This window comes from Netta rufina (assembly GCF_964035555.1).
Source record: "Netta rufina genome assembly, chromosome: 8".
NCBI classification, from domain to species: domain Eukaryota; kingdom Metazoa; phylum Chordata; class Aves; order Anseriformes; family Anatidae; genus Netta; species Netta rufina.
In genome coordinates this window covers 15,101,668-15,376,920 of record NC_140131.1, presented here as the reverse complement: position 1 = coordinate 15,376,920, position 275,253 = coordinate 15,101,668, and the positions used below count along the sequence as shown (strand labels likewise).

Below are 275,253 nucleotides of genomic sequence, written 5' to 3'. Positions count from 1 at the left end.
GTGCAATAATTATGTAATATTGAATTGAAACAAAATCAGATGACTGAGAGATTAAAAGTGCTGGTAAACTTTGTAGATACTACTTATCATGTAATATCTTCCCTTTTAAATGACTGGCATTCTTTTTCTTTAGGTGAATAATCATGACATTTGGATTAAAATGTGTTTTTCTGGAGAAGGAAAAGTTTGTCAAGCAAGCCAGATTACTCCATGGGGCTGTTCTAACACTTCTTGACATTTCCCACTTCATATTCTAAGAAACTTCTGTAGAAGTGACCTTACATTTTACTCCAATTCCTTGGTAAAATATTTAATACTGTCATGTATAACTAATTTGCAATGATTTGGGAAATGTCTGTGAGGTGATTATTTTCTACCAGCTACTTTTTGAGTCATCTGCTAAGTAGTTCCTAATTGTTAATGAGCTGCTTTGCTAATCCAGCATATTGCTATATTTTAAATTGCATTGTCAGGCAGTGTCAGACATTTCACAATACTGCTATATCTTTAATCTATCCTACAGTCTTAACTCTATAAAAATAACAAAAAAGGAATAAATGTGGTCATGTTTGATAATATTTTCGTATTTTAATTCATTACTGAATGATTTCTGTATCAGTCTTTCAATTATTTTTGTGGAACAGATAGTAAGTTTTCCAATATTTTTTCAGGTCATCCCTTCTGTCTTTTATAAGAATGTTATTTCTTCTTGGTGATATTGTAAGAGTCCTTAATAGTCAGGAGAGTAAACTGCTGTTGAAATTCTTATACAATTCTTTAAAATCATTGTGCAAAAATTATCTAGGCACATGCATTTAAAAATACTTCTGCCTGAAAATTTATTTCCATCTGTTTTACTAGTGGATCAACAAATAATTTCTGATTGTCACAGTATGAAATGACATCATAACACTTTTTTTCCCAAACATTGGATAGAGTAATTAGCTAAAATTTTATTGCCTTTGTAGTTTTTAAACCAGTAATGCTTTTATTGTATATGTTAACTGTTTTACACTAGCATAAGCTTTTAGTTGCTGTATCTGATACTTTCGTTTTTGCCACCAGCCATGTTAGATACTTAATCGCTCATCAACTTTCTACTTTGCCAATTTCTAACTTATATTGATTGCTATTCACTTATCCAGTCTGTCATACTCTCTAACTGCTACCCTTCACCTCTGATCTGAGGAGGCATTAAGCAAAACCAAAATTGCATTCTCTTTGCTTTTAGTGGTCACTGAAGCCTTAGGAACAGTAACATCCAACTCTTTTTTACACACCCCCTCCACAATAATGGAGAAAAACAGAACTTACTGACTTTTACAGTATGAAGGAGTTATGACACAGGGAAGTCAGCAGTTAATATGTGTTGAGATGTCAAGGGGCTTAAGTGTGTATGTTTGGCCATGTCTTCGCAGTCAGAACTGGAAATCGTGCATGACTCAGTCTTTGACAGCTTTTTGTCTTAGATTTACTGTGATCTTTGTGTTCGGTTTGATCCATGGATTTACTGTACCGGGCTGCAATATTTTCTTGCTGTATGCTCTTAATCCAGTCATTTCCTTTAATATTACTGCAATAACAGAGGAATTGAAAATTCTTTTACAGGACACCTGCTTAGTTCGACTATGTGCAGCTCCAAAGGCCAACAGACTTGTCCGGTATGAAACACAAGACAGTACAATGGCATTACAAAGTTACTCTGATGTTGAAGGTGTTTGTATAAGAAGGAGCACCCGAGGAGTAGACTCCACAGTTTTGGTCTCCTCATCCCTTTCTCCTGCCTGGGCTGTATTTTTTCCAGTTAAAAAATAATTTGGCTGAAATGGTATAAGAAAGGTTTTCCTTTTTCCTGGTAAACTGGGAGGGAGCTGGAAAATTCCAGCAGTCTTGAAGAGATAAGGTTGAGAAGGAAATATTGTTAGTTATGTGGAAATATGTATATTGGTTTATTGAAACATCTGTAAACATGGGTACAATTCCTTTTGATAGATAAGGTGAAAGTTTAAAAGCAATAGCAAAACACAGAGAAGCTTGAAAGCAAAGTGCTGGTGAGATGAGGAAGATTTGGCAAGACCCAGGTCTCCTGGTACACCTGCCCATTTGGTCTCCAGCAGAGCTCCTTCTACTATGATCATCCATGCAGGTCTAAGCAAAATAAACTTAATCATGTAAAAGTCTCATTTCCCACTTGAGAAGTGATGCAGTTGTCTACAACTATGCCTAATCAAGCTAGAATTCTTTCTATACCTTCAAGAGAGCCACACTTTACTGAATAAATTAGTTAGCTGCCCAGCTTTCACTATTGGCCTGTGATCAGTTGCCCATTTTACTTAATCCAGCAGAAAGCAAAAAGTATTAATCTGAACTTTTCTGAAGAAAGATTTCTGTCATTTTTCCAATGGAAAATTTATATTTCTCTAGTTCAGATGAGATAAAAATTGTATATTTTTTCTTTAAAAAAGAAAACTACAAACTACTACAAACAGAAAGAGTATTGCCATGCTAGAGGACAGGAAGAAAAATGAAAAGCCACACCTTGGAACAGGATCATTACACAATGTGAAGTCAAAAAGTAAATTCTTTTTTGGCTGAAATGATATGACACTTCCCTGTAAGGCAGGATAATACAGCAGTCATTCTTTTGCAGACTTCCTTTTATACTCATTACTTTTCATGATTTTTTTTTAAGATATTTACTTAATTGCTGTCTTTTTTACATCTTTCATCAAAATCCTAAATGCACCAACAGACTCTAACCTGCCTATAATTATCTTTATCTGTAGCCTTCCCACAGCTACCCCCCCACCTTCACCCAACCCCGCCTTTAACTGCCAGACTGCAAAGATGAAGTCTGATTTGGTGCACCTATAAAATCTTGGATTAGACTCGAGAAAACAGCCAAATTATTCTACCTGCTCCCTAATATATTTTCCCATCTCTTCCTAACTTTCCATATTTTTTTTTACTGGCCCGTCTAACTGACTGTACTCAGGATATTTCTAAAGATTTGAAATTTCAGGTTGCCCCAAATTGCTTCCTAAACTTAATTGTCTAGTTGAGTTGGTTTACTTCCTGAAGAAAATTGTTCCTGTAACGTTCGGTTGTAAACACCTTCAGCTCTTTCATTGAGTCCAAGGCAAGTAAGAAAAAGAAATGGTAGAAAAAGTATAGACTGAACACGCAGTTGGAAATGGCCATGGTATGTCCAGTCATGTGCCTTTTTATAGCCTGTACAGTATTTGGCAGCACTGACATAAATGAGTGGGCAGAAAGACAGCTTCCTGAAGCCTTTACAGGGAAATCCAGTTTTGCTGTTGTTTCCTTTAATTTCTTCAGAACAGCAGTAATCATTGCACTACAGGAACAGTCCTCAAAGGAAGACAGAATCTTCAAATACTTTTTCACTTGCTTACTCCTCTACATTCTGCCAAATACCAAAAAAGATCAATGCAAGATGACATGACTGTAGTCTTGCATTGTCTTGATTATTGATCATCAAGCAATATCTTCTGAAAGATTTTGACAGGAAACCACGCACTTGCTTAGAAGCGGGACGTGGTGGAGACGTGGTCCTGCAGCTTCTTACAACTACCTTCATACCTTGGACCTGCCACTCCATTAGCAGTTCTATTCTGCTATCACCTGCAGAAAAACAGAACTGATATCTGACATAAAAAAAAAAAAAAAAGCATTTAATCTTTAGAATTTTCATTCATTATGGAGTAAGCAGTTAACATTTACTGTCATTGTTCCATTGTCAAAACAGTCCTATTGCAATATAGTAAATGGAGCCAGCCATTTTCTGGCTAAATGAAGCCAAAGAGACCTGTGCGATGCCAGGAGTTGGACTTGATGATCCTTGCGGGTCCCTTCCAACTCAGGATATTCTATGATTCTATGAATTCTTTCTTTCTGTTATTCTGGTTTCCTTATGCCTTGTTTTCTGTTCCTGCTTGGGTGTTTTTTTTGGTTTATTTTTGGTGGTGGTGGTGATATTTTCATTTGTTTATTTCTTTCTGTTTGCCCATTTGATTTTAACCATTACAAACCTTAAGCTGATTTTATCCGTCTCTTAACTTGATGAAATGGAAAAGATAATTTCTTTTCTTCCTTTTTTTTTTTTTTTTTTTTTTTTTTTTTTTTTTTTTTTTTTTTCCTGGTGATGCAACTCTCACCTTCTTCCCTGGTTCAATCAGTGAGATTTTGAAATGGTCTCAAAGGGCAGAAGACAAAATCACCTGGATCTGTAAAATTTCAACCTCTTCTGAGGGTGGGGTTTCACAAAGGAATGTAGGCCAAAGTAACACTGGACTGTGTGCCATGCCTTGTGCTGGAAACTCTTTCGTGTTTCCAGCTGACTCAGGGAAGTGATCTGGTTTACCAAGAGGTTAGTTGGTGGCAGCTGAAGGAGGGTGGTGGCTGAGCAGTTACGGGCAAGGGAGCAGGGCCTGTCCTGGCTGCAGCACCAACTTCTTCCAGACCAGGTCCCCACTGAAATGCCTGGGTCATCCCTTCTCTTCCTGCTCCTTTTTCCATCTCACCTATTCCCGATCCTAAATTCATTGAATAATGCAGAATTTTATTTCTTTCACCTCCTACATTAGTATAGGAACTCTTTAAGCCTCCAGATACATGGGGTATCTGGACTCAGCTAAAAGTAAAAATCCACCACTTCCCTAATTCGCCACTCCATAAGGATCAGGAGCAGGCAAGAGGGCTACCTAGCTCCTTTAGCTTCATGCCTATTCCCTGTAGCGAGGTCCAAGAGAGAGACCTCACTGGGAGAAGTCACTGAGAGAGAACTCAGAGTTCTCAGAAGAGCCCTCAGTTTTTTACTCTGGATAGATTGTGAAAAAGGTCCCCAAAACCCTGTCCCCAAACTCCTTTCCCTGCCCTGCCCTTTCCTTTGCTCTTTCCAATCTGCATTACTGCTGAGGAGCTAAAGCACCAAACAGCAATCTCACTACTGCAATAGGCTGCTTCTCAGCAGAGCCCATTTATTTCCACCTGCAGCTGCTACAAAATTGGCTGCTCCTGCAGTGCAGCAGCAGCTGTCACCTCACAGAGGTGCAATAAGGAGATGGTGGTGATGACATGTAAAAGTCAAATTTTAACAATGTGACAACCTCCCAAAGTTTGCACCTGCTCTGAAATGCTCTGTACACTTCTGTATTCTCTGAGGAAAAGATCCTTTTAGCAATACAGAATCTGTCTGATTTTGTTGTATTTAATTCAGTATCCAATTCATTTCAAGGAAACAATGCAAATTTGACTTTACATAGAGGAGACGTTCTACAAGTTTCCTCAATTCTTTTTCTTCCAGGTAGTGAAGAACAAATTGACCCAGACTCCAGCTATAAAATGTCACACTTCCTTATCTTTATACATGGTTTTACAGCAAGGTAATCATTATGTTTGTGATTTCACGTTATGGTAAACAAATGTAACCCCACACATTGCATGCACACACATGCACAATACACACACTCATGTATATTCATATGCACAGATGTAGTTAAAAATAAAAGAAAAAATTTAATGTGTTTATAGGATCAGAAGATATCCTTGAAGGACATACTGAACTCAAAGCAATCCCAAGTGTTGATAATCAGCACTTTTCAGCCTTCTAAAGTCCAGCAGAGCGGCAACAATAGGGCTAATCCAATTCTAATGCAACTGTTTCCTTTAGAAGCAGCTAACAACCAAGAGATTCAGCTCTGTGGTTTAAGGATGTAAGTGATGACTAGAAGAGAATAACATACTGGAAACACTTGTACACTGCCACAGTTTCCCTCCAAACACCCTTAATGTGACACTTTAGGTGTGAAAGCAGAGAGTGTGCAGGATTGGCTTTGTGTGTACCTCTTGTGCTCTTTCCTTCGTCTGCTCTGGTTTCCAGTAAACACTCTTTTGCCTTCTGTAGGGTCAGGACAAAGGTTATTTCTGCCTCAACAGAGAAGTTTCTCAATTAAGTGCCCTCAGCCTCTGATCTTCTTCCTGTGGAATTCCCCACCGAAGCTGGAAGCTGAATGGCACATGTGCTTACATAAATGTAAATGAGAACTGCAGGAACTCATACTGCTTTGTTTTGCCCCCTCCCTTTTTTATTTTTTCTTTTCTGTTTTTAAATAAGGCATACTGTCTTCAGTATCTCTGTCAATTTAATTACAACTTTTTCATCACACAATAAGAATAGACTATGACATCGCACAGCACCCATGTAAGTTCCTAGACAGATATTGCATCTCTGTGGTACAAGATGGTACAGCATATGACTTGTTTTACTGTAACCAAGCCTTCTGTTCTCACATTCATAGACAGCATGATATGGCTAACAAATCACTTCAATATCTGGAATGTGATTACTTATTTATTCTGTTTATTGTAGGATATCTACTTTTCCAAGTCAAAGCAGTTAAATATTTTTAAATATCTGGAGTTCTAACAAGCTCTGACACTTTATGTTAAAGCAACTTAGCTGCATTTTCTGAAAGTGTCTTTTTCTTCGTTTTCTTTACTAAACAAAGGGTTGTGCTTACTGTAATACACACTACTGTTAGTAATCCAAAGACTAGTAACAATATTGTTGAAAAACTAAACTCCGTATTAGAAGTGGGATACACCATTGGGGGAACAAACTTTACTGCTTGTGCAATATTAGACAGCTCAGAGTGAAGAAAAACATCATCAATGGCACGCATCGCAACGTAAATTATGGTTATGTTTCCTGTTGTAAAAGCTTCTGGTTTAAATGCAAATATTTCTTTGCAGCCAGCCCGCTGAGGTGAGAGAGTGGAAGCATTCACTAAACCGGTGTTATAGAAGCTGTCCCTTAGTTCCAGAGGACTCTCACTTATTCTGATTTCATAACTTGCAGCTGAAAATACAAATATTAAAAGATATTGTCATCTGTGTGTTAGCTATCATTCAAACTTCTGATCTCTCTCCAAATACTCTCTTTTCAAAACACTTCCAAAATAATACTTACTTAATATTTTCTTCGTAAGTCAGTTGAGCACCATAAAAAATTAATGCAGCATGACGGATAGATCTGCAAAAACTTGTTACCTAAACTAAGTGCTTGAATTATTCAATTTCTCACAGCACAGCATTGAAATGAAGAAGTGATGGTGGTCATCATGAGCCCACACTGAAGTCTGACAGTAATTCTGACTTCACTTACTGTTATGTCAAAGTCGGTGAAGTAAAATTCCTACTTGACCAAATCTGATGTTTATTTACACTTTTTCTTTACATGTACAGAGTAATATGTCTACCTTCCATGAGTAGCAGAAAACATCAACTTAGTAAAAGTAAGCCTTCCATCAAAATCACCAGCACTGATTTTGAAACTCTCAAAAAGCTTATCGTCTAATTCCATTTAAAATCTTTGCAACTAGAACCACCATAGTTTATAAGAAAATTCCCACTAGTGTCAGTGAGACTAAACTCCATTACAGATCTTCCACTTTGGGTAGGAAGCAGGCTGGCAAGCTACGAACATACCTCGGCCTTTGTCAAAATCATTTCCTGGTGCGGTCCATGATAGAATGACCTTATCATCTTCTATTCTGGCCACAAGGTCAACAATTTTACATGGTGGAAACACATCAGCATGAGGTCCCATTGGAACTGCAGATATTATGAAGGATTCTCCCACAGCTGTTCTATGGAAACCTCCTCTTCTGACTTGAATATCACTTTTAATACCTGGGGGTCTTGATGGGTTCATCTTGAGTTTACCTACAGCATTAAAAAATGCTCATCAATCTTAACTTCTTGCATATTATTGTATTCTGCAGGTGACCTGAACATCACCTCATTTATACTGTTTTAAATCTGAAAAATCTATAAACCTCAATTATGTACAGTCATATCTAGTGTAGTATCTGTTTCTTTACAGTTTCAAGAGTGCTAATTACTAAGAAAGCTAATATGAAATTACAGTAACTGTTGCTTGTTATAAAATAATTACAGGAGAGTTTAATATCCTAATACTGTAACTGTTCTTAATTTAGGATGACTGAATATAAGTAATAATAGTCATTATTACTTAATAAACTTATTGTTAGTCTTTTCACAATCAAAACACAAATCCTGTCTATCTGTACTACATAGGTACCACCCCATTATAGTTGTTTGTGGTATACTTTCAATATTCTGGGGTATAGAGACTCTTTTGGTGTTAATGCCTTCGTAACTGAACATCTCCTAGCTGGGCTGTTGTTGTTCTAATGCCTCCTCCTAGTATTTGTGAAGGGATGTGATGTATTCAGGTGCTGGAATAGATAACTATGTCATTTTCTCTTCATTGCTTTACCTTACCATTTTCTACATAACCTGGTATATACATGGCATGACTCCACAGCTTTGCAGTTTGTGGCACAATAGTCCTGTTAGCTTGGACATGAGCTTTCAGGCTGTATCTGCCATTCCCAGGGAAAGAAAACAAGTACTTGGAATATATGCCATCATTCTTAACAATGTCAGAACCTAGACAGAAAAATAACATAAATTAACATCAAACAAAAATGCATGTGCTTATTTATGCTTTCTAGATTCACATACAGAAACTAGAATGTAAGAATAATAGGTAAATTCTCCTCTGATGTGTGACCTGTGCAGATCCTCTGCATTTGGTTGTATGTTAAAACTTAAAGAAGACTATGATCTGAAGCTAAGATACCTCTTTGTATGGCATGTTAACTGAAGGAAGAGCTAACAGAAAAATCATCTATTATTTCATAAAGTTGTTACACTTTGGCCCCTGAGCTGGGATCTGTGAAACCGCCCAGGAATTCAGGGAAAATGGGGTGGGTGGACCTTCACCTCCAAAGTCCTCAGTGTACATTCCTGAAACACACTTCTCATTTATGGACTTAATCCTATGGTGGCACAAACCAGAGAGTATTCGTTACTACTTCTGATTGTTTTCAGTTGTGAACTTTAATATAGAAAAAACACTTTATTGAAGTAGCTCCAAAAGTTACCAAAGTGATTTTGTAACTACTTACTCTACCTACTCTACTACTCTACTCTTCGTAACTATTCTTTCTACCAATATGATGGACTGCATGTAAGATGTTGCCTTGCAGCATGTTGAAGTAACCAGAATAATTTCTGCAAAGCAAATGCACAAGTTAAAATATTATTAAATCCAAACTCCTTTGGATATTTACACCTTTGCTTGGCAACTGTAAGAGGGAGTAAAGCATAGGGCCTGCAATTTCTGCCTGTAAGTGGTCATACTTCACTCTGCTAACAGCTGTTTAAGTTACTGCTCTTTGAAGACCTCATCTTCCAATGTGCTGAACATCATTTATTTTGATCAGCTTGAATGACAACTGGTAGCTCCAGCACACAACACAATTCTGATTACTGGAACATGTCTGTGTATTTTATTTATGCACATAAATCCTTTTCTGAATCAAAGTGTATCTAGAAACAGCACCAACTGTTTGTTGCACTCTTGTGTGTTACCACAGAACCTTGGAAACTCGGTCTCAATGTATTGTATCATACAGTATTCAGTGAAGGTAGCATTTAGGGGAGCCCTATAATTTCATTTTCTAGGTATTTTTGAATTTATATTCCTAGAGTCTTTTTACCTGCTCCATTGTCCAGAAGTTCCAAGGAAATGGGATCTCCATTCTCTGGACTGATGACAGCAGTCACGCTTGCTCCAAGAACAGGGGAAAAGCCGTGACTCACCTGTACATAGACAACCATTGCACTGGGATAGTGATTTATATCTTTACTCATATGGGTTTTTACAGCCACAGGAGGTATTGTAGAATTTGCTGCTCGAGAAGTTACTGTCATTGTTAGAACTTGAGGAGCCAGGTGAACATTTGTCAGTGTGTATGTCCACTCCCCTGTCTGAAAAAACAACAACCAAATATTTTCAAATGAAATAACTCACTTTTGGATAATTTAATTTATGCTTTTTTAAATTCTGACAGCCTCCTTAGACTAAGTAACATCCTTCAAGTAGCTTTGTTTCTGTCACTGGGAACACTCATAAATGCAACTCAGAATGAAGAAGTGTTTTCCAGCTGTCCTCTGTCTTTTGCCAATTGTTTGGCAACTATTCCATGTGAGACCACAAGCATCAGATTTGATTTAGTTTCTTAGCTTCTGTGGACTATTTAAGAAATTAAGGATTAATTTTTATGGGGAAAAAAAAAGTTTTCAGAATTTTAATGATGGGAATATGTTTCTATGAACAATGGAGTAATTTTAAATGAATTATTAAGTTAAAAAGAAAAATCACAGACTTGTAATGCTATCTACTACTTAGAATAGTAACAAGACAGAAGATTCACCTACTGGCTCAGTTCCTGATAGTTCTCAGAAACTTGTAGTTAAGTTGTAAACCAAGTGTGAAGTAAAAAAAAAAACACACCTTCATGCGCTCTTGAACACAGCAGATGCTTCCGTTTGGCACGCAACAGCAGTCATACTAACATAGTATAGCAGACCCATTCTGTCTCATGCTATTAAATGATTTTCCTTAACATAACTTCATTAGAATCAAAACAATGTAGAGTCAGGATGTTAAAAAGCAAAATTGTTAAAAGGCAAAAAAAGACCGTAAGTTGTACCTCTGCAATTCCTGGAATCTGGAGACGTGCTACATGGAAAACCAAATCAAAGACAAAGTCCTTGCTGGTGTAGCTTTTCCCATTGGGATCAACCAGATTGATCTCAGGTGGTTCAGCGGCTTGCCAGGTGGCTACAAAGAAGGTTTCTCTTCCCACGGTGCTATCAATAGTCACTGCCCTCCTGAGTTGTTTGTACCCTCCAATACTTTCACTAGCACTTTCGATCTATCAAAAACAAAATTATTCTGTCAGTTTTGAAAATCATATCTATTCTGACAAAGAAGGACTTATTTTTATTCAGACTACTTTAAATATCAGACCTGATAGACTTGAAAAGAATTGAAAACACACACCAATATTATTCTTTTATAATAAATGGGGATTTTATTCTCCCCCTCAAATACAAAACAGTAAAATTTAGTGACAGTTCCATGGAATCACAGAAATGACAGAAAAATTAGGCCCAATGGCCTTCTTTTCATGTTACATTTCTGCTGGATGGAATTCCAGAAACATATAGCTATGTGGGATATTGCTACTTTCCCAGCTCAAAAGCAATGCTGCTGTTAAAGAGCATGACACTGAAGAAGACTGATTTATGAGTTTAAAGTTCAATCCACATGCTCTTCCATGAGGAAAAAAATAGCAATAGATAGAATTCCTGATGGAGACAGATCATTGCCCTCATAACTTCCTTGGAGGATCAAACTGTCAGATGACGTTCTATGCCTTGTGTGGGACAAACTGCAGAGAAAAAGCCTGATATACTTGAGCACACAGTAGAATCTGAGGGAACTTTCTACAGTTTTCCAGATTATACAAAAGAAGTTTAACACAATTGTATTGTCTCTCAATACTTTGCTCAACCTGCAAATAGAGCACTATACACCAGGCTGGAGAAGTGGTCACCTGAAAAGAGGAAGCAGGACTCCTAGATAAATTTGCTACATTTTGATTTTATCTAAAACAACAGGAAGCAGAAATATTAACTGCGCTCATATGACAAACCTGAACAGATTGATTGAAAGTATCTCCACTTCCGGACAAAATATCAGTGAAAACATCCAGTAAGTCACTGAAGTCCAGTCTTTCAGGAACAAAATACTTCAGCCCTCCTGAAACAGCATAGTTGATTACAAATTTGGCTATTACATATTATACATGACACAATAACTAGATCAGGTTTGCAAGATGTACCACAGGTCACAGAACTGTCAGGGAGGGAGGACAGCCACCTCCCTTATCCATGGTCTCTGACCATCTTCTTCATCAGAGTTTTCCAAGCAGCTTCAAAATGACTCTTGAATCAGAATGACAAAGGGAGTTAATTACTCTGAAATTACATTATATGAAATAATTTTACATTGCTTTAAGAAAATATCATGGTAATGTTGCAATAACAATACTACATTTTTAAATGAGTAGCGTAACTTATCAAGCTGAAGACTTGTCAAGGCTACCTGCATGAATGAAGGCCATTTCCAACACAGACACTCAGGGACAGCTTTTTATAAGTGCCTATGCGCAAGGATAAAAGCTGTATTATTCTGCCAGTGTCTCTGGCAAAAGTAAGTTATCTAGGTGCTGAATTTTCAAAGATGTTACTACACTCTAGTACCTATTAAAATCTGGAACCTAGATCTTCTCTGTTTAGTCTAGTTGCCTGTACCATTGGCTTTCAATCTCTTTTTAGATCTGTGGCTCTGCTAACACCTTTGAGTGGAAGCAGGGACTTCATAATGAGTCTCACTCCAAGTCACAGTAAGGACACTTTTCTTTGGTGTTTTCTGAGAAAGAAATTATGTCTGAGACTTACTGCTTGAGATTGTTCCAAACAGAAATATATTGTCAGGTTCTCGGTTTCACATAAATCTATGCATATGCCAGCTTTACTAGACATACCTGAGTTGAACACTTTCAGGACCGGAGTCATGGTTTGTTCCTATACTTACCTGTCTCTTTGGAGAAGTGTTCGATTTCCTTAGCAGCCAAGGACCCAACAGTAATGGTATGGATGATTGATCCACTGTTAATCATTTCAGAAAAACACCTGCTCGTACTATTGTCTTGTCCACCCGTTACCAATATAATTTCAGATCCATTCAGATTTCCTTCTTTCTTCCTAATGACCTGATAGTAGAAGAACAAGCATTAGCAGATGCTATAAATATCATATAATCTACAATGCAATTAATTTTGACACTGTCTTTAGAGAAATTGTATCAGAATGAATACCATGAAGGTTTTATATCACAATAAGGTATAGAAATGAAAGGGCCTAAAATAAGAATATGCTGCAAATGGGTATTTGACAAGGAGCCATGCAGTAAGCACCTATTTTATTTCCCTTTCTTGAAGCACCTCTTTTACTTCCTTTTTTCTCCTAGCAGAAGGCTGAGACTACAGGCTCCAGAATGCAGAAAGTCAATTAAAATCAGACAAGAAAAAACATCACTGCTCCCAAATTTCTGCTTCATTTCTCTGACAAATTCAGAGAGGCAGTGACCCATCCTAGGGGCAGGATGAATACATTTCACATGAGGCGTTTGCTGAACTGTTGCAGTACTCAGCAGGCAGAAATAAACCAAAGCAGGAAAAAAATCTTAATATACTGGGCTTAAACATGCAATAATAAGAGCATGCTAATGAGTTTATACTGCAAAACAAGACCAAACGAAATGTGATTTTAGAGAAACAGAAGTTGAAGTTAACAAACAAAATCTTCCTTAATCAAAGGATGCAGAAATGCTGAGTGTGCCAGCCTAGGTTTTAAGAATAATTTAGAAAGCAAAATACAAAATACAAAAAAAAAAAAAAAAAAAAAAAGATAAAGCTTATATAGCTCATAAAATTTCAAATGGCTAAAGTTGCAAAGTTTAAAAATATATAACATGATAGTTTAAAATGCATATATCATTAGGCCTATGGCAACAATCACATAACGTTATTTTAAAAAGAGTTTGGCTATTATATTTTTAATTATTAGTAGATGATACATAATAGGACATAATAGGTACACAGAAAAGCCACAAAGGTTCTTTTCAAAAACTACATAATAATCAGTAGAAAACACTTGACGCAGCCTAGACACAGAAATCCTCATAACTGAAAAGAACAAACCATCTACACAAGAGGTGCAAAGAGAAGTGATGCTTCACCTCATGCGCCAGCTGCAGGCCTGCACAGACATTTGCTCTGTCCCCCCCTGGAGCTGTAGGTAGGTACGAAGCAAGCTGTTTCCGTGCATCATCGCTCACTATCTGGAGCACATGAGTTTTGATCTCTCCTCTGTCACTGAACGTGACAATACCAACGTAAGAGTTTTCTTCCACAATTTGCAGTAAATACAGTTCTGCTGCTTGATGCAATCTATTGATACAGCTACCCTACATATAAAAGATGTTTAAAAACAAATAGATTTGTAAGCATGTGGAATAATAATGAACGTTGCAAATTATAAATTAATAGCTAAGAATTCTTGACAGAAAATTTCACAAAGACAAGGAACATGGAATATTCCCTTTTGCAAGTTCCAACATCAATTTAATTTAGAATACGAAATCCAAACATGATATTCACTTTATTTCAATGAAGATCAGCCTTAAACTAATCAAATGCTTAGCCCACTCACTGCTGAGCACTGGTTGTCTTCAGACTTTGAGATCCCTCTCTTCTGGAATTTTTTTTGTTCCTTTCATTTTTTTCCCTGCCCTTCCAGCTCATGTCCATCTTTCTCATGTTCCAGGCTACCCAGCCTAAATATTTAAACTATAACATGCAGTGTCCTTTATTTCTCTCAAAACCTTGCCACTGACAGTCAACTGGTGAGTATCCAGCATCACCGTCCTGGCCTCATTTATGTTGGTCTTGATTCCTCTGCCTCAAAAGAAAAGAAAATCCCAAATTATGTCACTGTCAAATTGATTCCTTGCATCTGTGGCCAGATTTTTCCATCTCTGCATGGAGACTACTTTTAGATGAATACAGTTTCTGCAAACACAAGACAAGAAAAAGTAAAATGTGCAATGTAATACATCTGATAAAGAATTTACCCCAGCTATAGTATTGGAAACATCAAGAACTAAACAGATTACTCTGTCTCTCTTCTGCAGCAATAAGAAGGAGGGAGGAGTAATGAGGCTGCTGTTGGTCAATGGAGGATTATTTTCAAAATCTGTAGAGTTTTTAATTACTTCCCATGTGCTTCTGTAGTCACACATTCGATTCTGAAGATTGGGTGCTTCTCTGTTATGGTTATGCTCATTACAGAATTCAGCCACCTAAAATGAAAAACAAGTAGACAAAAATCAGAAGTATTCAACAACATAGTAACAAATAAATATAGCAATGGAATACCATTAGTGCTGATTTTCTTGTATAGTTGAGACATCAGCTGACAGTAAACATCGTTCCACATTATTAGCAATATGCATTGCAGTTAATTTGCTTACATGAAAGTTGAAAAAAAATAGCTTTTCTAAAAGAAGGATATATAAAGTTTTATAACTGTATGTTTCATTGAAAGAAATCTGTTCTTATATGTTTGTACTTACAGATGATAAACTTTGCATATACATTATTGATGATACAGCAGTTTGATTTCTCTCAGGAATAAATGCACATCCTTCCTTAAAGAGCCCTGATAGCTTATTAATGACACAACTACCATCAGTGCAGGAGTTTTTTTCACACACATAGATGCCAGTAAGATCAGAGGAACACCTAAGGATAAAACAGAATACATTTCCACTTAAAAACCCTACCTGAATATAGTAATGACATTAATGATGTTTGCAGTATACTCTGCATACCTCCTGCAACAAGTCATCACAGTAAAAAGATATATGTGATGTGACATGAAGAAAAATCTTTTTTTTTTTTTAACTTCTCCATCACATCATTCTTTGACTAAGTAAAAATATTACAGTTACAGATGTAAAGTTTACAACTGCATAAGTAATCTTATTCATCCAGCAGCCACCTCTTCCAAATGCTTCTGTATCCGAGAAAATGCCTGTAAATGGCTTGCTGGTGTACCATAGGCACAGGCAACATCTCAGTGAGCGACCAGGTTAAATGTGCTGTAATAAAACTTTGTTTCTCAATGTCCATTTGGCCATATGGACAGCAAGGAAAAGCAGGTAGAGAGTCAGGCATTCCCGCACTGGTAGGCACGTGGGGTGAATATGTGCAGGAGTAGCAAAGATGAAAAAAGTTGTTTGAAGAAGAGAGGCTGAGAAGCTTAACAGGAAAGCCCAATATCTGCAGTGTACCCAGAGAAGGGAGAGGTGGTAAGTGGCAGAAAAGCTTGAACAGACAAATAGCGTGGGAAGAAGGATTTCTGTACAAGCACCATTTCCTCTCCAGGAGCAGAGCTTGGAAGTGGTTAAGCGTCCAGTGTCAATTCAGAAAAATGTAATGCTCACCAACACTGCCAACAACAGAAATGTGGAAAGATGAATGCAGAGAAAATCATGTGCTCTATTCACAAACAAGAAATAAGAATGCCTCAAGACTTCATAGAAAAACATCAGGCAGCTTTCTGAAGTGCACCAAAAAGGGCTTGCAGAAGGAAAAAATGCTGAATTACCTTGTAACTTTAACCTGATTCTTCTCAGTGACATAGAAAGGTCTGTCAGTGTCATACTCATCAAACACCCCCCATCGAAGGTGGGCCCACTCATGCACAAAGGCTCTGCCTGCAGGGAGGACATTGTAATGGGAGTCAGCCATTGCCTGCAGAACTAATCAGCAACGCCACAGCAGGGACCTCCTGACCAGCACCTTTCCAGCAGCAATCAGCTGTATGCAGTTTTAATATCAAGCAATTTCCGCCTGTGTCTAAGTGTGACTAACTTCAAATAACATAATTTGAAAGTCTTAGACTTTACATCACTTAAAATTGGCTTCTTTTATCATCATTTGTTTGAGCTTGAATTCAGACTCCAGGAGTGTATGACAAAACAGCAATGCTTTTTAACATACACGTACAGGAGAGTAAAACATGCATCAAAATGTAATTAAAAATTTGATGTTGGAAGTGGAACTAACCTCAACAAACCAGAACTTCATTTTCCATTAACCACACTAGTGTGGGATTAGGAACAAAAGACTATCATTATGCAGTTAGCACAGGTTTTTGCACAGCAGCACATGCTACTGAGATATGTGCACGAAACGTACAGGAAAGGGTTATGCAATGTAGTTTTTAGTATTCTTCTGTCTTTTGTTCTACACTGCTACGGCAAGCTGGAGAAGTAAATAGTTTAAGGAATTTACCCCGTGAGCCATAGATGTCCGTCAAATAATCATTTACTAGGAAGTTAGGTGTGAAGTGAATATATTTTCCCATTTTTCCACATGCTTCATGTTGTAGGGTGTATGGATCATCACCGTATTTCCAATAAGGATTGGCCACTATGACATCTGCCTGAAATTACACAAAAAGTAACTTGAGTAATGATAGAAATATTCTGCTGTAATATTCTGTACACGATCTAATGTTACCCAGCCCATAACAGAACTACTTTCTGACACAGAAAGACTAACAGCAGATTATGGACAGATTTCCCAGCAGCATAATTAAAGCTTGAAGTGGGAGACTACTGTATTTATTCCTTTATTAAAGCTTTTTACATATTAGACACATTTCTTAGAAAAAAATACTTCTGACTACAGTAATAAAATAGAGAGCCAAGCAAGCCCTTTCACCAGAAGCCCAATGATCTTGAAAGGGGTGTTTCTTTCCTTGCACATAGCCATGCTTTTCCTTTCTGTACTGCTGTTTCATGTATTAGCTTAAAATTCTTGGCAGAAAACATCACAGAGAGAAGGAACTTAAAATATTCCTCTTTGCAAGTTCCAATGTTAATTTAATTTAGTATATAAAATCCAAATATGCTATTCAGTTTATATCAATGATATCAGCCTTAAACTAATCAAATTAAGGGACTGATCATCTTTAAAGTCAAAACAGACATTTCTATGCACTTTTTTGCTGAGGTCTCCTGTATCCACCCACAGTATGCCTACAAATCTATAGCACATCTTTTACAGAACTAGGTTCTTTTTATTTAAAAACAGCAAATGAGGAAGAATCCACATCTACATGTTTTTGCAGGTGTAAACACAAGGACAGGTCCAATTTCCAAGGGTCTTTCAAGTGGAAAGTCTTCTTTCTGATGACCAATACATTTTCATAAGGATTTGTTGATATTATTACACAACCTAGTGAGAAAATATATTGTAATATCTGCTGCAAATATCTCTTACTTGTGGAGCTGGTCATAAGTACCAGTGGCCATGCATGTAGCTAAAACAAAGATTAACATGCATCCCATTTCCTGGATTCCAGCTACACAAAGTTTGGAATAAACGGAGAAAACTAACTATTGTGAACTAGTCTCTGCTTCTTTTTCTACCTCTGTAGCAACAAGCTGACTTTGCTCTTTTGGATTTCCTTGGCTTTTGAGACAGACCTTCCCTAATAAGTCTGAAACTCCACCTAGACAAGTATTGCTGCTGTCATCAGCACAACTGCCAGCCAGGAGTTATTAGAGGGATGATAGGTTAAGAAAGCAAGAGGGAAAAAAACAACAACCAAACCAAAAACACAACTAAGCAAAACACTGGAACTCACAAGCAGAGGTCCTTGACTTGTCATAAATGTGAAACAAGTAGAGAAAAAAAATGAGTAACAACAAGGATATTCAGAGCAGACATGATATTCAGACTAAGGGTATTCAGTCCAGCTGTAGGCCAGGTTTTCAAAATAATTAAACAATCTGCAAAGGACTGTGTTTATGGACTATGACAGATTTAACATGGAGCTTCTTGCAGTTCAGGACTCTCTTGTTTCTCATTTAAAACCAAAAGAATGGTACAGCTCTGTGTTGTTACTGATGCTCATTACTTGTGGTTTTACTAACAATGGTTCCTAGATCATGATTTTGCCTGTTTTAAGGGCATTCTCATGTGGATGGTTGTTCACATCACTTTTTAAAAGTTAGTGTACATGTGGGTACACAAATAAATGTTTAAAAGATTTTTTAGTGCACTCTATTCCCTGCATCAGGTATTGAGCCTTACCTTTTCATAGGTCTCGTGTTTTGGTTTCTCATAACTCTTGTCCTTCCATGTCGGAGGTACCAGAATCTTCACGCTCCTGAAATAGACCCTTCCTCTTGTAGCATTGAACAAATACAAAGAAGCCTCAGTGATCATGTCCTGGCAAATAAGCAATGGAAAAAAAAGGTTGACTGGATTAAGCAGTATGTTTGCTCTGCGATCGGTCCTGACTAAGGCATTTGCCAGCAAACATTAAAGAAAAGAGCTCAGCGATCTCATCAAGGCAGCGTAACGATCCTATCATCCCATCGTCCCATTTCTGCAAGACCTCGCATTCAGGCATCTCAGGGCCGCTTTAGAAGCACTCATTCACCGTCGAGGATGACATAAACGCTAGGGCTGCCTCTCTGGAGACCGGCAACATGATCGGTCGAGGTTGGTGGCGGCTAAAGGGACGCGTCGGGACCGTTCCCCCCCCGGGGCCGGGGGGCACCGGGCGGTGACCACCAGCACGGGACCACGCCAGCCGTGGGCCTGCTGCCCAGGGGGCCGCTGCCTTACCTGCAGGCTGGCCAGGAGCCGGCCGTCCTCCGGCAGCCGGGGGTGCACAGCGACAAGCAGTCCCTCGTAGCCGCCATCCCGCAGCACCGCCGCCGCCTCCCCTGCCGCCACCAGTGCCAGCAGCAGCAGTGCGGCCCCCACCGCGGCCCCGCCATCCATGCCGGAGCCGTGGGATCCCTGCTGCTACGCGGGGGGAATGGCTTGACAGGGGTGAAGTGTGACCTCCAGCTAGGCTCCGACCCGCCACATTGCTGGCTTTCAACAGCTTCTCGTTTCCCTGCAGGCATTGTCTGTATCCACGCCAACCACCTGCCCTACCCACGTGCAGCAGGGCCTCTGCCTCCACACGCAGCACTTGCAGGGTTTTAGGATTTCCAGGACTACTTGTTCATAGTAAGAGAGAAGTTGGCCAGGTGAAGGGCTCTACAAGCCTGTTTAAAACTGAAGTTATACCTATGTCTGAGTATACCTCTGCATGCTGGAAAGGAATTACTGTAACTGAACCGTGTTACAAAATGCTTTTTGAAAATACAATGCTGTCCCAGCTGTTTCTGCCCTTCTGCCTGGAACACCACTGTAAGGTGTTCCCTTTGCTTTCTTTCAACCTAAAGCTCTCCATCCCATTTCCCAAGTCTTGAGCAGATTCCTGTAGGACCTGCCCTGGTTCTGGGACTTCTCCCTGCTCCCCAGGCACTTTTCAGAATATGAAAGAATCTGTAGCAATTTAGGAACTGGTGCCAGCAATTTCCCAGGAAATGCATACGGGAGCAAACAGGGCTCATATACTCACCCCCTGGGTAGCACTGCACAGGGAGAAAGACTAAACTGAGGAATGTGGAGTTAAGGATTTGTTAGTAAAAGAGAAATAAAACTACTATTGCCTCTCTAGGCAATACAAAGTCTCCTGGAAGTAGCTGAGCTGTCTGTCTGAGCTAGATGTGACTCACATGGAAATGAGTGGCACCAGTACGGGTGGGTCTGTGGGGATCAAAGAGGACTGGGAACTCTGATCCGGGCAGGTCTATGCATGCAGTAAGGGAAGTTCTGCATTGCTATAGCTGCTATATAACTTGCATGTAGGGTGAGAAGTTCCCAAACACCTCTCAGTCAAAACCTAACAAGATCAACACCAAATCAGTGATCACCAAAGGAAGGACACCCAGACCTTCACATAAAATATTGTTAAGGAGAAAGCGCTCCCTGTTACTGCCCTGTACCTTGGAATTTCCTTATATTTCTTTCATCTCTTCAGGTGCAGAAATGCCTGCTGCTACTCTACGAGCAGTGAAGATGACCTACTGCTTCTGCCAAGTCTTTTATGTAAAGAGACAAGGGTCCTTGACTGGGACCCTGAAGCATCATAACCCCAATGGGTAGCTCTCCCTGATGCCGATGACCCTGTGCACTGCCAAGTGAAGGACTTCCCTGCTGACATGTTGGAGAAGCTGGCATGACACATCGGGGAGTGGGGAATATTGACAGGCATGCGAGGAAAGTAGCAAAAACCACCACACCTATTTTGCAGAAGAGAGCAGGAAGAAATGTTGTAATCTCTTCTGGACAAATATTGCTGTGTAAGACAGTGAGTGTCTAAAGATTGGACTAGAGAAAGGAAGGGCAAGTTCTTCCTTTTGGAGAGAAGGTCGGTCTTAGACCTCGTGTTGGATAAAAAGGGTGGGGAAGGAATGGTTTCATAATCAGGGCAGCAGCTTATCAAGAGAAAAAAAATCTACCCACTGATGGTGCAGTGGAGGAATTATGCAGGATAACAGCTTCGTTTTGTATTTTCTCTCCAGAAATGTTAGCAAAACCTTCCGTTTGAATCAGAGAGTGCATGGCTATGCAGGTTACTCGATGATAAGGTTATTTGATTACTGTTTATTGCCAATTTATGGTCCCATGGGTGCTAACTATGGACTTGGGAACTATTACAGTCCTGTTTATTGATATGAACATGGAAACTTGAGTAATGTTTCCATACATTTTGCAGTGTATTTTTGCAAATGACAGATTAGTCCTGGTCATGAATGCACTGATTAATCCATGAAGACTGGGGAACTGAAAGTACATTTCTTTCTTCAATAACTTCTCATTCTCCTGGATAAGCCTTGTTATTTGTATTTTTTTTTTCCCTCTTCCTGGTTCTCTCCCCACATTAAAATATTAGCAGTAGCCTAATTTATTTTTAAAGGTTGATAGCTCTTTCTCTGAAATATAAAGATGTAGCAGCACCAGCACAGCATTGCAAACACATTATATGCAGTTATAAAGCAGCCAATTCCATGACTAAGAAGTGAAAATAGAGACTTTTTGTGATAAGAAGCTATTGCCAAAATTTAACAATGAACAAAGACAGACTTTGGAGTCTTGAATTTCTGGCACAGAAATGAAAAGTTCTGTTATACCTTTAAAGCAGATAAAGTCATGAGCTGGTACACTCAGCAGAGTTTCTGTAGTATTTGAAGAAGCCTCTCTCTAGAATACCTCTTTTTACCTCTTTTATTAAGACTTTCAATTATGTGATAGCTGAATTGTGTGTTATATTTCCTTTAATTATCTTCCACTCTGTGGATTGTGCAACAGGGTCATCTAAACGCAGCTTTCAGGACTGAAACTTGTACTTCTTTGTTCATGAGGTACACAGTCTGATGTCAATTATCAGTGTAATTAGCCTTGACCATAATATTTATTACATAAGCAGTCACCTCAATTTTAGATAACTGCAACACTGTATTGCTTTAAAAATAAAATTATCTTGGAAAGTTCTGAGAAGCTAAAATTACAAATCTGTCTAAGATGAATATGAGACATCATGGCCAGAGCTAACAAACTGCTTTGCCAAAGCAAAGCTACAATGGAGGTGATTAATTCACAGTTCAAAGCTAAGGTTCCTGTAAAGAACAAAACATTAGGCTTTACACACGCAAAGCCCCAAACCCCCCGCGACACAGGTATAAACAGGCAGCCAATCCATAATGAATAATGGCGTGGTTTCATCTCTCCTAGCATTACAAAGGATGAAATATAGCCTTTGATTTTTTTTTTTTTTTTTTTTTAATTTATGTATATACGGAAGTTTTTGTAGCTGTTCAGAAGAAGTTAATGCTTAAACCCCATTTGCTCTCGCGGCCGGGGCGCCCGCCCTGGGCAGGCCGCGCCGCCCGTTGCCGTGGCAACAGCCCCAAGCGGGCCGCGGCGGCGCTGCAGGGGGCTGAGGGGGCGCTGCCCACGGGAGGGGGCCGGGGGACACGCAGCCCACCGGAGGGCAGCAGCCGCGGGCACCCCAGTGCTGGTGAGGGGATCGGGGCCGGGGACACGGGGCTGCGGGTGCCGAGCTTTCTCATGCGTTAATTGCCTTACATCTCCCATGAGACTGCTTCTTCCTTGCAGTGCAGGAGGTATTCACACGGTATTTTCTAGTGCGACTGACCAGGGATACCCAAATTCAGCTAGTGACGGATGAACACCGGCAGCAGGTGTCAGGACGCCCAGACTTGCTCCCCAGCACTCCAACATGTCATCAGCACCTCAGGCAGCCTCTGCTCTACCTGCACCTACCTGCGCTGCGCTTTTCTTGGACTCTGAGCTTCAGGAAAAGTTTTTTCTTGCTGATGTTAACGAGGCAAGTTCATTCTGTTCCTGTTAAGCTTGATTTTTATTTTTTTCTTTTATATTTGCTTTGTTACCGAGCTTCAAAACTTTAAAAAAAATTCTGTACCAAATTCCAGGTGGAAGTAGGGGATATTTCAGAAAATGGGTGAGAGTGGGGAACGCAAAAATGGCTCACTGAAACTGTGCAAAAATCTTATTGTTTTTTTCTGCAAACACAGATGAGCTAGGATAAAAAAATCTATAATTATTTTTCCAATAAGCTGTTTTCACTGGAAGCTATTAAATTCAACAACTTGTTTTTGGTTATATAACTTACAAAAAGGTAGAGACCTGGATTGTGTGACACAGATGGAGCTCTGCCAGGGAATGTAAGCACATAATAAAACAAGAAATGTAAGTATGCATTTTTTAAAATACAGTTTAACTATTGGAGTATAGTTATTTGCTTTACAGCAAGAGCTGGAAGCAGAACAGCCTACATCCTGATTTTGTGAGGAAGGGATTTTTTTAGTTAGGAGTCTCCCCCAATATTGTTACACTCAAGTATGTTCCTAAGAAGATACATATGGAAGAATATAAACTTAATTCTGATGAATCCTTTAGGAGGGGATTTATCTGGCATAGTACAGAGAAGGAAAGGCGATCCACTTGTGAAACATAATCGGTAATTCGTGCAGCACAGATGAAGGGAAGTTCCTGGTGCTTGACAAGGAAGTAGGGCAGAAGGTTTTGTTTGCCTGTAGGCCCTGATACTTTGACTTGGACTTACAATGGTGTGGGCAGCATCATTTTCCTGTACAGCTACAAGCCAGGAGCTTTTCCAAACTGGGAAAGGAGAAAAGCTATTTCTGCCTCAAAATTGGCTGATCTCTGCTGTGACATAATATCTCTGCTTTCACTGAGTTTACCTTTGCCTCACAGGTAAGGTGTGTTTTGCAAGTTGTCAGTTTGAGGGTACATCCTATGGTATCACAGGATTGTACGCTTATTGAAAACAATAAATGAAAGTGAGATTTCTTTGATCTTTAAAACTCCTTTTAAATAATTTGCCTGAAGAGCTGACTTGTTTTATGTTGATATGCCTTGAACTGGGAAGGTGAGTGTTCTAATAGGCAGTGATACTAAACAGTACATGATTATGAATATATTTCAGGGAAAAATGTGTGTGCTGCCAATTACATCTGGAGAAGCAGGAAAACTCTGTTCACTGATTCAGTTGTATAAAGACGATTATTATAGAACTAAAAATGCCATCCAAAGTGGAAAATACTTTACTGATCTCAGCAAAGAGTATGACCGTCTTGAACACCAGGTAAGAATATGTGTAAGACACAGTGCCAATGCAAATATAATTTTCTTATGCAGGTCTTTAACACTTAATCTTATCATTTTCTTTGTTAGACATACTTGAAAAAGTTTTGTTGTTGTTGTTGTTGTTGTTTTGTTATGTCCCATGCACAAAAGTAGTTCCTGCAAAGTTGGAAGGAATTCAAAGGGCTAAACGTGACCTTTCATTGCTGACTTTCTTAGTTCTCCTTCATAAGTCATAACCTTTTCTTCTTGCAGGATAACAGATGGCTATTTATTCTGAATATATATATTTTTTAATTTTAAATATATTATTTTTGATCTTTAGGTTTTCAGAGAGCTAGCTGCAAGGCTACAGCATGAGGCTTTTTATTGATCATTACAGAGGAAGTAGTTGAATAGACAAACTGTTAGAAAGACAACCATGGAAGTAATGGAAAATGGTATTATTAATTCAGGACCAGTCACTCCCAGTTCTTGGAAGTCTACTGAAAAATTCCCTTTAATTTTCTGACTAATTACTCTGGGGTCATAAAATGACCATTCATGTTTACAATTTACTTACTCTGTGGTAGCAATTCTGATGCATCATAGTCAGGAATGGATTAAACTAACTGAGTGCATTGTTTATAAGCTTGCAGAGCCTACACAGGAGGAAATTTGGAAGCAGAGTTGGGGTCCATGTCCTGATAAATACTGGATCAAGATTACAGAACTGTCACCGCTGCTTAAAAAAAGGTCACGAAAAAATCACATACAACAAAGCTTGAATGAAAATGCATCAAGAAGGTGTGCTTCAGGCAAAGATAAATGGTAAAATGTTAAGATATAAGGAACGTATTTATAAGCTACTTAAGCATTTGAAGCTTATGAGTACATTAGGTCTGTAAGTATTGGCCTGTGAAGGCCTAAATAGAGAGCTGGCATAGATTGGTGTAAGGATATTCTTTTTTTTGTGTAGGTGTGGTGGTGTTATCCTGATGGGCAGCTAAACTCCACTACAGCTGCTCTCTCACACCCCCTCCTTGAAGGAGAAGGGGGAGAAAATACAATGGAGTGGGCTCCAGGGTTGAGAAAAGGATGGGGAGATCATCACGAGCAAAACAGACTCAGCATAGGGAGATTAATATAATTCATTACCTATCACTAGCAGATTAGAACAGTTAGAAACTAAAAGCAAAGTAAAAACACCTCTCCACCAATCCACCCTCTTCTACATCCTCCCCCAAAGTGGTGCGGGGAAATGAGGGCTGCAGTCAGTCCCTAATGCTTCCTCTCTGCTGCTTCTTCACGGTCCCTCTCTGCCCCAGCTCCATGTCCCTCCCATGGGATGCCATCCTTCCTGAACTGAGCCCACATGGGCTGCCCACAGGCAGCAGGCCTTCAAGAACTGCTCCAGTATGGGTCCTTACCATGGGGTCAATCTGTCAGGAGCAAACTGTTCCAACGTGGGTTCTTCATGGGCAGCAGCTCCCCCCAGATCCCCTACTCCACCGGGGGCTCCTGCACAGGCTGCAGTGTGGAGATCTTCTCCATGGGCTGCAGGGGGACAGCCTGCTCCAGCTGGGGCCTCTCCACAGGTCACAGGGGAACTGCTGCTGCGTGCCTGGAGCACCTCCTGTCCTTCTGCACTGACCTTGGGGGCTGCAGGGCTGGTTCTTACTCCTCTCTACCAGCTGCTGCTGCATAGCAGGGTTTTTTTTGTTGTTGTTGTTTTTTTCCCCTTCCCTTTTCTTGAATTTGCTCTCAGATGCCCAACCAGTGTCACCCCTCGATTCAATTATGGCCAGCAGCGGATCCCTTTTGGAGCTGGCTCTGATCTGACATGGGGCAGCTGCTGGGCTCTGCTCACAGAAGTCACTCCTGCAACCAACCTCTGCTACCAGGCCCTACCACATAAACCCGATACATTAGGCCCTTCTGAAGAAAGACTAATTTAATTTTTTTTGGTTACAGAGGCACTGCATTTTCAGTTGAAATATTACAATACTGCAAATGAATGAAAACCATAAACCGGTCACTGTTAGGAGGGTATTTTATTAGAATTTTCTAATATATGATTTCAGTGCAAGATACTTTATTTTGAATTTTTCACCTTTAACATAAAATATCTGTCAGCAGGGGGCAAATGCTCTTTTGAGTAGTAAGTACAAAGTAAATAATTTCAAATATGTATTTGAAAACAGTGATGTAGAGAAGCCAAAGTATGAGGTGCATACCATATCAACTTTACTATGCATGTTAAAAAAAATCAGTTGTAGAATTCTGTATGAACTAGACTTATGTGTCTTGCTTATTTACTTACTTATTAAGATAAGTCAATTTGCATTTATTATTTTGCATGTGGTCAGGCAGAAGGAAAATGCCCCTTGTGAAAATGGTGCTTTACAGGAGGTTTTTAAAATAGACATGGAAATTAATTCAGCAGAGGACTTCGTGCCAACTTTTAAAGATGTTATTAGTAGAATAGAAAATGTGAGTATATTTTAGTCAAAAGTTTGTATGCATTCTAAATGCCGCATTCAAAATAAATTATTGTTTTAATCTCATCTCTATCAATGTCTGTAGAATTATTAATTTAGAAAAGCTTAAGTTTTTAATCTATGAAATGCTTGCCACATTTACAGAGGCCATATGAAAGACTTCTCAAAAGAGCACAGAGAGGTGTGAGTTTTCCAATTTTAACCTGTGTTAGGTATAACCTGAACCTGGAGGGCCATAAATGGGTGGTGAATGTTACAAGCATTGCTAGTTCTTTTACAAGAGAGATACTATTTGCTCACTAATTAAGATAAATGCATTTGTTATCTTTATGTTGTTGATTTTGCATGCAGTAAAAAACCTTCTTTACAGATATTCTTTAAAATCCTGCATTTTTTTTTCTTACATTCACAAATTAATACAGCCTGACTATAGTGGGGATTTTTTTTTCAAATTTTTTAAGTAATTTCTCTCTTTAAACTGTCATCCCAGAGTTCCATTTGAACTTTTCCCAAGAACATTAACATGAAACATTCTGTATAATTATGTGCAGATAAGGATAGGATGACTCCTTTGCATGGGTTTCCAGTAAAGCTTTTGATGACAAAGTTTCCACTTGTTTTTGTTTTGTTTTCCTTGTAGCTAGTCTGACTGGATTTACTCCTTTAAAGTGAGATCTGGAACATTTATCAGAAAGAAAAAATAAAGTTGATAAGCATACCATATTTCTGTTAGGTTGGAAGATGAATCTGTATGCCTCATACACAGTTTAAACACTACTGAGGTAGCATTTTTTCTTTTAGTTTACTGTGTAGTTGCAAACATTTATTAATTTTTAGTGACTGTATTTTAAAGCCAAATTTGAATATTAATAATATATGTTTGAGGAAATACTGTAAATCATCTATAATATCTTCTTGTTTATGATGTTTTAATAGGTTTGTAAACGTTCTGTATCAGAGATGACAATTACTGGTACACAAGAGGATTTCCTGGTAGAGGAATTAGAAACACTCAAAACCGCAAAAAGATTGTTATGGCTTTCACTTCAAACAAGAGAACATGACCATGTAAGATTATCTCAAGTAATCAAACCTGTGGGAGCCAGAGATCATGTGCAAGACAGGTTCTGAATACCTGGACTATGGAGACAAAGGGAAATGCTTTAAAATAGTGGGAATGCAGAAAGATTAAAGACACAGATTCTTACTCAGGTGACTGGGCAGGTAGGATGCAGGAGCTTGTTGGGCACAGGTAGTTCCTGCACAATACAGTTTACAGAGCTAGCACAGCAGGTACTAGAATGCCAAGCTTAACTTAATTTGATTGTCACTGTGCTGTGGCTAATAATTAAATAGCTGCTACATCCATGTTCCAGGACATTCCATGGTGCTGATTATTATTTTATTGTTGTTCAGAGTTTAGGTTTGATTGCATAAGATGCTGACTCACTGTTTTTTTCTTGGAGACAGTAGGTTCATCCCCTCACCGGTGAAATTAAAATGTTCATGATTTACAATATGAAAATCCCACCAGATTATTTATGTGGTTTTGTTTGTTTGTTTTCAGATTGAAAGTTAGCCCCCCTCCAAAACTGATACTTTAAAGTAAACATTTAATTGACAATGTTATAACTAATTCTTTCGGATTTTTAGTAATAGTTAACATAGGTTGTTTTTTGTGATTTCCCAGCCTTTGTTTTCCTTTTCAATTTTCACATTCTCATACCTAAATGAAGTTCCTAGAAGCCTTTAACATGTAATGTTAGTCTTTAAAATATTATGGTTTGCTTATCTGCTTTTACTATTCGACCACGCATTCAAATAAGATTTAAATATTTAAAGTATTTAGACTCCTTCTCACTAAAATAAAAACATATCAAATTATGTGTAGGAAATTCAAAGCCATTGAAAAATGCAGAATCATTTATAATCTGAAGTAATTTGTTAATATTTCCTGCTTTCATCTTACAGTTAAGCAGCAAAAATATTCACACTTTGATACAGAAGTTAAGTGAAAATGAAATCCGAAATGCTGTAAGTAAATTGAAATTTCTGCCTTTTTCTGTTCTACTTTGTACACCTAGAAATGGTTATGTTGTAGTATCATCCAATTTTGTGTTAAAGTGGCAAGATGGACTTAGGAACTATACTGATACAGACTATTAATTAGCAACACTGAACAACTACCACTATATTATTGCATATTTTAGGATATGCAGTGCATTTTAGTATTCCTTCTGTTACAGGGTTGAATGCGTTGCACATTGTCTTTTTTTTATTTTTTATTTTTTATTATTTTTTTTTTATGTAGAGTAGATTCAGAGTAATCATTACAGTTACTGCAAATGAAATAAATACTGCCATAAGATTACATACTGGCTCCGCTTCATGCAATAGTCTTTCAACTTGTCTTTTCTTCTGACATGAATAGGCAGGTAAAATAGTGAACTTTAACTTTTTTCTTTCTTGCTCCCACCAAAAAAACAAAACAAACAAACAAAAAAAACACTTTATAAATTGGTTCTGATACAAATTGACGGTACCTACGTAGCCGTGACGATTGAGTAACACAGCTTTGAAGCAAAAGGAAGAAGCATTTAAACCCCCCTGATTCCATTTCCTTTATTGTCATTTACCAACATTAAGAAATATACTAATAACAAGAACCCTAAAATTCAAATATTTAATTCAGACAAAATTTTTCATGAATGAAAAAAAAAAAGGTATTTATTATTACCTTTTTTGGGGGGATGGAGGTGGACTACTTATGGAAACTAATGCTTCCATAAGTAACTTCCAATTTTTTAATGAAAGGATTAAGCATATCCAAATTCTGAAGAGAGAATGCAAAGAGATATGTCACTCTAGGTGTCCTGCTTAAGAACACTAATATTTTCTTGCTAAGACTAGAATAAAGTGTTAGCCTAATGTAACAGATGAGGAAATTTAAAGCACTGAAGGCTGTGATCCTGCAATTTTACAGTCTGCCTGTGGAAATCAAACTCCACTGCTGTCAAGAGTGTTAATTTTACTTGTTATGCTCCCAGCTGCATTCCCGACCTTTCACTTGAGTTTTTCCCATGGTAAAGGTAGCCCTGTGTAGCTTGGGAAAAGAGAATAGCAGAACTGCCACTTTCAGGAGTAGTCTGCAATCTGATCACCTGAAACCCTCAAGATACCCTATGTAATTTGTCCAAAGTTAAACAGTGAATAACCAGAAATGCGGCTGAGAGTCCATGATTTCCAAGCAACCCAACCAGTAATAAAATACTAAAAAACCACAATCTTTTATATTTTAAAGCTGTTCTTTATTTGATCAGGCAATCTGATAAATACTGACCTAAGAGCTAAAATAAAAGAGGTCTCCACTCAAAAAATGTGTTAGTTGGATTTTGTTCACAAATGCTTATTAGGCCTACGGTTATGTTGTATTAGCTTTTTGTTTTCTAAGATCTTTGGACAGAAGCCTAAATTTCTGCTCTGTCTATTCATCTTTGCTTCTCTTGCCCTCCTCTTCTCCCCCCATCACTTTTCTTACTGCCTATTGTGTTGGTTTTTGTATGTTTGTTTTTAAGCAACGTTTTTTCTCTGTGTAGCAATAAAACAAGAAAATATTAAGAACAAATTGATTTGGAGGAAATTGTGGCAAATGTTTCAAAATAAATCTTAGTGAAATTAATCAACCTAGTGCCTATTATGATCTATACAGTCAGAGTAAATATTAAACTTCATCAGATGTTTTCAGGTACATAGTTGAGGTATTTGTGGTGTATCATCACAAAATGGAATCTCAGTTATTTTTACAACTGAAATACTTATCAGTGTACATTACTGCTGCATTTTTGTGTAGAAATAGAAAAGTAATTTTTGTTATTTTTTTCCCCATGAAGAATCTCAGGAAAAAAATACTTGAAAGGGAGAAACGTGTCAAAGAACTTTCATTCATGCTTCAGTTTAAAAAAGTGAGTGACCAATTATTTTGAAATAAATGTTTTCTTCCAATGTACTAAATTTTTATTTACAAATTTAAAGTTTTGATAAGAGCAATTATTTCAAAAGATTATTAAAAAGGAAATCTGAAAGGCATTTCTATATGAACATATATTCAAATCTTCAAGACCGTATCCACACCTATTTAAGAGTATAGATTATCCTTAACACTATTGCACCGCAGTTCCTGGAGGGTCATAAATCCAGACTAATGGCTTTGGACCCCTTTGTGGCTTCTCCTTTGCAGAAATTCTGGAACAAACTTTTACAGTGAAGTAATACAGAATAAACTAAACTGATACTTTCACAGTTAGTATCCATGGCCCTTTGGGACTCAACAAATAAGGAAGGGTGGTGTAGACAGCAGATCTGATACCATCAAAGGCTGGAAAGACCTCATTGCTTCTCTGAACCAGGCAAAGGAAGGTGGAGAAACAAGATTAAAAGAATTGTCTATGGACAATACAAGGATATGATAACAATTTCAAGATCAGTGTGGTTTATACACAGTTTAGCAATCTGTTTTACAGTACTCTTATACCTGAATTGCACTTAACATGTATGTAGTGCAGGGTGGCCCAGAATTATAGAGTAGTCCCAGTTAAATCTTTAAGGTGTACTTTGATTTTTGTAGCTCCTTAGGGTTTATTGAAATCCATGGCTTTTCTCCATTATTTTTTTTCTCTCAACCAAGAGAATTACCTCGCAGAACTCAGCATTTTCTCAACACAATTTTCCCCACTAGCCTTATGCAGACTTGGAGAAAGCATTCTGCAGGTTCTAGGTTCCCTAAACACAACTTGGAGTTCCAATCCACTAGGACTGCCTGCACATTATTGCTTCATTGTAATATATTGCCTCAAAAGCAACAGAACACCCTAGGAGGTTTGTTTGTTTGTTTTTGTTTAGTATCCATCCCTTGCTTCCAAAATTAGCTATATAGTATAATAAAGGTTAAATGTATTCAATTGGATACAGGCTTAAGCATTTCTTAGCAAAAAAAAAAAAAAAAAGGAAATGGAGTGATTGCAAATAAAACATACAGATCAAAGGGATGTCCCATACCACATCGTGCCAAGTGAACAATACTTCCTCACTTGGCAAAGATGCTGGCATGTCCTTTTATTTATCTGAAAGTGAAGCACCATGTTTTCATAGAAACATCCTTTTGCTTAAGAGAATAAATGCTGAATAGGGTTGTTTACTTCTAAGAAAGTCCTATAAAAATTCTGAAGATCATAATGACAGCAAACCTCAGCATAGATGGAGTCTACACAGCATACCATGCCCTGACTAGAACTCTGCCTGATACTGAACAGTTTGGGGGGCCCAGTATCTGAAAGTATAAAAGATTATCTATCTATGCTATCCCCTTGTTCCTTTTCAGTTGTGTTTATTTCTCTTTATTAGATCAATGTACTGAAAGAAGACCGCATGTCAGGATCGGCAAGCACAGTAGAAGCTCACCTGCAGTGTCAGATTCAAAGAAAAGGAGTGGAAAATGAGGAATTAAAACTGAAAATACAGGTAACATATTTTTACTTGTGTTTAAGTTTATATGTAAATTAAGAGAGCCCTACTATAGTCAGAGTTTAAATCACAACTGAGAGTTATATCTTTTTTAGGTATTGCTTTGATTTCAACTTTTTTTTTTTAATATACATTGATATATTATCAAATCAAATATATTTTTTTATTTATTTCTGGTATCATTTGAAATAAACCCTTGGTAAAAGAAAATTTTGAAACAACAACAACAAAAAAGAACATTTATATTTTGCACAGTCTGTCTGATTGTATTATTTTAATTGCGAATTTACTTTTTTTTCTTATTTTCTCAACTTGTCCACATTGAGAAAATAAAAAAACCACTCCACTAAAGAAAAGTTAAGCACACATAAAAGTATTTACACTCTCCTAATTTTATTATCTGAGAGAATGATATCTATCCTGAAGCAGTGTCCATATAATAAATAGAAAGAAAGAGACAAGTCCTCAGAATGAGTCTGTTTTTGTAAGCTGTTTAAGATGAAACACAGGTGCGAAACACACCTGTTTCTTTCTATAAACTGTGGAAGACTCAATAAAGCTCTTAATGCTGACTAAGAGAAAAATGTTTGGGTCTAATCTCATTTTGTTTAAGATAGATAAAATGTTTTCTGCTTTTTTCAAGATAAAAATTAAAACAAGCAAAAGGAAGATTTAGGTATTTACAGCAGTTAGTGGAAAAGTTAGGTAAGGGAAAGTTCACGTGCCAGGGGCTGGAGTTATAAGCAGTCTCTAATTTTAGTATTTGAAGCTTGCAAAAAATGTAGGTATAAATGAGAAAAGCTTGTAAATTAATAATATACTGTTTTGGAAACAAGTTTTTTTTTTAATAGTATGCACCCCCATACAAGTTGTATCATTTGAGCTGGTTAATGAACCTATAGCAACTCAATGGAAATTAAAAAAAAAAAAGCCACTTACATTTATGTCTATATAAGTACCTCGTATTTTCCTCTGAATAAAAATTGCTTTCTTGTTCTGCCTAGTGTAGTTATTAAAATTACAATATTTTCCTTAAATGATCCTTGAATAATGAACTTGATATATAACTGTATTTTCTTTAGATCCTTATGTAAAGGTTTCATTTGTTTGTTTTTCAAAAAGTGCTGAAGTCGGTTGCTAGCGGGTGATCATCTTGTTAGCATCTAGACAAGAGTTTGGGACTGCTTATGAAATTAATTCTCCCTTTAAATTTACCTCAGCCACTGAAAAATACTCAAAACACCTATTTTTAGTGTGATTGTGACCCCCTGCGGTTATAACGGGGGATAACAGTTGTTTGCTTTTATCAGCTTTAAGGAAGCCTGTATATAGAATGTTTATTTGCTGTTTGTTGAAGTCATTTTTCCCACAGGTCATGTGTTTGTTTATTAAATACACTCTAAGCACCTATATTTGAAAAACATTTCCTGAATATCCTTTTTTTTTTTTTTTTTTTTAATCATTTAATTTTTAGAAGTTGTACTTTTATCTTGTTAAGTCCAAGTAAGCTGAGGCCATCTTTCACGTTGCAAGTTACATAGATTTTGCGTTGATTGTGGGTAAGTTTTGGGGCTGTTAGCAGCACCTTTACTGAGAGATATTCTCTCCTGTGCATATTATGTGCACATTATAGCAATTGGTAAATAGTGTCATGAATAAGGCTGGCAAAGTAGCATAGTTCCTAGGTAAATGGTGTGTCACTGTGGTCTCATTCAAGTAGATCACAAGTTAAATATTAGATGTTAAATGCATGTTTCTAACCATTCTTACAATTGGGTTGTTTATCAATGACTTGAGGGGAAAAAATTACACTGGTAGGCTACTGACATTGCCAGAAGAATAATAAGTAATATGAATGGAACTTGCATGTGTCTTTATGAAACTAATTGTCTACTGCTAGCTTGTTTATATTTTCGGTAAATTATAGTGACTTAAAAATAATGTGTCTGAGATTCTTGAAGCAGAGTCCAATATGACTTCTGTTGTATGTCATCATACAGTGTTTTAATGTTTGGTCTCCTTTTCTATTCATATTTAAATAGAAAGCTTATATGTAGATGAAAAATATAGATGTCAGGAAGTTAGAGAGGTCAGTTTCCCAGATCAGATGGGATTAGTAAACTGTGTTCATGAGACATTTCTGGTTAGTCAGAAACATTAACAACAATAGAAAGGATTATATCATTATAGTTGTAGAACCCAGATTTAATCTCAGTTGAATCATGTGTATTTGATAATGTAATTAAATGGATGAAAAATACATGAAGGCTGTGAAATCAAACAAGGGGAAATGAGAGTCACAATTTGTCCATACAATGTGTGATGTCCTACATTAGTTTAAGCTTTGTCATAGCCAGTTTTAATTATATGTTGAAACTGTCTTTGATAGTCTTCATCACATATAAAATGCTAGATTTTTTTAAAAAAATTACTTACTATGCAATTTTGTTTCATTAATAGAGTGGTGCCATTATATGCATGGGGGAAAAGTCAGAGATCTTGCAAGAAAATAGTATATTGCCATCTAATAATAGAACATATCATAGACCTTGGCTTTTCCTAGCTTGATTTAAAACAGAAGGAACAACAAAAGAAACAAACAAAAATTAAACAAAACAAAACAAACAAACAAAAACAAACAAACAAACAAAAAACACAAATTCAAGATTCAAGATCTTAACTTTTGTTTTCAAATTTCATATGCAGTGTTACTTACCTCCAGTCCTAGTTATGAACATGCTGACTTTAGGTTCAGAGCACTGACTGCTAGCACATCAGTATGTATCACATTATTAAGGTGATAGTCTTTATAGAATTAAAAGAATGACATAACCACATTTATTTTCCATCCAATAAATGGGTTCAGTGGCTGTGCCACATCATCTACATTGAAATTTTACATTCATTGCCAAGAGCACAGCCAATGGTTAGATTGGTGTCTGTCCCACTACTCCTGTTTGTTTCTGTTTCTATTCCTCCTCAACCTTTTCTCTTGCTCATCTTCGTAATGAGATTCCCAACATGTATTTTCTCTTGCCTACTTCTGTACACACCTTGGCTAGCTCCTTGTGTCAACTACAAGATACAGAGACATTAATGGAAACAGATCAATATTTCAGTTGATGTTCCTCATTATGATATCTCACAAGCTGATTTGTAAGGTACAGAATTTGAAAAGATATGATGTTTAATTATGCTGCAGACTCTAGAAAAGAAAATAGCAGAGTACAATCTTCAAGTTGGAGAATACAAGCATCAGATATTAGCCTTAAGGGAAACAAGTGAGCAAGAGAAGACTGGTCTGAGAAAAGCAATCACATCCCAGAAACGAAAAGCTGCGCATTTTGAAGAAACTGTGAAAAACTTAACCTCCAGAATAAGAGAACATGTAAGTGACTATACTGTGAGTAATGTTGCACTGTGTTCTTTTAAACTGAAGATTTGGGAGACTTTTACCTTTGGAAAATGGGAAAGTTGGTTGTTCATGCTATGTTTGCATCTCTTATTTTTTGTTCTTCAGTTAAGGAAAAATTTGCTATAAGTGACCTGCAAACTATTAGTGTATTCACAGCCTTTCTTTGATAAAAAAATTAGTGAATGTCTTAAGCCATGAGGTTGTATGCTCCAAACTGTAGTAAATGAGAGGAGTCTGATCAGCTTCAATTACACTTTTTCTGATCTTTCTGTTAGACCTTTGTGGAGATGCACTGACTATTCTCAGAAGTATGGTACAGTAGCTGGCAGTTCAATTGGGGGTTGAAATCTTTATCAGTTTAGGGCATCCCATAGGGATAGTTAGCTTTCTATTTCTAAGCTGCTTGCTCTGGACTTTTTCAAAATCCAAACACAACTTCCTTAATCCATATTGTTCCTTGGATTCTTCCGTGTCCCTTATATCTGTACTGCATGTAATTTTTCAAAAAGGCTAAGTGGATCAAAACTGTGCTGAGATCTTTATTGACCTATTTGGATTTCCAAATAAGCATGTGTTTTCATACTCTTGTGTGCGTTGCCATCATTCTGGATACGTCAGTATTAAAGATGTATTTTTCCAGTTAGTATACCTGGAGATGGTTATAGTTTTTTTGTTTTCTTTGATCTCTGTGAGAAGACAGTAATAGTAGTAGTACTGAGGAGTGGCATTTGTCTAACTCCTAAACTTGTGATGTTTTGCAGTCATACTATTGTTTTCTTTGCCCATAGAAGACATACTTTCAAGATAACATGTGTTGGTTAATGATCCATACTTCTCTCAAGGACTTTATATAACATTGCATTTCTTATCATGCTATTGTTTTTTAAATTCTTTAAATGTTTTGGCAGAATTTTATTTTGTTACTAATGTAATTTATATATAGTAGGGATGTATTGGAGAAATATTTTTGTTTTAAGGAAATACTTTAATCTTAAATGCTGGTATATTCTGAAGTTGATATACAGCACCGGTGTTTAACTATCTCTCTGCCTTGAAAGCAACTTTAAATGGGGATAGGGTTTTTTGTTTGTTTTGAGACAAAAAGACAAAATTAATGTTGTTCTGTACTAGGGAGTTCCAGTAGTGCCAGCTTATATTAAATAGCTCTTGTGGTTTTTGTAGAATGAGGTGGCATTCTTTATGACACCCTTCTGTTACATGGTATGTGATTCATGTAGGAAGTCAAGTTGTCTGAAATACTCTCAGCTTCTGATGTCTGGAAAAATCAGCATGATAGAATAGTAGAAGAAAAGACAATGTTAGAAATTCAAACAGAAGACCTTAAGAAGTAAGTTAAACTGTTGATTGTTGATTTTATAGTTTCTGTAAACTTGATATTTAGTTGTGTATTAGTGTTGATAATGTAAGCAAGTTCATGTGTCGATATTGTAAATTTTTGAGCAGAGTTTTATACTAGGAAACTAGAACAAATGTGAAATGCAACTAGAATTATTACTTTTTTAAAATTAATTCTCCTGTGGAAGTAAGGAATATGTTATTTCTCTGGCATTCTTGCTAACAGTCTGAGTTTGCTAGTGACTACTATTCTGCTTCGTCAGAATCATTTAATAACTGATTCAACAGCTTGAATCAACCCTTGCATCTGCTGCAGCATAGAAGCTTCTTACTTAGGCTTCCAGTTTCTGCTCTGGACAAAGGAGTAGCAAAATTGTTCTGGTTGCATTAACGTCTCACGACACTAGTGGATGGTTCCTCTCAAATACACATTTGAACAGCTTACTCTGCCTTGGAAAAGCAAGGCAAAACTGTCCAATCTTATTCAAACTATCCAGTCAATGTACATACAGAATATGCCATACGTCCACTTCCTTGATGGATCGCATCTCTTTTGGAAAATAACTTATTTCAACAGATACTGCTTTCTTAAGATCTTTAAGACATTTAAACATATTTTCCATTTTCCTTTTCTCTTTTTTTTTTTTTCCTGTTTTCTTGTAATAAATAAAAACAATAAAGAAATGTATCTTAAGTTTAATTTATCTTTAAGTTTATCTTTAATTTATCTTTAAGTTTAATTTGCATAGTGAGAATTTTGGAAATATCTTATGCAGAAGTTCTTGCCTATCTAACAAGGCAGGTCACAAGCCTTTTGGAAGACCTGACAAGAAAAAAGGAATACAGAAGAAACTCTAATGAGGAAATTCTTGGAAAGCTAAATCCTGTTAACTCTGAAAATGAAAAGATTTATCTTGAAAATGAAAAATTAAAGGTGAGATGGTTGTAAATTACTGAGGAATGGCTCTGTATTTCTGATATATTAAAAAAAAAAAAAAACAAAACACAAAAAACAACACATATTAGTTCACTTTTGCCCTTCTGCCCTTCTGTCTAGAGATACCACACTTGTAGAATAATTTTGCCACCCATTCTTTTAGAGCAAGTGAAATGAGGCATTTAAAATTTATCTACTGGATAGTAGATATCAAGTTAGGAACAGGATTTTCTAATCATCCTGTTTAACCAGGATGCCATTTATTTTACTGTCAATAGCTACAAAATTGTTTACCTAGAAATTTTCTTTAAATTAAAAATAAGGTTTTGCAAACATAAGAATTAAGTTCACCTTGATTACTAATTTCAATTTAAGTTTCCAGATTCTATAGTGTATTTATGTTCCCAAGTAAATAGTCTTAAAGCTGATAAAAGAACTGTGGACTAATGTTTTTGTTTGATGGGATAAATAGTTGCCACTCCTTTTAATGTCTGCAGGTCACTTTATAGTAATATCATATTGTATATTGTGTTATTTTAACAGCACTGTAATGCTTTTTTCCATGTTTTAATCAAGGTTTCCCTTGTTACATTGGAAAACAGTACCAGTTCTTTTGAAAATGAGATGTTAGATCTGCAAGAAAAGGCAAAGTTACAGGAAAACCTTGCTGAACAGTGTAAAATTCAGGTGACTAGCATATTGAAACATTAAAATATAGGATTTAAATCTATAAGTAGTTTTGAGGAAATTATAAAGCTTTTATTTGTAACAAAACATTTGTTGTCATGGTGGTTATAATGCTGTTGTAATATAGGAATGACAGAAGCAATACAAATAATCCTATCTTTTCTGGATTTAAAAAATAATAAAATATATGGGTATAAATATATTGTGTTGTTGGTACAAAAATTATAAATGGAAGTAGAAGGATTGAAATCCAGATATGAAACAGTCCTAAATAAAAACAAAAGAATAACAGAAAACAAATGTTTAGAGAGAGATGAGGTAAGTTTTGGAGTATTACAGCATGCTCCCAAACAATTGTGCAGGACTTTGATCCTTCATATGTTAGCGATCCACTTACTGTAGTAGTATCAAGGTACTGGCTGTCTTCCTTTTTCCATCTACAAAATTGTACTTAAATGCATTGAATGTTGTACTGACTGTTACTTGCGAGTGGATGTTTTTTGCATATTATACATGTACAATTGCAAACAAGTAGGAAAAGGTTCTTAGACAAATGACTATAGGCTTGGGCTGCTATTTTAGAATTCATTTTTTCACTGTTAAAAATACAATTTTGTTGATTTAAAAACTAGATCTCATGACAGAACATCTGTGAAAGTTGTGTAGGGAATAACTTCATTTTAAATAGTAGTTAAAAGAGAACCCATACAGAGATGAGATTTAATTTTTTTCAGCAGGTGGAGCTGAATGCTGGAACACATGGTAGGAAAATCACTTTCCTGAGTTCCACTGTTTATCACAATACATTTTCTTTTCAAGCAATAAAGTTGGGGCAGGGACAAGTCTTGCATCGACATGGTTTTAGAGAATTGAATTAGTCCTCACAGAGGAGCATCTCTAATGTTCATTCTATTTCATACTAACTTTATTTTTCCATGATTCAGCTGTAGAATGGAGAAAAATATTTTCTGATCCCATAAATAATATTTGTGCAGCATTGTACGCAGCTTTAGATGGCACTAGTTGTTGCCTGCTTTTCAAACACTGCAATACTTGTATGGCCAGAATTTTTCCTATAAGCTGTTTAGTATGTTTGCGTGCCATCTTCCAACATATATTATGATAAAAATAAAATAAAAATTTAGGTGTTGCATGATCAGCTGCTAACACTTGCATAATTTTGTAAATGTTCATTATCAGTGTTACAGAGTCTTTAATGACATGTAGTCAGAGACAGAAATTTCCCCAGTCATGAACTTGTAACTTTGTTGGGTTTTTATAAAATAGATGACATTATGCAACCTGTGTAGAATTTCAGATTTACTACTTGCATGGAAAGCTATTATGTTTTATAACGCTTAATTTATGGTTTCACGCTTAAGATTTTTTACTGTGATATTATGCAGGTGAAGGACAAAACAGAGGCTGAGTTAAAGGATTTAGGACATGTTTGTGACATACTGAATACAGCTGAGGAAAAGCTGCAAGGATTTCAAGAAAAGCTTATGTACTAGGAAAGGATCAGTGCACAGATAGGCAAAAATCCTAGGGAGCTACAGGTTCAGGTGCCTAGAACACAGCGATTTTTTAAAGATAAATCAAAAAAATGTGAAAGTCTCTGGAATACTTTTTCCCCCCTCTATTAGTGCATGTGCCTGTTAAGCTGTTTCCTTTGTTTGCTTCATAAATCAAAAGCTCAGAAACTGTTGCCAGAAGTACTTATATGGGTTCAGTATGTGACAAGAAATCCTACTTACTTGTCTTTACTTTCAGATTTTCTATTTTCTAAATAAGTATATTCTTGAACCTTTTGCATAGTTATGAGAAATCTTTCAGGATTCTTCCCTGGAAATAAATGGTCAAATCTAAGTATTATCTGTATCTTGTGGAGTAATTTAATACCACATTCATTTTGTTTTTAATGACTCATTTATAAACCAGACAATATTCATACAGAGAAATAGCCATAAATTATATTTTTAAGATAATCAACTTACTACCCCTATGCTGAAGGTTTCTTCTACCCCCAATCTGCTAGTAGAGCAGCCTATATAATTAATGTCAGCAAATTCAGCCAGGTTAGCTCAAGTTAGTGAATGGAACTGCTTGAGGCAGTCCAGTGAATGATGGAGGTTGTGTTATATTGCGGTGCCAGCAGAATGATGATATGGCCATTTACTGCTGATCTGAAGCTGATGGTTGATAGCAGGAGCAAAAATCCCACTGCTACTGTTATGGGATTTAAAAGAAAACAAAAATCTGTCAATCTGGATGATGGGTAGGGGTAAAACAGTTTGGCTTCTTATTTCTTTTTTTCCATGTCCTGCTAGTGATATACCTCTTTTCATGAACTTGATTATCTTTTTTGATTATAAATATTTACCACTTTCTGAAATCCTTTGTTAGTGCTACCCTGTTCTTCACAGGTAACTGTGTGTGTGCGTGTGTGTGTGTATATATATTTATTTTTTTATGGTTTCTGTGACTATAGAGTGAGGGAATTTATTCTTGCTGGGATTTAAAGCTTAAGAGTTAAAATTCACAAGGAGATAGACCTGGCCAGCTCTCAATACACAACGCTGCATGGGCAGCATATGGGTTTTGTTAGGATTTCACTTTGTTACATAGCAGGTTATCAGTCTTAAGTGATCACATGAAGTTTTAGTCTGCTACTTTGACTGCATTTTTATTTGTTTCAAATATATGATAGTTCTTACATGAGTATAAGATAGGATGTGCTTGAAATTGAAGTTAAATAATTTGACTGGATTTTAATAGGCAGGTTTACTTTACTTTATAATATCCTGCATATAAGTCTCTTCAACTAGAAAGGAATTGTCATTTTCACAGGAGGAAGACAACATAAATTCCATAGACAGTCATTCCTTGGAAGTAGAAAACTTTAATATTCAGAAGAAATATGAAGATCTTAAGAGGTAATTCTTTAAAAAATAAAAATAAAAAAAATCTGACTGTAAATAATTTCTTTACTGATTTGCTGTAATGAATTATAATACATTAATCTCTTTTGCCTAAAGGAAATTAGACAAGATAGAATTTCAAAATGAAGAACTTGCTTATCAGCTTAAAAAAGAAGATGAGAGTCTTCAGTGCAGTAAATTGCAGCTTGAAGAGAAAATTGCAGAGTATAATGATTTAACCAGACAACTGGAATCTGCTTTGGAGGAAGGGAGAAAAATGGTATTGATTTAGTGCACCTCTTAGCTTTGTTTACTATTTTCTACTTTCATATGATGTTAAAAACAAGGGAATAAAAGATGGGAAAAGATTATTTGCATATAATTGTTAAAATTTACTTGGAATTCTGGCTGTTTAAATATGAATCATGCAATTCAACTTCTTTCTGGAATACAAATTGTATTGAAATTAATGACAAAGTTCAGTGAACCAACATTTCACCATCATTTTTGGGACAAATCAAAGTGCTTTAACTACATGTACTTAAATCTCACAGAGTGCAGGAGGTTTCTGAAAAGAATCTTAATTCTGCCCTCCACAATTAATTTTGCAGTCCACAAGAACTTTGGTGCTAAAGTCTCTCTAATTTTAGAGGAAGAATTTGCACCCTTTAAGTAGAGATTTTTTGTTTACACAAAGGATGCGAACAGTATGGCAGAGGAAATGCAGGAATTTAGATTGCAGTGTATTATATTAGTTTAATCAGAAAATAGGCATGAGGTTGTAATTTCCATCTCGGCTTATTCATATTGACTGTTGGACTTGATGATCTTAGAAGTCTTTTCCAACCTCAGTGATTCTATGTTGAAAAACACACTATCTCAATACTATTTCTCAGTACTGTCTGAGAATATAGATCTGGTTCTGAAAAAAATAACAAGTTGGGGTACACTTACAAATTAGTTACTATTAGTTACTTGTGTGTGTGTATATATATATTTATTATTATTATTATTATTATTATTATTATTATTATTATTATTATTATTATTATTATTATTATTATTATTATTATTATTATTATTATTATTATTATTTTATTTTTTTTCCAAATTGAAACTTTATTCAAATTCAGCCAGAGTACTTCCCAGGTTTTTTGTAGTTTCTGTGCATGGGAAATAGCTGAAGTGTTAGGTAATGGAATGGGAAATAGAGCTGTTAACGCAAAGGTACAAGAGAATAGTTTGGTTTGGGCTTTAACTGCAAGTAAATGTAAATATGTTCTATCTCGTACTATAATAGGTAGCTGAAGAATTTGAAAAACTGTCATACACAGAACAACCCCTTCAGACAAAAATACTACTCCTTGAATCTGAGCTGAGAGAGTGGCAAGAAGAGAAAAAACAACTTCTCTGCAGATTTCACCATGTGAGTAAACAATACTGTTTATGACTTAAGAAATTACATACGACATCATTGTTTCCATAAAGTTTTTTTTACTGAAAACCACTATTTTAATAGAATTGATAAGCATTTTAGGAAACAGCAAATTAATTCAACTTAACAATATACTTTGTATACTTACATTTCTAATAAACTCAACAGATGTTTAGCCTATCTTAATAACTGGAATAGCATTGAGTTTACGTCTCTTATGCAATCCAGTTTTCCCAGGAAGCCAATATAAAAAAAAAAAAAGACTGAAATTTTAATTTCCCTCTCAGATTAATCATCTTCAGTAAGCATAACTAGATTTGAGTAATAGAATAACAGTTTCATAACCACGTAGTGGTACCTTTTTCCACCCTGAGTTGGTAAAAGAATCTGATCTTACTGGAATTTGTGCAAAACTTTCAGTTGCATACTGATGTTGCACATAAATGTAATTAGTAACAGAAGAGATGTTTTGTTTTGTTTTTCAAAGTTTCAGCCTTCTAAATGCCTAGTGTTTGATATACAGATACTTATCTTCTTAAACTGTGGCTCTGCTGAATAGGTATTTTGGATGGGTAATACTATCTGAAAACCAAAAAAAGTGTTGGGTTGGAATATTCTAAGATTCATTAAAAATGTTTTAATGAATCTTAGAAATCTCTTTTCATTGTCTCTTAATAAAATGACAGCCACACCTGAATTCCCTACACTGGCAGTGGTATATCATTTCTTCAACCAAAGTTTTACTACAGTTAAATATTTGTCCAGCAATCAGTGATAATAAAGTACAAAGCTATTTAAAATAAATATAAATGGTGGTAAAAAGGCACTAAAAGATACTAAAAGATACACTCCTAGACTCTCAGAAACAATATTATGTATTCTGACTTAAAGCTTTCAAGACTAAAATCTTAAGCCAACCTAAATGCAAATTCTATTCAGGATTCATATACAGCATCAGAGATGTAGTTCCGTGTTTGATATGCTTAATTTTTATCTGCATCAAGGGTAACTTAATGTCTGCATTTGCCCAAAGATAAAAGTGTTGTTAAAACAAAGTCAGACATTTAAAATTATTATTTCAAATATATATTTTTTCATAGTAATCTCTTACTATGCTAAAATTAAGTAGAAGATTAGGAAAATTTTCTTGCTTTCCGTCCCAGAAGAACACTCAGGTTGAATTGGGGTATAAAATTTAATCATATTGAGCCAGCAAATTACCACAATATCTTTGCTTTAATTTTAAGAAAGAAATGAAGTTCCTCGCCCTAAGGAGGTGTATTAAGACTAGGCATTCATAGCTTTATTTTTTTTTTTTTGGGGGGGGGGGGGGGGGAAGGAGGGGGGGACACACAACAGTGAGAATGTAGTTCACCTGAAAGAGATTTTAAAAAAAAACACCTCTTTATTGAATCCTATCCCTTATCACCTATGTTCAGTGATCCCAGTTTGCTTTGGATTTTAGGAGTTTTTGGTAGTAGAGTATGTGTATGGTGGTGTAGAAACAGTGTATTTCAACTTTATATTTTCTATTCTTGTTATGAAATCAAGTGTAATTTGGGAATCCTTAACTAGTTTTAAAGCCCTGGAGCCCTAATTTTAAAGAACCTGAAAATGTACAGCATAGTGTGTACCTTTATTATCATAGAACTGTTCTGGTCATCTTTAATATAATACCAGGGTACAAGGAAAAGAAACAATATGGAAAGGGTCAATGCCAGCACTTACAAGACAGAGTTACTGTTACGTACACTGTTATTCCTTTTCTGATGTCTGAGTGTACTTGAGATTGGATCCCAATTTATTTCTCTCTGCAAAAATTGGATCCAAAATTGGATCTCTAGCACATGGCTCTACTTCAAGCTATTTGCTAATATATTTGCTAATTTGAATGAAAATACCAGCATATTTCAATTTCTAAATTCTGAATCATTATTTGCTTCTTATTCAATTTTAAGTGCTCACACCAATGACTGGAGGTAAAGAAACTCTCAGAATCACCAATCCTAGATAATAAGAAGATAGATAATAATCACCGATCCTAGATAATAAAAAGGTCACTTGCCAGAATACTCCTGCTGATCGTTCTGTGTGAAAATAAAAGATTTTCAAATGGTTTCCATTTTACAGTTAAAAACAAATGCAAAAGGTATTTGTCTGAGAAGAACTGTTGTAACTTAATTCAGAACATACATGTTTTTTTGTTTGTTTTATAACTACATTTACATACATGTATAACCAGCAATGCATTATAGAAAATAATGATTCTATTCACCTTGTTGTAATGAAACTGGAAACAAAATAGGATTATAAAGGTAACTATTTTCAGTTAATCATTCTAGATAGTTTATTTTTCTAGAGCTGAATTTAAATTGGAAGGTTTCAATATAATTACTTTTTAAAAACTTATTTTAACCAACTAGCATCTGAAACCTGTAATAGGTGTAAAAGGAAACTCCTGAATACATGTAACATATGTGTAAATATAACAATCTCAGCTGTACATCGGGTATGGGTCTAATGAGCAGGTAGTGCTGCAGTTAGTCTTTTAATTCTTGTTCATTTTTTTGCTTTATTTTTTAAAATAAAGGACCATAGGCAACAAAAATCATGTTACAACAGAGATCAGTAACTAATGTTTCCTTGAAAAATCAGCTTTATCGAGTCTTAAGTCAATAATAGAGTTAACATGCTAGGAATCACTTATGACACAAATTTAGTTTCTACACTGCCAGGCCTTTTTTTTTTTTTTTTTTTTTTGGATTATAAACCTATTTAAATATGTTCATTTTGGTTCTGATTGAACATAAATCTTCTATGTCTTGAGGCCCTTTTGAGGACCTTATGTTTTCAGAGCCCCTGAGAAGTTTGAGTAACTAAGGCTTATAAAATGTAGGTAGTAATTCTATTACATTAATATTTTGGTTTGTATTTTATTTCTAAACTGTGTTGTGTTACTTTTTTTCTTTAGAATGAAAAGCGCCATGAGATCAGCTTGAAAGAGCTGGAGAACAGCCTACAAAGGTCAGAAAACAAGAACCAGAGCATCCTGAATTATGTGCAGTTTTTGAAAACATCATACATAACAATGTTTGGCTGAATCCTTTAACTTCATTAATTTTAATAATAAAGAAACTTTACAAGATTTGGCTTTAACTCTTGTTAGAGGCAATGCTATTGAGGCCTCAGAATTTTGCTGGATTGAACTATATTAGTTTAGTTTGTTCTAGGAAAACTTCTGCTATGGATCTGGAAACGTGGGTCAATAATTGTATATCCTATTGGTTGATTACATTCAGATGATTTAGTTGGTATTACTGATATAAATAATTGTATTATTCATGGAAAAGAAAAGAAAAGAAAAGAAAAGAAAAGAAAAGAAAAGAAAAGAAAAGAAAAGAAAAGAAAAGAAAAGAAAAGAAAAGAAAAGAAAAGAAAAGAAAAGAAAAGAAAAGAAAAGAAAAGAAAAGAAAAAGCAGTCCGTGATAGTAGTGAAATGTGTGTAAGTGTAGGGTATGTAGAGTTGTAAATTGGCCTGTGAATTTACCATGTGTTAGGTCTTGTGCTATAATTTCTTGTGTGTCCTTTTAGTCCAAGGTAAATGCCAGTTTATCAAAAACTACTTTGCAGTCTCACTGGGGGAAGATAACACCCATGGACTGGCTGTATAATAATTTGCTTATCTTTGTTATTAATTATTATATATTATTTATCAGTCATTATCCATCTGTTACTGTAGAGATCTAGCTACCCAAGGTGATGACACACATTTTGTTAAGACAAGCAGGAATTTAGAAATAATTAGGTTCTCTTCCTTTCTTTTTCCTGTAATTTAGCACCATGTGTAACGTGTAGTGTATTACACAATACTGAGCTGTGTGAAATGCTTGCAGCCACCAGGCTGTTCCATCCAGCCTTGTTCCCTACATCCCACCATCCCATTATGAAAAGGAGTACATCTATCTTTTACAAATATAATTAGAAAAGTATTTTAAATATAAATATAGTTTAAGTTCTGAATGTGTTGAAATACCCTTTCATGTTGACACAGCTTCATTAAGACATTTAAGTGTTTCTCTGTTTGAGTACAAAGCTACCATTCCCTGAGGTAAGACTTACTTATGCCTCAGGTTATATGTGTAAATATTCAGTTGATACAGGACTAATACAGAAAAAAAAAAAAAAAAACACACACAATTCTTATTCAGAAAGTAGCTGTTCATAGGCTTATAGAACTGTGATATGCTTTTTTTTTTTTTTTTTTCAGAATAGTACATTCAGATAAGTTAAATATATGTAATTTATAGTGCATATTTAAATAAAATTTTTGGACTGGAAACAGGTTGGTGCACACTGTTTGTTATGTGTAGTATTTTATTGTTATTTATTTGTAGAATGTTGATGTTCTTTTTTCATTATTTTGCAAATGCTCATCCATCCTAACAAACACTGATATGTCATAATTATCTGCTCATGTATACTTTTTTGGATAGAAGTCCATGAATAGCTTTTAAAAGGTTGTCCTGAAAAATTGCATGCTTTTCATTGATTAAATGATACAAAGACATACAGTAACTTGATTTCAGCCTATCTGTTGCTACTCAGGAAATAAGATCTTTTTTTTTTTCCCTTGCGTTATTTGCCAGAAACAGATCTGAAGTTACTAAAGTTGTTGACAGCTTCAGGTACCTCTTTATCTGTGAATGTCCTGAACAAGTTTGTATATGGCAAGTTCTAGATGTATATAATCTGCATACTGCTTGTTACTAATTGTATATCTTTGGACTGTAAGTGGCTCATACTCATCTACTTCTGAATTGAGACAGAAAAATTCAGCTCTGCGTGAATTAACCTGTGTAGACATTGGATGTTTTTGAAACCTCTAAACCAATCAGATACTTGGTTTAGTTGATAATAGGCATCTGGAGCCACTCTGTGCTGCAGAATTGTTAAGATGTAAAATGTTATTAACGTATTATGGAGAAAAAGATTCATTTAATCAGAGAAGAACAGTGTATTTTACATCATAGAAGACAGAATTAGAGAAGAAACTTGTCCAAAAAGAGATGAGAATAACCAACATAACTGAGTTTAGCTATTCTGAAGGAACCATAGAGAATATATTTATCAGTGTAAAGATCAGCTGACGTATACAAGGTATGTATTGAATATCAGACATTACTAAATTCTGATCTGTACAACACTTTTCCTGTGGTGCACAAGTGGGTTATTCACGTGGTGCTGAATCCTTTAACCAAGTCTTTAGCTGCTGAGTAGCAAAAAAAAAAAAGTTAAAGTGCACCTATGTCAATTGGCTGTGGTTCACTTTGACCCTAAGGGATATCTTAAGCCTGGGTACAGGAGATAATTTTGGTGTTTATTGGAGACAAAATTAAGCCAATTCTGCCATGATGGTGATCACAATTGGCCCATACAACAAAGTAGCCTGGACAAACAAATAAGTTTTGACAAGATCAATTTAGTATGCTTGGAAAATAGCAGCTGAGTTGTAAAAATGTGGGGTTAATGACATTGCATGTTCATAATAGACATTTGTAATGTTATGTGGCCAATTTAGTTTTAGATTGCAAGTAGAGGAACCATGTATTAAGAATTAATACAAAATATAGCTTACTTGTGCCTGCAATACTATATCCAAGTGTGTGTACTTAATCTCTAGAAAGAGCAATTGGATGGAATCATGACAGCACATACAGTCTTTGCATTTCCCTATACTGCATTTCCTATAGTATTTTGGAAAATGAGACAACTCATCCCCCCTTAGTATGACTTTTTATTATTATTTTTATTATTTCTTCCAAATGACTGACTACCTTGCTAGTTCTGTCAGTTCTGTAATGCTGAGCCATACCGATGTGTGTGTTCTCTAGTAAGCTGACTGACAACACTGAAAGAAAATAGTCCCTGCCCCATATCAATGACTGCAAGAAATGTTTTTTTTTGAAGTACTGCCACTGAAAACATGCATCTGCATCTTTAGTCATTTGTACTTTTTTTTTTTTGCTTTGTTCTAATTCATATGCCACTGTTATAGATTGTTTTTTAACTTCACTTCTAAGTCAATTGATTTTTTAAAATTATTTTTTGTATGAATTTCATTGGTATTTTTCTAATCTGGTTAGTGACAAAATTTGCCATTCATTCACATCATTCAAGTCAATTTCAGTTTTATTTAACATGTTGTCCTTCGGTTGTATTTGGCACTAGAAAAACATTCCAGAATTCAGTTTATTCTGTAAGCTGTTTATTAAATGTTTTATGCTTTTCAGACAGTAAATTAAATTTGGATAATGCTTTTTTTCCTCTCCTCCTCGTTTCCAATTTATTAGTATCACTGCTGTTGTTTCTTTCTTAAGCTAAAAAGGGAGAAACCCTCCATGGATTTTCAACCAGGCAGCAATGTCTTGAGACATAGCATTATGAATTTCCTACATGAGATATGAATCACTCTTTAACTTCAAATTTTCTAGTTATGTTTTGTTTAGAGTATTCCTACATTTATCATCATGGTATCAGAACAATTCCATTTATCTATTTGTAAAGACTTATTTTGGAGATTTGACAAACATCTTGTTTTCTTGAGCGCTCATCTATTTTTCAGTTATGTCAGTTTGCCTGGAAAAGGTGTTGCCACTTTTTTACAATTCTGGTCTTGCTTATTTCATTACACCATCTCATGGCACTGCTCCTGAGCTATTCAAAATAGTCTAAAGAGGGAATGAGACATGGGGTCAAAATATTTAGTGCAGTTCTGGTTTTACTTTTTTTTAAAATGTAGTTTAGAATCAAATATTTTAAACTGTATGATATTTCTTATCAGTGCTTTGCTTACTGCTGTACATGTTTCCTAACATGACAGGATTTCAGTGTTACAAAAAGCAAAGTGCTCTGAGGTTGGTAAGTTCACTTTCTGGCTAGTGAATTTTCTTATTCAAACAGACTTTAGGAGCTTTAATTAGGATAAATTGCAAGCAGTTACAGTCCTGAGATGCATAGACTTTAAATGGTTGAGCTGAACTCCCAACTCCTGCAATTCTTTATCAGTGATAAAAATAGAGGGTAACACATCAGTGCCTCACTGCTGTTTTTGAGAAAGAAAGTATTTGAAGCAGAAGATCATTATCTTATCATATGCTTTAGATTTGTTAATGTATGGGAACATGGAATTTAAAGCAGAGGTCTTTGGGCTACTTGGGGCCCTACCCCCCTTTAATCCTATCTGCCAAATAGCTCATTACAAATGGCTTAAGGTTGATAGAAGAACTTTATCTGTTTCCTATCTATGGCACAAAAACTGCTATAAATCCTGTTGTAAGATGGACTCCTTCCAGCAGGAGAACAGAAACTCAGCTATTTCTCTCTGGATACCTGCCTCCTTGAGGACTTCCTGTGCAGAAGTTGTAGCGATCACTGGATGATTGGTAGCTCTATGTGAACAGCTCATCACTGCAGAGTGATAGGTTGCTGGCACAAAATGTCTTTTGAATAGTCTTTTTATCTGACTGATGGTGAATAAAACCAACACTTGGATTTTTGAGAACAATAAATAAATATATAGGGACTGTTAATGTGCAGCTCCAAGTGTCTGCTGTTAGAGCAATGCCCAACACTCTGCCTTGGAAAGGAGCGAGGTTAGACCTTTTGTGACAAAATTACTTTGTTGGTATCTTCCTACAGGAAAAGTGAACCAGCCTCTTCTGCTGACAAGCTGTTTGCAGCGCAACATCTGTGTACAACCCCTACTCTGCTGGGAGGCTTGGAGCTGGCCAGCACAAACAGTGATCAAAGCAGGGCCCCATAGGAAAGGGTTGTGCTGGGGCATGAAGTGGACACAGTGATCTCTTGCAGATTTCTCTTTACTTTTGTTGAAAAGCTTCCTGCAGATTGTTTTAAGGCTGACATAGGCCATGCATGTTAAGGCGAGAGGAGTGAGAGTACAATGATGTTCACTGACAGAGAATTCAAGCAGTCAAAACTGTGAATTTACTGTAGTCACACAGGTCACCCTGATGTGCGTTTGGGTTCAGTGTATTTTCTTGTGAACTCATGGTTGAACACTACTCATACTGCAGCTGTCACTCTGTGGAACAGCTTCCAAATATTTGAAGGTAGAGTATGTTCTATATTGCCATGCCCATCTATCTGCACCTTTCACTCTGAATTCCTTATGTAAAGCTATTGGCTTGCAACCTTTTGCAGCTACAAACAGTACAAGTAAGCAATAGGTAAATCATTCCCTGCCCCAGAGAAAGTTAGTGTCTTTAAAGCTCTGCATTAAGATTGATATTATTTTTTTTTTTTTTTTTTTTTTTTGAAGTAACTGATACATAAACAGGCCTTTTTGGTTTGGGTGTTTGACAGAACAGATCTGATTACTGTATCAAATTACTTTTTGACAGAACAGATCAAATATCTGATTACCATATCATGTTATTTTTATAGCTGATTAATTCACTTCACTGAGAAGTGATAGAAAAAAGGATGGTTTAATGCATAGAGACTCTGCTGCCATCTTGCCTCCCTATTATGGCAGAATAAATATGGCATTTTTTGTCTGTAAAACTGTACCTTCCAATTTAATAACACACTATTTCATATGCTATTATTCCTTTTGGTGGTACAACCAAAAATTCTAACCAAGCCTTATTGGTTAAGCTTTCTATGCTCTTCATCCAATTCAATCTTTCAAAAATCTTTGATAACATCTAATTTCTAAAGCAGCTGTTGCACATCCAGCAACCACCTCCAGATCTCCCATCACCATTTCAGGCATGCTAAGCTCTTGTTCATTATCACGGTGACCACATTCCTATTCTTAGTAAAGTTTATTTTTTGCAGCATAGCAGCATACTCTGCTGTGGCAGCAATCCACTTACTAATTTACAACTCCACCCACTAAATGCTGCTGTGAATTATAAACTACCAAAGCAAACCATGTATTTTTAACAGCCTCAATTTTACCATCACGCCTGCTTATAAAAGTCGAAGATGTTTTTGAAGTGCAAAAATGCGAAGTTGGCATTTCAGACTATTCTCAGACCATTGGCTGTTCTTCCACAGTGAGGCTTTTTCCTCCTATCCCCACTTGAGAAGGTCAGTACGCTAACGTGTTGCAAAACGCATATTGTTCCATGTCAGCATTTCATTATTTTCTAGAGGAAAAATACCTTAAGAAATCTGAAGAAAGGCCCTCAAGCTAGAAACTTTAAAATCTTTGTGCGAATCCTTTGCCGGAGCACAGGCAAACTTTCCTGATTCTATCCTGGGCTCTATTTCCATTTTGTTTCTGAACTTCTTACTATGCAGTAGGTATTAGGTGCTGTGTTTTATGAATCATATAAAATGTGGTAAGGACATGAAGAGCTGTTCACTTGCAGCTGTTTAGTTAGTTTTGAATTTGGTTGTGTACTAACAGAGAGGATGTTTGAACTTCGGTGGAATCTGCTGTAGCAAATTTTGTGCAGCCTGGTAATTGTTTATGGGGCATGAGGCACACCAGTAGCCCCTCTGACATAGAAGCTAACCTTTTTTTTCTTACAGATTAGTTTGTAATGACAAACCATATACTTCATGGTTTATCATATTTTGATATCCAAGATGATGATATAATTAAAGCATAAAATCCATCTCATGTTGGCAGTACCCTATCAAAGCTGTAAAGTATATTAAGTCCTCATTATTGCAGTCATATTTTCTTAAAAGTTTTGAGGCTGTGTAATTGCTTAAAAAACGGCAAGTACAGAAAGCATGTCACATTAGGGTTTAAATAGCCTGTTTTTCCTCTACTTTTGGTACTCATTGCCTATCCACAATGTAGACTGCTCTAACTTTGTGAAACAGTGAAATGACTGACAATATCGACTGACAAATAGAGTCGTAATAAAATTTCAGAACCAGCTCAGCTAGGCTAAAGTGTCAAATCTTTCTCTAGAATATGCTTGAAAAACAAAGCAATACTACTGGGAAAGTTTGTTTGGAGGCCTGGTTGAGGACTGTTAGAGGCAGGCAAAGTGGTCGAGGATTAATGATTTTTCTTTTCTCCAGTGGCTTTTGCCTCCACCTTTTTATGAAACCACAGAGCTTGAGTATGCAAAAGCATCGTTGCTTTGTAAAGCAAGGAGCTGGCTCTGAAACAAGTTTGGCAGAATCAGGAGATCCTGGAATTAGAACTCTGTAGGTGGCAGCCTGGCACTAGAGAGCTGACAGAAACAATCAAGAAAGAGAGGATTGTCTTTAAGTATTATAAAATTGCTTTTATCTTGATTGAAATGAAAGCTGAATGATATGGTTCATCTTGCAATAATTTTAATCCCAGCTATGTTAAACAATCAAACAGTTTCATTCCATTTAAAATAGTTTTCCTACCCTTGTTAAATCTTGTTTCACTAAGATTATGGTTTAGGAGAAATTTTACACAGTTATTTCTGAAGAGATAGAATCCTACAGTTTCTCTACAGAGAAAAAAAAAAAAAAAAAAACAAAAAAAAAAACAGAAGTTTGAATTCTAAAAATGGAGAGTTCAAATATTGCTCTGACATCTGATGACATTCCAAACTTCGGTAATTCGACGCAATTATGCTCAAGCACTGATCTATTCTGTCAGGCATGTACATGTATGACTTGGAAAATGACATTTAAATTCTTCTTTGCATACTTGTATTTCATGGGAGTTTTCCTGAGCCAGAAGCATTCAGAGATGGTAGCCCTGCTGATTTTATTTTCATTGTGCACATATAATAATGGAGGGGAAATGTGGTTGTCTTCTAATGACATGTTTCTAGTAGGCCCATCATCCCAAGATCTGAAATAAATCCCAGAGACAGAAATGAAAACTTCATGCTGTTGTTTTGCAGAAGACATCATTTGCATCATACTAGGTATTTGTTGATAGCACTCTTGGCATTGTTTCCCTACTGAATTTTGCATGCTTTAGCGATGCTTACATTCTGGATGCTGTTCAGGGAACTGGGAACAGTGGTACAAAGTGCAGTTCCTGTGTTTTGGTAAAATACTGCTTGCTGCAGTTCAGCTCTTCTGGCTTCCTTTAGCAAGCCAGCATCTGGAAATGGGATAGATTTATGATTTTTGTACAGGTCTTGTTTCTTTCTAGCACTCCAATCATTTCACTGTTCTTGGCATCATACTCAGGGCTGAATGGTAGACATCAAAAATCCCTGTTCCCTTCTGTCTTCTCACTATATTTAATAATCTAAAATTCTGTGTTAAAACAGGAACTTTTCTCTAGCCTGTTTGGCCTCCTTTTCAGCATCACATAACAGAAACATAGCGGCCCACCCTGTGAAGGTGGGTTTTGTGAAGATACTTTATTTTAAAACAAAGTGCAAAACCTTCAAGTATCCACGCACACAATTTTTCACGAGCCCTCAAAGCATCCATACTGTCTGTGTCTTTTGTCATATGCGCACTCCTTGATCTAATCACAGCAGTTTCTAGAGGACACCTTGCTTCTCTTTTCTTTGAGCTACAGTAAAGCTGTTTAAACTTTTTTTTTTCTTCTGAGAGAAACAACAACAAAAAATGTATAATTTTCTAGAACCTACAGAGGAAATTTGCTTTACATCCTGTTATTTACATTAGTTGTGCAGGTTTCAGAAACTGTGGATGATGTACTTCCCAGAGCTTATACGATTCTACAGTAAAGACTGTTTTGAAAAGCCATTTCCACCCCCCTCCCAAGACTGTTTTGAAAAGCCATTTCCACCCCCCTCCCTCCCGGCGCATTTCAGTGACAGCAGTAATTTGGCCAATTAAGTGCTGGAAACAAGAAAATCATGCCCAAAAGACCTCAGTGTGAACTCAAAAATTGTCCTCTGTGGCTAATTATTTCTGTTTGCCTCTAGCACAAGCAGCCCAAACCCTAAAGCAAGACAATAGCAGAAACTGTTTAGCAGAAACTGCTCTCCCTGATTCATTTTCTATTAATCTCCTTACTTATTCAGGATCATCCTAAATTTTTTGTTTGCTTTTTGGCTACCACTTTTGTTTTAAAGTGTTACAGTTATTAGTCTCATATAGGGAAAAAGCATATTTTTCTTGTAACTATTACTTCTTGGGTAACTATTGCTTTATAATAGTGAACCTTGTATTGCATGTCAGGCTTCACTTCCTAAGCATGAAAAGATTCATCTGAGAGCTGTGCGCTTGGATGAAGTATTAAGAGGTTTGTACAAGGTTGCCACATTTGATTCCAGATTTTGGTGATTTAACTTTGGTCAGGGATGATGCAAATGGAGTACTTCCAGCAAGAGATCATAGCGAAGGCTCATACACACTTGCAAACTTGTGTGAAAGAGCATATGGATTACAGAAACCATTCCAAGGTGAATGGGGGATGGACAGTTTTAGGGACAATGTCTCAATGTCTGACTGTGCAATCAAGTTGCTCTTAGAATGAGATTATTTCTTTGATGATAGATGAAGCCTCTGATGGGGCATATGATACGTGATCAGGCTTCCTGAATTATCTTACTGCTGTATGTATTTGATTAACCATTCAGAAGCTCACGTTCTTGAATGTAAAAATTTGGAATTAATTATGCTTGTTTAACATTTATCACACTGGAACAGATTAACCATCCTTTGAAGTATATTGTTTCCATACCAATATATTACTCAAGATTAACAGAGTTATCAAAATTTTATTAACAAAAAATCCATAGGCTATGAAAAAAGGCTTTCTGGGTGTGTGACAGTCTTGGAGATTTCCTTAAAATCGATGAACTGCTCTGTTTATTTTGATTCTAGAATGGCTTTTGATGGTATTCTGTTTGCTACTTGAATGTGCTCCTAATCATTGCTAGCACAGAGCATGTCTCCAGGTGCACAGCGATGAAGGAACATATGGAGATTCAGTCCTACGTTTGTACGAGAAACATGCAAATGTTCAACACGCAGGTTTACAATGGATTTTGTGAGCAAAGTGAGAGTGCGAATGTTTGTGGCTGCAGCAATTGTGCCCTCATTTCAAAATATATTCCCTTTTGTCTGGTGTAGCCCTTATTCCTAGTTAAAATGAAATAATACTCTCATACAGAAATATCTTAGAACTGCTTGGGTTTGTTCTTCTTCCCCTCCCTTCCTTCTTTAAAAATAAAATTTGCATACAATTTCCTGGGGAAAGAACCTCACAAATTTGTGAGCTTCGTTATCTCTACTTGGAAGCTGTACACAGCTTTTTCCATACAACTTCAGTCATGCTTTTGTTCTTAGTTGAGAAGAAACAACGGTCACTGTCCCTGGGGGTGTTTAAGGAAAGGTTGGACGTGGTGCTCAGGGACATAGTTTAGTGGGTGATACTGGTGGTAGGGGGATGTTTGAAGCAGATCATCTTGGAGGTCTTTTCCAGCCTTTATGATTCAATTAAAGGCAAAAAACAACAGCAACAACAACAAAAAAAGTTTTAATTCAGACAATGTGTTACATTACATTGAGCAACTCCTGTTCTTACACTTAGCATCTACCTAATACATTATTTGCTATTCTAGATCTAATAGTACTTGTTAGAGTCAACAGTTGTGGTTTTATTAAAAATCTATAGGAATTTCTCCAGTGACAAGAACAAGGCCGGGACCTTGTCACAGACTTTCCTACTCGGTGTACATGAAGTAAATGTCTATTCAGAATTATAGAGAACTGTGGACTGTTTCAACCTGGCCATAAACAAGTACGGTACTATTTTAGGTGGTGATCCTATTCCAGGTCCTTAGCTTGCCCACTTGAAAATATCTCTATTAAGTGCTCAGAGTCTAGCCCATAGGAGAAAAATAACTTCCACACAATTGACCACTTAAATCTGTCAAATGTGAGAAATTATTTTACACAACATATTTTAACTTTTGAATTTGGCAATTTCAGTGACATATTGCACCACGAATCATGTTTCTTAAATACGTCCGTAATGATGTAAAATTCATAGCATAACGCACCTGGTAACCACCTGACAGTGTCAAGGCATTTGATTTTACTTTTAGACCTCTTATTCCACTGTGTAAAACTTAGCATTACCATCATCTTATTTAATGTGCATATGCACTGGCAAATACAAAATTTATATTTTGAACTGCACACCTGTTTGTGGGTGACTATTGACTGACCATATTTTTGAGATTAGAAACAACAGACTTCGTGTGCATATGAACGCCTCTCAGAAGAACATATTGCTGACAGCTGCTTTATTCACTAGGTACTAAAACATTAGAAGAAGCTATATTTAGATTCCTTTAGATACATATTCAGGGGTTTTGTAATTCTTAGTGTAACCTTAATCTGCAAAATGAAATGATAACTTGGGGTTGACTTTTTGGAGCATCTCCTCAAGAAAGAATGTAGAATAGCCTTTCAATTTTACTGATCTTGTTAACTAAAACCTTCTTAATTAACACATCGATCATATAAAAGAACAGAGATAATGATTGAGCTTGGTAAAATTAGATGAAAATTTAATTTGCACATTGAACAGTAAAACTTTACATATAGCACTAAAGGAATTCCAGACTCAGTGAATGCCCTGGTAGAAATTACTTATGTGTTGTTCTACCTTATTTTTCCAGAATACTCACTGTACATTGGTCTTTGCTCATTTGCCTCAATTTGCTTTGAAAAGTTCTCTTTCTCCAGTAGCACTTACCATCTTCATCAAGAGCTATAAAGTTTATGGAACTACCTACGGAATGTAGTACCTCCTAACATTAATCTGGAGTTAAATAGTTTCCGGCTTTTGTAAACTCCAGTTCAACTCATCCTAGAATAACAAATCACTTTAAACAGACAATTTCCTTCTCTTATTTACAGCTGACCTCTGGTGTGTTGCTGCAGCTAACTATTTGGGCAGTTCGCAACCTGTATATGCATGTACATCTGTCAGATTTTTATTTAATCTTAACATTATTGTGTTTAAACAATGTTCACACTCAAATTTAGTGTTGTATTTAAGACTTGCTAAGTTCAAATTGCCTGCCTCTAGTTTGATGTTTCAGAGCCCAACAGTTTTTGAATTATTCCAACAAGTCTTAAGGTAAATATTTTGGGAAACAGATGTTATATGGGGAAATATTTTTACCATTATTAATTTTATTGTTTATAGAGAGATTTTGTTCAGAGTGACGCTGTCCCAACCCCATGGGAAAGCACAGTAAAGCTCAGATTCTACACTGGCTTACAACTGGAGCACTAAAAGAGAGAGCATGATCAGATCATTTCCATTGTGTTTAATTTCCATAGTCCGTATAACAGAAATTGTGGGGAGAAAAAAGTTAAGGGACTGCCAAATCCATTGCTGATCTGTGTAAAACTGGGAGCTATCTTTAAAATGTACCATTAGTCATTCAAAATTAGAAATACAGTTGGAAAGTACAGCTGAAAGACTGGGAAAGAAACTCTAAATCTGCCTCTTCCAGGGTCGTTGTTCTTAGGGAAATGCTAACGTGCAGAGTCATTTTAGATGTGGTAATAGCATATGTTCATAGTAGGAATAATGAAAAAAAAAAAAAACAACAAACTTTGCCATTGACATATGACAGCAAAATACCTCAGAAAGGAAATTGATTCAGTTTTAGGAAAGCATTTATTATGTCTTCAGTCTGCATACTTTTCATTTTTCTGTGCAATGTAAGGGTTTACAACATGGTAATACTGAGAATATTATATTTTGGTGGCTTATGCAGGAATATTCTTAGTAGTACGGCAGTAGTACTAGCACTGGAAATGGGAAAGGAAAATAAATGAAGCATGGCATTATTTCCTTTTTATCTGTATGAACTCTCATATCAGTTTGATTCTGTTCAAATGGCTAAATAGTTGCTCTCCTGTGGGTATCGTGATAAAATTCCCTAGGCTGCTGTATCATAGTATCCAATGAAATGAACTACAGTACCAAACTATCCGTAGTTTGTGATAATAGTGTAGACTATTAGACTTGTAGACTTCCTTTACCCATCATATGCAGTTACATGTACTTACATATGTATGTCCAGAGACCATTCACATTTCACTACACAAAATAAGGAAGTATTGATGTGAAAAAAATCCTCCCAATAAGTCCAGAAAATACAAATGCATTAAGCAGTACTTAGAGAAGTTGTAGGCTCTCCATTTATGATTATTATTGAAAACAAGTGCTCACACGAGAGCATGTCATAATCTTAAAAGCTTCTACATGTTCCCCGATCCCAGCCTCACAGGTGTTTGCAGCAGTGCTTGTTACTGACTGCTGTGCAGGGGCTGCACGGGCTTTGCCACGCCCAGCATGACTGGGAATGCACAGAAGCAGAATTTCAGGAACCTGTGAAACTTCAGTGTCAAAAGGTGAGGGACATGGACACTGCCAGCATCCGTAGGGCCAGGTGGCACCTGGACAGAGGTTGTCAGGCCTGAAATCTAGTCCAAGTTTCTGAACTTTGTCTCAACAGCTGTCTGCAGCCCCTGACATACTATATGGGCAGAGAGCTTGTGCATGACAATGTCAGCCAGCAAAGGCAAGGGCCATTCTGGGAGGGTGGTAAGTGCAAGAAGCAGCATTTGCTCAGCAGTTGAAATAGTGATGCCTGATAAAGATGTTTGTGTTCACGTATGCATTTTAATACTTTATTTTTAACATAACAGCATGTACTGTATAATTCCATGTATGGATTTTCTATTTTACAGTAATTTTAATACAACCAAGAGGGTCATGCTGCTGGCAGTGTGTGAGAAAAACATTGTATGCTCTTCCTCTGATAGGGCTTTGCTATAGGGAGTGATTTGGGGCATCTGTTACTGCAGGGCAAGGAAGTTAAAGGAAGTAGGAGAGGGTGCTCAGCAGTGTGCGACCGGCCTCCATGCTTTTCCAAACTGAGCCCTGAATTCAGTGTGCTGTCCCATGGATGTGTTTTCCTTTGAAAGCTACAGGAGTGTGTCTCAGAAACATAAGGGTCAAATTAGCTTTCTTTTTCTCTTTCTAGTGGGTAACACCACAAGAGAAAATAAATGTGATCAAACCATATCGAATGGGAACAATTAAATACATTCAGCTTATTAATCACAAAGAGAGATTCCAACATTAGGGGCCATCTCAGCATTGTGTTGTTTTTTTTTTTTTTCTCTCTCTGCAGAGACAAAGTGAAGCAGATCCTAAGTCAGAGGGAAGAAAAAAAAAACACTGAAAGAGGAGCCTGAAGTACTGGGAGAATTTTCTGCAAGTCTGAGTTGCGTTAGAGCAGGCAAATGCCTGTAATCACATTTGTTCAACTTTTCTCAACACGAGAAGTTCTTAGAACATGTGACCGGGAGTTAATTAGAGGAGAAATATGGTGACTAGAGACCTAAAACATGAAATAGACCCGGAGGCAGTCCAACTGGTGGAGCAGCAGGCCCTGGGCAGTGAGAGCTGCTCGCATCTGGCTGTTCTGGAGCCCTGCTGAGTGCATGCTGCCTTGTGTCCTGTCAGCTTCTGCAGAGGTGTTTGCCTGGAAATGTGGTCTGGCACGGGCTCCTGCTGCTCAGAGCCTTCGTTGCCTGCCCATCAGGCCGAACAGACAAGTAGGTCCCTGACTGGAAACAGGCCCTGGCGCCCATGCTTAGGCCATGTTCTGGGTGCAGGTCCTCGAGCGCCACAGGGCCGTGGGGAGGTGATGACATGTAGGCTGCGACTGGCAGGCCTGCAGCCAAACTGGGCACCTGTTCCTGGCCTACAGGGAAAATTGTTTCCCTCTAATCTCCACCATAAAATCATGTCTCAAGTTAAGTGGTCAAAATGCAGCCTTTACTGATCTAGCTCTCCAGCTGTGAACAACCTCTCTCTAAACTAGAGCCACATCCTTGGTCCTTTGGAAACCAGTGTTGGGAACAGTATGCGATGCACAATGTCACCAGTGTTGTGCTTCTTATTTTGTTTCTAGCACCTCACAGTAAATTGTTGATTCTTATTCCCACAGGCAGTAATGATGCTCCTACATTAGCCTCAACTTTTCTGTGATTATGTATGATTACCATACTTGCAGTTTTTATTCATGGATGGGCTTTTCCAGAACTTATAACCAGTAACTATATCTGAGTGAATTGTAGATACTTAATCCAGTGGTTACAACCAATTTCTGCCAGTGTTAGCTTTGAACTTCAGTCAGTCTATAAAACATAATGAAGTATTTGTGATCTCATTCTGGTGGGGAAAAATTCCAGATCAAAAGAAGTTCTTTTAAGCTTCCTTCATTTTATTATCTACAGTTTTATTTCTAAAGGCTGTTATGATCCACCAGATGAAAATGCTTAATTAACAGCTAGTAAGCTACATTGATTCCCTTAAAGAACTTACTTCAAAAATGCCAGATGAATTATGCTTACAGCTAAATTAGCATTCTTGATCTATTTTTGGTGAAGATCCTTTAAAAATATACATACAATTGCAACAGGGAGCTTAAACCAGGCAACAATTGCTCCCTGTGTGCCAAGGAGTGGGAGGTGAAGACGGACCAGTGCTACTCCAGTATAGCCACAGCCACACTTAGGTGGGACCTCTCCCATGTTTCAGCCCACAGGGATCCTCCCGCAGATCCCCACAGACTGAAATTCAGTACTAAAGTTTTTTAAAACAAACAAAATGGAAATAGAGTCACAGAAATACGCTTTCCTCAGAGCTGTGTTGTTTCAGGTTGCATGCCCTGTAACAAGGGCTAGATTCACAGAAGTGGTAAGGCTGAGGTTACAGCAAACCTGAAATATGAGCAAAATAAGCATAAACCTAACACCCAGGGACAATTGCCATTGTATATATTCTTTTACCACTAAACAATGAAAAGAGACCATACTGTCGTGGTTTAACCCGGCTGGCAGCTAAACACCACGCAGCCGTTCGCTCCCCTTCCCCCTCCCTCTCTGGGACGGGGGAGAGAAATGGAAAGTGAAGCCCGTGAGTTGAGATAAAGACAGTTTAATAAGACAGGAAAATAACAACAACAACAATAATAATAATAAATGGTGATAATAGGAAAATAATAATAATATGTACAAACAAGTGATGCACAATGCAATTGCTCACCACCCACTGACCGATGCCCAGCCTAACCCCGAGCAGTCCGGCCCCCTCCCCCAGCTAGCCACCCCTATATATTGTTTAGCATGACGTCAGATGGTATGGAATACCCCTTTGGCTAGTTTGGGTCACCTGTCCTGGGTCTGTCCCCTCCCAGCTCTTACTGCACCCCCAGCCTGCCTGTTGGCAGGACAGAGCAAAAGGCTGAGATGTCCTTGGCTTGGTATAAGCACTGCTCTGCAACAATTAAAACATTGGGGTGTTATCAGCACTCTTCTCATCCCAAGCCAAAACAAAGCATTCCACCAGTTACTAGGAAGAAAATTCTGTTCTAACTGAAACCAGGACAATACAAAGCACTTTGAGATCGACTTTTTTCTTGTTTTTATCTTTTGTTTTTCACTTTTGTTTTGACCCAAGCCTACCAATGCATTTCATTTTTTATTAGCTCACAAGCATTGCTCTCAAGAACAATAGGAAGAAAAAAAATATTTCTTTTACAACAAAGCAAAGTCCTTCACTGTCTGGAAAAGCGAAAACTCTGGACAATGTCAGTACAAACATCTATTTCTTTCCTGAATGAGAATGATACAGAGGAAGCATGCTCTGCATAACGATACTGATGTATAAATAGCAATGATAAGTTCAGCAGAAATGTAAGTGGAGAAAACAAACCAAACATTTTAAGTCTGGCAATTACAAATTCAATTTCTTTGCTTGATGGATGAAAGACCACCATCAGATGCAGTGGGAAGAGTAGGAGCTTTATTTGTCTTTTTGCCCTTGTGATTCTGCTGCAGCAATAGGCTGTGGCTGAGACATCCTCCTGAGCCTGTGAAGGTGGAAGAGGCAGTAATTTGGCTGCTCTTGGCACACCTAACAGCGGGGTTTGACCTTGAACACGAGCACCATCAGGAGGGATCGACATGAGCAAGCAGGGATGGAGGTGAAACACCTCCAGAGTGGTTAGGGGGGAAAATGCTGGAACAAAAGATGCAACAAAAAAGAAATCCTAGCTTTGTATTTGCCTGGACCAGGGTAGACAGAAGGGGGCATGGCTGCCTCCCTCTGCCACCTCCCCCTTTTCTGTATGTGATTAAAAAAATCCTACTGAATTGTTACTAAAATTTCAACTAATGTAAAACCTAGTACTCGTTCAGTTCCCTTAGTTATTTGTGCTGCATGAATGCTGCTTGGTACCACAATAACTGACAGAAAGGGCTGCAGAAATACACTCCTGCCAGTAAAGGAAAAGCCTCTCCTTTTCTGAAACAAGAAGGTTTCTGAAGTATTTGCTGTACAGGACTGGAATCTCATTCAGAAATGGAGCAAAAGCAGTTCCTTAAAAATTTGACATTTCAGCCATTTCAGATCTTCTCTTCCTTATGCCTTTGTAGCTTCTGCTTGTATTTTACATTGTTAATGCTGAAATATCAACACTTGGTCCCTTCAGAGGGGATAGAAGAAATGTACAAATACTTCTGTGGTGGCTGGCAACTTTGGCCCTTTGCTTCAGACGATTTATGCTCATTAATTTACTATTGCTGCAACCTCAGTATGATTAATAACAAGATTTGCTTCTTTCTGTTAAAAGACTCACTCCAGAGCATCCTGGGCTACTAAGAACTGGAAATGACCTCCGAATGAAGTTTCCTCCAGGGATGAATAAAGAAGGTCATCAGAAAACCAAATCAATGTTCCGTATTACATGTGTGCTCCGTTCTGTCAGAGCAGGTTTCAGTAAATCAGGCTCATCAACTGCACCTTTGTTTGCTGCCAGAGACCAGATAAAAAAATTGAAGGAACATGTTATTACCTATTGCCATAGAAAGAAAATGAATGGGTATGTTATGGGGGAGAGTTACTGTTGTATGGAAAGTTCCTCATGCTCCACATCTAATAGAAAATGGTTTGCTTGGAGAACTGTAAATAAGAGAACACATGGCACAAATTATAGCATAAGTGCTAAACAAATCTTAAACTGTAACCATCCTCTTGAGTTAGGCGTTCTTTTAGCCATCTTCTGTCTTTGGCATAAGCTGAGGGCTCCAGCAAATATTATTTTACTAAAAGAGTTTATTTTATTTGGAAGTTTGATGCAAGAAAAGCAATTCCATCGCTGCGAGAGGCTGCTGAGCAGTGGTACTACCTGCACGCCCCCACACATAGGGAGGCAAAGAGCATGGCCTCCGTCCTGGGTCCTGCAAGGCTTCGAGAAAAGGGCTGGTTGTGTGACAGGAAATGCCTCGGTTCCTGCTCTGTGAAAATAGTCAGAAGGAGCTTTTCTTCAAGAGGGAGCTGTGTTTGTGAGTCAAATACAAGTTTCTGTGGACATGCATTATAGTAGAGGAAGTTTCTCAAATCTTTTAAGCTGTTGCCAATTAACTGCAAATCTTACACGTGATATATCTTGAGTTCCCACCTGGACTCAGTCAAATGAAGGAACTCTGATAATGTTTCTGGAGTACTTTTGATTAACTAAGTGCATTTTACAGTAAGCAGGGTTGTTACCTGCTCTGTGCTTTATATCTAATCACATGAGACTTTCAGCAAAAGCATCATTAAAATTTACTAAGCTCAGGGAAAATTTTTCCAAGGAAATTTTGGTGAACATTCAGTATGAGTAACATCTGTCCAATAAATAGCAGAAAATGGCTTCTGTTGGTGCTCTTGCTGTTTTGAGTAATTTAATCTTATGTCTAAAGCACTTTTAAATTTTTTTTTATTATTTATTGTGAATAAAAATCTCATTCATGGCAAAATACCTTTATGTAATGTGAAAATAAAAGACATATGTTCCCTTTACAAAAAATCTTCACAGCAGAAGGATTGCCTTCATATTTTTCTAGTCTGTAAAGATAAAAATAAAAATCTTTTTAATTCCGAGGTGGAAAAAAGGAGCTTTTTTAATGCTAAAAATCAACCAACCAACAAAAAACATCTTTAGATACTTAAAAATTTGGTCCTCCAAGCAAGACATCAATAACTGCAAAAATGCTATGAGACTTCTGTGGAGCAGAAAGTTTTTTCATTATACAGATTGTGTCTAACTTTAGAAAGAAATGGGAGAATGGGAAAAAACAACTGAATTTCACATACTTTACACTATCCATGAATAATTACTGACAACAGAATTATGTATGAAATCACACCAATTGCCTTGAATCTGTCATGTTATCTGAAATAAGTCACCCTCAGCCAACAAAGCTGTCGGATGTCTCGAATACCTCCAGCAAGATGGGAACCCAGGAACTGGTGGAGCACGCCCTAAGCTGCTGAGAAAGCAAGAAAAATACATCTCGCAACTGCTCTTGTTAGCTATGTGCACCAGATACAGAGGAATACATGCTCCAAGGGTGAGGGCTGCCTCTGTGGGGCACGTCCCTGAGGAAAGGCAGTTGCTTCTGCCCTGACAGGCACCTGTCCTGCATCCTCAGGAGCAGCTGGAAGTGTCAAGGCAGCCTCTGACACTGTTTTTCTCAGCCTGACAGGAGTTTATCCCTCCTCGCGCACATCTGGTGTGTATTTATGTGCTGTGGAATGTGGAAAAGTAAAAGCTAAACACACGGATTTAACCCATTTCACCTAAAGAGGTGAAAAGTGGGTGTTTAGATATTATCAGGACTGTTGCTGGCAGTCATATACACACTGTGTAAATCTCATGGCACTGCAGCTCCCAGGTGTGGAAAGGCATCCAGGGCAGTGGCCTGCAGAGCCCAGCACATTTACCCTTATGGTCTCTCAGTACCCAAAAGATCCAGGAAAGTGCTCAGGTGCACTTTCTCTTGCACAGCATTTGTTCCTGGTCTCGCTGAACACTATGCAGTGGCCTGGCATAGACAGATCTCAGTAAACTATGGTTTGAGTAATGATGTCACCTGGAATGAGACAAACCTGGGTCATGCACCAATTGTGGTATTTTGGGCTCGCATGCAGTTTAGCAAAGCAAACCCGGGGCTAGAGGGCAGGCAGAAGAAGCTTCTTTGCCATCAGCCTATGCAGGGCGGTTTCCGTGCAGCCAGAGAGGGGGCAGAGGGGGAACACCTCACAACCACAGCCATAAAACATCGCCTGGTGGCACGGCCTGGAGGGGTGGCTGGGGCATGGATCTTCCTGCCCCTCTGCTGACCAAGGCCAGATGGGCTCATGCCCTGCCCTTGCTATTGCGCCTGTCCCAGTCAGGTGCTTTAAAACAGAAAACCATCAGTGCCACAACATACATCATATTGGAAGATGCCCAGCATCAGATGCAATTTTTAACCTGCTTTGAAGTGTGCCATTTACAGTGACCCCCATTCACTGGGGGCACAAGGTGTATTTATGCTGTGGAGTGAGCCAGAGCTGCACCTGCTTCCACCGCTGCATTTATCCCTTTTTCTAAATAGCTGCCTTATTAGCAATTGTTGATTCTACTTTAAAAGGTGCTAACAGACAGATGGCTTCACCACATAAATCACTTCAGCATAAAGATGGATGGGCTTTATGCAGAAGTGAAATTTGGGGCTTCTTCTCTTGCTTATTTGTATTAACAGGAATGTATGCAAATCTCCTATCTCCCAGCAGCTACAATAAATTGCTCTGGGGCACTTGAACCCCTTCCAGCTTGATTTAGAGGTTCAAAGGAAATGTAAATGTATCCTTTTAAAAAAAAAAAAAAACTGAGACAGGGGCAGTTGACAGGTTTTAACCCCATGTTAGCAGATTTTGAAGGTGCTGAGGTTTTCGTGTGATACCACCTCCTTGCATGTGGGCTACTATTCAATAAGCAGGAAAAATGTAAATAGCACATGTGTGAGTAATCCCAACACATAGTCTGATCGTTAGAGATGCTGTGGCCCTCTGTGCCAGAAACAGCCCTAGCAGCCTGCCTGGGTAAAACCCAGGTGGGATCTATTGTCTCTGCTTGCCATGATCAGTCCCAAATGATGAGCCTCTTTCCCTATAACCCCCTAGGCCTACGCTACCCCTGTTTTGCTGGGGTGAGGTGGATGGGGCCTTCCTCTGCAGAGCTAGCTCTTTGTGCCTGGGTGAAGGGAGGCTGTGCAGCTGATGTGGGCATCGCTGTGAGAAGTCCTGTGTAAGTAGGGTTGTTAGATGTGTTGTAGTTGGAGCACTGGGCTTAGTAGGTTTTGAAATAAATTGATTCACTGTAGAACGGTGGTGGTTTTTTGCCCCTTGCTTTGGGGGGAAATGAGTGTGCTTTCTGCTATAGTTTTTGATAGATGGTTGAATGTAGTCGCTAGTGCGGACTCTGTGTCTGAGTAGAGGCTTTGAACCATTCTTTAGTACTTCCTTGCTGTTTTCTTTTTCTGTTACTGTGCTTATGTATGAGTGTACGGAAACCCCTTCAGGACTAGCTGTAGAGTTAAATGAATGTTCACCTATGCTGCTACTGTATGAGGCCATAGCTGTTATATGTGTGAATATCACAAAGTGGCTGTGCATATATTTGTGACTTAGGCCTGTGCTTGGACTTCTTCACTATAATGTTTCTCTTGTGGCCTTGGTGTAAAACAAGGGAAGCAAAACCATCATTGGCTTTTTGTAATACTTTGAAAAGTGTACAAAAGAACGTTCTGCTTATTTTGCATGCACTGTATCACTGTTTGCAGGATGCACTAATTACTCTGCCTTGTTAATTTTAGGATTGCAGGTATATCTTCAGTTTTTGTAGCTAGTAAGAAAAAGAAAAGAGAGAAGATAGCCTAATAAATAAAACGTGCTGTGCTCAGCATCACTTTTAAGTCTTTCCCATTAACAACCTTGGCACATATCAAACTTCCATCAGATACCAGGGGAGAACTCTTGCTGCCTGTTCTGGTGGTGTGCAGCTGCTTCCCCTGAGTTTCCACTGTTCCAATCACGTGTGTCACACTACACATGAGGTGTTCAACGCCGAGTGATTTAGCTTTGTGCTAATAAGTAAAGCATTTGGACTTCTGCCTGCTGAAGTAAGCCTTCATTTTTCATATCCAACATGCTTTTGCCTCAACCTGCAGCACACTGAGATTTAATTTCAGTAATTTAAAGCTTTGTCAGCTACCTCTTTTGGGGTGCTGGGTAGATTGGGGGGACCTGAAAGCATTCTGCTAAACAAAGGACTTCTTTTTTGTTTTCTATTGTGCTTAAAAATTGAAATATTTTCAAGGGCCTACAGTGCCACAAAAACCTCTTCTTGTCCTTAAAGGCAGAATGTTCTTGGTTTGTTTCTGAAAGCTGATGGGCACTTGGGGTTGAACTGGCTGTGGAAATGCTTAGGAATAGCTGTTCTATCCAGCGTAGTTCTACCCTTGTGCAACTACAAACTTCATCCTGCAGATCACACTCTCTGTGTTTAGCTCAGAGTTTAAAGGCCACATTTTTCTGATAGCTTGATAAGAAATGTTAATGAGTTTTTAGAGCTCTCAGTAGAAAGTGAGTTTATTCATGACTAGAAATGTGCTCCACGTTTGAATAAGGTACTGGTGTCCCCATTACATCTGTCCTCCATCACATGCATGTGGAGATTTTGCTTGCAACTCTAAGGTAACCTAAGGTTACCTTAGAGTTGCAAGCAAAACATTTGGATTTTTAGACCAAAAGCTGGCTTGAGAGCAGCTGTGAGTGTGTGGTGTACTGCGGAGTATTCCTGTCCTGTTGTATGCCACATACAGTGTGGAGAGGAAAACAGACCAACACTGTGGCCTGCTGAGGCACATCTTTAGCTTCCCGTTACACCATTGCAACAGAACAAGCAGTGTTTGGTGGCAGGATGATCAGATTTGTCTGCCATCTGGAGCAGATGAGCTAAGCCCATGGTACCTGGGCATGCTCCCACACTCATGGCACTGCTCGCTGAACAGCATTAACTTCCACCCCTGCTTACTGCTGGCAAGAAAAATGTCTCCTGTGCTCTTGAGTACACAGGGAAATGGTCAGTGAGGAGCTGCAGCACAACTGATCTGCTGGATCTGAGGAAACAGCTCTTTTACCCTCTACAGGGAACAAAACAAGGATGTGTGCTAACTGAAACCAGGACGGTTTATCTCTTTCTCCACTGAATTCATCACTCAGCAAGAAACTCTATTGTAGGAAAGCATTCCCACTGTTTTGGTGTGGCAGCTGCATTGCTTGCTTGTCCTGGGAGTATCATTGCGGTAACATAAGAAAGGAGGTGTGTGGTTCTTTGGAGAAAGAAGAGCTCAGAGGGGAAGGGAGCAATCTTCAGTGTCGTATTTTGGTGAAAGAGGTTTTGTCCTGGGTGACAACTGGAATCATAACACATTTACTTAGGGACAGTCTGTTTGGTCAGAAATACATGCCAGTGACTTCCTTCCTGCCAAGGACTCCAAGCCTGCTGTGAGCTTCTCTCCATGGTGCAGTGTGGGACTGGCCTGGAGTTACCTGTCTGAGCAGAGGAAGAAGTGAGCCCTGTGCTGAGTTTTGGCCCTGTGCAGTCTATCCACATGCAGCTTGTGGATAGACTCCTGAAACAGGAGCAGAAGTCGGATTCACCACAAATGGTTAACTTGTACACAGCTCCTCTTTCATCCAAACCAGTTTCCTTCAAGTATTGCAGACTTGGGGACAGCTGCATAAAACAGGCTTTTAAGTAAAAAATTGCTGAAAGCTCTCAGCTTTGATGCTTTCCACTGGCACTGTCAGCCTGCATTCAGATACCTGTGTGAAGGAGTAAAATGGCAAATACCTACAATTTTTACTCTGAGATACTTGCCAGAACTGGAGGTGTCAGAAGCAGGACTGCACGTATGTTTTTTGTAGCAGCATATAGGGACTGTAATACAATGGGATTTCATTAAAAACCAGTGGTGCACTGGATGCCTTTGGGCCCTGGCAGGCAGGTGGGTGCTGAGCAGGACCACTCTGCAGACCACAGCCCCACTGCTGCACACATGGCTGCACACCAAGAATCTGCTCACTGCTTACAGCAAACCTGGGATCCTCTGCTGTGCATGCTCCTGTCCTGCAGTGGAACAAGGCAATATGAACTAGTTTGTATCACATCAAAATGTTTGTGAGAGTCATTCCCTTTCTTCCTCCTGAAACCATTGCATGAACTCAGTCTTGTAGTTGAGCCCAGACCCTTCCTGTGATCTCCCTGCTGTCCACAGGGCTGTGGAAAGCTGTGGATATGATGTTTCAGCAGCACTCCTAAGTCCCTGATAACCCTAACTCAATGCAAGAGCTATTTCTTCTGGTACTCCAACCCTTGCTAAGGGCACCTGGGTGAGGGCAGGCTCCAGGCAAGGGCTGCAGGAGGGGGGGCAATGTGCTGCTTCTCTGCTGGGGCCCCTTGCAGGTGCAAGGCCATGGCTTGATCTGTGGGCAGATGTGCTGTGTCTTTTCCTTCTATAAATGGCTCTTCTTGATTATCGGTCTGTCTGGCAGCTTCCGTTTCACTAGCCTACATGTAACTTAGAGCAGGACTATATATTTGCATCCCTACAGCCAGCTCCATGTCCTTAATTATATGTCTTCATATGCCTAAGGAAAATTTCAGGTTTGAAAAAGGGTGAAGAAAAGAAAGGACCATATATTTGTAGGACTATGTGTTTTTTACCATGTAGTGTTTCCCGTAAAGACTTTTGAGGCTGATTGTTGTTTTATAGTAAGGCTGCTTTACATGACACAGAAGGGAATTTGAAGCATGACTGCTGGTGTTTTCTGCTAAAGCAATGTGGTGGGACTGGCAGAAATGGGAACCTGTCAGAGTCCAGCTGCGTGAGTGTGATAGCCCTCTTCTGATAGCCCGCTGCCCTCCCTTCCTGTATAGGATGCTCAGATGTGCTTTTCATGGAAATTGTAACAGTCAAGGACATGTCCTGGCTATCCTGATTTCAAGTAGATAAAAGGGGGACCCCTGAGCCCCCTTAGTAGAAACCAATGTAAGCTCCTTGCTGTGAAGAGTGTTTATTCACTGTCATTACAATGTTCATTACAAGTTTCCTATCGTACCTGGCCATTAGAGCCATGTTTGACCATGTCAAATATTTTACATTAAGGTGTTGCTTACTCTTGTCTACTGTCAAACATCTTATGTTCTTCTCAAACATACCATGTTTTCTGGGTTTATAGTACCTGCACAGATTACTTTTTTCCTCCCCCACTCCCCCATATATAATTTGTGCAAAAGTCACCAACCACAAATGCTTTCATTTTCAGGGCATCTGTAGGATTTGCTTGTTCTAGTAACCTTCCTACAAGAAAGTCAGAATTTACTCTAATCTAGAGTGAAGAGGAAACATGACAAAGCTAACACAGATTTCTTTGTTTTTAATGCACGAACCACAGTCTTTTCCATTTCCTCTTCTAAAACAAGACTGGAAAGCTCATCAAAAAGATGTATTCATTCATTTAAAAAAGTTGAATCAGGAAATGAAATGGAAAAGTAATTTATGCTAGATGTTTTCTGGTGTTTTTCATTTAATGTTCTGGGAGACAGTTCCTTTGCGTTGTCACCAGTTTGCTTCTGTCCAAGTCCCAAAACAGGTATCAATGTTTAATGTGCCTTATAGATGCCAACTGGTTTTGTTGGATCTCTTATTGCCTTTCTATTATGGATATTATGGATGTAGGGCTTTGGCAAATGATAAAAATACCTGTTCACTAAACCAAAGTGCCAGATGCGAAGAATTTTCTTTCATTTACAAATGTATTGTAAAGAATGACATTATTTCCTTTTTTTTCTTGTTAATGTCATTTGTTGGCTGATGAAGGTTCCTGGTTAAGCATGGGTCTTACTACTAGATGAGCTGGAAAAACAAAGATGATAGTCACCAGGGAATCCAGCAGGCCTGATTCTACTCTTCTCATTAGTACAAATCTAGAACATGGTCATGGAAATCAGTGAGGTGAGTAGAAAACAAATTTGAAGTGAGGACAGAATTAATTGAATGTATTTGATAAATATAAACAGCTGTATTGAATAGCGAGTGTACTTTTTGATTAAACTTGCTCTTGATTATGTTTACCAATTACCCTTTGGAGCTAGCCCTTTGCTTCTGGCCCCAGCACTGGTGACTGGGGAATGTAGCTGAGGGCAGCAGGGTTTGGTCCCAGATACGTTTGCTCCTCTCTAGCTGCTGTCCCTGGTGGATCAGAGGAGAGATGCTCATTCCCAGCTCTCCACACTGTCATGAGCTAACTGCTCTGCACAGGCTGCAGAAGCCCTGCTGAAGCGTTCTTCCAAGGGCCACTACTCAGGCCCAGAGCAGGCACTTCGTGTCTGTGAGAAGGGCTGCAACAAAGCCACGTTGCAGAGGAGTCCAGGTTGTGCTGGAGCTGGTGGGCAGCTGGAGGGAGTTGCTATCACATGCACCTGAGATCCCATCTCACCAGAATGAAGAGGGTGGGGCAGGGACCTGAAACAACCCTGAGTCTTCCTTCTAGCTCTAGAATGTCTCACTTTTTTAGGGGTAGAGGCTGCTTCCATATGACAATAATACTGACTAATCCTCTAAAATTCACTGTGCAATTGTATAAATCTTAGTGCAACTATACCAGAGGCATGTTCACCTGTAATGCGGCTGATTGAGCTGGCCCACAGAGCAAGGCATGAAATGGAGTCCTCTGACAAACCATCCACCCTACCTCCCTCTATGTTCACATCAGCACAGCTTGCTGTTTCAGTGTCAGGAGTGCTGCTGTACTGCCCAGGCACTTGCTCCATTGCCATGAGGTTTCGGTGCTTGCGTTGGTCAGGCTGAGCGAGCTATGAATGTTGAAGAGAACATGGACCTTCAGGCAGGACACATGCCTCAGCATCAACAGCTGCAGTCCTGGCAGGGGCTTTAGGCTCGGGAAGATTTCTGTAAGCCTGAGGATGGCACTGCACCATGCTTTGTCCACAGACTGAAAAAAAACACCAAACTTGTTTCATCCAAAGCAGCCTACAATTCAGTGATGTTCAACAGGATGGTATCTCACATTTTCCTCTTTCCACTGTTACATCAGTCTGATACAGTTCTGGATCTTTAAAGACAGGCATTTTGGTAACTGGTAGTTTTCTCCATGTTCTTTCACACCTGCAGCTTCCATCTATGTTAAAGGGAAAGTCCTGGATCAGAGAGCAGAGGTTCAGACTCCAGGTGAGGAACAGGCAAAGGTCCTAGGGGTGAAAAAAACTCAGCCCAGAGGCTGCTGGCAGTGGAGGCCGTCTGTCTCTGGATCTTCATGTTAGGAAGCTGTAAAGCAGTCCTAACTGTAAGGTCTTGCAAGTAAACTGCCCATGCTTCATTCTCCCTGAAAAAGCAAACAGCATCAGGTTCAGGTTGAAAACCCCTTTTCTTCATGGAGATTGATGCTCTCCTAACTACACCTGACACTGCTAACTTCCAAGTTAGGCGTCTATCTTCTTCCAGATTTAAAAGGGGTTGAAATTGTTTGCATAAAGCTATGGAGTCTATATACTAACCTTTCACAAGGTTGGGGCAAACATAATCTTACAGTTTTTCTTCAATTGTGTGACAGGTCTGAAAAAAAAAAAGACCTTAAAGGTTATTCTAGTACAGACTAACACCTCACAGCAGAGTTAACTCCCCTCTAAGGCAGTCTCTTAACCATAATATATTCACAACATTTTATTTCTTAGTTCCTGAGAAATCAAAAAGAGGATTGTCTTATCCAGTAATGATCTGGTTTTGTGCTGGTTCTTCCTCGTGGATATTTTTTCCTATTCTTGTCATGGGCACAAATACTTCACCAAAATTTTGTGAGTCTTTTTGCTCTTGAATCCATTTAGTTTGGGATGGTGTTATGTGGCTGTTGATAGCGTAGTGGCAGCTATTGCTTCAAAAACAAATAATAATAATAAAAAAAAGGCAAAGAAATAGATCATAGCTATGTCTGCTTGGTTTTGAGGATAAATCCAAAATGCAACAGTGAAATACCCTTACAGGCAAGTGCTCTTTAAATGATAATGTGAATATTTGTACATGAAGCAGCAAAAGATCTGAGGTCTCTGAGGAAAAATGAGTTAAAATCTGTCTTTCTGAAAAGTACATGGTATGAGTGAAAGCACTGGGTGGGTTTTTGCAGGTCAAAATGCCAGAGAAGAGAAGATAACATGCTTGGCTTGACTAAATGTTAGGTATGGTCTTAAATATGCTTTGGGATAGCTGTTAACAAGAAGCTGGAGCTGTGAGCTTGCAGTGTTGTGCCATAAGCTTTGTATGCTGCAGTACTGCATGCAGCCCCTTGACCTGCATCTCCTGGCTGAGCAGCTGTGGGGGTCTGTGATGGGAGGCACCATTTTGTGGGCAGGTGGTGGATGTGGAAGCACTGGGCGGCTGTCCTGGCTCCTTGCTCAGGGATGGTGGGGCAGGAAGGAGCCCCTCGTGGTGCCTCTGGCTCCCCAGCACACCCAGGCCTCAGGCCTCTCTCTGAGGCACCAGACATGCAGGCTGTGTTCTCCATTACCCCTCCAAATTGATTTTGTGGTAGACTTTGCTCTGGAGTGTTTAAATGAGCCAACTTGAATCTGATTTTTTTTTTTTGTCACTGAAACAAGGGATTTATGAATGTCATGTTTAGGTAAAAATGAAGGAATCTGAACCTCTCTCTGAAGAGAAGTATGAATCGTATTTCTGAGACTTGTTCCACGGTATGGCCTGGCTTGCTGTATTGACGCACTAAAGCCATTCCCCTAAAACTTATTTGCAAGCACTTATTTTAATTCTTCATGTACAAAATCATGTCATCAGTAATACAGGAAATGCCATATGAGATATTTGTAAGTGACTTGCTGTTCCTCTCAGTGAATTTCTAGGATGCAGGACTGCATAATTGTAAACTAAAGTAAAACTGAAAAATATGTCAAAGGGCAGCAAACCAGAATAAGCTCCTATTTGTAGGGTGCTGTTACCAGTTGTTGGGGAAGCAGTTGAAGATTTTTGCACAACTGACTATAATGTTTCCTGATCTATATTACCCTGTCAACAAACAACATGAAAGTAATTTAACAAGTGTCAGATTTTTTTTTATTGATTTTTTTTTTTGAGGAAAAAAAAACCCACGACATAGAAGGACAAGGGTATGGTTGAAGCTACTGTATGGTCTGTCATGAGAAGCAGTGAATGAAAAGAGATTTTTTAAAGCCTTTTTTGAAGAGCAAACAGGCACAGTGCAAAGTCTAAGTCTGATGCAGTAGCAACAAATGTATGAGGTTCCAAGTGACAGTCAGGAGGTGCAATCGAATGAAACAGGAAAACTAAATGACTTTCTATTCATAGACTGTTCTTGTCTTTGTTTTAAAGTTGAGCAGGAAGATGATCAGGGTGCAGTATATTGCTGTTTGCAATCCTTTCAGATGCAGGAGCTCAAGCAGGCAACAGCAGCCTGTGCTGTAGAGGCTAGTGTGGTGGTAAAATAAAAAGTCAATCCAAATAACTGAGTGCTAAAAAAAAAAAAAGTTATCATAACACAGCTGGTATTGTTTGGGAGGATAATCTCTTCAGACTATAGGACTAAAGGACATTTGGAGGGGGAAAAAAAAAAGCAACACAATTCCAAGTGCCAATATCCATCGAGGTTTTTGCATTTACAGCCCTTGGAATTATACAATAGCAAATAGAGATAGAAGCAATTGTGATAAAACTCTGTGCTGCAGCACTGTTGTAATGAGAGAATAAAGGTGCTTGCAAGGTTACAAAGGGACAGACTCTGCTACAGTACAATCACCTGATATCACTGTGGAGAGCAGCTCCCGGGGGAGATGGGGAAGTCAATGAAATGAAACAAGACCATGAGTTTTGCATCCCATGGAGAGCTACGATGTTAGCTGATGGTGCTTCATTTAAGTCAGCAGCTCAGAGGAGAGACTAGCAGCACAGCCAGTACCTACCTCCAGCCACCAGTTTTACCTCAGGCTCTGCATGGGCTACTGTGAGAAGTGCTCCCTGGCATCCCCCTGCACTGTGCGCACTTCTGGTGCAGCCAGGCTCTTGTGTCTAAAGCTAGAAAACACTGTGGGCTCGTGGTAGCCCTCCATATGTTTAGACCCTTAGAAAAATTATGATTTGAATGATACAATGCAAGAAAAAAAAAGCCTTCATAACTATATTCTCCTGGGAAATGCAAGGTTGGAGAATTGGTTAATATTCTAGACTAGAAGAAGAAAATCCACAGACAGATGTGTGTATACAGTGTTAAGTTCAGAGCTGCTGTTCAATTGACTTCAGCCACATATCTTAGCACATGTATTTCTGCCTCCCAAAATGGGGATTTAATCCTTAAGGGTTCCCTTACTACACATTATTTCTCTAAACAAGAGACAAATATAAGACAGTATTACCAAAGTCGATGATTCATTCTGATATGCTACTTAAAACATGCCAAGGACGTTAGCTACATCCCAGCCAAACCTCACTGTCAGAAATAAACATTGATCTGATGGAACTCTGCATTAATTTTTAAAACATAACAGCAGGGGGCAAGGAGGTCCAGGGATTTTCAATGCTAACCAGCAGCTTCCACAAAAGGGATGAGGTATGCTTTCAGTGCTTGCTGCTCTTTGTCTAAATAAAAGCAGGATTTGCAGTGGTGGATAAATTTTGAAGAATTCTAAGGTTTTTTAATGATCTTTTAGAATATTTCCATTTTCAGTAAATGCTCTAGGAGAAAATGTATCCTGCCTTGCACATTGTACCTAAGATTGCCGAAATGTATTTTTAGGGCCATGAGCTAAATTAACATCTGGCTTGATTGATATTTCAGCTGTACTACATGCACTTGGACTGAATGCAGCCTGTGGCTTATTTTGTGCTCACATTTTGAAGTGGCATTCATCATATGTTCATATCGCATGCAACCAAGCCCTGATGGCTGAATTAGTCTTGCATTTTCAGCCATCTGATGTGCTTGCAAGTGCTCCATGTTTTTTTATTACTTTGCTTACAACTAATTACCCGGGCTATATCAGACTATTTATATGCTTTGTAAACACTCCCCCTTTCAAATGCTCTGTGGCATCATTTTCTTCAGTCTCTTCATGGAAGATTGTCAAATGAGTGAAGCAGCTGAACGGGAGAGGCATAAAAATGAATGGAAAATAAATTGTGTAGTGTCAACAAGGAAATGAGAGTCATTGTTAGAAAATATTTTTATGATAATTATGCTGTTTAATTACACATTTGGAGTAATATATTACCTGCTGCTATGCAAAATGAAGATTGGGGTTTTCTTTCTGTCCAACTGCCACATGGAGTAACTTCAGCACAAATTGCCGTAGTGCAGAACAAACAGCTCTGGTGCCATTGGGATTCTTCCCACTCCTCAGTGATGGTCTGATGGCAGTGGTCAGTCTTCAGTGCCAGCATTTCCTCAAAAGTATCATTAAGATAAAACGATCTTTTTCCTAACAGATACATGCCTTGATCTGTGTGAATTAACAGTTGTATATGCAGAACTGGGGAAGGGCATGCTTGGCTGGCTGCTGCTAGCACATGCCTCCTTCCCAGCAGTCAGTATGAAGCCTGGAAGGATGTTTCCTATCACCAAGTTTGCTAAACCAAAGGCCTTCAAAATCTCTTCCATCCTCCAAAGTGCAGGAAATGGAGTAGAGTGAAGGCATTAAGTTGTGGCTGGCTGTCAGAGGCGCATCTGAAATACTTCTCTCTTCCACCAAGTTTCTGAAATCTGGACTTCTTCCACAGAACCCATGTCTGTGTTTTACAGTTACTGGGATTTTGCTGAGGTAAACTGGACTCAATAGAGATGATATTTCCAAAAATGAGGGATCTGTTCATGTCACTGAAGTATCTGGAAAGATCTGAAAAGAGGATTTTATTTCTTGGAAAATGTAGCCCTTTTTTGCTTGCCCCAGTTTCCTCTGGAGTCTGCTCTGACAAACGTGGTGTGCTAAGACCTGGGAATGCTTGCTCCACGGGACCTACCCAGGCTTTCACAGGAAGTCTGCTTATAATCAGCTCATACTGCCTCAGCTACCCCAGTGAGCTGAAGACCCCCGCCTCCCTCCCACCACCAAAAACAAAACAAAACAAAACAAAAAACAACACCCCAAAGCTCAACCTATAAACTATTAAGCTTAAGGAAATCACTTTGTAAATAATGCTGCTTCAAGAATAATGCCAAACTTCTGGAAATATCTGAGGATGTTCATCCAATTTTTAATGTATATTTAAACTATAAAATACAGGCTACAATTCTTTGTAAAGAAATCAGATGTTTATTTTTTTTTATTAAAACCTGTTTCATTCAAATTCTCCAGCAGGTAAATAAGTGCTGTTTTATTACATATGTAACCTTAAAATCATTGTAAGTTAGCAATTACAGGGAAAATACTTCCCTTTGGAAAAAGAGCGGCTAGCTTACATGTGTTGGGCAATCAATTTAAAGCAAAGCAAAACATCTGATAACCACAAATGCCATATTTTTTGGTAAGCACATTCTAATGCCTTAAATACTTAAGGACAGAAAAGTGGTCCCCAAACTACGAAGTAAAGGAAGAACAAACTATAGAACTTCTATGCATTTTTCTTCTTACTGGTTTTAGGGAGGTCTACATTTCAGACTGCAGAGGTCTGTCTCAGCTGGATCATTTCAGAAAGCTTTGTACTGCCCCAGAAGTTTCTGAAGGGAGATGAAAACCATATTGTTGTGCCTATGTTTGAAAATGGGGACTAAGTTAAGGTTTGGCATCTCCTGCTTCTGCAAAATTACCTAAAGTCTGGCAGTAAGATGTATCATTGTGCCAGTCTAATAGCTCTTGCCTTTCCACTAAAATTCAGGCAGGTTGTGAGCCTTTGAAAATGTAGCAGTTCCCTTGTGTCCAGGAGAGACTTCGCAGCTTCCACCACTGCTCTCCCTGGAAGTCACAGAGTGCAATGCTGGTTTGTCTTGAGAGAAACCTGAGCACCAGAAGAAGCTGGAACCCTGTGAAAAATCATCCACAATCCTGCAAGAACTCCAGTGTGCACTGCCAGACTGCAGGCAATAGTTAATGCTAGTACTTTGACTTACAGTTGAGGAGTCCAAAGCTTGTAACAAGGATCATTTACTAAACCTTTGTGTGAGTTTGGGTCAACACAGTGCAGTTACTTGCATCATCTGTTGTTCAACTCTTTTGATGATTTTTAAGACAACACCACATAATTAAACCACCATGAGGCTTCACCACTGTCTAATAAGAATAATCCAGGCACATCTGGCTTAATTTGTTTTAGATCCAAGCAAAAAAAAATCTCATCTTTCAGATGTATTCATCTCTCTCTCTTTTTTTTTTGTATTAATCTTTTTTTTTTTTTTTTTTTTTTCTAAATCAGTGCTTATTGTTTGGTTCGGTTTTAATCCAAGAACAGTCTCTACTATGAAATGACTGGGGACAGAGGGAAAGGGGAAGCGTTGCTCTGAAATCATGCTGTGCCTGGTGAAAGTCCCTTGCTGTAACAGTAGTTCTTGTTTGCATATCTAATCAATTTTAAATAACTGAAGAACAGGATTAAAACCTTCATCTCTAAAAATAAGGTGATGAAAATAGGCTATTAAAAATACCACACTATATTGGTGGTACAGCTGCAAAGGATTTACAGAAATTAATTATACTACTACTATAAAAATATCAGCATTGAAGTTGGTGCCAATGTATTTTGGTCTGGGATTCCACATGTTCAGCTGTCTGGTATTTTCAGAAAAAGTGACGTACTTTAAGTCCCTTTCTGTATAGAAAACTTTCCTGCCATTATACATGCCTCATCTAGAACTCTCACTTTGGAAATTAAATATCCATGACGCAAAAATACCAAGTCCTACTTAAAAATACTTTTGGCTTGCTTCTTTGATCCAGAGGTTCCAAGAAAGTAATTCCCAGTTTTTCCCTTTACTGGAAGTTAAAGAGTACAGGAGAAGTCTGATGCTGACATACCTGTACCCAAAAAAAAAAAAAAAAAAAAAAAAAAAAAAAGTGGGAAATAGTGCAATTTCCATTGATAATGTTAGTATCTACTGAGTCTGGAAACTCATGTTTTAATGAACATCATCAACAAATACTGTCAAGTTTAAATTACTCCATTGCTCTGCATGATTTAGATAGGCTTTGTAATAAGAGACTCAAAAACCATTGAAGAGAATTGGTGAGAAGTTGGAGGAAACTTTCTGATGTACCAGATCAATGGGAGAGCATTGTGAGAAGGTTTTCTGAAGTGAGAACAAGTTCCCTTATTCCAAGGCAGAGATTTAATGTGGTTTTAACTACCACTCATCATGAGTAAGTGGAGGAGTGAATCTTCTGTAACCTGTCCTTAATGTTGCCTGAAGCTAATTTTGCAGAAACAGGACAAAAGCATATTTCAGCCCTGTTCCTCTAGTGAGAGCTGGAAGCAAAGATGGACAAGAAAGACCTTTCTAGGACTAACAAACTGAGGATTGAAGCATCTTCCACAGTTGCTGAGAAAAGAATGGGAAAGTCTTTGAAAAAGGACTGGCCTAACGCAGACTTCTTTGTGGCTTGGGAGCAAAATACTTCTCAGATGACTGCGCTGTTTCTTCCAGATGTGTGAGCAATTTTTAGTGCTGCTGAGATTTTGCTAGCAGGCTGTGAGAGCTCTATCAGTGTGGGCACTTTCACTTCAAATGAGTTCCATTTTCATTCTTCTACAGAGTGGTTTTCAGGAAATAACTGCAGATTTTATCCTACAGAAAGATGTCCTATATGATGCTAGTTCTTTTGTCCCTTTCTTCTTATGCAGAAGGGTGCCAGTGAGCTCTACCAAGGATGCCAAGCATCCTTGGGTGACACAAATGAGTTTCATATAGAACTATCAGAGCTTTCCTGTTAATTGTTTATTTATTTATTTTCAAAAATAGGCTTTTACATCCCTTTATGGATGGAGATGAGGCAGGTTCACACAGTGACAGAGGACTGGGACCCTTTGGGAAAGGCTTCTCCATGGGAATGCTCCTAGAGCCCTGCTGAGAGAGCCCTGTGGTGCAGGAGACCCCACCGAGGTTGCTAAATGCCTGTGGTGGGAGGTCACAGCCTCCCAGTGGGAGCACTCACTGAGGTCTGTCTTGCTCTCTGTCTCAGCACGTGCCTGTAGAGTTTGTGATTTGGTCCTGGGCAATCCGACTCTCAGCCATATTTATGGATGTCACCTACAAGTAGCTTCTCAGTTCAATGAGTACCCAGAAATACCTCATGTCAAAGACATCTTTCTGCCCGTGACAGTGGGTATCTCCGCTTCCTTCCTGGATCGCAAAACACACCATCAATGATGGGACAAAGGTTAACTAAAAATGAAAATCATAGGGTTTTTTTCAACTCCTCTGGTTTTTCTTTCATTAGCTGCTCTTGGGCTTCAAAGCCTTTCTGTGAGATGGAAACTTAGTGTGCTTCTCTCTTGGCAGTTTGGCCTGTTTGGTAATTGGAGTCTTCTTGTCTGGTGAACCATTCCCATGGTTCCTATGTTGCACTCGTTCTTGCTCTCGTACTTTCCATTCACTTATTACTTTCAGACTAGCTGCTTCTCAGGCTTCTCTCTTCCTTTAATATTTTCTTGTGTGTTTGGCTAGGCTTCTCCACATTCTTGGTATGGCATATGATGTGCCATCACTGGAACAACACATCACAGATTTTCAGCTGCTGGGTGTGGTTTTGCCCCTCCAGCACAGTTTGCTTCAGTTGCACGTTTCAGCTTTCTTTAAAAGGGTCTTTAACTCTGTTAAGGTGAGTTTCTGCCATAGGTGTGGCTTATTAAAATGGGTGATACCAGGTCTCACAAACAGTTGCAAGTATCTTGGCTTCAGTGAGACACCTTTCCCAGCTGGAGTCATTGGAGCCTTGTGGTCTGGAGCCTGTACTATGTCTTGCAGTTCACTGGGGCTCTCTTCTCTTTCTTGTTCCTGGCTGGATACATTCCCTTGTTTGCTTTAACTAAGCAACTTGAAGAAACTCACTGCTCTGTATGGTCATTTGTAGTTTGGCATTTTTGTCAGTCCTGACTATTGCATGCTTTTATTTTATCTCAGTTTTATTTATTTATTTTGCTCTGTGCCAGGATCTCTGAACTTTAGTCCTCTGAACTCACAGCATCTCTTTTCTTCTCTTAGCCCCTTCCCCTCACAGTTTTTTGTGTTGGTCTTGTAAGGTAGAAAAATCCTCTCCACTTATAATTATTTGGAATGTAAATTTAATTATTTCTCTATGGCAGAAATTTTGCTAGTAGAAAATTAAAAGTGATAGAATTCATGTAAGAAGTCATCAAGAACCATGTTCTTCAAAGGCATTTCCAGATTTGGCATGTTCAGAACTGGAAAACATTGTTTCTCACTAATTCCTTCTATCAGAAGATAATAGGCATAACTAGAGAGAGAAGGCAGATACTGGTCATTACAATTTCTTTCACATTCTGCAAAGACAAATGGTTTCAGACCACTTTTCCTTTATCTTTGATTTTAGGCATTTTTGTCAAAGACATGCTGTAATCCTTTCCATTTCTTGTAATTCTTAATCACATTTGATAGCTCGGTAACTTTCTTTAACCAGAGTACTGTGTTAAACATTTTTTGGCTGCCACAGAGAGAATTCTAAATAAATATTTTGCTGAACTATGTTCCAACAGTTTTGGTACGTAGCCTAACACCATATATTGTGGTGTGCAGGGAAAATCAGTCGCCAGTGGGAACTCAATAGTGGTGTAGATCTTCTGCCAAAAAATCCTAATTCTGGGACTGGACCAGGAAAGTTGTATGGGTCCCATTCTGCTCCTACCAAAGTCAAAGGTAAAGCTTATTGAGTGCAATGGGATAAGACTCAAAGTCCAACTCCAAGCCCTTACATTCCCATTTCACACATTTTCCTTCAAATTCTTATTCCTTTATTTCTTTATTTTTAGGCTCTGGAAATATACTTACTATTGCTTTCTCCTGTACTTATTTTGGAAGGAGAATCCCAGATAGGACCCTTTTTCCTTGCCTCTTACACCACTTAAGAACTGCTCCTGTTATGTGCCTTGCAGTGGGGCTGGAACTCAGCAGCTGTAATCTGGAGTGACAGATGAGCAAGTTAGTTCATGAAAGGAGGAAAAAACTGATGGAAAATGAGAAAACAAACAGAGCTTGCAATCACATCAGAAAGGCCAGAAGTGGTGCCTTGAAAGAACTAATTTTGTCTTTCAGTAATCTTACTTGGAGTGGTAAGAGAAATCAAGGACAGGACAGGCTGTAGTCTAGCAGGAGAGAGCAGACATGGAAAAACGGGATCTCAGGACATTTACCATAGGAAACGAAACTCCAGCATCACTGTGTTGGAATGAGAGCTAACACATTTGGAGCTTGAATGTGTCTTTCAGTGTCTGTAAGTATACAGATGACTAAATATAGCTCTGGAAATAAACACAAGTAATCTGATAGCTTTAAACATGGTAGGCTTTGTGTATTAGGCTGTAAAAACACTTGGAAGAAGTGTAAGATTAAGACTGATGCTGACTTTTGGCATGAAACTTTGAAGAGAGCTGGCGCAGATCTAACACGCAAGGTGATAGGCTACGAGGTGGGGGCTGCTGGACTGTTTCCAGCAGTGCCACGCACTCGTGGTCCAACCTCAGGCAAGCCATTTGTTTTTCTCATGTTTTTTGATTTGCTTTCTTTGTCTGCATTTGATGGTGCTCATTGCTTCTGCTAGAAGCTTCAGAGGCTCTGAATGGTGTTAATGCCAAAGGAAAGCAACTGAGCTGCGGAGTAGCATTACTCACTTTACAGAAAGAGGCTCAAGACATGGGCTGGGGGCACAAGGACCTGCCCTCACGTGGCCCCAACCCACTGGTGCACGCTTGGCTCTGCAGCGTGTGGGCTGCATGTGGCAAGGAAACGGGAGGGCGCAAGTAGCCCTGGCCCATGCCTCCCATGTCCTGATGGGCCCCTGGACTCCCTACAAGAAGGCAGCCAAGGACCCTGCCCAAGTAGCCTGAATACAGGGCTCGAACCCATAGCACAGGCTTTAACAAGGACATAAAGAAAAAAGCGTCAAGCAGGAGTCAAGTGTCCTACTTGTGAACTTAATTTTGTCATTCTGCATATAGAAAACTGAACAACTGGTGTTCATTTTTAAACCTTACACTGCTTTAAGTGACCGCATAGTTAGGGTCAGCAAGCTTTATTTATACCCTGCACACACAGCTGGCAAGAAGCTCAAGTTGTGCCATCCTTGGCACAAGCACTGCAGGAAGGGGTGATCTTGGCACATGATGCCCCCACTCCACCTCATCTTGTGCTGCAGGATGGCTCTTGGACCTGTCAATGCACACTGAAATGAGGGCAGGATTCACCCAGGAAGCCACTCAAGTGTGGTCTAACTAGAAAGAAATGCTGGCAAAGACTTGATTGCAGCAGCATCTAATACATCTGGGCAGGAACAAAGTTTCCTCGGTGAACAAATACATTTTCATGTTCTGCTGTCATTTATTTTTAAGGCAAGGCACGTAGACAGGAAGGCAAAATGTTGTCAGTTTTCTCCTTCAGCTTTCAATACGCAAAGGAAATCAGAAATCCCAGGGTAGTCAGTGAGACAATGAACATTCTGGGTGATTCAAGTTGTTGAAAATGAATTTGTGTGAAACTAAACACTGAAACATTCAGGTCAGTTCTCCTGGAGTAATTTATCCCCTGTAACTTTGTATTCTGATACACTCAGGAAAAAGTCAATGGTCTAGGTTTGCCCTTGGTTGCCTCACCTTTTTTTTTCCCCATTTTTATGCCTATTCCCAGCTCCTTGGACCATGCAGAGGAGGTCTTTTCAGCTGAGTGGAGCATCCTCAGTGACAACAATACACAATCCTCATCTTGAGCAACTTTTGTTGTGCTTTAGCAATGTTTTTCTGCACATTCAGTTTTATTTCATGTCACCTTTCTCCATACCTACAGCTTGAAGATCTTTGCTGCAACTCTGATGTAAAATCTTTGTGAAATTACACTCAGAAAGAGCCAAATACCACAATTCTAACTCATGTAAAATTTCTGCTTAGGTCAATGGAAGTTTTGCTCAAGTGAGGCTGCAGGATTTGACCGCGAGTTTGCAGCACGGTGTGTATTGCAACATCTTGTATCGTCTAACTTTACCTTGTGTGTTTTGAGGGACAGCTTGCATCAAGATGTCTTATGGTTAAAAAGTTGTGCTAGACTGTTCCTGGTAGGAGAACTGCAGATGACAGTTAAGACCTCTGTGTCTTTAGGAAGAGACAGGGAAGGGAGTCGTATTTCTTTTGGCATCCCCGTGTTTCTAAATTACATCTGCTCTTCAACCATTTTCCAGAGGGAGGACTGCAGAACCCTACTCCCTTTCCACCCGAGAAGCAGAAACCTGCAGCACGCTCAGCTTTTCCCCCCTCACACCGCCTCACCGCCCCAATCCCCGCGTTTTGACCCAACCTGCGCCTTCCAGCCCCGGTCCTCACCTGGAGCCCGGCGGGCAGCGCCCAGCGGCATCACCTGCTGGGGTTTTGGGGTTGGGGTTGGGGTTGGGGTTGGGGCCGGCCCGCCCCAGGGCCGTGTTTGCTGATGTAATCTCCCGGCAGCGGGCGGTGAAACCCAACACCGCGGCGGGTGCCGTGGCGGGCGGCGGCAGCACCGGACTCCGGCAGCCGCGGGGCTTCCCCGCGCCCCCTGCACCGCCCCCGGCCCCGCCGCGCCCCCTCCGGCTCCCGGCCGTGTCCCGGCCCCCGCGCCCCCCCCCGCGGGCCGTGCGCGGAGCTCGGCGGAGAGCTCGGGGCCGCCGGGGTTTGATGGGCAGGACCTGAGGCTCCGGCGGCGCGGCGCTCGGCTCCGGCTTTCCCTCGGACCTCCGCTGCCCGGACAAATGCATACAAATGCATTTGGGAGCCCAGAGGACAAGGCGAGGACGCATCTCTCCCGCGGCACCAACGTAAGCGGGAGCGCGGGCAGGGGACGGGGTGGGGTGGGATGGGGGCTCGCCTCTGCTCTGCTCCCAACTCGGGGGCTTTCCCGAGCTGCCAGCCCTAACCCGGCGAGGTGCTCGCTTTCCTCTCAGGTAGCCGAGGGGGTCCCGGTGCTCTGTAGTTCTCCCCTGTCCAGCCCTGAGGGGTGTGCGGTCGAGGAACGGTGTCCCCCGTCCCCAGGTTGGAGTGGGGCGTTTGGGGGACAGTGTGTCCCTGCACCCGCAGGTGACCTGGTTGCATGTCCCCCCCCCCCCCCCTTACTGAGTGTCTATTGAAGAGCAGCAAGCAAAACCTGCAAAGCTTAACGCTTAACAGCTGAGGCTGCTCCCTCTGTAACGTGTATCACCAGGTGAGGTGCCCTGCATTTACTGCAAGAGGCTTACGTGTTTCTAGAGTACAGTTGACTGCGGTGTGAAGGCAGAGCTCGTCTCTCCTCCGTGGTTTGCCTAAATGCAGACTAAACAAGATGATCATGAACTTTTGATGGTTGAAATGACATTATGGTAACAGTATGTGTCTTCTTTGTAAAGTGCTTATTTTATTCAGGTAGTGGCTAGAATGAGGTTTACTGCGATGTCTGGGTGGGAAGGGGAAGGATTTGTTTCATGTTGTAGTGAGGATTGTGCTGCTGGCATGTTACCTGGGTCTGCCTGAGCGGTGATAAGCAGCTACGTGGCTGCCCGAAGGTGGTCTGAGTGGCTGTGTCTGTGGAACTTCTGAGCACAAGTTAAAAACAGTGGTGTTTTTTCATATTTCTGAGGGGGTATTGCTGATGGAAAAAAACTGAATTACTGTAAAGTAACATAGATGCAGTTTACCCGAGTACAAAATCTGTATCGCTGAGATAGAATTGTAGTAGATAAAATATATGTTCTGAAGCTACGTGGACAGTTTATCTTATTTACCTGATTCTCTTGAGAGAAAGCAACCCGGGTGCTTGCCTGTGTTAAGAAACCAGATTTTTTTTTTTTTTTTTTTTTTTGCCAGAGGATCAGGTTTCTTTAGTGTTTCTCAAGCCAGTCAGTCCCTTTCAACTTAAACCACGTTTTTGTGGAAACGCCATTAGGTCAGACCTGCTACCTCAATAGGAGTGTCTCTGCAGGTTAAATACATAAAACTCCTAAAGCTGCATGATGCCTGAGTCTGACACAGTTTGCTGACAGAATATTTCATTTTAAAACATGAGCAACCTTGTATTCCCCTTGTCTCTTGCAAGCAGTGAGCTGTAGGATCCTTGAAGAGTGATCTACAAAATACACAGAGACAATCCTAGAAAGACAAGCATGTTTCACAGGACTGGGAATCCAAGTTGCGTACTTATGCCTTGATACAGAGGGAAACTTACTGTCCTCTGTCCAGACAAGAGCTAACGTAAGGGATAAAGTACATGCTCATAATAACAGTTCTAAAATCATATTTTCTCATTCATTTTTCTGCTTTTAGAAATGCTAACACAGTTGGTTGTTCTGGATGTGCTAGGTTGTCATCATAAGCCACATGCTGTCCGGAGAGCAATGGGGCCACCGGGCAGGGATTTTCTTTCCTCCGCACCACAGCCCTGTTGTAGGACTCCTCTTAGGCCACTGCTCCTCAGGAAGGAAGAGCAATGCATTTTTTGATCCTATTCCTCTCGCCTTATCTTCCATCTCTTGCTTCTTCCCTTCTATAAAGTTATGAGCCTGCTGCAAGGTTTTCAGGAGTCTCACTCTCACTGGTTACCAGGTGCATGGTGAGCGAAAGGTGTGCAACGCTCACCATGCACCAGGCTGTGGAGGCTGCCATGTCCCTGCCAACCACACCGGCTGCGGGCCGCAGAACCCAGGAGCAGCACCATCCCTGCCACCTTGTCTCATGATAGTGGCAAAGGAAGATGTCTGTCTTCTCAGATATTGAAATAGGTGGTCTTTAACTGCTTGGGGTCATTGGGAGGCATGGCGTGACTCTGTCCAGAAGGTTCTATCATCATTCCCCAAAAAACCCTCAGGGTTTTACTTGAGTGCCTTATTTGCCTTCTGCTTTTGAGAGGTCAGAGAGGCTGTGGTGGGCAGGAGCTCGGCGACTCATTGTTCCTCTTACTTGGTGTGGAGACAAGGCTCGTAGGAAACTCTAAGAAGTCTGTGTGGGAGGCACGGGGATGTGCTAGGGCTGCCTGGCTGAGGAGAGCAGTGTGAAAAACAGATACAGTACTTTCAGGATGAGAAAAAACTGGAAGAAAGGAAGGAAATGACACTAGTGCCCATCAGTGAGGGAGCCATGACTGCACTTGCTGTGAGGTTTGACTTATAAAGTTATATTTATGGATACTTAGATGCTCAGGTATGTCCAAGTATGAACAGCTTTGCCAGTGCGAAGCCATGTGGAGGGATGCACCATCAGGAGATAGAAGACAACTGCAACACCAGCCTAAGCACCACTGGAGCCGACAGAGACGGCGTTGTGCTGACTGGAGTTGTAGACTGCCAACAGCAGGGCCATCTGGAGAGGATAATCCAAATATCCTGATATACTACTGTGTGCTGGGTCTTCCCGGTGTTTAAACACTTGTGTAAGATTTCCAAGGGGGCTCTTGGCTTGAGTGGAATAAGGGGGTGCACAGTCTGTGTTTGCCCAGGTGGTTTTTAGGGAAAGGGTGTTATGGGGACAGCTGCTGGGAGGAAGGCCACATATGCAGCATGCACTAGAAGATGTACGTGACACTCTTTCAGCTTCTGTGATGGACACAAACTGGGCATTGTCTTCAGAGGAGACCTAAAGCAGCAGTGCCTGTGGGTTCACTGAAGAATGCAGGGTTGAATGCAGCCCTCAGGTTTAGTATGTTCTGTGTCTGTGCTGGTTACACTGGGATCGGGTTTTCTAGCCTTCTTTAGCAGCCAGCTAGTTGGCTTACTTCAAATCTGAGGTTTAAGAAACTGTCAGGGAATGAAGAGGATGCCGTTATGCTATGCTGCCATGCACTGACCAAACTGAATAATCTTCAAATGTGGAATTTTGCATTGTTGCTTGCCATGACTTGCTTTGAAGCTTATCGGTTTCCTCAGCTGTCTGTCATCCTGAATGGAAAAAACCAAACATAGTCACTGTCCACATATACGAAGAGACAAACAGCCACAAGATCTTAAAGATAAACAGAAAGATAAGCTTTATTTTAAGTGGTGGAATAGCTCAACCACATTTGGTAGTTCCTTCCTGCAAGCAGTTATGTAGTTGCCATCAGCTTGTGCTTCCATATAAAACAGGAAAGAGGATGCAAAGGTACGAGAAGGGGAGGAAGCTCAAAAGATAATTGGACTCTAGGACAGGACGTTGCCAAGGGGCATTGCTGTTCCAATATGGAACAGCTTCAGGCTCATTGTGTGTTGTTAAAAGGGGGAATAATGATCAACATTTGAGTCAGTCAGAGAGATTGATCTTCCTGCCATGCACTTCTGTATTTTTTCTGTTGTCATGTCCCAACAGGGCAAGTCTCCCCAAGAGCTAAGGCACATGGACTGAGGCTGAGCTTCTGTGCCTTGCACACTGCTTACTTCATTCCTGCAGCTATGGCAGAAGATGGATTCAGCTGCGTATGCATTATGCAGCAGGGATCCTGGTCTCTGTGTGTGAGGATAGGGGCTGACAACTGGCTGCTTTTCTGCTTCTAATGCCAGCAGTAGTGATCTTGACCAAGAAAGGAGGTTTTGAACGAACAGGTTCTCTTCAAAAGATAGAATTTCCTTTTTTCATCTTCCGTCTTTGGCCATGGAGGCGGCTGCATTGTACAACTTCAATTTAGTTTGCACATGGTTTCATTTACAAAAATGTGTACTTGTTGTGGAAAAAGGTAGAAGGAAGAATAACTTTTCCCATGCATTAGGGATCTCCAGACCTATGGTGTTGTCTCTGGTCCCTGTTTTTACTCTTAGCTGATCGCTCATCTGTTCTTAACATTAGCTGGAGTGCACTGTGTAAGCCAGACATTTGTCTTTACTTCTCACTTAATGTTTCTGTATATCCAATTACATCTGTGTAATTTACAGCCCTGGGAGCATTTCAGAATTTCTTGCCTTCCTACAACATTTGCTGGGAGGTGACAGGGGAAGATACCTGACACTCAGCTTGTCCCTGGCTGACTTTGTGGAAGATGTTGTTGTAATGTTAACGAGTGATCTTTTCACTTTGGGCAGGGTTCTCTGAGTGCCCTGACTTTGGAGTTCAGTTAATTAAAATGTTTCATGTTATTTTTAATTGGAAATCCATTTTGTGTCCATGAAAGATAGGAAAACAGAAGAAAATTTCAAAGAAAAAAAAGTTATGGCTGATACAGTGCAATACTTGGACTTCCTTGCTAACACATCTGTCTACTGTCCACCTCCAAGGCTTTTTTTCACCGACCTTCTTACTAGATGAAAGATGAAACACTGTGTGACACAGAAACTGTTTACTCGTGAAATTACACCAGAACTTGAATTCTGGTCTTCAGAGTTGAAAAAAAATGAAGTGTGAGCCCAGTAACTGACCTGCTGTCTGGATAACAGGCAATATTAACTCTTTTGCAGAAGCAGCAGAACTGGTGCAGTAGAAGTTTTGTGACTAGCAGGAGAAGGACTGAAGAGAAGAATAGCTAGGGACTGCAGTGGTTAATTTTAAAGTGTGCCCTAACAAGCACATAGGGATTTGTGAGGCATAGGCTTTCCCCCCCACCCTTTCTGTGATCAGAACCAAAGCAGTGATGGTTATTGCCCAATAATCTACACAACCTGGAGAGTGGGTGGTGATGAAGAGCATGCTTCTTCCGATTGTCTTTTGAACCGGAGCACCTGTAAGGTGGTAACTGGTTGGGCCTGTAATGCTTCCTTTCTTCTTCCGGCACTTGTTGCAGGTGTTTCTCCTTGTAGCAGGCAGGGGAACACTCAGTGGCAGGTGAGTGCCAGCAAGGGCTGGGCGGGGGGCAGTGGCTGAGAGCCGCCTGCTGCTTGGGCTGGGGCGCAGGGGGTGCACCAGGAGAGACTTGGCTCTGACAGCCTCACAGTAAAGCTGCCTGAGTGGAAAAGGGTAAGTACTCAAACCCACCCTCTACTAGGTCAATGAGCTTTGACTCTATTTCTCTGAGGAAACGATGATAACAGATTTTTGCTCTGTGATTTCTGGAATGTTTGAATTGCAAACACTTGAAAGAAATATTAAGACTTTCACTAAATACTGCTTTATAGTGGTAAATCATAGCACGATTTATTTTCATTGAAGCATTACTTCCTGGCTTATGTATACATTATCCTCTGTGCTGAAGGTAACCTGGCAGCGAACACTTGGGGGAAGAAACTTGTCTGCCATTACTGTTTGAACTGTACGCTCCTCTACAAAGGCATGAGGATTTCTTCCTGCACTTTCTTGACATGCAAACCTGACTAACTGGCAAGATTAATTTGTACCAAGTTACAGGTGTTTAGTTGTAGTTTTATTACTTTCAAATGCTTTCTGTTTACTCCAGGTGCTTAAGCACTCTGGTGTGGTCCAGCAAACCCTTTCCGTGGATCTCATTCATTGATTTTTCTTGATATTAAACGTATGTTAGTGAGCAAGAGGGTTGAGCATGAGGTGACTGCTCAGCATCACTTTGTAGAAATATTTCTTCCCACTGCTAAATTGGTATACATCGCTATTATTGTTACGTAAAATTTTGTATGTGCCTGGATGTCTAACATTAACAGAAAAGGTTTCTCAGTTATTATAGGATTTAGTCACTGGTAAGAAGATTATGATTAGGTGCAAATCTGGAGAACTTGTGAATTAATTGAAAAATAGACTATTCCCAACCCACAGATTCAGCATGAATGGTATCTTTGTTTAACGTGAATCTCAAGTTCATCATCTGTATTGATCTTCCTTGTGTTTTTTTTTTTTTTTTTTTATTTTTACCATCAGCAAGACCAGAGTGCTATTAATATTCTATCAGATCATGAAGTTTTAAGTCAAAATGTGATGGGATTTTTTTACTTTGAAGAGTGTATCTTATTTGTAATATGATAAAACTTTATCATACAGGAAGAAAAGTGACACAACACTTTAATTTATGGTACACGATGTTATATAGTGATGAGACATTACAGGTACACTGGGACAAAAGTATGTAGTAGGCATTAACTTGTCACTTGTGGTTTTTTTTTTTAGTTTCTTTACAGTAACTTTTTTTTCCAGGAAGAAATTTACTACGTAGCAGCATTCATATTTGAGGGCTGCCACAAGAAAATATAAAACAGATGCAGTTACGTTATTAATAAAAGCCATTGTGAAATGTATGTGCTATATATGAGAGCATCCACAGTCCTTGATATCTGTGCGAAATGCATTCTCAGCATCAGTGGAAAGTTGTAGGATGTGAGGGCAAGCTTGAAGGTTTTGATCCAGGACTTGCTGAAATCAGTAGTATCCCAACATGGGTTTTGGATGTCAAATCAAGTTTCTAATTCCTTGGAGTATGAACCTTTGCACGTTTTCTTAAAACTTTACATATTTTCTCACATGTTCTTTTCTTTCTTCCCTTTTTAGGAAGCCCTTCCTCCTTTGTATTGCAATATGTATAGCTACGGGTGTTGCGCAAGCACCAAAACAAGGTGAGAACACTTTCTTATACCAGGAAGCTTAGATGGTTACTAGATCAAGAGAGTAAATGTCTACTAGTGACCCTAGATTCAGTTCCTTATGATGACTTAAATATCAGCAGCAGTATGATGAGAGCAAAAGTTTAAAGTAATCAGTTTGGAAAAGACGACCTTTTGAAAATTACTCAGACTTTCTGTCCATGAAATTGCTTACATATTTAAGCAGACTATTCATAAAAGAGAAGTCTTGTACAGAGAAAAGGCTTTGATTGTGTCTTCACTGCAAGTGGGTGTCCTTGGGGGTGGCAAGCTATGACTGAGTTACCTTTGCACTACTGAGGGCAAACAAGCAAACCACTGCATATAATAAGGGCTTAGTCTAGGCTGGCATCATTAAAGCAAAAAGTGAAATTGTGTATTCATTTGGTTGTGCATTCAGATGCAGATGTTAGTGAGGAAATAGGGTTGTCTTATTTTTTGTTTCTTTTTTGATCTGCCAGCTGTTACATCTGCACCAGATGAGCAGCCTGTATTAGGGACTGTTGTGGGAATGTTAGCGTCCCAGCATGGTGAAGCCTGATGTGCTATTTACTCTCTTATTTGAACGGAGAGTGGCAATGTCAGTTCTCTACCATATTCCTTCAACACACAGACGAAGCAAGAAACAGCTTGTCCTTGGCCGATGATGTGTATGGTAACTGCAAATGCTCAGCTGAATACAAACAGCCGGGTCACATGGTGAAGTCAGGGCACATTCCTGATAAGGTTTTGCTAGAGCCCTGTGGGATATCTCTGCAGCCTCCCACCATTACACTCACCAATGCCTTTTTCATTCTCATTATATAATAAGAGAGCTTTTTTTTTGTCATGGTTACTCTTTTGGAGGAGGTGGGTGGCTTCCCCTTTCTCTTTGTACTTTTATCTTCCATCAGCTGTTCATTGTTTGCCTGGTAAGATTGTTTGCTGTTTTTTTCACATTCAGCTAAATGGGGGACATGTGCTTTTGTGATGATGGGATTTTCCCAGATTTTCTAGTCACTGAGCCAAGTTCTGCATCAGAGGAGGGGAAAAAAACAAAGTCAGCTTGCCTGACAAGGGCAGCACCCACAGATGTGTGTGGCCTGCACTGGTCCAGGCCTGTGGGGACAGGAGGGGAGAAGCTGGGGCAGGGAGGCTGTTTGCATCTTCCCAGTGGAGCTGGGGAGGGAAGCCAGAGAGACAGGTCTGTAGACGTGGTTTGAGTTGTCTTCACTTCTCCAGCCCAGTCTCCTCTGCAAAGAAATAAGCAATTTCTTTTGCTTCTCATGTTCTGCAGCCTGAGAATTGGTTTGTTGGAAAAGCATTAGGAGAGGGCTGTGAAGGCTGCTGGGCCACTAGCCCTGGAGATGCTCCAGCACCTTCTAGCTCTGTAGGATTTGCTTTCGTACTGGTGGGGATGAGTGCAGAAGCCCCATTTTTCCCTCTGAATCCCTGTATAAAGGACATACTTCTCAAGAGCCACACTTCTGGTAACTGAGTAAGTGCACCTGCCAAAAACCTTTCTTTAGGAAGTCTTGTAGTTGAACCATAGATTTGAAAATCATCAGGAATGTAAGTGATTGAAGCCATTTTCTTAAGACAGCTTGTGCATGCTTTACCTGACAAGCTCTTCCTTCCTTACTCATTTCAGTAGGGTGCTATAAATTGTGTTCAGAGAAATATGTGTAGATATACAGCCTCGGCCTTTAGGAATAGTACTTTGAGTTTGTCTTAAGGACACACAGAATCCATGTGTCGGGTTGTTTTTTCTGTGCCGGTACTCAGCCTTGATGTCTGGGAGAGTATCTGCTGCAACCAGGTGTCCTAACTTACCCAACTCCAGATGCAGCATCACCTAGAAATGGGGGATGACTAATCACCTGATGAGTAATTATCCTCTGTTCTGGTGGGGCTGACTGAAGAATGATCCTTGCTGTTCCCTTACCAGTAAAAGGAAAGTGAGTAATGTGTGTACTGGGATTGTTGAAAGGAAGAGAGCACCCAAAATATCCCACCTTCAGAGAAGTCTTAAGTATGAAGGAATGTGGAAAACGAACATCAGAGACTGAACAGAATAGTGATGCAGAACACTACTACCAAATAACAGTCTGATACCACCACCACCCCACCTATCTCTTTGGCATTATTTTGTGCCACAAGAGGGTCAGAAGATTTTTCGCTGACGTTTATGATATGTTTTTCCACCCTTTATGATCTGATTATGTTATGAATTTTAAAAGTAATACAAGGAGATGGGAGAAAAGCACTTCACACCAAAAACCCCAAACAGCTTTTCTTTCAAGAAGCTGAGCCATTGCAGTTTGGGGGACTAATGCATTCAGTGACCAGTAAGCAAAGACAGATGTTGTGCAGACATGGGTAAACAAAGAAAACTGACTACTGATAGGTAAAGAAAGTTGCGGTTGTCAAGCTGGGAGGAAGAGTTAAGAGGGTTGTCTGCTCCCAAAACCCTATGTACTGCCAAGAGCTTCTGAAAGCTTAAAGAAAAGTTGGACCAGAAGTGAAATGACTGGCCAAAAAAGTCTGGAACAACCTTTTGGCTTGACGGTGGGTTAACAGGCAGCAAGTCAGCAAGGAATAATTATCCGACACTTAATCTTTTGCTGTTGTTTTTCACACAGCATTTCTCAGCATTGAGCCTTCTCAAGACCTGTCATTGTTAGCAAGGATCTGTTTGCAGGATGTGGAGAATGTTTTATTTCTCATTGTGCTCTGGATGCTTTTTCTTTTTTAAAATAACTTTTAAACGATGTGCTGCTTTCAGATTGGAACTGTCAAAATTCGTAGTTTAAGGTTTAGGAATGATCCTCTAATATCACTTTAAGATTGATTGTTTTCTGTCAAGAGAGGCTGGATGCTTTATTCTGCAATTTATAATGTTTTGGACAGAGATCATAGATGCATTGCTATTTTTAAATAGGACTATTTAATTTCAAATATTTACAAATACCTGCTGAATATCTCAGGTTAGAAGTGTGATGTTTAGGTACAACCTTAGATTTGACTGGCTTTCATGGTGCAGTGTATTCTCCTGCACGCGGTCAGCTGGTTCAGCCAGCACACAGAAGTGCTGGAGTTGTCTCTCTGAACCTCAGGGAATTATTTGCCTGTGTAAGACCTCTGTGTTGCCCAGAGCTCAGGCCTGTGTTTCTCCTTAGCTTTCACAAGGGTAACATCTGCAGAGCTTTCTCCTGTGTAACTATGTTCAGACCAAGCAGGACTGGGGTCCTGGGAAAGCGTGGTGGTTCATTAGCAGGAGTATTCTGCTTCGAAGCTCTTCCATAACCTGACCTCTGTTATCAGTATGACAGATTAAAATATAGCCTAGTAAATTAATTGCTCTGAGGCAGAACATTTTGAGAAATTGGCGTACGCGTGACTTTCTGCAAAGATATGCTTTCCCTGTACCTCTGGCTGGGCTGGCTTCCCGCCAGGATAATCTTGGCACGCCTGCACATCTCTAACATGGCTAGAAACACTACAAGGTGTATAATTAATTTTCAAGATGCACGGTGCATTCAGGTTGATGCTTTTGGTTCCAATTTATAAACTACTCTCAAGGAAGTCTCAGGCTCTTTTCATAATTTACTACTGAAACTAAGCCAACATCTGTCTGTCCTTAAAGTTTGCAATGAATACATTCAATAAACAGAAGAAGGGAAGGCTGGGAAAGGAAACCTTTTTTCCACTAAAATATTGAACATCCGTTTGTTTCGGTTGCTCTTTTCTCTTAAGATAGCAGTACATCCTTAGCTTCTGTTGATTACTCCCAGTTTTTGTTATGCCATTTGGTAGCTTTGTTTACTTAATATAAGAACAAATTATGCAGTAAAAAAAAATAATAATTAAAAAACATTCTCAGCTAAACCCTGTGGGTAGTGCCAGTCTCTTCCCAGTTAGGCTTATGACATCAGTGCGACTGTTAAATAATGCTAGTCAGTTTTAAAACAGGGTCTTCATATTCATCTTGACGGAAGAAGGTGTCTAGGCACACCAGCTCCAGTGTGTCTGTATCTAATTTAGTCAGTATCTAATTTAGGCAATAGCAAATGAATTCACTCATCCTTGACCATTTATTTCTCCTTTTGGAGGAAAGTGGCTTTAATTTTTTACTCGAAATCAGAATGGAGAGAACCATTCTGAATTGCCTCAGACAGCTGGTGTGGGACAGCACTGGGGATTTTTCAGTTTCATAAGTGAATTACTCTCCAGTGGGCATTACATGAGTGTTTTCTTTTCTTTTAGTTACATTTTGTTCATCAGGAAAGCTGGCTTTAATTGTATTTGTCTGATTTATATGGAAATTTGTTGTACATTACTTCAGGGATTTGGAGGCCTTGCTGCATGCAGTATTTATGTTTTAGGAAGCACAGATTTGTTAAGATGCTGTGTGTACATTTGTTTACATGGATCTGAATTTGAGTTTGCAAACAAAATCAACAACTTGCTTTTATTTCTTTTTACAGCAGTAGATGTTCTTCATCAGCTAGGCCTCGTGAGCAGTGTTCAACAGCCTTCAGAGACAACAGTGCCCTCAGCATCGCCATTACCTCAGGGGGTGCGTCTGACTGTAGCAGGAGTTGTACTGACTGGTGATGCACATATTGAGTCCCCCATCGCTCAAGTCATACCAGCAAATCTAGGGCATCGTTTCACCGTATTGGTTGGGTTGTACTCTTACAGAGTAAATAATGCTTTTCTTTTCAGTATTAGGAACAAGAACAGGCTGCAGTTTGGTGTCCAGTTGCTACCGAGAAAAGTAGTGGTGTTCACTGGAGGGAAGCAGTCCATATACTTTGAATACAGTGTTCATAATGAACAATGGCATTCATTTGCCATTGACATTAGAGACAAGACTGTCTCAATATTTGCTGAGTGTGGAAAGAAGTACTATAGCAAGGAAATACATTCTGAAGTGGAGATGTTCGTTTTGGATGGTTTATTTACCCTGGGAAGGATGAACTCTCACTCTGTCAGCTTTGAAGGAGTTATATGCCAGCTAGATATTATTCCTTCTGCAGAAGCCTCTGCAAACTATTGTAAATATGTGAAACAGCAGTGTCGCCAGGCTGAAACGTATCGATCTCAGTTAGGAGCTCCACATGTGTCAGATGGGCTGGATGTTTTTTTAAAGAAAAATATGGGTGAGAAAAAACAGTCAGAAGATGTACCTGCTTACAGAAGGAAAGGAGCATCAAACATTCCTGTTACTAATGTTGCTCGGATTCACTCTCTACCAGAGTACTTGGAATCACAAAATGTCTCAGCAGAGGCCAAACCTGTGCTGGAAGCATGGCCAGAAACAGAACTCCAGGAGGAGGCCAGTCTGCCCCTTCATCAGCAGAAACCAAGCATAAGAAGAGGCATTACTGAAAAACCCATGGGTTCATATCAAAATACTTCACATAATGCCATAGAAGATGCAGGCAGACAAAGTGAGCCTTCTCTGATCTCCCCTGTAAAACAGAGTAAAATTAAAAGTGATGGAATGGACAAAGAACGACAGCATGTAGGTGAACCAACCAAAAAGCAGCAAGTCTTCAACACAACCCTGTACAGTTTGACTGCTGGCCTATCTCTGGATAATCAACTCAGTCTAGCATCAAATGGACCTTCTTCCCCTAATAAGTCTTATCACATGGAAAACAATTATGAAATTGATGTTGATAATTATGCTTATGGCTATGAAGATCGTGACAAAATATTTGAAATGGGAAGTATCAGAGGTTCAAAGGGGGAAACTGGACCTCCTGTAAGTTAACTTTACTACACTCTTTATTGTAATGAAGCAACATACCTTTAAAAGAGGCTTTAAAATAAGTTTTGCAAAGCATGCCGTGCTGTGAGTGCTATTTCTCCCAACTGTACTGTACAAATGTTTGTCTGCAGTAAGTGTGTCTCACATGTAATTTTGCCCTAAGTGTTGTATATTTTTATTGACTGGCAGATTACATAGGCATTCACTTCTGGTGAAGTGATAGGCAAGCCAGGCTTTTTTAAAATTTGGAATGCAGCCAGATGTTTGTAACTGCCAACTATGGAGACAGCTCACTTAATAAAATTATAGGATAAATTCATACTGTACACAGACATAGACACTGATCCATGAAAAGAACAGCCAAGCTGTTTGGAATAATGACGTGGTTTTCTCAGTTGAGCAATCCTATTAGCATTTGTAATGGCAGAAGCAGACAAGTTACAGAATCTAGATCAGTAAAACCATTCCTAACCCACAGTTGCAGGATCATGAAAGATGGGTGCAAAATAATGTTTAAACTCTTACATTACTCTGGGGCCTTTCTTCAATTAGTGGGTAAGCCACCTCTGAAATGATTCGAATGCACAGTAGTGCTTTTAATAGCACTAATTTGTCCTTTCTTCTGTGTGCGTGAAAGCCATGTATTTTTTAATACATAAAAGTGGGAACAATGTATATGATGCTACAGGCAAGTTTAACAGCAGTTTATGTTTAGTCTGGGAAATATAGTAGTTACTGCAGAAGTCTTTGTTTAAATTTTTTTAAACTATGACATGGGGAAGGTAGTTCTACTTGCTCTTCTCTTCTGTGTGTTTATGTGAATATTACTGGAAAGCAATTTGGTAGATGTCAAGCAGTCCTTAATATACACTTTAATGTGTCCATAAACTTATTGCAAGTATATTTTCAGCACTGAAAAATATTTTGTGTAGTCAGCAGCTGACAACTTACTTAAAAAATCAATTTTTACTCTAACCAGAATCCTGATGCCAAGAGAGGTTGTTACACAATTGAGAAATGCATTAACAAGTAATTCATGCTAGTTGAGGGGTGCTCTTGCTTAATTTCTTCTGAATGTGATGTCAGTCTATCAATGTCTCTCTTACAGATGGGACGCAGAAGTTTCTCGTCTACAAGTTAGTGACAGCAGACCTTGCATTTGGCATAGTCTGTTGCAGTGAATATTGTGCGTTTCTGCTGAAATGTTTTGCTGGATCAGCATTTAATGTGCCCAAGGTCTTAAAAGTGATCTGTTGCAGAGCCAGGAACTAGGTCTAGACCGCTGTGGGCACAAGCTCAGCTGAAAGGGCCAGCAGCAGCTACCGAGCAAAGCTGAAGCATTGTGTTGTGAAAGTGAGAAAAGCCCTCTGTATGGCTTTTCCACAGAAGATTTCTGTAATGTGCTTGGTGCAGCTTGTGTGGCACAGCGCCTGTCACTGTCCTTAGACTTGCAGAGGTGCTTTTGGTTTCCTTTCTCAGCCTAGTACACCCATGGAGAGAAGACAGTGATAATCCAGGTTTTATCTGCATGGCTCTAACCCTTTAATACATAGGTACCCACAGAGTCTTATCAGTGAAGATCATAAAAAAGCACCAGTGAGGAACTTGCAGAGTTTCCTTGCAGGGGAAGAAAAAAGTTCTGATGAGGCATGAAACCCCCTTTCTTCTTCTTTCATTATGTTGTGGTTGGTTTGAACCTTCTTTCAAGATTTCAATGCAAAAATAATGTTCGTTCTATTAAAGTTGACAGGCAAGAACTAGCTTTTGTGGTTCTTAAACTCTTCAGCTTCATGTTAGCTTTTAATCATCTACCAGAACTGATTCTTGCCTTTTATAATTAGACCCCTTGTGTTCCATGATCCCACAGCTGTGGAATTCACCCATCGCTACAAAGCAGGGCTCCAGAATTCAGGCTTTCGTTCATGGATAACATATGGAAAAGGGCATCTAATTCTTCAAAAGTACTATGACTGATTAAAATCCTAGCAATTGCAATGACCAAAATCCCCCCAAAAAATATGATGCAAAATTAAAGTGAAACAGTGTGGTCTCCTGAACCACTAGTTTAGAGGGAAAGCTGCTCCATTCATCTGCTGAGCCACTCCTTTTTGTATTGCACGTGGTATTGGCAATGTATGAAGGTTAAAAAAAGAGATAAAAAATGTGTTTTAACTGTTTAACTTTCCAACTGATACTCTTAATTGCACAGTGCTAAGGCTGTTTATATCATGTATATATTGTGTTGCATGATATATAGTTCCACATGGCTAGAAGGAAGGGTTAGTAAGAGCTGAAGAGCCAAGTTCAGTTACTTGCTGGCAGGTAACTGCATCAGCCTGCCTAGCTGCACAGGATTTGACTTCCCCTGAGAAACAAGCTAGGAATTATTTTTCTTTGTTGGAAAAGCTTTCTGGGTTATGAAGACACTCCTCTGGCAGGAGAAGAGATAGGAGACAAAATGTGGTGTTTCTTAGGCTATCTGGTTGGTAAGGAAAAGTAGTCTGGAGATACTGCCAGGAGGAACTGGAAATGCAGTCCCTGCGTTAGGAAGAATTGAGTCCTGGACGAGTTTGTGTTATTGCAGACAAGAGGTGTGAGGCCGAGAACCCTTGAAGAGGGCAGAAGTTTAGACATCCTAAATAATCCTAACTGTGGTGCTAAACAAAAAAGCAGTAAGAATAGTGTCATCCGAGATTTCACTCAGTATATTTATCAGTTGAACAAAATTGCTTGCTGCAGCTCTCCCTAGCACCAGGGGATGTACTGGGCAGTTAATTACCTTCACATATCTTAGCTTTGCAGGTAACGCTCACAGTTCCCTGCCCAGGCTGGGAAATCTGCTAATTCAGTTAAAAAGTTAAGCTACTGTTTTATTTTTCTTACTAGAAAAAAAAAATAAAAATTATCCTAATTATTTAAACATTTCTTTTACTTCACCTGAAGCTGATACATTTTTCCTATCTTCTTCACAGCAATCTTGAGAAGCTTTAATCCGTAACCCAAAGCCATGTATATTCCTCTGATGTTAATGACATTGCTTTGGTTGCTGTAGCATTCTTTGCAGAGAAAGCCTTCAACAGCTGTACTGAAAGGAGGTTAATCCTACACAAGTGACTGCCTGCTCTAGGGCATTGGGGAAGAGCAGTGTGTTTTGTGTATCACTTCTAATGAAATTCAAATGAAGCAAGAGGAAAAAAATAGGTGGATGTTCATGTTTGGTAGAATCCTGATTGCTCAAAAATTAATGCTTAAAAAAGGTAGAGAGAGCATGCTAGATATAGGTAGAAGAATTTTGAGTGACAGAATCTGAATTCTAGATGGCCCAAAACTGATGGGGTGACATTTAGTGCATCATCACATTATTAGTGCAATATGACAGAAATCAGAAGTACAAACAGATGATGGGGGACTGATTGGTTAGGCAGTCAGATGAGGGTATTAGGATGTTGTTACAGTACAACTAGAGAATGCATCAAGCATTACAGTGATAACCTGTATTCGTTACTAGGAGTGATGAGCTTTGGAGACTGGCTATTTTTCTACTGGTTTGAGTATGCAAAGGCCACAGTTGAGAGAATTGCCCTCAGTTTCCATGTGCTGAGCTCTGTCTTTAAATAAATTAAAAAACAAAAACATACCAACAGCCATTTGACAGGCTGGAAGAACTGCACATGCATCCATAGAAAGGCTGGATTGAATATCCTAGGAAATCTGCACGCTCAGTACAACACTCATTGAGGACCTTTCAAAAGGTAGTGGAAATTACTGGAAGTGTGGGATCTACTCTTATTTTTTTCACCATGAAGTCACAACTAGAGCTTCTCCGCTCCATTAGATCAATTAAATGCTCGCAATTCATAAGGATGATAACTCCTAGCGTCTTTCTTAAAGAAGCTTCATCTGTTTTGTGCAAGCTGATGCTATTAAAGCAGCGGATTTAAAGTTTGCATCTGTAATGTTTACCAAAGTAGTAATTTTTTGTTGGTAGTTAAAATGTCAAGTACAAAAACGTTAACACTTTTAATTGCTTCAAGTTTGTTTAATTACTGCTGCTGGCAGCAGTTGGAGGAGAAACTATTCAAACAAATGACTAATTCCTTGGTTTAAGAGAGACTGACTCACTTGAAGAAGTTGTCTTCAGGAGCTTAAGTGGATGCCTGAGAGATGCCTCTCTACCGTATTCATAAATTGCTTCCTAGCTACTATTAAAAGTCATGCTGACTTGAAGTTTGCTGTTGCTTAAACAAGTTGAAGAAGTGTATGGGGTGTAATAGCTTCTCACAATTAGTTGCAATAACATTTCCAGGAAGACTGGTGTGTGGTGTGCGAAGTCTGCTCTCAGCTGAGAGGTTGCGTAAGTTGAGGAGTCTGAGCCACTGTGGGTTAAGGAGTAAGAAAGATGCTGTGGTCAAGGAGAGTCCTTGCTAATGCTTTAATCAATCACCTGGGAGGGGCAATAATGTTTCCTTAAAATGTGTTGCGTCTATATAGCAAGGTAATGTTTTGAGAAGTGTTTAACTATAGTTCTATGACTGTTGTTTCCCAAAAAGTTAAAATATCCTTTAGCAGGATGGAAGATCAAGGCACAAATCAATGGGATGCCTTTTGTAGGACTACCCTTTGTAGAATAAGGTCATTAAGACATTTCCCACTGCATATTTTCTAAGCAGTAATGTTTTGCAGATGCATTCAGCAAGCTGGTTTGTTAGTCCTTGTGCACAGGTATAAAGGCTTTCTGTAGAGAAAATGGTCTTGGAGGAAAAAAAAAAAAAAAAAAAGATGACATCTTAAGGATGAAGAATTGCAAGAAGACTCAAGTATTTGTTCAGTTGTTCAATTAATTGTTAATTACTGTTAACCAGAGACTTCAAAGTCAACAACAGTTGACTTTGTTTTAGAAAGCCTGAGGAATGCATTATTCACTCTTGGCTCTATAGTTCAAATTATTTTGCTATTTCTAGGGTTTGCTGAGAGCTTGATTGTGAGAACAGAATGTGTTTTCCTACTGTGTAGCAAAAAGTTTCTCCTCCATTAGTTTTGCTTCATTTTTGTGTTTTTAGATGAAGAGAGGTAATTATTCATGAATTAGTGTAATCACAAAGCATTTTTTTGCAAAGAAAGCAGAATCTATTAAAAAAGATATATCAAGAAAGGAATTGAGTAAGGAAAAACATTCCTGCTGTCCTCATTCAGTAAATCAGCAGCAAAGACAAGAGATAGCAATAAGTATGCATTCATGTTTCTGCGAGGAAAAAGGTGGAATGGATTATTATTTTTTTTTTTTATGGAAATGTAGAGTGTCTGAAATAGGCGTTGAGAAGAACTTCTTACCACAAAAGATTGTATGCTAGTTAAAACTATTTTTACTTAATGAAAAATGTGGTATATTTCCTTTTGTAGCCAGAGGATAATTTTCTAAACAAAGCATATATCTCAACTTACAATTTGAGAGGAAAGATCAGAAGGCGTTATTCCAGCTGTGGCAGGGTGGGAACTCCCTGTGCTGTCTGAGGTGTGTTTTTGGAACTCTCCTGACAAGAATGCCAGGTGAAGAGCTTGCTGCGAGGTTTTTACTCTTAAACGCTATGAGGAACTTTTAACTGAAGAAAAGCATAAAGATGCTAGTGAGTGTTTATGCAATCAGGGTGAATAGTGAATACCCTTAGCTAAAAATATGATGTTAGAGTTTGACTTTATGACCATGACTTGTTTCCTGGGACAGTAACAGATCTAAATTACGTGGAGATGGAAGCACAACCTGTATGTGGTTTGTGTCTGCATAACATTATGCAGGATGGGCATACATACGTTCCCTACCTGCACTACAGGTAGGATGAATATTGCATTGAACAACATTCAGAGTCTTGCTCTGTTGTAGTATCTCCTCGTGCAGAGCAAGACTTGCGTTGCTGTTTAGAGGTGCACGTGTGGGCTAGGGCTGCAGCAGGGCTGCCTCTCTGCATTGTCCCTGCCTACCAGTAAGCTTTCTTTAAACAGCTATCACGTTTATGACAGTAACTTTGGGGAAATGCTACCAGTACTGCTCTTGAAGTGTCTTCTGGGTTGTATAAGTCATTATTTGCGCTGTGGGTGCCAACTGAACTTTCTGGCAGGTGGAGCCCAGTGACGATTGCCAGTGCTCAGCACTTCAGAGATTCAAGGCATCTGGTCTTACTGCCCAAGCTGATGCCCAATTTCCCTGAGACTTTCATTGGCCATAATTGCCAGCCTGGGGGGAAAAAAAAAAAAAAAAAGCGTATAATTTGTTTACAGGAGAATCCACGTTTGTTGCAAGGACTAGCTCCAAAACCAGATGTTTCCCAATTCTGATGGTTTTGGGGCAGTCAGCAAGGTTCCAGGATTCAGCTAGACATATATTAATACAAGACTTAGTTTTTCCAATTTAAAATTTCCACTGTTTTCTTAGACCATTTAATTAATAGGAGATATTAGAGTGGCTCTAGCAGATTTTTTGTGAGTAAATGTAGTGGGATCTTACTGAGTCCAGAACACTGAAACTGTCCTCTACAGTGAAAGATTGTATCACTTGAATTTTGTACAGTTAAAAAAAAAAAAAAAAAAGTCTCTGAAGATTACTATGATTAATTGGAAAGGAAAATATTTTTTGTTGCTGTTCTTCCTCAGAATAAGATTTATTTTTCCAGAACTGTGCAAAGAAGTCCATATTTTGGCTAAATGAAGGTAATTGGCTTAGTATTTCCTAAAGCCTATAATTGGCACTCTCTTCTCTGCCAGTGATGTTCTTTCCAAGGTAAAAGAAATGTCACTTCCCTAAAACTTTAGGTTTTTAAAAAATACAGTTTTGCCTTAATTAAGTAATTTATTTGTTGTTAATAAAACCTCAAAGGGTTTATTTTATAAATATACACATTTATTTTATGAAAAACATGCTGGCTTTTCTTTTCAAAGCCTGCAAATTGGCCATTTCATTTCAGTCACCATGCTTGCCCTTTTGATTTTCTCTGGTATGCCTGCCAGCTTTCAGCAGTGTTGTCTGGGGGTGGGCAGGATGATATTCAAAGGGTTTCACCTAGGCTTTCAGGTGAGAAGATGCAGAATCTGCAGAACACAGGAGCATGAGGAAGCCTGGGTGATTTATATAATTTATATACATATATATAAGCAAGTTATATTATTTATATACAAGTGAAACTAAGGATGAACACATTGCCAGTTATCCGTATCCCAAGCTTGTTATCGGGGAACTTAGACAATCATTTGTCCGTGTTTGTTTCTTTTTTTCATGTCTGTCTTTTCTGTGCAGTGGTTATCTCGTTTTTCATGATTACTTATCTGACTTTTATAAAATATTTGGCATGCCAGTGTATTTATTAAAAAGGCTTAATTATCCTTTGTTCTTTGTTTTGAAATACATTAAACATGTTTCTAGCTCTTGAGATTAGCTCTCCTTCCTTTGTAAATTTTGCTTAAGCATATTTGTATTAATCTAGATTGTCTCCAATTCCTCAGGCATAAAATAATTTCTAAACATGATCTGATATTGAGCAAGGCTAAAAACACACATGCTTGCACTTTGGGAATCAGTTTTCAAGTAGAGAGGCTTCTACTACCAGAAAGTCATCAACAAGAAGAATTGGTCTGATTCAGACTTGTGGTACTGTCCTTGTGCTGAATTTTAGCCTTAATTGTTTTGATTTTCTGTCACCAGGGTCCCCCAGGTCCTCCAGGCTTACCTGGTCCATCAGGAAAGAGGGGTCCTCGGGTGAGTAAACAGCTGTGTTCTTGTGTGGGTCTGCACAGGCCAATGATAATTAAACTCGAGTTGGAGTTCACATCTTTTGGTTTTATTTAAAAGCTTATTCATATACCTGTTGATTATGAAAGTATGTAATTCTAGTAGATAGGTTAAAATAAGGCAAATTAATCAACTTTTTCTTCTGCCATGACCCTTCAGCATAGTTAATTCTGTGTATGGGTGTGTACATGGGGCATTGTTAACACCTGCACCTAGCCTTTGTTGCTTGCAGTACTAACTTTTTGTTTTTCCATGTTGCTTCCATTTGCTGCTTTGCAGGCTAAGATCACGTTCGTTTGTTTTTGGAATGAGAGGGAGTGAGCAATGTGTATCACTGCCACAGAGGAGCAGACGGCTGATACAAAATTAACCACTGCAAGAATGAAAAATAATTCCCAGTAATCTGTTTTGGACTCTTGTGTTACAATAGCTTGATAAAAGGCGTGATAGGCATTTGTTATGTAGAAGATTTAGGGTCATGGTATTTGGGGATGTAAGCAGTTATGCTGTAGCACCCTAAGCTAGCCGAATGGAAAGTAGGAAGTAAGGGAGCAGTTTATATGAAAATCCTAGCCAATGTGTGGGAGTAGTGTTGAGTCAGTCTTTGGAGCATATTTAAACAAGCTGTCACTCAAAGTGTTGAATGTCCTGTACGTTGCTGGCTTTCAAAACTTGATGTGGCTGGGTAGGAAAGTGCACTGGTTGAGGGGGCAGAAGTCTGAATGAGTGCTTTAGAGCAGCTGGAGGTAAGAGAGTGGATAAGACACACTTAAAAGTATAAAATGAAAACAATTTCTTCAAATACATATCTTTTTGACTTAATTTCTTGTGTTCTTTTTTCAAATTATCCTGCTACATAAGAGCTGACAGTACCTATATCTCAGATTTTTATATTGCCAAACAGTATTGCTTATGAGGCCATTCCTGCCTTGGAGGCAGGATCCAACATACCCAAGTCAACCCTCACAAGTTGAAGTTGCTTTTGTTTTGGAGGTTACCTGTGTGTCTAAAGCCATGTCTGCTGGTGAGATCTCTCTCCTGCTCTGTTCTTATTGCTGCAAGTCCTCTAACGTGTAGAGGACTTATGAGCATAGCGCTCTACTGTGCAAGTTTTTTGGATTAGTTATTGAGTAGGGCATCCTTTCTGATGTAAGGAGACACCATTTATGGTAAGGTACCTGGAGAAGTAAGGAAATGGCCAAGGTGATTATTTACCAGCAATTCTGCCACAGAGTTTAAAATAGATATTCATATGGGCCAAGAAAGACTGGAAAAGTATTTGAGCAAAGGAGTTTTTTTTTTTTTTTTTTTTTTTTTTTTGAAATGTCAGTGCTCTTTACTTTGCCTAATGCTGATAAATTCAAGCAAGTACAGCTAGTGAAAAGACATGGTACGTCAGAGTAGTTTGAGCCAAAAAGCATGTAAAACCCTGTTGACGCAAAGTTCATCTCCACATGTACAAGTCTGCCCTGTGACTTTGTATTCCATTGCGTGAACTGCCATTTGTGATCTGAAAATGTGACTCGAGGTGTCAAAGGAAAGCAGCAGAGTGCAGAGCTGCGTTGCCTGGGCCTTCTGCAAGGTTTCTTGGGTCCGTGTCCAAGCCTGATATTGACAGAAGTTCACAAGGGTTGAAGACTTTGGGCAGTATACCAATGTCTGATTAATGGTCAGAGATTGCCATTAAAAACAGATTTTGATTTCTGTGTTTCTGTGGTGAAGTCCACATCTGACACTGAAGGTTTTTGGTTTTGCGTGTGTTTGTTTTTTGGCTTGTTCCAAGTTTTTTCAAGAATGAACTTCCAGTGACTTCAGAATTAATCAACAATGAGATCAACTTCCCCTAATGCCTCCCATTCCACCAGGATACCTTTGCACCTCTGTGGTGCAGCACATCTTCAGTTGTGCTCCAACTTGCAAGTGACTCTTGCAAGCAGCAAAAGCTAGGAGCCACTTCAGTGCTCGAGCTCCATTGGCACTTTCTATTTGTTTCCTTTCTCCTAAATCCCTGAGAGAGCCTCCAATGTTGCCAGCATTCAAGCTAATCCCACGTGCTGTTTGAGAGATTAGTATTTCTATGGAGTTTTGTCAACATTGTCATTAGTAAGACAGAGTGCTTAAGAGATACAGCTTTCAGTGTTACTGCAAGGTATAATTGCTAAATTCAGAGTCATATGAAGAAAAAAAATAAATGCTGAGTTTATCTCCTTTAAGAATACTAAGACTATGAGAGAGATGAAACAGATTCTTATTCTTTTGTTATTTGTTGAATTGTTTGGGTGAATTTTGGCCTTAGTAAATTCAGTGAAAGTTTCACTGCTGACTTACCAGAGATAGATTTTCACCAGTTTGGTCCTCCAGTTTTATTGGAAAAATAGCTGCTGACAGCCATTGCAAAAATAGTTTCCCTAATGCGCAGTTTGTCGTGGACTGAGGATTACTCAGTGTATTGCGGGAATGGACGCTTATCCTGGATGGTGTTTTAACTAGATATAGATAGTCCTGGTTAGACATTCTGTTCCTGGAATGGTTTTAGTTAAATTATTTTGGCAACAAACCCATTTTCTACATTAGCTGTGGGAGAATCAGACGGGTTTCTGTCTGTGATGATTTATTTAGAGGAGATGGAATGCTCCTGTTTGAGTTGTCCCTTAAATCAGTGAGAACTACTACAATTCCTTCTTTTTGCAGTTTATAAACTGGGTGCCTGTGAATGTGTTTTCTGCTTTAATTCAATGCTTCCAAGTTTTGCAGCTGCAGAGCAACTTTGCAGTGACTGCATGCCAAATACCTGTTCAGATTTGGGAAGATGATAAAAGAAAGAAAAAAGAGAGATTTAAAAGAAGGGGGGGAGTACTTAATTTTTAGGAAGATGTGCACATTTCTTGAGAATCCCTTGAACGTCCCAAACAGTGCTTCTAAAAGCAACAATTATACAGTAAAATGATTCACAAAACTTTTCACAATTGTTCAGTGATGTGCTGAATAATTCCACTCCCTTTTTTGTTTGTTTTTACAGGGTATTCCAGGACCACATGGTAATCCAGGTTTGCCAGGATTGCCGGGTCCAAAGGTGAGTTAGTTTATCTATGTTGCCATGTAAATACGTGAGCTTCTTAATGACTTTTTGGAAGTCATAGCACTGGTTCCTTTAATTGAAGCAATTGGCCTTCTTTGGTTTACAGATGGAGACTATTACTATAAACAATTTTTAATTAAATATAATCAATCAAAATCAAAACAAAATAGAAGTTTATTCGGGGAATAAAAAACTATGTGCAGAATGGTGATTCGGAAACTATTACCCATGCAAGTAGTCTGTGCTTCCCAAAAGAGTTTCTGTAAATTAGCTCAGCCTCTTCAGTAAGCTGGAATTTATGGAGAATAAACATCTAATTGCTGTAATCTTTTTGTCTTGATTGAAAAGAACAAGGGGGAAAAAAGACTGAGTCATTCTCTATAAATTCCTTTTTTTTGTGTCAGTACGCAACCTTCCATATTTAAATACTCTGCTATTTCAAACATTATCACTTGATTAATATAGTAATTTTCTCTAGATGTGTGGATGTGATATTTAAAACTGAAGAAAAAATATGAGACCTGGAAGCTCAAATAAAAACCCTTCAAACCTGTGTAACATAAGGCCCTTTAAACAGTTTTGACAGATTTGTGCAACTGCAGAATGCCTTCAACTCATATTTAGTTTGAATGATTTGATAGATAAGTTAGGAAAAAAGAACAGCAACCATGATTTGTTTTAGTGCGATTCCTTGTGGCAGGAATCTGACCTGTCATGACAGGTGTTAGAAACTACTTGAGGACATAAAAAGAAATTTAATAAAGCTTTCAGTGATAAACACTGTAAAAAGAAGCAACTCTATTTATGTCTTTTTGTTACTATCTAGTTTTATAGGAACAGTTAAGCTCAGATTCATAGTTTATTATACAGCAAGCATAAATATTGTGACAATTGAGTACATTGTTAGGAAAATAGTTGTAACCAATTACTTGGAGGTTTTGTTTGATAATGGATTTTCCCACCTCACTGAGTTATAATCCTGATCAGTCATGTAGCCATCTCCAGGAATTTAAAAACAGAAGGAATTGTGTGGATATGCACATATCTATACACACACACACAGATGCAGATATATAGGTATGTATACACACACATTTCATTAGGTGGTTAGCATTCGTCTTAATCTGTTGGACTATAAATTACCCTTTCAGTACAAGTACCTTCTGAAATAGCTTTATTTGAAAAGAAACTAACCAGGTGCTCACCAAGAATTGACTGTGAAGATCTAGTTGACCTATACTGACTATGGAAGCTGAAATGAACACTTTTGTTTGATCTTAACACATAACAGATGAGTTGCAATAATTTTCTGGCAGTAACTTCATGCAGAATTGTATTTTACCTTTAAGATGCATGCATTTTCCCTTCTATGTTGAAACATCCCTTATGCAGTTGTTTGAAGCATGGAACAACATTAGCTAATCTCCTCCTCAGTGTTTCTACTGATCCTTTCAGATGAAGAGCCAGATTCCACCCTGAACATATGCTTAGCAGTTCTTACCGATAGCTAAGTGTCCTCAGCATTCAATTTCTGATAAAAAGTTGATTGAGGGTGTTAAAGTCATTTTAAAATACTCAAGAAACTTAACTATGTTTCCGGCTCTCAGGAAAAAGAGTTAGGTCAAGAAAATCAAGTTTGTGGATTTTGGCGCTGTTCTAAGTACACTGATGTTACATGGATTAAATGATGAGGTGCTTTATTTATCCTTGCATCTTGACATTTAAAAGCTTATTCATATACCTGTTGATTATGAAAGTATGTAATTCTAGTAGATAGGTTAAAATAAGGCAAATTAATCAACTTTTTCTTCTGCCATGACCCTTCAGCATAGTTAATTCTGTGTATGGGTGTGTACATGGGGCATTGTTAACACCTGCACCTAGCCTTTGTTGCTTGCAGTACTAACTTTTTGTTTTTCCATGTTGCTTCCATTTGCTGCTTTGCAGGCTAAGATCACGTTCGTTTGTTTTTGGAATGAGAGTCATATGCTCATCCAAATTTGAAAATGATGCATAACAATGGCTGGTTTGCTTTTTAGATTAAAAGCAATGAGGAATTATGTCTACAGAGGAAAGGAAAGGCTGTGAGTTTAGTTGTCAGAAGGCTTGTGTTTTTTTTATTTGTTTGTTTGTTTGGGGGGAGCTGGGTTGTTTGTTTTGATTTATTTTTTTGTGTGTGTATTTTCTTTTTGGTGGTGGTGACCTGACAAATTGACAGTAAAGATTTATTTTTAAAGATTTCTAGGCTTTATTTTTAGTATTCAACAAGCTCAGTTTCTCCAATGGCTTCACATACAAATCTTAACTGTGGTGGGATAATTCTTGATCTGCAGTAATGAAAGCAAGATGAGTGTCAGGCCCAGTAGCATTTCATGTACATAAAATTTAAATATAAAGTTCAAATATGTAGATTTTTAACTATTTTACAGGTCTTAACTGGCAGACTGTCAGGAAGCCTCACACTGCTCGTTTTGTACATCCCTATGAGAGGAGTGTTGGCTAGCTAGAGATATCCAGCCATGGCTGGCAGGTCTTGTACCTTGTCCCCAGGATGGCCTAAACTGTTCCTTTCAAAGGGTCTGGCACCAAGGTTGTGGAATAGCAGTGAACAGTGTGGCAGAGTTCTTCCCTGCTCTGTGGCCTAGTTCTAGATGCAGGCAGTAATTTCTGCCCAGGAATGATGAACAGCTAGGAAATGATTTGTAAATGAACAGAGGCCTTCCACCATGGTGTCAGCTCTGTCCTTCCGGAATGTCTGCACTGGGTAGAGTAGGTGGTGAGTGTGAGGAAGACCCAGACAAGTTTAAATCAGCACAGTAATATAGAGTGGTAATCTTGCATTGTACTGGGGAATATATGGTGTCCTGAGGTGGTGGGTCCTGAGGAAACATTTCAGTCCAGGTGACTACTGTAATCCTGTTTAGCGGGACTGCTTCACATGTGCCTTTTTAAAGGGTTTGTGCAGAAGTATATTAACCTTATGGACAAACTAATGGAAATACCTGTGAGAATAAAAATGGTTGCTGAAAGCATGTGTTCCTTTAAAGCAACCTTTAACTCGGAGAAGAACACTGACGCAATTAAGGAAAGATAAGCATTTAAAGTAAATGAACAGATTTAAACAGGCCTACTCTGGATTAAAGGATTTTAAAATACAGTTTCACAGAAATTGAAATAACAGCATGCTTTACTGGTATCCATTTACTGTTTGATAAATAAGGCTTTACAGGCAAAACCAAGAACAGGTCATATATTCAGTTATAATTGTGAATACAGACACACTGACATCTGTATTGCTAGACAAGTTGCAAATAAAAGCTTTGTCATAAATGTTGTTGTGACATGAAATTTCAAAAATACAAATCTCCTTTCAGTGTGAATTACCATAATTTGTCATCATGCTTTACAGATTTTTTCCAAAACTTTTTCAGTGATAATAAATACAGTTTATATATACATTCCCACTTCTCTCACTGTAACAGTGGAAAACATTTGTTTCCACATACATAATTAAAAAATCTTTTCCCTGATAATATTAAAGAGCTTATTTCTCTGTGATAGGGCCCTAAAGGAGACCCAGGATTCTCCCCAGGACCTGCAAAACGTGGGGAAAAGGTAACATCTTAATTTTATATATATATATGTGTGTGTGTGTGTGTGTGTGTGTTTTATCTGTTGCATTTTTTTGTGGAAGTATTGAGTATAAATATTTAGAATGATTCTTCATCGAAATGTGTTTGAAAGCTTGTGGCTTACTCATTTTTAGATTACAAATCATCTGATTACATATGAAACCTTAAAACCAATGATAATGCTAAAATCTAATGGCATATTTACATTTTAATGTGTTAGACTAGTTCTTAGAGTGACTTGTGTTTGTGAAAAACTTTATTAGGAGCATTTGCTGTTAGTTCAGTTGCGGAATATTTGTTCTAAGTATAAAACAGGTAGGAGTCCAGGACTTATCTATAACAAAGTAAACGTTAACAAATAACTCTTACTTACTAGCTGCTGATGTGAATGTAAAATAGTATTTCTTTGTTAATGTGTAAATTTTTGTTGAATCCTAACATTCACAAATACATATTTTCAATGTTAAAGAAATGCTGAGCAAAATTCAGAAACCGGTAAGAAATTTAACTGCTGCTTTTGTAGAAATAGCAACATTATTTCAAGTTAGCGAGCTTGTACTTTTGGCAATCTAACCAGTGTTATGAGCTATATATGGCCACTTGAAACTCAAAGTATATTCTGTGGCAGGAGCCCAACCTGTCACAGATATATTATTGAACAGTTTAAAGCTCACCCATGTGTAAGTATCAGCTACACCTAGTTGTATGTAAAATGCCTCCATAATCCAAAAATATCAGATGGATAGGTATTTTTCTAGTTCTCTTTCTTTTAGATTCTTGATTTTTCACCCAAGTCAAATTTCTTCAGCCCAAGTACCAGTTGGTAGCACCTGGGAAAAGTGTAGCCTATTCATTTTTTTTCCTCTAAGCAAAAAAAATCCATGCCTAATAAAATATTTACTTCTTCATACCAAATGTCCAAGAATGCAAAGATATGAAGTCCTATATATCGATAGCCCTAGGTTATGTTCCAATGAAACAGTGATTCTGGATATTCTTCTTGTACAGGGTGATCCAGGCCCAATAGGCTTTCAAGGCCCACCTGGGATCAAAGGCCAGAAGGTAAGTTCCTGTTTCCTTTTTCACACAGGCTTCCCTGCCTCAAATGCACAGTCATCAGAAGTACATCTTGTGGTTAAGGGAACGGAAAGTGAATGAGCTTTATGTCTGCTGTTGGTACTGTTAAATGTATGAGATTCCAGGGCTATCAGTGCAAAATTTCTGTAAAAATTAAACAGATTATGGCAGGCATGGCATGCCCCTACTTTAACAGAATGGGAGTGTGGGTGTGCCTGCAAGATACAGCCATTTGAAAATTGATCGTGTTCAATTTTCAGTAAATCTTTTCATTTTGTTTATTGTGTACTTCATAATATAGCAAAAGTTCTTTGGGATATAAAGATCTTTCATTGAATAGTAGTTCTGGTGTTCAATCTTTCAGTGCTGCATTGTTTACTACTTTCCCAAGAGTGTGCCAGAACTGCTAAAAAAAAAAAAAAAAAAAAAGAAGCCAGGTCAAATAAGTTCCAATTTTGGGTGCTATATAACGGCGATGCTCTTTCGGTATGAGAAACGTCAGGTGCTACACACTGCATTTAAGAAATACATCAAAATTATGGCAGGCCTACATATACAGGAAAGCACAAGACAAACAAGGAGACTTGGGGAGGGAAATTGAAGGATATTAATACAGGAAATGAGACAACCTTAAGAAAATGAGCACAGAAGTGTGAGCGAGTGGATATAGTTTATGTGGAAAGAGATTATCTGACATGTAGGCTGCTCTGTATTGTCAGTATTGTTAATAAAATGGCACAGTAGCAAAAATAAAGGTTGGAGGGAAAGTAGTGTTAAAATGTTGTCTTTTAAGAAGACAATTTTGTTTTTGCAATTGTAATAAAAAAGATGGAGAAGAGATACCACAGTAAAATTTTGCAGTAGTAGCTCTAAAAGCAGTTGTAATGTGTTCCTCAAAAAAATTGAATGAACTGTTAGAAAGATAGGCCCTGGAATTCGCAGTCTTTCTTTGACATATGAAGAAGGAATAACGATTAAAGGCTTGCCTGTTATTGATTTAAAGAAAAAATGTTATTGCAACAAAACTCATTGTGTTACATTTTAAAACATCTTCATTCAGTGTTGTCTTGATCTTAGTGTAAGACAATTATTTAAAATATATGTAAATAATCATTCACTTCTAGAATTCACCAAAACAGTGAAAATGTGACTAGAAAAGGAAGCTATCATTGATGAGCATCATGAGGTGTGAGTGTGGAAAATTGTGTTTTCCAAACACATGTGGTCCACAGTTCTGTGAACTGAAAAAATGTATCGCTGTAACAAAAGTTTGCAGCCCTTCTGTTGGGAGCTAACCTACATGTTCATAGCTTTTGTTACTCACTGAACTTGGGCCACCTTGAGATTCCCCATGTATTGTTCTTTCTCATTTCATCAGGCTTATGCTTTTACTTAGAAAACAAAGTAGTTTTTGTTTTAAAGGTTTTTAGATGGGAAGCTGTCACTTCTTCTGCATTATAGGACTAACATTTGGGAGCAAGGAAATGAAAATCTCATGGCCGTCATGCTTTCTTCCTGCCACAAGAATTCACTCCTTATCTGAGGCTTAGAGACTCAGTGGAGAATTGTGATCACTTGATCACTGGAAACTTTACTCTCTGTTACCATGTTGTACACATCAGACACTAATTAGAACCACTTTTAAGTTAACTTCTGCCTGACCTACGTTGCAAGAACACCAGTTTTTGAATGCACTACACCTGTAAACGTTAAAAAGTATTTCATGCTTGCCTTTTTTTAATGACAAGCTCACAATTCATTGTTTTAAATAATTGATCTTTATCACTTTTTAATAGCACATTTACCAGTTTGTAACTATCAGACTAGTCCTTTTGTTGTTTGCTTATTGTGATCTTTGAAATAATTTTCAAAGGAATGTAAGCACAAATAGCTGTGAAATAAACCAGATACAAGAATAAACTGCAGGAAAAAAAAAAGCACTTCAATTTTTGTTTTGTAGCCCAGTACTACTGGGTAATTGCCATAGTACTGAATAAATAACAGATTTCTGATATTCTTTGTCTTCCACTTAAAAAGGAAGATAAGCAAGTCTTATATGAATTAATGGTGTCACAAATTCTGTTTGATATTTGGCAGATGGCTTTTGTTAACAGTTTCTAAACCACGAGATATTTGATAGCAAATAAGCCTACAGTTCTTAACGGATATTCTTTTAGTAGTGTAATACAAATCTATGCTAGTTTCATGAAAGTTACATTTTTTCGTTGATTTTTGTCATTGTTTTTCTGTTTTTCTTTGGAGAGCTGAGGTTTGGGTACACTGCAATGCCTGCTGCCCTCCGCTGGGCATTAGCACACATGCTCTAGGCTGTCGCTGACTGTGGCTGAAATTGTGTTCAAGTTTTCTAATCGGAATCTCCCTGCTTCTGGACTTTGTCCCTTGTTATTCAGTGCTTATACAAAAACATGTTTTAGAAATTTGAGACCAACATCCATATTATTATTATTATTATTATTTTATCTGAATGACTTCTGAGAAGCCATATGATCTTGCTTCCTTTTTTTTTTCTTTCTCCTGAATATCTGAATTTAGTAAATCATATTAGGAAAGGTTCTTGGAAAGATTCTTTTTACAAAAGAAAAAAAATTTTCAGTGCAGTACAATAGCACAAGTAAACTACTGTTTTGTATTATAACTATAAAATGATGTGTCTCTTTTGATAAAGCTGAATACACGGAGGGTTTTTTTTTTGTGAGACATTAAAACAAAAGTATGTTAATAATCAGGACTGTGGAAACAGATTATTCTGATGGACCTTTTTCATTACACTCCATGTGTTGGAGTATGTATCCTTGTGGCTACATATAAAATATGACATTTATTTTGCCTCTAACACACAGTATAAAAAGCCAAGCTTTGCTCAGTTCATGGTAGGTTTTTTGTTTGTTTTTCCCCTGGATATTGTTCCAAATTTGTTCTAGCATAAGAATAGAAAATTGCATGTTTATGAAGTGTTTAAAGGCTGTATTTTCAGGCATCTTTTGAAACAGAAGTGATGGCTGGAAATTCAGAATAAGGTTGAGGAGAACGCTGTTTCTAGAGCAGTTGCACATATTTCTTATCTGGAGTTTTCTTTGATCAGCACTTAAAAACCTTTCATTATAGCAGTGCAGAGACTTCACCAGGGTGGAAGCCCCCTCGTTCTTTCCTCCTCCCAAAAAGAGCCTACTTGACCTCTAAAGACAGACAAGTCGCCTCTGACAGCGTACTGGGGAATAGGTTTGTCAGAAAGGACGGTGCTCATGTTTACAGAATTCACTCGGTATGGGTTCTGCTGCACTGGGCATATGGTAGACAGACACTTAAGCTCTCCGTGAAGGCTTCTCTGATTGCTGTTAGCTGGTGGTAAGGATCATTCTGTAATATAGATAGAAATATTCTTGCAAATTGCGGTGTTCTAGTAATGTGCTTGAAGTCTGTATTGCTGTAATTCAGAGCTTCAAACCTTTCACTTCCACGTTGATCTTTTAAATCGAAGTGTTGATCTGTGTTAGGATTTGGGAGGTATTTTGTTTTCTGAACCAATACATGTGAACTTGCATTCGTCTTGTTCGTTTTCATCTTAGCTCAGAGCAAACTGGGACTTGCTTATACGGGCATGCTTAAGAATATGAACCTGGACTAATGAACAATCTAGAATTTTTAAATACTTGCTTTAGTGTTGTTTAGTTTCATTCCCAACTAGCATTGAGTTGAAAATGAATTAGGACTGTGTTAAGTTTAGATAAGAGAATAGACATATTACGCTAAAACAGAAGTTCATAACGGCATTTTTCCTGTTGCAGAAGGTGGTGTTCTGTAGAAACATGCACGTGGTAATTAGGGCTTCTTCATCTCACAGTTCCCTTGTGTGTCGCCTTTTGAGATTGTCCATGCAGCTGTCACTCAGCTAAACTGACCCACTTTAAAACTAAATTATGACAAACTTCTCTTCTAGTCTTTGCATGTATGACAGCACTTGCTTTCCTTTTTCCCTTGCACAGAAATAATAAACTGCTGAGAGTTCTTCTAACAACATCTATTTTAGTTGATCATAGGGAGGGTGTAAACTTCTAAAATGGGCAAAACTCACGAAATATAGAGGGGACTGGAACCATAATAAATGTAATGGATTTTGAAGCACAGTTTGAAATCTGAAGATCTGTTACTGGGTTATGCAGGCATTTTTAATTCTGCTTTAGCAATTTAATCATTTTTTTTCTTTAAGCATGCATTAATATAGTAAATTAGAATATTTTGCATTAACTGGTTTATCCAAGATCAGATTAATTGGTTTACCCTGTATCTCTCTTACAGTTTGTGTTGTTTTTATTTTTTCATTTCCCTACAACAGCAATGCAGAGCGGCTTTCTTAGATACAAGATAGCATATGTAAGTTAGACTTACGTTATGGGAGAGGATTGAAACCAGAATAGATTATAGTTTCTCAAAATGACAATGTCCTGTGTGTGATTAACAAAATGAAAGGACACACCTGCTGTGTTGGGTTTTGAGAAAATGAGGCCTTTGGGCCGCTTAATGAGTACATCTCTTCTGGACCAAGATTCTTCAAGCAATCCTATAATAGTACAACTGCTTAGCAGATGTCATTATCTTCTTTTACCTAAAATTATCACTAAGGAAAGTCATTCTGTCCTTTAATTTTGTATATGATAATTAATTCCATGCAGCGGTACTCTTTTTGTCCTGCAGAAACTTATCCAAAATGGGGGGATACCTAGTTTTCTGAAATTGTTTCAGAATTCCTTATTACAGCGGGTCTGTCATGTTACCCCCAATCTCTACTAATAAGCAACACCATACCCCAAGGCAGCCAGATGTTCCACATCAGCCAAGGCACTCCTGCTCCTCAGTCAATGGGTTTGAAGCCAATTTTGTGATAGATTTCTATATGTAATGAGGATTGTTTTGGTCTTATCCCAAAGCTGAAGTTTGAAAGAAGCTTGTGTATTCCTGGTACCTCTGCAAGGGATGTGGAGACCAGACGCTTGGCTTCTGCATCAATCGCGCAACTGTTACGGTCTCATTTTGGTCAGCTTGTTTGGATATGTTTGGGACAGTGTAAAGACATCCAAGAAGGTTTCCTTTTCAAGTGTACTGAGGCTGATAGCAGGTTCCAGGTGTATTTTTAATTCTTTTTCTTCTTTTTCTTTTTTTTTTTTTTTATATCTTTAATACCTAAAATGTGGTTGAAATGGTTGAAGTACAGAGAGTAAAGTTGGACGGTTTCACAATTCCAGCACCACAGGAAAGATTTCTGAGATGAGGAACAGGCTACTCTCTCCACTGATATGAACTCCATAGTATAATAAGAGCTGGAGTTTGTTATAAGTTAATTTTTAAAAAGTATTGTGTCCTGGAAGGTCTGTCTTCCTTAAGGTGTCCTAGATCCGTCTGGGTTGACTCCAGATACCTATCCACCTTTCTGCTGTGTGCAGAGAGGGCATTATGACAAGGATTTGGAACAAAGTAATAAACTGGACCAAATCCAGTTCTGCAGTTTCAGCAATCAGAGGGGAAGGCATCCTATATACTCCTTTGTTTTAAAAAAGCACAAGTCTGGAACTGTCTTTAAGTATGCTGATATCCTGAAATTATCTACACTGCCGTGAAGATTTTTTACTCCTTTTCTTGAAGTTGGCTTCCATGAGAGCTGCTAAATATAAACCACACTAATGCTGCAGGCAAACAAGTTTGGATTTCTTTTTTTTTTTTTTTTTTTTTTCCATGAAGGGAGATTGGAGTGAGAAGAAAAAGTCTCTTTTGTGTTTAATTACATTTATTACATGTCTGTTTCTCTACCTGCAGGGTCAGAAGGGTTACCTAGGACTGCAAGGGCCACGGGGTGAGCAGGTAAGTGGTGAAAACATGGTAGACTCTACTCTTCAGATGAAAACTTGAGAATAGCAGAATGCACAATCAAATATAAGACTTCACTGCAGTCAATCAGTGTAAATTACTGACTGGTTAAGGAAATACTTGATAGTTCTTGACCAAGAATCAGATTACGTAGAGATCAATGTGGTGAAAAAATGATCTAGATGAAGTAGAAAAGACTAGTTTGTTTTTCTTCAACTGCCGCGCTGGCTTGGCAGGGGCTGGTATAAAATTCTTGTTAGAGGCACAGTTCAGATTCTCTCAAAACCTGTAATGTAATGCTTCTAATGCCTTTTTTTCTTTAGTCTCTTAACATGTGGAAAGTGAAGTGGTTATACTGTGTATTCTTCTCACTTCTATGTCAGTTCAAGAAACAACCTTTTGGAGACATCCAATTGACGAATGCATCATGTTAGCATTAACAAAGCACCTAACAACAGGATACGTGGAAACATGAGTGCCCTTTTGGACAATGCTGAAAGTGAAATGATGATGATAATAGATGATAGCAGAAGGGAGATAAAAACTCAGGAACATCATCCATAACTTAAATTATTTTTAGCCACCTTCTGCCATCTTTGCTGAATGAGTGGCGATTTTTATTAGGCCCAAAGGTGTTTTTCTGTGATAACTGTGAGTTAACCTTGAGGTTAACGGAACCTCACTGTAAATAGTTTCCTTGATTAATGTTTAGAAAGTACTCTGACTTCTCTTTTAAGAGAGCACTTTAGAGGACAGTGTTTTAATTTACAAGTAGTTCTTACTGCTGGTATTTTCAGATCTGTCTGGAGAAGGAGATGAGTTAGACCAATTACTTGTCATCTGTAGCACCTATCCATGTCTGTAGTTTTTAGAAGCTTATATAGCAAAGACAGATATTCCTCTGCATTTTTCAATTGTTGAATTCCTTGAACAGCTAGTAACCAAAGCAGAATTTTAAAAGAGAAGTTGTAAATACAATGATTCTACTGCTTTTTGAGCTTTTTTCATGCACACGTGTTGTTTTTTTTGAGTTCCATTTGAGCTGAAGTAGGAGAGCACAGATGCCAGTTCCACAGCATAACATCTGTCAGAAGATGAATCACTACTAGTTGAAATTAAGTGACAGAATTGCTTCAGTGACAGCTCACTGAAACAAAATAAACAGCAACCCCTTTTTGCCTCTGCACTTTTGAATTCTCCATTCTGTGGCTGCTGTTTCACCATAAATCAACTGTGAATGGTTGAGGAAGTTCTGATCTATAGCTATAGTAACACTGACATATGACGGTGAGTGGAAGGGTCAGGCTGGGAGACAGTGCAGTTTATGGACTTGGCTTTTATAAAATAAAGTGAACTGAACAGACGTAGGAGGAGCTTCCCATGTCTTGGTGATGGCACCATAGCATATGGCACCATTTCAGAAAAGCAGAGATTTCTGAAAACAGGAGGTTGTTCAGATTTTAAGTAGTAAAACAGAAACATGATTGACTTTTAGATTTGATTGCGAGGAAGGAGGTGGAGAGAAGCTCAATGCATTCATGACTAATCCAGTGCTATATTGACCTGATTCTGGAGAATGCAAAGAAATTTGACTTTGTAAGGACAGAAGAATTCTATTTTAATGAAACACTTAACATATTTGTTCAAATATAGCTAAGACCAGTGCAGTTACTTTGCTATAAGGATCTGTCTCCTGAGCCCTACTCAACTACTTTCATAAGTTGTTTCTGTGTTTTTACTGTGGAAGTAGTAGACTTTTGTATTTCACAAAGTCTTACACTACTCTTACAAGACTTTAAGGATATGCATCTGATGGAATTACTTATATATGCCAAGTAAGTTTTGGGTAGTTGCTGTGTAACTTTTTCAAAAAGCAATTTTTCGGTGAGCTTAAGCTGTTTCATATGACTAAGTCTTAAAAGAAAAATGATAAAACAATTGAACTGTAAACCTGACATTAAGCTTGTTTGCTGTTTCTGTATCTTTTTTTCTTTTTTTCTTCTGTTTAGGGAAGTCCAGGCCTGGCTGGCAGTACTGGGGCAGTGGGTTACCCTGGCAGGCAGGTGCAGTAACTATTAACTAATGTCTTGGTAGTTGTTTTTTTTCTTGTTTGTTCTTTTCAAGAGTATCATATCTAACTCTTCTGGAATTAAGAGTATAAATGTACTGATCTATATCCCATAATCTGTTCTTGAAACAAATCTGTTTCACAGATAATGCCTTTAGGTAATGTTGAATCTTGTGGCCTTTTAAACTTGGATGGCCTCAGTACGTAATGCTGTACCTTTCTGATGCACAAAAATCATGTTACTGTAGTACTGAATGTCTAAGCACTGTATATTCCTGCGTAAATCTCTTGTAGATCTGTATTTTTAAATGTATTTCAAGTTTAGAAGCAATAGGAAACCGCTTATTGCAGTATAGTTCCTAATGTTTTGCCCCAGTGTATTTGCTTCACTGCTGAAACTATTTCTTCAGCCTTTTAGAGAAACATAAAGTTTTTTCCACTCAGATAATTGAGAAAGAGAACCAACAAAACCAGAAAACAGCTTTCTATAAACACAAGCACTTATATGAAAAAATAAACCAGTATTTATGTAAGCTAACAGATACCTCAGTCCAGTAACATGAATAAGATGTAAAATTGAAATATTCATTGTTTTCCCTATATAAAAATGTGAGCCAAATTCAACTATTGACTTGGTGTTTTTATGTCTGCTTGAAGAGTGATTTTGCCCAATACTTTAGCATTTTATTGGGTTAGGTTTGTAATGGTTATATATTTAAAAATTCCATTACAATATTTTATATTGTAATGAATGGTAACGTGTTTGTGTTGAATCATATAAAATGTTTAGAGTATTTGGACTACATATACTATTCAGACATTAGCTTGAAAATAAATGGAACTGTGTCCAAATATAAAAGCTTATGAAAAGCTCTGTGAAATTATGTCACCGTCGTGTGAGATCACTGAGTCTGGAAAAAATTTCCTCTGAGAAGAAATAATTTTAATGTAAAGGAAGTTTTGGTCATTGTATAAGATTTAGCCATGAACTAACAGGAGACCTTTCTGAGCATGGTTCTAGGGTGCTGCTTGATGATAGATGTCCCCTTCAATTTTAATCACTTTGAAGAACGTGTTACCAGCTTGTAGTTAACAAATACTATAAACAAATATGCTCTGTTTGAAAGAACTGGAATCTAAAATTAAGTACAACTCATGTCTTTTTTAATAGGGCTTAGCTGGACCAGAAGGTAACCCAGGTCCTAAAGGTGCAAGAGTAAGTAAAGATTTTAAGCATTTTGGCATGCATGCCTATTTTCACACACAAAGTACTTAAGAAAGGGTATGGGGAATTTCATGTATCCCTGCCGGTTGTATGCACAGTGAACCACTATGTCTTTACAGAACCTGAAAATCAGATCCTAGTACATATTCCAAAATAAGAAGATACCTTTTTTTTTTTTCATGGTGAGAGACATAGAACACTCACATCGATGCCCTTCCTCTGACTTGGAATGCATATAGACAAGAAAAGTAAAGCAGTAATGAATGTGGGAGTGTGAGATCTGGGAGTGTAAAAGAGTGGACATTTCCTGCCTGAAGCATTATTTCCATAACCGAAACTGCCAAGAAGGGGAGATGTATCTGCCACTTGCAGTCTGCAACAGCTACAGAAGTTGATAAAGGGAAACAGTCCTGTCACATAAAAACCATAAAAGTGGTTGTTTTCTAGATTTCAGAATGGTTCAGTTGTAGTCACACACATTGCAGGGACTGAAGGCTCGAACTTTAACGTTCTGTTGATTCAGGGTTTGCTCCTGGTTGCTTTTGGAGGTAAAATAAGTAGCATGGTGGGGTTTTTTTTTGTTTTGTTTTGTTGTTTTTTTTCTGTGTGTTTTGTTTGTTTGTTTTTAAATAGGCACATGGGCGTATATACACATGCTTGTGTGTAAAAAAAAAAAAAAAATTTTGAGCCTGACTCACCATCAGGCAGTAGACATCGGTTTCCAGAAATTTTCATATTGCAGGTTGCATATAAGGGGTTTCAGGGGTCTTTTGCTAGCTGTTTTCAGGTCCTCAGCTCTACAGGGCTTATGTTGTACAGGTTGCTGAGCAGTTTGCTGTGTTCTCAAGCATCTACTGAAATAATCTTATTGTGTTGCTAGATTTGTTCTTGCCCCATTTTTTAAATGTAATTACTAAAAGGCTTTACCTGTAATATCTTCTTAAACTAAGTCTGTTTTTTGGTGTGGGGATATCTTTGATGTCAGTTTTCATTAAAGTGATGGGAAAAATGCATTTGCTGGGATCAAGTGCCAACACATACTGCACCCTCAGGGATTGTATCTCTTCTACATTTCTTCACTTTATTTTTGCACAAATTGTGACTGCATTTTGTCTCATTCTGTCAACCAACAAGGTATTAAGTGATCCCAGTTACTTCCTGAAAAGTTAGTACTTGTCTGTTGACACAAAGCTAAAAATGGCCAATGTTTAGAGGTATGACTAATTTTGGAGAGAAATACCTGTCAGGTCTTAAGACTAAATCCTTTATATGGCTTCTACAGGCAAACTTCAATAAAAATGATGACGTAGTCTGTTGAGTTACACAACTGTGAGGTACCATGAAGGTAGCTACGTGTTGCACAGTATCTTTAAAGATTTAAGTTTAGAACATCCCTGCAATAAAACTATAGTCTGCTTCTCAGCTGTTTAAGAAATTATTGAAAAAAAATAAAGTGCCTTCCTTATCGTGAAAGAAATGAGTTTCTTTTAGAGAAAGAGTTTTTTTAGAGAAGTAGAAAAGCCAGGGATTTTTTTTTTTTGTAATTAACAATAACTTTGTTCCAATCTGTTTGAATCTGTTAATGCAGAATCCATTATAATTATTATTTTTTTGTGAATTGTACTGTCATTTCAACAGCATATTTCAATGTCCATGCAATTGATTATACAAGATCTATTTTTGACTTTCCGAGAGGAAAGTGGGAGAGAAATACATGGTGACTGCACTTCAAGGAGAATATTCTGCTTATGACAAGATAAACTGTTGGGGACACTTGTACATAACAATGGTCAGACAAAGTTATTAGAGATAAGGAACATCTTTTCTGATGCATTTTGTGAATAAGGTTAATATCAGCAGCTTTTTCATATTTCATTTATTCAAATAAAGTCTCTGCTGGTCTGACTTACTGAAACACTCACCTCATGTTTCTTTGTTAATTTGTTCGGTATCTGTATAATAGGGAATTGTTTTTGCTTTTAGCTGGAGAATAAATCCTGGACACATTTAAGTCAGTTAAATTTAACTGGTAATTTAAAATGAGCCTGGATTTAATCCCTGGGTCCTGAACCCACAGCTAGAAAATAATAAGGGGCAAGCAGTGATGGTACGAAGCAGCCTTATAAGCACTGAATTGTTCTTGTGTTTCCAGGGTTTCATTGGACCTCCAGGTGTAGCAGGACAAACAGGTCCTGAAGGAGAAAGGGTAGGTTAATGAAATATCAATGAAATATTAATGTTTGGGTGGTAATATATGTTAGAATGGGGAAAAATGCATGTAACCATTCATTTGAGTCTTGGTCTAAAAGCAAAAATGATGTGGAGGAAATTACATGAATGGGTCCCATCAAACTTGTCTAATTGATGAAATTAAATGGTATAAAAGGATTAGAGCCACTGAGATGTATAACGAGTGTTTTTTGTTGAAGCAATTTCAATCAATAAGTAATATTTGTCAGTTGCCACATGATGTTTGCAATAAAAACGGTCATGGAAGTCTTAATCTCTGTCACTCTGCTCAAATTCTTTCTTGCTTCTCTTGAGTACAGAGGATGTCTGGCCATGTACTTTAATGGAGGCATGATGTGGCCTTTCTTTATAGTTCTGCTATAGTTCTGCTATGGATAAAGTAAAGACAAGCACAATTTGTGTCTATGCCCCCCTGTTAGAGGACATTTTCTCGCTGTTTCTTTGCACAACATATTTTTTTATATTTTTAATGGTGGTACTTCTCAAGCTGTCTTTTCTAATCAAAAGAAGGCTTAATTACTTGACTCTAAGCTGATGAAGAAAAGAAAACCCAGTTATGATGGGTTATTTCTTTCTCAGGGCATTCCAGGCTTCCGTGGAAAAAGAGGTCCTAAAGGGAGACAGGTAAAGCTGCTAACACTTGTTACAATTTCTACTGCTAATGTAAATGTACCTGTAATTTACTCTGCAACTTTAATCAGCTGAAAAAGTTAACTTCACTTTCTTCACATCTTTCTTCACATATTTCTATTGTTTCCAGTTAGTACTTCACAGTATTGCAAATTCCTTGCAGGGTATAACGAGTAGGTATTTTGAAGTGAGGAGTGCTCAATATAATGTGCCTTGTGGATGGGTACTGGTATCAGCTGCCAGAGGGCTAAAAAAAATGACAGAAACAAATAAATATATTCAGTAAAATTAGTGTTAGCTCAAGGTACAGATATGATGCAAGTTTTATGAGGTCTGATTTTGGTGTTGGTTTGAATGCAAATCAGCTGCTTCTAATGTATGATATTTTTGGATGATGGTAAATTAAAGCTGTCTTTTACTTAAAATATATTTCTACAGCTGAGAATAAACACAAATCTGCCAAGTATACATAATCAAGGTTCACATACTTCCTGTGGTATATCCTTAATGCCAAGTCTTTTGTTTTGTACTGCAACCTTATTATTTTAGATCTTTGAAACTATCCAGGAGTTTCCAATTTTAACTCTCCTGTGGTCTGTGATTGGAAACTGAGATACCATTCTGCAGTTGTGCACTCAAGTTGTGCTTCAGATGACTTTCATCTACCATGTTGAACAAGCATGCTCGGCAGTAGTAGTGTGATTGCTGTCGTTTGACCCTTGATGTATAGTATGAAAATTGTGGAGGATTCTGTTAATTAAGTTTTGTTTTCTGTGTGCTCTAATACCAGCCAAAAAAAAAAAAAAAAAAGTCACTAAACTTCAGTAGAGTTCCTTCTAGTGTAAAGAAAGTCATGCAGAGGAAAGCGTCATTAAGTAGATAGACTGCTCTTTCTGAAGCTGCCATCAAATTGATAAGGTTATACCTCATCAAAGTAAGATTCTGGTTTTTAATTATTCAGCTAGCAGGACTGGGTGCTTCTGTGCTTATTGACAGTACTGTAGTTTTTTTTGTAATTTGAATCAAACACTGTTTTTACAGCTGAGTGCTGGGCAACAGCTGTCTGTGCTGTCAGTGCACTGTGGTAGTCAGCGGTGTGTTGTGCCAGTGAGTCATGTGTGGCATTCAAGAAGAAAGTGAAGCTGGATGGCAGGTAGAGGCTTGTGCTCAGTGTGGAAGAGGAGGTAGCAGCAGGGTATTCCAAAAATCTGCTTTTGCATTTTGATTTCATTCGCTCGGTCTTCACTGAGGCTTTTGATTGCTTGTGTAGTGGTTTGTTTCACTCTTTGAAAGTTGATGCTGTGCATGCTGTAGTAAGCAGTTGTTGTTTCATTTACAATAGTACAGCTTCTGTTAGTGCCAGCTTGTGCTCTGATGATGATTTCTAGTTATATAGATCAATTAAGTGGTTTGACACAGGGGACAGAGCACCAAAAGCACCTCTGCACGGTCTTTATGATTATCTTCATTTAGTACTTATTCCTCTGCTATCTTGTCTTTTCCTCAGCCCTAAGGTTCATTCTACATCCTTTCTATGTAGTCTTGTAAACTTTATTTGATTAAAGTCCTTTAATGTAGGGAACAAACCAGGAAAGCAATTACTTGGGAGCCTGTCTAGAAGTACTTTGCTGGATCGTAAATAGAGAAAATGTCAGTTATTTTAACCTTAGACAATGATAGTGATGATGACAATGGCTTTTGCCACAGTGTCCCTGAGTTGACTACTCTAGTGCTCTGGGGCAGGGCAGTGTTTTAAAGCAAAAAAGCATGGGAATTGCATAACGTCAGAAGTCAGACACCTGACCTTCCATAATGCTAGTGGAAAGAAATATTCTACTGGTATAGTTCCTTTCAGAAAAAGAAAAAATCCCAAATATTCTTATTTTTGGAAAGTAATATAAAGTAGAAGAAAAGAAGAGACTGCAACCTTTCGCTGGTAAATAAAACATTTCGTGTTCATTTAACATTTTGTAAGCATTGAAGACTACACTAAGGATATATTAAAAGGGCATAAACAGTTGCACTTGCTCTCATTTAGTTTTTCACCTCCAGGGACTGATAGGTATCATGTTTGATATCCAAGATAAGATCGTTCCTTTAAAATTCAATATACTACTACTTATCAGGTTTATTAAATAAGTACTCATATTTGTCATAGTCATATCTTTGGCGCAGTTGAAATTGAACAAAATCTTCAGTTACCAAAGATTATAGCGGGAGAATTTGTTTGAATTTTGGATTGTACATAAAGTTGTATTAAAGAAAATACTTCATAGCCAAAGCATATGTATCCCATTTCTTGACGTTGTGTGCTTGTAATATGAAATTTGGCTCACTCTCCAGTATTTTTAATGCATTGTCAGTCCTCTTAGTATGATGTATAGTGCTTTTATGTACATAGTTTGACCACATTTAGGGAGAATGTTTTTACATAGCTTTCTTCGGTATGGAATTAGTTACAACCAGCAGTCAATAAGACTGAACAGATGGTGTCAATTATACCAAGAATTTACTAGTCCTGTCCACTATAACTATGCAAAACCAGTTCGTTTTATATTAAAAATAGGAATGGTTGTCCTTCATATTCTTTATAATAAAGTTAGATGATGATATTGATGGAACAAAACATTTGTTGCACAACAGTACTATTACATTACTTTCAATTTTAGGCTTATCTGTTTTCCTGTTCGATATTCCATTCTTTTTCTACTTACTAGTGTAGTTTTATCAGTATCAGAAGATAACGGGATTATGATGACTGGGTAATCTAGTGCCCTCCTAATTTGTGTCATGCTGTGTTCCTGTTGTATACAAATCATCAGTGGCCTGCATCTGTGACCCGATGGCTGGCAAAACTCCCATTGTATTCTTCTTTTCACTTTATTTATAATTGATACTCCCATGTGTCGTGGTAACTCTGCTTCTTCTAACGTCTACCTGCAGTAGACTATACAACCAAAATATGTTATTAAGAAAAGAATAGATAAAATAGTTAAAAAAAAAAAAAAACAGTTGAAAAAAGTTAATCTTTGTCTGTATCCTGTCAGCTGGTAACTTTTAACAGCATAGGCTGTTACATACATGTTTTGCGTACATGCAAATACACGTTTTGTGTGTGAGAAATTTTATAGTACACCTTCAGTGCCTTGCAAAAATTTGGCCACTGGTGTACAGACTGAGAATCAGTTAAATCTGCTGTGTTGACCACTAACCTATGAACCTCTACTGATTAAATGATGAGACAGTAATGCTATGTACGTCACACCTTACAGTTATGGCAGTAGATTGTTGAAATCTGCCTGGCCATAATACACTGATTAAAATTAATTCAAACAAACAAAGCTCTTAGACCATCCTTTGTGTCTTGGATAAAGAAAACATTATCTGTTCTGCTTCAGGGTTTTCCAGGTGACTTTGGAAATAGAGGCCCCCCTGGCCCAGATGGGAATCCTGTAAGTATTTATTATGTTTTGATTAACATAGTAAAATATGTAACACTTAATATTAACTCCTCTCCCAAACAGAAAGGAGATTTATGCATGAAAAGCAAAGTATTGAAGTCCACAGGAAAATTTTGCACTGCTACTTTTATATGGAAAGTGCTAGGGTAGTTCTGTAGTAAGCAGATGTATTAGAGAAGAGAACTGCACATTTGCTGAGAGCACATTTTCCACTTCTGCAGGTGCTGACTACCTTGAGAATCAGGTGTCTTACTGTCCTCATTACATTGCTGATGAATGTCTTGTCTCCAAAACTTCGTGCACTAGATATGATTTTGTATTTCTTATTTAAATCTTTGTTCTAGGATCATCTTAACAAATGGGATTCTGTCTCTGTGCCAAAACCCCAGCTTTCGTATACTTACGCATTTAACAGTTTATTTTGTCCTTTGAACTGTTACTGAATACAATTATGTCATTTTGAATACAAGTATGTCATTTACTGCATTATAGTCGGTACGATAACAGCTTTGGCAGTGTGCAGAGAAGTGCTCTCATGGTATGGTATTCAAACTGCAGCACAGTCAAGTTACTTTACTGGCTACTGTCAAAGGAGCTTTGCTGACTTGCTCTGTTTGTAGGGAAATCATGGCTGAAGGCTGCAAACTCAAGTTTCCTTTGATATGTGGAAACAGTGGAAAGGCAAATGACCAATCAGTGCTGGGCAAAAAAGCAACTTATCTGAATCAGCTCTTCTTGCTGGATGCTCCTTTGGAAAGTACAGTCAGTTTGTCTCTAAAGGCTGTTCTGATATGGACTGGAGTCAGCATCTGGGCAGAGATGGCCTTTCTGAAGGCTTGTCCTTTCCAGACACCCTTATAAGGAATTTATTTTAGAAAAGTTTATGCAAATTTTGCTGCTACAGCTCTTATTCTCTGGTGCTAATGTTTTGGAACATAAGAGAGAAATATTCTTTATTTCTGGTCACTGAGGCAAAGTTCCCTTTATGGGAATGTTAGGTGATGCCAGCACGTAGCTTTTCATCCTCAAAGCACTCTGAGGGGTTGTGTGACCTGCTGCTTGGCAAAAAATATCAAAAGATGAGTTCTTTCCTTCTTCTTTGTACTCCCAAGTCTCCCTCGTTTCCTGAGAAAGCAGAGATGCTCTTTCCACAAGATCTGAGGAAGAAGATTAATTAATTTCTGTTAATTCTTTAACAGAATTAAACTCAGCCTAGATCTGAAATGAGACTTACCCACAGAATCACAGAATTTCTAGGTTGGAAGAGACCTCAAGATCATCGAGTCCAACCTCTGACCTAACACTAACAGTCCTCCACTAAACCATATTGCTAAGTACAAAGAAGCCTGTTTTTACACAAATATTTGCAGACAAGTTCCTTCTAATCTGTCAAGACAACTTCTGATCTTGCTGCCTTCTCAAACAGGCAGCAACATTTCTCCTCCCCCAAAACTCACCCTGCAGGGCTTGTTCAGGCAAGGGGCCAGAGCTGCAGCTGCAGGGGTCTGCAATGCTGATGGAATATTTACAGAGCCTTTTTCTGAGCTGCAGCGGAGACCACAGGCTGCTTAGGAGGCCTGTGATGGCAGGAGCTTGAAGGGAAGACTCTTCTTCCTATCTTCCCTGTGTGCTGATGACATTTGTCGCCATGCCTGATTTGTTCTGTTTAAGAGTAATGCCATCCACATCCCCAACAAACCCTTAGTTCCCTGAGTGTCAGTCTGCTCTGGAGGATTTTGCTACAGCAAATTTTCCATAATTTTCTATAAAGAGTGTAGTCTTTAATTTGTAAAGGTCTTTCAATGAACTGAGCTGGTATTCTATCTATTTTCTAAGGAATCTATATAAATTTTCCATGTGTTTGTTTTTTTCTCCACACAAAAATGTTTTCTTCTTCCCACTTGAAATACAAAGGTAACAAATTTGATATTCCTTGGTAATGCAGGAATGATTTCATGATGCAAATACTGTGAGATCCAATTCTACAGTCAGAGGTTTTAATAAGCATGTTCTTCTAGAGTGAAAATCTGTCATTCTTGAGGAACTCTCTATATAAATCCCAATCTCATTGCTTTGCAGATTACTGAGAGTGAATACATGTTTATTATAATCTAAAATTCATTGTCTTTGTAGGGAATTGTTGGTGGTGTTGGTCCTCCTGGATTTCCAGGACTAAGAGTGAGTACACATTTATCAATTTACTTTGATATGGCTTTGAATATTTGTTAGAATATTGTCATGTGTGTTTGTGAAGTAACAAAAATAAATACAAGAATCCAGAAATTCTGACAGTTGTTTAATCAGATTGGTTTAGATAGCTGTGATTTTAGTTAAAGTCACTATATAAAGTTGCTGTAATATTGCTGGATATGAAGCACTTCTATATTTGGTTTGGGTTTTGTATGCTTTAAATGCGTCTGTGTTTTTCATTTGAAATAACCAGCTTTTTGAGTTTCTCCTCCTAAATCCAGCATGACTTTTTGAAAATGTGCAATGCTTTCAAAAACCCTTTTTTTAATGTTCACAGCCCTCATTAATTTCAGTATGTGGCTACCAAATTACAAGCAAAATTACTTTTTGTATGCAGTATCACGTCTGATTTTATTTGTTTTCAGTATTATGTGCTGCCCATTATGGATTTGCAATTGCAGTTGTATAAATGCAGTTGCACCAGAGAAACTCTGACATGAATGGGTTGTGTAGGAGTTGGAGGTGGGATTGACTGTGATACTTTTGTATCATGTAGACTTCCTTAAGTAATTCGGGTGTATGCTGGTAGAGGACTTGGGTTTGATTCTTGGTGTTGGTTCAGTCAAGGCCTATCTACACAGCAGCATTCATAACATGGGAGAAAACAGCTTGTTTCCACTTCGGTTAAGAAAGCCATAATTGTGTTCAGTGTGAGTTGGGCTTGTTTGTTTGTTGATGGGGTTTTCTTGATAGGTTGAGATCTAAAACATCCTTGATACATTTGTTAGTTTACATTGATGGTCATCTAACTTTTCCTTTGAAGTGTGCCAGTTGATCATGATTATCATCATCCTCTTATCATCTGCTGATGCTCCCTTTGACTGAAAGGAATTAGAGACTTTTATGGACCAGAGGGCTCCTTTGATTCCTACACCTGTGTTTGTAGCTGAGGTGTATGTATGTATGCTGAAAACTCTAACATTTTTAAAGGCAGAAATGGTTTTGCAAATGAACATATAGTCTTAAAAGAGTTTATTGCTTGGGATGACAAATGTATGAATAAAAATACAGACAAGTGCTTATGAAGTGCAAATGCAGCACATTAAAGGTAGGGTCATTGTGCACCTTTCTGACAGCCTAATAGATCTTACAGATATCTTAGGGTGTTTTTAAATGTTTTTTTTTGTTGTTGTTGTTGTTATTGTTTTTTTTATCTGTGCCCTTGAGCAGCATTTGTAACATGTCTTGGCTCAACGACTCTCTGTGGTTGATAAGACTTTACTGGTACAGCAAGATTTTGCAGGAAAATGGCACAGCAAAGTTTGCTCCATATTTCTGAACAGCCTTTGGAAGCTTCCAAGGCATTGGAAAGCCTACCTGGAATTTTGAAATATATTTAGAATACAGCTAAAGAGAGCCTCAGTATCTAATTGTCCTAATTATTCTTGTGTAGATGCTAACACAGTGTATAAGCGTGATCGGCAACATTTATTATTATGCACCATCTGTTCGTGTCTCTGCACTGCATCATACTGGTGCTCTGGTTCCCAGCTTCCCAGTCAGTAAGATAATTGGAAGAGGTCTGCTTTGTTTCAGAGTGTTTTGTTGTTGTTTTTTACAAGAGTTCATTAAAATGTAGCAGAGTTTCACGAAGAGGAATTTCAGGTGACCCTACCACCACCAAGCACAATTCCTGTGGTGTAGCCCTGTTCCTGTACTAAACCAAATGGGTTTGTGCACCTCTGGCCTCTGTTTTAACTGGCTTTTGCTTGAGCAAGGGCCATGTGGCCATCTAAAACTGAGTAAAGAGCTAGAAACTTCAACATTTATCCTAAAACACTTAGTGAATGATAACACATTATATCATTACAAGATACAGTGTTGAACATGAGATTGAGTGTAATATTATTCTGGCAAAACCCAACATTAATTCAAATAGCTTGTTCAGCCCAGCTGTATGAATTGTCAAGCGTTTTTGTGTTTGTTTAGGAGACGAATGGCAAAGCAAGCAGCATTGGCAAGCTGTGTCCAATAATTCCTTCTTTCTATGATTTTTTAAATATACAAAACTGTTGCCAAGCTTAGAGTTTTGGCTGGCTGAGCAGTCAGTCCCAAGATTGCAAAGGCGTGAGTTTTTGTAAGAAAAGGATTTTGAGAAAATTTGCAAGTACAGTTATCAGAGCTAGCCTTTCTTTTTAAATGTTTTTGACTGTAAAAATAATATTAATAAAAAAATCATAGTACTAGGAAGCATTAGTTTTCCTTTGCTGATATCCTGTCTTTTTGACAGGTAAAAGAATAAAAGGAACTTGGTTTTAGTTTAACTTTTCACATAGAAATAGCAGAAAATGTATGCTTTTTGTAGCTGCAGTAATTTGTTTCCTTTCTACTAGCAGGCTTTAACCAAGCTGATAAACATGTGCTAACATAAAGCAAGGCTGATGTAGACAGAGGTCAATTTCAGAAATAGACTTAATTATTCAACTCTTTTCTTATCAGTGATGTCAACTCTGCATCTTCATGTTAGGCTGGTAAATGTGACACAGTTTACTTCCTTCTTTCTATGTGAATGTCAAGTGAAAGGAAAGGTTATCAAGTTTAATTGAGGCAGAAGGTTTTCAGACCTTCCTCATACCTGAAGTTCAACACAAGTGTGAAAGTTGGGAATAAGGATGATGTCCTTTGAGATAGTTCTACTTTTGTGTAGTTACAGCTCTTTGCTGTTCGTTAGACCAGGCAGTATCTCTGGAGACTGTGGCAGGAATTTCATTAACCTGAATTTTGTTCCTGTTTTGGAATTCCTTCCCATTGCTTTTGTAAGCTGAATTTCCTAGCTCTGTGCTTTTTCAGTCAATGAAAGGTCTTGTTACTATAAGTACATATTTCAACATACAGTATCTTGATATAGCAATGCCTTGCTGAACTAATATGTCCAGCTCAAGAGACAGTGTATTTGATTTATCTTGGTATGAGCTAATGTGGTGATATAGTCTATAAGCAGTCATTGAATTATGAAGCAATACAGAGTGGCTGTCTTCCTAGGAGTTTTACCCGTCACTTTTCCCATCACTGGGAAGACAAGACATTGTTCTTCCTTCCATTCAGCAATCCATGAGGTTGATGATGGCTGTAGAGAAATGTTTGTGCTAACGTTACATAAAGAACCTCCAGAGAACAATGATGTGTGCTAAACTTGGTATCACTAGGTTTTTCATGTCACTTTCAGCAAGTGGCTAAAGATTTCTATATTCATATTTGTTGCTAAATTCTTGCATAGTCACAGAGGTGTAACATTGCCCTTTTTTTTTTCTCCCCACCCCCAGAGGTAGAATATGCAGAAAGTAGATTTCCTTTTCTCCCTGTAATGCAGCTTTAGTTATTTCTGGATCATTTCTTATATTTAGTTAACAATCTTTAATATTATTGGTTCTGTGTTGATCGTTTAAAATTCTTTTTTTATTAAAAAAAAAAATCTGGTTTGTTTTTCATTTGTCATGAAACTGTAGATTTAAATCCCACAAAGGAGGGAGGTAAGAACAGCTTGAAGGTACATAAGAACAGAAGAAGTTAGCATGCTCATCTTAGGTTAAGATTGCACACTTGGTATTTGGGGAGAATCCCATCTTTTTTAGCTTAAAAAAGTAACGGAGAGATAAGAAATCCTAGAAAAAGCCACTTTTTATTCCATGTCATCATTGGCAGTAGAATAATTCCTTTAAGCCAAATTTGATGCTTACAGCATAGTGTTGTCATGTAATCCTCAGGATGAAGTGAATAGCCACTGAATGTGCAGCTGTAGTACAAAGGAAAGCTTCCTTATTCTGCACTGCACAATGCAGCACTATCTTCTCTTGAATGCGTCATCTGCAGGAAAAGAGGGAAGTTTGGTTCCTGGTGTTTCTGTTCATGTACATGGGAGCTATAAGATGAGGGGTTTACAATATTTATGCTTTTTCCATGATAAATTAGCCTTAAAACAAAAAACAATTTTGGTTTATCTATGTGGTACAGGCAATGCTACAGTTACAAGTCTCTCCACTTCATCAAATGTTTAATGTAGCCACCTTTCTTCCTGTCTCATAGGGTGACATTGGGCCAGCAGGACCAAGCGGACTGTCAGGAATTCCAGGGCCTATGGTATGGTGTTGAACATTCCCACAGCCAAGTGCCTGTGTTGCTTTCCAAGTAATTGGAATACACTGGAATTTTGTTTTCTTCCTTTTAATAGGGTCTCCCTGGGAGTATGGGACAGCCCGGAATGAAAGGTGATAAGGTGATTTAAATATTTCCATTATCCCAGAGATGTAGCTCTTTCAAACCCCTGTCATCAAATCTTGAAATAACCTTCTTGACAAAGCCTTCTAGTTTTCCTTTTGATTTCTCCCTTTCATTTCTTAAAAATACTTCAGGATCTGATACTTTGAACAAGCTTTTGGACAGAGCACTGGACATGAGAGTATCTCATTGCTGTGTCTCCAGGGTTTCATGGAGCAGGTGCTTTAGTGCCACACACTGCATTGTTATTCAAAGATCTGTGTTAGTTTTAAATACTAAATATTGAATTCATTTTTCTCCTTCTCTAATTCTGAGAACTACTCCATTCTAAACCACAAACATGTCTGTATAAAATATGTTGTTTAGGGTGAGTACGGCCTTGCAGGAGATCCAGGAGACCAGGGGTACCCAGGAGACAAGGTAACTTCCAGTTGCATTGTTTTAAAAAAAATTGACCCTTTTCAGACGTTTCTTTAGGTTTCTGAGTATTACAATACGATAACTCAGCTGCATAAAAGAAGAATGCAGTAGTTACTGTATGCTACTGAATTAACACTTTTTAAAGAAATGCTATGCTAATTAAAACAGTTGGGGAAAGCAATGAGCTAAGACAAGTAAAAGGCATGGGCAGAATAATAGCTGCTATCTGAGATGCATCAAACAAGAAAATAATTATGGTGTAATATGAATCCTGCTAAGAAACTATTGTAAAAAATGCTTTTCCTTGAGCCTGGCTGTTCATCTGCACCTCACCTGGATCAACTGTGGTTAGCAGCTGTATGTGATCTGGTGTTCTCCTTCATATCATGAAACAGTATCTTCTTTCCTATGTCACTAGTACATCAAAAGTCATTGAAATAGCACATCCTGTGAGAACTCTTTCGTTAAGAGTTAAATGTTAGAAGTCACTTCTGATCCTACAGTTATTTTGGAGACTGTTTCAGGTGGCAAAGTGTAATGATTTATTCCTTCTAATGTAACAACAATATATTCTCGTTTGCATTTAATGGATTTCTTTTTTCAGGGTGCTCCTGGTTTACCAGGCCCCCCAGGGATCAGAGGAAAACCAGGACCCCCAGTAAGTTTAGACATTACGTTTTGCTTTCAATATATCACTACATATTATTATATTTGATACTTCTTTGTATCTTACGCTCACACTGCATCTAATCCTCTAGAAGCTACCTACATCAAAAAGCATGAAGAATAAGGTCTAAGCTGCTTTTATTTCTGTTTAGTGAATGAGTCAGATCGTAGCATGTACAATACCACAGAGTTTAGTATGTGTGTCAGATTTTAATATGGGAGTTCTTATTACGTTAGTTATTCTTTGACACTCATTTTGCTGGGGGAATAGACATGTTGGTAATGTTTGAAACAAATCCAGCTGAGAGTTTTGGGAGCTGCCAAGATGACCATTAGGGCTAGGTGGATTTGGAGAAAGTGTGAGAAATCTCATTAATACTGGTCAGTCACTTCTCACAGGGATGGGAGTAGTCATGAATTCAAGTATTTACTGATTTGTAGCAACTTTAAAAGCATCTGTGTAGTGCTGGCATTTCTGCTAGGTTTATAAGTGTTGAGGCATGAAAAGCTTACCTGCCTTTTCCTCACCTGTTTTTAGCACTATTAGCAGCCTCTTTTCTTATGTATAATTTAAAGCAGCCAATACCTAATGTTTTTAAAAGATTAATAACTCCAGTCTTAGTTTTTATCATGGTCCTTTAGACTCAATAAGAATAGCTTTTTGTTTCAGAGAATTTATAATATAAACTCTAATACTACAAAAAGACTTATGTGAGTTTACTTAACCTTATATGGGAAAACCTCGCCTATTTGCACTTAAAGAGAAACGTGTGCATCAGCCTTTTCCTGATTAGGTGTAGGTTTTAGGCACCAACTGAATGTGATCAGCATCTTGATTTCTGTTAAATTAAGATAAGAGACTTCAGTCCTTCGAGTAATGTAACATTTAACATTGTAGAATGCATTCACATTACAATCATTTTCATAAAAAATGAAAAAATGATTTTTCAAGGTCACGGTTTAATTTAGCTCAGTGAACACAGTTATGGCAGCAGCAGGAAATGTTCAAAAATGTGGAAGAAAAGGTAGACTTTGAGAAAAATTTTGGTCAATTTTTAGGTGTGTAAATATTTGTATATAATGGAGTCACAATAACACATAGGTAGGGCCCAATTTTGCTATTGGCCAAATAATAGTATTAATAGTATTTGTATAATTAATAATAATTTTTCAATATTAATTGCCAGCTGCCATTAACTCTTGGGCATGAATGAACAGTTAAGCTAGAGAGGGAGGTTTATAAAACACTATCTGCAAGAATTATTTCCTTAACTTTTAAACAACATATGATTTTTATTCTGAAAACACCTATATATTTCAAGTTTTGCTATATACAACTGTGTGGACCATTCCAAAGCCCCCAGTTTTATTTTTCTAAAAATATTTTTTTTATTGTGACTTCAATGAGATATGAAGAATTAGAATTTATATCCAAATAGAAGAAGGTATAAAGTTTGTTTAAAATCTTAGTGACAATCTGTTCATTAAAAAATACATATATCAAAAATCTGTTTGCCTTTTTTTAAGGGGAAAATTGGAGATCCTGGATCCCATGGACCATTGGGTCCACCAGGTCCTGAGGTAAGAAATTGCTTGATAGATATAAACTGAATATTACTTAGTTCTGAATTACGGAAATCTGTGAAGCAGACACCTTTACCTCTGAGATTGTTGTCTTAATCGAATCAGAGAGTACTTCTTAATGCTTGTGTTCTACTCCCTAAAGTACAAAAGATTCTAGCTCATATTTTTTATGGAAAGTATTTGTATGTGCAATTCTTGAATAAAGCAAGTGCCTCATTCACTTATTTGATTGGGATTAGTTCTTATCTGAAACCAGTTGTTATGACGTACACCTTAAATGGGGCTCATGATGTCTTGAACACATGAATTCTACACGATGTTTACAATTTGGATTCTTCAATATTTATCTCTTACAAAATAACTGTGTTTGGAAGGAATGCAAAGAACGAACACTGGATACATAGGAAGCATTGCCAAGCACGTTAGTCTGTCTCAGCAGTTGCCCAACAACAGGGCATAAAAATTAGTATTATGGAAGTGTACATAGAAATGAATTCTGTCCCTGAATCATTCAATTTGGGTGCTCTTTAGCATTTATTCCATGGGCTACTGGAAAAAATGCTGCTAGTCACCCACATGTATACAGTACATGTGTATACATGTATGTGCTGGAGAGATGAAAGGAAAAAATCAGATTTTTCTTTTTAATCAGATATATTTACTTTTTTAAAATACATTTAGACTACGTCTTAACAATAATAGCTGTCCTGCCTTCCAAGATTTAACTCTAGGAGTGTAGCTCAGAACAAATTATTCACAGAATTCACAGAACAAATTATTGGGTTTTATCACCTAATTTGCTATTATAGCTTCTCTAAGTCCTACATAACACAGATTTTCTTGTTGGATGTGACCCCTCATTGAGAGAAAACTCACTGGGAAATGCGTGCTAGTAAAACAAGACAGTCTTTTCAGGCAACGCCAACATGTTTTAGTCAATGGGGAGAGATTATTTTCATGCCATTCAGTTACAATGAAAAATGCACAAAGCCTGTGCATGCTGCCTAGAGCTGCCTCCTTGTGTGGCTCAGGATCTCATATTTCATGATCCTCTTTGCTGTTAGCATAAGAGGTTCCTGCATTATCCTGTTTGTATAGCTGCCAGCAAGGAAAACCTGTGACAGGTTAGTGTCCATCTGTTGGTCTTGAACCTTATTCCAACCCTAGCATGCTATTCCTTTAGGCCTGGGGAGAAAGTCATCACTCAAGGTTAGTACCCTCATGGCAGGTTGTGTGGGAAATCTTCCTGTCTGACAATCTCACCATTTCCTTTTCCTCAGGGGTGCAGAATTGCTTTAGACATTAGAAGGCAAATAAAGTGCTTCCTGTTAAGTAATCAAAGCACGTAATTAAAGCAGGTGTTTTCCTTTGAATATTTGTCTACAAAACATAAGGTTTAAAACTACAAAGCAGTATTTCTCTTGGTTTTAGTCACACAAGGCAGATCCATATAAAGTAAAATAAATAAATAAATAAATATTTGCCTGTATTATGCACACACACAAAACATGGTCTCCATATGGCAAAATAAAAGAAGGGAGATTGGACAGCAGTATACCAGGATCTTGAACAAACTGAAAATTTCAGAAGTTCTGTAATAATTTGGGTATATGAAATACAAGCGATTAGTGCAGGTTTTCCCACAAGAAAATCCTGCCGGCCAACAAGGCCAGGCTAGATGGGGCTTTGAGCAACCTGGACTAGTGGGAGGTGTCCCTGCCCATGGCAAGGAATCAGAACGAGATGGTCTTTAAGGTCCCTCCCAATGTAACGCATTCTATGATCACTATTTCCGTTTCTTCCAAAAAACAGGCAGGTCAAACAGGGCTCCTGCATTAGTTGGAGCAAGCCTGGCCGGCTTTGCTCATTCTCCCAGGGTCTTGGCTTTTTATATGCAGGTCAGCAGTGAATTGCTTTCTAAATCTTTCCTCTGTAGCTGTTCAGTCTGGGTACACCAAATTGGCATTGAAATAAGCCACCCACTCACAGCTCTGTTTGGGAACTGCAGTGCTGAGCAGCAGGAGCGAGTGGGGAAGGGACAGAGGTCTCTGCTCACTCTCTGGGTGGCTGTAGGAGGTGGGGCTGCCAAGTGTAAGATTGCTGCAGCGTCAAGCAAAATTCTTTTCTGGCTATATTGCCACAGAGCTCAGTTTGGTTGTATGCCTGAATGCTTGTTGCTCACACAGCACTGGATATCTTTAGTGAACACTTGACAGAGTGTATTCTTCATCTGTTTGCATGTTTTCCTGCTTTGTCATTCATTAAAAAACAAAACAAACCTGCAAAAATGCCAACTTTTAGAGAGCTGCTTTTTTTTTTGGGGGTGTGGAGGGTGGGAGGGTATAGCAACTAGAAGGTGCTGGTATGACTTTAAACCCACAATTAGTCAAAGTTTCAACATGCTTCTCTGTGTATTCAGAATATTTTTATAGGTAAATTTTGCTCTACAAATCACATCAGATGTGATTCACCCATGAATGGTGGTGATACTTTCCGTCAGATGTGCCTTCAGATGTGCTTTGAGTATTATAAATAGGTTTCATCTGGAGAGGAGGGATCATTAGTTGTTATCTTCAATAGAACTTTCTTCATCTGTGCATTGTTTTGATCTGAAGTTGTTAGCTTATTCTTTTGGGAAGGTGCTCATATGGGATTCAGCTGCTTTGTTTCATGCTGAAGGCAGTAGCTTACAAAGGAAAAGAATGCATTCAAATCATAGTAAACAGTAAAAGGCACATATTTTCTAAGTGAATCACTGGTTGCTTTGAGTTGTTTGTTTCAAAAGAGAGAAGTTTATTTTTAATTCTTGTTTTATCTTATCACATGATGTTTTGAGTTGTGCAGACAATGCCATGAATGCAGCAATAACAGTCTTCTCTTTCAATATTACATCAAACAAAATAAAGTGTAAATGACTTGGCAGGAATCTAGAAATAAAGACAATTTTATAGCTGAATTAATTGCATGTCCTGGCATATATCTGAAGAGCTGTTCTTACTGTAGAACTGTTATATTTTATGCTTGCCTTTTGCACAGAGTCTTTAATGTGTCCTTTCATAAATTTACTTGACATAAATACCTCTCTGTTCTTTTTTTAAGGTGTATTACTTTTGCAGAAGTATTCAGTTTTCCTTGCCTTTTTAATGATATTCAACAATGTTTTTCCAGATGACCATCCCATATTCTGTATTTTCAGAGTGAAACAGTCTCTGTCTGTTAGGTCCTAGGCTATTTTCACAGACTTCCATAGGTGTTTTGCATTTGTCCTCTTGGAGACTTTCCTTTTTCAGGCAGGGCTGTCTTGAGACCCCCCTAGAAAGGAGGGGACATACAAATATACTCGGTTTGTGTTGCTTTACCAGGGCAATATATTTACTCTTCAAATTCTGAATCTGCCTAGTAAGGCAAGCAAATATTTAAATGTTTTTATTTGACTTTAAACACCTGTACTGCTTTGCATCTTGGGTTTTGCTGTTGATCTTAGAAGAAATAAATTTGAAATTTCTCCCTTTGGGAGTGGGGAAGGGCCTGGGTCTAGCTGTGGTCTGATCTGTGTGGGCATGCAGTTGACAGCATAGGTGCAACCTACAGCATGCAGCAGCACCGTACCCAACATCTCTGCTGATGAGTTAATATTGGCAGATGTCAGGATTGAATGTCCCATTAAGGAGTGCAGGCCATCTGGTAGAACGGTCTTGCTCAGCTCGAGTCTTTGCTCTTGCGTGAGGATTATTTCACCAACCATTAGTTAGTTACTATTCCCTCTAACCTTTAAAGGTAGTTGATCATAAAAATGCATGGATTTGTTCCTGGTGACTTTTCTTCTGCACTTAGGCTTTGCATAACCATGCTGACACATCATTAGAACGAAGACCCATTCCTCATATGGAATGAAGGCCTGAATGAAGACCCATTCCTCATATCTTAGATTTTTAACTGTTATTGGAGGACCTGTAACACAAAAATGAGCCTGGCTATTTTAATAGTAGTGTGTAAACTTATATTTGTTCCTTAAGAAATTCTCTCATTTGGTGTTTGTTTTCACCATCAGTCAGAAGAAAATGTAAAAGCATGCATCTACATGCTTAGTGTTGGAAAGCTTCATAAAAGTAGCTGTCCAGCTCTGTCTGGAAGTCCCGTCTGTCCCTCAGGGTAGGTTTGCACTGACGTTCTTGCCAAAGCTCATCCCTTTATGTGTTGTAGATTTACAGAATCCATTAAGCTTTCACCTTTAATATGCCGATCAGAGGCCGGTGCTGCTGTGCTGTCAGTCAGGTCACTTGCCAGCCACTTAGTTATAAAGCAGCCAACCAGGTCTGTGGAAGACGCGTGTTTGGAAGAGCCGCTCTAGGGTTTCCTCATGCTATGAAGCAGAATACACTAGATACGTTACACTTTGTGTCTCACATGAAAAGCAGTCACTACTGTCTTGCTGAGCATGACTGAACATATCTGCTATGTGCAATTAGCAAATGCACAAGCCAGCAGCATCACTCTGCTGACATCTCAGCAACAGTGAATTGTGAATCTTGCCTGCAATATCTACTGTAATCCATGATTGCTGTTTTTTCTGTTCTCTGACAAATTGCAGTTGTGTGGTTTTAATTTATACTGTTAGATTCCTTTCTTCACCCTTTACAAAATCAGGATTGAAGGTTTGTAGGAAAAAAAATAATAAGTTTTTGTCTCTGCCCTTTAAAAATGCTGGCATTAAGCTTTGGCTGGAATGGTACACATAGAGAAAAGCTCATTTCAAATCTTTTTTTTCCTTACTACTTTACTATTTGTACTTGGCACATTATTGACATCATCACACAGTTGTACAAATGTCAGAGAGCAAAGTCCTGTAACTGTGTGAATAATGACATTTCTAAAATTGTGTGGAGAAAAAAAGCAGATTATTTGGATTGAATTGTCTCTGTCGATAGCCTGTCCTTTCAGCAGAAGAATGAGCACTTCTTACTTGAGAATATGAAATTAAAGCTTTCTCTTTCTCAATTATGAGAGATTTTAGTTTTAAGCAGAAATCTTTCTTTGGTAATTTGATAAGTTGTAATGAAGCTCTAATAAAGCTTCTTACTGAGGTTCAGTAGCAGCATAAAGTCAATACTGCTTCTGAAAATTCACTGTAAATTCTCATTCAAATGAAACAGCATGCAATTGAATGAAATTGCTTCTGAGAAGGGGCATTTGTCAACTGCAGGGACTAATGCAGTCCCCAGAGAGGTTTTTGCTCTGTGTTACTCTCACACCAGAGCTCTCATCCCGATCCCTCTGAGGGCTGCTGAGGGCACGAGGGCCAGTGACTAATAGTGATGCTGGCAAATGTCATGTGGAAACTGCTTGGAATGAGTGGGCTTCTGCAAATGCAAAAAAATTCCTAGCGGAAAGTGATTGTAATCTCCAAACATTTCTGATATTCTGCTCCCTCGTTAGCAGTCGCACAGGAAAACAAACAAAAGGAAAGCAACAGCATTTGCAGATCCCTCATCTCTGAGGCACTGATTTCAGTACAAAAAGACGTAGCCTGATGTAGTAGCAGCCCGTTCATCTCTGCATTTTTGCTGGTTAAATATTATATAGATAAATGAGACCAATAAATGTATTATTTATAAAATCTCATGTTCAAATGGTTGAGCACAAAAAGCAACTTTCACAGCAAGATTAAACTACCTTTGTGTTGAGATAGGTGGTTACTGTAGTTATTTTCTGACAGTCTCTAGTATGATTAAACTGAGTGAACTCTAAAGTGCTTTGCTGGCAAAAGGCCGCCTCTCTCTGCAGCAAGGTTTTGAAAATGATTAGTAGTTTACAGGCTGTCAGGGTTCTGGCTGATAGCAAGACCAGAGTCTGCCCCTCACATTTCCCTTGGAGAAGCTATAATATCAAGTGATGCTTTGTTCCGCTTAATCTCTGCAGAAAACTATGTTGCGTCTGGAAGCTATGCATTGATCTCCCAGCCTTTCACTTATGGAAGAATGATAATTTATAATCTGGAGTGGCTTCCTACGGAACTGGCTGCTGAATAATTCTTAGCAAATTTAAGTGTAAATAGAAATGCATGCCATTTCACTGCTCAGAGTCTGAATGGCAAGTGTTATTGCTGAGGTATTGTAAGAGCTTCTTCATTCGTTTTCTCTAATTGTCTGAAGTGACTTTTCTATGTCATGGATTACTCTATAATCATCTCCTGGACTCTCACTGATATGAGACCAGTTTGGGTATAGTGCTCTAGGACTGCTGTAATGTCTGTGTTGCATTGGTGGTACTGCTCAAGAAAAATGGTAGACTATTCTTTAGAGCAAAGACAAAATGATCCAAGATTTTAAATGTTTAAATGCATTGCTAGTGTTGATGCTGTCAGGCCAGTAGAGATCTCATAAGATTTGGCTTGAAATTTCCAAATGTCACCAGTGTATCAAGATTTTTTTGTTGTTGTTGTTTAAATCTCTTACCATAGAAATTTTGATTGATACAACGAAGGAATTGAGCTATCCATCACGATGCCTTTGTCACGTGAATAATATGCCAAGTGCCACCTAGAGGCATGTTGGAGCTGTTGCATGGCTCTTCCAGTTGCTTTATGGCAAAAAAAAAAAGAGCAATATCCAACGTGATGTTTGTGAAATGCTACCTGTTAGGGCTGTTTCAGTTATTCTGAACATTCAGCTCAGTTCTTTTTTCATTCTTTAGTGGGTTTTCTTAGTACTAACTAGTATTCAAGTGCTATAACACTAAGGTGTTGGTTTTTTTTTTGTTTGTTTGATGTTTTAAACGTTTGTGTTTATTACATAAATGCACCTAAAATGTTTTCATCATATCTACATTTCTACATATAACTTTCTCTCTTTCTTTCTATCAGGTTAAAAACAGTTTATATAAATCAAAAGGAAGAAAGCCCTACAAATAAGAATAATAAAAAATAAAAAATAAAAAGTGTAAACAAATATTTGTTTATATTTTATTATGATGTGACAGCTGTACTGCTCTAGTTTAGGGTGAAGGGATGTGTATCTTTTTTTCTAAATCTCTTGCTTTACTATGATTTCTCTTTACCTTTCTGGTAAGTTGTGTGTTGTTGTTGTTTTTGGTTATTAGCTGTATTTGAAGTTCAGTTATTTTGGAAGAATATAGTATGGCCAACTATTACCCACCTAGTCAGACATTTTTTTTAAACACCTTTTTCATGGCTAGAGAACCGAAAATGTTACTCTCGAAGCTGTGATGAAGCCCTGCATTATACTGCGTTAGTACAGAAATCTAAGACAGAATTTCACAGTAGAAGGTCTTTATGAGATACTGTTTAAGGTGTTCTGATCACTTAGGATGTTTTCACTTCCATTATTGGATAAGTATGTGTTCAAAGAGTGCTCGTTACAAGTTTTATTCTGCAATAATGTTCTGTTAAGAAGGAAACTAATTTTTCTGTTAGGCACTGTGTGCACACAGATGTAGTAGTAAATACATCACTCAGAAGAACTTCTCAGTGCCAGACTGCTATTTCAAATAGGCTAGGTTTAGTGAAATTTACAACTATATTTAAAAACAAAACAGATCTATCTAGGCCAGTGATGGATTGACCTCTGCATTAGCTAATGAGTCAGTTACCAATGCTGTATCCTACGAATATAAAGATTTTATTTCTTCACAGGGCATTTATGAAATTTAACTCTCTGCTGTTTGCATTGTGTAAGGGTTAGCTGCATCATTTTTATTCCCTTAAAATGCGCTCATTCCATAAAGCAATCTAGTTGTAGCATTGGAGCCTTCTCACAAAGGCGTCTTCATGGTATCCAACTTAGGGTCTACTGGCCAGATGGTTTTAGGTAATAAATTCATTTCCTTCACGTATACAGTTTTTCCGTATCAACAGCTGGACCTATGCCACACTCTACTTCACAAAAGCTTATTCTGGATAATGCTGCAAGCTGGTGACCTTCAGTTACTGCCAGCCAGAACTGGATTAGCACCTGCTGATTTGGAGGCAAAAGGCTTTCTACTATGTTCTTAATCTTGCAGTGATCTTGTCCTTAAAGTGAGGCCAAGGATTAAAAGGCTTTAGTTGCTCTCTAAGGTTGTGTTTTGTTTGTTTGTTTGTTTGTTTGTTTGTTTGTTTTGTTGTTTTTTTTTTTTTTTCAAGAAGCTGAATTCATGAGTATATAGGAGCTGGTGCTGGCTGCTTTGTGTGTATTTTGTGTATCAAGACCAGTCCAATGGCTTAATTATAAATGTTGCTCAGTGGTTAAAAAGTCTCATATTAAGAGAACTGAAAGCCATACTGACATCTGCTAAAATGAGTTTAATGAAAGCTGCCTAAAATCCGTCACTTATCCAAGCCTTTCAAGGGTACTTAATGTATTTTGACATTTGGGGAACGGTAGAACAAATTTAGTTCTTGCTTCTGTGATCAAGTTTGTTAAATGAAAGGACAGAATCAGAACAAGTACATTGGAAACATTCCTAGGGTATAAATCATTTGTCTGTCTGATTTATTTAGGGTTTTCCAGGAGATATTGGTGTACCTGGATTAAACGGCCCTGAAGGTCCCAAGGTAAGACTGTATGAAAACTTATTCACAGTAATAGTTAATCAGCATAAGTCTGAGGAAAAACTGAGAGATGGACATTGGTGTTATGGTAAGATAATCTGTCAAAATACAAATACTTTGCCCCAGGTGTATGTATGAGGAAGTTAATGTTTAATGCTGTCCACACAGTTATGAGGGTAATTACTGTGTTAGATGGAAGCTTGTAATGGCAAGTTAAGTGCAAGGAAATTTGGAGAAAGCACTGTGTAGCTAGGAAGTAACATATATATCACAAGTATTAAAAATAGTCCTTGTCAAAGGCATGCAGACCTTTAAAATCTCAGCTAATATGATTTTTTTAAACAAATTTTGATAGAAATAGTAGCTAAGGTTACAGAAAAATGGACAAAGATCACATGCCAGGTTAAATAATATAGCGTTACTTAGCAGACTAATGTTGTAAACCAAGCTTAGCAAAAATTCATACAGAGGTTTCAATGAAGCTTTGAGTAAAAACACATTATTTTTTCCTAAAATGGAGGAGGTAGAGATGAATACCAAAAAATGCAGGTGGGTCAGAAATTAACCCAAAGGGGAGATGATTGCATAGTGCCTAAAGGTAGACTGCATCTTGTTGAAAGGACCAATAATGTTCCTAACTTAGTAGTTAATATAGTAGTAGGGAATATCCCTAAGTAATATTTTCATTAATAAATGGGCACAAGAGCGTTGGTATTAAATTTGTATAAGAAAAGAAGTTGAGCACTTTTAGATAATCTTAAAAACTGCACTTTGCACCAGTTCACCCTACTTCTGTTACTTAAGACTGATGCATGCAGGGATTAAAACAATAAATCCTACTGTAAACTTAGAGCTTTGCAGCTGGCAATAGAAGGAAAGCCACTGCCAGATCTCCTTGAAAGGAAAGCATTAAAAGACTGTTAAAAATGAGTGAAATTCTAGAATGCAGGAGGGAAGGTGTCATGTTAATGCTACTGTACAAAGCATGAGAAGGCTTTATCTAAGTAGTCCACAGAGTTCTGTGCATTTGTATTCCAGGACTCAAATGGGAATAGATGCCGAAAAGGTTACTCAGATTACTGTATTCTGAGACAGTTTGTTTATCCTACCAAAGCGAAGGGCCTTTCTGAGCTTTGTAAGTGAAGCAGAGGGCAGAATTTGTGGGGAGGCAGAAGAAGTATGCAGAACCATGGACATATGAACCATTCTTGCTCCAAGAACAACATTAAAATTGTCCATAAATAAACAGATGCAAATGAGAAGATTTTTCATCAGCATAGTTGTGAAATTCTGCAGCAGGTTGCTTAAGACAATATAGAACATGGAGCTTTAAACGGCTTAATGATATATCATTAGTCTTTGTTTTGCCTGGAAAATAGTAGAATCATTCCATGACAAAATTCATCATTTTTGAGAACATCTCAAATAATCCAGTTGCCAGAGCCATGGCCAATCTTATCTGCATCTCATGTCTGTCAACTGTGTCAAGAGCCTTCTCCCAAAATAACCCAGACATGAATCTAGTGGGAAGGCTGAAAAATAGTTTGATGCAGAAATGGGGAGAAGTTAAAATACATTTCCAGAGTCAGGTGCAGACTTTTGCTTTCATTCTGTTTTATTGCTTTACTAACTTTTTTGTATGTGAAATGTTAACAGCCTTCTTTATAAGAGCGATTATCAGACCACTGCAGTAGCAGTTGGTCTTGTGTTTCTGGGTATGATGAAATATCAAGGGACTTAAAAATTTGGTGATAGATTGTGTCCAGAATCTAAAGGAGATAGAAGAGAGTCAACAGTTTTTGAGCTACAAATCAGATTTAATCCGCCACATTGATACATGAATGCTCTGAGACCTTATCCCTGCTCTGCTACCCAGATTCTTCAATAATTGAGATTGTATGTTTCCATGTTATATCCAACATGTTAAGTTAGATGTTTTTGATAGAATTGGGTCAATATTTAACACATATCTTAGCAATCTATTAGTTTTTCATCCAAATTCCAACAGGGAAAAAAGAAAAAGGTAGCCAACAATGTTTATTTAAGATTATGCATTCCAATGACAAAAGTTACATAGCAGAGTAGGATTCACTGGTCTCTTGCACATTGGCTCTTAGAGACAAATAGCTTACACAGTGTGTTCTAATCAGGGAGAATTGATGGCTTACATTTGAGATGGAATAACTGGAAAAATTCTTAAATTGCTCCTAGAAAATAAGAGAAAATCTGCACACTAGAAGTGTTTGTCTTTCAGGATTCCCAGCTGTCTTGTGTTGACTACAGCTTAAAAAAAAATCCTCAATCTTTCTATTTTTAGAAAACTGTTTTCACTATGCTGTTCTTTTCTGTTTTGTTTTGTTTATGCTTCCTCAGAAGCAATACCCATTTTTCATTTAAAAAAAAAAAAGCAGGGTAAACTTTTATTTCTTAGTAGTTGGTATGGGAGAAATTCAGCTTCTTGCTGGGAAGTTTAAGCTCTATAAGCATGATCAGCCATCTCTAAATACCAGCAGAACTTCTGAATTATTGATTTTTCCCCAAATTAGTGCTGTAATCAGCAAAAATAACCTCTCTAAAATAATGTTCAAGTGATTTATTACACCATCTGGTCTACAGCACATTACTCAGTTTGGAAGCAATATTTTAGAAGGTGTTTGACCTCAATCCACTGCTTATTTAACAGGGGAAAAAAAAAGTTTGAGAAGTTCTGAAACAATTTAGTTTGTTTTGTATGTTATTATAAGTATTTATGCTCTGTAACTGAGAAAAATGGGAGGAAAAGACAGCATATGTTGACCACAGCTGTTGTTTCTCCAGTAATGTGCATTTGTACCATGGAAGTAGCTGAGAACTTCAGTCCTGCTCGCTTATGTTTGTTTGGATAGCATGCTTAATACAGGTGGCTATTTGGAGTTCCACTGTTTTTGGAAGAGATGATCATCTGCAAAGCTATGTATGTGAAATATGGAATACACTGTTTGACTCCACAGATTTTTTCCAGACGCTTTGGCACATGTCTGATAACTACCTTCAATTTCTGTTTGCTGTCTGAAACCTAAAAGGGGAGGTGGAAATTTCATTTAGCCCTTATATCAGTTGTACAGTCTGTGACTTTTTTGCAGATCCAGTTAGTGCAGTGCAAGAGTAGCAGTGTTGTTAACATTTTCATGGTGCGACTACATTGTACTGAAAATCATATCTCCTATTGTACTTTGCTATTAGAATAAAATGACCATTTCTTGACTACCTACACAGAACTATTGCTTATGTGCTACTAAAAACCTTCCTGTCACGTTTTCTGTGGTACATTGAACAACAGCTCTTCACCCTCGTCTTTCCTAGTATGATGGTGGCCTATGGACCTTGAGGTGGCCTGTTCAGTTTTCTGTTCTGTTTTACTTTGTGTGCTAAGTAAACTGTTACTGCATGAATGCCTGCATCTTCAGTCTAGACTTCAGCTTTATTATTAAGCAATTAATAAGGCTTACACTTGGAACTTTCCCACCACGACTTTTTTCAGAGGCTAATCATCAGTGTCTTTCTTCTTGCTTTATCTGATATTGTTAATCCCTGCTTCCAAGAACATTAATAATATGTTTACACAGATGTATAGAGATATTAAATAAAAAAAATAATAAAAAAAAATGTCCTATGCCTGGTCAACAAGTGCTATACCCAATTACTACCTTCGTAATTTGGATGACTGAGATTTTTTACACGCTGCTAACTGCTAATTCATTTTAACAAACTTTTGAAAACATTGCTGTAAACAGTCATAAAAACTCAGAGTTGGCAGAAGCCAAGGTCCTTCATCTTTGAGAAGTTGAATATAATTCTGACAGAAAAGTAAGGGCTGAAAATCACAAGTAGTTTTGGACAAGATGGTAGTTTAAACTCACTTTCTAGTTCATTTCCATTGCAATATTGTCATCAGATGTTATACTAAAGATTACATAAATTAAAGCAGAACCAATGCAACTCTTATAGATCTCTGATCTTAATATGATGGCATGCATTGTCCTCAAAAAGAGAAATTATTGATTTGAGAGCTCCAATATTTACTTTCCAAAAAGTCAAAATAATAATTTCAGAAAAATTAATATAGTTGAAGTTTGTAAGATACCCAGCTTTCCAGCACATAATAAAATTCTTCTGCATATTCTCTTGGCTTCCTAAGAAATGGACAGTAGTATTTAAGGAGGTCTGCTTACTCAGTTTTGCATATGTTTGTTAGTTGATGTAAGATCTCACTCTGTGTGTGTGTGTGTCCGTGTGTGTCTGTGTGTCTGTGTCTGTGTCTGTGTGTGTGTGTGTGTGTGTGTGTGTGTGTGTGTGTGTTCGGATTTTCAGGGACTTCTGGGTGACCGAGGGCCTCCAGGGCCACAGGGACCCAAAGGAATTGAGGTAAGATAAAAAAAAAAAAAAAAAAAAAAAAAAAAAAAAAAAAAAAACTATTTGATCAACAGATAGTTTAAAGTAAAATGTGAAGAGGAGGAGGAGGGGGGCTAAACAGTAATGGTTAGGTATTTACGGCGTTGTCATGCAAGATTTCAGTATTTTTATTTTTTTTTGTATTTTGGCTGGTGTTGCAAAGAGACTTCAGTGGTATTACAGGGCCATGCATCCATTTCATAATTTAAGTAATTTCAGTGGAGTCTCAAAGGGTTCAGAGTCTGGTATGCATCTTTTTGGTAAGCAGGCAGACAGCAGGGGTGTGTGTAGAGATAGCAAATATGAACTTAATGACAATATCTTAGATACATTTAAGTGATCATTGAGACCTTTATTAATTGAAGGGGAAGGAAGGCAACATTACAAGTTTATTAGGTATTCTTAATTCATCACAATAACAATGAGAACTCATGTCTGTTAGGCTGAAAATAGTTAACATTAGAAATTATTTAATCAACGAGTCTGATTAAAGTCTTCAGTCTTCATAACTAAGCAGGCTACTTATGACATTAATGACAGATATTGAATGATTAAAAGTTAGCAATCACAAAATGATCCATTCAGTTAGCAGCCAGGAAGCTGCAGATAGTGTTTCTTAATTCCTTTGCGATGTATTTTTTTTGGAATTGAGAAGGTTGTAAGCCACTTCCTCCAAAAGCTGGAGAAAATCTTACGCATTCAGGATGATCAGATAACTGTTAAATAACAGCATGAGCTCCTGGTATGGCACTGATACAAATCCATGCTTTGATATACGTGTATAAGGAGTCAACCCTGAAGAATTAACACTGGAGTTCCTTATTATGTATAGCTGTATCAGTGCACTATGCAGCACAGGCACAGTGTCTCATTTCTTCTACTATACACCTGACAAGCCTGACCCTCTAGTCTCCCTCCATTCCCAAGAAAAGATGGGGATAAGCCCTGCATAAATGGCTTGACTAACTTAGTGGCTGTATCATAGCCAAGTGGAGGAAAAGAGCAAGAATGTTCCTACTGTTCTTGTAGTTAGGAAGTGTGAAATGTTGCTACAAGTAATCATATTGGGCAGACAGAGAGGTTGACCCATCACTGCTGGGTCTCCCCTTGCTCAGAATCATGAAGATACTGCTGTGAAGGAAGATATCAGTAGTTCAATGGCCTTTCTGGCCACTTCTGGTGGTGACATACAACATGGCTTTCTGGCTAAAGAATTTAAGTGAAATCAGATTAGTCTCTCTTACAGTGCTTCTGTCAGACTCAAAGACCCATGTGTATGCATATGAAGCAAACGTAATGCGACATAATAAGTAAAATCAGTTGTCTACAGATGTATTTATTTTTTAAGCTAGTCTTTGCATGAAGATTATTGAAGTCCTGATTTCTTGTAGGGAGAAGTAGGACCAGATGGACCTATTGGAGGAGTCGGCCCAAGAGTAAGTAATTTTGTTATGGAAGACTTTTTTTTAGTAGAAGTACTGGTTTAAAAGATACATTTACTGTGCGAAGTGACTGTGTTGAAATGCAACCTCATGAATAAACTATTCTGTAAACCCGAATCAGCTGATCGACTGAAATATCAAAATCCAGGAAGAACCAAGCATGAGACTCACCTCGCAGGGAGAGATACAAGGGACTGATGCTTTAAGAAAACATTATCTAATTGATGTGGTAGACTGCTGAGAACACTAACGATGAAAATTGTCAATGCTGTTTGGGCTGATATATTTTAAAAGATAATTTACCTTCACCAGTTTCATTAATTAGGAATATTTATTAGCATCTAAGCATTCTAGGGGACTTTAAGCTTATTTAAAAAATCAAAATCAAAAGTGCAGTCTTTTCTACTGCTCCCCAGTTCTAGAGAGAATATACCTCTGTCATTTTTCCTGTTCATTAGCTAGTCAAAGCTGAGAATTTTCTTTCTGTTAGAAATAACATTAAAAAGCTTATTTGCCACATGAAATAAGTAAAACGAATAATAAAATTAAAATAACACCTTTTTTTTTTTTTTAAGACAGAAAAAAATTGAACAGAAATTTGAAACACTTTGTGACTCAGTTCAATATTGTTTCATCTGCCTGAGCTTCTGCCAAAAGCCTCATGGAAATTTTTATTTTGTCTGCATCATGCTTTGAATCTCTTCCTTGGGCAGGGCTTCGTGGCTGGACAGCATCTCCCATGTTGTGCTATGGCAATTGGGAAAGATGATGCAGCAGCGGGTGACTCACGGGCAGTCAGACACCAATGGTCACATTCTCTGCATCACCGTGCATGCACTGGCCACCATCAGCTGGTGTCAAAGTGACCCAAGAAGAAAACTTTCCGTGTAGCCCAGCAAGCAGAAATATATTTTTAATCTCTTTTGGGTCAGTTTGACCTAAATTAATTTGGTTTTGATTTCTCTCAATGGGAAATGTGTATACCGTTGGCGTGTCTTATGGTTCCGTGGTTTCTCTCTCACTACAAGCGGCTGAGAGAAGAATGTGTGGATCTGTGGTGGGCCCCTGGGTTGCTGTCTCCAGACATTTTTGAGTAGCTTCTTGGCTAATGTTCCCTCCTGAAATGAGAGGTAGGGGAAATGGGAATTTTGCTTGGTGTGGAGCCCTCCCTGCCTGTTTTCCCCTCATCCCGGGGCCCATCTGTTCTCGCCTGGATTCTACGGCTTCTGTTGGCTCGAGCTGTTTCACAATTCCAGGCCAGTTTCTCCTCACTGCCTCCCTGAACGCTGCTTGTCCTTGCTTCTTCCCTCCCACTTGTAACACAGACAGCATGCTTGTTGGAGAAGAGAGTCCCAGTCATTAAGTTGTTCGATTATACATAGTTTAATGGGACCTAATCAGTTAACTCTGGAACATATCCGTCTTTCTAAGTCATGTTCGCTTGATTGCGATTGATTACATTCAGTTGATTTACATAGGCTTAATTTCCAGGTTCATTGAAGGAAGTTTAAAACACGTTTGAAAGTAAATGCAGTAAAAGCTGTGTTGTGTTTGTCTTCAGTGAACTAATTAAGTATCCAAGGAGGCAGGGGAGGTCTCAAAGAGGGACCTGAATGAACTGCTCAAGCCATGCTTGGGGCCCCAAGGCACTGTCAGCTGTCAGCTCTGCCTTTCTAGGCAGATGTTTCTTACTTATTATTTGCAGCCCCCAGGGGTCGGGGATTCCTCATTCTCTCTGGCAATCTGCTTCAGTGCTCTGCTTGTTTTACTGACACGTTTTCTAATGTCTGGCCTTTTAGACAGAAAGTTTCGCCTGTTTTTCTCACTACGACCTGATTTCCTGTCCTACAGACATATAGGTACAGATATCAGTAGTTTACTCCCCCTTTCAGCAGCTGTTATCCTCACTTTCTTTGGTTTTCTCTAAACTCAGTAAAGTATTCATGTAGATTATATATTTTAAACCTCTGATTATCTTTATGAAAACTATTCCAGCTTTCTATTGAACAGTAATGGAGATAATTTCTAGTTTTTCTGGAATTCATCATCTCCTGACTGTGTAGTTTTCAGGTAAAAGTGTTCAGCCCCAAGGTCAGGTTTAGGCATGCACCAAGCAGGCAGCAGTACAGTTTCTCCTCATTTCCCCTTCCCAGCCATCATTCCCACTTGTTCCAAACATTTACTTAAAAACAAACAAACAAAAAAAATGTACATGACACCAAAAACCTCTGTTCCCACCTGACAGGTGCTGCCAGCAAAATAGATCATTCTCTACTGGAGCAGAAGGTGAATATGAACCTGTGCTCCAGGTCCCAGGTTTGGAAAGAATTCACATATGTCTCAAACAGCTGGAGTCAAAACTGAGGATGCTTCCCTGCTTACTTGGGATGTCTCAGGTTCCACAGAGTTCAGCCTGTTTGGCTGAAAGGGATTTTTGAGCTGAATTTGGTCACAGGACCTGTTCTACTCCAGTGTCAAATACTTGCATTCTCTTAAATGTATACTTATAAATCAAAATATGTTGTGTTTTTTTTTAGCATTTGTTTATTTGTCCTGTGAAAATTCAGTAGATGCAACATTAAAGAAATGCCTGTGTTTATTAAGTTCCTTGGTAATCAACTCTTTCTCAAAAGCTATCCAAATGTTAACACTGTAGTTGTCTGTAGTCAGCTGTTAGTGAAAGCGTTTTTTGTTATCTTCATCATAGGAGCAGAAAATGCTTTTGAAGAGGGGCAATTGTTATAAACCAGAATGTAAAACTTTGCTGCAAGTTGATATTTCTGAGATGTGTAGAACAGAAGCTGGTATCTTACAGTCATTAGATGAGCAGTTCTTCCTGAAGGCCGGGGAAGTGCTCTCAGAAGTACCCCACTTCCCGGTGCAGTATTTCCTGAAAGCCACTTGTGTCTTCCTGAGGACTGAGGGCATGTGAGGAGCTTGTGGAGGAAGAATGGGAATGGAGTGATAATGAGAGAGATTTATATTCAAATACCCAAGCCTGTATTCAACCCATTGTGAGGTGAGAAGAAGCACAGGTGGTTGCTGTTTCCTGAAAGGAACTTTCAGTTAATATTTTAGGAAACACATTTCCTTTGGGACTACACTGCCCTGGAAGAGTAATTTTCTTAGGGGTTAGCAAGTGGAAAAGCAGCCATCCCTAGCCTAACCTTCTGTGTAATTTCCTCCACATGTAATTTACAATTGTATTGCATTCCTGCTGAGAGCCAAATCTGTGCATTTCAAATGACTTTACCAGTTAAATCCACTTGTTCCATTCTCTGACCAACTTGCATCTGCCATGTGTCCTTCAAAGTTAGTATGTAATTGGGGCAGTACAGCCAAGAAAGCTTTACAAGCTGTAACTGCAATTCAGGTCTGACCGGACTGAAATAAATCATCTAGGTAAATAGTGGCCACTAGTTCTCTTTCTAGGAATTCCATTTAAAACATTCCTGTGTTACAGCCTGCTCACCACAGAGATCTTCACATTCTTTGCAGCGTAGTAGTAAAAGAGCATGTAGGAACCTGCAGAAGCACGTTGCTTGTTCTTTGCTAAGCCCTGTGGAAAGACATGACTTGCTTTACTGGAATCTCTCAGAATAAGTCTTCATGGTCTCCTCTCCCCAACTCCAGGATGTGTCATGTGCTAATCCATTGCTAAAACAAAAGCCCATTCCTAACACACTGAGACTTGTTGGAACTTGGAGAACAAAATGAAGTCATTTGGGCATGAAATCACAGAGAGAATGGGAGAGAAATAGGATTAATATGAGAAGTCACAAAACCTACTAAGTTAATAACTTTTTAATTTTATTAAAATAATTAATAGAGAATTTCTGAGATGCCCAGAAGCTAACATTCTGCTCTGAAAAACAAGCACAAAGAAGCCAGAGCAAAGGAGCCAAATGCAAAAATCACATCTTTTTTGAAGGAACTTCTTTGGTGCCTGCTGCTTTGATCGCTTCTGTCTCAGGACACCCAATATGGAAGGGAAAGCTCTCATCACAGTCTGATTGGAAAAAAAAAAAAAAAAAAGTCTGCAGGAACAAACATATGGTCTAATGGCTGATAATTTCCTTTAAGCAGAAATCTGCATTTTCTTAATGCTGAATCATTAAAACGTTGTGTTTATTTTCCTTCTCCAATTGTCACATTTCATCAGTTTCATTAACAGCTTGCTGAAGAGACAACTCCAGCCTATTGGACCTTTACTTTTGGAGCAAGGCTTTTGCCTCAGAGCTGATGGAAAAAGTTTGTCTAGACAGGGCTACGCTGTTAATATACCAAATTTATAGGTCATGTTTTAGATTGTATAGGAAGTAAAGACTGCCTGAAATAAAAATAACCTCTTAAAAGTGAGACATAATAAGCTATAAACATCTAATTGAAAATTCAGGAGAAAAGTATTTCAATTTTTATGCCTTTGTGGTTCTGTCACAACAAAAGGAGGGATGTATTTTTGAAAATTCCTCAAGGATCTCTTCCATTCATGTCCTTCTGCTCAGATTGGTCTTGTTGTATTTCTTTCAGGTAATGTTATGTCATTGACAGAGTATCATAACACCCAGATCTACTAGCAGAGAAATGATAGTGGAGAGAAATGAGGTTTAAAATAATTAATTTGGTAAACATAGGAAAAGCTATTCGAGGTGACTGTCTCACTGAGGAAGGACAGTTACATGTATGACACCAGTCCCTAAAGTCTAAAGATTAAATTGTGTTCTGTTACTCCCTGTTCTGCTGAAATTAGCCAGGACAGAACATGACCTTATCTTTTGTCTTCTTAATATGGTTTTAAAATTGAAATATGAAGTATTTGATTCTTGGATCGTGACTTCTTCTTAGTGTTAACTGAGAGTTAATACAGATTCTGCTTTCTGTGCTAATGTGGGCTGTAATAATTAATAGTGCTTTCAGACTTAAGTTTATAAATACACTGACTTCAAACAGAGGTATTAAATTTTACTAAACTGTACGCTTTTTAATACATGTATTCTAGTAAACACAGAAATGAGGATGACATTAAATATTTTTAATATTTCTTTCTATTTATTTTAGGGAAGGCCAGGACAGAAAGGTTATGTAGGTGACCCTGGACCAGAAGGTTTAAAGGTAAATGCTGCTCTTATTTATGGAATGAACATGTGTTTGGAGTATCAGCTGTGTACACTTACACAGTCCAATGTACAGCGATGTGCCGGTGAAAGAAAGAGAGTTATACATGCTTTTATATAATACAAATGTATATCATACTGGTAACTCTGCTTTCTCACAAGATTCATTTTGGAAAAGAAAATTATGCACGTCTAAGAGTATGTAAAAAGATAGCCCCTGATAAAGAGAGGTTTAGCTGCAGGAAGATTTAAGGGGTACTGGACCTGGGTGCATCAAGGGACCAAGGGCAGTTCCTGTGCTGGTAGAACTTGGGGAGGCAGGGAAAGGAGGAGTGCTACAATTCGAAAGAGGAGCTTGTGGTAGCAAAATTTCTCAATGCTGTGTGGCAATCTAAGCAAACAATTCCCAAATCACTTTAAAACACTTTTCATCAGGGCACCAGGATTATAGTCAAAGACAGGTAATTCATGCCACATACGCACCCAGCTTTCACCTGTAAAATGCATAGCAAAATGCTACTTGGCTGGCAGCATTATTAAGAACAGAATTAATTCATTTAATCCTTCAAGTTTGAATACAGAATTTCTGGAAGAAAAAAAAAAAAAAAGCATTTGCTAAAAATACAATTATAATGTTAATTTTCCTAATAGAATATTTTGTAAAGTAGTAAAGGTTATATAGTACACAGGTAACGTTTTTACTTCTGAAGCAACTGTAAATTAATGAAGGCAATTATATTTGCAAATAAGAAGATTTCAATTAAAATTATATCTTTTGTTTACAGCGTTTGCTGACTTAATGTGTTTAGTGAGCCCTTAATACACAGCTTTCATTTTTGTGGGCAACTTATAAATACTGTAGGACAAAACTTACATCTTTTTTATAAAATTAAAATTAGCCAATGGCAATATTTATTTTTCTTTTGCTGGTTGCTTAATTTTATTTTTTAAAGTTATAATTTGAAGCTGTAATTTAGAAAATAGAGCGTCTCTTAGGAAAACAAAGAACTTTAATATACACATATGAAAGAAATTACTTCTCTAATGAACTGCATCATCTGTTTTCTCCATTTAACAGGGAGAACAAGGAGACCAAGGAAACACTGGAAAAACTGGTGAAGCAGTAAGCTTGAATTCTCTTTCAGATTTTAATTTTAATTCTATGTTCATTTGAGAGTTGAATGAGTAATTTTTTGCAGTAACTTTTTAATTTTTTTCTCAAAGTAAATGTTTGTTTTTCCTTTGAATCTATAAGATGTCAGGTATACCTTTTGTGGTCTTTCAGAATAATGCTATTTAAAAAAAAAATTCCCCATTTGAAATATTTGCCAGAGTTAATTTTTTTATTTTTTTTGTCTTAATAGGTTGAGTGAACCTTACAGGTAGTTGTAGTGATCTTCCAAAGCATGTTCAAGTAAATTAATGACCAATTCTTTTCCAGTGAAATGATTTGAGAGGCTACATTTAGCCTGAGATGTGTTTAGCAGACTGGTTTTGTCTGCCCTCTGTAAAATCACGGAGCTCAAGGTGACCTTGAGTTGACATGTAGTCCATGTGCCTGGGCAGAATCAGTTATATCAAGTCTGACAAATGCTTGGCAAACCGGTTATTGGAAGTCTCCAAGGACAAAGGCTCCATGACCTGCAGGCAGCCTAGGGTTTCTCTGTTTTGAAGTTCCTCCAATTGTGTAAACTGACCCTCTTCTGCTTGAAACAACCTTTTGCAAATGATAGCTCTTACTGCGTCTCTCCTTCATTCTCTCTCTTCAGGCTAAAGTGTCCTAAGTCACTTAGCCTTTCATGTTTTCTAGATAATTTAGATCACCTTACTCTCCTGTAACCTGTTTCTAGCTCATCTATGACTCCAGGGTATTGCCCAAGCTGTTGAGACAGCTGAGCAGAAAGGAAAAATTGCTTCTTATAAGCCATATGTTTGTGTATACACCCCACTTTTTGCAATAGTGTGTTGTTCAACTTGTGATCCACAGTCTCCAATCTTTTGTTTTGTGAAGTTATCTTTCTCAGTTTTTCCATTTTTGGCATGTTTTTTTTTTTTTTTTTTTTTTTTAGTTAATTACCACTTACACATGCTGCTTTGCAATTCTCCCTGCTGAATTTCATCTCATGCCCTTTTGTATTTTTGACTTCTGTCTGGGAATTACTAGCAGGTGCGAGTTTGTTAACCCAATAGTTGAGTTACTGAGAGTTTGTGTGAATGTGACTAAATTGATTTTGTTTGTTGAATTAATGCATCCCAAAGTGAGATACCATACGCTGGTTTGGACTCAGAACTGTCCTGTTCATGTAAACTGTTCAACTTAGACTGCAGTCAAAGTGAGCTCCCCATTGCCTGCAAAATACCAGGCAGACATACCTCCAAGCTCATGAAATGCTCGGTTAGTGCTGAAATTTTCAGAATTGCTTCTAAGTCAAGTCCCGGCTTCTCTGGACATATCCCAAGAAAGGGGTTTGAGAAACTTAACCCTCAGTCAGCATTTAAAATATCTGCTTAGACAGGTACTGATAATGTCATATAAGGTCCATTCGAAAGCCAGCATCTCTCTGAATGTGGCAAGTATACTTAGCAGCAGCTTGATCCATAGCTTTGTTCAGCAATTTACACACATAGCAAAACATTATCTTTTTTTAGATTGTAATTAGAGTTGGAAAACAGTGGCTTTCTTTCCTTGTGATACAATTTGGAAAATTGTTTGTTTAGTTTTTAATGTTGCTGAATGATTAGGGCAAACAGATGAGTATTGGGGATTGACAATGTTATGGTAGAGAAGAGTGGGTGGGACATCATAACACTATGTTGCTGTTATGGAGTGACTGTGTACTGAGACACAGTAATATAATCTGTCTGTATAAACAGCATTTCTCTGCCAACATTACACTTCATTTTTCCAACAGTGTGCAAAATGAAGGTTTTATTACACAAATTTGATTTTTTCAGCCTGTAAGAAGTTAGGAAAAATCAGTATCATTTACTTGGTTTTTCTGTGCCACGTGCATCAAAATCCTCAAAATAAAACAAAGCTAGACTAAATTCACTATCTAAATGGCACATAAAACAGTCACAGAAGTTACTTAACCTTAAGATTCTGAATTTGTCATAGGCTTTGTTTAGCTCCTCAGTGAACTTGAGTTCAGTGCACACATTTTCCACAACTCAGATATTTTGTGTGTACATAATAATCACTGCAAAGTGAGCTCCATTCTAATACAAATGTGAAATTGAGTAGCCAAAATGTATAATCCATTATTATATGTTACGGTTATGAGTAATAAAATGACATACCTACCTAACTGCAGTCAGGAACAAGCTGCAAGAATAAAATAAAATATTCTTTATTCCCAAAGAAGGGTTATTGCAGCCCTGTACAGTGTTATAAATAAACATAATTACGGCCCATCATTTACACTTCCCATACTTGCTGTTTGGACAGTTTGCTTATAATAGAGGATGATATGATACCTGCAAACTGACGTCATTGGCCAGCCATTGTCTCTTTACTTTTACTTGTGAATTTTAGAATGTCTTCTGTTTAATGTAAATGTATTTTACTCAAATGAGATTCATTGGCCCTTGATCCTGTTGTATTACCTTAATAAACTGGCAGCAGAGGACTAATGTCCACTTTGTATCTGTTCTTTTGGAGGGCAATATATACTATTTCTTTGTTAAGCTTATGATAAAACACCTAAGGCAGGAGAGAGCCCTTCAAACACATTCAGCACAACTCAAGAAAGGCCTTTCAAAATCCCTTCACTTTATTCCCCACTGTAATCTATAATAGTTAAGCCTTGCCTAAGTAAATGAAAAGCACTAGCAGAAAATGTTTTTCCAGATGTGATTCCTGAAGCAAAATACTCACTTCTGTACGCTTTGGATGCAGTTTTTATTTCCAGTTTCTCACTAGCTTCTGTTTGCAGTAATTTTTTTTGTCCTTGGTGTGCAGAGAGAATCCAAACTCCCCAAATAGAGTAAGGCATCCATCCTTATTGATACCTTATCAAGCCTGTGTTATCAGATGCTTGGTGACACCAAATACAAACAAGATTTGTACAAATAACACTAAATAAATTGTATAGTAATTGTCTTTACTGTTAAATAATTTACAAAGGGAAAACGAGATTACTAAAAAGTTGGTAGTATGTTATTAGCCATTGGACTTACTGTGTTTATGGTTTCTTCCTTTTTTGGGGGGTTTATCTATTTATATTTGTTCATGGTCTTCATTAACTGAGTTCGTCAAATTACAGAAAATGATGTAAACTTTAAAGCCCACAGCTGAAGTATACTACAGTAGTTTTTAGTACTGGGAAATCCATCACAGTATTCCAATTCTCTAAAAGAAAACATGCATTTCATGAATATTCTGTCAAAAGAAACAATTTTGAAATAAGTCCTGTAAATGTTAAATTCCTAAGGAATTATGACAAGAAGCATGTGCCTGCTACTGGTACCAAATAGCTACACCAATATTTTTCTTCTGTTTCTTTCTATTCTTCTGCTTTTCCCAGTAACATCCATCTTGTGTCTTTAACTAATCTGTCTGTTAATAGTCAAGTACTGCTTAATATCAGCTTGGAAGAATACAGATGGAAACTGTGCACAAGCAGGAAAGTTTCAACAGTGGGAGACTGGAGCATAATGCTTTATTGTTCAGTCTAGTAAGATGGGATATGTGCTGAAACGCACTCTGTCAATAGACTAGCTGTCATATTGTCCACCATCTGTTAGGTCACGTGAAGCTGCTGACTCTAGAGCATGCTTCTGCAGAAGTATTTCTGGATGCTTGTCCAGAGTGGAAACTGTGTAGACTAAATTTACAAAATGTTCAGTGTGCTCATAAGCTTAAAAATGACACATTTTAATACCAGCAGGAATGTTCCTAAGATCAGACTTCAGACACTAGTCTTAACTGAGTTCTACAGTTAAAATAAATAAATAAATAAATAAATAAATAATTAGTCTGGCTACAGCATCTGCCCTGTTTCAAGGGGAGGGAAGGTGGGTGGGTTCAGGTGGTACTGTTTGGCTGAAGAGAGCCCAAAGCTGAGTGGGATCCAGGGCTTTCCTTTGCTGTAAGATACTCAGATACTTTACAATCAATAGGTGCAATTGAAGAGGAATCAGTTAAGATAGTGAAAAGTAACAGTCAGCAGTTAGAGCAAATTTACACTGCTGATGAGACAAAATCTTTTGGAAGCCATGCCAAAGGAAACAGCCACTTCAGCTACTAAGAAAATTGCCCTTAGGTCGGGGGGAGGAAAAGCTCACTTCACTGACATACGCAGTTGGATTTTATATTCTTTTATCAGTGATAGAGAGCAAGTATTTGAAACCATGTTGCTTTGAGCATCTCACACCAATGACCTGTCTGTGTTATACATGTAGAGTCAGGGATGATTTAAGAAAATGATTAATTGTGTAGTTTTTATGGCACAAAACTGAATTCATCTGAATTTAAGAGTTGCTTGTCAGGGCCACATTACTGTTAGGTAATATTAGTGTTTACCCAGACCAGGGCACTCTGCATAACTAAGTGGAAGCTATTTCCAATTTTTCCATACCAACTCCATTACAGACGTTCAGCCCTTGCTTGGCCATGGAGTTCTTGATTAGAAATCACAGACATTTCTACTCATATTGAGGCAAGGTACAAGTGCAGAATTTAGTTTTCCTGTGATGCAGTCAGTTTGTACCCAGGTTGTGCATGACATCAAAAAAAAAAAAAAAAAAAAAAATTGGCCTAGAAGAAAACCCTCTTAAAACTGGACAGTAACTAGGTGGTGTTTTCAGAACTGTTTTCCCAGTTTATTGATTGGTTATAGCATTATTCACCTTTCTTAGTAGTCTTTCTTTTAAAATTTCAGGTTACTCTTACCTATAAGGAAGAGGATAACGCTTCTCTAAGGATATTAACAGCTCCTCCATTTAGTTCGTACCTGGTACAGGTACAGCAGTGAGCAGATGTTCTACACAAAGGCGTTATTGCAAGTCTTTTGGTTTCAAAAGCCTGTCTGTGGTTCGACAATATACTAATTTTGGTCAGATCACTAACAGAGCTGCGTGAAAGCACTGGACCAATAGAAATTTACCAGAAACCTATGACTAACAAATGTTAGGATTTTTGGTTTTGTGTTGTTTTTTTTAATCCCAGAGCTGGTATCAACTGTCCACAACACCTCCTTCCTGACAGATCAGCTACATTTTTTTCTACTACAGATTATATGAAGCCCAAATAGCAGCCAGCATAAACCCTTTGTCAGGCTTTCTTCCTCATCTATGTCCAGGCCTAATCAAGGTCACAGCTGTTACAAGGGTGATCCAGAATTAGTGCGTATGGTACCAGGGTCCAGATAGGTCAGTTTTAAAAATACTTTTAAGTACTGTTACGTCTGGCTAGTAAAACTGAGCTGAGATTAATATTTATTTCTTAAAACTTATTTTTTATTTTGAGTTGTAGAGGTATTTTTCTATATATCAGCTGAGTATGAACTAGTAGAAGCTGACTGTTAGAGCACCCATTCTTCCTTCTTCTTCCTATTGTTCTTGGCTTTTATTTTAACAGAGGTAGTTATGTGAATCTTCAAGCATTGTTAAATAAGTTTTGATCTGTTAAATTCAAACCTTAATGTTTGCTCATCTGCTTTTTTTGTATGCGTCATAAAGTCCCTCATGCAGTATGAAGCTGATGGGCTCTCAAGAAATGTTTAAGTGGGAAATGAAATAAGCAGGCAGAAGTGATGACCTTGCTGGATATGGAGGGAAGTAGAATGCACAGGTTAAGGGTAGATTTTAATGAAAATTAATTAAAAATACTCAAAAGAATTTCAAAGAACAAAGTTCATGTGGAAAAATGAAATTTAAAATTTACTTGTGAAATCTCATTAAAAGAACACAGAATGAGGATATTTGAAAATGCTGAATTCTTCATGAAATGATGTTGGATTGGAAAGTTTTCGCTTAAGACAGAAGATTGTGTTAGCATACAACCTGATATGCAACTGCTTCCACAGGAACTTTTGGAATCAGCTAAATATTCATTCCTCACTACCAAGCTTTTCAATGGATTACTCCAAACTTGGGTTTTCATTAAGTATTCTGTGTGTTTTCAATTATTCAGCTACAGTCCAGTTTCTAACATGGAGCATATGTGCTGGCAAGATGTTTTGTCTGTCTTAGACATGTGTTAATTGTGATATCTGTTCTCTGATTTTCCATGAAAATGCTTCTGTCAAGAAGGTTTCTAAAATGCTGTTATTGTCATTGTAGAGTTTTACATATATCTTTGTAAATGAAAGTTTGACTTTTTTTTTTATTAGGTTTAAAACTATGATGATTTTTTAAACATTTCAAGGTTGTTTTTTTGGTTTACTTTTCTGTTGCCTAATACTTTTGATTTGATTTTCTGAGTCCACCACGGATTCACAAAGGATTGAAGGGATTCTGGAAGACACTGACTCAACAAATGTGCCTTGGAGTGTGTTCATCCTCTTACATAAGAAGGAAAGAGGGTTGAAACTTTAGCCCAGTCTTAGTGGCTTGTTTCTATAACAAACCAACCCAAAACTGAGATTTAAGGAGCCACGTGATCTTAAAGACAGTCCATAGGGAAAACATCACTTTATGGCTATTATATTAATGGAACAGGATGCTTTTCTTTCTGATTGCACTTTCTCTTCACTGTATGCTACTAATTGTTTTGAAAACTAAAACGATATTCCTAGGTAAACTTTTTTCCCTCTTGCTTCTGCTGGTACCTGCCCTAGCATTGTCTCAGTCTTGGGCACTTGATCTCTGTTTTTGGATGGAGAAGTGAAAGAGGGTTTAGTTAATCTGTCATGAATTTTCTCCTTTATTCCTCCTGAAGTCCCTATTGCTTTTCCAATTTCTTTAGCTTCAGTTCTTGTTCAGTATTGTTTTGCTTTCCATATGTATCCACTTCCTGTCACACAATGTTTCTTTTCCTTCTTTTTATCACCACAAAAACCTACTTTCTCTTAGTGTTTGTACTGTGAATTTTCTTTATTTAATTAGTTTCTTTTGAGGGACAGCATGTAGAAAACTTTATGCTTCATAGCCAACTTTTGTCCTCGCTCTGGAAGGCATTGTAGGCTAAGGCTAATGTGCTGGGTAACAAAATAGCATGTTCACAGTTGCTGCTTCCTAGTCATTCCTTCCCTCTCACACCAGAGCAACTTATTGAGAAACACAATACTTCTGGATTGAAAAGGGGACTTGATCAGGGGCTTTATAGTAAATATTTCTCTGCACGCAGATGGGGCACAGCTACCCATCTTTCCAATTGGCATCTTCAGCCTTCTAAACAGCGTGGCATTGACTGGGCACTCAGGAGTGTCTCTGTGGAGAGAGAACAGGTCTTGAGTTACATCTTGGCTCTGATTACATCTTACTCCCTTTCTGGAATAAGAAAATCAAAGTGATTAGTCTTCAGCCTTTCGAAACCAGACCTTTACAGCCCTCATCTTGATGAGCAAGAGTACAGGGTAATTCTTTGTCTCACAGATCTATGCTTCATATTAAGGCCCATTGTCAGTTGTGAGTCATGGCAGCAGTGGTAGCTCTCGTTCTCAAAGTTAGTCACAAAGTCCCTAATTTCTGCCAGTGACCTCTGAGCATTGCCTTAGTGCCAGTATCACCAGAACAAATCTTTAACAGCTGCCAAGAGACGTCTTAGACTGACACATAATACACAAGTTCAGACATACAATACATTACTCCAACATCCATTGAGGTGCCTGTTTGTCTGTTTAGCTCTTCCACAAACTTATCTGTGCCAGTGTTATCAACCTCAAAGATGGCTATCTCAGTGGCTCATTGCAATAATTTAAACTATGAGATTTCCAGAGTAGCTAGTAGTCCAAAAAAAAAAAATATGAAGAAAATAAAAAGCAATCCTGAAGCCTTAGTTACTTTGCACCTGTCATGCTAAAGTACTTGAGGCTGAACTGTGCTGAAATTATACAGGTAAAGAGCTGAAAAATGTATTTATTTTCAAAGACAATTCTCAGACTGAAATGTTGTCTTTCTGATATGAAATGAATTCTATGGGGAAAAAAAAAAAACACAAACACTTATACTAGGCTTATGAAAAGAATATAACTGTTCTAGGGAACATAGGAGTCATGTAGGAGTCATGTTAAAAACAAACAAACAAACAAACAACAACAACAACAACAAAACACAAAACAACTCACTTTAGTGCCAGTCCAGTGCTAGTTAAGCCAGTACATTTCTACACGTGTAGAGACAGCAATGCTAACGTGTGAATTGCTGTTTTGTTTGTACAGTGCCTTTCAGAGTGTTACAGACAAGCCAGTTGTGTATTATGGACTTCTAGGAGCTTCCACGTTTCTGTCATCTTTCGTGTGCATTCATTCAATATACTCTGGACACCTATTTTTCTTCAAGCTCAGCGTTCCATACTTTTTATAGCTGGGACCTTGCACTATAACTTATTTTCTATTTCTTAGTTTGATAATAGTGGAGTTATTGCAAGCACTGGGAATAAGATTGTTAAAGGTACTTCATACCTTGTTTCCCATTCCATGTGGTGGTTCTGTTCTACACAGTGGAAATTTGTGGGAGAGTCTCAGGAGAGAGTTTTATTCCCTTTTTAAAAGGGCTGGAAGGCTCTGATCTCAAAGGTGTTCAGGGCTACGACAGTTAAAGGGAAATTCTGGCAACACCTCCTCCAATATCGTTTTTCACTGTCTTTTACTTTGTTCTACTGAATTTATTCACCTTGAACTTTGTGGTTAGACTCAAGGGCTAGCAGAGCAATTACTACCTTTAATTTTATGTTTGCAAAGCTTCTAGCACTGTGAGATTGACTTCAGAGGCAGACCTAGGTGGTGGCATGGTATCATTAAATTAATGCAATGTCTATAAGTAGCCACTTATTGTTGATGAGTCTAAATGCAGTGATCCTCTTGCCTGGACTGTAAGCCAGGTTAGCTTGTGCAATCATCACTTCCTCCCATGAGCCCTTAGACAAATAGATCAGTAATTCTCAGGGATGAAGAACTGTACCATGCTCCATTGCCAGGTTTTTGGGGATGTACCAGCCATGAACTTGGACATTGCACTAATAATTCTCCTTACTTTTTATCACAGGGATCAGCAGGCTTACCTGGAGAAACTGGGCCATCCGGAAACCTTGGTGAAAAGGTAGAAAAATGTATCTGACTGTTCAGCAGCAAAAATCAGAGTTAAAAATCATTGAGGAGATAAAATATTGGTGACAGAACATTTACTGTCCCCAGACGAAGCTAGTATTTGTGTGGCTATTTCAGAGAACAGGGATGTATTAAACGGTAAGATATCAAATCTGACAGATTGTTGATAGATTCAATACCTTGTTCATGTCATGACACTTGCTTTACCATCCACTGCTGTTGGTTCACAAAACTGGCATAAATTATACTTGGTGTATTCGATAGTTGCTGATTAAGCCCTGCTATGTAGTTAAGAGATGAATGTAAAAAGATAAAATTTGGCTGTATGCATTAACTGAGTAATGAAGGCAACATTGTTAGTTTTGTCTGCTGTGCAGTAACAGTTGTGTTTATGAAAGCAAAGTTTGGCAGACAACCTGACTAGAACAGTATAAATAGCTTAAGCATATTTGACATGGTTTTATTTAGGTGAAATATTTTAAAACTCAAAAACAGGAAACTATTACGGGACTGCATGTCAGCTTCAATTATAATAAAAACATCATTGTTGGAATGATCCAGCACCATTTTTATTCCTGCCCTGCAGGGCTGAATTATTTCACCTGGACTGGTGGCTGCTATTTAAAGAGATCTCATTGTAAAAGTCTTTGCAATTTATTTGAGCACCCATGAAAATTTGATGATAATTTTTTATTGTCAGTTTATATAATATATGAACATAAATACATCAGTGGAAAGCACTGTTTCTTTAAACTAAAAATTTAGAAAACTGTCATATGGTTTTAATCGCAATATTGTCTTAGAATTCAGCATCAAAGGATTCTTGTTCTTCGCAATTACATTTTACCCAACAAAGATTACCTTGGGATACTGCTGCTAGTTTAAGTAGGAGGGGGAGGGAAGAGAGAAAAAGGCTAATCTATCAGCAAATGGAAGCAATCTTCTTCGTGGTACAATAATTATTTTCATTACCATGCTGGGTCTGTAGAATTGATCTTCCTCTTTTATGGATTAAATACTGTGGTGCAGAAGTGCTATGTGGTTTTAAATGATGAATGTACTTTGAGCACAGTTATTTTAAAGAAATGTGCCTTTAAAGTATGTAATGAATACAGGTATTATATATGACATAGTGATAATGCTGTAATAGAAGTGTCATCTTTGCAATAGAAAAAATCTATGGGCATAGAACTTGGGCTGGATGCGAAGTGAATAACAAATGAAAACATTTGCAAGACAAGAATGAGACCATTTTTACTCCACCTACTCCAATTGATTCTACTGCTGCCTTGCTCTTAGATCTCTGTTTTTCCCAATACATATTGAAGAAATGAGGTAGACGGGAATGTATTTTTTTTTGTTTTGTTTTCCGTGGCAAGGTTTATGGGTTAAAGAATGTGGTACATGCAACAGAGACAAGGGATCTGCCAGCAGCAGTTTACGGAGACTGAAGTAGTACCGAATCTATTCTCTGGTCATCTAAGAAAATGGAAGACACACCAACTCAATTTTATCGTTTATTGAAAAGAAAAAAAAAAAAGCTTCTGTTCCTGAAGAGCAGTCCCTAAACCAGTGGTGGTATTACGCTCAGCAAGTAGTTGTTTCCTTGAGCAATCAAGTTGCTTATAGATTATCGACTATAATCTGATACAAGTCTTTTTGCATCACTGTTATCACTGTTACATTGTTAGTGCAGGTTAGCCTTGTTGACAGTATATCCAACAAGAATATGTCCATAACAATGGACATGGGACAGAGCACTCACTGTTATTTTGTTTTTAATTTTTCATTAAAGGGAGAGCGAGGCAGTCCAGGACCAGTAGGTCCTCCTGGAGAGAAAGGTGTCACGGTAAGTCACAAGTAATGTAGAATCCATATTTACACTACTTACAGTGGCAATCTACTTTCCAAAACAGTGATAAATTCTCACCCTTCTGACTGTGCAAGCCTTATAGAAAAGAGTAGTATTTATGATGCATCATTCCCCAGGAGCTTCATTAGCAGCTTTAATCCCTTCTGAGTGATCTGTTGAATGAAGCAGCAAAACAACTGTTTTTGAAAATAGCTTTCAGCAGACTTGGAGTAAAAATAAAACACACTGTATTGAAAGGAGAGATAAATAAAGGAAGGAAAGTAAATGAACAATTTATTACATGTGCTGGGGTAATGCAAGTTATTCTAGTAGGCAGGCTAGTAACCTCTTAATTCTGCTGCACAGAAGTACCCAGACAGCCCATGGGTACCACCCTGGTGGGAGGACTGACTTTCTGACAGCACCACTGGTCCTAAATCAGGATGCAACATTTCATGCATCATTTGGCAGTCTAGAGGTCCACGGTCATATTAGGTGGGTTATCAGAACACTGAAGTATAAAGCTATACATGTGTGGCCATTGCCAAATGCACATGGAAGTTCTTGAGGAGATGTAGTTAGGATTTGACTGTGCATTTGTTTGCGAGTATCATGGTGGTTCCAGAATGAACAGAGAATGCTTACAGACCGAACTGTTTATAAGGAAACAAGAAGGGAGGTTGTAGGCAATGTGTAATGCTTAACCTTCCCCTCATGGTCATAGTGTTCCTTTATAAAAATTTTTTGGTCTCAAAGCAATGTTACTGATGAGGCTCTGGGGTCATACCATGATTATGTGTTCTGTCAGGGATTATTTTGTACTTTTCTTTTATACAGTATTAAAGTCAGTGTAGAGCTGACATGCTGGTAGTTTGACATACTGATTATCCGTTGACTTAGCGTGGGTACTCTGCCCTGTGTTATCTGGCAGTAATGTGGTAGGCTATGGTGAAGCCTCAGTGGTTCTTTGTAGAGGCTGCAGATGTGGGTCTGTGTGCGATGGACAAGAGGTGTGCTTGGCGTTTTGTCTTGGCCAGTTCTGTCCACACCAGGTTGTTTCCACTTTCTGTTCCCATTGTCACAGCCTTGACACGAGGATCTTGGATGGGGTTAACAAACCCTATGGGATGCGTTGCCACAGTTAACTGACTCATTAGGTTTATATAATGACCACTGAAATGAGTGGTTAGTGTTATTCTAAGCCACTGACTTTAATCACATTTTTCCTCCCCAAAATCAGTAGTCCCACAAAAAGTTATTTCTAGAACCAGCTAACACTTTGTGAGTTTTAGACATTTCAAAAATTCTATTCATCAGGAGGAGCTCACATTGATATATTGTGGTACTGGAGAGGAAATTTTGCTTATTGGGATCTCTCTGAGAATTGCATTACTAATTTTGTGAATGTGACTCTAAAATAATTAAATCAATTAGAACTCAGCAGACTTTGTTTCAGGAAATCCCTGTCAGCCAGTGCCCATATGCAGGGAAAAACATTCTTAGGCTATTTTTTTGTGATATATCCAATATCTGGATATTTTTGTGATATACCGAAATGGATCCAAATGGATCTCTGTTTTCTAAACAAAGTTTTGGGAATAAATTTTGCAAGATTAAACATTTTATTAATTTACCTCCAATTTTGCAGGTAACTAACTGGATTTATTACTGTTGTTGTAATAACAGTTTTGATAAAACTGTGTCCTTCTCTTTATTTATTTCAATTCTAGGGCTATCCAGGACCTCCAGGAGGCCCTGGGCCTGTGGGACCTGAAGGATTACCTGTAGGTATAAAATAGTGCTTTGGTTTGTTAAAAAATGTGCCATTATTAAGTTGCCTTTATGCTTTGCTGGAATTAAGAATGTTTTCCAGTTGGTGCTGCAGTCTGTAAAACTGTCATGAAAGTTTACCCATCCAGACACAAAGTCTGTTTACCTGCTATTTACCAGGATAATCCATGAGAGACAGGAAAAGTAATTATATCATTTACTCACTGATATAAAAACTACTCAGTTGAGAAAAGAAGAGGCTTACATTTTTTAAGGATGGTTTATTATTACACAGCAATCTTATTCATTGATGCTTAATATAATTTATGTATATCATATTTAGTTTCATTATTAATAAAAATATTTTCTGATTTACTTATGTAATTGTGTTGTAATTTGGCTGTGGGTCATCAATACACAACTGTTAGGCTCTTTGAACATAATGTTGCTGAAATAAAAGTTGGAGGAATTTTTGGACGTTGGACAAAAGTAATGTATCCAACAGTCAGTGTGCTTTCTTATTCAGAATAAAATTACATAGAGACTATTATTTAGATTTTAATAGATAAATTGTACTAACACAATTAGTTGAATTTGAACCATGAGTAGAGGTTAGTGATTTGTGTTGGCTGCATTATCTATTACTAAGTGTGCATGAACACCATAGCTTCTAGAAATCTGTCTGTAGAAGACAATAATAAGTTTGTTTGACATGTAGGGACCTTCTGGGACAAGAGGACCACCAGGGCCACAGGGACCTAAGGGAAGAAGAGTAAGTAGTACTGATGTATGAATCTGATGTGTGACCCGCATACAGGTGTTTCCACTGAATTCTGTTCTGGGCTCCAATCATTTGTACTGACATCAGACGGATGATACTTGTAATCCCATGTAGGAAGCAAAATGATTCTTCATTTCTTCTCACATTGCAGTTAAATAGGGGTTTGCTATTGATTTCAGCTAACAGGACCAGAACAAAAATTGCAAATGGCCTTGTTTTCTGTAGGCGTAAATATGCAAACGTTGCCATTTATGACTACCATTGGACTGTTACAGTGTTTTGGAAACTGTTTTCTTTATCAGTATGTCATTTATATCTTTGGAAATAAAATCGAAGTCCTCAGTGGCTGTGAAAGGAAAGAGCAAAGTCAGAAGAGGGTGTAGTCCAGCATCTCTGACTTTGAATTGGACTGTCATTTGCAATTGCTGCATTTTGAAAAAAAAAAAGAAATGGAAAGCTCTTTTCCATTTTATGCAAAGCCCAAATAAACCAAGAGGGAGTCTGTCCTAATCAAATTGTATGAGCATTTGATCACAGTGCATAAAACCAGTTCAGTGAAAGTATTCCACTTTATTACCTTGGTATTGATGGCTTCATGATTTTCATAAACGCTTTCCTTAATAAACCCCACCAGTCATTTCCTGGGCTTGAATGCTCTTATTTTAGCAGTTTGAGCTCAAGATGCCTGCAGGAAGCACTGGTGGAAGCACGACCAGTGCTTCCTGCAGGCATCTTCCTGCAGGCTTCCTGCAGGCATCTTGAACACCCTCTATACTCGTTGTATAGAGGGTTCCGGTTACAGCATGAACGACCTTCTTCTGACTGGCTTTACAAAGTTTGTCAAAAATAGCAGTGAAGCTGCACCCTTCTAGCCATCAGGCTAGTGGCACGTGGAAGAGTAAATATATGCAGACCCATTTTCACTGTAAAATGATGATGTTTGAACCTCATTTGAAAAAGAAAAATCCTTTGGGCCTTATCTGTCTTTTGGAGTTTGTTTCACCAATCACCTGTAGGTTGCAGTGAGTTCAAAGGCCAACTGAAAAGTAACTTACTGTAAGCAGTTGTCTCTAAAATTGGAACTGATCTGCTGATGTATGTTTTAATTCCACCAGACACAGCATTCCCCTAGAAACTCCCCTTTCGATTCTTCACTCTTGGCAGTCCATCTGCCAGCATCACCAGAGCTGGATTCAGAACCAAGCTGCTGACATGAATGTGAATCCTGTAGACTCTCCTCCCTCCCAGCATTATCTGCTACCTGGTGATTGTTTCTGTGGGGTGGGGGACAGACTCATTGTAATTTAGATTCTGTTTTGAAGGTAGGAGATATTTTATTTAAGGAGTATCACATCATCTGCCAACTGAGACAGGAATTTTTGAGGGAGTCTCTATTACTTTGGCAGCACATCATGGAGTACATTGCTTATAATTAAAGATCACTCAAAATAAATCCCAAACATCACAAGCTCTGTGGAAGTTCTGGTTCAGAATTGTGGTTTGTGCCTTTGCCTTCATCCAGCATGGATTGTGAATGCTTCATGTAAGCATGTATTGGAGATGATCCAGGTCTCCAGGCTCTGTGAACAAACTCCCAAGGAAACCATTGAGAACTTTTTCAGCTCTCAAGATCAAAATATCAGACCCGTAGTGGACACTAGCATAAGGAAAATATCTGGAGGCCCCTGAAATCTGGGATTTGTCATCACTGGATTCAGAATGACAAGTGTAAGAACCCTAAGCTCTGTGTGGCAGCCCTTGGAAAAATGCATACCACAGTCACATACAGAAGTTAAATAGAAGCATATGGAAATTCCCCTTCACTGTGACTGAAACAACTTACCCCGTCTTCATAGCAGCAATCTGCAGGAAGTCTTGGGAGTGCTGACCCTCCACTTCTGCACTGTCACAGAGTGGAATTCCTTCATCTCATAAATTTTGGACCTTTCAGCAACCAGTTCACATCCAAGATTACCCAGCAGCCTACTTCTGCCTGAAAGCATCCAGCTGCTCAGTCTCCAGTACGCTGGGGAGTTCTGGCCAGCTGAAGGGAGGTTGTCTGGTTTTGGGAGTCTATGGAGTAGGGAGTAGGGAGCCTCAGTCAGGGGGTTTTGGTGGATGTGCCCCTGAGCACAGAGGTTCCTCAGCTCACGTTCAAGACTCCTGGAAGACACGCTGGTAGCAATGTTGGCAGCCGTGAAGCCATTGATGCACTTTTTTTAGTTCTGTGTGTTAATGTAAGAAGAAAACTAGAATGCCAGAGACTGGTGCTGCTTTTTGTCCATATGATAACCTCCGATTAACACAACAATTATCTTTAATTTGAGAGGAAGAGTTCATGTATCATTAGATTCGCTTCATGAGTGAGACTGAAGCAAAAATCTTAATAGCTTCTGAGTTTCTGAGCAGTTAGTATTCTTCAGGGTGATGTTTGCTGTTTTAAAGCTTAAAAGCAATATTTTTTTTCTGCTCTTATTTTCCTGGAATTCTGCTCTTTAAGACAGATAAGTAGCTGCATAGTGCTCTTATAATGTGATCTTTACTCTTCTTATATCTAGGAAGTAGGATGAGAAAAACAAAAAGAGTTGATTGGCATTTCTTGCCTTCTTATATGAACTTTTTCTCATTTGATTATCCTTGAGTTTTCCATGCAATATGTTCCATTTTAGAAATAAAGCTGAACTCTTGCCAAAGAAAAACAGTAGTAGCAATCATTTGGCAGCCCTACTCCTCAGCTCAGCTGCAACCGAAATTAAATAACAGCAGGCAAATTATGTGCATCTCTCATTCTGTCCTAGTTATAGTAGGAAAAGATACAGATCCAACGCATCCGTGCCAATAATGAGTCACACTGTGCTATTTATAGGAATGTTATGGTGTGCTTCTGATAGAATATTAAATTGGCTTTCCCTTGGATTCCAGCACTCTACTCTATGGCAGGCTAAGGGTAGGTTAAAAACAGGCATGAAGCTGAGCTTCATGTTGGTTTCTTTTACTTCATTTTCAATTCAAAATTATTTAAAGGTTGGTGTTTTGAATGATAGACCACTTGACTTGATTAGCAGTTTTTAAGTCAGTTGTCATTCTCTTCCTAATGACTGGGTTGCTCGTGCCATCACCACTCAAGTGGCAGTACCTGTATGACTTGCAGAAAGGCTTCAGTGCATAATACAGACAGAATCCTATGCAGTTTCCTGACAGGGCCATTTCTTGAACTATGGGCTATGACCCCTGTTATGACTAAAAGTAAGTCACAAGTGTTTAAAAAAGATCTATCTGTTAGTATTATTAGTGATAGAAGATAAAATTTCTTTATTACACAAATTCATACAATTAAAGCGTGTCCTCCTTGAATATTTCATCTTATCAGCCCTGTGGAGAATGCAAAGACAAATGAGAGGCCATGTATCTAAGAAGTCTGAGAAACACTTAAATTATTCTGCAATTGCTAACCTTAACACTCTGAATTTTCCCCTCCCTATGTTCCCGAGGGGATTCCTTTGTAGCTTGTTCTTGAACTTCTATCTCCCCTTACCCCCAGCTCATTGACCCATCCTCATTTCATCTCAAGGCTTCCCACCTTCACTTTCCTTTCCATTATTGGAGAACTTTCTCTTGAAAGCAATGTCAGATCTTAGGACTCTAAACCTGCTCAGTCCTCCTTGAGCTTTCATCACAATTCATTTGGTGTGCATTATAGGTATCAGTTACAGAAAAAGAGCAGATCAGTAACCTGAAATTAATTTAATCCATATATTTAGCTTTCTTTTAAGTAATGCTATATAATAATTCAGTAATTCGGCTTACACAATTACATAATCTCAACTTGAGACCCAGTCCTGTTTCTCTTATCAAGGCCTCCATCACTCTTGAAAACACTGTTAGTCTTTTGGTCCTGATCGTTGAGTGTGTTGAAGTCCCTAGGAGTTTCTCCATAGACTTTTAGTTGTCTTTGGATTGGTACCTTTCTCAGCAAGAGCCCTGCAGCAGCCAGGAGTGTTGTTGTCTCTTATAGCATCTGTTCTTTTCTCCTTTGGTTTATAAAAAAAAAAAAAAAAAAAAAAAAAAAAAAAAAGTGCCTGTAAATACTCAGTCATTATTTCATCAAAACGGAGAAGGTGGCCAAGATAACAAAAGGATTGCCTCACAAAAGCTGTGACCAAAACTGTCCAAGGTTTCAGAAGTATTCAGACAGCTTTCCCTGCCTGTTCCTTTTCCTCATCCTGCGTTTCCTGTGTTCTCCCTCATGCTGACCGGCAGCAGCAGTGCTGAAATGCTGGCAGATAAGCTTCTCATGGGATAATTATGGCTTGGCCAGGAGATGTAATGATACATCAACTCAAAGGAAGGACTTTTTCTTGAGACAATTCTGTTGCAAGAGCAAAACCTAACAGATTCTGGATTCCAAGTTACCGGCCAGCCCCTTCTTTTAGTGTAGCTCCAAAGAGGGGCAGGTGGGTGTTCATCACCTGTTCTGACATAGGTTTTGATGTTCATTGGTAAACCCAAGTTAGAGTGAACAGAATTCTGCCATTTTTTACCTCAGAAGCTCAAGAGGGACGTGGAAGTCACAAACATTTTTTGAGGAGAAAGTAATATAAATAAAATCAGATGTATTTCCAGCACTTCCAACAAAGTCTTTTTATAAGCCCTGCATTATTGCTTAATAGAACACTTCCACATCTGATTCCAGAGAGTTGTATTGCATGCCCTGCACTATAAACCATGACCCAAGAAGTAAGGTTCTCCACAACTGAGTAGTTCACGCTGAAAATGCAGATCTATTTCCTCAAGGTAATGCCATAGCAGTGTACTAATTCCTTCTGCTTGGTACCAACACAGCCAAGAAGTCACCAGGAAAGCTGTCGTCTCTCATCCTCCCACAGCATACGGCTGTAAAGAGCCCAGCTCTGTTGTCTTGATATTCATCTAGCTCTTATTTAAAGCGGTCATTGGTTTCAGATTGTTGTTAACTGGTTTTAATTTTGTATTCTATATACAAACATTCATTGTGTTTAGAATTATGGAAATACCCTCCTGAGTCACTGTGGATAAAATGTTCTTTTCCTTTTTGCTTGTTACCTATTTTAAGGATCCTTTTATTTGCTTGTAAACTAATGGATTTGCATTACTAATCTTAAATAATCATATCTGAACATCTTGGCAATAAATATTTGCTATATTTGTAATAGCATAGCATAATGTAATAGTTTTTGTTCATATATTGATTGTAAAATATCAATTTACAGTAGGCAGTTTAATAATACAGCAATTCACTCTGAGAGATTATAAATTGGTTTTAATCTTGCCTCAGATTGGTTTACTAATGGAAGAACTTTATCTGCCTGTTTTAAAGTCTTACAAGCTAACTGGATTTTTTTACATGTACAACATGCTCAAAAGCAAGCACCCCATATAACCAGTGTTCATCTAAATACTTCTAAATATGTGTTGCATGCTTAAAAAGTGGATGAAAATGAGTGGAAAATATTTGTTTGCAAGCTGGGTCCAACAGAGTCCCTAAACATCTTGTTTATATATTTAAAAACAAACAAAAAGAAAACCTTACATTTACGTTATAGTAAGCCAGTAATTAAATTTATTATTTAAAGCTCTATTTTACACTTAACATATGGTGAAAGTTTTTCTTTGTCCTGTGGATTTTCAGAGTACATGCCAACAAAACATGTTTCCCTCTCCTATAGCTTATGTTTCATCTCCCTGCTGATAGCCCGAAATAACACGCAATTAATGTTCCTAATCACTTGTTCAATATTCAGGGACCTAGAGGTCTAGATGGTCCTCCAGGAGAACCAGGAACACAAGGCATTAAGGTGAGTGCTTGCATTGCTCAGTACTGTACAAAACGTTTAAATAGATCATGACTGGCAATACCCCCCCCAAACCAACCAAAACAAACAAACAACAACAAAAACACTAAACACTACTGTGTTAGAAGCCATAACAAATTTCCATTTAGTCTAGGAGAAGCCTTGCAAATTTTTGCCTTTTTCAAATACTTCCTTATTATGGTATAAACTCATCTAAGCCTGAATCCGCGATTTCTGCACTTAACGCAACTTTTAAACTTGTAGCAGCTGTATGCAGTTTATCTAGCAAATGCACATAGAACTCACGTGTTTTTGGTTATTTATCAGGGAGAAAGAGGAGATCCAGGAAAGAAAGGCACTCCTGGGCTCATTGTAAGTATTGGAGACAATCTTTGTATTAAGCCTTAATGCAGTTACTGCAAGTTTCTGAGCTGTGTTTGGAAGTTATCTGAAGCCAGCATCATCTTTCAATATTTCTCTTTGACCAGGGCAAAGCTGGAAATCCAGGACAAAGAGGAGATCAAGGTGCACCAGTGAGTATGAAATGCTCTAGTACTTCATCCCAAACACCAAATACCATACTTCTTTATCACTCATATAAGGGAATTTGTCTACTTTGGAGCAGCTGGAAAACTAACATAAGAGTTTGTATTTTTTCATGCAAAGAATCAGAAGCAGAAGTGAGAGTAAGTGTGAACTTGGTAGTCTGCTACTAGACCAGTGTTCTCATGGATGATTGCCCACAGTGCATACCTACAGTATGTTAGCAAACTGCAGCAGAATGGCAACTATGTGTAGCTTGGGAGTGCTAGAAGTTGTTTTGGTAGTGGTTTTATTGTAGTTTTAAGGGAGAAATTCATTGTGACATAGAAAATAATTGATGGATTTTAGACTAGATGTGTGCCATCAGTGTTGGGATAAATAAAGAAAAATACATGAAATATATATATTGTGTAGGAGAAAATTTCTCTTTTAGGTCTTTTTTTTTTTAATGGAAATCTAACGTGTTCTGTTTAAGTTTTTCTTTTACAAAGGAGGTTATTGGTCAATCCTAATGGTATGGTATTTTTTTAAAAAAGAAGGAAGCAGAAAAGCAGAAGCAAAGCAGTAATGGTAGTGATGTTGTGCTGAAATTGAGACTCAGAACGCTGGTTGCCACTGCTTTTCTCTTGCCTCTTCTGGCCAGATTTAGGAGCCTGGTGCCTCTCACCTTTGACAATGGGTTTTCATTTCACGTTCCTTTACTGGGACTTGTGTGTGTCTGTATATACACAGATGAATGGCAGTGCATATCATCCAGAAGAAAAAATTTCTTAGGTATTCCTGAGCAAGTGATTGAGTGAGCAGAAATAAGAGAGGGAAGTCACTTTGCACAGAATGTGAAACAGCTTGTTTCCAACTGATTTTTTATTTTACTTCATTTTATTTTTAACTTTGAGGGTTTGCCTGGGCCTCCTGGAACCACAGGAGACAGAGGACCAATGGGAGAGACAGTAAGTCGATCCTTATGCCTGCTTTAAAATTTTTCCACATATTGTACTGAATTCCCTAGTAACTCAAGCTCCGTTTTACCAAGATTTGTTGTTAGCAGCGGTTAGGTAGGAATTGTGGGGTAATTGTTTTAAAACTACAGGGCTAGAGTCTGCCTCCATTCCTTAGCCTAATTTGTAAATAAGGGGACCTGTTAATCATGTTGAGAAGCACTGAAGTAAGGCACGCACAACGTAAGAGAGTATGGCAGAATCTGGATTGCAATATTAGGTGGCTCTGCTGTTTATTGAGGTAGACATCCAAGTTACGGATTATGTAAATGTATGTGCCAATACTGATGTTAGTGCATTTTTTCAGACAAATTTTAGGATTGTTACTCAGAAACTCAGGAACCACATCTATTTGGCAGGTTAAAGTTTCTATAAAAAAAGAGACTGTTCTAATAAACCTCAGACATTCCTCTGCTGAATGGATTCTTGTTCTGATTATTATTATTTCAAAGCCACACTTGTTTTCATGTGGCTAATGTTGTAACAGATGAACATGAAGGATCTGCAGCAAATACATACAAAGTACTGAAATATGTAGCCGTGATAGGAATACTATTGCATCACCATCTCTGCGGGTAAATCAGATTATGTAAGTACAATGAAAGTATGTGCTTTCCTAGAAGGGGGACTTGGGGAAAGGCTGCCATTTAATAGTGCAGAAGTCTGAGTTGTCAAAATGCATGGTTTTGTTGCTTCTGAAATGTTATTTTGGACATCAAATAACATACAGTTAATTTAAATCTTGAAAGTGAAGTGTTGATATAAAGTATGTTATTTCTAATATTATTTCTATTGTTAAAAATTATTTCTAGTAATCCTTAGGCTGACAGATGCTTACAGAAAGCCATTGCACAATGGGGAAGTGTGGTCTAGAAAAATTCCAACAGCCAACATTTTAGAAATGTTAGCAAATTTTATTTTGAAAATTGCCTGTTTATTTCAGTTGCCAACTTGTAGGAAAGGCAAAATGTGTCAACAGAAAATGTATTTTCTAACATCTGTTATTGGATTCATGTCACTTTTTGCTCTTCCATATAATCTAATCTATTTTACCTAATTACCTAATCTTAATGTTGTGACATCCGAGAGCCTTATAATGCAAGATGTATACATAAAATTCCTACTATTTTCTGGTCAATACTGAATTTTTATATATATTAAATGACAATCAGCCTTATCTAATTTAAGTGGTGTACTCTTGAGCAACCTACATTTCTGTTGTTCTCATCATTGTAGAATCGCACTGTCAGCTATGAAGGAAGCTATGAAAATGATGCAAGACATTTCAAATTAAATGCTTGGCTCTTTTTTTTAACTGCTTTTGCAAGCAAGTTGATTTCATCTTCTGACAGCTGGTCACTATACAGAAGCCAGCTGCCGAAACAGTTTCTCTTTCCCTGTCACTAGTTTTTGCACAGAACAGAAAAATGCAAATTATTGATGGAGGAGCAAAGAAACTAATGCAGTTAGAACTATTTGTGGTAGCAGGCTTGATCTAAATTGCATGTTATCTTTACCTATTGTCAGGCAATTCAGTGAAAATCTTCTTTGCAAATTATCTGCTGTTAATGGTTAAATATGCTGTTATATTGCCCTGTTTGGCGACCCTGAAAGTCACAGGGGAAAGATGTGTTACCAATCCAGCAAGTTTAGCTCTGTGTGAATATTACAACTTGACTCCTGAATCAGACTTAAGCTTTCTGTCAACTGTATTGTGGAATGTCATGGAACTGCTGCAAACCAAAACCCAATGGACATAGTGTAGCCCAAGTGAATTATCAACAGGAAATTAACTGCAGTTTCAGTCATTCTTCACACTTCAGTGAATCTATAGGTTAAAATAGATGCATCTGCTGCAATGTTCTTGTTCACATGTAGTTTACATTGGTACTGCAAGGGAAGAACAGACTTCTGTGATCACTGCCAAGTCATCAGGAGGAGGAAAACCATATGCATAGTTTGTAAGGAGGAGGTGAAATTAAAAAGAGTAAATACTTGCTCAAAAGGCTTCTATCACCAATACAAGTGGCAACATCTTTACTTTACATGAGATTTTATACAGCAACAAAATGTTTTGAATGTAGAATCACCTTAAACTCAAATGAGTCCAAAAGAGGTAAATGGGTACGAACTTTCAGAGTTCAGATTGGATACATCTAGGGGGTTGATTTGTCTTGACATATGTTCATAGTGGCTCTAGAATCAGCTGTAAGCTGTTACAAGCAAACTCTGCTCCCCAGGCATGCAAATCCCAGTCCATATGCAGAGGTGGACAATCTAACATGCATAGAGTTTGAGCATGCGACTTTAGGAAGACGTGTTACTGCAATCTATTATTTCTAGTAGGGCTTATAAAAAAATGATCATAGCATATTTACTGATGTTACTAAAAGGACTCCAGCCTTTACTCCATTACACCTCAGTGATTGTTCTCTATAAACATTGCTAAATCCACAGTGAAGTACACAGTAGTTGCTTTCAGTTAATTCTGTACCAGACTGTAGGCTTTTCCACAAAACAAACCAGACAGTCTAACAAACCTTAATTAAACAAAGTCTCAGTTAATCAAGGGGAGAGCTTAGTACAGATAACACTTTACTTTTGGTCTGTAAGAAGAGACATCTGTGTTATTCTTGGAAAACTGTTATTTTGGTGTGAAATCTGTTATTTCCCTGTGTCAGGACTGGCAATGAGGTCTTTGGTACTGTATGCTTTCATGGTACTTGCATACACTGTGGGATTCAGAAGGAAAGACAATGAAGTATACTTCTTTATGCCAGCTGGTAGTGTTCTGAAGAGACAAATTCAAGGCTGTGCAACATGATTTAATGTTAATTGCATGATGTAGCCAAAATTTTGTCTAATGCCAGGGTCCAAGAGGACAACCAGGGGATGTTGGCACTATTGGAGAAATGGGTTTGGAGGTGAGTTTTTCATCATCTATATACTAATTACAAACACTCAAGCAACAGAATATGCCTAGACAATGTGTTCAGAAATTATTTTTTGGATTACATGTAACTGACTTAAATACCATGAGCTGCTGAGAGTCTCTCTTACTTAAAGCATGTGCAAAGCAATAATGTCTGAACCAAGTACCTCTTTCTATTGTGAGCTGTTGTCAGGCATGCATTCACGACATCTGTAGTAAACAAGTTGGGGGGGGAAAAAGAAACATTTTCCTTGCAGTTAGACAGCTTATCCAAGACTGGGGGTTTGAAACTGGAATGGTATTAATCAAATGTCCTTGCAAATGGTAGATGAAGAAAAGCAACTGCAGGCTGTCTTCTTCCTAACTTCTATTTTTTGCCTTGTTTTTAATATCTCTTTGAAAGAAGTATGACAGAATGCTTTAGACACATTTGCAATGAAGTAGCTGAGGGATGAGCTCGCTTAGAACAAAAGGAATTTGGCTTCTTCAAATAAATGCACTTCCTCAGTCACCCAGAACCCAGTCTTATGACTGCCTGTTAAAAACCAAAGCAGGAAAGGGTTTAAATGTAAATTCTACAAGAAGTAATCTAATACCATTTACACTTTGAAAGGTGAAGACATGTATATTTGTTTTCCAGTGTCTGTATTTACTTAACTCCAAGCCTAAACAGTGATGGAGTAGTCAGTAAGAATTCCAAAAGGTAGATTATTGCTTAGCTTGCTAGCAATTTATGATGAAAGGTAAATGCTTAGTGGTACTGCTGAGTCTTCAGTGTATTACTGCTCAATGGTACAGTTCTGAACGCCTTTATACTCTTCTTCTGTCAGTCTCTAGTAAGACCAACAACAGTTTTCTCTTATTTTTATTTTTCAGACATGCAGTTCTTTAAGTGTCTCATGTCATATTTTTGCTTCTATTTTGGCTGTGTTATTTGGTAGTAGCAAAACTATTATTGATGATCATGTGTAAGAATAGCTCTTGTACCATGCAGGGACCTCCTGGCCCTGAAGGAGAACCTGGACTGCAGGGAGAACCAGGCACAAAGGTAAATGTTGAAATTATTCACTTGGGCTTTTAAATTTTTCCAGTTTCCAAAAAAAATGAAATCAGAGTGATCTGACTTATTAGCCAAGTAGATAATGATACAGTATGTGATCCATTAAGCAGTGTTGTCATGATGATTGCATTATCTGTAAACCCCATCATTGTTAGAAATATCAACTTCAAGATTTAATTTTCTTGTGATATTCCAGGGAGATGCTGGACCTGCTGGGAAGGTTGGAGAACCAGGCGACCAAGGTTTAAGGGTGAGCTCTGGGTGAATCTTTTCCAGAAAGAAAAGTATGTTACAAATGTGTCAGAAATGCAAGTCAGAAAACCTTGATTTGTCAGAAGATTTTAAAAGAATGTTTGTAATGCCATGACAAGTTAAAAAGAGTATTGATTGTGAAGTTGAAATTTTTCTAAGTGTCTCATGTCACAGAGACCCATGAATAAGTGGTTTGAGCACGAAACTAAATCCAAGGGTGTCTAGCCCAGCTGTTAAGATAACAGCACAGAATAACACTGTATACAGATTCCTATGAAATAACGGGAACATTATAGTCCCAGCAGAGCAAGCTATCCCTCTGTACCACTGTCTCATGCAGCTGATTTGCTTCTGGTGCTGTGAATAGCTCATTCACCAACTAGTTTTACCAAACACTTGTGCACCTGCTTATTCTTTCTGCATGTGTTACCTCTTTCATGTGACAGTTGCCTACCTTTGAAGGATGATAAAAGCTTTTAAAATGCTCAAGACAGGTTTTGTTCATGGCACTTGTAAAAGAGTATAAACCGTATCCTTTTAGATTCGAACCTTACCATTGAGCTACTCTCAAGATATGTTAGCTTCTTGCTGTTATCTTTTTCTCCTGCCCAAAATCTCCAGTAACTTGCATTCAGCAATCCACTAGCCCTGGCAGAACAGTAATACCTGGTACTGGTACACAGTGGAAGCTCTAGACTTACCATATTTCTGTGCCTGAAATACCGCGTTAGCAGTATAGGATAGCTTGTATTTGCTGTTTTACTATCTGCATCAAAAGTTGCAAGTTGCCACTGTCTTTGAATATCAGACCCTGAGAAATGCAAATGTTCTAAAAAGTCATAGTAGATAGTACTGTTGGTAAATGATGAGGTTTTCATGGCCCTAAACTAAGTCACTGAACATACCAATATAGTAGTTATTCACATAAACGTGGAAATTTTGGAACGAAACAGATATATTCTTAAGGTTATTGTAATTACACGTCATGTACTCTGAAACTAAGCAATCTCAGTACCACTGTTCAAACCTTCAGTGTTCCATGAGCATAGTATTGCCTCAATTTTGAAATGTAGATTGTCTTCTACATGTTCCAGTGTTCCAGATTCACAGGGCTGTAACTGTCACTGTAAATCTGTGAAAAATGAAAACAAATTATCACAACATAAAAGTAGTCCAAAATTCAAAAAGTCCAAAAATATGATAAGCATATGTAAGACCCGTTTGAGTTCTTCCAAGGCAATACTTTTATCTGGAGAAGTTCTGTTAGTGGCAATAACTTCGTTTTCAATTGTTCATTTCTGTAAGGGTGAACCAGGACCTCCAGGAGAAGATGGTGTTCAAGGAAAAGATGGCCCAAAGGTACATTCAGTTTTTATGGCAGATGTAAAGCAGTCAAATGAATTTAAAGACCAAAATATCTTTTTTCTTCCCCCTCTGTTTCACAAGTTCAGCAGAGCCCAGTTGAGTAAGCTCAGTTTTAACATGGGAGGCCCTATATATTATAGACTTTCCTGTGCCTTTTAGGCACAGATCTGCTCTGCAAGCTTAACAAAGTTGAATGGCTTGACAGAGAAAAGCAAACTGAAGAACTGAGTACATCTTATTTCCTTTATGACCATCATGCTGGACAGAGTGAGCCCAAAGTTGCTCCATGTCCTCTGCCAGATCAGTGCTATGCCAGAGACTGTGTCACATGCAAGGACAGGGGACGTCACATCCTCAAGGTAGATGGAGATGGATGAAGTAAAATCTGGCTGTAGGAGTGAATGAATGAGATAGAAAGGGCTTTACCCTAACTTGAAGCCTGATCTGAATTTGACTGGAAAAATTCCAGTCAGTTTTAGTGTGGTGGTTTTTCAGTTGTCTTTTATGGTCAAACCTGAAGATTTTAAATTCACTCTTCTCAAGAATAATTAATTTTGGAACAGTAACTCGATTATTTATTTATTTGTTTGTTTGTTTTTGTTACCCTTAAGGGAGATCCTGGAGAACAAGGCTTACTTGGAGAAGATGGTGAAAAAGGAGAGATGGGAATACCAGGAATTGTCGGACCCCCTGGTGAAGCTGGCATAATGGGTGTTCCTGTAAGTGTTTTCAACTTTAAGTGGGCTTTTTGTGATTATTTCCTTTTTAATTTAGCTTACTTTTTTTATTACTATTATTATTTTCTGTTTTGCTATTGCATTAAAGATTACCATCTTTAAACTAGTTTGTCTCCCCTTTCTATGTGGTTCTACTTTTCAGGGTTGGTAGAGCTTACAAATGTTTTCCCCATCCTAAATCTGGGGTCTCTTAGCAGACAGTATTTCCTCACACTTGTCACCTAGACACATACACCACACAGCCTGGTGTCTCTCACTTCAGATCTCTCCCCTCCAGGCAACCTTCCATTGTTAGTCTCTATCCTCACCTTCATTTGGAGACGGTGGGCAATTTAACAGAATTAAATCATTCTATATATTTTTTTTAAATGCCTAAAGATGTTGGTGAGATAATATATCCTACCATAAATTGTGCTGTAAGATGTTTTATTGTTCTGTATCTTTCCCTACCTAATGGCTTTGTTTGCTGTTCCAGGGCTATTTAGTTTTTAGTTTAGATTAAAAGTTTGTCAGGACAATGAACTGCCATTTTGAGCAGTTTGCAAATAATAAAGCTCTAGAACTTAAAGCATCCATGTTCTAGCTCCAGTTGAAGGTTTTGTGGTGATGTTCTCACCAAATACATGTTTAGCTGTCATTCTTTTAAATACACTTTAACAACAAAAGCTACGTCTAAAAATAACATTTCTAGATGAAGTGATATCCTTAATGTTGAGGTGTCTTTCATTATAAAATGATTGCAGCACAGACACCAACAGCATGGGGCTTCTTAAAGTGTTGGATTATAGGGCCTTCTCTGGTGAGAGATACAAGACAGGTCAAATTGGCTTAAAACCAGTATCAAATGATAGTAGACACCACATAATCCAAACAACATCTGCTGGTGTGGTTCCTGATCAGTTGGCCTGTCTTTCCAAACAGTGGCCTTTCCGTATTGCTGACAAGGTGATGTAAAGACATCGTTATGGATGCTGTCTATCCTATGCTGGAACTGACTTGCAGAAATGAAGGTGTGTCGTGCCAGGAAGCCTTGCTTCAGTTGATAGTTCTGTGCTGTGGTGTGAGGTCACATCTATGGTGGGCCTTCTCTTCTTCCTTTGTAAACGGCCCTGTAGTGAGGCAGATACTATAAAAAGCAAGGAGACAGAAGAAAGAATTTCATGATTCCATTTTGTTCTTAAAAGACACTTTTTCTTTAACTAACTTCATTTTGGTGCTTCTGTGAAAGGAATTAAATGAACATATATTTAAATGAACCTATTATCAATTGCCATAGATAACTAAACCAGAAACTGCAGATGGAGAGAAAGAGTAGTACACACACACAGGTCGAATAGCAAATGAGCGTTGGGATCCACAGTCCACATTGTTATATCAGTTTGCTTATTTGTTCTGGCATAATGCCTAGCACCTAAACTCCATCCATATAATCTGTTTTGCTGAAGTTTTATGCAAGTTCTTAATGTAAACTGATCTTTTAGAGCATGGTTTCCAAAGCAAGTACATAGTCCTAATTCAGACATCAGATTCCCTTAGCAAAAATTGTCTTGTTCTCATTCACAGTCCTCTGGCTGCCTTCGCTGTAGCTCTTATGTGATGATGGAGTCTGAGTAAACAGTAGTTCAGAGGGCCAGCTGTTAACGGCTGTGAGCACTATCCTCTCTGTCCTCTAAGCCTCAGTGATACAATTAGCTTTTTTAAGTCTTGGGTTCTTCACAGTGACCTACTCTCCTAGTAAAGGAAGAAAGTGCACTTTCAGCTGTCAGCGTGCTGTTAGCTCACAGTGTGCTGCAGAACAATTTTAGTTTCTCATTCAGTAATGTCACCCTGACTTCTTTTTTGGATTGGCAATTCTGGAAAAGCTGGAATGTTTTGTACATTAAAATTATAAAACAGCTTGGCCCTGGCATATCTGCAAAGTATGTAATTAACTTGTATAGAGTAAACAGCATCAACAGTGCTGCTGCACCTCAAAGAGACAGGCGGGTCTGGTGATTTGATGTTTGGGAGGATGTGGTTAGCAGGGTATTTTTCAAGTTTCTGTTCCATGCGTTCCAGAAGCGGCTGCAATCCCTCCTCACTCATCTTCCCCAGCATCTGGGAGTGTTCAGATCATGATTTTGGTTTGACCTCGTTCTAGGGATGTGGACAGATCACCGTTCTAGTTTAAACAAGGAAATGGATTACCTATCGTCAGTTGTCTGGTTGTCCTGTTGGGGATGAGATTAATACTACGTTTTACTTGAACAGATACATATGAAGCAACATATGTACTTCACAAATCAGTTTGAACTCTGTTTATCATAGCTCATCACCACAATATCTCTAAAAATATTATAGAAAGAGAGAGAGATAGATCTCCCCTTACCCAAAACTGAAGCCTCCTTGCCTTCAAGGAGCTATCAGGTAACCTGAGGCCAGTGAGCTCCAGACACTTTGAGCCCTTTTTTGAAGGGCTTTGAGTCATTTTTTGAATAAAAAGCTTTGAGTAAAGCTTTGAGTCATTTTTTGAAGTGACCGAGAGGACAGCGGGATTGTAGCTCTATACACTCCTCACCTGCAGGCAGCTCACCCACTTACACCATCACCAGGAGGCTGGCGGTGGGAGGCACCATCACTAACTGAGTTAGGGCTCTCCTGCTGCAGTAAGTTGTGTCAGGGCCCTGCTCTTCACACTTGATAGTCCCAAAGTCTTGTTAATTTTCCCCTGACTGTGTATTGCATTTCTCTAAATCCAGTATTTATCTTGAAGCAACTTTATTACTAAAATAATATTTCCTGTCTGGACAAGATTTATTAGTTGGTGTTTTTTGTGTGTTTTGTTTCTTCATTTCCAAAGCATTTTCAGTACTTTGATAAGTGATCCCTTATGTATGCCCATTTATTTCTGCTGTAACTTGAAAAAGTCCTACTCTACTGACTTTCTCACAGCAACGCTTAATGAGATTTTTCCTCCCACCTCTGTGTATTACAAAAGCCTGCTTAGTTATCCAATTTGGAGCACAATTTAAATATGTTTCCAGGGCTTTTCTCAATCATTTCTTTTTCTCTCCCTAATTAACATACAGGGTCCTGAAGGAACACCAGGAAATCCAGGTCAAAGGGGACGTGTAGGAAAAAAGGTAGTATTTTTCATCTCCCCAGATTCCCTTTTGTCTGAAATTTACTTTACAAAATAATTTCATTCAATCACTTGACACTGTTGAGAGCCTGTCAGCACTGCAAAAGACGTCAGGTTTTATATGTTGTTAGATTGTAGTATGAAAACACCAATAAAGTGAACTAAACCTATCCGTATTTTCCATCACACTTCAAGCTTTTTTTTTTTTTTCTTGTTAGCCATAGCAATTAGAATTGTCATTGTTCTGCACTTGATAACTTTTGAGACCTTAGGAAATTTAAATTTGGATCAAAATGCGCAACTCAGTTTCTGGTGCTATCAAAAATGTAAAGCTTTGGCTAAACCAAAGAAATTCTCTATCAAAATTATTTTTTTCCACTGAGGAGTTCTGGGTTCAGACATTCTAAAAACTACTGTAAATGACATGTAAATATAATAATCCTCTTAAATAATGCTGTTACATGCTTTCATTAGGCATTTAAACTGCATTTTAAACATAGTATCAATCTCTTATTATTTTTAATACAATAACACCAATAGGGGGAAAAAGGGCAGCTTGGCCCTCCTGGAGAAATTGGACCTGCTGGTGACTCTGGCCAACCTGGCGAAATTGGTCCCAAAGGTGCAAGAGGAACTCGGGGCCCCTCGGTTTGTACAAAACATGATTATTTAAGAGCTGATATATTTATGATTTAGCAATGTCATGTCTCTCCATGGGAGGAGGCAAGTCACAGGTATAGCATGTACAAATATCAACAGCTGGAGATGGAGATGCAGGCAGTGCTTAAACTATTTGGAAGTCCTTCTCAGCCCCTAGGTATCGATGTGTGCCCTGGCCTTTAAGTGTCAGCATGAGACCTATGCACCCATCCAGGCAGAAATTCATGGACCTTCAGGAAGCGATTTCATGCACCGGTCATGTTCCTGATCTGGTAATCAGAGGAGCAGGATGGCAGGGCTTGCCGTAGAGTACACATGCCCCACAATCCAGATATAACTTAGTGATATTGCTGTTCCTTAAACCTTTCTAGTTCCAAGAAAAGAAATTGTGGGGTTTGCTATTACATAAAGAAAGCCTTAGTCATGGCTGAAACAAAGCATTTCAGTTGAGGACTGCTTGTCCTATTGAATGGGAGTCTGGCAATGTTAACTGGTTTAAGGGTATTTTCATTAACTTTATGAATTTCTCTCATCGCAAGCTCTCCAAGCATGCTTCACATTGTGTAATAGCAGATGCAAAAACAAATGCACCCTCCATGCAACTGAGGCAATTTGCCCATCTCACAGCTCCAACGTCCAATACTGTAACCACTAAATGCAGGATTGTTTCCCATAACACGTGAAGTTTAGAACTAAAGTACCTGTCTAATTTTCAAGAGAAGGACTTGAACTCTTTTGTTAGGACTGAAATTTTGACCATCATTTCCACAGCACAAGGAGAAGTCCAGTGTTCTTTAATGAATGAAGTTGGAAGTAACAAGGAAGTAATCTGTGGTTCTCAAATCTCAGTATCTGAAGTTTTTTCCAAGTGATTACTTTATAAAGTGTATGTTGTTGTAACATTTTAAAAGGGAACTATTTTTTCTATCACTGATAATTGCTTTTAATAGGGATATCTAGGAGGAATGGGACCAGAAGGAGAACTAGGAATTCCAGGTTATGGGGTGAGTTTTTTTTTTTTAATGATTTTTTTTTAATGAATTTAACTCTGGTGCTCTAAATAATTTCAAATATCATGTGAGATCTGTATCTAGAATACACAAACGTATTGTGTTTCAGATACATACTTTTATATCACACCTGATTGCCTACTTAAAAGCATTAGCCTTAAGCAATGGTGAGTTGTTTCTTTGTGAGTTCAACAGCAGTTGTTTTTTCCCTCAGATTTGAAACTTGTTTGTCCAGTGCTTCCCACTCTATTTGTTAATATAGTTCCTATGAAATTACTACAGCTATTCATTATAAAGAGAATTCAGCAAACCACCACTTCTGTTTACTGTCTGGCCAGGCAGCTTCCTTTTCAGTAACAAAACCAATGATTGAATGAGGTTACTTGAAGGGCATAAAAATATTGTGACTTTCACTGAAAAATAATCACTGTTCTCCAATGATCCCTGTAGATGGATTGAGTCTTGCTCTTACAGACCAGACTGCCATGTCTACTCCAAACAGAAATGTCCATCTGTGGCCCTAACCCTGAAGTAAGAACCAGCCCAGCTCCCCTCACTTGCATCAAGCCCTGCCAGAACTTCCGGTTTCTAACTGTGCACATAGGTTTTCCTGCACAGAGTAATTTTTCTGCCTGTGCCCATTAATTTTGCAAGCAGCAAAACATAATGACAACAAGCATCTAAAAAATGAATTCTTTCTTTTATTATTTTGTGTTGGAACTAATTTTTGTTTTGTTTTCTTCTTTAGGGCCATCAAGGTCCTCCAGGGCCTTCAGGGCCCCCAGGACCCAAAGGAGAGAAGGTATGAAGTTAGATTATACTTTTCTATCGTTTGAGTAGTCATAAAGGAAAGAAATATTACTGTAAGCTCACTGTTTTCCTCAGCATGCAGTGAACCCACTATTTGGAGATATTAGTATTGTGAGAGAACAAGAAAAGAAATACAAACTGCAGAAACTGATCATTTGGATGCAAAGTTCTGAACTGTAGTTGAAATGTTTGAGGCTTTAAAACACAAGGTACCCATTGTAAAAAATATGTAATTGTATCAGATAGCACCACTGCCCTCAGTAAATGCTACTGACAGAAATAATCAGCGTGGGAACTGCTAAGTATTCACTAAACTTTAAACCTGTGAGTACTCCCATGGATTTTGCTGGAAGTTTAACTATGATGGTCAAAGCTCTATGCTTAATATAAAATGTTAGGGGCAGGATATTGCCTCAATGTTGCTATTTCAGTGTCAAATTCACTACTGTTCTTTCACTACTGCTCCAAGGCCTGCAAACAAATCTGAATGCTGAGAAGTCTGTATGGCCCCAGGCAAGTACAGGGATTCCCTTCAGGAAGATTAATTTTGAGTTGAGCCTGACAAAGAAACCTATTCTTATGTTAGGGCCAGTTTTGCAATTAATACTGCTAATAGGCAATTAGTGAGGATTTTCTAAATAGCTTCTGAGAAAATCTTCATAAACAGTACCTGAAAACTGAATTGTTGGGAGGTAGGAGTCTAACTTGCTTAGTCACCTCTGAAATTTCAGTTTGATGCACTTTTGAAACTGGTCATCATGTTCAAAATATTTGCCTCTGCATTAAATATATTGGTAAATATCATCTAGAATATGTAATTGTGTTGTCTATTATTTGGATTACTTGGATGATGGCTGTTTTGTATTTAGAATTAAAAACAGAATGATCCTGTTTATGCTGATTGTTGGAATTTTCTGGACACTTGTTTACCTGTATTAAGTACATATCTCAAGACAGTAGAAGAAATTTTGTTTTTTTGCTCTTGTCAAATACCCTGTTTCTCCATTCCTAACAAATGACTATGTGGACTTTGTTCTAATACATTAGAAAAGTATTGGAACAGTATTGGGCACTAGAACAGTTAGAACAGTATTGGCCATTAGAACTAGTATCGGCCAATTGCCGAGGCGATCGGCTCCGGGGCAGATGCATTCTGTAGCGGAGCGGGGGATCGGACAGGCGTGCTAATTTCTCCGGCACCGAGCCCACTCGAGGGAGCCCCCAGGACCCGGCAGCCCTCGTGAGGGAGGTGAACGAGGCGAGAACGAGGCGTAGGCGGAGCCAGCAGCGCCCCTGCCGTTCAAAAGCTGCCCCTAGGGAGCGCGAGCGCCCTGCCTGCGCGAACAGGACGGGCAAACAGGGCATAGCGCGTCAGTTGGCGCAGTAATTAGCGCAGGCAGGGCAGAGCGCTCCCCCCTGCCCATACGAACACCTCCTCTAACGGCGGTCTACCGCTAGCTCAGCTGCGATGGTGTACACCAGGCACAGTGCCCTCTCTTGGAAGCCTGTACATACCCAGACCGACTGCCCGTTCAAAAATGCGGCATTCAGGTCTCCGGATGCAGGGAGTGCCTGAGCTTGTTGCTACCACCTGCGGGGAACAGAGAGACTGTGTGCATGAGGTGCAAGCAGGTGGATGACCTGGTCCGCCTCATGGCAGAACTCAAGGAGGAGGTTGAGAGGTTGAGGGATATCAGGGAGTGTGAACGGGAGATAGACTTGTGGAGCGACTCTCTGCACGGCCTGAAGGACAGGTACTAGGGTGAGACACCCCAAATGGGGGTGGACCTCCTGCCCTGTTGCTGTCGGGCAGAGGCAGGGGACCTAGGAGTTGAGGAGGAATGGAAACAGGTCCCTGCTCGACATCGCAGGCGATGCCCTCCCCCACCGGCCCCACCTTCCCAGGTGCCCTTATGCAACAGGTTTGAGGCCCTGCAGCTTGAGAGACCAGTAGCTGAGGAACAGGTAGAAAGTCTACCCAGAAGGATGCCTAGGGCGAGGAAGTCGACTCCACACCTCAGGACTGTCTCCACCAGGACAGAAAGAAGGGTGATTGTTGTGGGTGACTCCCCTTCTCAGGGGAACAGAGGGACCTATTTGTTGGCCTGACCCTACCCGTAGGGAAGTCTGCTGCCTCCCTGGGGCCAGGGTCAGGGACATTGCCAGAAAGCTTCCCAACCTGGTTCGCCCCTCTGACTATTACCCTCTTTTAATAGTCCAAGCTGGCAGTGATGACACTGAAGAGAGAAACCTGAAGACCATCAAATGGGACTTTAGGGGACTGGGATGGTTAGTGGATGGAGTGGGAGTACAGGTGGTGTTTTCGTCCATCCCTACGGTGGCAGGGAGGGGTACAGAGAGGACACGGAAAGCCCACCTGATAAACACGTGGCTCAGAGGCTGGTGCCAACACAGAAATGTACACCTGGGGCGCAATAACCCCAAGCAGAGCTACAGGCTGGGAAATGAGTGGTTGGAAAGCTGCCAGGCAGAGAAGGACCTGGGAGTATTGGTGGATAGTCAGCTGAATATGAGCCAGCAGTGTGCTCAGGTGGCCAAGAAGGCCAACAGCATCCTGGCTTGCATAAGAAGCAGTGTGGCCAGCAGGTCTAGGGAAGTGATTGGCCCCCTGTACTCGGCTCTGGTGAGGCCGTACCTCAAGTACTGTGTTCAGTTCAGTAGCCCCTCGCTAAAAGAAGGACATGGAGGTGCTTGAGTGAGTCCAGAGAAGGGCGACAAAGCTGGTGAGGGGTCTGGAGAACAAGTCCTACGAGGAGCGGCTGAGGGAGCTGGGTTTGTTCAGCCTGGAGAAAAGGAGGCTCAGGGGCAACCTTATTGCTCTGTATAAGTACATTAAAGAGGCTGGAGCGAGGTGGGGGTTGGTCTATTCTCCCACGTGCCTGGTGACAGGACGAGGGGAACGGGCTAAAGTTGCGCCAGGGGTGTTTTAGGTTGGATATTAGGAAGAACTTCTTTACTGAGAGGGTTGTGAGGCATTGGAATGGGCTGCCCAGGGAAGTGGTGGAGTCACCATCCCTGGAGGTCTTTAAAAGGCATTTAGATGTAGAGCTTAGTGATTATGGTTTAGTGGAGGACTTTTTAGTGTTAGGTCAGAGGTTGGACTCGATGATCTTGAGGTCTCTTCCAACCTAGACAATTCTGTGATTCTGTGATTATTTTTAATAGCTGCATTTAAAAGTAGAGCAAATACTTTTTTTTTTTTAATTCCTATATTTATTTCCTAAAACAAATGGTGCACATTGAAATGGAGTTACCACTTCCACTGTATTAAAAACATAAGCATCACATTCACTAGTACCATCTATACAGCATGCTTTGTCATGTATTACTAATATTTAAACATATATGCACTTTTTAACCCATATGTTTATTCTAGGGTTACCCAGGCGAAGACAATACAGTGCTTGGACCACCTGGGCCCATAGGTGAACCAGTAGGTCTTTATTTCTCAAAAAAATTATATTGGTACCTCAATACAAGAGACAACGCAGGCTCTTTCTGAAACGTCTTATCACTGTCTAAGGAGTCAGTACCCCCTCGTACAAAACTGTGGAGTGATGGTCCTTTAATCAGTAATCTCTCTCTGAAAAATGCAATCATATGCGCTTTCCTGCTTTAGGAGTATGTGCCTAACATTTAATTATACTAATGACATCATTCTGTGTTTAGACTGGCAGATTTTGGAACAGAATTTTTATCCTCTATGTTTATACTGAATTATACCTAATTGCTTTACTAACCAGAAATATATTTTTACTTACTTTGTTATCACTCCAAAGCTAATTTAGATGATTAAGCTTAATTTTGTAACCTTTCTGCTTACTAAATTTCTATACATTATTTTTTTGAGCATTTATGAGCATGTCCAAAAAACAAATGCAACCTCAAAATCTTATTAAAAGCATTTAATATTCAGGCTTTGTGCTAGAAAGTAGTGCTTGTACAGCCTACTCCTCTTCAGATTGACCTTAATATTTGTACCTCACCTCCCCAAAAAGCAGGGCCTATAAGACACAGATGTAACTGAAGACAGTCTGGACTAGGTTCTTAACTTAATTAGGGAAGGGCATGAGAGAGAAGACTTCAGCCAGTTCTGTTGTAGGTGAGCGGACTGCTGTGCTGACCGTTCAAACATTGCAAGCAGGGCCTTTGCAGATTCCCTTTAGGAAACATGCCATGAACGTGCTGAATCCTTGGAGAGTATAAAAGCAGTTGCGTAATAGTATCTATTGGTGGATATGCAGTAGATGCAGCTAACCTATTCATTTCTGAACTGTAAAGATGCACTGCAGTTAGTGATGCCAGGCCAATTTTTCACACTTCGGACATAGGAAGAAAAACACAGTTCTTATTTCATCCAACGAGTGGCTGGATGTCTTTTTGAAAGTCTTGGCTGCTGTTACAGCCAAGTGATTCCTTATCCCGCCATTTTTCTTATGAAAGCCGTAAGACAGTTTTCCTCACATGCCTTGAAAATAAAGTCTGGTCATTCACAGAGAGTCTTAATTCTGATACCATATATATATATGGGTGTAAACCTGGAGAACTTCTACTGAGGCCAGTATACCTATTTCATTTTTCCCCATAGAAGATTCATCTTTTATCTTCTGGTCTTCAGTTGCAAAATATGTTAGAAAGCGTCTCCTGCCTGGTTGTAATGCATTTTGTTTAGAAAAAAATGATGTTTATTCCTTTAGACAAGCTAACTTTAATATTAGTAATCCTCAATTCACTCTTGTTGGTCTGTCTGTTTTGAGAGAAATCCCAGCTTTCTTTTTTCACTTCACTGCAGCAGCATTTCAGTCCAGCTGTTACATTGTGCTCTGTGTTTTTCTCTCCAGGGGCCTAGTGGAGAGCGTGGAGATAGAGGAGAATCTGGTGATGAGGGCTACAAGGTAATACCTCTTGCTTTTTAATTCTTTGTATTTGAACATGGTGTGCTGTGTGTACACCTAATGCTGCAAAAGTTTCATTGCTAGTATGCTGAGATGCACTTGCTGGTGTGTCACTGCACTGATGAGTTCTTAGTATAGATTGGAGCATCTATCATGTGAAGAGAGTCTAGGAGGGCAGGGACTCTTTAGACTGGAGGAAAGAGGGCTCAGGCAGGGGATCTTAATGCGTATAAATGCCTGATGGGAAGGAATGAGGATGAAGGAACCAGACACGTCTCAGTAGTATGTAGTGACAAGCAAAAGGCATGCTTTGAGAGACATTAAATATTCCATTTGAACACAAGAAAACACTGTTTTGTTTTGTTTTTTTTAACTGTGAGGGTACCTGAGTACTGGAACAGGCAGCCCAGAGAGAGGTTTTGGAGTGCCTATCTTAAGTGGCCCTGCTTAAGCTTAGTTGCTCTAAATGATCTCAAAAGGTCCCTTCCAACCTAAATGATTCTGTAAGACAAAATCAATTAACATTTTTATTTTAAATGTAAGTGCTATTGCTTTGTAAAATACAATTTTAATAATCATTCATTAATTGTATGCAGTCTTTCAGCAAATATAAATGGCTGGTAACTCATTCTGTTTATTGAAAAACAGAAGAGACACCCCTTGACAGGGAATATCCTGTTTAAGTTACAGATAGACGTACTAATAAATCAATGAACCAAATATAGTCTGTGCACAGAAAAGTGCAGGACTGTTTATATATTTCCCTCTTGCACTGAGGTTGGAGTAGAGAGTTTAAAGAAGAAAAGCCCTAAGGTCTGGTGTCAGGAGAGCTGAGTGTACTTTATCCAGATGAAGTCAGTGAAGCTGAGGCCACTCAGCACTTCCCAAGATTGGCTTTCGAAGGAGATCTGTAGCTCACAGAGCATGACATCCTGAGTTATTTGTATTGCAATATATTATATTTTCTGCTTCCCAGGGTCACATAGGCCTTCCAGGGCTTAGAGGACCAACTGGACAGCAGGGGCCTCCAGTAAGTGTTGCAAACCGTGAGGTTTCTCTGCTGATTGCTGAAATTGCATTTTATTCTGCCTTCCTATGATGTGTTGTTAGTTATTTATTTAATATATGTTCTTTCCAAAGGGAGAGACAGGTGGATTTGGGAAGCAAGGACCAAAAGGAGAAAGAGGCTCAGAAGTAAGTAGAAAAAAGTAAAGAAACAGTGCACTTAATTGGAGATTGTACGTTTTTACTGTTTGCTGACTATCCTTAGAAAAGAAGAAAGTTATAGGGTTTTGATACATAAGACTTGTTTCAAGAGTAAAACATGATTTCTAATGGATATTCTTAAAGATGTAGTATTTGCCTACATGTTCCAGCTTTACAAGAAGATTAGGGCTCTCCATCACTTGTTCTCAAGTTGCACATCCTGTGAAGTCTTCAGCAACTTGAACCAGCACGTTTGAGTTGAACTCTGTTTAAATTCTTATCATTGTCTGCCACTACAATTTGAATGATGCTGTAGACAGATTTGCTACAATATGTTTTAAGAAATCTCTGTGCTTGCTGGACATCCCTATACTAAAGATATTTAGGTTTCAAATCATCTCAAATCTAGATGCAAGCTGTTCTGTAGATTTATGCTGAATTCTTGCTAATTACTTAACTGAAGGTTCTTTTTGTACTGTTTTACATCCCCGAGCAATACATTTGAGTCACATAGTCTGAAGTGGGAACAGAGCAGTGCCCAGTGCTCACTGAAGCTCCAACAGTTTTTATGGTTGCTTCTACAGCTGGCAGTAGCCACCTGCATGTGGATCACAGTGTTCTCTGTTGCAGGCACAGTTTAGCTCATCTAAGATGCGTGTATATTGTCTTGGCATTGGTATGACAGTATCTATTAGTGGCGTTTTGCATTTCCCTGGAAATAGTTGGTTTTCATACTCAAATTCTCTTTTGAAACTATTGGGCTAGTTTTTCCACACATTAAGCTTGTAGGAACAGAGCAGCATGGAAATCATTTTGATTTTTTTGTTTCTTTGGTTTTGTTTGTTTGGTTTTGGTTTGGTTTCTGTTTTACTGTTTTATAAGGTTGAAATTCAGTGTTTGGCTTTCATTTTCATAACTGAAGGGACAATAAATATATAGAACGGAAAATTGATTAATGATCTTAGTACGTATGTGTAATATGATAGATAAGTGGTTTTACTTTGGGGTAATAGAAAGCATTATGAGAGGCTTTTTTGGAAAAATTTGAGTGATATTCAGTTATACCCTTAAACAGAGTTCCTTGTGACAAACTAGCTCTGAAAAACACACAGGATTTTACTGCTCTGGTTTGTAAATGAAGCCTCCTGGTACTGCACTGCACTGAATTTTCACTCAGACTTGGATGACTTTTTTTTTTTTTTTTTTTTTTTTTGCTACAGAACAGTAGACTAAAAAGACAGAACAAGTCAAGAAAAAGAAAAAAGACTAAATATTTTCCTTTAGAAATAATAGTTCATCTTGGTGGTATATTGAAAGTTGCCAAAAATATTTTATATTCTACCATAGGGTGACTTTTTTATTTACCTTTGAGATTCCAAAAGATTTAGGCTAGAAGATTTCTTACAACTTGAATTGCCTTTGCAACTTCAATGACGAGTTTTCTTCAAAATGTTCCATAGATGATTGTTAAAATTACAAAATTTTCTAGGTGAATACAAGAATCTACAGTAGGTTAGGAATGGGGAGAAACAAAAAGGAAATATGATGTGTAAACATTGTCAGCGTGTACTATAACCATGTGCTCAGATATATTGCATTTAACAAACTATCACAGCAAAGGATAAAATCAGTCATTCCTCTGCCTTTCCCTTGGGGAAAGTTTTCTTGATCTTGCAAATGGCCCTCAGATTAAAACTGCCATTGGCAAATATGGAACCAATATCCAGCCTGCAGCAAACCAAAAGAGTTAAAAGATTTATACAAAAAATAGTGGAAACATCCACAGAGTCTTAACTCCATTGGCATGCCTGGTGCTGCTATAACAAGCCTCACAAAGCTGATCCCATAAATTGCAATGCTGAATCATCTGGGTTTAGTTTACGTGTTCAGAAATTTTAATGAAAACAATATAGAGTTCTTTGGATACACAGGTTCCTGTTCTGATTGGTGGACTTTATGTATGCCTTTATTAACAAAAAGACATTAAATTAAAGAATAGAACACAATTTTGCTGATTTTATCATATTCATATTGTAAAGAAAAAAGCAAAAAACAAAAAACAAAACAAAACTTAAAATGACTTATTTTTTTCACTTTATTGCATGTTATGTAATATGGCAGTGTAATTATCATAGTTTTTGCTTTAATAGCACTCTTAAAAATGATTAATCCAGAAAATCTTGGCAGCTCTTTTCTATTTGATCAGTGCTTACAACTGTTATTTTTGTTTCTGCTGTCTGAGGGGTTATATCTGAGAGTTAAGATAAAATTAATGCCCGTGTTGTAATTTATGAATACTTCCTAATTTTTTCTGGTATGTTTGATATCTATATTCTATGAGGAATATCCCGTAAACAGAATTCTCAGATCCTTCCGACCTATTTCGAGCTTTTCTGCATTGGTACTTGGCTTCTGTGTAGCTAAACTACTTACAAGAATGCTGTCTTCTGTCAGTATCACTCGGTTTTCTGAGACTACAGATTCCTAGATCAGTCAAGACAAACAACAACAACAAAAAAAAGTGGTTTTATGTAAATTTTATCTTTCTTTTTATCAAAAACGTAGAATAGTGTTCCCATTTGTGACACTGTTTTCTAGTACTTTCCTCCAGATACACTCAGTGCATCTACATTGCCAACTTTAAATGATTTCCATTTTTGAAAGGTATTGAAAGTGCTGTAAAAGCATAATTCCTTACAGTGGTGTAGTTTTCCACAAAATGTATTAACTTGTTGAAAAACTTTCTGCTGTCTCCTGAAGTGGAAATGATCTGGTCCAAAGCCAGGCAATGTGAACATTTGTTCTAGAGGGGAAAATGATTCTCAGCTCTTCTTAGAGGATTGGGTTTATAACACTTGTCAGTTCACCAGTGTTTGTAACTTTTAGGGACCCACAGGGAAGAAAGGAGCAACAGGTCAGGCGGGCAAACTTGGAATTCCTGTAAGTAAGAAAAGTTTAGTTTTATAATCTTCATGTTATAAATGAAACATATACATTAATTAATAAAACCAAAATCGGGTCATGCCAGAGTCACAGCAGAAAGTCTTCTGCTCACTCTAAAGAACCACCTCATTGTCCAGGAAGTGTAAAGGAGCCCCTGTGAAAGTAGAGGGATTTTTGAAACTCTATGACAGCATCCTGATTTACACTCAGTTACTCAGCACATTGAAGTGAAGTGCAGCTATTATAACAAGGTGCTTCCTACTTGTATAGTTACTTAAGCGATTTGTTTATGTGGCTCATAGTCAAGTTATCGCATTACACTGCACAGAGCTGTACTACTGTTCACTCCTGGCTCCCATCAGTTCCTTGAACAGCTGCAGCGTAGAGAAGGCTGTATCCGTATGTCCATGATGCATACAGCTGACAGATCTCTTGAGGTTATCTTTCTTCTCACTTGCCATGCGCTGAAATGTTTCATGCTCTTTCTGGAGAAGCTAACTGGGGAGAAAATAACTCGCATCCCTTTCTCCCTGAGGGAAGAGAAAGAGCAGGAAGTAGTAGGTGTTCTGTAAACATAACCAAGAACAAAATGCATCCAAGGCTATTTTGGTCCCCTAATAAATAATACCACACAAGCACGTATTGTAAATATATTTTACTCCCTCGCATCAAACCATTGTCAGTAACCAGAGAAATGCAGCTGCTTCGCAGAGCTTGTACCTTCTGGGCAGAGTGGAAGAATAGCCTTTTGAAGGCAAGCAAATTGTGTCTTTTGTAAATATTTGGCTCTTCCATCTGGAGGACTGCAGAGAGAGAATCGTTCTGCAAATGGAGGCAAAGAGAAAGGCAAGAAAAATGGAGAAGTGAGGAGGAAAAGACAGTAAAGAGGAAATCTCAAAGCACATCCCAAGAATGTGATTCTTCAGCAATCAGAAGTTAGAAATGAGATTAAGATGGCATGCTTCTCATAATCTGTAAGACAGTTCTTAAATACACTTCTTACAGTGAGCTGTGTTCTAGCTAGATTGTTTTAAATTTCTGAGAGATAAATTCATACAGAGATAATTGCAGAACTCCAAGCCCCCTAAGATCAAATGTGTCAGTCTAAAAGAAAATTATTAAGAAAAAATTACTGTTGATTTGGTGAATGTGACATAAGGCTTTTCAGTGCAAGTATAGCAACAGTTAACACAAACTAGTCTAATTAGAAGTTTGTGTGTATTTTTAATGCGTACAAATTTGAACAGAATATGTTTGCAAGCATAAAAAATATGCTATCTAGTAAAATGAAGGCATATAGTTAATTTTTTAGAGTTGCTTAGATGACTTCATCAGGTTTCCTTGCTTCAGTTTAAGAATCAACACACTCAGCCATCTTCCAGGCCTTGCACAAAGAGCAGTCAGCCTCATGGTTTCAGCTGAATTTGCTTAGATCCCACAATACAACACATCTAAGGTTAAGCCAATAGCTATTTAAATCAAACATGCTAACTCAGAGCCATCTGTGTCACTGGGTCTGTTTTTATTTAAGTTTTAAGAAATACTGTGACTGTGATGTAGTTCTGTAATGGGGAAGCTAAAGAGAGCCAACCATCCTATATTTCGTTTGAATTTGTTTCAAGGGAAAACCAGGACCAGCAGGGCAGAAAGGAGCAGTGGGTTACCCTGGACCAGAAGGCATTCCTGGGAATCCTGGCAAGCCTGGGCTGCCAGGGAAACCTGGCCCTAAGGTAAATTGCTTTCCACATTGCCCCTTTTCTTGTCATTCTGCTTTACACATTTTCTGAGGCCAGAGTGTTTAAATAGAAGGAACAATTCCCAGTACTGTTGCCATCTTGAAAATTCGACCAATTCTTTGTTTTCTTTCTTACAAATATAAATTTGCCTATCTGACAGAAGATTAAACAAGAGGCCCATAGGGGGCAGGTGTACCCTCTTTGAGCCTCTCAGGTTTCAGATAATGGCCTGCTGAATCTCTTTCAAGTACTTGATTTTCGGGGAGTTAGATTTAGGAGAAACACCCTGAAGAATTCTTATATTTTGGCCTTTTCATTCAGAATGTCATCTTTCATATTAAAAGTTACTCCATTACTTCATATTAACTAGATGTAGTGGCATTATAACCTGGCATTATAAAAGAGAGACTTTTAACTGATATTTCTGATTATGAATAAAAGAACACAACTTTTGCTATATAAGTTTATCATTCGATCAGTCTATAAGCCACAGTACCATATTCAGAAGTTCTGGAAATAACATTTAACATAAAAATCATGTTTCACATAACACTTCTATTTCTATGAATACTTAGTAGAATATCATATGAAATATAAGATAACTATCTATGATCTTTCTACTAAACAACATCACAGCGATGTTCGTTTGGGTGGTGGCAAATTTCCATTTTGAGTTTTTTAACATGACAATTGGCTTAACTCCATGCATTCAATAACATATTTTTTCATTCAAAATTCTTGCTATTGTTTATAGTTTATCATACATTTTCATAACAACTGTTCTGATCTTCCTTGATGTGGTAAGCTTATTTTATATGTATATCTTCAGAGCGTACATAGTCATACTAATATTATTAGTGTGCCTAGTATTTATAAACAGACATGTCGAATTTTGCATGCTTCTGCAGGAAGGGAGTCTCGTTTTGTTTCTTAATGCAGAGTCCCTTCATGAAAAATGAATAGTGTGAATCTCAACAGCATTTTCAGCTCATCCGCAGTAAATGAATTTAGCATCTTGTTTCTATCAGAAGGGGCTTCTTATTTTGAGCTCAGAATCCTCAGAGTTCTAGCTAAACAGATATCACACCATGCTCTTCCAAGAAACATTTCAAGGAGTTGTCTTCTATAAGTAACAGATATTAGTGCTCTGTTCTGCAGATTTCAAAATACCATTAGCAAAGAATGACATGTTTCAGCTGTAAAGACTATTAATTTGAATATGCAAATTTGCAGGTGTGGGTAAAGTTTTAAGTCTTATTAACTGTTCTGTATAATTCCCTGTGGAAGGTGAAAGCAGTCACTGGTATGTCCATAAAACTAACAAGTTCTGTGGACAGAAAAATGCTCAGGATTTGTAGGTCCCTGGTACCCAACCTGGTGATCCATCTGGGCCACTACTCCTATTTAGGAGTGTGCTAACAGGGGAGATGCCATGAGTCAACTCCAACAGACAATTGATTCTCTTGAAGGTGCTCAGAAGGTTCTCATCACAGATGACAGCAGGATATGTTTAGGTTACAACAGAGCAAGGTTTGAGATGAACACTGATAATGAATGTTTGCAGTGGGCTTAAGCATGTTTAGCATTTACTTTGCTTGGCAATCAGTGACTTGTTAAGTTGCAATAATTTGACTCCTCAGAATCTTCAGTCTAACCCACAGTTAAAACACAGAGCTATGTTGCTAAGTATCATGGGTTCTGATGAATTAACAGAAATACAGAAGAAATTCTGCCCATTATTCTTTTCATATGTTTTGATGTACTCCAATGTGTCAGGTATACAGAAAAATATTAAGCAGCTTTACCTGACTGTATGTTACATGCCTGTTTTTGCATACAATGAAAATATATGTTTGGCCTTCTGCTTGTAATCAATTACTTTTCATTCACTAAGGGTAATAAGGGAAACCCAGGCTTAGCAGGTCTGGCAGGTTATCCTGGAGCTCGAGGTCCCAAGGGATTGCCAGGCATGCCAGGGCTTGTGGGAGCACCTGGACTAAAGGTAAGCATATAGGTCCTTGTTGTTTAAGTATTACTGATATTGCCCAGTCTTCATACTGCATGCAGTGATTGTGGAACCACCATGCTACTGTTAATTGTACAAGTAGTTGATATAAAAATTTATGTGAAAGGTGAAACTGCAGATTTTGCTGCCCTCCTCAGCTTCTACTGATAATATTAACTACTCATTTCAATGATAAAAGAAGCAAAGAATGGAAACATTACTGATAATTTCCACCATTTGGAGTTGGATTTTTCATTTCAAATGATCATATGCACTGCTCTGTGTGGTTTTATCGGTAAGCAGTTTTTAAAACCTCAAGTTAAGTGAAAACTGGAGAGGGAAATACTGTCTATCTTTGTTCTCTTTTCATGAAGATATTTTAGTATAAACTCTGTTCACTATTTGTAGTGTTTATTACCAGTGCTCCTAGTCTAGTTTATACGCCTTTGTCTAGACAATGAACCGTAGGAAGGTAGCTCCTGCTCAGAAAGGAATGAAATCTGAAAAAGGCAGGGAATAGGTGAGGTGAAGGAAAAGGGATACTAGATTGTGCAAAATAAATGTTAAGAGCAAATGTACTGAGTCAGACCAAAAGTCTGTCTTTGTTAGAGCTAAAAGGAAACACCAAAGAAATAGCATAAGTGCAAAACAGTCATGGAAGGTGACTAGTCCCTAATTACTTGCAGATTGGTAATCTCCTGAGCTAGATATGGTTTTTGTGTGTTTGATGGTCCTGAGAGGATTTCCCTAGCATGAACTCACCTAGTTTCCATGTGAAATCACATGAACTTTTAATCTAACAACAAGGAGTTCTGCAGCTATACTGTGCCATGCTCAGGGGATTGCTTTTCTAATTTGATTCTAACCTGCCTATTGTGTATTTCATTTTGTGTACTTTAGCACTTTAATGGCGAGTACCATACTGGAAATGGCCTGAAATGTATATTTTTATTTTTGTTATCAAATCAAGGAACAGTCAGGTCACATTTTCATTTTAGTGAAAGAAATAATTATGGAAATGAAATGAATAGAGTATGTTTATTTCTTAAAACAGAGAGAAAGCATGTTCCACACTTCTGACCAGAAACTAATATTTATAACTTCCACAATTATAACAAAATAAAGGATGTATTATCTTCCTTTTCATAGGGTGAGAAAGGGCTTCTGGGTCATCCAGGAAAACGAGGTAAAAGAGGCCATCCAGGATCACAAGGTGACCAAGGACCAGCAGGAGATGCTGGTCTGAAAGGACAGACTGTACGTAATTACAGCATTTGATGCAAAACAACTACTCCCAAGAGTTACCAATGTGAAATAAGTGAGGATGCCTGCCTCTATTGCAGGGAGAAGACGGAGATCAAGGTTTGATGGGTTTTCAAGGATTCCCAGGTCCAAAAGTATGTGTTCGTTCTTTTCTGTTAGATCTTAAGATGAAGATTTACAGAGTGAAAATATTTACAGAGTGAAAATGTTAGGAAAGCGTAGATTTAATCAGCTTTAACAATAATTTGTTTAGAATGTATCTGCACTTGGGACATTTTAGGCAGAGCTATATACTCCACTTTCAAGGATGAACGGTCTGGGTCAGTGAGCTTGGTATTTTCACTGTTACTGCTCTTAGAAATTATCTTACTTCCCTTGTTTACAAGAGATTAATACATGTTGATAACTAATGTTCATGGTTGACTAAACTTCTTTGTATTTTCAGGGCCCTGCAGGGGATGTTGGATTAGTTGGAATTCTGGGCCCAAAAGGTCCAACAGGGCAAATTGTAAGTGTTTCACTCCATGGAAGTGCTTGTGAGGACAGCTTGCGGGTGGCACACATTTTTAATTTAGGGAATCTTCTTTTTCCTACTGGAAAGGCTGGAGCCCTCTAGCTGAGCCTTTTTCTCTCAGACTGTGCCTACACTAGGAGCCCTTTGCCTATTCTTCTGCACTGGTCTGGTTACGATACACAAGCAGAACTGGCCTCTCAGTCTTAAAGGAAAAAAATAAAAATAAAAAAACACCCTCAGCTGACAATTATACTCTTAGCAATAATTTCATATACAAGTCTCTTGATTGCTGTCATTTCATTGTCTGAGGGGGTTTAATGCTCTCTTTCTTCTTACTGGCAATAATGCTGGCTGTATAACTCTGTCCAGCAGTGAAACAAAAAAGGGTCAAACTTTACCTACAGTAAGAGAGGGTAGCACTCAAAAGCATTGTGAATTAATAGGTAGCCTTTTAAATATATATATTTCCTTGTTATCTATGGGGTTACTAGTCTGCATTAGCTCATTCTTCATGACGTCTTCTTCATGACATTCTACTTTCTTACTCTTCAAAAACGTGGAATAATTTTGTAATATTTGGGAGTGTGCATCCAGTTTACAGCATCAAGTTAAAGCAGGAAAGGGGGAAAGTTTGCAGTATGGGAAAACTTACTGCAAAATGCTCTGCTCTCACCGCTGCCATTGACATTGCAGAACTTACTCAGTTCAGTTAACCAGATGCAGAGCAAAGGCTTTAGTGGCCTGTTTTAATAGCTGTTTTCTTTTTCTAAACATTCCTATGCAAGATAAACACTGGAAATGAACAGTTTGCTCTGATTGAAACAGAATAGTAAAGTAACATTTTAGCAGTATTTACTGGCAGCCTTACAAGAGCACTTCTGGGCAGTAATATAGTTCAAGATAATACTGATTGTAGCTCAATGAATATTTGGGTTTAATACTCAGAGTACTTAAGTTTCCACTATTTTTAGTGTATCACCTCTCACATAAAAGAATGTGTGTGGGCTTTCCAAACATAACTATTACTAATTATTAAAATAACTACCTTGTTGATTATGTAGTGATGTATTTTCAGTATTCAGAAAGAGAATATTTCCATGGTATTTGGGATATTTGCCAGTGCTGAGTGCTGAGCAACTTGAAACCAGGACATGTCATAAGGATTTTCTTCATTTTGAAAACATGGTGGACTAATAAATCACTTTGCTTTTTTACAGGGATATGTTGGTCCTGTTGGTCAAGAAGGCATTACTGGCCCAACTGGCAGGCCTGTAAGTTTCCCTTCTCTTTTGGATAGTTTGGTTATTTCACCTACCTTTATTTTTAGTAATCTGTTTTACAACTAGACGTATTTTGCCATTTGTCAACTGGTAGGACTGTCTTTGTAATATTACCATGCTGCCAAGCTAATATATGTGATTACAGCATCTGATACAAACAAGATGATGAAAAAAAATCATAATGGCATTCTGCTGAAGTACAGTATACAAAGGACACCTCTACAGAAGCAGCGGACAAATCAAGGTGTAAACCAGCACCTTAATCGTCACCTCAGTATTCATATTCAGCCTTACATCTGCAATGTTTCTAGAAAAAAAATGTCTTGGCCTTTCTGATGACCTGTAGAGCTCCCTAGGTTCTCTGCTGTGGGACAGCTCTGCCCTCATCGCTTTCTCCATCCCTTGTCACATTCCCTATGCCAGAGACAGAGCAGCATTCTGCAGGAGCACCTGCTGGCTCTCTCTGCTATGTCCAGAGTGCCTGTCCACCCATGTAAGACACATAGAAGCTTTTATTATACCCCTCAAGTTCCTCTGCCTGATCAACAAAACTTGGAAAGAGAATGTTGAAAAATTTGTAATAATAATCTTCAAAATAACAGGAATGCATAATAAAAATAATAAATACGAATATTTAAAAGTGAAAAAGAAAGGAGAAGGAAAGTGTTCTTACTATAACTAGACTATTATTTCCACCTGTTGGGAAAAATACAGCATTTTAAGTCTTGCTGCATTCTTTTCTTTGCTACTCGGGAGGAAAACTTTACAGTTATGTATACCAGTATGAAGGCTTTTAATCGACTTCATATTGAATGTAATAGTTTGCCATTATCATTCAGAAAGCATTAAAAGTTGGAGATTATTTATATGTGATATGAAATGCTGCCATCAAGATACAACATTCTTCCAGGTAATTGTAAGATTGTTACTGGCTTCAGAAACACAACATAAGTGCAAAACTAGCAAAAAATACCATGGAGATGGAAAACCAGAGTACACTGTGAGAGGAGAACTAATAGGCTAATAAAGCAGATATATAACTGATAGCTGTCTTCAGTGACAGAGTGCCATGTTTGGCTCTCAACTCTTCAATAGTGAAACACTTATCTCCTATTACAGTGGATCAAATTGAAGAGAGTACAGCTGATTGACAGTGAGAACGCTGACAGTTAAAATTACTAAGGAAAAAAACATATCTACAACCAGAAGAAAACAATCAGCTTTCCAAATCTAGGAATTACAAGTTGTTTTCAGTATTTTTTTCATTATTATTTTTCTAATAATGTAGAAAAATTAAAGCCCTAGGGCTGTAAATATTTCCACAGATGAGATTGGACTTTTCATGGGAGCAGTATCCCACGTAGTATCCCATTTAGTATCCCATCACATTAATTTGCTTATTTCAATCCTAGAAGCCGAGAAAGCATGCTGCCTTAACAACTTCTTTCTTACAGGGACCAAGAGGTGAAAAGGGCACAAGGGGTGAAATGGTAAGTTGAAACAACTTTTGTGCTTTTGTCCTCTTGGCTGTGTAAAAAGTATTCATGTGTTACACTTAACGTATTTCTGCATGCTCAGAATGCCGGACAGCCCTTTTGTGCTCCTGCAGAGTGCTGTCCAAGAAGGGTTGGACCATGAGTCCAAATTTGGACTTCTTTTTTGTACAAGCCGGTTCATACAGGCATGCCTGATAAGTGTATGCTGTCAGGCAATAGGGCCCTGATTGTGGAGCAGTCACATACTCCAGATCTGTTACAGTTCAGTTCTAAAAGCAAAATCCTCTGTCACATTTATTGTCAATTCTGTGGTATCTCACAGCACAATGTGTGTACAATGCCATGTTCATGACGTCTACACATCATCTCCTGTAGAGTTGAAGGTTGGTGTCTATGCAACATATGCTGACTGCAGTAGCGGTAGGCAGCACAGATAGGTAATGAAGTTTCGCTCTGTTTTCAGTAAGAGTAGTACATTCGTTTTTGTATATTACTAAATGTTTGATTTTACTTAAAAATTGATAGAGCTAGTAAGGCCTCCAATTACTGATGACTGTGCCAATTTATTGTATTTATAGCAAATGTGAATACAATGTTAGCTGGTATTTATGACATTACTTTATATGACAGATTTATAATTGCTTCCTTTTATGGTAACTGGCCAACGTGATCTGGTTCCTGTTGCTCTTACCCTGCCTTTTATCCCGCCTCACTTTAAGTCATTCGGTTCCTCATCTTACTGTATTTTGGTTTAAGCATCCACCTGTGTACAATTCCAACCTAACTGCCTTATAAAAGCTTTGAAAAATAAATCATAAAAATCAAAATTAAAGAATTAAGGATTAGAATGAAGCTTGGTGTATGTGTCTTAAGGACCTTTCCTCATTGATTTTAAGGGTCTTGAGGTGATTCTTATCTCAGAGTAAGAGGAAAACTAGGCTTGTAATTCATACTACTATTAAACATTTCAACTGTGTTTTTCTCATCTTTTGTTCGTAAGAATTTCTATGACAGCATAGAACTAAATGCTGACATTAAAAAAAGAAAAAAAGAAAAAGAAAATCTTAAATCATTAATTCATCTCCTAAGACTGCTTTCAGAAGAAGGTTTAATTTTAAACTATACGCAGTAGCATTAGTTTACAATAGAGTTTACAATTACTTTACAATAGTTTACAATCTTCTAGCCAAGAAAAGGATGTATTCCCAAATATTTTCACAAACAAATATGAGAAAATGCTTTTCATGCAACTGTGTAATCTCCAATCTGAGATTAGATTTCCATTGTAAAAATTATATTATTCTTCCTAGACTTGCAAAGATTTTTACATTTCTGTAAGAGTCCAAGTTTTAGTTACAGGTTTTAGTCTGTCAGGGACATAGCGTTCATTACTAGAAAGGAATGTTCTCTTATCCCCTGAAAAACATGGAATGTAAAATTATGCCTCCTTGTTTAGGTTAATGGTGAACCAAAGTTCAGCTTCTGTAGGCTGTTTCTGGAGAAAAATTGATAGATTGAGATTTTTTTGGAAAAAAAAAAAAAAAATTCCAAATATTCATATCACTTTGAAACATTTAGAAAATCATGGAATGCTTTTTAGAATATTGTTTCAGAATTCTGACGTTTCTGAAAGTATTTTCATTTACCTAGGATTTTTTATTTTGTTCCATGTCATTAATAGTACGTAATGGATGGTGATATAGAATCATAGGAAAATCCAGGTTATTATGGATCTTGACGTATTCCATGTCCAACCTCCTGTTTAAAGTATAATTAGCTTTGAGATAAAACCACATTGCTTACCATCTTCAAAGCCTCCAGGAACGGAGATTATATAGTCTTTCTTGGCAAGTGTTCCAGTGCTTGACTATCCTAAAAGTAAAATAATAATAATAATACTATATAAGCACAATATGATAAAGCACAATCTGTAATTTTCTATTATGAACTTTTATCTTAGGTTTACAGTAACTAAGAGCCGCTGCTACGCTGGATGGTATATCAGAGTATTGTATTGCAGGATGCTACTATGACTTACCCATTCTGAGACACAGTGAAATAACATCAAAGTGACAGAAGTGATCAGGGAAAGCTTAATTACTTGGGATGACATTTTTTTTCCTTTTTAAAATAATTGTTGATTTAAAATCATTATTTTACTTTGTTTCTTGGAAAATTTCAAAAGTTACGGAAAATATGGGAGTCCCTGGGATTGCTCATGTTTTCAAAGTTAAGCATGTGTATCATTGCATATAAAATCAGGGCCTTGTGGTTTTAGAAAAAGATTAGAGTTTTGGCCTTTGAACTTCTGTACTAGCAATCAAATTGGGTGATTAAGGAATTAAAGAGCACACTAAAACTAACATTTCTATTGTCTGATTTTGTTATTATGAACTAGAATTATACTCAGTATACTGGAGTTATAATGGAACCTTTTCACTTAAATTCTAGTATGATCAAAGGGTAAATTAAGTGGATTTGTAAAGGTAATCCTGCACATTCCAATGAAACATTCTGCAATTAGCTTAATCCATGAAAAGTGTAATTTAACCTTATTCTGTTGCTCTATAACAAACAAAGAGAACATTTATAACATCTCTACAGGATTTTCAACACACTCATGCTGTTTTGTTACATTTTAAAGGCTTGTAAAAGTAATTGATATAGACCTTTGAAGTTTTAATGCATTTAAGAAATCTAATATCCCCCCCAAAGAAGTTTACTACAGTTACCAAATAGCATTCACTATTTACCTTTTTTTCCACATGGATTTTATTGGCAAGGTGACAGTAAATCAAGACAAATCACATTTATCTTTTGCAAAATACTTTAAATTCATTGGTACAGTGCACTTTCTGATTTTTGAAGTATTCAGTTCTGTCTCAAGAACCACTATAATTTTTAGCTGTTCTAGTCCCAAAACGTTCGAAGTCTTAAAATTGTGGCATATGCCAAGAATATAGAATGTTAGATGAAGTATTCAGTCATCTGAAAAATCCACTGGAATTTCTAAATCTCAACACTCAGAGAACAAAGGCATCTATTCATCAGAGCAGTGGTTACTTAGGGACAAACTGCAGAAGACTTTATGCCTTGCTTGACTCGATGTTTGCATAATCAAGTCCTGAACCAAGATAAATATGTCCACACGCTGCCAGATTCATCTGTCAAGTTTCTTTTTCACACTTTCTCTTTCATTTTATATTAAACATACTTCCCCAAGTATGATCATAGAGTTCAGGACTTGAACTTAGGATTTTAAAGAAAACTTCAAGCTGGACAATAATCAAAATCAGAGTAAAAAGGGAAATCTAGGTACTTGCCACAGAATCTACAAAGTTTTCTGTATTACTGCATATTCTAAAATGACTTATCCTCCTATTTCCATTTTTCAATACTAATCTAATCTAATACTAATTAATGCCTTAATTAAATATCAGTACAAATTTACCAACAAAATGACTTGGAGTCTCTTTTGTATGAAACACAACTGATGCATCCTGACCATATTTATTTTGAAAGTTGAATTTTAGTCTACTAGTGCTTATGCCATCAATGTCATCTTCACTGTCAGAAAGCCGTATCTCTAAACTCCCAGAAATAGCTTCAGTTTCAGTTCTCCCACAGAACTTGCACAAAACATGCATCTCGGCCTCAAAATCATTTGTGGTCCCTTATCATAGCCTTGTTGGTCTGGTGCTAGGAGTTACATGATGGCCCCTTCTTTTCACAGCCTTCACTCTCCAGCACCTGAGCCCCTCTGGCATGGCCAGGGCAGGTGATGTGCAGGCACACTCAACCTTGTGCAGTTGATGCACAAGTCATCATAATCCCCTGTCAGATTTATTCCCAAGTGGCTACCATATACTGTACTTTATGAGTATGTATAGCAATAGTAAAAAATGCAGCTGGTATTGTCTTAATATTGACAGACTTGGAGCCTCAGTGACTTAAATAAGTTGCTCCTATATGCTTTGAAGTCTTCTTTATTTAAATATACATAAATCAATGTAAAATTGAATCTGGTTTTATCCATCTGGTCATTTCCAGGTGAACCAGTTGCCTCAGCTGGTGGCAGGTTGAAGCACAGTCCAAGTTCAGCCGTTGTATCTTGCAGTGACACTCACACAGATCTTGCTGTGAAATCTCACAGCAGGAATACTTCTTATTCCTATATTAAGTGATTTACAACTTGATACCTCTTTGACTAGATTAGCTTCACAATATTCGCCAGCATTAATTACCATGTCAAATAAGATTATTTCTCTTTTTACAGAGACTTAGCACTAGCATAACCATATTGGTATAAGAGTGTTTTTGCTGGAACAGCTCATTGTGCTTGAATAATAGGTACAATAAGTACAAACTAAAGAGTGTTTTGCTTAAATAAACTCAGTTATGTTAAATGGTTTTACTAATACATAATGCAGATCTAGTCTGTGCCTTTCATTCCTTCTCTTTTTTTTTTTTTGCATTAAGCCACTGCCACTTATTCTTTCCGCTGTCATTGTTCTTGCTATTGTTTATGTTACAGCAGCTCCTAGAGGATTTAAGCATATAGAGACTGAAGAAGAGAATCTTACAGAGACAAAAGTATTACTGAATATTTACAGATATTCATAATCATTCTATCTCAGCGTGAATAGTTGCTCAGAGAAAGGCTAAATCAGACAGACTTTACATTTCATCAAACTCTGAGGCAAGACTAAAACGCAGGTATAAGACTATGTGCGTTATAGGCACTATAAACTAGGGAGAAGCAGCTGTTCCTTCTCTTCTCCTCCCTACTGTATCTTCCTGCATGCTAAAATATTGTTTCTTAAGGTCAGGAGCATGGGTGTAACTTCATTAATATGAAGGAAGCCTGCAGTAACTATTAAAAATTAAAAATGAACCTAACATGTTCTGGCTGAAAAGTGGCACTGCTAATAAATGGAGCTAATAAATGCCTAGTAGATATCTGTGCAGTCAAACGGATCAGTTTTTTTATGATCATTCATCCACTGCAGTACTTGTATCGGCAACATGTGCATAATGCTGCCACATTGTATGTTAATAGCTTGTATAACTTCTATACCACAGGTGATTAAATAAATAAGTTTTGGTAAACAGACAACCCAGAAATGCTCACAGGAATAATTTCACATTAACAGAGCGTACTACTTTAAGAATAATAACTAATAATCTCGGTTTTACCGAGACCCGTATCACAAACATTTTCACTTCACTTTATGTACTGTGGCATTTTGTCATTAAAAACATACATAAATATAAAAGCTGAAATGTTCATCTATAACCACTGCATTTTATTTCCATTTCTTCCAGGGACCTCAGGGACCTCAGGGCCAGCCAGGGCCACCTGTAAGTGTAATAAAAATGCCTGTATTATTGTACTGTGAATTCATCAAATAAACATGTGAAGCACCTAATCTGTGATTTCTCCCATTTTCCAGGGACCACCTGGACCACCAGGACCAAGAGTAAGTACTGTAACTACCCTAACTACAATATAATCCTCTGATGAAGGTGAAAATACAGGATCATCTTCAGTTGCTTATTCTGTCACTGTAAGTGAAATGCAAATACATTTTTCTACAATTTCCATTGCTACAGTAATACGGTTTTGGACCTGCCATGTTACACTGTTGGCTCTGCTCTACCACACTGTTGAGTCCTTAACAGGCTGTGTTCATAGGCATGCTCATACTTTTAATACGGGTTAACTCTATCGTACTCTAAAAGGGTTTTCTGCTGTTCTGTATTTGAACACACAAAGACAGCAACAGAAAAGTTTGTGTTATTTCTGGCCCTGCTGTTCTTCCTATATATGTATATGTGTGTGTGTATATATATGTGTGTGTGTGTATATGGATATATATATATATATATATATATATATATATATATACACAAATGCAATTAGTCTGTTAAGGGATTGTACCACTTAAGACAAACTCAGTATTTGAAGTGTTTTAAATCTGTGATGCTATATGTAACCTGAGAACCAGAACCAACTGCAAGACCTAGTTGTTTGTATGGGTTTCTTAGTCCTTTAAAAATAAATAAACCTGGTGTCTGCTATGTACATCACACAAACTGTGGAGAATGAAGATACTATTTTAAAAGCAACTTTTCACAATGAATTATTTTCTGAAGATGACAAAATAATGACCATCTGTATGCTTCTACAAGAATACTGAAAAATTTACTTACCTGTAGTTTAGAATATTTCTATTTGTTTTTTATTTTCTGAAATATCTTTTTTTATTTTTCAGAAACTTGTGGATATCAATGCTGCTGTTCAAGCTTTGATTGAGTCAAATGCTGCACTGCAGACGGAGGTAATGAATCTCACTGTATTTACATTGTCATCTACATATACAATTATAAAGAGACTATTTGAGGAAATATCAGGGCTTCTTTAGAAAAACAATTTAAAACATGGGTTACAAGCAATTACTGTAGAATGTAATTAAACATATTGAGATACATAAGATACAATTTAAACAGAATTAAGGAAAAACAGCATTTCTATCTTTTTATCATAATTAGCAGTGATGGAAATTTATAAAATATCACACATAGTGGACTGTAACTGTTCAGCTACAGATTATAGTGACATTTAGGCCCTGTTCCAAAAAATACTGGCACACGTACTTAATGTTATGCAAGTATGTGGTCTCATTGGAAAAAAAAAAAAAAAAAAAAATCCTTTCATGTGTGAAGTCAAATATATTTGCATTTATTTTCTAGGGTAAGTCTAAGAGTAGATTTCACTACTCAAAATCTAAAACTGATGCATATACTTGTATTTTTTTTCTTTTTCTCCCATACCCATATTTCTGTCAACGTGTTATGTTGTTGTATTTGCATGATCTTCAACTGCCTGTAACTTCACTGCTCTGATAATTTTAATAAAATGCACTAATATATTTATTGGAATATATTATTCTTACCCTGTTTTGTATGGCTGTTGGCATATGTTATAAATATTTTGCTTCTGTCTGGCTCTTCAATGGCCACTTGATGTTTACTGCATATTACTGCTGTTGTGATACTTCTCTGTGGTAACACATTTGCTAATGGCCCCTGGCAGAGATACCAGAATACTGAAGTAACTTTACTAGATCACAGTACAGAGATATACAAAACGCTGCACTACCTTAGCAATTTACTGCACAGCATCAAGAACCCCCTTGGCACACGAGATAACCCAGCACGCATCTGCAGGGATTTGCTTAGCTGTGAACGTAAAGTGTCAGATGGTAAGTGTCCACTTTCATCAAAGCTTGAACACAGCTAGGCTTTGAAATGCATTGCTGCCAAATGATATGTTCTATATCCAGATTTGGATGAGTAGATTTTTTGTTAGATTCTGTTACAGTTTGTCAGTTATCTTTATTTTATCTTTATTTATGTTACAATTTCTGGATTTTAAAAATTGAAGTACGTAGCTACCTGGTATTATATAGATATTAGATAGAGATTATATATAAAAGCAAACAAAAGTGTCCAGAAATTTTTGAAAATTAATCTCATTTTGTGATCAAAAGTTTTCTGAATAGTTAGAGCCAACTTGGAATGAGTTTTATGTGGATCAGATTCTAGATTACTAATGAGAAAATTGTATACAATAGACTATGACTGTCAGATACACTGGTAGCTGTTGATATCTTAGAAGATGTTGAATCAATAATTCAAATCAAAAATAATTATTTAATGTGTAATGTCAATTCTGTGACATAATTCTCATTCTGAGTGGTTAATAAAATAAATACAACACCCCTATTATCAAGTGTGAGCATGAACTAAAGAGGAAATGAGAAATGAAATAAGAGATCACAGTGAAATCTCTGTTCCTTAACATAGGTAAGGACAGATCAGCTCTTCAAGATGAGCCTAATGCTTTTTAGAAGTTCATAGTTCTAATAAGATTTCCTGTAGGGCCACAGAGGTCACTGACATAGTCCTTCACTTCACAGGATAATACACCCATAAACCGGATGGCCCAGGCTAACCTATTTTCTAACCATAAATTCAGGGAAGCTAAATCCTACTCTAATTTATGTGTCCTCTTTCTTTTTGTGAAACAAACTCCATGGGTTCACAACAATAAATTCACCTTATTACTGTCACTAGCACATGTCATACAAAGTGCCTGGTGGCAGAAGGAGAGTGGAAAAATGCAAGATCTTCGAGTTGCTGTGAGAGGAAAAGAATTTAAATTTCTGAATATATTCTGGGTATAAAGCCAAGGCCAAGGAAATAGTTAAGTTCTCATACGTAAAGAGCAGACTGCAAATGCCATTTATTCTTACTACTTCGCTGTAGATAGAGAGGATGTTTTTGAAACCGTAACTGTATTCAGAAGTTATTGCATATGTAATGAGAGCTGATTGGCTATGATAATTTTGCTCAGCATTCATTATTAATAGAATTATGGTAGTGGAAAGATTTTCATGTTCCCTTTCTATTTCCCACTGAAGCTATGGTAATAATAAATATAATGCTTGCCAAAAAATATGAATATTTTAGCAAATTGTTTAGTAACAATTATAATTTGGGTTAATTTTCTATCTGGGATTATATACTAATAGGAAAATACTGGATTGACCCAAATATTGGCTGTCCTTCTGATGCCATTGAAGTTTTCTGCAACTTCACTGCAGGTGGTCAGACGTGTTTAACACCACCATCTGTGACAAAGGTATGCATTGTTTCCTGGGAGGTTCTGTTTGTGCTGAAACTTCAAGCAAATGATTGCTTGTTGACTCAATGTGTGAGAAGATGTTAGATTTCAGGGGAGTGTGGGGTGTGGGGGGCTGAAGGACGTGTTATGTGCGTCTTTGTGAAGGACGTGTTATATGTTCTGGTAAGGAAGTTGCAGAATGTCTGGAGACGATGTATGTTACTGTAACTGTCACTTTCTTCATTTACTCATCTTCCATGCTAAAGGAATTATTTCATTTTGCTTTACATCTTTCTAAAAATGGCATAAAAATAAGCCTGAAATGCTTCTAAGCTATGTTAGTAACTCATCACTTAGGGCGGCTAAGTGTGTAATGCTGACATCATTGCAATGGAAAGGAAAAAAAATATCCTGTTCTACACCTAGCTACTGTTAAATGCCTTGTTAGGTGAAGACTGGTTTCCTTTATGTCGTTAGTCCATGCTGCCCATTGCATGTGGTCCTTAAACCACTGGGAGTAGACATTTTACATTTATGGAGTTTTGCGTATCTACTTCAGCCATCAAAGAGCATCAGAAATAACATAAAGCTCCATATGCATTCCTACATTTGGAAGATTCCTGAATATGACCTGGTCTTGGAGAAATTCTTGTTGAGGAATGCATAACTGTATTTTCTGTCTAAAATCAAAGTATGCTTATAATTTTCAGGCTATTAACAGGATGTAGGTATTGGCAGCCAGAACCTGTGGTCTAAGAAGACTAATTAGCAGAAAGGTGCAACTGCAGTTCAAGCACTGCTGCTGCTATTATCTTTCTTTGAATCACAAAATCCTTTGTCTCAGTTTTCTTATTTAAAAATAGTGTTTTCTGCCTAGCTATGTTTCAACAGTATTGTAAGCATTAGCAAATGTTTCTTTTTAAGCTTTGAAAATGTCCAGGGAAGGTTTCATTATGAAATAAGCACTTTAACAGGACCTAATAGTTCTCCTGAAAAATACAAGTGATGCTCTTCGGCACTGATCCCCATGTATAAACATGTGTACGTGCTCCTATGTGTAAATATTGCACTAGTATACGCATGTCACTTTGCGTTGTGGTGGCCGTTTGGCATGGCCCAGCTGTAAGTCTAACTGTGTGTTTCTTTTGGAACTTAGCTGGAATTTGGCGTTGGAAAAGTGCAGATGAACTTTCTTCATTTACTGAGCTCAGAAGCAACCCACAGCATCACAGTTCACTGTCTCAACACACCAATGTGGGAATTAAATGAGGCAGGTGGCCATAAAACATCAGTTAGCTTCAAAGGTTGGAATGGACAAGTATTTAAAGCAAATACGCTGCTCGAACCGAAGGTGCTGATGGATGAATGCATGGTAAATACATTTTAGCATTTGCATCATTAAAACCATAATGGAGTCACTGTTTAGGCAAGATTAACTTTCAGCAAATAATCTTTGAGAACAATTTTTTCCTGCTGTTGTGACAATCTTAGATATATATGCCCTGAAGTTTATTTCTTACATTGTTCTGCATATGTAGGCATACACCAACCTTCTGATATTCAATACAACATCTACTCAAGTACAAAAGCAATTCCAGTAATATGGACCTGGTACTTGTTGTTCTCATTAAATAAAAAATATTTGAAGACCCTACTAAGACTCTGAAGAGAGATGGGAATAGAAGTAAGGAGGTCCTCAAGGGGATTTTAGGAATGGTTACTCTCAGAATGAAAATTCAGACTTCAATGATAGTTCGCTTGAGGTTATATAGCACAAAATCTCAGTTTTGAAGAAACTGGTAATTATTTTTGGACAGCTAATTATCATTAAAGTAATTGACTATGAGTAAATTATTTTTTTCGAGGTGATTTAGCAAGAGATCTAAGAAGCTGTATGAGCCCAGGGCTTCTTGCAAAGTGGCAGGCTCTCTCCCCTGAGCCCTGTTGCCTTGCATCTGCATCCGCCCCAGCTGTATTCTGGAGTGGGCTGAGAAGTCACAGTTTTGCCATGAGTGCCTGTGATGTTCTGTGGGAGAAATAGCTTTTGTTACATTATAGAGTTTCTTTATGAACTGCTGGGAGAAGAAATGTTTCTGTACATTTCTCCTCTCACTCCTTAAGCACAGCTTTCATTTGTGTTTCGAACCTCATCTTTGATGTGAATTTAATATTCTGCTTCTGTGTGTTGCAGATTCAAGATGGCAGCTGGCATAAGACACAGTTCTTTTTTCACACTCAGGACACGAATCAGCTTCCAGTTGTTCAAGTTAACACACTTCCTCATCTCAAACCAGGGCAGCAGCACTTCATAGAAAGTGGTTCAGTGTGCTTCCTTTAAAGGTTCTGTCCTGGTTCTTTTTGCATCAGCACAGAATTGCTGCACAGATTGAGTGCAAGAGTAATGACCTGTTATAGGCAAAATTGCTATGAAACTGAAGATTCATTTTGAACAGTGTTGGTTAAAGAATTTCAAGAAGGAAAGACTTCCCCCTAAGGAGAAATGGCATTTCAAAATAAAGAAAAGAAAGAAGACTGCAAGAATTTTCCTAAAGTATTCAAATCTCTTTTTAATACTGGTTGGTGCTTTCTTGCATAACTTCCTGAAATTGAATATCTGAGCATGGAATTTTTCAGGACCTCTAGTGTTCTTGGCAATTTGTTTAACAGCACTACAAAAAAACACCCTAAGGAAAGCTGGAGACATACAATACTAAGGAGCAATACTGGCTAATGCTCCTAAATGTGCAATAGCTTGTATATGAAAAGTGAATTATGCCACAGTACAATACATCGTCTTTTCTTAAACATTAAGTTTTATTATAGTCCTTTGTGGACATATTCATCTTAACAGATGGCACACTACCTCTATGTGTTTCCTGTCCGCATTGCCTTGGTGCTCTTCATAACACAAGGTGCTGGTGGCCTTAGCAGAGATTGAATCCCTTTTTATCTTTCAGACTGTATGTGCTGGTTACATCAGGATATGTTTCTGTTGTCAAGGTACTTATTTTAAATCGTTGGTCACATACTTCACTACAATTAAAACATTATTTATGTGGATTTCTTGTTTTAAATATTTTTATGTACTGTTGCAGAAATGGTATATAAGACAGCACGTTGTATATGATGCATATAGTCCGAACAGTTAGCTTTGTAAAAGTTGTTTTTAGAAGAGCTACCTGCAGTAGTTTTGAGTTTTAGATTCTGAATGCCAAAGGCATCTTAAGATGATGATATATTGTGTATATATTTTGTAACTAGTTAAGCAAATTACTACAGCATGTCTTCTGAAAGACTACTGTTAAATTATAATCAATGTTTCATCAATTTAGAAATTTCATTTTTTTGCAATATTTTTAGATCATTTGTTTCCTTAAATTAAGCCTAAAATTTTCAACCATCTTTATTAAAAACAAACAAAAAACAATTTTACCATTAGGAAAAACACTCTTTGATAACTCTCTTATAGTGACATATCTATTTTCAATCCAAAGTCTACTGAGGAAGATGGCAGATAAGTGGAAAATGATACCAAACCATACTGCACAGCAGGGAAGTGTTCAAACAACTGGTTTAATTGTCTTGATCCACAGGAAAGCATACTTAAGCTATAATAAAATAAGCTTCCAAACTGTCTGTTTGTCTTTTACTATTTTGTTTTAATACTGTATAGTTCATTCTCAGCAATGATGGAAATCCTCTAGAAAGGTACTTTTTAGGTGCTAGTGCTTTGTTTTCCAAGGGGAAATGCCATGGAATATTGCACAAATATTTACTTTTTACAAGGTAAAGTACATGTACATCTGATGTTTTTGATTAAAGCATTTTTTTGTTCCCTGTGAGAAAATCTGATCAAAGACTCTGTAAGATCATTGAATGACAATAAAGGTTATAGAAAATTCCTTCCTGTCGTTTTTGCATTTTCAAGATTGCTAGTTCTGCCAGCATCACTTGATGTTTGCTCTTAGTTTGTCTTTGGAGTTGATGTGATAAATATATATATATTTTGTAAGAATGTTAGAAAATGTTCTACTTCATGTGTATTTTTTTAATCTTATTGCCTTACTTTCGGAAATTATTTATAGCCTGTATTTGTTTTTTCTTAGTTTCTATCAGAAATCATCTATTTTAAAAGCTAATACCTTAAAGCATTATTAGTCTGCTCAGATGTAAGTATCTTCATTTATGTGATTAAGTCAAAAATGTAAATTCCTTGCCCACAGCACAAAGTCCTTGTGCACCAGGCCACTACCAGACAGTACTGTAGTGTGGTGCTTGAAGTGGGAGGCTGCCAGAAACAGTTGGCAGAAAGTATCCTTTTTGACAGTGTACTTTATACATAGCGCAGCATGAGTTTTGGAAAGCCGCTTGCCTACAGCCACCTGAGCTCTTCCGAGCATTCCCAGGAGCTCTGGCACAGCTCTGTCCCACAGGGTTGTGACGGTTCCTTCCCTCAGCTGTTAATTTCTGACGGTTTGAGGCAATCATCTGCTTTGTTACCCTGAAGTTTAGAGCAAGCCCTGAGCTAGGCTACGGCTGTGTGTCAGACCCCTGCTGAGGCAGGGACGTTTCCACATGGTAGGGCCGCGGCGGCCGCCAGGCGGCGCCGCCGGCCGGGGGAAAGGCCTCGGCCGGGTTCTCCCCATCGGGCCCCGCGTGCGGAGGCGGCGCCGCGCAGCCATGGCGGGGAAGGGCGGCCCCGGGAGCCCCGGGCGGGCGGCCGGGGGGCGGAAGATGTCCCTGCAGAGGTAGGGCCGCGGGGATGGGGCGGCCTCGCTGCGCCCTCGGCTCCGCTCACGGCCGCGGCCCGGCCCGGCCTGGCCCGGCCCGGGGGGCGCCTCCGGGGGGCTCCGGGGCTGGCGGGGGGAGGCTGCGGCCCGCGGCGGCCTCTCCCCACCGCGAGGCCGCTGCTCGGGGCCGGGCCTGCCCAGCGGGGTCCGAGCCCTTCGGCGCCGCCCTGCCCCGGGCATCCTCGCTCCTGCTGCTGTGCCCGGCGAGGGAGGAGCGGCGGTGCCGGCCTGGCTGCCCGACGGGGTGCGGGGCGGCTGGGCTTGCGGGCAGGGGCTGCGGGGGAGGCACCGTGTGGGCTCTGCCCGCTCGCGTTGGATGCTGCGGAGGGTATTTAAGGTGTGGCAAAGGGATGGGAAGCTCAGGGTAACGGCTGCTTCAGGCTCTGTTTCGCAGCTTGTGCAGGAATCCTCATGCTCGCCCTCTCCTCGTAGAAAGAGGGGAGGTGTCATTCTTGTACCGACCTAGTCAAAAAGCAGGAGGCCGTGGGTGTGGAGGAGAGCACAGCGAGGCTGTGTTCAGTAGCAGGGTTTGTAGGGCTTGCCCGTTGTGCCTGTGGTGGGTGCCCTCAATGCGGGCCTGCCCTGCTGGGGAAAGGGGGTGTTAGGTCGTAGTGTGAACCCCAGACACTAATGAGCCCAGTTTTGGACAGATGGGAAGTAATAATGCACATTAAGAGTAGTAATATAAATGCAGAAAGGCACTGATAGAGCAGGCTGCAAAGCACAAAGTGATGCAGCCTCACTGTGCTTCCAGCCCTGCATTAGCTTGGTGTTCCTCAAAGCATCTCTGTGGTGCATTTTAATAAAGGTTGGACCCCAGTATGTGTTTGGAGATGCTCACTGCAGCTCACGTTACCGTGTCTGCTAGTTTATCTAATCCAAGCTATCTGTGTTTTCCCTTCCTCCTTTCAAGGTCCAGGTAATGTTACCCAAACGTGACAGCCAATGGCACCGTGCCTGCCTGTTGGGTGGTGCCCTAAGAGATACTTTCTGCTTCTTTCAGATGTGAAACGTGTAGTGAAGAGGAAGCTAAGTACAGATGTCCGCGATGTATGAAATATTCGTGCAGGTATCTAATATCTAACTTAAACTGTTATGTTTCTTGTGCTGAACGTGGCATATTAATGGTTCTTTATTTGTGTCATTTCAGTCTGTTGTGTGTAAAGAAGCATAAGCTTGCACTGAGCTGTAATGGAATCAGGGATAAAACATCATTTATCTCTGTAAATGAATTTACCGACTTGAACCTTCTGAGCGGTAAGAATATTCCTTGTGCTTTTTAAAATTCACCATTTTTAGTAGGTTAGATAAATAAACTGTGTTTTTTTTCTGTTCTGTTTTTGCTTTCAGATTACCGTTTCCTGGAAGATGTAGGAAGGACAGCTGATGCTGCAGCTCGAGATCTTTCTGTGCATAGGCCAACAACAAATAAATTTGTAAGTTTTAAATTAGCCACTTGGTCTGTTGGAGATAGGGTTGACTACCTTTACATTCCCACTGAGGCAGTCCCAGTCCAGATTTCAGAGCTGATAACCTCTACTGTGAAGGTATGGACGACCCTGGATATTAGAGCCAGAAATCAAGGAAGGTCTCCAGGTTTATGTAATAGTAGTATTGGTGGCTACATCCAGTTGCTTAGAAGAATAAACTGCTAACAATCTATACATTCTCCAAATACTTGATGCGTGGCTGTTCTTCTGGGTTGAGGGTGACAGATGTGTATTAAGAGAGACTGATTGCTCCTATCTACCTCCACAGCTTTTCTGAATTTTTACATGCAATATTCCCATGTAAACAACATGGGATTTTTTTGGCATGTTTTTGCCTAAAAATTATTACATGCTTCCCCATTTACCAAACCAAGATAACTAGAGTTCTGCAGAGAATAAGTCTAAGCAACTGTGAAGTAAAAGCTAACGTGCTAAGGATGAGAGGTGATTTTTCTTGAAATTCTTCCACTTCCAGTAGAGCATCAATGAGATCACAGAATTAGATGTCATTTCGTAAAAGCCATATGACAGAGCAGGGAAGACCAAGATCAAGAAGTATGAACACCAAAGTGCACTCCAAAATATGTTGTCTCATTTGTGTGTCAGAAAAAGGTGTCAGGCCCCTGTTTCCAATCCTGTGAAGACACTTTTTAAGACAGCACTCAACTCCTCAGTTGGAGAGAATTCATGTTGATTTTTTTAATGCCAAGTAGATTTAGAAGTCCTTGTCTGTCTCTTAAGCTGCTGTCATACTCTGTGTTATAATCATGATGTCTTGAAAATGTACATTGAAAATGGTGAGATGCTCCAGAGGTAGCAGTTTTTAGCGTGCAATCCTAGGCGTGTTTGCAGGATGATATCCTTCACGCTACCTTTAGATAGGATTTTGTCAGAGTGGTTGAGGAGGTGCTTGTATATCCCATCCACTAGCACGGTTGTAGCTCAAAAACCAGCTCAGTGAGTGGTTTTGCACCGATGGTGGGTGTTCGTGACTTTCACAGTATGTTGAAGAACTTTAAGTGGGAAGAGGTCATTGGCATGTTGTTTTTAACTGGAAGACTTCACCTGAAAATGTTTCAGGTAGTGTCCAGGCTTGCTTTATTGACTTGCTCACTCACAGTGTTTTGTTTATTCAAAAGTCAAAGTTCAACATTAAACGTGGCCTTTTCTTTAATGTTCCCATAATTCCTTTCGTGTTTACTCTTCATTTTTTGCTTTAATGTTCCAGCTTTGTGTATACAATTCAGATTCCAAAAAAAAATAATTTTATTTTTTGGTAGATAAATTACTTGAGAAACAGAGCTCGAAGGCATAATATCAACCTGAAGACACTGCCCATTGGATTTACAAAAAGAAGAGAAAATTCAACCATCTTCAATAAGAAGTGAGTCTTCAGTCGGTTAGTCAGCAATGTTTTGCTTTCACTGAACACAAAATGATGGGAATCTAAATTCATACTGACATGCTTGCTTTTAAAATCTGGTATGCATTTTTTTTTTTTTTTTTTTTTACAAAAGCTATTTAGATTTAATATCTCCTGCAGCAGTTTTTTCATTTTTAGTCTCTTTGAGCTCAGTTTTATAGCTTATGCAATTCATACATTATTTTGAAAAATACCAACATTAAGTAGTAGGTGGACGAATTAGTACTGTTGTGATTTTCATCTGTTAAATGGCAGTCTGAAGGCTTTTGGGGGTTTTGTTGTTAGAAAAAAAAACTTTCCTTTAAAGGTTTATGATAGAAGATTGATGTAGAATGGTTGCTGAAAATTCCTCTCTCTGAAAATAGCTGTCTTTAAGGCTGAAAGGGGTGCTTCCAGTCCAGTTACCTGCTGCATGTCATCTTAGGGTTGATGTATGTTGTAGCATGTGCACAGCTTAGACAAGTGCAGACAGACAGATGTGACGTCAGGAAAAAGGCTAAGATTAAGAAGACTTATGGTGTTCTTTCTTTTTTTCTACTCTTGTGAGTTTTCTCTGGTATCCAGACTTCGTGTTTTATTTTTGTTTGTTTTCAGTTTTGTGTTGTGTTTTTTTTTTACTATGAAAAAAGTACTGCAGAGAACTCTGTTATGACAGGAAACAGGTCACGTTCAGCTTGAAGATCTGTGCTTCTTGCAGTAATTAGATGTGCTAGCTATCCCTGCTGGCTCCTCCTCTTCTCTTCATATCCTTAGTTCTGGTAGCAAGTTCTGGATTCAATATGCATTTTTCCCTCTGTTCTTGTGACTTACAAACCACAATCTAAAGAGCGGTGGCTGGAAGTGGTGAGGTGCCTGTGGCTGGGGAGCTGCCACCAGGTGTCTCTCTCTAATAACCAACCTGAAAAGCTGCTCAGCACACTTCCCAGTATCATCCAGTATCATCTCCTCTCATCTGCTGTTCTGAGATACAAGCTTTTTTTTTTTTTTTTTTTTTTTTTTTTAAATACAAATATTTAGATTTTTTTAGCTGAACATAAGGCATAAAAATCTGTAGAAGTGTAACCTTTGAAAGTTGCATAATTTGCAAACTCTGCCAGAGCAAATCCATGGCAGACCCATGGAAAGAAAGGAAATCTGGGGTGTTTTCTCCATCTCTCTTCAGAACAGAGTAGAGGATAGACCCAGACGTGGTAGATCCTAGCCATACGAGCAGAGGCTGCCTGCCTTTGTACTGTCTTCCTTTGCTTTGGCCATATGTTCAGCCTTCTACAGATATCTTGTGCAGGGCTTGTGCTACTGAAGTATCTCAGGCTTATGGCCGAGCTGGGGCATTTCCTCAATGTTGTAGATAAAACAAAATAGGCATCCCTGGCAGTACAGGGTAAGGGAGTAGTGTTATAGAGCCAGAGCAAGGGCAGAAGGCCCAGAGATGGTGGGATCAGCAGCTAGGTGTTTGAAGACAAAAGAACAGAAGAGGCACACAGGCAGGGTTTTTGACCCTATTGGTAGGATCCTGGGCATGCTGCAACCCTGTGCTGACAGAAATTTGCCTCCACATAACACATTCGTCAGTTCTTTTTCTCTAGAAAGTCTTTTTGAGTACATACTGAAACATACCTTCTGTTGATAACAAATGAAGCTGTAAGCAGGTTACGTTTTGACGTGTTTCTGTTGTTTAACAGAAGCAGATTTAAAACCTAAGAGGATGGGGCAACGAAAGTGACATTGGCAAACAGGCATGGAAGTATCTCACAGGCTGTCTGGGATGATGTCTTACTCTTTTGTCAATCATGAGGACCTGGGGTGGTTTTTTGTGGTTGTTCTGGACAGTTATCCTTTCCGGGGCTTTCAGATCCCAGCAGAAAGAACATGGTAACGTTCTAAGAGGATAGGAAGTAGCCCTCTACTTCCTGCACATGCTGCCCAAGGGTATGGGGCATGCTCCATGATAACTACAAGAAGGACATTTCCTCTCTTGTGCTGCTGCTGTTCACTCAGCAGTGGGCTGTTTGAATTCAGTGATGTAGATTAAAAACTAATTATTTTTATTTTTTGTAATTGGCATGTTTGCCTGCTCCCTCTGTGGGTGCCTGAGGAATCAAACCCAAGGTTTGATCGAACCAAAAAGTATCAGCCATTTGACATCTACCCTATGTGATTTCGTGGTATGACCTCTAACTTTTTGTTGAATGTTACATCCAAGTGGGGTAAAGCTGTGCAAATAGTTGCTTTCTATGAGCCTAACGCCTGGTTCTTGTCAGGCTCTGGTGTGTCTGCAGTTTGGTAGCTCTGAACCCCTTCTCACGCTGTTTGTCTGTCAGGGTTTGTGGAGGGGTTCCTCTGGAGGGTGCAGGTTGGAAGCTGCGCTGCATATGTGTGTGGAGAGCTGAGAACCTTCTCTGATGTCTTTTTCACACTCTCCATGTGAGCCAAGCTGTTAGGCTATACAAGGCAGGAATGAAAGTAATCCAAAACTAGGAAGTACAAGATGTATTCTTGTGTCATCCCCTACCCCTGCCAGCTCTGGAGGACAAATCAGTGGTTGTTTAGATGTGTTAACCAGACTCTTCATTTCCCAGTTTCCATTAGTTTGTTGTTTCCATTAGTATTGTGAAAGCATACGTGCCAGTGCTGGGTAACACACGGGTTAGATTAACTTGCAGTATCAAGCAATCCAGATACTGGAGGGTCAGCAGAGAATGGAGTTTGAGTCCAGTTTGTGAACTCCTTCCAGTGGGCCTTCTGTCTTGCAGGTGGTTTAGGACACCTTGCTTGCAAATTCTTTTTAATGCACTGCTTCACCATACATTAGCTGTAGTGCCCTCATTTTCCAATAGAAGTGCTAGTTCCCCTTCTGTAAGAGGTGCTGCCATGGAATTAGGGTGTGCTGCTGTGATGGGGAGCCTTCGGGAGAGGGCTGCAGAGTGTGACCAGGCCGGGCAGCAAGAGGGGAGCTCCAACCAGCAGGGGCTGTGCGAGGAAAAGGGGGAGCTCGCAGCTTGTGCCTCCTGCATCCTCAGCAGGAGCCTATTTCAGCAATGAGAAGCTGAACTGGGGCAGCGCAGCTCAGCTCCCTTGGTTCTGCAGTGTATGCAGCCCTGCTCAGCCCTGCTCTGCTGCTTATCTGCCTGGGCACCTCCACCCTGCCTCATCCCGTCTGTGCACAGCACCCATGCATGGAACCCATGGAAACTTGGAGGTGGGAAGGAGGGATGCAGCTCCCCCTGGGTGGGAGGCGTTCCTGCAGGTTGGGAACGTCTGATCACGTCATGTACTTTGGAGAAGAGGGGATCCTCTCCTTTGTCTCTCTTCTCCGGTTTAATAGTGTGAATAAAATCTGTTGTGGAGACGTGGGATTAGTAGTGGGTAAGTGATCATTAGTGCAATGGAAGTTACTTCTGAGGTACTTATGAAAACCCTAAAATGTCAAGTCTGTAATCCTTAATTAGGTAAAGATAATCAGTGTGAATTTTTTGAAGTGTTGCTGATCTTGAGAATTTACCAAGGAGTTACATGAGCAGGTTTTGGGGCTCATATTACACTGGTGGAGCCCTTAAGCTTGAATTTAGTTGTTACTGAGATCCTGCTTTCAGTACTATGTGTATTTCTGAAAATCAGTAGCTTTCCAAATATCCCCATGTTAAAATGAATAGCTACTGAGTTCTGTAGCTGACATTTTTTAACATTTCTTTATTTTAGCAACTAATTTTTTTTTATTCTCATAGTGAATCTGATGGCCATTTTGTTTATTTGCAGGAGTTAAAGAGGACAGTAGTTTTATTTTTTTTGAGAATTACAGTTTGGGTTACTCACTCAGCCTTAGCAGCATCCCCTTGCCTTACCCAGGACTCAGCTCAAGCCTGTCGTGTTTGATTATTGCAACACACACAGTTAGTAACATCTCCTGCTGTTGTGAGGCCCCTTGTAGGAGACCATATGTGCTACAGCGGAAGTGCACTTCAGTTTCTTCATCGATTGTCGTGCTGCTTACTGTAACTAGGAAATATTTGAACTTTCAGGAGAAATATTTCATTGTTTTATTGTTTATACATCAAATCCAGGAATAAGCTTAATGAAGTTTCAGCAAAATGGAGACATCCTCTTTTGTGTGCTGTTGTTAGAAGTACGGCAGCAGTCATTTTGGCACTAGGAGCACGTACTTGGTGGTGGAGGGGAGAAGGAAACCATCACACTTCTGCATGTTCTCATTTGTTAATGGTGTTTCGACTCCACAAGGGAATCTGGTCACTTAGTTGTGCTGAATCTGTGTTGCTTAAGTTGAGAAAAGTAACGTTATCCAAAGGAGTGGATAGTGAAGGCCCTGTGTTGCAGTTAAACTTCAGTGTGTTAGATGAGAGTGCAGGGTGTTATCAAGTTAAAGGTAACCGGTCCTTCATTAAACATTATTTCCTCTTCATCTCTTCTATCGATGTAAAATAATATAGATAGGAAATACTACAGTATTTGTGCTTTGTACATCACACATACTTATTTAAAACATTTCAAGAATATTAGTTGCTAAATGGAAACAAAATTGTCTGAGATCTTTGATAGACCAACGCTTAGGTACTTCTGCAGAGCCAGAACTACAGTTGGTATCTTAAGATGTGATGAATTTGGAACTTTTTGTCATTATATATATATTTATATTTTACACATCTATAGAAATATACATGTGAAAAGTTTATATATATATATTAAGTGGGTTTTTAATATAGGTTTTCTCTATAAAAATAAATATATATGTATAAAGGTCTTTATATATATATATATATATATGTACTACAGCAATCTAGGCAAAATTGACTGTTCGGAGGAACTAGATAAAAATGTTAAGCTTCATGAAACATTTATATTATGTGAAACATTTATGTATGAAATTGTAACAATCTCAATTGTTTTGAGAAATATGTAGGCTTTGGACCCCTTTTACAAATCCTCCAAGGCACATATGGGAGGGCTCCAAGTCCCGAAATCCTTCTTAGCACCCTAGGCAGATGCAAGATTTGTCCTGTACCTCCAGCACCCGTACTGCGTACACCCACAGAGCTTGGAACATCTCCCTGGGTGCTGCATTAAATGTAAAAGGCAGTGAAGAAAATCTTTGCAGCTGTGCCCAGAGCTACTTGACAGTAACAGCCACGTTGTGTATGGCACTGCAGTCTTCGTGATACCAGAAATAAAAATCTCTCAGTTCTAGCTTTCAGAAATTGAAATATCACTTGCATGTGGTTCAGTGGAAAAAAAAAAATAGGGAGGAAAAATTAAGTTGATTATAAAAAATATTTTTTGAAAGTTTTAGGTAAAACGAGAGGGAGAGAGTTGTTTGTTTTAGAAGAGCAGTAATTGCAGAACAGCCTGTGCAGCTCTGAGCATAATTTGCAGCTACATATCACGCAAGGGAAGAGGTGCTTGGCTTCTCCTTCTCCTTCTGATCGGCTTGTATGGCTCTGAAGTAAGCAAAATAGGATGTGAAGCCAAGCAGTGCAGGGATGGGCGATGATGCTGCTATTACTGACATCAAGGATGTGCTGTGCTTCATCCAGATCCATGCAGTTTGGTAGTTTTGTAGTCAGTGCCTTGGTATTCAGGCAAACCATGGGTTGGCATTGCTCGGCAGTTGAGCTCCGTGGAGCACTTGAAGCAGCGAGCTGTTACTCAACTTCAGATGACTGACTCAATTAAGAGTTTCATTTAGAAAATGAACATGGTACATGACAGTTACATTTGAAGGAAATACTACCCCAGTGAGCCATAATGGAAAATGAAGTCAGTGAGATCTGGAGCCAGGATATCTAATTTTAATCTGAACTTTTTGTGAAGCAGCTTTGATAGCATCTACAGTTGACATCAAGTTCTCTAACTGGGCAGAAATCACTGATGGTGAGGGATGCTTTGCTTTAATAGGAGGCATCCAGCAGGTCGTTACAAATTTCTTCTACTTATGGAAACTTACCGTGTAAAAGTATTGCTGTTTTTCAAGACTTCATTTGACAGCAAAGCATGTGAGGCTATTCCAATTTTAAGCTTCTTTATCCCTTGCCTTCGTCTACCTAGTTCTCAATCTATCTTACCTCTTGTTTGCCATTTATGTTCAGGCAAGAATATTTTGAAGAGAGATGAAGTAATTAACACTGGTTGAGGTGTTAGCGTGCTGACAATATCAACATTTCTGTTTTTCCAGTGGAACCTTCTGACAAGGAATGATATTTTTAAATGTAGTGTTCAGACATCTGATTCACTGCTCTTTCTGTGCACTAATCCATGGACTAGGTTGTGCCTGGAAGGGGGAGGGAGGCTGGGTGAGAGTCTGAAAAGAGCCCTCTTAAGCTGATTATACAGCTGCAGCGATGGACTGAGTCTGCCTCAGTGAGCCCACAGGGAACTGGTCTTGCATGTGAAATCAGGATGTGCTGTGTGACTACGGTTTCTGCAGGCACAGAGTATTCCTAGCAACAGGTAGCAGATAGCTGGAAGTAGTTCTGGAACAGTTCTGTTTCAAGTGCCTGTGTTAGAGGCAGCCCAGCCCTACAGGCCACATCCATGCTGCTGTGACCTGTGTCACACCGTGCTGGGCCCAGTTGGGAGAGGCAGGTCTGCAGTGCTCCCACTGCTTTGCCCATCTTGATTAAAGGTTTGGCAGAAAGAAAGTTCACATCACTACAAGGCTTGGTCACACTCGAAGACACGAGCATGGCCTGTTTGAACAAGTCGGTGGTGAATTAAATGCAAAATTGCTAAAAAGCCCTGAGTTAGTGGACAGTATGTAACAAATGGTCCTGTAAGTATGTGTTTTAATAAGTGTACCTACCCATCATTAGTGGACACTGCAGCTAATGATAGTGAGCCTATTTCTGTTTAAAGTCTGCAAACCTTTACTGAAGCCTGCTTGGGAAGGTGCTTTGCATTAACACTGTGCCACGTTAAATGCCAGATATCACTGCAGCTTGCTCTGTGCACGTGCTGGTGTTGATGCTTCCTTCAGTTGTGAAGATAAAGAATTAGAAACTTTGTTTCATTCACCTTTCAAAATTCTTTAAAAATTCCATTTCAAAATTCCATTAAGCTCACTGATTTGGAGTTATCTCTATCAGTTCAGTAGTTTAAGACAGCATCACAGCAATATGCAAAATAGCATAAAATCCATGAGGCAAGATGTCAGTGAGCTTGTTGCATGTTACTTTGTGGATGTTAGCCTTCCTTAGTTCATTGTATTTAATTAATAACTCCTTGGAGGGTGCTTCTTGCTTGCTGCTCCCCTCCAACCCCCCCCCCCCTTTTTTTTTTTTTTTTGGTAAAAGCTAAGACCACTGTACTTACACTGCAGGAAGCATAGTTCAGCTGTAAAGCTTAGCTTTAACCCAGAAATAACTAGATAAGGAAGTGAGTATTTGGTAAGTGCACTTCATAAAGAGCCTGCATTTAAAAATTGATTAGATAGTTAATTGAGCTTAGCAACACACTTGTTGACTGTTTTGCTGCTGGATACACATACCCTGTCTCCGCAGCTGACTAGACCCCGCTGGATGATGTTCCATCTGCCTGATAAGCAAATGAGAGAGCAAGTTGGAGCAACAATGTGTTTGTTTTTAGTTGTGGTACCAGAACCTTCGCATAACCGATGCTGATTATCTTGGATATAATGATTCATAGCTCTTAAGTAGTTTAAAAAAAAAAAAAAAAAAAGTGCCACCACCACAGCTCAAAGTTCCTGTGCTGCAGTTAAATACCTGGCACCTGCTTTCTAAATGGCACTAGTCCGTCCCTCCTTCCTCTCCCAAATCTGTACTGTGTGTCACGAGTGTAACATTCAGAACCACAGCAAAGGGCCTTGCACCTACCTTTTAGACTGCTCTTTTTTTTTTTTTAACGAGATTTCATTTAGAAAAAGATTGTTACACACACCATACAGAGTGGAAGAATTTGAAGCAATGAAAGGAAAAATGTCTTAAGTCATTATTGGCTTCTGTAGATTCTCTGCAAATGAGAGGCAAAACCAGAAAGAGATTTTCTAGTCATAGGGGGGTGTCCTGTAGGCAGTACTGCCATTCTTGACATGATACTGCACTGGAACCATGCTCCAGGAATTTCTGTTCTCAGGTAATAATGGAGCTAGCTTTAAAGGGAAGATGGTTTTACAGCCCACAAAGTGGAGAAGGGATGGTGGCATCAATTTTTGCGTTTACCAAGAGTTTCCTGATATTTCTGTAAAGCATTTATTCTTTCCAACTTTTGTTAACCCTGTTATGCCAAAACACAGCTCCCCTCCCTGCCCCAGCACCTTTTCTGGTCAGAAAGATGAGTCCTTTATTTTGTAGGGAGCCAGCCTCCGCTCAGACCTGTGGCTGTTGTGCTGGGTTGGCAGTCTGGCCTGGGTGATAGGCCAAAAAGTGTTTTCCTTTTCTCAAATGAAAGGGCAGCCGTGCACATAGAAACTCAGCTGGAAGATGTTCCCTTTTAAAACATGAAATGCTGCTGATCAGTTGGTTGGTGGTACCACCCCGTATTTGCAAGGAAGAGGTTTTCATCCCCATAAGGACTTGAAATTCATCAGGGGCTGGGATTGTTGCCTCTTTCGAAGTGCCCCTCTCAGTTTCTGTGTGCTGCTTTACTCTTTGAAAATGCTATTCAAAATCTGAGCTATATATTGTATTCTGCAGTTGTGTCATAGGCTACCAAGCTTTATCATAGGAAAAAAAGCAGCAGTTACCAGGTAACAGTAGTAAGGCATTAACAGTATGCATTTCTTTTTCTTTTCAGGGAGCAGAAGTTCTACTGGCATTTGAAGCTTGTATTTCCTCACTGTCATGCTGAATACACTTTAAAAAGGTACAGAGTTTGGTAAACAGCTTTGTATAAAGTTTAAATTCTTCTTCTGGAATTAAACTGGAAAATATTTTAATTAGTTCTTAAATATTTCTATTATATAAGGTAAACTTGAATATTACTTTCTGCCTTAATTACAGGAGCATTTAAGTTAACGCTGTGTAGTATTTTAGTCCTTGAAAACTAGTGGGCTTTTCAAATAAGGTGAAATATGTCATTGCTAGTCCTTCCTTGATATAAACAGAACAGCTTGTATATTCATGGTGGTGACATGCTGTACTGCTGATCTATTCTGCTCTCATGGAGCAGGGATTCAGCAGGATTTCACTTTCCCCTCTGCTTGCACGCTGGAGCTGACCTTCACATACAATGAAATGGTTGCATTGTTTCCTTTGTAGGAAAGCCCATAAGCACATTTTGCAAAATCCCCAAACTAAGCTTTTATTGACAAATCTTTCTTTCTCCTTTTTTCCTAGCCTGAAGGGGTATGAGAAGTACGCCCGCATCTACTTCTGGGCTGTACAAACAGCATGTTATACTGCAGGGTTTGAAACTAGAGATACTCATCTGTTTACTCCTTATAGATGCCAGTAAAGTCCCAGTGTTGAAACTGAGATAGAGCTGTCAATTACCTGTGCTGTATTGATACACATTTCTAATCCTCCTATAAAGTGCTCAGTTGTACCACTGTAGCATGCAAATACACAGTTTCCTTTAAATGACTCAGATAATAGATTTTTGTGTACACGATGAAGCATGTCTGATGTATTTGATTTTTATCTTCTGTGAAAGGGTGCCAGAGGATAAAACGCTCACCGATATCCTTAAGCCCTACATTGATCCAGTGGAGTCAGATCCTGTAGTTTGTCAAAGGTGTGTACTGAACAACTTTCTGTCTAATTCACTAATAAAAGAAAGGAGTCATCCTGAACAGATTGCTTAAAGTAGTTGCACTTTCAGTATGTAAAGTCGAGGTCCCTGTCAGCAGGACATCTTTAATTCCTGTGGCAAAAACCAGCCCAAGTTTCACAAATAAGTAACCCTGGAATATAGCCACAAAATTTAAATCAGTAGAAGATTAAGACATTGACTCATAGCATACAGATCAAATAAAGGAATTGTAATTCTAAAAAATATGACCATAATTATCTGCAGTGGGGGTGACAGTGAATGTTTTCTTTGGAGGAATTAGAAAAACACTAGTAATTTTACCCCTAATTTTTAGAAGGTGCTCAACATATGGCAAATGCTTGTTTTTTTATGAAGAAATAAATGCTTTTGCTTGTTGATGTACAGAAGATATCCATCTCTTACTGATGATAAGAGTGTGAAGTACGTCATTGTCTCTTGATCTGTTGTTTATTCTTATTTTTCAGATTAAAAATCTATACAATGTCTCCTCAGTCAGATGTACAAATTTTAATGAAAATAGAAAACAGGAAGCAAAACTCTATCAGGTAAGGTGGTTCTTTAGACTGTGTGCCTCTTAAGGATAGAAAAAAAAAATATATATATATATACATTTCTTAGTCTTTAGTATCACAAGGACAAATCACGTATCTCATGGATTAAGCTTCGGTGAGTAATTACCAGCCATTTTAAGTGATTCTGCAAAAAACATTATTTCTTTGTCCTTTAGTATGTCAATATTGAAATTTCTGCACAATTACCGTGATTGGTAAATTCAGCTAAGTCATACTTGGACGATTTAAGAAGCTGTTAACTCGCAGTTGCATTGGTGGACTGGTGTGTGTGCCTGTGCCTGAACTGCTTCAGCAGCAGTCCGTGAGAGTGTTTCAGTGTTTGCGCTGAAGTTAGGTTTGTGTTAAATGCTAAATTAATGCATTGACCAGCTGAAGCGTAGTGTCCATTCTCTTCTATAAGCTCATCTGTGGATATGTGAACCTCTCATGGGAGTCAGCTGGAGAGCTGTTTTTTTTAAACCACCATTGCAGCAAAAACGACTTCCCAGCATCCAGTTGCTGAATTGGAAGTGACATATTTTTCTCAACATTACTAGCTCATTACTCTTCATGTTAAGATATAGCTGGGTGGGGGCTTTTAAATTTCCAGAGTTTTGACTTGTGAAAAATTGTTTTCTTTGTTTGCAGAACAGACAATTATAATTTAAAATTAAACTTTAAATAAATAGTTTTTGATGGTATAAATGCCATTTTAAAGACTCCACCCTGTTGTCATTGTTACTGAAAAGGATATGTACCAGCTTTAATATCATAGCTTATTGTGGTTGACCAGTGATTCCCAGTTAGGGTTCTTAAAGTACATTCTTTTCTTCAAATGTAACAAATGGAAATATACTTCTCTGAAGCGTGGTATGTTATTTCTAAGGGGAAGAAAAAAGGTATAGTAAAAGAACACCAGTTGTAACTGAACTTCATGTTTGTGCTATGTTTCTCTTTCCCAGTAAGTGTTATTCAGAAATGAGTAACATACTTCAGCATTCAAGCCACAAATATAAACTTCTCATGGTTTTGATTTTTTCCCCTCTTTGCAATCACTGCTTGAAATAAGGTTGTAAAATTTGCCATCAGAGTTCTCAGCTATAAACCTGTTGGGTTTGAGTGAAATGTGTGGACTGACTTCCATTTAATTCAAGCATGGCCTAATTCTCTGCATTTAGGGGGGGAATTAAAAATGCTGGTATTGTGAGCTAACCTGAAGAGTTTCGTGTGGAAGGACACAGGCAGGTGAAGCTTTCTCAGGTTTCTCTGTCAGCCGTATTTCCCAGTGCTCCATGAATTCAGTGCAGGCACTTCAGTCATGCAAGTTGTGTATGGTGTTGTACCCAAGTAAAAAAGCCATTCTAGAACTTAGTGCTAGGAAACAGCATCAGAACAATTTCCCATTTTACAACACTTTATAGCAGACTTGGGCTCAGCTGTCAATAGTGGTATTCAGGACAGGTTTCCAGAGCATGAACAACTTCTGTCCCCTTTGCAGATTAACATAGGAAAAACTGAGAATGCGTTCAGTTTGTTAGTGCTGTACATCATTCTGCAGTGCATGGTTGGAAAGGCAGTATTCAGGTGATGGTGCTGAATATTCATTTGTATTTTTAAAATACAGTAATTTATACACAGATTTTTTTCAGTTATTTTAGTTTTAAGCTTTTGGCATCTTTTTCAGTTACAGAAGTGTTAATGACTGCTTAAACTGCTCCTTAAACTTTCAGATAGGTGCTTGGAAGAAAAAATTGCTTTTGTAATAGCAGGTTAAATTCATCTTTTAGTCATTTGATGTAGGATAGTAGCGTAGAAAGCTTGAGAAGGAAACCAATTTAATATCAAGTGGACAATTTCTCTTGCTCCTTGGTTCCTTTTGTTACTTAACCATTTTCATCTTCTGAAATTGGTATAATGCTTCCTTAGCTCATGTGTTTGTTGAGAGAAAACCCTTTTTCATGAAGCTTTTTAGAAGAATCGCAGAAGTTGTGCTATCTGCAAAATAAATATAACTAGCCTGAAATTGGAGTTTCACCCTGTACTTCCAGAATCATCTTTGTTTTCCAATATCAAAGTTATAGTAATTAGTATTTAATCAGTGAATTGTACATTTTAAGAAGAACTGTAGGAAGTTAACAAGAAGTCTTTTGGATGAGAAATACATCTCCTTGTCAGTAGAGCAGGCCCAGCTGTGGCAGCGTGGGCAGGTCACGGAAGTAGCACACTGAAAGAAAATCCTGCTTCTGAAAGGAAAGGACAAAGTTGGTTTGACATGATGGGACTGCCAGCTCAGCAGAAAAGCATCTTCTGTCAACATGAGCTGGGGCTCTGCCAGCAGGCTCTTGGTGTAGTTGTGCTAGCAGAGTTGTTGTGACAAAGGCTCTCAGAGGGAATTTAAGCTTTTACTGCAGTTGCATTATAGTTAAGGGAGAATTTATTTTGATTTTGTCTCCTTTGGGCTCCCCACCGTTAAATTAATTAGGGTGCGTGTTGTCTCATAGTAAAAAATCAGTACCTGGGGTTGCAGTGGGAATGCTTGATACTTGCTGTTGATACAGACCAGCTTGTGTCTTAGTGGGGAGCTGCTAGTTTGTGAAGTCAGTGGTGCCACTGTGAGCTCACTCATCCTGTGCCACCTCCTCTGCCTGGTTTTAGGCTGTGTGCTTCTGTAGGGCAGAACCCTCTTTGTTCCTCTTTGTCACTCGGGACAGCAGCTTGGAGGAATGCGGTTGGTGTAGTCTACGAATCATGCAAGTCTACATAAATACTCTGTTATCCAGCACTTCCTCTGGTCCACCAGAGAAATTACTTCTCCATAAGTAGTGGGTTAGTAGGAAGGCTGTAAAAATGTATTTGTTTGAGTGGATGTTGGTTTTAGGCTTAGCAGAACCATTTGAGAAAAATACTTTTCATAGCTGGGATTATGTATTACTGAGTCAGTGCAGTGGTGTTTCAGAGAACATCTAAGTAGGATTATTACGGGTTATAAAACGTTAGTCTGCTAGTTTTAAGTATGTTACAGAAGGATTTTAGTATTTCCTGCAAATGTTTATGAAACAGGAGTTTGTGGTTTAGTTATGTCTGTTTTCTGTATTTTACAGCAAACAGTCCTTTCAGTTTTGGAAGTCCTTTGCAGAATGCTTTAAATTGGGGATGGAGGGAAAGGGGGGGGGGGGGAGGAGGAGGCTTTTTTTCTTTATCCAGAAGTATAAATTATCCACACAGAACAGATTTCTGCTTCGTCACAGGAATTGTATAGAACTTGTGCATTGTGCAGCAGTTGTGCATTGTTGTGTGGTTCTCACGGAGAGCTGCCACGCAGCATGGTGCTGGCTTTCTCCCCACTAGGTGCTTTTTGTAATCCCTGGTGACAGTTCTTAGTGAACTCTCCCATCTGTGATAAGCTCTTGTGGGTTGCTGTTGTTGTTGTTCCTCATCCTGATGTCTAGCTCTTCTCTACTCTACAAGCAGCTTGTAAGAATTGCTTTCAGTTTGAGCTGGTAGCACCCCGCAGTTGTTCAGAGTAACCTAAAGCGTGATCTCCCCTCGTGTCCTCTTGTCCGCATCTGTCACGTAGTGCTCCATGGCACTACACCCGTTACACTACTCGATAGTCTTGTCATGTAATTGCACTTACTTTATAAGGAGTCTTGTGAAGGAGGGTTTAAAAACATGGGTGTTACACAACTCTTCTTTCTTTAAAACTTTGGTTTGGAAAAAATCTGCATTTGAATGGGTTGTTATAATAGTTTTCCGTTCTGTGGTGCTCGCCTCTATCACCTGTTACGCAATATTTAGTTGGTGTCCATTCTGTCCTTGGCTGAAAATATTCCAAGAAAGGTTTAGCTGCTGCCTCTTGGATGATTTTTACAGTCTACATTCTTTTATAAAATAGTCTTTTCTTTCTTCAGGATAAATTAATGTCCTGACTGTCTTCAGTCCTTTATTTGGGATGCCTTCAAAGTGACTTCATATGGTAAGAGCATTGCTTTTTCCACTAAGGAAAGAAAAAATGCAACTGCCAAATTATACAGTCTGGTTTGGGAAATACACCTTCTTTTTCTTCTGTTCCTGAGAATTGCCTTATTAGGTTTTGTGTAACCAAAAAAAAAGCAAAAACAAACAAAAGTCCGAAATCCAGCAGATCCTTGATATTTGTTACAGCTTAGTTAGTGGCCAGAGTTTTGGGGGGTTTTGTGACTGTAGATTTTAATGGCATCATTACTTACACTTGCTTATCATAGAAGATGATCTTATTTCTACATGAGAATGAACTGCAAAAGCCTAGGATTACAGTAGATGTTTTTCTCTCTGAGACTATTAAATAAAGGTCTCTTTTACTGGGTTCATAACATCTTACATGAAGCTAGTTGACATAGTTGTCTGTCTTTAGACACACTTGTTTAGTTTAATGGAATTAAAAATAATGCCTTCTTAAACAACATTGTTAGGTCCTTTATAGGTCATTTTTCTTCTTTGACCATTAGTGTATTCAGAATGACATGTAAACATTGTTTCGGCATAAGTCATTGTAGAACACTTTGGAGGCACTGCCAGAACATGTAGATGTGTGGAAAATTGAGGCTGCTTGGCCTTAGAAGCCTTGCAAAAGCCCACTACTTTTGGGGGGCAATGTCCTCCAAGGAAGTCTAGCTTTCCTGTTGTAAACCAGCCACACCACACAGGGGTGTTGGTGTATGGGATCGGTTGTAGCATTGGTGTTTGTATCAGTGGTACTGGTATAGCTCATGCCTCAATTACTCAGAAAGCCAAAAATACCCAAAGCATTCTTGTACTGGTTCCAGCATCAGGGGGCTTCTCGCTTTGTGTGGTGACATTGGCTGGTGCACATGAGAATACTGGCATGGTTGCCACTTCATTCTTGTGGACCACTGGGATGAAAATTTGCTAAACAAGTATCAGAGGCTCTCCTCTACTAAATGTCATTGCTTTATGGTGGTGAACGCTTATTTTGCTTCAACTGATCCAGTGCAGTTGCTTCCCAGAAGCCTGGACGATGTTAGTAATGTTGGAGCACTTCCCTGTCTCAAGATCAGCTGGCAGAAATGAGAGTTATTTCCTTGGATGACTGAGTTCTGTGCTCAAAGAGAATTTTCTTTTGTAGTCCATTGTTTTTCAGCATCTGCGGGTTAGATCACATTAGTAGGTTGCAGTAGTCACAGTAATAGATTTAGGAAGATGAAGTCAGTCCTTTTTGCTTCAGTGCATGTGTGCCAACAGACTTTTAGAAAATTGCCTTGGAATTCCAAGAGTAATATAAATGCAATGGAATCAAATCTTTTTAAATGTAAAACTTACATAGAACTGATTATTTTTATTGTTGTTTGTTTGTTTATTTGTGTTTTGTGGTTTTTTTTTTTTGAAGTCTGTTATACCTGATATTTTGTCAGTGATTACAGGAGTATCAAATACTGCTATCTTTAAACACATCAGAGCCTCAAATGTCAAGTGTCAGTGTCTTCCTTGGATTGTGTTAATTTTTCATACCATCTTTCTAGGGCAATTCCTTCTGCATTATCATTTGTGAATAACTTCATGTGAAACCAGTAGAGCTTACAGTTGTTGCTTTCTGCTTTTTCATAGGTGATTTGGTTGCTTAAAAAAATCAGTGCTGCCAGTGCGGTGCACAGATCAGTTTTTATCATCGTGTTAAGAACTCATTTCAAAACTACTACTTCATTCATCTAGCAGAACAAAAGGCTGGAATGGGCCCTTCTCAGGCATTATTTCTTCCTCTGCATTTTTTGCAAGTGTTGAAAAGTGTGGGGTGGTTTATTTAATATTCCCTAGCCTTACTTAGGAAGCAATTTCTCTTCATGTTTATGTAGTGCTTGGTATACATGAGACAGGAATTACGGATACAAATCCCTGGCTGAACTGCTGGCCTTGGCATGAGTTGGAACAGACCCCAGGCTGGCTTTAGCCTATGCCAGCAGAAGATTGACAGTAGAATTCATTACTCTTCTCAAGCTCACAGCAGCTGGCACAAAAGCAGCTCTGCCTGCTTTACAAAGGCAGAGAGTTAGCTTACAATAGTTATTCTTCACTGCACAACTCTAGTCAGGCTCTGGCTACTTTGTCCTGTTCAAGGGGAAATCAAATTTGTCCTGTAGTCTGTTTCTTAAACACAGTGCTCCTGTGTATTACTTGCTGCTGTCTTTTCCCAGAGTGTTGGGTTTTGTTTTTTATTAAAACTTTTGATTTTCTTCCTAAATACTTTGCTATGTCTTCTTATAGGTCGCTTTTGTCTTCCCAGGTTTGTTACTTAGCCATTTCAGTGTCATCTTTCACTTGCTCCCTCTTTCTCTGAACAGCGGTCTCTTTGCTGACAAAAATGATGGAGAGTAACAGATTCCAGGATGTGCAACTTTTACTGTAAAAAGTAGTCAGTTTTCCTTCCTTTCTACTTATGTTCTTAATCGAAATCATCTTACACAACATAAAAGGAAAGCAGAAAACTAGTCATTGCTGACTATAAAAAGTACGTATGATGTGAATCTGTAGCATGCATAGCTAAACGTTTATGACGGTTGACTATAATTACTTGACCTTTGAGAAGATTTTTGGGATGATTCCAAAGAAAACAGAATTTGTCCATCTTACTATCTTGAGCAATCATTCATTTTTTCTTTTCCTGAAAAGAATTCCTTTATGAACCAGTATGGGCCTGTTTTTTAAAGTAACAATCCAGCGTTTTGTAACCCATGCTGAATTCTTTTGGATGAACTGTTTTATAATTAATGGTATTGCATTAGGATTTCTGGAGTGTCCCAGCTAGAGAGTCTCAGGCTGAGACATCTATTGCACAAAGATTTATTTGAAATTGCTCTCTCCGCTCAAAAATTCTGCAGTCTGTTGCGGCAAGTTAGGTCCAGACCACTTACAGAGGAAAAATGTGTGAGTAAGTAAAGAAGTGGAGGATAAGATAACAATAAAAGTGTTGGTGTTGGCTTCACCCGAGTGGTTTGCCCTGTCTAGTCATCTGGTGGTGATCTGCAGGCACCACAGGCAGGCTTAAAGACCTTCAGAGCCTTCATGCCTTCAAAGCAAGTAGGCAGACCCCAAATTGTGAAAGATGAGGAAAAGTGTACACCATAGCTTCTTTTCTGCATCATAACTAGGCTTATTAGCATGGGAGCAATGTGCCCAGCATATGTGCAAGCCGATTTTCTCACCTTTCTCTGAGCAAGTGTTCATCTAGGAATGGGTTTCCAGAACCACCTCTTCTGGGGGGAGAGAGGAACTTGTGCATATGGCCGTAACGTGTAACATATGTATGGTGTGGAAAAAGCCTTCACTGAAGTTTGAGCACTGTTCACCATGCACACCTAGGGCATACCTAAAGGCAAGGAGACAGGCCACAGAGCCCGAGGGACAACTGCAGACTGAAACCTCCTGTTGAATAAAACACCGCCCCTCAGCTAGGGGACGGACTTGCTGAAGGTGGGTTGTAGACTGGAGAAAACGTTCAAACCATTTGTCCTGATGCAGCCTAGCTTAAGTATCGTGCTGTGAGACATACTGAGGGTTTAATTCAGCTGTAGCTACCTGGGTTGCTCTTCAGTGTCTTCCAGAAGGGGAGAGAGGCAATGCCCTGGAGTACGTTCAGCTCTGCCTTGGAAGGAAGAGGCACGGTGGGGCTCTGACTTGAAGCCAGACGAGTTTCTCAGGTTTGGGGACCAGGCAGCACAGAGAGGCTGGATTAAAACGCTTCTAGAAGCAAAGATACAAACTTGTTTGTGTTTGAGAGCAAAGTGACAGACTGAACTTGGAAGCCACAGCGCTGTGAAAAATGGCAACTCAGCCCTCGGTGTTTTCACAGAGGCGGAGGAAAGGGGAACCTCTTTGTGCTCCAGTGGGAAAGGCGAGATCCTGTTATTTCCTTGTGATGCTGCCAAAGGGGAATCCCTCTGTTTTTTCGCTTTCCTGACGGAAATGAGCAAGGACTGATTGTTTCGACCCCGCCAAAGAGGGAATTGACCTTCCTGCTTGTTTGCCAAGAAAATAATTTGTTTTCTTTATTTCATAGCTTTTCCTTTTCATTGTAAAGCGGTAGTAACCCCTTAATGGAAGGTTTGTTGTGCTGTGGTTTCCATGCAAATAAGTGTAAGTTTGTGGATACATTTCCAAAACTTAGTGCAGAGGGTTAGAGGTGTTCAGGCTGTCTTCATGGGAGCTAAATCGGAAAACTTAGAATTTGATATCGAGGGATCCCAAATTACAGAAGTATCAACTATGGTTTCTGAAGTAGCAGTTCATTAGACTAGCTCAAATGTAATAAGAAACTTATTGCCAGCATACAAAGGGTAATTTCTCATCAGCTTTATATTTCTGTTAATTTTGTCAGTGCACTGCTGACTTGCATTAAGTTGTCTAAGAGATTTGACCTCTTAGTTTTCTGAAATTGCTATATCAGAATTTTTCATGTCCTTTGTTACTCCTTTGTAACACCTGCCCCACACCTCTAAGACTCCTTGCAGTAATGTTTCATGGGGCAGTGTAACAGAAGGACTGTAAAGCAGACCTCTGACATTTACTTTTCCTCCATGAACATGCCAGTATTTTGTTTATGGCACTAGTTACAGAACTCAACTTCCCTGGATTTTTGGGGAACCACCCACAGCTTTTGCTTGTACTTGAGATGCCACTAATATCTTTGCAGGTTTTGAAACTTCAGGAATTCGTCTTCAGTATTAAACCCACTCTCTTTCTAATAACTTTTCCCTTGTGCAATTTCATTTTCCCTTTAGCCTTCTGGCTATCATTAACTCATTAGGCTGGTTTGCTTCTTTATCTTGGGCATGTAGCAGCAGCATACGATCGTAGAGTACCCTTTTACAATGTATCTGCACTGCACAACTTAGATTTGTAAACCTTAAGCTCTTATTAGTCTGTGAAGCTCCATGGCAAATTTTTGTACATATGAAGGACTGCTTGTGGTGATGCACTTGAACCATAGTATCTTTACTTGTTGCTGGATTTTATTATTTCTTTTCATTACGTCTTAGGAGATGGGGAAAATATTTGCTTTCTTGAAATTCAGTATCCCTATTTCTGTATTCTTTGAACCAAATTCTTCTGAATCCAAGAAAATGACATTAGTCAGCTTCATATTTTCCTCCTGTTTGTTTTGTTGTATTTTCTCCAATAACTAAAAGATTCATTATGGTTTGTACTTGAGTTAATCTTTAGATTGTTGTTTTGCATCGTGAGTCCTTTTACCACATCTCGCCTAATGCTCTGTCCACTCAGTTGTTGCAACAGATGCCTTATCTGCGTTGTTTGCCATGAATTGATATTTTTTTCCATGGTTGTCATTAAAGAACTTTCACTGTGTTGTTTTTTTTTTGTTGTTGTTTTTTTTTCCTTCATGCAATTGCCTCATTCTCAAGAGGTTTAGACAAGGACAGCCTTTGTGCTTCTGCAGTAACATACTTGTACTCTTACGTTGCTTATCTCTTCTTTCCATAAACTGCTTTGTATATTGGCTAGGGTGAAAGTGAACAAACCAATGAATCTTTCTGGACAGCTACTATTGTGCCTTTTAATTTAGGTGACAGTTAGTGTCCCTGTTATTGCTTGTCTTAAAAGGGTCTTTGTGTGAAGATGGTCTGGGGTAGAGATACGACAAGGAAAAGGAGCAGTGTCGTGGTCTCCTCATTACTCTGAAGTGGCTTTATGCATTTGAAGTGTGTAGGTATAGTGAGGAGGTGGTGATGCAGTCTGAGATGCCTTCTTGGTGTGCTGGCAACGTGTCTTCCTCTGCTTTGTTAATTGTATCCTAATGGGACTGGTGGGCCAAATGCTGAAAATAGGTTGCTTGTCCTAATTTTCCTTTTTTTTTTCAGAAAAAACAAAAAAGAAAAATGACTGTATAGTGATGGAACTGTTGCTGAAAATGTGAAAATGACTTTGATTCAAAAAGAAATTGGTCAGGCATCTGTTCTGCATTGGTGTAGGTTAAGCTGTGCAGGTTTCAACAGTAGGGAGTGTTTTGACAGGTCAGTGAGTGTTTGTCAAGGCAGGCTGTGGACGTCCTGCACTGGGAGAGAAACCATAAAGCAAAAGTGGAAGGAGGAGCCTCAGAAGTTTTAAAATATCTGTGTAAACTGTATTATAATTTTTGTATTAGAATATTAACTTAAACTTGGTTGGTCCCTCCTGTCTCTAAGAGTGGTCAAGCAAAGTAGAGACTTCCATGTTCTTCAGCTGCTGTTATTAATTACGTTACAAAGGAAGAGTTACGGCAAGTAATTTCCTTTATTGTTTTCTTTTTTTTTCAAGGACACTGCCTTTTTGTTTACTGTGTTTCTGTAGTTCTTTTTCACACATAAGGACTAACAAAATTCACCATGTTCCAGATTTTTATGGTCAAAATTCTGGTGAGAAAGTTAAATTTTAAAAGTCTGCGTTGTTTTGGTACATTGTGTTTACTTTCTGCCATATAAGCCTCCTTTCATATCTATTCAAGACTGCATTTCACTACTTCCATGTTCACCAAATCATAACCACACGACGAGGTTATTCACCACTTAGGAATGGAAGTCCATCTGTTAGTTATTATCTTTGCTATGCTACAGCCCTTCACAAGGAGTGCTTGGGAGAGCCTTTAAATGCTGTACCCAGTCTTTGCTCTCTTCTGGGGAAACGCGGATAGCTGGAAAATGCTGCCTGCCTTACTTTGGGGTGTGGGGGAGAAATCCTTCTTTCCATAACTTAATAGAAGTTTGAGTGTGGATTTTAAGATTAGGCCCGAAATAGATACCATGATTTATTGTATCTGAGTTATGCCAACTGAATACCTAGATGTTTCCACTGAGTTCTAGGAAGAAAAAATGTCTTTGTTTCAAATATGAGTAAAAGCTTTAATTTATATCTCTCACAGGAAAACTATGAACATCATTACACAAGCATGCATCTTACTAATATTTGCAATTTTAGATTGGGAAAACTTTTTTGCTCTTTTCTTCCAGTAGCTAGAAGACTAAATGAGAGAAGTAACATGGTTACAACTTATCTTTAATTCCAGGTTGCAGATTTTTCTTTATTATTAAAATCAAAGTTCCTGTTGATGACATTCAGGAAAACCTGATCAGCAGGGAATTTCCTGCTGTCTGAAGCTGTGGAGACGAGTTACACCACTGCGATGACAGCCGTAGGCTCCATCTGAGGGAGGTTGCTGTGATGCAGTGACCTAATGGAGCATTCCTGTGGGGGGGAGACAGATTAGGAGGCCGAATTGTTGAATTCCTGGAAGGTAGCAGAATAACTATAGATAGTGAAACTGGCCTGTGCAGATACTCACAGATGATATCAGAAGTGCAGAGCCATGTGAATTTCAGCATTTGGGAAAGGTAACAAAGCAATTCATAGGGTAAATGTAAAAGATTATATGGGAACTGATGTGGGATTGCTGAATCTTGTTAAATTTTCTCAATTGTCTCAATTTTTGTAGGCTTTTAAACTGCCTGCTGGCAGGCAAATTCTGCTTAATTTTTGTCCTTTAAAAAGCAGTTATTGTTATTTCATCCCAGCTAAAACCAAAAGCTGTTGTCTGCCAAGATTGTCTCTTTGTGGTCCTTATAAATGGAATCTTCTTATTAAGAAGAAATCCAGGCCCATTTCTTGCTTCATGACATGGGCGTAAAGCCTTGCCTGGGGCAAGATAACAATCTGGAAAATGTATTAGGCGGCGGGTGTAGGATGAGGAGACTAAGGGAATGTATGGAAGGGGCAGTAAATAGAAGTAAATACCAGGGAGGAAGGAAGAGTCAGAGAGAAGAGTGCAATGAGAAGTCCTGCCGAGTTTAGGAACTGGAAAGCTGAATGAGGCAAGGAGGGAAAACAGCGTGCGTTCAGTACCAGAACAGGATAGCTTCCCTGCAGCGGGATGCTTAACCACAACTTAAAAAAGAAAAACTCCATGCATTACTTTGTGTCGTACCAAATGTGCACTTCAGGGTTGTGATGAACACCAAGGTTTGAACTTGTACTACATGCTGGAGGAAGGGCATGAAAAAAGGTGCTGTAGGTTCTTGCTGAGCAGGCTAGGCGATGCTAGTGATACAGGACTAGCAGGTAAAATGATGATAAAGGAGTATCTGCGCCAAGCTCTCATCACACCATCCCTGACCATGGTGAAACCACTTCCCTACAGCTCCTCGTGGTGCTGAGCAGTCACAGGACTTGTAAGAAGACATTCCATTTCTTTAGGATTCATGCTTTTTGGTTGTTCTTCAAACGGGTCTAGTAAAAACTGAAACTGGGGTGAATTTGGATTTCTAGAAATGCTGTACAGGGCGGTTATCTTTGGCCAGAGGCCTGTGGTGCTCTCCCCACTGGTGTACAGCTGTGTTCTACTGCTGGGGTACAAAAAGGAAGGTTTTTCTCATGATGAAGTCCTTTAGAGAGAACCTGAAGTCAGCCTTGCTCTTTGAGCCATCCTGTATTTGAAAGTGAATGACAAGTATTAGTTTTCTTTTCAGGTCTTTAAACATGCACAGTTGAGGAAGAGATTGACAGGTGGATTAGCAGAAAACATCAACTTGTATATTGAGTAAGGAGTGTGGTAGACTGAGGTCTTCTGGATAGAATAGACACTAACAGCACTAAAGTTTGAAAAAGAGAGGCATTAAGCTCCTTTGCTATATTTTCCCTGAAGTTTACAGACCAGATTATGAACTAAACTTTGGGATTTTTTCTCTGTCATTGTCAAACAGTACCATTTACTAAACACAGAAAAAAAGATAAAGCTTTGACTGTAGTGATCTAATGCTTCAGTAATTTACTATCATAAAATAGTTTTAAGTACAAATGTTTTATCTTATGCCAAGCTGGACGCTAGAGATGTTTTGTCTAAAACATGAGATAATGGAAAGTGTATTGTGGCATGTGAATTAGTTTAGCCTCTTGGTGGTAAACGTTTGCTTAACCAGAAAAGAATGTGTTGAGGTCCTTGCCAAAGGAAAGGTATTGCCATGCTTTGCATTTAGAGTACTGTAAATAAAGCAGTAAATATGTTTCTATTCATGTGTTTTAATCCCCGAGTTATGAATGCATTCATTCAATGAGAAATGCAATATACTGTTATCCCTTCTAAAGGGTTTCAGAAAGAACAGATCATAATTACTTTGGGTTAAGAGAAACTTGAAACCAAATATTTTCATGATGATTGATGTCAAATACGAGAGAGAAATAGTTTTTGCTCAAACTAAGTTTCCCTTAAATCCCAAGAACTCAAATTCTGCTTTGCCTTCAATATTCTTCTTGTCTTCCGACTTCTCTGATGTACTGTTCCTAATCATACATTACTGAAAGTCATGAAGTGTACATTTCCTTCACCCCTCCAGGGTTGTTTTGTTGTTTTTTTTTGGCGAAAGAAAGTCCAAGTGCATAATATGTAACTGCTCAGAGAAGGTGAAGCAGCTGTGCGAAATACTCCCCCCATTGCCCACAGTGTATTTTGGTTTTGAACTTCCTTTGGCTTTAGCTGATACAGTAGCTTAGTGGTGATTTTATAATCCTGATTACAGAAAGAATTGCATAACTCAGATTGCAGTGTAATACTATCAGAGCATTTGTTGGATGCTGCGGTTGTATCAAGTGAAAGCAGCAGAGTTTCTCTTGTAGAGGGCTTTGAAACACCCTTCTGTTCCCCAAAATCCCACGTGCAGGCTTCTGATGAGAGAGCTGGGAGAGGACATTACAGTTTTAGGATATCATTGCAGGTTAGGAGAAGATGCTCAGTTTACTTTGTATTTGTATAACATATGGCTGTGTAACCGGCCTCAGCCTGCGGGGTGAAGGGGAGGGAGCCCTTCCATGGGAAGGGGCATCGAGCCACCTGCCTCCTGCAACACACACAGGTGCACCCTTAGCTGTAGGGAGTTTCTTGGAGTTGGTGCTGTAAGCAGAGCTTTGCTCGGCCATAAACAGGGATGTTGTACCACCTTCTAGAAATGATTGCTTATTGTTGTATGTTCTGGGTATCCAAGCCCTACAAAAATGGAGCTCTAAGCGCTTCCAACGTGCATTACTTAAGTGACAACTCATATGAAAACATGATAAGGTGCACTACTAGGCATGTAAATTAAATCTGTAGTATTACAGGTCATAAGCATGAAAAATAACAAATGTATACATTTACTATGCACATACTGAGAGTGATTGGAAAAAACAAGCAGGACGTTGTCTTATTTTCAGCTTAGAATCTGATTTTGGTAAATATATCCATTTTGATATCCATATGTCCATTTCTGATTTTGTTAAAAATATTAATTAAAAGGTCTGAAAACATTTTGGCCTGTAATGAAACTAATTCCATTCTCGTCTTGTTCTTAAGCTTAGATGTTAGGAGGGTTTAAAAAGATGTAGTTGGATAATAAGGCCAGATACGTAATTTGAATCATAAGAGAGTTCTTCTAAACATTATATCATCTGAAAATCCTGTGAACTGCAAGAAGCTGTTTTTAGAAACTGTACATTGTGTCCTCAGTAGTTTTAAAACCCAAAATAAACTTTCCTGTTATTTTTAAGGTACAATGAATTGGATGCCAGTAGAAGCCTCCTAGAAAATTTGAAAAACAAAGTAATAATTGAGTACCCAACGTTATTTGTTGTCTTAAAAAAATTGAAGAAGGACATGGTGGTTCTTGGCCAAGGTAAGCATATATTTATTTCCTGTTATTCTATACTTAGATATTTTAGTTGAATAAACAATAATTAAGGATACACCCATTGTTGATGCCAGGAATGCACAGTATGTCTTATATTTCTCTCAGACTCTAAAAGATTTATATCAAACTGTTATGAACGTTGTCTTAAATCTTCTGGTTGATGTTAACTTTAGTGTTACTGTATGTATTTCTCCTAACATTGTTTACTGGTACTTCTACTGTTTTTGTATAGTTTTAGCCACGAAGGTAAAACAATTCCTCAGATTTGTGCTAAAGTTTGTACAGAGCAGTTGGACAGAGTTGCTTGTTTCTAAAAAATCAAGCTGTCAGAGGGAGATTAGTTGTAAGTAAGCCTGCTACAGAAAAGGGAATCTTTGTCCATGATTTCCCAGCATAATTCCTAAAATTGGTCAAATAATTCTGAATTAGATGGTGGTTATTAGAAATTGTAATGGCAAAGAAGCTTTTTGGGTGGGTTAAAAGCATTGTTGTCTTTTTGGAAAGTACCATCTTACTCCCTAATACAAAGGCTTCACTTTCTGTATTTCTGCATTTCCATATAAAAGCTTTGCTTTCTGCAGCTGCTGATAGAGGGAGCCAGTTCCTTGTCCCTTAGTCCCCAGCTAGTAACTAGAGTTGTCAAAGAACATACTTTTCAGTGATGGGCCCGCCTGTTATTTTTACAGGTTTCTGAGGAAAAGCTTTGAAATAGGTTTGCTGTGGCTATTTCATTGCAGCAACCTAATCATGGCTCTGTATGTATATAATTAAACTGAGTAAATCTGAGACTAAAAATATCATACCAGTGATAGCAAATCTCCCTGGGTCTCTGATGTTCTGGCTGGATTTCACTAAGTGATCCGCTGGAGCAATCTGCTCTCAAGGAGCCGTATGCGGACGTTTCTTGTGCTGTATATTGCAGGAGAGGGGACACCATGCCAGGAGATAAGATCGTAGTCTTGTCTGAGCAACTGCATCTCCTGATGTTTGCCCTGGGAGTACTTGCAGATGTGCTACAGGACGAAGATATGAGATACCTTTAGTTTGTCCATTGTTTCTTGATCAGCGTCCCTTGGCTTCAGTAGTCAGCCCTGCCCCAATGATTTGGATGTCAGGAGGGAATTAGGACTGATTGACTCAAACTCCATCTGAGTAGCGTGGTTGTCATTACCGCCTCCTGAGCTGGCAGGGAGGCTGTCCTTCTAAGGGGGTAGTTACAGATCCGTTGACTGAACAACCGTATTTTGAGGTCATGCTGCTGCACATACAGGCTGGCCCTGTAGGACCACAGGGCAGAGGGGCGAAGGGAAGGGAGCTGAGAGCAACTGGAAGTGCTGATAGCTGGTACAGGGACACAAGCGTGTGTCCTCAAGACAGTGACCTTCCTCTACTGCAGGCATCATTCGGTTAGCTGTCATCCCTGGAGCTGGTATTCGGGGAACACTGGCAGCTATTGCAGCTTTGGGGAACCATTACATTTTCTTTATCTTTGGTAATTGTTTCTTTAGATTCCATAAAAATCAGGTTCATAGCTCTTTGTTGTGGTGTCTTGTTTGTGACAGGAAGATTTTATAGCTAATGGCAAAAATAGGATGTAACGAGATCAAAGAGAAATTGCCATACAGCATCTCTTCACACTTAAAGGGAGGTTGGAGGTAAGAGGGGTGAAGACAGTTTATAATCAGGTGATCTTTTTAAGATTCATATGCAGCCATCTTCAACAAATTGTCTGGAAGCAAACTGAAGACAGAGTAACTGAAATAAAACATGTATAGTTACGTATATAAGAGCTGCACAGTCTTCATACCGTGCTTGTCTAAATATTCCCAATACGTTAAAATGCAAAGTAGGGATACTTGTATAATGCAGGGGATTAATGTCTCTTCATTTGGATACGTGTAAGTTTCGATTTGGCCATAGCTCATCATATCCAAAATACTCTTCAGTGCCAATTCACTTCATTTGCATAAGAGTAGGAGCGTTCATTTACATTCTTGTGAAGGGGGTGAAGTACGTTGTTCACATTGAAGTAGCATGGTCCTTTCCTCCCTTACTTAATACTTGCTGTAAGAGAATTTTGGAAAGTAAATAAAAAGCCAACTATTTCAATAGGTTTATATACTGAAAAGGAAAAAAAAAAAAAAAAAAGCCTTCTCAGTCTTTCCAATCTTTTTTTTTTTCTTTCCTTTTATTACATTTTTTGTCTTTTTTTCTCCCTAAAGCTTTAGGGTTTGAATTGTGAAGGATATTACTTTACTAACAGGCCAACAAAAATTGCACATCTGAAAGTTGACTTCACAAAACCAATTATATTTCTGGTACTTTGGTTAAGTAATATATATCTATATATGTAATATATAGATATTATATAAAGATATATAATGATAATAGGTACTCCTAAATGAATAGGAAAAGAATGAATCGTGACCTGCAAAATATTGCAAATTGTATGTTTTTATAAAGTCTTTATTGTAGGAATATTAAAGATGTTGAGTGTGTATTTGTATGCTTTCCCACTTCCCATTTGTGTTTCTTTTATGTATGGAAGCCAAGCACTGAACATTTTCATTGCTCTCTCTTGACTGCGCATTTAGGCATTTAGCATAGACTGGGCTTTGCAAACAAGCATATTATTTTCTGGAGTTGAATTCGCCAAGTTTCCAGTCCTCCAGATTGTTTCAGGAAAAGCATGCTCAGAACTTAAAAATGGGAGGGCCTTTCAGTGCTGTTACTCCACTTGAAGACAAAAAAACACTTTTGTAGAAGTGTGTCACAGTCATCAAACTCTTCTCTTGCGTGCTGTAAAGAGCCTTACAGAAAAAAAGGAGAAACAAACAACACTTAGCTTGCTTTACCAGTTACGTTCACAGATAACTGCTAAGAGTGGAAGTCATGGGTTCACCTCCAGCATGGCCAGGGAGAAGTACACTCTAACAGGAGAGAGCTAGCCTGCTCATCTCCCCAGAAGCCACCTTACTGCTGCAGCATTTGGCATGTTCCTTGCAGTCCCGCTTCTTCACCGAGTACGTCACCCTCACCCCCACAATGAGCTATTACTCTGAAAGACTAGGGAAGAGCTAGAGCTGGACACCTGCTAAGGGAGGCTGCTAGAAGTTAGTGAGGGAAAAACCCATTTTTCCTGTCTTCATTCTCAGAAATGGCTGAACTATTTTGGCTGAAACTTCCAAAAAATATTCCAGTGAAGGAAGGTAACCAGCACTGAACAATTTAGACCAGGAGTTTAATTTTACATTATCAGTAAACTGCGGACAGCTTTATGGTGAGAGGGACTGGACAATCTTAATTTATAGGCAATGCCATTATGACTGTAAAAGCATGTTCTTTTTGAGTGAAGACAATCTCTAATATCTGTCAAACAAAACTTAACGAACTAAACTAGAGCTAACATTGGTCTGCTGACCTTCATGGTGAGTCAGGAGATGGCCACATTCTTTTATGGGATGTTTTGATGCTTGACTTGCTTATAGCAAAAAATACAGGTGTGCCGATTCCAGCAGGCAGGGTCAGTCATGGCTGAAGATAGGAGGGGATTACAGAAGTTTTCACAAGACTTAGAGGCAAAAACAATCCTTACTTTGTGCATTACTCGGTACATATCTGGCATATAAATGTTCATTGATTATACACTAGATTTAATATAGACAAAATGTGACCTCTGATGTTTCTGGGTGAAATCCTTCTATTTTCTTGAACAAATTCCATTGAAACTGTACAGGTGCACACTGTGTCCTATGTACTACCCGTGCTTGCCAGATGTAGAACTGAGCTTGACAGGACAGTAGCAATGCTTCACCAGCTCCCTTCTGGTAGTGTTTCTTTAATTGAGCATCTGACACTAAATGCTCAAAATCTCCTTTAACTTTGTGGTCAGATCAAACACTGAAAATATCAATGAGAGCAGTGTGCGAGTCATGTGCCTACTTTGCTATGGTTTATTTTTGTGCTGCTCAAGTGCCACCGACCAGCGGCATTTGGTGACCTCACCACGAGGTGACAGGGGTCGATGCTCGTTAAGGAAGGAGTCTCAGGATGTATGGCTGAAGACCGGTTTGGGAAATGAGTGCTTCATGATGTGATCTCAACAGAATGCAGCAGCCTGTCCTAAAGCACACGTTACTGTGAAGCTTTAGCCTCCTCAGCCTTAGCTCATGGATTCATGCAGCTTGACACCATCTTTGGGATGCGGGAATATGTGGAAGGAGCACATATGTGCCGCATCTTAATTTTCTGTTCAGAATTTCTCAATAGCTCCCCATCTTAACAGAAATGCTAACAGTGCTGCTAATGACCTATAATTCACTGCAGTTGTAATACACATATGTAGCAACCCAGAAAACAGCATTTAAAACAAACCAGGACAACAATTTGAAATTCTTAGTGGATGAAGAGGAAGAGCCTTGTATGGAATAAACATTCTGCTTACCTACCTGACCGAGAGACCAAGATTTTTTAAAAATTAAGAGATCCTAAACATTGTCTTGCTTTCTCCTTCAGCAACAAAGTACTTCGCAGGGCCGTATCCTACATTTTGAGACTTGTTAGGAAATAACTGTCCTCAAGGAAACTCTGATGAAAAGGAAAAGAAGATTCAAAACACTGCTTCTGTTTGAGCAAGCTGGAAAAGGGGGAAACGGCATTGCTGAGACTAACTGCTTGTTGTTTTGTTTGTGTCCTTCACCCTCAGATGCCAGCGAATCTGCAGAGGACTCGGACAGTGAAAGTTCGTCCCTTTCATCTGAGGAAGAAGGGGAAATTCGGGAGAGTTCATGACAGTTCTTTGTGAGAAGAGGGTGGGATGAGCATTTTATATATTTTTTTTTTAAATTTAATTAAATCTTTTTAATACAACAGATTTCTCTGGGGTTTGATTTGGCTTGCTTCACTAAAGGCAGCACTTCCAAGCTGCCTCCCTAACTTTGTATTTAGTAGTGCATGTTTAGGTATGTAAATAAAGAGGTGGGCAACTAATGGTTCAAGAGAAATCTGGTATTATTGCATAGCACCCTTTTATCCATGTATCTTCACTAAACAGAGTAACCCAGATTTAAAGTTTCCAAGTTCATTTCAACAATATATTTTTTCCTTTTATCCTAGTATCTCAACGTCTGATTTGTCTGACCATAAATATCTTATTCCGTATTTGCATTCATCAATGGATATGTGCCATTATGCTTCAACTTACTGAAAAAAATCTGGTGTTTCATCAGATCAGTTTTCTTTTAGGTTAGTTCTTTGTCATGTTGAGCTGCTGCACATGATCTTACTTTACTTTTTGGTTTTAATTTTCTTAAAGTTTTCTGACTTTAATTTTTGGTGGCATTTTGGATGTCCAGTGCAGTATCTTTTTCTTGTTTGGTTGTATCTTGCTTAGTATATCAAGAAAGGACCAAGCTGAGCCATGTTTTATGCATGGCATGTTAATCTTCTACCCTCATCTTCTAAATTAGCATTGGTTTAAAAAATAAATAGAAATAGATGCATGGAGTGTCACTAGTGCTAACATATTGATCTTCTAAACAGTGCTGATGTTGTGCATCTAGTAATCCTGTGTTACTGCTTTACCTACTGAAGCCAGATACTGCAAATGTTTACTGGCATATCAGCTGAATTTACCTACTTAAAAGCAAATAAAGACAAAACAGAAAACTCCTGTACTGTATCAGCTACCAGTGACAGCAATCTGTTGCTAACTGCCAATAGAGGACTCCACGATCCCCAACACTTGTGGAGGTGTCTGGTTCGAGCCCCCCATGCCTGTGGGGCTGGCTGGAGGAATCGGAGGGCACGGCTGTGAGTGGCAGATGGGTGGGTGGGTGAGCCCCTCGGAGCCCTCACGAGTCTCAGGAGTCAGCCCAGGCATCTGGGATTAGTTTGTGGCGGGGGCTATGGTTCACCTAAGGTCTAGCTGCAAGTCAGTGTTTGTAAAATCCTAAGCATGTGGTTACTCAGCTCAGTAAACCGCTCCGCCAGCTCCTTGTTGCCCTGCTCTGTCTGCTGCTGGAGATTATCACCTTCATGACCAAAGCTGGCGGCACGGGATGCACGCCGGTCAGCCACTTGAGTGCAGAGCTTGGTGTTTTGACCGCAAACTCCCGTGAAGGTGGTTTGTCGGTCACAAGTGCTCTTCCTGCCAGGGCTGACATGATAGAAAGATAGCACAAAGCAGTGAAGTTGCCTGTTGAGGTCACACAAGGCTGTGACAGCAGTGAAGGGCTCAGGCTTTCAGGCGCTCAATCCAGACTCCAGGGCGCCAGCTTGTCCGTTCCTGGCCAGCCATACTGCTTGGAGAGGATTGCTGAGATGTTCAAGGTTGTAGAAGTTATTTTTTCACGCTTTTGCAAACAAATTATCATTAATAAATTGTTTGCAGCAACATCCAACCAACGAAGTTTGGAAAGAGCATCAGACCTTGGTAGTGACATGCTGCTTCTCCTCACGGTGATTTTGTATGCCTTCTCCTTCATCTGTTTTGCAATCTGTAATAAAACAGGGAAATCTTTGTACTTGCCTGTCAGTAGCCACCTGTGCTCTATTTTCTTTTTTAATCATTGTTAGTTTTCTGCCCACCTCTCATTGCAATGTTTGTTTTCTTAACCCTCTTTAAAGGACCACAGTTCCTAGCTGTAGGTGTTGCTTTCATATTTTTTCAGTTCAGTGACAGTGAATAAGCTTTTCCTAATCAGTGATTACTGCATGCTCACTTGGTAGTCGCAAATTACTTTAAACCAGCATTGAACCCATTCATATTAACACCCATAGAAGAGCAGAACAGCAAAACTGCCACAGTTCATTTGCTAAGAACTGTTTCATCTGGAGTAAAAGCGTGGTAGTTCTGCCCGGAGTCAGAGCGTGCAGTGGAGATGAGAGTGCCGCAGATACTAACGCTGCTCTGCGTGTGCGTGAGGTTGTGCTGCAGCTGAGGAACATGCATTTGTAATCAAAGGGATTTGAATTACTTTCCTGCTCTCTTGGAGGCTTTCATTAATTGACTGAGTGTTTCCCTGCATTGTGTTTTCTTGTAGAAATCTAATTTAAGCTCTTGTGGGAGTCAAAACCACAACCCTGGTTTGTTTTTAAATGAAGATGCTGTTAAATCTATCCTCTAGATGTAAATCTTCTCCTACCTTAAAGAAGGTTCTGAAAATTTGTAAAGGTTGTTCCTGTAGTTGTTACCAGAAAGGAGATTTACCAAACAAAGCTGTGAGCCATCATTCAGATCTCAGACAAATTGAGAGTGAAAGGCCTTGTTACTAGGTGTGTTTCCCATTCATTCCCAGGTTGCTGTCTAGTGAGTTTTATTTAGTGTTGTAACAGTCACCCTGGTCTGAGTGGTGGCAATTCATCAAAAGCAAGCCAAGGTGGAATTCAAATATTTAACTTAGCAAAACTTGTTGAATAATTTGTATATAAAAATGAATCGAAGTGATGGTCTTGGGCTAACAGCACTGTCTCACTGATGGTAGCTGGCTAGTGCAGGTCCTGCAGCAGTCATAACTGGTAACAATACTGAGGTTAGGGATCTAATCACAGCTGATGCAGTCTTTGGCTGTTAGTACTTTCACAGGTGGTTAGGAGAAGTTCTTAATTCCTCTGAGTGATTTAACCCAGAATGAGCATCTCATATCGTAAACTGAGGAAAGAAAATACACCTTAAAAAGCCATATTTTTAAAATTCCGGTCAAGCACATGAAACTTAAGACACGGGGCTGAGGATGCCTGGAAGACTTCAGTTGAGTCCATTCTGAAAACATCCTCTCATAATCGCATTGTACTGGCATCCCAGTACAGGCCGCTGACTTGATTCAGCGCAGATGATGCCTGTGAATGAGAAACCCGTGCTGTTGTTTTAATCTTCATCCTTCAGCACCAGCTTGCGCTGAGTGCTTGATTCTATGCCTACTATGCTTACTCATTTGTTTTCCTCTATAAACGAGTTGTCAGAGAAGGAACAAGCCCTGTGTGCAGCGTTGTTACAGCACTTTTAATGTTTAGACTGTTCAGGTTTCAAACCCTGAACTCTAACAGCGTGCTTGAACTGAAGGACCAGCAGCTTACAAAGCAAAGAGTAAAGGCTCTTGTACTGAATGAACGTGCTAGTAAAAAAAAAAAAAAAAGTAATGAAGTCATCCTTTTCACAAACTAAGGGACAAAAATAGAGCCTAGCTAAGAGCATAGCAATAGCTGAGAGCTGGGCTTGAGTCAGTCCTAGGAGAGAACTTGGTCTTTTCCTTTTTTGTACAGCTTCCTGGGGGGATGAGGCACAAGCTAGGGAACTTTCATGGGTAAACAACTGCCTGTCAGTATGACAGCAAGGTTTTGAATGAACACATCTGAATGCTAGGCTTTACCGTATTTATTCCACTTTAGGGATTGTTGATTTGTAGAGGAAAAGAGGATCATGCTGCAAAAAGAGTTGCTGCCCTAGCTCTTAGAGGCAGTCAGGACTAGCGAGCTAACCAAAAGTTGTTTCTTCAGTAAAGCAGGGTGGATTTACTTTGTGTTAGGAGTAAACCTGCTCACAGTGCAGATCACCCTTTCTAGACTAAAAAAGTGCAGAAATGTCCAGGCTTAGTGCTGATAGGAAGCCCAACCTCTGCACTGAGCACAAGGACAGCTGTGGTTCGGGCCCTGCCCTGCCAGCTAGGGCTGTGCTCTGTTGACATCTGTAGGAGCTGGGAATGCATCGCACCTTGTCAGAGCAGGCTCTCAGAGAGTAAATATACAGCTGTGATGATGTAACGTCAGGCCCTGCTTGGTCACAAACATCTCATTCTGCTTTCTCAAGTCCCACACACTTTTCCTGAAAACATTTATTCTTCCTCCCTCCAAAGAAAAAATATCTTGAATTTGTGTTTGTGTTGTTGCTATGACATTCAGTTAAACTGTATGCAGATGCAGGTTCTCTTAATGAGAGGGAGAAAAAAACACAACTGTGTACTTCAGCGGACAAAGATTACCCTGTGTTTGTATTAGGATGTTGCTATGGCAGTGCATATGGTTTTATTTGGTGGAAATTTGTGGTGAGATGGAAGGAAGTCACATGTATGTGGGACAAACAAGAAGTGGCAGCAAAACCAACTCCAAATAAATACTGAAACTGAAAGGGGAGTTGCAGATGACACGTGAAACCTGGAAAAGACAGGGATAGGTGTTTTGCTGCCTGTCTCTGTGAACTGACAACAGAAACGTGCTCATGCCGTGTCCTGCCGGTCTCAGCAACCCCTTGGACAGTGCCATAGCTGTAATGATGCTTTCACTGCCTGTGCTTCTTGCCCTCCTTGGCTCTGCATGCTGTGACATATTTTGTTGTTGTTGTTTTGGAAGCAAAATTCCACTGCCTTGGCCTGATCTTCCCACCACTAACTTCTGCAGCCTATCCTAACCTAGTGGGCTTTTTGGCAGGTAAATTAACAGAGTGATAAAGTGTGGAAATCCACTAGTGCTTTGCCTACCTTTGGAGCAAAGTAAAGTCTTTCTGGACTGGTTGCCTCCTGCTTGTGATAGAAACGGGATTTTTCTTTAACTGGCACAGAAGTCCTCATATTTGTCTCGTCCTTTTGCATTGGACTGCTTTTTGCATCAGTTGCATCAGTACAGCTGTTGGTGGGGTTGCGTGACAAATGAGAGCAAGTTAAAAATAACCTGCCTGAGAAACAGGGATAGAAGTGAGGGAGGAGAGCGAGTCCTGGTTTGGAGAACAAATTGCCACACTGCACTGGGAGCTGGCTGGTTCCAGCGTGATCCCAGCTTGCGGAGAAAGCAAAAGTGTTTTGAAAATCACATTGCCACTTTCTTCCTGGCATCCCATTTCAGCCACAAGGAGGAGGAAGAAATGACTGTGAAAGCTGCCTGTTGCTTCTGCTTTCAGCTGTGCTTGGGCATCCATGTTGGTTTTAATGGGATCGTTTCACTGCAGCACAAGTAAAACCTACTTTCTTATTTAAAGTCCTCATAAACAGCTTGCTGATTTTATAGCTGTGCTATCTTAATGTCTGATGATGTTAGATTTTACGAGCCAATTTAGATCTAACCCGTTTGGTATGAGATGCTCAAGAAGCTCAGTAGCTTTGGAGAATCAGCTGCTTTGAGTCTGCAAACCCACGGCTATCTTTTTGGCCTCCTGTGGGACAGGTGCTCTCAGAATGTGGCTGGCCTGCCCTGCTGACTTCTACTGGTGCGTATAGCAGAGTCTTGTCACTCCTCTTACTAAAACTCTGGCTGCATTCAGCACGAGGTTGTTAGTGCCTATATCCTAGCCAGATTTCCATCTGCGCAAACCTGTGCGCCCTACCTTTACAAGTCTTCCTTCTGTCCAGTAAACAAAAACCTTACAAAAGCTTGTGTAACATTTTGTCCTGGATGGCTGCTGCATTCCATCTGGTAAGTGGCTGCACTTCAGGACAGATAAAGTTGCTTATGTGAGCGGTGCCTTGGGGTCTTCCAGGATGTTTTCCAATATAAATTGTGTATGTAGACCTTTTTTTGGAGGGGGTGTGGGGAGGTCATAGTGCACTGGATGCCATCTGCTCAGTTTCTTGGTGTTTGGTCTCTACTGGATAACACAGATAGGTGCTCATTGTATGGCTTTGTTGGCTAGATCTGTATTTTCTGGATACCAAGTCTCACTGCAGTTCTGTGTAGTTCAGTCGTTTGTGACCTGAAGTGCATTTACAGGTACCTCCAAAGTGAGCTGTATTTGCTGCTTTCTCTGTGGCCCCTCGACGTTTCTATGTGCTGTTTTCTATGTGGGTGTGTTACATGGAGAAAACAAACGTGAAGGTGAAAACAGGGACATGCCTACATGAAAAACAGGCATGAGGCAGAGTTGGTAAAACCACAGACCCAGCATTGCCTCGTTGGGTGCTGGGTGCTGCACATGCAGAGATCAAACAGGAGACAAGCTGTGCAGGGCTTCCCAGCTGGAGCAGGGAGCTGAGCCTGCTAGCCAGAAGGTGCCCACTGGCGGCCCTGCAGCCCTGCTGGGGCTCCCTGGTAGCTTCTGTATAGCATACAGAGGTTCCTGGGGCACAGCCCTGCTAGAGTTAATTACTGGCTGGGCTGTCCCTGTGTGAGGAAGGTGTTGGTGCTCCCTCCTCATCAGCTTCCCTGCTCACTGATGGCCGTGTGAGCTGCTGCGTCCCACCGCAGGGGGTGGTGCAGTTACAGCAGCCCCTTTTCTGCATGCTCTTACTTTTGTTTTGTTTCTTGTGATGCAGCACTCAAGGAAGCGTAAACTGTGTCTTCACTGTGTTGCCTTCATGGGTAGGGAAGATTTTATGTGCACCCCTGATACCACAGTGGCTGCCTCCACCAGGCACTTGTAAATAACTGCGCCGAGTACAAGAGGCACTTCTTCCAGGCCTAAAGCTGTAGTTTGACAAGTGATCCTTTTGGCGGCAGCAGCAGCTGCAGCAAACTGCCCCGTGCCACGCTTCCCATCCCCGGGTAACCCCACCGCTGGCAGCCCCTTCGCTGCTTGTTGCAGGGTGCATGACAGACCGAGCACCTCAAACGCAGCGCTGCAGGCACGGGTGGGCAGCAGCAGCCCTGCTGTGCGAGGACTCATGAAGAAGGATGTTGGTATTTTAGTTTTCCACCCAGATATCAAATAGTTATGCTCATGTATCTTATCTGTGAGCCCTCCTGGTTGCACTTAAAGGAACCTGTGTTTTTATCATTGATATTTTCATGCATGGTATCTGGGGTTCTTTTTCTGCTAGAAGAACAGGGACATAAAAATTTCAAAGCAAGCACAAAGGCAATATGCAAGATGTGATGCTGACTCCTTGTACGGTATTGTGGGGGTTAGTAGTTTTGCCATGCAATTGTGAAATGCAGCAAGTGAGAAGAGAACAGCGTGGTTGATGCTCGGTTGGTGTGAAGTCCCAGCTCTGGAAGACTGGCAGTTCTTTCTCGTGAGGTTCGTTTCCCCTCTCTATGACAGAGTAATTTTATTTAGTATATTTTGCTCTTATGTTTGCATGTTCTGCCCCTGCAGTCCTTATGCTCCCTCCAGTACGTTTTCCCAGTGAACAAAGATTACAGACCCACCCCTCTACTTGATGAGATGTGGAAAGCCCAAAGTGCAGGCTCTAAAAGCTAGGACCTGTGTGGAACCACACTTGGGACAGAAGTTGGAAGGGCCGTTTTTGCTTTCAGACTTACTCTGTGGATATGTAGTTATACCTATGTGGAATTTTTAGGAGAGCTGAGTTAGGTTACTCTAAAGTGGGTTCATTCAGGTATAGTTGAAAGCGGAAGTGGCCAAGAACAAGCAGGCAGCTCCTCTGTGTCTGCGAACTGTGTGTTCTTACTCGCCGTGCGGTAACCCGACATGCAGACCCAGTGATTCCTTGTTGCGAGGTTGATGTAATGAAGTGTTCGGTGCTAGATGTAAGTCAAAACCAAACAAAAGCGCTTCACTGCGTTTTACACTTTTACTGTCAACAAATATTGTACAGACAAGTTTAGGTACAGCTACGACTGGTGGCCAGGTGGTAAATTCCAAAACAGCTCAAGTTTTGAATGCCTTCGGGGAGAGAACTTGACTGAGCAGAAGAGAGACAGCTGTAATTTTTAAGGCAAAGCATTAGGTGCCAGAGATGAGCTCCTGAGATATTTGGCCATCTATTCTATTGAAATATTTATGTCTAATCAAATGAAAAGTGAACTCTTAACCACTTGCATGTCAAACCACATGACGATGGATGACAGTGCTACCAGTCTAAAACCCCACCATTGGTCTCTGCCTTTTCTGAGAAGTGTTTTTCTCACTAAAGCCTACAGGAAGGCTTCTTGGCAGCGAACAAACTGGTGATGATGAGGAGAAAAAATTATGTTGCAGGTTTCCTTTCAGCCTTATCTGTAGTGCAGCTTTATACTAACCAGCATAGTACAAATGTTTCATGCAGCTTTCTCATCCTTCCTCTAGGTCATTTTTTTAATGTCATTTTCTTAACGCATGCCAGCTAGCCTTCTTAGGGCTCCCTGGGTTTGCTAAATGTCATCCACATCCCTAAAGTGCAGTTACATATTTGAAAAGTGGGAAGGGGCAGCAAGGAAGAGAAAAGATTGGCTGCTTTGCCTTTTACTCTATTGGAAAAGTACTTGAAATTCCTCACATTCTTCTGCTGTTAACAGTATGTTTACTTTTCATCACTGTGTTATTAGGATTAACAAAAGTCATTGCTTCAAGCTCATTTAATTTGAATTTAGTGAAAGCAAACTACCTCCTGCAGACTGTAGGAAACATTCTTCTTCCACAGAACTCTATTAATTTGCAAAAAGCAGCCACAAAAAAAAAATGTGAGACCTAACGACCACATCACTGTGCATATACTGCATTCTAATGAAGTGCCTTATGTTGCAAATTCCAGGACAGTTTGAATAATCTGACACTCTAATTAACATTTCAGTCTCTCCATCAAACATTGGCTTTCATTGCCAGGAACCTTGTTCTGCACATGCTTTCTAGAGCATGGGGGCAGATAGTATACACCACGCCAATATATCATTTACCCCAAGAATTAGACTCAGCTTACTGGAGTTCATGGCTGCATCTGCAGGAGAGCTTGCTTTAGTTTCCAGAGAATCTTGGTTCTTAGGATTCAGGGTATTCATAGAAAGGTTTTCCTTTGCTGCAGTTAACCCTGCTATAAAGTTAAAGCTGTTGCCTTTTCAAATGCTTTACTGAGAATAGTTAGGTAAATATTTCTTTATTAAATGATTAATTCCATAAATAAATTCTTTTAATTCATTGAATATAAAATTAAAATCATTTACAACTTATTCCAGTATTACAGGGTCTGGAAGGGGTTAAAAAAAAAAAAAAGAAAACAAAAAAGCTACAGTTTGATAAATAAAATACTCAGCTTTAAAACAACTGATTTCTGTTTGCCATTAAACTACAGTTGGTACATAATAGCTGCCTCTGTGAGCACCTCACAAGTGCCCACCTCAGGAAGGAATGTAACTTCCAACTTGGTTGGGAAAGGAGGGAGAAGAGAGAGGGAGGGGGAAAAAGCACGGTGTTAAATCAAACAGGATAGTAAGAAGGTTTTCATAACCAGAACAAAACACTTCTCAGATCACTTACAAACAGAAAACAGTATATAACATAAGGTGCTCCAAAAAGAAGCAGTGAAGTTGCTCCAGTACTATGAAGCTTTAAGTATGCTTAGATCTGTCACATTAGTGTCCAGTTGCACAGTGCACTCTTGTAACATCTCAATGTTGCCCTCCAACGGGCAAGGCACCACTTCCAAAGGTCCTTTCTCCATGGCTGGTTACTTCAGAACTCTGTTTAGTATCCCACCCCCACCACAGCTTAGTCCCTGAATTTGTGAATGTCATTGACCAGTCTGTAGTAGGGGTAAGCTTCGTTCGCATGCGGACAGTTGTAGTTGCATCGGCACGACTGGATCATCATGACACTCTTGGTGAAGGTTTCTCCATCATCGCAGCGGAACCTGATCTTGACAGTCCTGGTCTGCTGGGGCGTGCAGCACCTGCCATCCACGCAGGAGCCACAATACTTGGGGCGGTACTTCTTCACACTGGAACATCCTGCGTAAGTGAACTTCACTGGGGATGGGGACTTCTTAGTCTTGGTACACTTCTTTCCCTTCTGTAAAGAGAAGGCAATAATGTTATTAGTGGGAGATTATTGTGCAGCCTTACCCCTCTACCCAAACCAGTTTGGAAAGAAGAGGAGCACCAGAGGAGTCTGTATTTACCTTTAGGGAGGCATAGCTTGGCTGGCCACATGGCCTCACTTCGCATATCCTGGTCTCTTTGATGAGCTTGCAGTCAGGATTATCATTGGTAACCCTCGTGGAGATGCCAGTTCCACATGTCTTGGAGCACTGGGACCAGGAAGTTGTTTGCACAATGCATTTGGGATTCTCAAAAGCTCGACTTTGTGGCTCGGATCCAAACACTGGAAGAGAAAAAGGAGGGCTCAGACTTAAGTGCATCTTCTCACTGGGCTTCTTTCTTTCCCCTGGGGTCTAAAGACCCACATATCTTTCCTCCCCACCTTAACTGTCACTGTTACCCATGCTGGCTCATACTCACCAGGTAGCATCTTCAGGCCTCCTTTCACAATGGCAATTAGCTCGTTGTTCCTGGTCAGTTCACCTTCTGAAGCATCCAGACCAAACTCTTTGCTGAAGAAACCCTCCAGCTCATCCAGCGCATCTTTGCTCTCGTCACAGACCCACTCTTCGCAGCACTGCCCAGGGACTTTGACCAGCCTGGGGCTGGGGCAGCCCAGGTTAGGAAGGGAGAGTTCTTGCGGGCAGAGCGGGATGCAGCCCACAGCTCCATCTATGCACGTACACTGGTGTTTACAGTTCGGCTGGAAGCTCTCGCCGTTCTGGTAGATTTTGGAGTTGTATTCACAGGGTCTCCCTTCGGACTGTGCTGTAGAGAGCAATGAGAGAAAGGAGAGGGAGTCAGCGGTGGGAGTCGCTCCTTTAAATGCACGCGTTTGCTGCTCTGTGAAATTCAGTTCGCGGTAAAGCTCCCTACAACCCCCCGGAGACGCGGGGCCAGAACAATAACTTAGTCAGGAATCACTTTTCCTTATGTGCTTTTAGCGGAGCCCAGACATACTGAATCGCATTCCAGACTGCTGAAGTCATGTGCCTTTCTGCCAAGCTACCAACAACAAAGCATAACCATACAAGGACTCAAAATTACTAAACTCCGGCGCTCCGGGGAGCACCGCTCGGCCGGGGGAGGCGGCTGCCGGCCCTTACCTCTGCAGATGCCCTTGGTCGCGACGGGGCTGGCGCCGAAGTTGCACTCCAGCCCCTTGGTGTGGTCGCAGGGCTGCGTCCGGCTGCAGTCCTCGTTGAGCTGCTTGGCGCAGACCTTGCAGCAGCCGCAGCCGTCGGGCACCAGCCCCACGCCGGGGGCGCACTGCGGCAGGGCGGCCGGGCACTGGCAGACAGCGGGGCAGGGCGAGCCGAGAGCCTGCGGAGCGGAGACAGCGGCGGCCGGTCAGCGCCGGGGCTGCCGAGCCGCGAGCGGACAGCCGCGAGCCGAGCCGAGCCTCCCTCCCCGGACTTACCAGGCGGGCCAGGCACAGGAGGGCGGCCGCCAGAGCGGGGCGGGTACCCGCGGAGCCCATGTCGAGCGGCGGCGGTGTCGGGCACTGAGGGGAGGCTGCCGGCGGCGAGAAGCTGCGAGCGCAGAGCGGGGCCGGCGCGGTCTGAGGCGGCGGCGGGGCGCGGGCCGCCTTATATAGGGCGCGGGGCCGCCGCGTGCGCCGCGCCGCTGACGTCGCGCGTTCCGGGCCGCGGCCGCGGCCAGCGCTCGCGGCATCCCAGGAATGCGCCTGGCGCGCGCCGCGCGGCCGCCCCGCCCCGCCCCGCCTCTCTCGCCCCGCCCCGAGCCCGGCCGCCGGGGGCTCCCCGCGCCCGCGCGGCTCCGGCACCCCCGGCACCCCCACGGCCCCCCCCGGCCCCCCGCCCGCCGCCTCTGCCGGGCCGGGTCGGGCCGGGAGCCCGCTGCTCGGCCGTCCTTTCTCCCGGCCGCCCTGAGCGCTTCCAGCTGGGAGCGGGCACCAGACGTAACGATATCGCCTTATTTGGTAGAGCAGTAGCCCGCATTTTTCGCATTTTTGTGCTCTGTTATCCAGCCACAAAGCATTCTTGACAGCTTCGGAGGTTGTTAAATATAGCCCTCGCTTCTGTTCCCAGGGCAGGAAATTCTTTGGAATTCCTGTTTTTCACGCAATCTGTCCATCATGATTTAGGAGCGCCGTGCCGGAGGAGCCAACTGGCGCAGCGCTGCTGCTCCGCTGAGAGCAGCCCAGCGCCGTGTGCGACCCGGCGGCGGTGCAGCCACCCCATTCCTGGGATGCTTCCTGGCAAATGAGATTACTGTGCCTAACACAACTCGGGGGTGGGCTGGGGGGGGATTTTTTTTTTTCCTTACTTCTTCTTTTTTTTGATTGCCTTCAACGATGGAAGGTGGAGGAGCAGATGCAGAGGAGAGGAGAAACTTTGCAAAAAACCCTCGAGAGCCCAAAAACACAGAAGGGGAGGGGGAGGCAGAGCAGAGGGAGGGGATGCGGAGAGGAGGGGGACCCGGTTAACCTGCCCACATAGCGCTGCCAGGCACTGAGCCTCTGCCTGCTGCTCCCCGCGAGGGGCTCCAGCAGCACCCCAGCACCTCACTGCCGGCAGGGGTACGGCCAGGACGGCTTCACTGCGACGGACGGACGGTGCACATGGCTGGGTAAGTGCTGGGCAAGGGCTGCTCCCGGCGCTCAGCCCACCGAGGGGCTGGGGGCTGGCGTGCGCACACCCGTGCGCTTTGTTTTGCTTTGTATTTTAATACCAGCAGGAATAATAAGGCAGCCTTGTTGGACCTTGCCGGAGCCGCAGAAAAGGGGGCTCATTGTTGTCTTGGGAGCGCTACTCCTGGGCTTGGCTTTGGCCGGAGGAGTGCAGCGGGGGGACTTGGGCTGCCAGGGAGGCGCGGGCGACACAAGAGGGGTCCCGCACAGTGGGGCCCCTGTCCTCGGCTGCACCACACCCCCATGGTGGGCTCACACGGACACACACTGAGCTGCAGTGCCTCTCCTGCACACATCCTTTCTGAGCAGGGGGCTGGTGAGGCAGCCCTGGTGTCATCCTCACGCAGAAAACACCCAGTGCGGTGTCCCCTGTGCCCTGGCACCCCACCTGGCCTCCCACTGCCGGCCAGCCTCTCCCCACTGGGGAAGCCTCCACAGAGGTCCGAGCTGCCCCAACACACAGCGGCCAGGCTCGGGCCAGGAGCTGGCTGGCCCAGGCCAGGCCTTTGGAGCCCACCGCTGCCTGGGCAGCAAAAGGGCTGGTGCCCTGTGGTTGCTTTCCCCCACGGTTGAGTCTCATCATGTTTTTCTCTCCGGTTAGATCCCCGCTGTTATTTCGGGTGGTTTGGTGGTTCATGAAAGGTGGCAGGAGAAAAGCTTTGGGCCGGCTTTGCCCTCAGAGGGTGGCACTGGTTTTCTGTTTCCTTTGTACACCTCCAAACTTGACTGGAAAGGACGATAGATGAAAGGAAATTTGGTATTTAATTATATGCAGCTATCTCCCGAGAATGCCAATATATACCAATTAGTGCCATTACTGGCGACAGGAATCACTTTATGTGTCCATGAAGAATTGGACAGAGACAGCTGGCGAACTCAGGCAGCTGCCAGTAACGGCGGTAGCAACTTTCCAGCCCCACCGATCTGGCCGGGCTCCAGCTGTGACGAGGAGGAGCTGCGTCGTCCTGCTTCCAGCCTCTGAGCTACCCAGTGCTCCAGGCTTCCCTGGTCTGGTAGGTGTGTGTGTACTATGGCACTTTTACAAAGCCTAATGTTGGCTTGTAGGTGGAGTACCTGACCAGCAATTTGTTTTCAAGGTAACATTGTGGTGGAGACGCTGTGATCAGGAGGAACGTTTTTTATGTTCAATGCGTTTTTGTTAGTGACAATTTTGAAAATGTTGAAGCAGAAAGAACTGCCACACCAACATGAGGTTAAATTGGACAGTTTTGCTTTTCAGGGATTTATGCAAACACTTGTTTGTTTAATTACATCTAATTTAAGGACACGCACCGAGCATTTTGCTTTGATCTATGACTTTCACAACATTCAACAAATGCCACAGGAACAGTCAATGAATGGCACCTTTTCTCGTTTGGTTTCATGTCTTACCACACATTCATACAACTTTGATGGGAAACTGTAACCGAACCTGCATTTGCTCAGAAAAGGTCACTTCGAAAGCTTTGAAGCACCTTTTAACAAACCTGTCCTGAATTTCAAGTAGTTGACAACACTCGAGATCAGCTGCATTTCTCTGGAGCTCAGGTTAGACTGTGAACCTTTCATATGCTTCCACTGCACACATTTCCCTGTCACAAACTGTGACCCTGAGTTTACGTTCCAGGCTGTGCCTATGTCTTGTGGATGGATGTCAGGAAACAGGAAAAAGTTTTTAGCATCTTTCTTTTCTGAGGTTGTATTCAGTATAACATCAAGTTCCAGACCTGAGGGAAGTGTTCCCAGCTTTATGTAATGAAGGGTATTTTACTGTCTCCTGACTCTTTGTGCCATAGGCAATAATAGCTGGTTGTAAGGTAAAGTCTGCTGAGAGCTTGGCTAATGCAAGGCAGGAATTTGAAACAGTTGGCTTATACACCAGGTATTACAGATTTACTGCGTACACACTGTCATCTCCATAGGCCTTTATTTCTCCAGGAAAAGGAATTTCCAGAGAGACAATTCAAGAAAAAATAAATAAATAACTGAATGGTTGATCTTCCTTCCACGTGGTTTTCCACGGCTATGTGCAGGGACTCTGGAGCAGTGTAAGGGGATGTATAGGACAGACATTCCTCTGAGAGCTGCTATGTCCAGTGGCAGTAGGTATCCAGCACTGAACTAGGGAATATCAAAAATTCACAACCATGTGAATTCTGGGGAAGGTTCTTACTAAAACCAGCGTACAGCCCTTTTTGTACTGTCTTTTATTTCCTCTTCCCCGTTCTCTTTTTCCTTTGCCCATCCTTTGCTGTGCATTTCTTCCATCTCTCCTTCTCCTTTTCCCTGTTCCAGTCTTTTTCCCTGCGGCCTTTCCTCTTCTAATGTTTACCTACCTTAGGTTGGGCCTCTCCTGCAGCTCCTGCCAGGCCGCTGGTTCCTGCTGCACTAAATCAGTTCTTCCAGTCAATGGCTCCTCTCAGTGACTCACAGGAGGTGCAAATCCAGTGGGGCAAATTAAGCATACCAACACACAGGCAGAGTAGCCAGAAGACTTCAGCAGCTAAAATTCAAGTGGGTTCAGATTTTTTTTTTCTTGCTTTGATTGCTCAGAGTTTATGCTGAATTCTTTGAGCATGGCATTTCCTATTTGTTTTCTTCCTTTTCCCTGCTACCTTCCCTTTAGCTATGCTCATGCCTGCCAGTTTTTGTATAGTATGTGCCTTGCCTGTGTTTTCTAATACTTGTGGGTTTGTGCTTTGCAGTATTTGTGCACTGAGGCACTTTGCTTTGTAGGTGCACTGATTTTTCCTCTGGCTGCTCTCAAGATATGGTGAAGGTTCTGCTTCTGTGAAAGTGAAAAGGGAACTTGTGAGTTTCCTGAGCCTGCAAGGAAACCAGAGAGGTAAAATTTGCAGTAGTATTCAGTTGTGCCCATTGCTGTGTCAGCTTGTGAACTGGACCGCATGTAGGTAAAAGGGACATAACATCATAACAGAGGTGAGAAGCATCCCTGCTGATGGTCAGCGTGTTCCTGTTGAACCTCTGACTGGTAGTAGTTACTGAATGGCTTCTCACCCAAAGCTTGGATACAGAGAAGCAAAGCAGTTACAATCATCTTCTGCATAGTTCCTGCTGTCCATTCAGAGAACTGAAAGCTCTTTGTTGCTGCTGCTCAAGGAGCTCACATTCAGTTTATTTTAGTACTAGCTATTGCTCTACTATGGGGAAGTTCAGTTTTCTCAGTGAGGCAGGTGGATTACTTAGTATGTATTAACCCACTCTCACGTGCATATGCTTCAACATTATGGTACACACAGAAGACAGAATTTGCAATCAGGCCCATTCCTGCATCTGAAGTTTGCAATGAAAAGACTGCTGGGGGCTTTGGCCTAAGCTCAGCACAAAAAGACCATCAGGTGGCCCTGGCTAGCACCTGGCTATGCATGAATTCCAAGTCATGCCTATCACCTTGTGATGCAGGAATTTGACTTGAAATGTAGGCTGAAATCTCTCTTATGTATCATAGAAAAATTCTTTTCACAGCTGCATTTTGTGAATTTCGTTGAAGGAAGCCTAGGCACCAGGAGCATACACAGGTTCTTTCTCAGCATCAGAACACTTGCAGGCTGCAGCCCGTAATGGTTTTCAGCTGCTGTCTGCCTCAGTCTACATCATAGCTACACCTTGGGGACAGCTGCCTTCTGCATTTATCTGCATGTAGAAGTCTGGCCAGAACACATGCTCCTCAGTGCATTCGGGTTTGTTTTTACATTTCTGCATTTAAAATACCTGGCAAACTCTTCTTTCCCAAAAGGTGTTTTGTTACGTTATAGTTCTTAATCAAAGTTCTGTTTCCTTAAGGTTAGCCTGTATCTAAGCTGGCAGAACCTTCTGCCTTCGTTCTGGTGCTTTCACTCCCTCCCTCCTGCTAATGACCTGAGGAAATGTTTTCTTGTCACTGGGACGTCGACGTTCAAAGGACTTGCCTGGCCTTTGATTTTAAGAACACATTTTTTTTGTAGATTTTCAGTTGTTGTTGTTTGGTCTTGTGAAAAAAAAAAATAAATAGCATTTCTGTAACTTTGTGCACATATATAAGGGAAGGCCTGATCTTGCAAGATACTGAAGATGCTTTGCCACACAGTGAATTCTGTCAGTTTTCAGGCTAGCTGCTGTAAATGTCACAGGATTAATTGCAGAATAGTGCCGAATCCCCTGAGGTGCCCGTTGGCATTGTCCAGAATCATTACTCATTCTCTGCTACATACACAAGGTTAATAAAACATGGTGAGATCGTAGTTGTGTTTGCTGTGTTACTGTTTATTTCCATTCTGCTCTCTCCAGGCTCTTACCCTTTGCCTACCAGTCTGTTATTGTGAGCACCTTTCAGTGGCAGCTAACCATGTTCTTTTCTTCTCCTGTGTGTGTCTGTCTTGTGACACACAGGAGCTAGCTGAGAGAAGGAAGCCAGCCCAGGGCTGGCCTGCTGGAGATCAGTTGCTTGCACTGCTCTCTGGCTTGTGCCCCTCACTTCTAGTCAGTGATAGTGGAGTGTAAAAAATCAGTGGCAGACAAGTAAGTAGACACGATGTCATCCTTGCAGATAGGGAGGACTTGCAGGCAGCCAACAGATCATGCATGTGCTTTGAGAATGTTTCTGGAGACAGAGTTACGGTCCAAGAATGTGCAAATGACTGCCCATCCCAGTCCTACGTGTCTGTGATTCAGAAGTGCTAAACCATCTCTAGGCTTGAGTAGCATTCAAATCTACGTGTCTTGCTCTATTGAACTGGTTGGGGGGATTTTTTCTTGGGGAGTGAAGAACAAACTATTTGAATGGAATCTTTTCCTCAATTTGTCTCTGCTGGAGACTGAAGGGAAGCTACTGAAGGGAAGCTGGAGGGAGCCGGCAGGCAAGACTAGGTGGGCAGCCTGGTGAGAGGCTGCTGCATTGCACCGGGTCCTCGCGTGGCTCCCTCCAGCGCCGCGCAGCCCATGGGGAGAGGACATCTCTTTGAGTCAGCCAGGAAGCGTGGCTGCTGCCCACTGTTTTCCCAGGGACTGGTGTCCTCAGGAAGTACGGGGTTAGCAGGGCTATCAGCAGACCGCTGTGGTGTGGAGACTTTTTTACGATTGCATTAACATATCTTTTCCTGTTGTTGTGCAGAAATTATGACTCCTAGTGTCAGTGTTGAGATGAAAGCAGAAACCTTTCCGCGTGGAGCAGGCACTAAAAGCTAGCTGTTATGTTAATCATAAACAAAAAAGTGCTGATTGGCAGCTATTTGATTTCAGAGATGTTTGCTCCTCATTTCTTTTAACTCTTTGCACTCTTCTGCATCGTACTGCACTCAGCTACCTGCATATTGATCACTGTCCTTTCCTGCTGCCTAACCGGGGGTCTGATTCTGAAACTCCCACAGACTCAACTTTTAATGGTACTGTTTGAGAACAATGTGGAGCAGCATGGGTCTGTCAGGTGAGCAATGTGTAATAACAATAATGTTTGTCAGCAGTTGTGAGAGGAGAGCCTCTGCTTGGAAGGAGTGGGCTTTTTCAGGATGTATCCATGCCATTTTTTAACAGTGCCATGTCAAAATAAAAATCAGTGATTAAAAGTGCACCCTCCTTGTGCTGCTAAAAACACTTTTAGATTATACACGCTGAAAACAGTAAATATTTAATGTACACGTTTACTTTTCCTGGTTTATGCGGAGCTCCCTGGGTCTGACAGAGAAGCTAGACAGATCTGTTTATAGTGAGCTCCCCGGGCTGGCACAATGCTGCAGTGTTTGGTCTGCGAGCACCACAGGGGGATGTTTAAAAAAATAAAAGCGTTCCATTTACATTGGGGGAAAAAATCCTGAGAATGTTTCTATTAATATTAACTGGTGTAAAACCCCAAATTCTACATTTCAGGCCTTAAATATTTCAAAAATAGAGGACTAGATTGTGGTCAGTGAGGATGTGGGGTAAGAAGCTTTCCCTTGCTCACATGGCCAGTGAAGGAGGCGGTCAGGATGGAGTTCTGGTTGAAGGAGAACAGAGTTATTATTGAGATGCTCCCGATGAATGGCCGGTGTGGGAAGAGGAAGAAGAGCTCAGGAGCGAGCCACGCTGTACCAGCCCCCCTCCTGATAGTGGGTGCAGATGGATGCCTGCACAAGCCTGGCCAGAACGCTAAGAAATGCACTCCCAGATTCAGGAGGATTTCTTGAAGACCTGCTTCAGTCTTGACGGAGGTCTTACCTGAGCACTGGCTTCCCATCTCACTTATACTGACATTAAACCTGATTTGTCTGGTCAAAGTTAATGGCATTAATTAGCACGCATTAATTAACTTAAACAGCTGACACTGGAGTTTCTGGAAAGCTCCCAAGGATTGGGGGGCTGCATCAGTATCTCTCTCATTTCCTCTGAAGTTATCTCAGATAAGAAGTGAGTTCATTTTGATAGTCTGATTAAACAGCTGGCTGATTTGTTACTCTTGCAAGAGATTAAGGTAACGTTTAAAAAGAGATTCTTGGAGTGTCTGGCTAGTTTCTCAGGGACAGGTTCTGTTGAAGAAAAGTAGAGTTAGGGAATGGGAGTCTGCATTGTGGTGGGCTAAGCACTGTGTGATTACATAGAGCCACCTATATATATATAAATATAAATGTAGTAGTCATCTCAGCACATGAATAAAGCTGGGAGATGAGGTGGGATTGTCCTGCTTTCCCACCACCCAAACCTGCAGAGGGGCATGTTTCCCAGCCACGTGTAGCCCCTGTCCTGCTGACAAGAAGGGCCAGGCCACGGGGAGCAGCCCAGGCAGGGCAGCAGCCACTTGGTGCCCCAGCATGGGCACCCTGCCTGGTCCGTGAGCTCCTTCTCTGACAAGTGCTAGACAGGGTCTGTTTTTTCATCTTCCTCTGGGCTATGTATCACTGTTTTCTGTCACTAGTATTGTGGAAAGGTCGCACGTCCTTTAAGAGGAGGTGCTGCTGGGCTGGGTGGTGCGGGGACACGGCCCTTCCCTCATGGCAGAAGAAGAGATGTCAGAGAAGCAGCTGAGATGGATCCAGGGAGCAGTTGTCACCATGACCACAGGCAGCAGCTCAGGTCGACGCAGAAAGCACTGGCAGGGCTCTGCCTGAGGGGCTCCAGCCCTGAAAGTGGTGTCTGGGCATTGGCAGCATGGAACTGGCTAAGATGGGGGAATTAAACTGAGGAAGGCCTTGGAAGGAGGGTTGGGTGACTGCCCAGTAAGGGATGAAGGCAGGGAAGAGCCCAAGGTCGACCAGAGCAAACCTAGAGGTTTGCTGGTGTGAGGCTGCTGTGCTTATTTGGAC

General features: G+C 39.1%; 5 protein-coding genes across 5 annotated transcripts; 3 read left to right on the top strand and 2 right to left on the bottom strand.

Annotated features, from left to right (window-relative positions):
- Positions 1-6,467: 6,467 nt before the first annotated feature.
- CLCA2 (chloride channel accessory 2) lies at positions 6,468-19,394 on the bottom strand (the record flags this gene model as incomplete). Its single annotated transcript, XM_084290684.1, has 14 exons — positions 6,468-6,880; positions 7,510-7,746; positions 8,329-8,496; positions 9,612-9,882; positions 10,608-10,832; positions 11,616-11,722; positions 12,560-12,737; positions 13,766-13,993; positions 14,660-14,887; positions 15,161-15,329; positions 16,198-16,306; positions 16,887-17,037; positions 18,696-18,833; positions 19,236-19,394. 14 exons carry the CDS (start codon positions 19,392-19,394, stop codon positions 6,468-6,470), a joined length of 2,781 nt encoding a protein of 926 aa, XP_084146810.1.
- A 4,612-nt stretch (positions 19,395-24,006) lies between these two features.
- On the top strand, positions 24,007-46,009 carry ODF2L (outer dense fiber of sperm tails 2 like; the record flags this gene model as incomplete). Its single annotated transcript, XM_084291163.1, is given in 15 exon segments — positions 24,007-24,159; positions 28,610-28,672; positions 30,535-30,600; positions 32,039-32,155; positions 35,361-35,546; positions 36,812-36,921; positions 37,728-37,863; positions 38,443-38,553; positions 38,767-38,778; positions 38,782-38,871; positions 39,960-40,060; positions 41,382-41,489; positions 41,592-41,754; positions 42,775-42,900; positions 45,881-46,009. Coding segments are annotated over 15 exon segments (1,671 nt in total).
- Positions 46,010-85,767: 39,758 nt separating this feature from the next.
- Positions 85,768-220,300, top strand: COL24A1 (collagen type XXIV alpha 1 chain; the record flags this gene model as incomplete). The annotated part of the gene is made up of 60 exons (XM_084291454.1): positions 85,768-85,823; positions 92,383-92,447; positions 96,941-98,226; positions 105,923-105,976; positions 109,029-109,082; positions 112,650-112,703; positions 113,729-113,782; positions 119,627-119,671; positions 121,687-121,740; positions 122,917-122,961; positions 125,123-125,176; positions 125,800-125,844; positions 129,249-129,302; positions 131,445-131,489; positions 135,585-135,638; positions 135,730-135,774; positions 136,143-136,196; positions 136,801-136,854; positions 138,390-138,443; positions 146,944-146,997; positions 151,345-151,398; positions 152,817-152,861; positions 157,926-157,979; positions 159,060-159,104; positions 168,131-168,184; positions 169,988-170,041; positions 171,775-171,828; positions 172,533-172,586; positions 178,376-178,429; positions 178,754-178,798; positions 178,915-178,959; positions 179,866-179,919; positions 182,838-182,891; positions 183,894-183,947; positions 184,156-184,209; positions 185,517-185,570; positions 186,188-186,295; positions 189,382-189,435; positions 189,975-190,082; positions 191,045-191,098; positions 191,853-191,906; positions 195,312-195,368; positions 196,777-196,830; positions 197,807-197,860; positions 197,971-198,024; positions 200,923-200,976; positions 202,602-202,709; positions 204,610-204,717; positions 205,870-205,977; positions 206,064-206,117; positions 206,429-206,491; positions 207,715-207,768; positions 209,232-209,267; positions 214,599-214,634; positions 214,727-214,753; positions 215,549-215,614; positions 216,370-216,538; positions 217,871-217,980; positions 219,119-219,334; positions 220,154-220,300. 60 exons carry the CDS (start codon positions 85,768-85,770, stop codon positions 220,298-220,300), a joined length of 5,061 nt encoding a protein of 1,686 aa, XP_084147580.1.
- A 2,301-nt stretch (positions 220,301-222,601) lies between these two features.
- Positions 222,602-255,759, top strand: ZNHIT6 (zinc finger HIT-type containing 6). The gene is made up of 10 exons (XM_084291119.1): positions 222,602-222,710; positions 223,756-223,821; positions 223,903-224,009; positions 224,103-224,188; positions 225,523-225,626; positions 234,426-234,494; positions 235,284-235,364; positions 235,868-235,948; positions 250,511-250,635; positions 255,356-255,759. The coding sequence occupies exons 1-10, from the start codon at positions 222,643-222,645 to the stop codon at positions 255,439-255,441; spliced, it is 873 nt and encodes a 290-aa protein (XP_084147245.1). The 5' UTR covers positions 222,602-222,642; the 3' UTR covers positions 255,442-255,759.
- Positions 255,760-264,370: 8,611 nt separating this feature from the next.
- Positions 264,371-266,871, bottom strand: CCN1 (cellular communication network factor 1). Its single transcript, XM_084290946.1, is given in 6 exon segments — positions 264,371-265,297; positions 265,407-265,609; positions 265,747-266,094; positions 266,433-266,663; positions 266,666-266,716; positions 266,719-266,871. Coding segments are annotated over 6 exon segments (1,221 nt in total). The 5' UTR covers positions 266,807-266,871; the 3' UTR covers positions 264,371-264,997.
- Between the last annotated feature and the right edge of the window lie 8,382 nt (positions 266,872-275,253).

Coding starts and splice junctions, on each gene's coding strand:
- ZNHIT6 (XM_084291119.1), top strand. CDS start 222,643: ATGGCGGGGAAGGGCGGCCCCGGGAGCCCCGGGCGGGCGGCCGGGGGG. Junction 225,627..234,425: donor TCAACCATCTTCAATAAGAA/GTGAGTCTTCAG, acceptor TTTTCTTTTCAG/GGAGCAGAAGTTCTACTGGC. Junction 235,949..250,510: donor AGGAAGCAAAACTCTATCAG/GTAAGGTGGTTC, acceptor GTTATTTTTAAG/GTACAATGAATTGGATGCCA.